The sequence below is a fragment of the Centropristis striata genome, chromosome 8, assembly GCF_030273125.1.
Source record: "Centropristis striata isolate RG_2023a ecotype Rhode Island chromosome 8, C.striata_1.0, whole genome shotgun sequence".
NCBI lineage: Eukaryota > Metazoa > Chordata > Actinopteri > Perciformes > Serranidae > Centropristis > Centropristis striata.
This window is the reverse complement of record NC_081524.1, coordinates 13,407,512-13,625,871: the sequence shown is the minus strand read 5'-3', so window position 1 is coordinate 13,625,871 and position 218,360 is coordinate 13,407,512. Positions and strand designations below refer to the sequence as shown.

The 218,360-nt window shown below is 38.0% G+C and overlaps 19 protein-coding genes and 1 pseudogene across 26 annotated transcripts in view; 9 read left to right on the top strand and 11 right to left on the bottom strand.

Annotated features, from left to right (window-relative positions):
* Window positions 1–6,134: 6,134 nt before the first annotated feature.
* On the top strand, window positions 6,135–10,706 carry sgk2b (serum/glucocorticoid regulated kinase 2b). The gene is made up of 12 exons (XM_059338427.1): window positions 6,135–6,326; window positions 6,759–6,834; window positions 6,960–7,029; window positions 7,134–7,159; window positions 7,486–7,543; window positions 7,632–7,715; window positions 7,815–7,946; window positions 8,136–8,248; window positions 8,611–8,830; window positions 9,050–9,205; window positions 10,276–10,365; window positions 10,462–10,706. The coding sequence occupies exons 1-12, from the start codon at window positions 6,260–6,262 to the stop codon at window positions 10,621–10,623; spliced, it is 1,254 nt and encodes a 417-aa protein (XP_059194410.1). The 5' UTR covers window positions 6,135–6,259; the 3' UTR covers window positions 10,624–10,706.
* Window positions 10,707–11,300: 594 nt separating this feature from the next.
* Window positions 11,301–13,196, bottom strand: LOC131975698 (transmembrane protein 244-like). Its single transcript, XM_059338436.1, has 6 exons — window positions 12,930–13,196; window positions 12,499–12,584; window positions 11,860–11,933; window positions 11,646–11,771; window positions 11,512–11,556; window positions 11,301–11,416 (listed from the first exon to the last, which is right to left on the bottom strand). The coding sequence occupies exons 1-6, from the start codon at window positions 12,960–12,962 to the stop codon at window positions 11,322–11,324; spliced, it is 459 nt and encodes a 152-aa protein (XP_059194419.1). The 5' UTR covers window positions 12,963–13,196; the 3' UTR covers window positions 11,301–11,321.
* Window positions 13,197–13,708: 512 nt separating this feature from the next.
* l3mbtl1b (L3MBTL histone methyl-lysine binding protein 1b) lies at window positions 13,709–30,388 on the top strand. Of its 3 annotated transcripts, none has more exons than XM_059338417.1 (22): window positions 13,709–14,267; window positions 15,729–15,863; window positions 16,664–16,859; window positions 16,975–17,188; window positions 17,285–17,414; window positions 17,627–17,678; window positions 19,303–19,397; window positions 19,526–19,630; window positions 19,881–20,016; window positions 20,115–20,206; window positions 20,292–20,443; window positions 21,210–21,286; window positions 21,626–21,711; window positions 22,289–22,399; window positions 22,486–22,600; window positions 23,298–23,397; window positions 25,264–25,458; window positions 25,587–25,688; window positions 26,353–26,417; window positions 26,505–26,680; window positions 26,965–27,027; window positions 28,994–30,388. In XM_059338417.1, exons 2-22 carry the CDS (start codon window positions 15,753–15,755, stop codon window positions 29,120–29,122), a joined length of 2,502 nt encoding a protein of 833 aa, XP_059194400.1. In that variant the 5' UTR covers window positions 13,709–14,267; window positions 15,729–15,752; the 3' UTR covers window positions 29,123–30,388. The 3 variants fall into 3 exon arrangements, with proteins under 3 accessions (XP_059194400.1, XP_059194399.1, XP_059194401.1); XM_059338416.1 differs by having other exon boundaries at window positions 21,210–21,313; XM_059338418.1 differs by lacking the exons at window positions 13,709–14,267; window positions 15,729–15,863 and adding an exon at window positions 16,056–16,110 and having other exon boundaries at window positions 21,210–21,313.
* A 2,421-nt stretch (window positions 30,389–32,809) lies between these two features.
* Window positions 32,810–39,351, top strand: LOC131975695 (uncharacterized). Its single transcript, XM_059338433.1, has 2 exons — window positions 32,810–33,457; window positions 34,087–39,351. The coding sequence occupies exon 2, from the start codon at window positions 34,101–34,103 to the stop codon at window positions 34,884–34,886; it is 786 nt and encodes a 261-aa protein (XP_059194416.1). The 5' UTR covers window positions 32,810–33,457; window positions 34,087–34,100; the 3' UTR covers window positions 34,887–39,351.
* LOC131976201 (sperm acrosome membrane-associated protein 4-like) lies at window positions 39,034–44,062 on the top strand (annotated as a pseudogene).
* Window positions 43,516–66,614, bottom strand: msh5 (mutS homolog 5). Of its 4 annotated transcripts, XM_059338420.1 has the most exons (25): window positions 66,145–66,614; window positions 65,821–65,944; window positions 65,577–65,657; window positions 65,190–65,243; window positions 64,587–64,708; window positions 64,345–64,454; window positions 63,757–63,792; window positions 62,703–62,785; window positions 62,554–62,599; window positions 61,838–61,976; window positions 61,123–61,185; window positions 60,905–61,033; window positions 60,070–60,142; window positions 59,817–59,926; window positions 58,319–58,399; window positions 58,142–58,229; window positions 57,260–57,327; window positions 53,651–53,769; window positions 50,702–50,828; window positions 49,873–50,022; window positions 48,972–49,046; window positions 46,080–46,226; window positions 44,808–44,945; window positions 44,663–44,736; window positions 43,516–44,576 (listed from the first exon to the last, which is right to left on the bottom strand). In XM_059338420.1, exons 1-25 carry the CDS (start codon window positions 66,238–66,240, stop codon window positions 44,456–44,458), a joined length of 2,454 nt encoding a protein of 817 aa, XP_059194403.1. In that variant the 5' UTR covers window positions 66,241–66,614; the 3' UTR covers window positions 43,516–44,455. The 4 variants fall into 4 exon arrangements, with proteins under 4 accessions (XP_059194403.1, XP_059194404.1, XP_059194405.1 ...); XM_059338421.1 differs by lacking the exon at window positions 65,190–65,243; XM_059338422.1 differs by lacking the exons at window positions 57,260–57,327; window positions 58,142–58,229.
* LOC131975696 (H-2 class II histocompatibility antigen, A-U alpha chain-like) lies at window positions 45,122–91,342 on the bottom strand. Its single transcript, XM_059338434.1, has 5 exons — window positions 91,084–91,342; window positions 90,636–90,899; window positions 90,271–90,552; window positions 89,622–90,159; window positions 45,122–45,265 (listed from the first exon to the last, which is right to left on the bottom strand). The coding sequence occupies exons 1-4, from the start codon at window positions 91,160–91,162 to the stop codon at window positions 90,035–90,037; spliced, it is 750 nt and encodes a 249-aa protein (XP_059194417.1). The 5' UTR covers window positions 91,163–91,342; the 3' UTR covers window positions 45,122–45,265; window positions 89,622–90,034.
* si:ch1073-228j22.2 (SPRY domain-containing SOCS box protein 4) lies at window positions 66,782–74,031 on the bottom strand. 3 transcript variants are annotated; one of them, XM_059338430.1, is made up of 3 exons: window positions 73,564–74,031; window positions 68,746–69,543; window positions 66,782–68,646 (listed from the first exon to the last, which is right to left on the bottom strand). In XM_059338430.1, the coding sequence occupies exons 2-3, from the start codon at window positions 69,488–69,490 to the stop codon at window positions 68,516–68,518; spliced, it is 876 nt and encodes a 291-aa protein (XP_059194413.1). In that variant the 5' UTR covers window positions 69,491–69,543; window positions 73,564–74,031; the 3' UTR covers window positions 66,782–68,515. The 3 variants fall into 3 exon arrangements, with proteins under 3 accessions (XP_059194413.1, XP_059194414.1, XP_059194412.1); XM_059338431.1 differs by having other exon boundaries at window positions 68,746–69,511; XM_059338429.1 differs by lacking the exon at window positions 73,564–74,031 and having other exon boundaries at window positions 68,746–70,256.
* Window positions 77,874–87,627, bottom strand: LOC131976200 (uncharacterized). The gene is made up of 12 exons (XM_059339122.1): window positions 87,610–87,627; window positions 87,183–87,443; window positions 86,376–86,672; window positions 86,114–86,230; window positions 81,376–81,639; window positions 81,011–81,292; window positions 80,845–80,906; window positions 79,589–79,697; window positions 79,156–79,426; window positions 78,660–78,925; window positions 78,393–78,509; window positions 77,874–77,992 (listed from the first exon to the last, which is right to left on the bottom strand). Exons 2-12 carry the CDS (start codon window positions 87,406–87,408, stop codon window positions 77,967–77,969), a joined length of 2,037 nt encoding a protein of 678 aa, XP_059195105.1. The 5' UTR covers window positions 87,409–87,443; window positions 87,610–87,627; the 3' UTR covers window positions 77,874–77,966.
* LOC131975697 (H-2 class II histocompatibility antigen, A-U alpha chain-like) lies at window positions 80,782–82,048 on the bottom strand. Its single transcript, XM_059338435.1, has 4 exons — window positions 81,824–82,048; window positions 81,376–81,639; window positions 81,011–81,292; window positions 80,782–80,906 (listed from the first exon to the last, which is right to left on the bottom strand). Exons 1-4 carry the CDS (start codon window positions 81,900–81,902, stop codon window positions 80,782–80,784), a joined length of 750 nt encoding a protein of 249 aa, XP_059194418.1. The 5' UTR covers window positions 81,903–82,048.
* A 2,075-nt stretch (window positions 91,343–93,417) lies between the features above and the next one.
* LOC131976199 (H-2 class II histocompatibility antigen, E-S beta chain-like) lies at window positions 93,418–95,708 on the bottom strand. The gene is made up of 5 exons (XM_059339121.1): window positions 95,651–95,708; window positions 95,281–95,538; window positions 94,097–94,378; window positions 93,868–94,002; window positions 93,418–93,443 (listed from the first exon to the last, which is right to left on the bottom strand). Exons 1-5 carry the CDS (start codon window positions 95,706–95,708, stop codon window positions 93,418–93,420), a joined length of 759 nt encoding a protein of 252 aa, XP_059195104.1.
* A 1,367-nt stretch (window positions 95,709–97,075) lies between these two features.
* Window positions 97,076–101,867, bottom strand: LOC131975690 (uncharacterized). Its single transcript, XM_059338426.1, has 2 exons — window positions 100,587–101,867; window positions 97,076–97,784 (listed from the first exon to the last, which is right to left on the bottom strand). The coding sequence occupies exons 1-2, from the start codon at window positions 101,610–101,612 to the stop codon at window positions 97,413–97,415; spliced, it is 1,398 nt and encodes a 465-aa protein (XP_059194409.1). The 5' UTR covers window positions 101,613–101,867; the 3' UTR covers window positions 97,076–97,412.
* Window positions 101,868–102,137: 270 nt separating this feature from the next.
* Window positions 102,138–103,247, bottom strand: LOC131976198 (H-2 class II histocompatibility antigen, A-Q alpha chain-like). The gene is made up of 4 exons (XM_059339120.1): window positions 103,158–103,247; window positions 102,732–102,992; window positions 102,370–102,651; window positions 102,138–102,265 (listed from the first exon to the last, which is right to left on the bottom strand). The coding sequence occupies exons 1-4, from the start codon at window positions 103,234–103,236 to the stop codon at window positions 102,138–102,140; spliced, it is 750 nt and encodes a 249-aa protein (XP_059195103.1). The 5' UTR covers window positions 103,237–103,247.
* A 5,369-nt stretch (window positions 103,248–108,616) lies between these two features.
* On the top strand, window positions 108,617–133,849 carry fam171a1 (family with sequence similarity 171 member A1). The gene is made up of 9 exons (XM_059339596.1): window positions 108,617–108,895; window positions 115,247–115,474; window positions 116,254–116,346; window positions 119,672–119,830; window positions 120,908–121,084; window positions 126,272–126,388; window positions 126,877–126,991; window positions 127,646–127,763; window positions 129,286–133,849. Exons 1-9 carry the CDS (start codon window positions 108,784–108,786, stop codon window positions 130,828–130,830), a joined length of 2,664 nt encoding a protein of 887 aa, XP_059195579.1. The 5' UTR covers window positions 108,617–108,783; the 3' UTR covers window positions 130,831–133,849.
* Window positions 133,850–135,450: 1,601 nt separating this feature from the next.
* Window positions 135,451–149,321, top strand: nmt2 (N-myristoyltransferase 2). Its single transcript, XM_059339600.1, has 12 exons — window positions 135,451–135,633; window positions 137,011–137,128; window positions 139,368–139,509; window positions 140,788–140,906; window positions 141,285–141,376; window positions 141,476–141,592; window positions 141,857–142,027; window positions 142,151–142,259; window positions 142,361–142,531; window positions 143,332–143,499; window positions 143,655–143,792; window positions 146,097–149,321. The coding sequence occupies exons 1-12, from the start codon at window positions 135,521–135,523 to the stop codon at window positions 146,115–146,117; spliced, it is 1,479 nt and encodes a 492-aa protein (XP_059195583.1). The 5' UTR covers window positions 135,451–135,520; the 3' UTR covers window positions 146,118–149,321.
* Window positions 149,322–151,114: 1,793 nt separating this feature from the next.
* Window positions 151,115–155,326, bottom strand: rpp38 (ribonuclease P/MRP 38 subunit). The gene is made up of 2 exons (XM_059338307.1): window positions 155,193–155,326; window positions 151,115–153,887 (listed from the first exon to the last, which is right to left on the bottom strand). The coding sequence occupies exon 2, from the start codon at window positions 153,878–153,880 to the stop codon at window positions 153,050–153,052; it is 831 nt and encodes a 276-aa protein (XP_059194290.1). The 5' UTR covers window positions 153,881–153,887; window positions 155,193–155,326; the 3' UTR covers window positions 151,115–153,049.
* Window positions 155,327–157,676: 2,350 nt separating this feature from the next.
* acbd7 (acyl-CoA binding domain containing 7) lies at window positions 157,677–160,183 on the top strand. Its single transcript, XM_059338707.1, has 4 exons — window positions 157,677–157,804; window positions 159,306–159,423; window positions 159,538–159,600; window positions 159,700–160,183. Exons 1-4 carry the CDS (start codon window positions 157,793–157,795, stop codon window positions 159,771–159,773), a joined length of 267 nt encoding a protein of 88 aa, XP_059194690.1. The 5' UTR covers window positions 157,677–157,792; the 3' UTR covers window positions 159,774–160,183.
* A 1,149-nt stretch (window positions 160,184–161,332) lies between these two features.
* Window positions 161,333–171,055, top strand: crot (carnitine O-octanoyltransferase). Its single transcript, XM_059338706.1, has 17 exons — window positions 161,333–161,462; window positions 162,261–162,397; window positions 162,861–162,985; window positions 163,080–163,261; window positions 163,376–163,500; window positions 163,605–163,713; window positions 163,884–163,977; window positions 164,612–164,737; window positions 164,826–164,927; window positions 165,106–165,189; window positions 165,291–165,398; window positions 165,502–165,632; window positions 165,735–165,858; window positions 165,969–166,047; window positions 167,273–167,366; window positions 168,625–168,744; window positions 169,466–171,055. The coding sequence occupies exons 2-17, from the start codon at window positions 162,286–162,288 to the stop codon at window positions 169,584–169,586; spliced, it is 1,836 nt and encodes a 611-aa protein (XP_059194689.1). The 5' UTR covers window positions 161,333–161,462; window positions 162,261–162,285; the 3' UTR covers window positions 169,587–171,055.
* Window positions 171,056–171,198: 143 nt separating this feature from the next.
* abcb4 (ATP-binding cassette, sub-family B (MDR/TAP), member 4) lies at window positions 171,199–199,408 on the bottom strand. The gene is made up of 27 exons (XM_059338705.1): window positions 199,035–199,408; window positions 198,548–198,617; window positions 196,892–197,051; window positions 196,746–196,794; window positions 195,864–196,055; window positions 193,220–193,391; window positions 192,542–192,666; window positions 190,824–190,995; window positions 189,705–189,818; window positions 187,625–187,735; window positions 186,922–187,047; window positions 185,983–186,186; window positions 185,731–185,901; window positions 185,132–185,293; window positions 184,843–185,013; window positions 182,953–183,099; window positions 182,737–182,841; window positions 181,659–181,736; window positions 181,496–181,579; window positions 180,576–180,779; window positions 180,357–180,457; window positions 179,695–179,835; window positions 178,431–178,587; window positions 178,132–178,329; window positions 176,201–176,407; window positions 173,879–174,025; window positions 171,199–171,954 (listed from the first exon to the last, which is right to left on the bottom strand). The coding sequence occupies exons 1-27, from the start codon at window positions 199,097–199,099 to the stop codon at window positions 171,748–171,750; spliced, it is 3,840 nt and encodes a 1,279-aa protein (XP_059194688.1). The 5' UTR covers window positions 199,100–199,408; the 3' UTR covers window positions 171,199–171,747.
* A 5,610-nt stretch (window positions 199,409–205,018) lies between these two features.
* rundc3b (RUN domain containing 3b) overlaps window positions 205,019–218,360 on the top strand; it is a 28,439-nt gene continuing 15,097 nt past the window's right edge. Inside the window, exons 1-3 of the mRNA XM_059339872.1 lie at window positions 205,019–205,306; window positions 215,091–215,206; window positions 217,389–217,522. Coding sequence (XP_059195855.1) covers window positions 205,212–205,306; window positions 215,091–215,206; window positions 217,389–217,522 — 345 coding nt within the window. The 5' untranslated portion in view covers window positions 205,019–205,211. The remainder of the gene's footprint in view (window positions 205,307–215,090; window positions 215,207–217,388; window positions 217,523–218,360) is intronic.

The following is a 218,360-nucleotide window of genomic DNA, read 5'->3' as shown; positions in this document are numbered from 1 at the left end:
AACTACAGCATAGTAATACTCTATTACAAGTAAAAGTTTTGTATTTTATATATTTTATATTATTATTCTTATACTTTCTACTTTACATATTTGCTACACAGCATACATTACATAAAAAAACTTTTGTATACTTTTTATATTATTGTATGTGTTCTTATACCCTTTTATGCTATGCTGTGTATATCCTTTGCGTAGTATATATACAAATATAATGTTAATATTTTTTGTTTTTTATTGTTCATATTACAACGATATACAACATTTTATTTCACATGCAACAATCTATTTTCAATATCTGTACAATACAAAATCCTCATAGGAAAATCCCTATGTGTAATAATAATATTCAGCATTCAATAGCGTGTCTCTATAATGTATGTATATTATTATTTATATTATTTACTGGATTATTATTATTGATGCATTAATGTGTTCAACAATTTAATACTGCAGCTGGTAAAGGCGGAGCTAACTTCAACTACTGTATGCACTGTTTGTATATTAATAATAGGCTGCTACATTCTTATTTATTAGATTATTTATATTTTGTGTTATTAATACAAATCTGCAAAGTGAATCAAATCGTCAAATAAATGATGAGTCAATATTGGCTATCAAAATGTAGTGGAGTAGAAGTATAAAGTTGCATAAAATTGAATTATGGAAAGAAATAATAATAATAATAAGTAAAGTACATAAAACTTGTATTCAAGCACAATACTTGCATATATCTACTAATATATTGGTTATTATTGTCATTCACATGTATTATTAACGTTATTTTAAGCAGTATACTAACGATAGTAAGTTAAGCCTCTTTGATAGAATCACTGAAAGGCAGAGTTGCAACTAACCATTATTTTCATAATCGATTATTTTACCTCAAACAGTGGGGTATTAGTACTTTAATTAAGTGAAGGTCACTGCAAGTTCCTAAAGAAGGACAGAAAAAAATAAAAGCTGTAAGTTTACTTCACAAAGACCTCTGGCTTGCTGTCTCCATCTACAGGACAGATGAAGTACTGCTGCTGTCATGTGCGTTCAGCGTTATAATATGTACTGCTAACATACATAGGCTACTGTAAAAAAAAAACAAAAAAAACTTTATTATTATTAATATTTTTATATATTTTTTGCATTATTATTATTTTATTACTATCATTATTAATATTATCTGTAACACCCTGACAGAACATTTTGAAAGCATTTTAAAATTAATTTATCTATTTCTTTCTTTATATATTCCCCTTACTAATAGAAGGCACAATTTGCTAACAAGAAGACAATCTCATATAATCAATAATGGATGACTTATTGAGATTCTTGAAATAAGAATAGGAATTCAACAGTGTAAAATTAGGAATTCATTTGCAAAATCAGATAAAAACCCATTCTAATAAATTAATAAACCAAAACCATTATGATTGATATTCTCTTGAGTGCACAATAAAAATACATGAGCAACATTTTTAAAACTCTGAGATATATAACTGAAACAATCCAACAACAGTTTGATTGATATTCTCTGTACTGCACCAAAAAAGGTTTTGAAAAGTACATCAAAATTGATATTCCTTATGAACTCTTAAAATTCTCCATACAACAGAAGAAGAAGAGTCTTTTTGAAAATGCTGCTGAAGTTTTTTATACAGTATTATGAAGGGAATGTACTTAATCAAGTAAAAGTACATGCTGCTTGTGAATTGTATAATACAGCATATTGCATATTTATTGTTACTAATATGTAGCTCCAAAAAATGTTTGAATACTGTTGGGTAGTTTAATCTATAATGCATCATATTTCATAAGCTTATATTTTCTATGTAAAATTGTAAAAATGATACAATATCAATGTTTCTGTACAAATTAAGAATAAAGAACAGATAGTTTAGTGTACTGTCGTTTGTGCCTACTGAATCCAAGCAGAATGAGCCAACATTTCCAGTGTCAACTAAAAATCTGCCTGCAGCCGACTTGACTCCAGATGTGTTACTGTGTACCAGAGTAAAACAGAGACATTAGTTTAGTTAGTTAGTTTATTATTAAGATCCCCATTAGCTGCAGCAAAGCCACAGCTATTCTTCCTGGGGTCCAACAGTATCAAATATACAGTTGAAAACACAAAACATAATAAAAATAAAAAACAAAACAAAACAAAAATGATTCACATATTAATCCATATTACACACATTTCTACATATATGTATACATCATTACAAAATCTACTAACACATAATACATATGTTGTATATACACCTTCGTTCTACAGCATATACATTATAATAACACATATCATATATTTATAGAAATATACTACATACGTATAAATATACCATGTTTTCTTATTTTGATAAATACTGTTTTATTAATATTTTGAATTGCTTTATGTTAGTGGTGAGTTTGATATTTTTAGGCAGTGAATTCCATTCTTTCATACCTCTTTACAGAAACGTGCGCTTGATGGCGTTAGATCTTGCTTTAAGTAATGTAAAGTTACCTACAGCTGCATGTCTGCTGATATATTTATGACTCTCTGCACTAAAAGCAAGGTTTCTAAACAAAATAAAAGGTGCTTTTAGGACAGATATATTTTTAATAACAATTAGCAGTGAGTACAATAGTCTGTCTTTGACCAATAACCAATTAAGTTCCTTGTGCATAGAGATAATATTTGTTCTGTAGTCACACTTTAGTATTGTGCGGGCAGCTCTATTCTGTATACCTTGTAGTTTATTTAACATGTCTCCAGTGGCATTCGACCAAACTGCTGGGCAATAGTCGAGATGTGATAATATTATCGATTGGATTGCTGTTTTCAAGATTTTTGGATTCATAAAAGTTGCATGTCTTCTTAGAACTGATATAGCTCTGCCCATCTTTGCAATCATATTATTAATGTGTTTTTTCCATGAAATGTGTTTAATGTGTTTAATGTGTTTTTTCTTACATCAATGATTTAATGAGGGTTAAAGGGTGATTTGTTCTTGAATGAAATGATTAAGAAGAGGGGTGATGAAGGCAGCTGATCATGGATACTATAATGGAGTCAGAAGGGGCTTTAGGTGTCCTGAATGTGGTTCAGCTTTTCTTCCTGTTAGTCCTGAGGCTGAAGCAGAGAACCTGTCCTGTCTCCTGGAGGGTTGACTGATTGGTTGGGTTCCCACTTTTGTAGGAATGCTGTTAGGTTGTTGAGATGTGTGCGTGGTGTGTTCAGTGTCACCTGTTGCATGCCCGGAGAAGCAAAAACCAGCCCCGGCTAGTTTACAGAGTGATGTGACAAGAGCAAGAGGTGTCAGACTGAGGAGGGGGGTCGGCCGGACCAGCAGAGACCAGTTCAGTTTGGGGTGAGGAGGGAAAGACTCCCGCCTCCCCTCCATCCAGCGCTGTAACAGAGAGGGACCTCCCTCCTGTTGCCGTCTGAGGATCAGCTTTCTGCAACAGTAACCAAGACACCCTGTACCAACTGTGAACCCAGCAGATCCAAATTTAGACACAGTGACACAGAGACAAACCTGACGTTATTTCAGTATCTGCACTTCATGTACCATTTACTTAATTCACACACTCTTACTCTGATTCAGTTCCGTTACTGCTTATTTCCAGTTTACTGTCAGATAATACTTCTTATTAAACCTCTGGGCTTATTTTATCACCTGCACTTTTATGTCCCATAACAGTTTATCTATCTATAACTTGTTGTCACTGATGGAACAGTTTAATATTTGTTCCCCTCTGTCCTTCTCAGAAGAATTTGTTTACCACTAGCTGTGCCAGACTCAAGATAGTCCCTCTACCTATTTCCATTTATTATATAATCACATGTTGCCAGTCATGGAAATAGTACTCAGAGCTTGTACTTTAGGAAAAGTAGCAATACCAAAGTATCAAAATACTCTGTTAGAAGTAAAAGTTATGCATTCAACTTTGTTATCTATGTAAAAGTACAAATGTACTGACATCAAGATATACTTAAAAGTACCAAAAGCACATTTCAGAACAATGTATATTATACTGTTGTATTAAAATCATGAATGCATTTATGTATACAAACCTTTACTTTTAAGAAACTTTTTCCACTCAGTAACTTGAGAAAGTCTCCCTAGGGAACAATAACATCTTATTTTATCTTAATCTTGAAAAATAAATCATAATTATTTTTAAGGTAATGTTTTGTATTTCCACTCTGAATCTGCAAAGTAGAGTAGAAGTATAAAGCACTTGAGTAAATAAAAAGTACCTCTAAATAGTCCTTATGCACAGTACTCGAGCAAATACTTTTCAATACAATACAATGTATCAATTGATTCACTATTAATTCAGTATATAGCAGTGCCATTTGGATTTAATAGCATCTGTGAATGTCTAGAGTGTATGTAAACTGCTTTTATAAAAAAAACAACCGGTAACTACAGTTGTACGTGCGATTCTACAGCAGTTTAGTCATATATCACGGTGTGTGATGTGTGAACAGGCCCTGTCCTTACACTCAAGCGTGCAGCAGCTATATGAGACAGAAAGACAGATGCTGTCATGTGCAGGAATGCTGTCTGGACTTCAGTCATATAGTAGGCTATAGTTTCCATGACCTATATAACCAAAAGGAATGTGTGCTGTCTTTTTTGTGGCCTATATAAAAGTGATACCACATCTGCCCTCGTTTTTCAAATAATCCCTTCTTGCCATATGTGGTAGATTTACTACATTCTACTGTAAATGTAGACTGATTTTTTTCTCACATCCAGTATCCTACATATTTAGCTGTCGCATTATGTGTGACATATCCAACTATAAGTGTTGCCTCACACTCAGCCTACTTACTGGTGCTATATACTATACGGCGTCTAACCAGAAAGAAAGAAAGTATGATAGGAACGTCTGCTGGGTCACTCCACCAACCGCGTGGCTGCATAAGGCAGGCTCGTGAGCACCCGGTTCCTCTTTTCTCAATGGGCACGAGTCTGCTGCCTTCAGGTACCTATAGCTGGTCTTCTCAAGCTCTGAAATATTGAAGACTTCTTGTCTACTTTTTCTCTCACCCCCCTTCTTAATATTCAAAGGTTCAAAATTCTTGTTTCATTCTGTCCACATATTAGAATCAAATGGGTTTTTTTCCGGGAGGAACTTTGTTTATCTCTTTTTATTATTCCATAAATAAATGAATACAAATCGTCACACTGTAAAAATAATCGCCTAAGTCATTTTTTGTCAACATTTTTTTTGTTGCCTAAATCATCTCCTCATGACCACCTATGGTAAAATCGCCTACATCCTCAGTTGATCAGATCATGTGATTTTACCACTTTAAGATCATCACTTCCTTGACAATTTGCCACATTCCTAGGCATCAGATAAGAACCCAGCAAAGAAGAGCTAGAGGGAGATTGTTTAGTTATCAGTTTAGTTTATCAGTGTTTTATTCTTGACACGAACATGCCTTTGTGACTTAAGCAAGATATGGTATCACTTTAATCTAAGGTGTCTACATAAGAGTGACATGAGTGTGTCATAACCATGACATGGGATGTGTCATGAACATTAATGACACTCTGAAGTAACATTAATGCTCATGATACTTGCCATGTCATGTTTCTGACAGGCTTGTGTGACTCTTATGTAGACACCTTCAAAATAAAGTGTTACCATATCTTGCTTATGTCACAAAGGCATGTTCAAAAAATTGCCTAAGTCATTTATTTCTCTTTACACACAGTGTTATTACTATGCCAATAGCCATCCTTTGTTACATCCTTTTTGAGTAAAATGATCAATAATTGTCATATGTTACACTTTTGGTGAAGTTTTTTGTGTTTCCTGCAAAACTTGAAAAGATGAGTTAGGCGATTATTTTAACAGGGTGACGAAATGTAACATGTTGTTTTTGGGGTAGGATAAAATGATGTACAAATCAGGCTATGCATGATATATGAACAAATTCTTCTGCAAAGTCCTCAGGATGTAGATAAAAATTAAAAGTTGGGTGCATGTAAGTCCTTCTGAAGTGGACCTAAAGAAACAGCAACCAAATCAATTTAGGTCGCTCATGTGCACACTCTTCATAATTCCGACAACTACGAGTGCACTTAAACGCAGCAATGCCGGTATTCGTCTGCGACGTCACCGGTTTTTAAACTGAGCAGCAGCACTCTGAAAGTTTGGGACACGCGGGGCGTCTCTGCTGCTGGGCTGTCCGCCGCCACGGTCAACTTCTCCCCTCTTTTTAATTTTTACAAAACCTCCCAGTCAGTCAGTATTCGTCAAAATGACCGTGACTCAAGACCATCCACTGACCTACGCCAAAATGAGAGGACTTGTGTCTTTTTTCTCAGGTACGTAAAAGTTAATCTTGCTAACTAGCGTTTTTTTTTATTTGTTTTTTTTATTATCATCATTAAGCTAGTTTAAATTCGACCGTTAACTTCTTTCAAATGAACGATACGTCTCAGCAGTTACAGTCAAAAGTAAAGGTTAACACTAGCTTAAAAAAGTGCTACAAGAGACAAAAAATTAGGTTAGTTACAAAGAGGTCACCCATATAGTATGAGAATATTGTATTTACGTAACATAGCAAGGCTTGGCTTTAAAAAAATGTTTCCAAGAGGCCACATTTGCCTCTTTGAAACACTGAAACCAGTCAGTCATAAAAGTTTCATAACCCCATTAAACTATGTCAAATTCCTCCTGAGTAGCTAACGTTAAATACAGCTGTTGCACTCTTATGCAACGCTGAGGGACTAGCTAACCTTTTGCCTGTCTTGCAGCTCTGCTCAAGGGAAAGAGAGTTGGTTTCAGTGACTTCTTAAACAAACATGTTTCCAGTCAGCAATTCTGCCAACAGTAAGTTTGCATAAGTTTATAGCTTCTTCTTTTTTCGACTTTGTGCTGAAACTGATTTATATAAACAAAACAAACAAACAAGCAAACAAACCTACATGAACTGTTTTTGCCTTTTTTGATTGAAGCCTCGACACCCAGAAAATCCTGCGGCGGCAGAGCAGGGTGAGAAGAGGGAAGCAGGAGAGGGGCACAGTGGTGAGTAGAGAGGTTTTTCACAGACTGTGCTGAGTGTTGACAGGAGGTGAAACTGTATCTGACCTCCTGACCCTCCTCACCCTATGTGTCTTTTTTCTCCTCAGAGCTCAGCGACTGGAGAAACCTCACAGTAAGTCATGTTATCACCTGATGCCAAAAAGAACTACGGTTTTTCTTCATGTTACAGATCATGTTTTTCTGTCTGTACCAGTTCGTGTTGGACTTAAATTCAGAACTGCAATATGCAGTTAAAAAGTCTGTGAATTTAAATAAATGTGTGGTCACAACCTTGCAACCATAAACATATTTTATTTATGCAACATAATAGCCCATTAACTGATCTGTGTAGGCATATATAGATACTTTAATAACCACAAATTAAGTAATTACTCATAAACCGTTTAGGAGTATGCCTAACAACACATTTCTGACAATTTCTTCTGTTATTTTAACCAGGATGAAACCATCAGACTTTGACTACCTCAAACTTATTGGCAAAGGAAGTTTTGGAAAGGTAGAATATTTTTTTATTGTACATTTTTGTATATGTGATTGTAAGATTTTTGTTGCGACAGTGAATGACACGGGTCAAACTTTTACAGGTGTTGCTCGCAAGACACCGAAAAGATGGAGGCTATTACGCTGTGAAAGTTTTGCAGAAACAGATGATTATCAAGAGGAAAGAGGTAATCTATCTATCTATCTATCTATCTATCTATCTATCTATCTGTCCATCTATCGATCGATCAACCTACCTACTTGTTGTATCTGTTGTGTCTCTATAGCAGAGGCATGTGATGGTCGAGAGGAGTGTGCTGCTGAAGGGACTACAACATCCATTCCTGGTTGGGCTCCACTTCTCTTTCCAGACACTAAACACACTCTACTTTGTCCTGGACTATGTTAATGGAGGGGAGGTATGTGTCTAAAAACTATTTCTCCCTGTCAACTGTGGGATGGTTACAAACTGGGGGAATGACAATTTTTGTATCATAGAGTAAACTTTCAGTTTCTTTAGCACACAAAAACATGAAAGACTGTATATTTCTTAAGCCTATGCAAACAACTGAGATTCACGTAAAGGTGCCATCACCTGTTTTCCTCAGCTCTTCTACCACCTTCAGAGGGAGGGGTCATTTCCTGAACCCAGGGCAGCTTTTTACGCTGCAGAAATGGCCACGGCGTTGGGCTACCTCCACTCTCTTGACATCGTTTACAGGTACACATACACACACAAATACACAAACAGACAAGCCAGTGCAAAGTCAGTCTTCTGAGTTTTGGCTCACTTTCTTTGCTCATGTTTGATTTAAACACGTTCCACATGTTTAATTGATTCATGCTGGGAAGTCCCAATGAAAATTTCACTTTGATAAGAGACTCCTGCATAGAAAATGTTACCACTAAAAACCACCATGTTTTCAAATGCCACATTAAAAAATAAACGGAAGGAAAAGTGAGGTGAAACCAGAGCAAACTGAATCAAAAACAACAGTTATATCAATAGGAATACCTGAAATAGGTTTTTGCAATAGTTTTCAGACTAAACCCACACTTTTGTCCAATCTGTTTGTCTTCCAGGGACCTCAAACCAGAGAACATCCTGCTGGACCGTGAGGGTCATGCGATGCTGACAGACTTTGGGCTTTGTAAAGAAGGAGTGGCCTTAGGTGGGATTACGCATACATTCTGTGGGACTCCTGAGTACCTTGCTCCAGAGGTGCTACAAGGCCAGCCGTACAGTCCAGCAGTGGACTGGTGGAGCCTCGGCACTGTGCTGTTTGAGATGCTCTATGGACTGGTGAGTGCTTAATTCATTCATTTATTCATTCATTATTCTTAACCGCTTATCCGCACTCTGGATGGTGCAGGCTGGAGCCGATCCCAGCTGACTTTGGGGCGAGAGGCAGGGTACACCCTGGACAGGTTGAGTGCTTAATGTGATAGAATATTTTCAGCATATCACCTTTTTCCTTGTCCTTGTCTGAATCTTTTTTTTTTTTCCTATTCTTTCTTTCAGCCTCCATTTTACAGCTGCAACAAGGCAGAGATGTTTGAGAACATACTTCACGCTCCACTACAGATGCGTCATGGAGGCTCTCCCGCTGCCCGCTCACTGTTGAGGGGATTGCTGGAAAGAGACGTTACCAAACGCTTTGGTGGGAGTCATGACCTTGTAAGTGGACACACACAAAAACAGACCAACCCATAAAATAGATGATAAAGAAGGGCATGGTTGAAGGCGTTGCCACCACAGTGACCTGTCAATCAGAATAGTGACATATTAATGTGTATTCATAGCAGTGTGAACATTTAAGCACCGCGGCCTTGTGTTTGGTTTACCTTGAATTATTGAAGCTGACTTGGTAGAACTGACTCTCTCATCCATATATGGTCACTTATGGCCAGAGGTGGGTAGTAACGCGCTACATTTACTGCGTTACAAATACTTGAGTAACTTTTTGGATAAATTGTAATTTTAGGAGTAGTTATTTTGGACCATACTTTTACTTTTACTTGAGTATATATTTGAAAAAGGAACGGTACTTTTACGCCGTTCTATTTGGCTACGTGATGGTAGTTACTTTTTTTTTTTTTTTAATCTTTTTTTTTAATTACATGCGAGATCTATTTCTACGTCTTCAGCTTTCAACCAATAAAAAACATTAGAAAATGATCTTGCCAATCAAATGCAGCTACTTGGGTCAGATGACAAGTGTTGCCATGTTGGTCGTAGCCATAGCAACAGTGAACGCGCACTTTTTAACGGCCTGTCACCTGCCTTGACTCACATATGAACTAAAGTGACATCCCATTCTTAATCCATAGGGTTTAATATGATGTCGGTCCACCCTTTGTAACTTATGGCAATATATTGTATCTTTAGTTTGAAGATTGCTGTTTTATATGTTGTTTGCTACTATTTTATACCGTTTGTGTTGCTTTCAAAAATAAATCCGGAGAAAACGCAGTACTACTTGAGTAGTCTTTTCACTGCATACTTTTTTACTCTTACTTGAGTAATTATTTTTATGAGTACTTTTACTTTTACTTGAGTACATTTTTTGGCTACTCTGCCCACCTCTGCTTATGGCTCAAAAAACCAAGGCGAGGCTTCAAAACAGTTGTCCACAAACCAGTGGATGATGTGACAACATCCACTTCTTTTATGCAGTCTATGGAGAAAAGCAATGATTCATATAAACATGCATAACCACAGAGAGTCTAATCTCAATATATCTCCAGGTGGAGCTGCAGGAACATGCATTCTTTACATCAATCAACTGGGACGACCTCCTGGCCAGGAAAGTCACACCCCCATTCATCCCAAAAGTGGTAGGAATGATTAAAAAAATGAATGGAGAGCACTGTTTGTTTGTTAACCAATGCACAGTATAGCTGAGGGTATGTTTATTCCCCTCTCCTCTCCAGACTGGTCCCTGTGATGTCAGCTACATCGACCCTGAGTTCACGCTACAACCTGTCCCTGCTTCTGTGAATGAGCGGTGCCAGCCATGCGGGACCAACGAGGCTTTCCCAGGATTCTCCTACATGAACCCAGTGGAATACGTTGAAGCACAGCCGGTTTCATGACAACGCCAAATCCTCTGAGAGCATGTTTGTTAAAATATTTATTTTTTATGTCATAAATTATTAAATCAAAGTCTATTTTTAAACACTGAAGCAAAAAATATTCTTACACCAACACTGCATGTTTCATTGGTTACTAAAGTATATTTTTATGCTATTGCTGTTATTTTTTTATCATCAGTTCATAATGTGAAATAGGCTGGTCACTATTTTACAAATCTGAGGTACCTTAATGTGTAAGAGGGTAAAAAAATAAACACTCAATCTGAAGCAGCTTTATTTATTAACACTTTACATTTATGTCTTTAAAGTACACCACAAACATTTATTGCAACTTTCCCGATCTGCCATTACATTCACAGGTTACAAGGGGATTGAAAACACTTCACGGTATGCCTTGAAATCCTGCACATTGACAGAGGCGTGGTGCATCACGAGCAAAATACAGAGAACATCTCCTTGTGGCATTTACATTAAAAAAAAAACAGTAGGACGTCAGTCTGTTGCCAACCCTTAAACAAAAATTGTACCCCGCTCAGACTATGTGTGATTGTGAGGAGACTTATCTCAGTGACAAACAGAAAAAAATCCATCACCGCGGAGACTCTAATGGGTGTCTCCAGGATGAGAGCATCTGGTCCAATCCTCTGTACCTCATTGCACAAGACTTTTTGAAACAGTTCATACAGAGTGTGACACTGTCAGTAGATGCTGAATGAGGAGTAGCTCTGGTCACTCTGGCAGGTGAAGTACGCTATCAGCTGACCGTTGCAGATCATCAGAAACAAGCCACTACCTACGGAACAAAAAAAATGTAGAGTGGAAAAAAACTGAGCTTATAAAGTTAAATGTAATGACTAATAGATAAGTTGCCAGTCATGTTTGTTTTACCTAAAGCAAGCCACCACTGCCACACTGTCGGAAACTCCAACATCACTGTCACATGGGAACACAACATGCATTTTAAAAAACAGATTCTACAATTTGTGTGTACCAGAGGATTTATTTGTTAGATTTCTGCTCACCTAGGCTGGTAATCATTACGTGCAGAAGTGTGACGGTGAGGGCGTAGTCCCACACCCGCCTCCTAACCACTGCAGCAAACAAAAGGCCACTGCAAAAGTAGGTGAGCTCCAAGGACAGGAGGTTCACTGAGAAACGTAGTGGAAAAAAAATACAAGAAGTGAAAAAAAGTTTACACTATTTGTTGATCTTACTGGCTTCATTTAGTGTGCTCACCCAAGTATTTGGAGTTTGATTCGGCAGGTTCGGTCTTAAAGTCAAATGGAATCAGTCCGTCAAAGTGATCCAACCTGTGAATGAAAAATAAGGACTGGATTAAATATACAATAAAAAGGGAAATCTGTTGTCTGCATTTGCAAAAGAGTGTGGTATAATCCCCTAAAGTGTTAATGTATCTCAGCTCTTTTGTCTACTTATCAACAGGCATACAGACTTAACCTTTTTCTCCACTGAGGCCTCCTGGTGTTGATATAATAATTAAACCTCACCCCTGCAAACACTGCTGCAATGGTAGATCCATGGCCAGATTAACCCACAATGGAGCCTTATTCAAAACTAAGTTGTTTGAGCCCCTGTCCCTCCTCTTTCTGTACATTGTGTGTGTATTACAACCTCTAAAGACAAACTGCAGACTTCACATACTGCATCATATTTCGCCGGCAGAAACATTAGAAATACTGCCTGCCCTGGTTTACTACATGTGATCTTATTAAAACAGAGTTTTATTCACGAATAGTCACTATGTAAGGACAACAGTTACTAGAATAAGTGAAGTTCTAGCGGTATTTACAGGACAGGTTGATTATGATGCTTTCAAGCTGGTTTGCTGTGCGCATGCGCGTAAGAGATTCTCACCTGAAGGCACCGAAGCAAACACTCCCAATCATGTAGAAAAGAGAGTAAAATATGAGTAGACACAGCAGAAGATTGAAGAGCACGGTCTGTGGGGGTGAGACAGAATAAACATCACAATACAGCATCTAATTTGTGTAGTGTGTGCAACACCACATATTTTCCACGCAGACACTAACCTGGAGCTATGCAGTCCTACATGTTATAGGCTATCCGGCTGCAGTGGGAGGCAGACAGTAACTATCTGCTGCAAAACCTGACTTTACAATCAGAATTATGATCTTTACATTAAAGATATTATACCTCCGACGTAGCCTAGCCTGTCATATCATCTTCATTGTTTAATTGCACATCATTTCCCTACAGGCGATCCCGATTGACAGAATGACACTTCACGGAGACACATTACGCATGATACATTAACCTCCTCTTACCTTCGAGTCGACCGCGTTGCCTTTGAATGCCATCTCATGGTTTGTACTTGATGTTATATTACAAATAGTCCAGGCTGCTGCAGCACGGTGCACGACCCCGTTAATCCCCTAGATAGAAAACTGGACTGCTTCTGCCATCTAGCGACAAACACAAGGCACAAACTAGAGCCGCTACAGCCAAACGGTGAACTCATTTCACCTCGTATCAGGGCGGCCTTTGTTGACTGAAATAAAGACTTTTCTCCCTATGTACCTGTTAGCTGGCAACTGAATACACACCGATGGATACTAGAGCGTTTTTGTGTTTAGACTGAGTGTATTTCATCAAAATTATGGCTAAAATGGCCCATCAAATCCGTAGCTTTATTATACCGGAGAAACCATAACCGCCCTATGTGGGAGGGATTGCATACTGCAGGGTAGCTGGAGATGATGTGGTTCAACGTGAGTATTTGGACCATCAGCGACACCACAAACACTTAAAATCAATCTAAAATCCCACTGGAAGGAATGAGTACCCATAGTAATCCCACTATTGAATTAAATGGATTAGTTGTCACATTAAAACCATAAACCATATATTCAGTTAATGCAACTGTGCACAGTCCGATAAAATAGCTTTCTCTTGTGAAATTCAGCACAAATGTAGCCCTACATTAGTGATTTAGCGCACCAAACGTAGTGTTTCATTAGGGTTTGATGAGGCTAAACTCAATAGTCATCCTGCCCGACTTCATTTAACGTCACTGGTGAAGATAGCCCCTAAACGCACCAGCCACACAACTGTAGATGTGTTTTAACAGCCGGACCAGTACAGGCTTTTGTGTTGCAACGTATTAGGGTCGTTTTTTAAAAAAAAATGTCACTCCGGGTAATTTTACAGGCCTGAGTATTTAATCCTACAGTTAGCACCGGCGTGTAGAAACTGATTATCGCTTGTGCTCGGATTGCATCTACAGAAATTAGCTTAAACGGCCGTAGAGGGTTTGTAACTGGGGGGTAAACTGCCAGTTTGACAACAGGGGAACCAACCGCTCCTCAACGGTTATGGAAGGCACTGCGGTCCCTGCGCTCCATTGATACACAGTCGTACTTCTTCAGGGAAATACTTCTGTGGCTGTTATGAGCAAAAGGGGGATATGAGCCCCAGTCGGGCGGTAGTACTCGTTATATCGGCACTGAGCTGAGTTCTGGGCGTGTTATAAGTGTAAACAGGGCTGGTATTGACCACCGATAGTAAACTGAACTTTTCCGAGACCCAAAGTTGTCAGGCAGCGCATCTTGCACGCATGCGCATCCTTCTATCCAGCTCTAAATAAGAGTTAAAACAGAAACGAGGTGAGTTCCACATTTTTAAACAATGCGGGCGTTAATACTCATTTATTGCCGTTAACAGTGGTAAAATTTGAAAAAGCTACCTTCGTCTTGCTAATTAGCGATAGTTCACATTATTTTCACTCTGATTTAAAACGGCGAGAATAAATCGTTTTTTTTTTCAAGTTTCTATGGAAGAAATTAATCAAGCAACAATGTTGAAGCTCATAACAGTAGCGCGGTGTTATTGGGACTGTGTGTGATGTTCTAAGAAATATTGGCTTTTTATGCAAAATGCGTTTTCCTATTGTTATTAACCGGGAAACTTATTTATTACAGATTGTCCTTAGCTGGCTGCATCCAGTCACAATGCTACCACTAGCCGTCTAGCAGCCCTCCGTTCAGTTAGACGGAGTGGAGCTAGCTGACTGTTAGCTTCATGCCAGCGCTAGCTAGCAACCTGGGCTGACATTCCGTGACAAGGGGAAAGTGAAGAAAATAACTCGAGTGACGGAAAACACAAAGTCAGGAAATTACACAGCACGCGTTTGCTTTTGTTCGACGCGTAGCGGCTTTGCATTATTTGTTTAAATGGGTAACTTGAGTAATTTACATAGTTTAAACGTGTTGGTGGCCTCTTCCTATGCTCCGCCATTTTGTATAAGACGAATGCTAATCATGGGCGCTCCTAGATACACTTTATTTATGGCTAGAATAAAATTGAGGTATCAAGTGCAAAGTCAAACTTAATCAAGATCCATTAGCTCGGGCTGTTGTTTACTTTTCACATGGTTACGGCCACCATGCAAACAGAAAATATCCCCTTAATTCAATGTTGAACATGCGTCAAGACTAAAACGTTATATCGTAATATTAGTCAGACAAAAACGCTTTTAAGTTTGGCAAATCAGTGCAGAAATCAGTGTTCTCTTTAAAATTGATTAATAAACTACCCACTCACTTGTTTACAACCAGACAAACAGCCGGTTTTAAGAGATACTGTTAAAACAAGGAAAAGATGAACTTGTGTGGTTAACTTCAAGTTGAGACATATTTTCTCATGTTTGTCAATGGTCCTGATGGAGGTTCACTCTAATGGGGCCGTTTGTGCACGTATTTGCCTCTTGGTTGACCAGCAAAACAATATTATTATTGACTGTTTTGTCTGAAATCGAAGTGCATGGTGTATCCTGCAAGCCAGCGCACCGTCGCCATCTAGAGGTGATGTTGGGTAACGCTGTTTACAAGTGCAGGTAGAAACTGCATTTTGTCGTTGGGAGCACTTTGTAGGTAAAACCAAACGGGGGCTGCTGCACCTGGATAATCCCACCAGGTAGCACAATAGATGGAGGAAAAATGGCATAATTTAAGTCACAGATGTGGCCTGGAGCTTTCTATTCAACCGAAAATCTTTCTTTTTTCTCTGTATGAGAGTGTCTTTACTGTGGCTGTTTTTTTATTTATTTATTTTTTATCTCTGTGCAGGTTGGGGATATCAGAGGAGTGGGAATGACCGACACTCCACCCAGTGATGGCCCCTCCCAGGGAGCTGAGTTTGATATGATGGGCGCTCTGGACTGGAAGGATGGTATTGCTACACTGCCAGGCAGTGACATCAGGGTATGAGAGAGATTTATGTTCCTGTTTGAAGTATCACATCCAAATGTGTAAATTTGTGTACAAGTCTCTGATTCATGCTCAGATTTGAAAGAGCAGGGTTTGTTTTTGTTTTGTTTTTAAATAGTAGAGGCAGGACACCTCACCTGAAATTATAACCAACTCTGCTTACTTTCTAAAAAAGGAATATGTTTTTTATTAAAGAAAACATAATCCTTCAGGGGAAAAGAGGAGAGCTTTTTCAAACAGGGTAAGCCATATATTTGATGTATTTAGCTATTATTCAGGCTGTCCTTGACTAATTACATTCACCAGGAACAACCATTTGACTATTTCTAAAGAAACTGTTCCACTTGCTTCACACAAAGAGAGGCACGGCGTATTTCATTAGAGAAAGTTGATCTAATGAACTCTTGAATCAGATGAATCACTTTATTCAATTAGAGGATTTAAACGATATATGACTTCTTAAAATATGACAGAAGCTTCATTTGAAAACATAATAATAATAATAAAACATTTTATTTGTAATGCTCTTTACATAACAGGAAATCTCAAAGTGCTACAGGTTAAAAGCATAACATTCTAATTATAAAAAGGATAAAAAAGGGGAAAAAAACAGCTAAAAAAGGAAAACATACATACATAATCTAAAAACCATCTAGATGAACCAAAGGTTTTGCTAAAAAGGAATGTTTTTAGTCCTTTTTTAAAAGAACATTGTTCGGTCCTGCTTAGCTGTAGACTCTCCTGGGAGAAACCTTGATGAACATTTCTTTTTCTACCTTTATTTTGTCTTTCAGTTCCGCATGACTGAGTTTGGGACTCTTGAGATTGTCACAGACGTAGAGGTCAAAGGGCAGCAGGTAGAGCCTAAACGCGAGACCTTGGACCCAGCACAGTCACACACACCCACCCCTCCACCTGAGGGCCAATCACAGACTGGTACAGCCAAAGCTCCAGCCAATCAGAGTCAACCAGGTTCCTCTCAAGTTAAAGGTATGGCAGTGCTTTTTTTTTAACCTTTACATCACTGTTAATGTTAAGAATTGCAGTGTTTGTATTTTATGCTCTACATGTCAGTTTCAGTCCTTCCATCTGTTTTGTCCTCTAGCCCCCGGTCCTGTGCTCCTGTCGTTAGAGGAGGGCCCCAGTATGGAGGGCCCCAGTGTGGAGGTGGGTCCCAGTGTTGAGGTTGGCTCTAGTGCAGACATGGGCCCAAATGGGGAGCTGTTAAGGTGCCGGGCTTGTGGTAGCCGAGTTCCCCGAGACGCCCTCCTTCAGGGCAAATTCTGTAGCTCTGTTTGTGCCCAGCCCTCCAGTGGCAGGTAACATCTCACCTCCAGCATCCTCTCGCACCTCTCTGTTGTCCTTAAAGATTATTTCTCTTTATTGTTTAATCACAACACCATACACCTCTATAGATCGTCTCCTGGGGAAGCAAGGGAGAGCCAAGCAGTTGAGGGTGAGCGGCTGGGTAAACGTGTGCGCAAAAAGAGGAAGATCTATATGGATTCTGGTGATGAAGAGGAAGACAACCAAGAGGAACCAGAGGTAAGCAGCATAAATTCTTGCCCCCTTTCAGAGCTACAGGCCACACATTGATGCCTTGCTGTAATAAATTAGGTTTTGAATTAAGTATCTAACAGAATGTTTCTATTATGTTTCTTTCTCTCTTAATCTTGTCATGGAGAAAACGCAAGATTGTTGGTAAGAAAGTTGATAATTCCAATTATTGATGCATTCTTTCATCTCACTTTTTGTAGGAAAAGGCCAAGACTACGAAAGGCCGGAGAGGTGCCAAAATTGCAAAACTGGGTATGTTAGACTGCTGCCACTGTAGAGGGGAGGGAAGGATGGAGGGAGATGTTTTCCTGTCTTAGTGTTACTAAATCCCTTAAAAATCTGTAAATGACTAACAGGGTTATCTCAATTCAAGGCTTTAACAGGTAATAATACCACTCTAAATAAATTAGTCCTAAAAATGCTGCAGTTTAATGTCTTGTTGCTCCAGTGAGATCCTCATATTTATCAACTTTTATTTTCTTTTATTTAGCATTGAAAAGGTCTTGAAATATCGGGTTGTATGAAGTATTTATCATTAGGCAGTGAGTGTATTACCTACAATAGATGGAGGTCGGCACGTCCCCAGTTTGAAGTAGCAGGCAGGATGTTGGCATTGAAGCTAGTCTCTATTTAGTTTATTTTTAGTTCACTATTTTCGCCATCTATGCTCTCGTCATATCCACCAGACTCCTATTTTTACTTGCAGAACGAGACAGTTACTGCTCTACTGCTGCCTCTGTCGGTTGGTTGGTTGGTTAGTTAGTTTGTGTTATTGTGTGACTTTGGTGTTTTAAAGTGTTAGTTCAGATTCACTAAAGTCACACAATAACACAAACTAACAGTTGATGCAGCGGTAGACCAGCAACTCCTGTGTTCTGCGAGGTAAAATTGCTCTTTTTGCCAATGGGGTCTATCAATGGCTGTAAAGAGAACATAGATAAGGGAAGAGTTGTCTGATGGCAAGGTAAAGTGGTGAAAATATTTTAAATATGGCGTACAATTAAATTGATTTAGACTACTTTTTCTTAAATACTTTTTCATCCACACCAGCACAGTGCTTAGTTTCACTGTCAATTTTTTCAATGTCTCCTGCCTGCTTCTCTAAACTGGGGGAGTGCTTACCCCCATCTACTGTAATAAACACTGACAATGGATAAGTACCTCATACAACCCCACTTGAAATAAATACAAACTATCACTTTAAAATATCGCAACTTCAGAAAACTGTCAAAAAAACTGAGCTGATCTAAATAAAATAGATCCCAAACATGGGAAAGAGGTGTATCTGCATCTGTATGTTTCTCATGAATGTGATTGTTTATTGTTTATTGTTTATTGAATGGATCCCCATTAGCTGACGCCTTGGCAACTGCTAGTCCTCCTGGGGTCCCTAAAAAGACATAGAAAATGACATACAAACAAAATAAACAAAAACAGTACATACAAGAAAAACAATAACAAACTCAATTAATACATACATGCAATACTGTTAAAAAAATGCTACATTCATATTTACCCGACAAATGTTATACTGTAAAAATCATTAATTCAGATGTCTATCATGTCAATATCAGCTGTATACACTTATAATTTATCATTTCATTAGAGAAAATTTAAAAGGAAGAATCATCCGGCTACAGATATAGCAGAGAAAAAGAAATAAAATAAGAAAACAAAATAAATTGCAACATATTAGTAATTATTCATTTGGTGGGTGGCATCAAGTGTGTCTTAAGTAATTTTTTGAATGACAATTTGTATTGCGTGCTAGAGATGCGAGGAGGCAAAGAGTTCCATGACATTATTGAACGATAGATAACTGTGTGAGTTCCTCACGCACCAAATAACACTTTGGTATGTTTTGCCCAAACCTCAGTGGCGGCCCCAGCCAATAAGAAACAGGCATGGAGCTGGCCAGCTTACCTGGAAGAGGAGAGAGCCATCGCTGCTCCTGTTAAGTTGTTCAAAGAGGTATTTCCCTCCCATAAACACTGGCAAATTACACACATTTATATTTCAAGCATATTCAGATGGTTTTGTTTATTTGTTCTCAGATGAGTCAAATCATATCTGTGCTATGATGTGTGTTTGTCTTGCAGCATCAGTCATTTCCTCAAAGCAGGAACAGCTTTAAGGTGGGAATGAAGCTGGAGGGGCTGGACCCATCGCATCCGTCTCTCTTCTGTGTACTCAGTGTCGCAGAGGTATGTGTGCTAATAGTTTATATCTTTTAAAATGAATAACAGAATTTTAATAATTTATTGTAAATATTGCTTTCCTTGTTATCTTTTTTTCCGATGGTTGCTTTGGCAATATATACATTGTTACGTCATGCCAATAAAGCCAATTGAATTGAATTGAATTGAATTAATAGTTGTTTGTGATGAGACCACATCACATCTATCTTTATTTCCGCTTATAATGAAGAATCTGACTCTTATCTTTGCCTCTCAGATACAAGGCTACAGGGTAAGGCTCCACTTTGATGGTTACCCAGAATGCTACGACTTCTGGGCCAACGCCGACTCGTGGGATATGAAACCGGCTGGCTGGTGTGAGAAGAATGGGCATAAGTTATTGTTGCCTAAAGGTAATTGCTCTCTCACACACACACACACACACACACACGCACACGCTATCTATTAATGCTTTTACAAACAGCTTTAACTGAGTCAGTTTGTCTTCTAGGTTGTAAGGATGGAGAGTTTAACTGGAGCATGTATGTAAAGAATTGTAGGGGTCAGTTGGCCCCAAAACACCTTTTCAAGAGCCTCAACACAGTGAGTTTTACTCACATCTAAAGCCATCAGATTGTTTTCAAATTCAGGGTCTTTATGTGTTAAATATCTGTTATTTTTCCTTCAGTCAGTGACTCCGTCTGGATTTCGAGCGGGAATGAAGCTGGAGGCGATCGACAGGAAGAACCCGTCGTTGATCTGCGTGGCAACCATTGCTGCTGTTGTTGACAACCGACTCCTTATTCATTTTGATAACTGGGATGACACATATGATTACTGGTAAGAGCCAGGTTTAAGACTGAAGAACAGGTATGATGCTATATAGGCAAGAATATTTTGCAGTTGATGTCATATAAGTTATAGTAGTATTGTTACTATTATTGTAATATTATTATTACGTTTTAAATTACTTATTATAATCTTTTTGGTTTTCCTGGGGTTTTTTTTAAGTCACAATTTTATTTTATAAGTATAAACATGTTCTTCTATGTCTTAAGACATAGGTCTGCAGAAGGTCTGCAAAAACTGCCATACATATCTACACAGTTTATGCAGCTGGAACACATTTGAAAAGTCTTAAATTATGCTGTTATTCTTTTCTTTTTTTTCATATATATCTTTATTGGGTTGTCAGGACATAATACATATTCAATCAGAAAAGGTACAATACACCCATTTTTCCCCCTTTTTAGAACAACCCCCCGCCCCCCGAACCAGAGAGTTACATTCACATAAAATAAGCAAAAAAACAATAAATAGTAATGATAATGAGAAAATACAACTCTCTCCCCCTCAAAGAAAAACAGGAGGGGTGAACAGTAGCCAAATAAACAATAATAAAAAACGAAAAATACAAATAAAAATATACATATAAACATACATACATACATACATACATACACTTAAAACCAAACAAATAATAATAATACTAAATAAATAAATAAAATAAAAAGGGACATTTAGAGGAGATATACAGAATGCTTGGAAAATGCTGTTATTCTTATTGTGTGCTCCTGTTAATGTGGCAGTTGTTTTTTTTCACAAGGTGTGACGCTAGCAGTCCATACATCCATCCTGTGGGATACTGTGAAGAGGCTGAGCTAACTCTAACCACTCCAGCTGGTAAGACACAGACCAAGACACACGTGGGTCAGTATAAATTATTTTAATCTACTGTAGGGAATGCAGAATCTAACATTAGCGCAAGCAAATACTAACAAAGAATAGATTCTGCTAATAAAGTCATTGTTTACTAATCCAGTCAATGTATTTTTCTATCTGAAGTATTTTTTCAAATTTCTGGCATTTCTCAAATATTGTTGCCGCTGTAAGAATAATTTTAAGTACATTAGTGGAGAAATGCATGTCACTGTCAGTTCCTATAGATGTTCAAGTATTCTCTAGTTTTTGATTCAAAGGGTCACAAAACTGAATCTAACAGATCGTGTTCTCTCTTCCCAGAATATAAGCAACCCAAGACTTTCTCCTGGGAGAAATACCTGGAAGAGACGGGAACACAGGCTGCTCCTGCTCGCGCTTTCAAACCGGTACGGTTCACACAATACAAACATACACAAATATTATCTTTACAACAGTATTCTATATATTAGGTTTTAGGTTTTATTTTTTAGGTTTTGTTTATTTGCACAGTTAGAATTACATAAAATGACAAAGATAACATATAATGTAAAGTGCAGGGGGAGGCAGAAAACCCAGATGGGCTTATTTAAAGTCTCCACCTAAAATTTCATAATTATTAGAAAGAAATATATAGATAATAGATAAGATAGAGATAGATAAGATAATAGAAAAAACACATGTATAACATCAACAAGTTATAATGACAATAACAAAAACAAAAATGAACATGTTAAAAAAGTGTATTTGTGTGTTAATTAGAATTTTAAAACAGCAGTTAAATGAGCTTTTAGACACCGTTTGAAGCATTTTACAGAGATGGAGTCCTTTGCCAGATGGGAAAAGGTATTCCATAATTTGGTCCCCCTAAATTGAACAATAAATTGACCTTCACGTCAGAAATCTTGGAGGATGAAGATCTAAAGATTGATGTGTTGAATAAGAGTGAATATCGTCATGTGATTGTTGTTCTGCCCGTGTTTGCAGCGACCTCCACATGGCTTCCAGATTGGGATGAAAGTGGAAGCTGTGGACAAGAGGAACCCCATGCTCATCCGTGTTGCAACTATCATGGACACAGAGGACCACAGACTAAAGGTCAGCATCGTCTCCTCGTCGGGATGTTTGCACTGTGCTCAGCCTCTGTCTAAGTGGCTTTTATGTCACCTCGTCCTCTCCTTTAGATCCATTTTGATGGCTGGAGTTCAGAATATGACTACTGGGTGGAGACAGACTGCCCTGATCTGCACCCTTTCGGCTGGTGTCAGAAAACAGGACACCCACTACAGTACCCTAATGGTGAGACACACTCTTCCTGTCTTTTTTTTTTTTTTTTTAGATAATTTTTTATTACTTTCTTCAAAGTCAGAAGTTTTTTTTTTTTAATATATATTTTTTATTGGAAATTATCATTCATAAGCATCAGTACAAGACATAACTTATTCCACACCTGTTTTCCACATTTTTGTTTTTTAAAGGGCACATTAGAACAAAGAACCACAAAAGAAAAATTAATACAAAACAAAACAAAAAACATAGCATTATAATAATATATAATAATATATAGGGAGGCAAAAAAGCTGAGAAACGGAAACATTAACAATTATGCTAATAATACCAATACATAAATAAACACAGGATGCCAAGTATGCTCATTAAAAAAATAAAAAATAAAAAAAGATTAAAAAAAATACCTTAATAAAATAAATGAAAATTGGATGCATCAGATCAACTCAGTTCAACTCAGTTGGGGTCCAGAGAGGTGAGAGTTCTCTTCCTGTCAGTCCTGTCTGATATTTACAGAGGTCAGTCGAGGTTTCTCAGGAGAAGGATCCAAAATTCTAATTTCAACAGATGAGTCAGCACAGTTTGTCTCTGCCTTCATTTAACTTTTGGAGGAATCTATAATGGATTAAAACTGGAAATGGCTTTTTGCATAGTTTTATGAAGAAAACTCCTGTGTGTGTGTTTATGTGTGTGTGTTTATATATTTCAGGCTCCAGTGATTTAGTGACTGCCCCAGGACAGGGATGTCCTACCCCAGGATGCAACGGGGTTGGCCACATCAGAGGACCTCGCTATGGGACCCACTACACGTTAGTAGCACATTCTCACTTCTGTCCTTTCAGGGTTTTTTTTGCCCATTTTCTGTATTTTCTATTGTTTCTTAGGCCCCGTTTACACGAGGACGCTCGCGGGTAAAAACGACAAAATATTTTATGGGAAGTGCCTTTCGTTTAGACGGTGACGGCGTTTTTGGGGCTTAAAGACGCTAAAATCTGAAACCACCTTCCAAAGTGGAAAAGTTGAATCCTCTCCTCCGTAGCGTGTCGTCTACACTGACAAGACACAAAACTCTGATCTGATCTGCTCACGTCACGTATGTGTTTACGTCACATACATGCTCCAGTACAGGAAAATAAACAAACGTGGGATTATTTCCATGGTGGGACCTTCAAGCTGCTCTGGCAGCTCTAATAAACTTCCAGGAGTCTTTCCACCAAATGTACAGGATATGTAGAGATAGTATTACAGACGGCTGTGAACGAGACCTGGGAGATCTAGTGATGGTGGAGAACTTTGTGGAAGGAGTAGCTGATGAAAATGTGTGGCGTGAAAACTTCCACATGCCCAAAGATGCTCTTATGGCTTTAAGTGATGCCGCCTGGCTGCATACAATCGAATGTCACACACTTTTGCGTCACCGTATGCAGCAGATTTCCTCCCGAAAACGCTCGTCTAAACGAGGAATAAAAAGTGAAGATGCGACGCCACTTTTCCATCTTCTGTTCAGACCGTCCTCGTGTAAACGGAGCCTAAATCTCAATGTCCAAATCACATACTTCATAGTGTATATATTTTATTTTATTTTCATACCCTACATATTATGAATTAGTTTTTTGTCTCAGTAAACTCTTGTTACTTTGCACTGACACTTTAGTGTAATACTTTTTAACCTCTGTATCTCATTAGGGACATTGGTAGTTTTTTAATCTAATTTATTATTTTTTTAAATCATTTTGACTGTGTATATTTAGATGGTGTAGATTCTGGCCAGGGTTTTTTTTTTTGGCATTTTTTAAAAACGTGAAGCCAAAGAACATACACTCAGACTCTTGGGGAGAAAAACGGCCCTATTGAAACTCATGAAAACCACAATTTTTATTCTCTCGGTCGTTACAGCATAAACTAATGCATTCCATTCTATCAGGCTTTGAATCCAGAGCCCTGGCTTTAAAATTTTAGGTTTTACTGTTTTTCACCACAATGAACCATTTTCTCATGTTTTCCCTATGGGATAAATATATGCTATTTTCTTGGTGTCCACCAGGGTTATTGCTGCTGCGTTTTGGAGGACTGCAGTGCATCAAAATCAATGTTGTTGCTGTTCACTGACAAATCTCAAAACAATTTCACCAGAAAAATAATAGTGGCAACAAGGAAATGCATGAATGTTTGTTAAAAGACTTAACTCATTAAAAATGTGGAAAAATTATATAAATATTTAGTCCTTTTAAGGACGTCAGAGCAACTTTTTTGAAGGGATGCACAAGGCTTAATTTACCTTTTGTCAGCACAGTCAAATCTAAATCTTGTCCAAAGTGTATGAAATCCTCACTTTTTTACCATTTAGGGTAATTATTATAATTTTTCTTCGTATCCTATCACTATTGCTCAAACCACATGAATAGTTTAGTCTCATTTTATCAATCATTTGGGACTGTGTATGTCATGTGTACAGGAGTAGAAGAAAGAGTCTCAGTGTTCTTAAATGTCATTTATACTTGTGTGGGCTGCCTGCAGTGTAAATGTGTTGCGTTTGTGTGTGTGGGAGTTTTGAGTCTTTATGATGATTTCTAGCTGCCTTTTTTATCTGTTGTAACCTGTTGAAAAGCAGAGCATCAAAAGTAAAAAAAGTGACAGTCTTTTAGGCTTGTTAAAGTTTGTGTGTGTGTTTGCAGTCAGGTGAGCTGTCCCTATTCAGAGATGAACCTGAACAAGGAGGGCTTGCTGCCAGATCGCTTGAGTGGAGAACGACCCCTCGCCCTCAGCGGACCACATCCTCGTGGGCGACGCCCGGATCCTCACACAAACACGACGACATCGACCTCCTTAGTGTCGGAGCAGCCAGAAGGAGCTGAAGAGTCCCAGAACAGGTTTGCGGCTGTCATTACACAAAAACAGCATGAACGAACTTAGAAAAGCCACTAAAACTCCCAGGAGAACTTCTCATGTGACTCTGTCCAGTGGTGTGTACCTGAGAATGGATTATCTGTGTTGCTAGGAAACCGGTGACAGTGGAAGCTGAGAGACTGGGACGTAACAGTCAGCCGGAGCCAGCAGGGGGAGCTAGTGAGCAAAGCCACAATGGAACGAGGCCTAAAAGGTACAGAGATGAAACCATCGCAGCAAACTGTGCAGGAGGCTTTCTCTTGTATCAGAGAGTGACTTCTAACTTCTTCTTTTTTTAACAATGTTTTTATTAATTTTCAATAAGAACATACAAAACACATCAACACTCACCACACTAGCCACATAATGAAAAGCAGGCAGACCCCGCTGAACACACATACACAAAAAATAAAATCAAATAAAAAAAGTGTGAATATAAAATAACAATTACAACAAATAATAATATTTTTTTTTAAAATAAAAAAATTGTTACACTCATTATGCTTATAGATAAATGTAATCTACTGTTGCTTGAGAAAGTCCATTTAGGGTGTCCACACCTCTTCAAATTCTTGCACTTTACCCTTAATTAAGTAGGTTAGCTTTTCTAATGTAACACACATTGCCATTTCTCTAATCCAAGATTGTGTAGAAGATACTTCAGTCTCTCTCCAAGACAATGCAACCATCCTCCTGGCCTGCAGGAGGCCAAAGTTGATCAGAGTCTTACACTTAGAATGAACAGAAAAGCAATCAGGGTATATCCCTAAAATACAAAGTTTTGCTATGCAAGGTACCTTAATACCTGTGATAATTCTTAGAGTGTGGACTACCCTTTTCCAAAAATCTGACTTCTAACTTCTAACTTGTTTCTCCAGAACTGCTCCAGTTCCCAAATACCTGAAAATGCACTACGTTAAGGAGGAGATTGGTGATAGTAAAGGTGAATATGTGCAAAATCAGATGTGATAAAGCATGCAAATCAGTCAAGCAGCTCAGTCCCACTCACTGCTGCCTTCCTTCTCCTCAGCCTCTCCAGACACCATCTCTCTCCAGCAGGCCCTCCACGAGTCTGTGTTCTCCCCCGGCTGCATCTCTGCCTCTCCCCCCCACCGGGTGGCACTCTGCTGGGACAAACACTGCCAGCTGCTGCCTGAGGTCCTGGGGCTGACTGCCAAGAGAGTGGCCACTTGGAGCGCAGAGGAGGTCAGACATGCTTACACACTCACACTGCGCCAACACATGCAAAGCAGACATGCTCCTCATTCACTCGCCAACATGAAAGCAGCTAGTTGTTCTGGGAAACTGCAACTGTGCATGAATATTCAAGGTTTCTGGTTCTGAATTGGTGCTCTCCTTCTGCCTGTCAGTTCAATAAAGGCATACAAGGCACTTTGGCTAGCAGATAATCATTTATTGATAAAGACATCTTTAGTTTAACAATCTGTCTAGATTTTAGCAGCAAGTTGTTTCTCTCTTTATTTCATCAGGTGGCGAGTTTTGTCAAAGGTCTCCCAGGATGTAAAGAACATGCTGCTACATTTAAAACCGAGGTAAGCTTACCAAGACTTCAACCCAATTAGTAATCAACTCACTTTAATTAAAAATTTGAATGCTTGATTAATCACGTAGTCTGAAAAGATGTGTTTTTGGGAGAAGTTCGCCTTTAGGTTTTTCTGCCAGAAATCTTATGAGGTTTCAGCACCAAAACTACTTAGATAGATTTAGGAAAATATCATGATTTGGGTTAAAATGGACCCTTTTTGGCAGGAAGCTGTGAATGCTAACTTAATCTGCTTGCAGAAATGTCCCCCAACAAAGCAACAGCCTGAGATTTTCTCTTCAAATTGCTTGTTTCAGGCAGGAGATGTCATTCAACAAAGCAGTTAATCTAAATAGTCTAAAAATGTGTTCTACAGTGTCAGGCATAAGCACATACTGCTCGCATTTGAAAATACATGTGAACTCTTCTTTTTTAGTGTAGTAGATGGGTGCAAAAACTTTACAACCAATTAATGAGGCATGCACTTATTATTACGCACTTGGTTTATCAATTCAGTGTTAATGTATTTCTGCTATCTGTTTATGTTCTAATGTCTGGCATAAAATCCATAAAAAAGGGCCTTATGGGTCTGAAAGTTGTTTTAATACCAGGGTGCAGACTTTAAAGTCACTATATTAGTGTGTTTGCTGTGCAGCGTTGAATGTGTCTATGCAATTTGCTGCATTATTATAACATCTGCATACATTTTCATAAGAGCTCCCCCAAATGTTTTTAAAGACCCCTTTCTTCACATCTCCTCCTGCAGTTAGTGTGACCAAATAATTTACAATATGTCAACGTATGTATGTGTTTTGTTTTCTAATGGTGATTCTATCGCTCAAACCCCAAATAGATCTACATATAATACTCTGGGGAATATGTGTTCAGATGTCGGAGAGAAAAAAATAATATATAAAAATGGAGAAGAGTCATAAAGTCTCATGTGGGGGAGCAGATATAATACAATAAAGCTGCATAAATTCATGGATTTTACTGAAGGCTCTTCCAGGATGATACTTTTCTCTTCCCTCATCTTCGCACTGAAACTTTCACACCACCAACATCATAACCACTGAAATGTTATTCTGAGTAGATATGGAGTACAAACTGAAATTCATATCACATTAATCAACTTTAAATAATAAAACATTATGATGAAATGACTCAATGATACAGTAGTGTGCTCATACTATTGCATAGAAAACTCAGCCAATTCATTGAGGTCAGTGAGTTTTCACAAGATTATAAAGTCATACAAAAAGCTTCATAAAAGACACTCTAAGGAGCCACCTGTTAATTTGGCATCTTTCTTTCTTTTTTCTTTTTTTGGCCCACCACCACCCCCCAACTTTTGGAGGACAACTTTATTTTTTTACATAACAAGAAAAGGTCAAACAACTTAAACAGAAAATAAGGTAAATAATTAAAAAAATAAAAATAAAGAGTAGATATTTACAACACCAGTTGTTGTTTACGTTGATTTCTGATAGTTAATAGGTATGAGGAGGGTTATTGTGTGGCCATACATATATGCTGATAAGCAAATCAGCAGACAGACAGACAGACCAATGGGGGAATTTTATGTAAATGCTACAGATGTGTACTTTGTATTTATAAGTGTTTGTATATATATGTGGATATTTCAGGGTGAAAAAGGAGATGTGTTGCAAAGTTATGTGGAATTGGGATCAGGCATTTGTAAAGGTGAATTTTTTAATAAATTTGGCATCTTTCTAACCGAGCTGGCTAGCTGATAACATAGCTCCACCCTCTTGTCCAAATATGGTCGCTTGTGGTTTCAAAAAAAGCCAAGATGGGAATGGACAAAAGGCCAAAACCTAAAATGTGATGATATGTCAATGTTGCTTCTTGTTTCTGCTGTTTAATGATCGTTAACATGGACCAGCAGCTTCAGTTAAAGGCTCAGAATCAGTAAAACTTAGCAAAATGGAGTAAAACATTATTTTTCTTTGTAGCAAATAGATGGCGAGGCCTTCCTGCTGCTCACCCAGGCGGACATCGTCAAAATCCTGTCCATCAAGTTAGGACCGGCCCTGAAGATCTTCAACTCCATCCTCATGTTGAAGAACGCAGACGAAGAGTAAGACCTGACTCTGAGACTTGGGAGGACTCGCTCCCTTAGCTCCGGCTTCATCAACAATCAGCTATAAGACATTTGATAAAATCAGCCAGAACAGGTTTGGTGTGTGGAGCTCTGCGATAGTGCAGCTACAGAAGACAAATAAGTGGAAGCCATCACCTCTAAAAACATCCGTCCCTCTCCCTCCCCCTCCTCTCTCCATGATGGACAGAAGTGATCAACCTGAGGGAGAGTTTTACATGATACCATGAGGATTCATTCACTTATATCGTGTTTGTTTACTGAATCATTAAAAAAAAGAACTACAGGCACCTTTAATGCTTCTTAACATTGTACAGTTTATCAATTGGATTAAGTGTCAAGATTCTGTTGCATTTCCTGTATTATTTGATTTGTAATGGTGCTTGGGCTCAGAGCAGATGAAACAAGCCTGTTCGTGCTTTGTTGCATTTTTCTTGGCAACAGATCTTCTGTTTTTTTTTTTTTTAAAGCTGCAAAATACAATCGTGAGGTGGCGAGAGGTTTTTAAAATTTGAAACCCAGTGGAGCTGAAGCACTATGTAGTTCTGCCTTTGTCCTCTAGATGGAGAAAGTGAGCCGCTCCACAGGCCCGAAGGCAAGACAGTTTGATTAAATTGGAGTTGGCTGAGGCTTAGATTGAATGGGGGATGGTAAAGACCGTGTGTGTGTGTGTGTGTGCGTGTGTGTGTTTGTGTGTCTCTGTGCGCAAATATAACCCAAGAGTGTTTGAGAAATGAGGATGTAATTTCCCACCAGCCTGTGTGTGTGTGTGTGTGTGTGTGTGTGTGTGTGTGTGTGTTGCGTCTCTGGTCAGAGGATAGATTAGTGACGAGCAGGGCTAAGGGCTAAAAGTTGAATCAAGGAAACTTTCGGTCTTTTAATGTGAAAGGAACGAGACGACAGACCTGCTCTGTTCTTATCCGCTTTTTTGTTTTTTGGGGGGGGGAACGGCACATGAATATGAATGTTAAAAAAAACAGCTTTTAGTTGTTTTGTTGATATTTTCTTGTTTGGTTCATTCACATTGTAAATAGTATACAGCTACAAAAGGACTGTCCTCGCTCCCTAACAAGAGTTTACTCCTGCTTGGTTATGCAAAGGCTTGACATCTGTCCACAGGGAAGGACATTGTGACAGTGAACTGTAAAATACGAGCCTCAATTCATACAAGGATTTTGAGAAAAAAAGAAAAAGAAACAAACATTTGCCAGTGTCTTTGTAGGTCAGCGTGTACTTCAGCAAGTTGGAATGTGTACATCAGCAACTGTTTATATGCAAACAGCTTTTATTTATGTATTCTAATTTAAAGGATAATGGTACGCTGTTTTCTGGCTCTGAGGTAAGCTGTGGCTGTTTGTTGGAAAGTGTGTGTGAATGGGTGAAAATAAATGAGATGCACACTGTCTGCTGTCCTCATTTACCCTCAGTCGTTTCACCACACTCACTCACACACACACACACACACATGCAAACACACATAATCTAAAACTGTGGTCTTTATCTCTACATGCTTTTATTTACTTCTTAACAGTGGTGGAAAAAACATTCACTCTTGTACTTAACTCTTGTGCCTCACTCTAAAAAAAGTTAGTTTGATATCCACATTAAAAAACCTGCTATAAAAATAGGAGTAGATATTAATATTTTCTACTTTCACTGAGTAATTTTTTTTTAGCTAACGTCAGTCCTGAATATAAATATCACATATATTTACTTACATAAATTTAACCCTTTAAATACCAGTTTGTTAAAAAATTTTCCCATGGTCTGGGATATGTTAATAATTAGCAACAATATTTGATTTGATTTAAGTTTATTTCGAATATGAAAACAAATAATAAAATAAAAAAAGAGTCAGACAAAACATTTAACATGACAGAATACATATTCGAAAAGGAGTGAGAAGAAGTAAAACTTATAAACTCCCACCCCCTCTCCTTAAATATGACGAGTTAACATCCTTGTCTAAACATGTCTTGTATTACAAAAACACAAATATAATTGACCTATGCAGCGAAATTATACATACATACATACATACATACACGGACCCACATTTGGATACATACCCAAACACACGCACACATACATATGAAAGGAGAAGAAACAACAACACAAGGAGAACAAACAACAACACAAGGAAAAGAAACAACAACACAAGGAAAAGAACAACAACACAAGGAAAAGAAACAACAACACAAGGATTTTACCATTTAATAATAATGTCCTTCCTTTCATGTACAAGTTGGGCAACGTCGACTTGACTTGGAAGAAGCCTGTGACTTGACTTGCCCAAGACAAAACAACTTGGGGACTTGCATGTGATTTGGACCAAATGACTTAAGTCAAGTGTCTGACCGAGGGACTCAAGTGACATCACTTGAGGCAGACATCAGCATGCAGCTCCCTCTGGAGTCACTGAATGTTTTTTACTTTTTATCCACTCATGCAGTGCAGCAGTAGTATCCATCAATACTTTAAATTGACTTCAAAATCAGAGTTAAAGCAGGGGTGTCAAACCCAGGCCCGCGGGCCAAATTTGGCCCGCAGTGTAATTTTATTTGGCCCGCGAGGCAATACCAAATTATTATATTATTATTGTAAATTAATGACATTGATGTGTTTTTTATTTGAAATTTGATTTTGCATGTCTGCACTATTTAGTTATATATTGTATGTTTATAAGCGTTGCTGGTTCCATATTCAATGTTAAAGCAAAACATGTTTGGTATATATTAAAAGGTTTATTTGTTCAATTTTGGCCCGCGATTTTATTCAAGTTTTAAATTTTGGCCCATTGTGTATTTGAGTTTGACACCCTTGAGTTAAAGCAACGTTCAGGAACTTTCATTTTGTGTTGCCTGTGGCGCCCCATGTGAACAAAAGCAGAAGTGTTTCCATGAGCAAATGCATTTTGATATTGTAAAGACCTTGATGTGGTGTTTTCGTGAGTGCTTGCTCACTGTTCCTCGTATCTTTTATAATATATTCCTCTGGAGCAAAATCTCCTCCCATTTCCTTTTAAATTACTTTCATAGTACTTACTGACAAGCTGTGCCTGGGAAAATGTATGCAAATACACATACAACTCTATTAAGTCTCTCATGGTGTTCATTAAGAAGTCCGAAGCACAACAGAAATGTGCTGAAATTAAATAATATTAACATTACAAGTAAACAGGAAACATAAAGGAAATGTGCCACATGGACCACGTGCAGAAGATTAGTACTCTGGAGTTTTATGTTTTTTGCCCACAACCATGTCGTGCTGACCCATAATGCAACTGACATGACCTCACCACACAACCTCACATTTCCCATAATGCCCTCAACTAGACTGTGACCCTGTTACATTCTGTGGTAAAAACCTTACATATAGGGCAATACATTTTTAACTAAACATTTTCATTTCCCTTTAGGCACATTTCTTAACCAGTTTAGCGCCATATTTAATGCATTTTTAATCACCTTTTAATGACTTTATGAACTTTAATGATTATGAAGTTACACAATAAACACACACAAAAATGAAACTGTCTCTGAGACAGTTACAACAAGGGAAAGGCATTAAAAAATATCTTCTTGCAGATAGTCTCGTTTGCTTATGTAGGTCATATAGAGGCATCAATATTAAATTGTGACTGTTTCATAACCAGTTAAAAACTCCTTGTTGCTGCTTTAAACTGACTTCAGTTTTCTTTTAAGCAAAAGTCAAACATCTGCTAACTGGTTTTCACAACATAATCCTGCATAATTTAATGGAAACCATAATGGATGCCTGGGACGGAATGAATTTAAATGGTACATAATGCATAAAAGTCATAAAAATGTAATGTGTGCAGCAGATACAACCTGCTAACATTTTCTCTTCATCTTTCAGGCTGCTCCTTCAGTATTTTCCCAGTTTCTGCTAACAATTGGTGGATAGTGATCACTAAGAATAACTGGGCTCACCGTGGGACTGGCCTGGACCAGCCTCAGATTCCCACGACCCCTCCTCTACACATACAGACACAAATCAAAACACAAGCTGCAGAGGCGCACAAGCAGAGCGGACACACAGGGAGGCAGAGCGGCTTTGCACCACTTTTAGTAAAAGACTGTTATTTACTATAAAAGCTTCATTTCAGGCTCCGCAGTGTCCGCTGTTGGGCTGGATCACACAGTCAAGAAAAGGATTTTTTAAAAACGTAGATGGACTCCAAGTGAAAGTGTGGATTGAACACACGGAGGAGTGGGAGGAATAACGCAACTCATGGTTATTTATTTTGATGATGCCGAGGAGCCCGTTTCTGCTTCGGATTTACCTCCAAAACAAGGCAAGTACCCAGTCTGATGTTATATTGACTGCGTTAAAGTAACCGGACAGTGAACTGCAGTGGATACTGTGGTGAGCAACAGTGCAGTCGAGCACTATGAATTAACATATATAACATTAAACATGCATGCGTGAAATCACTTTAAAAACAGCAATTTATCATCGTCCTGTTGAATCCCCCGTTGTGTTCAAGCGCTGCTTCGAGGGGAATTAAATCATGAGTTCAGTTGGAACATTAACCGTAGTGGTGTGGTTCTGTTTTCATGACTGCAGCGAGATTGTGAGGTGAAATCACAAGGTCCTGAAAGGGGTCAGTCATTTCTATATCCCCTTGATGATGAATGAGTGATTTGATAACAGTTCAGCCCGGGTTCAGAGGAGCTGCGGGCTGCAGGAGAGTGGAGAGTCTCTGTGTGGCTCCACAGAGACACTGGAGGAGCTGCAGAGAGGTTGGCATCTCATTAACTCAGCCACATGTCTTATTAAAGCAGCTATTTCCTGTTGTGTGTAATGCAGAGTAAACTATCTTCGCTCCAACACCCCCAGTGCTCTCCCTCTGGTGCTGCATGCAACACTTTGTCACTTCTATTTCTGCTCTCTCTCTCTGTCTCTCTCTGTCTTTCTGTGCAGTTTGAAGCCCGAGGATGACGGCAACCAGTCCTGTCTCCAGCCGCGCCTCCTCCCACTCCTCACCTGGTTGCATCCCAGCATGCCAGAGGCAACTGAGGAAAGGCAAGACCCTTCAGACCAAACTGCACCTGCGCTCTGGCCCAGGTGTGTGGCTCCTGCTGGGTGTCATGGTGGTTTTGGTGGGGATGTCGGTGGCGGTGGTGGGCTACGTATCTGCACCACCGAAGCGGGTCACTAGCGGCCCAGTCACCCCCATCGACAGGATGAAGCTAGCTGGGCCTGTGGTCATGGGCGTGGGGCTGTTCATCTTCATCTGCGCGGCCACGCTGCTCTACGAGAACCGGGATCTTGAAGTCCGCAGACTGGACACACCTGATGACCTGGAGGACCTGAAGGGAGGAGACGGCTGGGAGGATTCGCAGGAGCAGCCCAGCTTCAGCTGTGAGGAGCCGTGGGAGTGCAAAGATGGAGAGCAGGGAACCTGGGCCGCTCCAACCCACACACTCCCCCTCTCCAACCAGAACTGTGGTCCTCCTCTTCATCCTCCTCACAGGAACAGCGTCAGCAGCAGCAGAGAATCGCCGCCACTTTGTCCGGATGCAGGAGGTAGAGATAGAGAGGAGGAGGAGGAGGAGGGGGAGAAGGGAAGGTCAACATTGCTGGCACGAGTTCTGCACCACCAGGAGCCAACTCCTCACCCTCCCTCCCCTTGCCCGTCCATCTCTCACTCCGTCTACTCAGACTCTTGCAACTCTAGTGAGATCAACTTCAACATACGGACAAGCTTTCCTCAAAACTGAACCTCCCACTCGTTCAAATTCTGCTGTCTCATAAAATATGCATGATGAGATTCATTTGGAAGTTTCACGTGCAGACACACACTTAAGACAAGACTATGCATTCCACAATAAACACATGAAATGTTTGTTGGTATGTTTCAGTGCCTCCGAGTGGCGCAGTGGCTCTGAGTCACTGTCTGTGAAGGGTGTTTTTGTCCTACATCGTTCTCTGACTCACCCACGTTTGAAAGATTGGAGCTATGCTGTTTGATGTCAACTCGCCATCTTGTTGTCTTTGAACTCACCCATGCCCCAAAATCCCTAAAGCCACTGCTCGTTTGACCATATTTGGACGTGAGGAGGGTTGCTGAAAACTTATTTGGGTGCCGTACTCGGAGACAGAATCACTCACTTCCTCTCTTTCTTTCTCTCTCACACACACACACACAGGCTGAGGTACAGCGTCTACATTTCCTCAGTTAAGTGGATGAGCTAGATTAGGTCTTAAATGAGACTTTATCTAATCTCACACATACTGTAATCTACTCTTTATCTGAGGAAATTGTGTCTCGCTATACACAAGAGAAGCGCACAAGGCCACACTCCTCTCACTCGACACCTACATCCACGCTATAAATACCAGCTGCTGTTCTGTACACATGCAAGTGTGGACTGGAGTGTTTTACTGTAATTCAATTTTTTTCTCTTTTTTTTTAGAATTCAGTGTCAGCTCCTCTGCTTTTTCTCGAGTGTGGAGAGGTGAGATCTTAAAGAATTTCAATCAGATGGTGGAAAGAAAGAAAAGAGCAATGATTGAAAAAAGAAAGAAAGAAAACAGAAAAAAATGCCAAATCTGGTGAGGCTGAGTTATTCCTGACGCAGCTTCACTGAGAAAAACGGCCCTGTGAGTGGTGTAACTGGAGCCTCACTCTCCCACCATCCCGACCTTTCATCTCCTCTCGCTTCATCATCTGATTCCTACGCTTTATTCAAATACCCCATCCTCCATCTAAATCTCTAGCTTCTGCAAAAAAACAGCAAAACAATGCAGAGTAGAATGGTATCGGGTCCAATTAAGCGAAAGCGAACAGTTTGAGAGGTAAAAAGGGGGTAGGATTTTTAATTATCGCCAGCATTTTCTCCTCCAGCCTCTAATTACACAGGGGATCAGTCTGAAGGTTTTTATAGGTGCTCTAGGACTGCAGAGTATTTCCTTGTTGTTCGGGCCCATGCTGGGATCCTGCCATCCAGATGACGACTGAGACTGAAGCGTACAGTAATTTAGCAGCCGCACATTTTACTCTCTAAAAAACAGCACCTATCTTTTTTTCTCTTACACTTTTAGAGACTCGGGAGAAGGTTTAGTGTAGGTACATTATGCTGTTTTAAGATGCTGGATGCATATTTCAGTAGCAGGTATCAGGCTAGATGTGTCTGAATCTTGCAACAATCTGCAAGCAGCCTCCTTCGCACTCGTCGCTCAGAAAAGCAGCTCTCTCCACACATATACGAGTCCTCGCTGTGAGAGATGCTCTGATGTGATTACACTTGGAGGAGAAGACACTGAATGTCAGGGCTGCGACCAACGATTATTACTGATTAATCTGCAGATTACTGTCACATATTTTTGCTTAGACTACCCGGTTTCAAGGTACATCCAGTTTGAAGTAATACAGCCATGCAATAAATCTTCATAAAGGTCATTAATGTTCAGTTTTAGAGGTAATTTATCATTATTGCTGCAATAATTCAAAACCATTTTAATAACAGATTACTCATTAAAGTAACTTTTTCATGCAAACACGGCCAAAATGAGAAAATATATTTCTTTTTTTCCCCTATTTTATATATTAAAGCAAATATATTTGTGTTGATATTTGTTGATTTGTTGATATTTGGACTGACAAACAAGAGATTTAAAGACAACACCTTAGACTCTGAGAAACTGGGTTGGACATTTTCACTATTTTCTGACATGTTCTAGATCAAATGATTAAAAATGAGAATAATCATTTGCTGCAGTCCTAGCTTGTAGTGAAGTTAGTTATTGTGTCCATGCTATTAGCAGTATATCAATGAGGTTAGGCACAAGTCACAAGTCTTTAAATTGCTTCAAGCTGATTGTTTTGTCACTGAAGACACTGAATGTCAGGGCTGCGGCCAACGATTATTACTGATTAATCTGCAGATTACTGTCACATATTTTTGCTTAGACTACCCGGTTTAAAGGTACATCCAGTTTGAAGTAATACGGTCCTGCAATAAATCTTCATAAAGGTCATTAATGTTCAGTTTTAGAGGTAATTTATCATTATTGCTGCAATAATTCAAAACTATTTTAATAACAGATTACTCATTAAAGTAACTTTTTAATGCAAACACGGCCAAAATGACAAAAGATATTTCTTTTTTCCCCCCTATTTTATATATTAAAGCAAATGTATTTGTGTTTTGGACTGACAAACAAGAGATTTAAAGACAACACCTTAGACTCTGAGAAACTGGGTTGGACATTTTCACTATTTTCTGACATGTTCTAGACCAAATGATTAAAAATGAGAATAATCATTTGTTGCAGTCATAGCTTGTAGTGGAGTTAGTTATTGTGTCCATGCTATTAGCAGTATATCAATGAGGTTAGGCACAAGTCACAAGTCTTTAAATTGCTTCAAGCTGATTGTTTTGTCTCAAACATGATACTGAGCTTATTGTTATGTTAGACAGAGAAAAGCCACAAATCATCAAATTGTTGCTTAAAGGGACAGTCCTCCCCAAAACCAAAAGTACATATTTTCAAATTCCCTGTAGAGCTTTTTATCACTCTAAATCTTTTTGGTGTGAGCTTCAGAGTAGTTGTGAGAGTAGTTTTGGAACTAGATTGCACTCTGCTTGTGGTGCTCAGAGCTAAAAAAAAAATGTTTTTTTCAAAAACTCAACAACAATGTCTCTCTCCAGAAACCATGACCCAGTTACTTGAGATAATCCACACATCTTATGAGCAGTTACATGTGCAAATCATACGAGAAAGAAAAGAGATATTGCTGTTTTTTCAAATGTATATTTTTTTCACACTTTCATAGTTCCATTATATCAGCAGACATCTGTACAGCTGATGTTTCCGACATGTGACACCTCACACCGAAACAATCTAGGCTGATAAACCATACCACAGGAAAAATCTGTATTTCTGACTTTGAGGTGACCTGTCCCTTTAAATAATTATTCAAATGAATAATCAAATAACCATCTAACTTTGTCAGTTTGATCTGTTTTTTTCTTCACACACACATGTTGGATACAGTTCAAATTTATCAGCACCAGTCCTGCCATGAATCTAAATATCTGTGCACACATGCAATCTGCACTGCAGCAACACCAGAAATCTTTGAGGTTTCTTGTGTGCGTGTGCAACAGTGTTGTTACATAATTCAGCAGCACACGTTTTTTTTTCTGCTGCATTGAGATATAACTGAACCCCCTCCTCTGAGAGACGGATGTGTTTGTGTATTGATACATATCGAAGCAGATGGACATGAGGCTGTAAGCTGCTTAACCCTGCGCTGACTCAGGACACATGCAATTTCTCTGTTCCTTAAGAGACAGAGGAGCTGTGATCGACATTTTTTGGTATAAAAGATGTGAGTGACTGAGGATCAACCGGCTGGAAGAAGTGTTTTTAAACTCATAGACTTTTACCTGTTACAGCAGGAAGTGGGATTCAGTTAAGAAGTCTTTGTAAAAAAAAAAAAAAAAAAAAAAAAAGTGAGCAGCATCAGCTGGATGGAAAATGTTTTTCACCACTAAAGAGGAGTTTTAACTTCGTCTGGCATTCAAAACAAAGGGATGAACTTTTATATGTAACATTCACATTGTAACTTCTGTTAAAACAAGCTAATAAACCAAATGACATTTCTGACATTTAAGAAGACATAAAATCTCTCTGGTGGCCAAACTCTGCACACCACCCCTATGGAGTCTTCTTTTCAAATTTGCAGCTTTTCCCCCTCCTAAAAAACTTTGGTTGTTTGATCACCTTCAAGCTTTCAGCAGCTGTGATCCATGCAGAACTAATAGCAGGTGCATTCCTGACTAATCCAATTTTAGCCCCACGTCCGGCCTCCTCTGCAGTCCGTATGCTGCAGTCGATGGAGGAAGTCTACCGCTCAAAATGAAAGGACTAATATTCAGTTTTTTTGTCATCATGCTGCTCACACCAGTTCAAGGTAAGACCGTGTGGTACCTTGTTTTATACCAGGTGTACCTAAACTGTGTCTGCTGTTGATGCTTCTCTGGCTTTTATGTTTTCCCCCTTAACGATCAACAACTAGACATAAAAATCGTATTAATTTCTGTTTCATTATTCATGAGCAACAGCAACAGAATCACCTTGATCCTCTTAATTTGTGAAATTTCATCAAGGAATGTTTTATGTCATGTCCATAGTGTCTAATTCAACATCCCTGCAATAAATTACAGCTGCAACTAATGTTTTTTTGTTTTTTATTGATTAATCTGCAGATGCTTTTCTTGATTCATGTACTAGTAGTTTGGTTTTTCAGATGAGATAAAACTTTACTTATCCTGGAGGAAATTGTTGTGCGGCAGTTGCAATACAAAGTGGAAGGAGTGCAAATACAAAGAAAGCAAAGCAAATCTAATATAACTGTAAGGTGCAAAAACTGCAAACCATAAATATATAGAATATATCGAAATTGAAAAATGTCAAAGACAACATCTTCTAACTTCTAGTTTTGTCTCAAACTTAAAGGTTTTTCAATTTATTATGATGTACAACAATTAAAAGAAGCGGTGAGAAGATAAAACCATCACACTTTTTGCCATTTTTATTTAAAAAATGACTCAAAAAGATAAACTTATTATCAGAATTCTTCAGAGTTCTTCAGAATTCAGAGTTCTTGATACATTTTCCGTTGATCAACTAATAGATTAGGTGCTGCAGCTCTGCCATAAATCCTTACTTCATGAATGTTTTAATGTTCACTTTTTGTTGAAACTATTTTAAAATACTCATTTTGGAGGGTGCAATTTGATCCACCTTCATTAATATAAATGGGGTGAAGAAAATATTAGAAACAGTTCATCAGCTTCATCTCAAACTTAACTCGCCAAAAATGTCCACAGAGTTGAATCAACACCTCTCATCATCAAAAACTGAGCGTAAGATTTAATGCAGACCAGTTACACTGGACTGCACTGGTTAGATATGAACCTAATACACTGGTTTTTGAGAACAGATTAAGCAGGTCTAAGTCTGCCCACACGCCTCACAATGAACCCCACTTTAGTCTTTTGTCCGTTTGTTCACCTGAGCCAGTACGAGCTAACAAGATGAGAGGGGATAAGGATTTAGAATGTCACTGAAACTCATGTTATGGCCCCGAGGTGGGGATTACCAGCAGCGGCAGCAGCCTATAGCAGCACTGAAACCAGCCATGTGGCAGCAGGATGTGCTCTGACAATGAACTCTGGAGCTAAATCTCACAGCAAGACGCTGTGGCATCCAAAACTACCTGGATAGTCATGTTCTTTGTACCAAAATATGCTGTATCTACAGTTATTAGAATGTGAAATGGCAGAGCTAATATGAGTTTAAAGAGAAGGCTTTAAAGAGATTTTCAGCCACATTTGATGAACACTTCCTGCTCTGTCGCCTTTTTCACACTGCCAATAACTTCAGGAAGAAGCCTCTTTGCATTTCAAGAGCTAATTTGTCACATACACTGTTTAGATTGTGCAGAAAAGAGTGCGAGGAATAACTAAGGGTCTGTCCCACTCCTGCACTACATTCTGCTGCCAAGTCTTTCTATTAATTCCAGTATCTGTCTGGTTAATAAAAACATGATGCTGCCCTAAGTCTTGGAGCGCTCCCTAAATAACACAAGTCATCCACTCAAAGAAACAAATTCCAGACTGCTGCAGAATAAACAAAATATTTCTGAGATGCTCGAGCGCTCGGCAGAATGTGGCTCATCAGTTTGGCTTGATGTCCTTCAACGGCGCTCCAACACTTTCACACATTCAGCACCCCCTGAATATTAAATGTGTCCAACAACACATTACGTAAATGCCTCAAATATCTGAATAATTCAAAGCTCCTCATCCATTGAGCTGTTAGCTAAAGTGTATCTTCTTTGTTCTGAGCTTGTTAGTCATTTTAACATTCTTTCTGCAACTTTTTTCTTTTCTTATGAAAAAGGATTCAAATCTCAATGGGCCTCATCTGGTTAAATAAAGGTCACGTAAGATAAGTTTGTCAGTTGTATTCTATGCAGTTACATAATTCTGATATTAAAGTTGATAATCATTTTTTTTCCCAATTACTTTGGTGTTAGACACAGTTTGCTTTGGCAGCGTGTTCTGTTAAACGAGGCCAGTGAAGCTTTACTGTATCAAACTGTCCTGTTTCTGTGATGTGTCTCGGTTACAGGCGATGAGGAGGAGCAGCCGGAGAAGATAATGGAGTCGGTGGACTTTGAGGAAGAGGAGATGTTTCTGGAGTGTTACCGCTGTGACCTGGGCTTCTGGGACGCCTGCTATACCACCGAAACCAACTGCAGTGCAGGAGAGCGCTGCTACACGGGCCGAGGGAAGGCAGGTGTGTTCAACTGTATCTTTACCAAGTGTATGAAAAACATCTTAGCATTAGAATGTCTGTTGAGGTCATTAGGGTAAATTTTAATGTCATGATGAGGAGGATTTTCCTCTCAAGCATCACTTATAACACTCTAGAACAGCTATTCTCAACCTTGGGGTCGGGACCCCAGTTGGGGTCGCAAGATGATTTCTGGGGGTCACCAAATCATTTTGGAAGTCAGCTCTGTCTCCACTGTGTTAAAGTGTTCATGTGTTAATGTGTTTTAGTCTTTTTGGTAATTTTGTGTCTTTTTTTTTTACCATTTTGTGGTCAATTTGTAGCCTGGGTATACCCAGACTGCCTTGCGCGCTCGAATTTGATTTCGAACCTCCAGGCAGTCTGGCAACTAGGCGATTATCTTAGCCCTGTTTTAGGGATCCAATCACAGAGCGGGGAGGGACGGTGAGACGATGACGCGTACTACCCGGCACTTGGAAGCTTTCCGGATCCAACATGGCTGCTGCAGACGCGAAACTCTCTTTAGCTGTAGATGGTGTTTTAAATAGTTTAGAGCGAAAGTTGAAAGGCGAAAGGTCTCTCGGTGGCTCCGCTGTCCCCCGGCTCGGAGCCAGATCACCGGTAGCGGGACTATTAGCGCCGCACGGGCGGTTTCTGCGGCTCGTTGCGCCGAGCCGGTGAGACCGCCGGTCACCGCCGGTGATCTCGCTCCGAGCCGGGGGACAGCGGAGCCCCCAGAGACCCGCAGCAGCTTGTTTGTTGCCCATAAAATCAGTGGATGTGTGTGGCTGAATGACATGAGGGGGAATAAAGCGTGAAAATAAATAATCTTGCAGAAAGCGAGAACTGGAGAAGCAAAGCAGCAGCAACACTCTCTCACAGACACACACACAACAAACATCCATCTCTGTTGCTCTACTACGTCATCTGGTATAACTGATCTGATTGGCTAAGAGCTACCTACAGACGCTTTGATAGACATTCTAAGCGTCCAATAAACGGCTCTGGAGGATCGTAAACCACACCTCCTCTACGGAGAAATACATTGAAGGTGTCCAGACCAAATCTCATTTGAGATTTGGTCTGGTGTTAGCCAGGCTAGTCAATTTGTGTCTTTTTTGCTCATTTTTTAATCTTTTTTTAGTAATTTTTTTTATCTTTTTTTGGTCATATGGTGTCTTTTTTGGTAATTTTGTGTCTTTTTTGGAATTTTGTTTACTTTTTTTGGTCCTTTTTTGTATTTTTTTTTTATTTTTTGGCCTTTTTTTTTTGTCTTTATTGGTCATTTTGTGTCTTTTTTGCTCAATTTGTGTCTTTTTTTTGGTCATTTTCTGGTCAATTTGATTCTTTTTTGGGTAATTTTCTGTCTTTTCTGACAAGTTAGCCAAAGTAGCAAGTTATTACTTTACAAGGAGTCTCTGGCTTGAAGCTGTTTTTAGTTGTTGTCTGCTTCATTATTTGTCCAAAATACGTCATATCAACTGAGTTTGTATGATCTGAACTGTGAGATTGTGTTCAGTGAGTGGGGGTCGCAGATAACATGCATGTTTAATTGGGGGTCGCGACTCAAAAAGGTTGAGAACTACTGCTCTAGAAGAGTGTGGTGGTGTCAGTATCTGCAGAGACTCTGCCTTCTGTTTGGTTTTTCTCTTTTTTTATTCTTTTGCTGTGCTGGGCACTGAGTGTGTAGCCCCCAGAAAAAACAAAGCGACCAGGTCCCAATCTCAGAACCATACGGCTATTGGTCTTACAGTGAACAGCCTATGGGCCAAAGCCACTATCTGGTAATAGATATCTGGGCCACGACTTCCTCTTTTGTGTGTCGATAATTGTTTAAAGTTTGATTAGCAAATTTATCTAAACTTTTTTAAGGTGCTTTAGGCCTGGACAACATTTCAGCTAATCTCTATAAACAGATATATGTGCAGGTTAGTTACACGATCAATACTACTTTGAATACAAAGGGAAAGAACCAGAACCTTTCCAATATTGTCCTGTTGCCTACAAATTCTGCATCATTTTAAGATATCTGTTCATATCTGAGTTAACTTGTTCCAGGATGTACCCTGCCTCTCGCCCAATGTCAGCTGGGATCGGCTCCAGTTCAGATAATCGGTTCAGGATAATGGATGGATGAATGTATATAGAGATTACCAGGTGCAGGATCCTAATCATGCATCCAAGAGGAAGCTTCAAAATGGGCGGACACACTGTCAAAAAAAATGCAAAAACACTGCTTTGGGTGTGTTTGGGCCAAGGAAGGGAAGGGATAACTGCAGTGGACAAATCTTACACATTGTGCCTTTAATTTCCCTCTAGATATCACACTGAACACCATCTTCTTGTCTCCATAGCTGACACTCTGGACATTAAGACTTTGGGTTGTGCGAAGGCAGACGAGTGCAACATGGAGACCACGGTGGAGCTCTTCCCTAACAACACCATCTTTGTCATGACCAAACACTGCTGCGACACTCCCTTCTGCAACTCAGCACACAAACATCAAATAGCAACAATTTTGCATCTCGCTATGGTTGTTCTAACGGCCTGGCACCTCAGTTAAGCCTCATCGGGATCACAATAAACACGATGCATTTATTTATGTTGTCAAAACAGAAAGAAAAAAGACTGTGAAGTGATGCTGAAAGGACTTCGACCATATGGTGAAGAAAGAAAAATCATCAGCTTTGCAGAATGTTTGTTTCCTGAACTGGAAATTACCGAGATAATTATAGCTTAAACGTTTAGAAAGACTAGAAGAGCAAACCTGTTTGTAACTTATCTAACATGGTGTTTCAACTCACACTTCAGCTATCAAACAAAACGTCAGCCACATATGGATGTAATAAATGTTCCTGTCATGCTATTATATAATTCTTGTCATGTATTTAGACGTCCTCTCCCCAAAACCAGCTGAAAACATTAGATACTGAACCAACAAAGTGAACACAGAGCTGCAGAAACACGTTTGAACTGTTCAGCTGTGGTTCAGCAGCTCCCCAGCAGAGGGCAGGAGCTCCTCTTTCATGAAGTGCTGAAGGTCCAAATCCTGGTCCTCCAGGTCGAGTCTGAGGAACGAGTCCACTACAGACCTGCACCTGTGAGTCACACACATGTCTGTTCACACACTCTGCTCCCTTGTGTTGTTTTTCTTTAGCGTTCTGTGCAGCTGGGCTTAACAAACCTGTTTGCCTGCTCATCAGATGAAGCTTTGTCAATGCGTTTGATGAGCCGTCCTGTTCTGTACAGCTCAGACACCTGGTAAAATACACACACCCAGTCACTTTGTGTCAGTCTGTTTTTCCATGTGTGTGTTTGTGTGTGTTTACCTCCACTCCTCTCTGCACAAGGCTGTTTGGCAGGCCTGCCAGTGTAGCGATGTTGGCAGCATAGCTGGACTGGCAGATTCCTTCCTTCAGTTGGTACAGAAACACCAACTCATCCCCGTCCACTGCTGTCTCTAGGGTCTAACACACACACACACATTAATACACAACAACATACACAATAAAATAAACGGTAACACTTTACAGTAACCAACTAAATAATGTTTATAGATGGTTTATAAACAACCTGGTCTCACAGAAATCCGTGAAATAGCCATGGATTTGCTTAACTCAAAATCCGTGGAATAGCCACGGAATCACTCAAATTTCCGTGAAACTGACACGGATTTCGATACAATGCAAGTTAATGACAGTCATATTTTTCTGGCGAGATCTTCACCACAAAGTGATTATGTACATTCACTGAGTGAATATTTAGAAAATAAAACATATATTTCTCGCTAGAAATGTGATCAAAATCCATTTTTATGCAGAAACAAAGTCAAAATATTGATTTTTTCACTAAAAATGAGAGAACTGTCCGCCATGTTTTTTGTTCTGACCGCCGGGACCTTGAAGGTCACGTGACTTGGAACAAACCAATAGGAAAAAATATTAACTTGCATTGTAGCAAAATCCGTGTCAGTTTCACGGAAATTTGAGTGATTCCGTGGCTATTCCACGGATTTCTGTGAGACCAGGTTGTTTATAAACCAATTATTAACCATTTACAAAGTGCTTTACATATTTAATCGTTAAATGTTTTCAACCAATTTCTTAATGGTATATGAATAATTTCAAAATCATTAACATACTTAATATGGAGTTAAAATATTAAAATGGGTGCAACTGAAACTATTTATAAACAATTAGTTATAATTTAATTGTTTGTTAATAGTAAAGTAACTACAAACTTACATTAATAGACATGTTTATAAATTAATATACATCTATTTGCCATTTATACATGATTAAGTTAGTTAAACATTAATAAATTATGTATTTACCATTCTAAATGGTCTATAAACAGTTTATAAATGATGATTAAACATTAATACCGTTTATAAATGATGGTTATTGTAAAGTGTTACCAAATAAACTTTTAATGAGGTAAAACAAATGTGGAGTGGAGTCTCATTAGCTGGTTGGTCATTTGGAAGTCTCGCTGTCAACATTTTTCTGCAGGTTATCATCACGAAACCTCGCTGATCATTCACAAAATGCTTCAGGCTACATTTCATCATTGTGCAAGCTCAGTTAAGGATCTCTCAGTACCAGCAGAGACAGCAGGCCAGAGGAGGGAAGCAGACCCAGCTGCAGCAAGCTGTGAAAGTTAGTGGCCAGCAACACATGAGGAACATCCACTGGAGGTTTTCTCAGCCAATGAGAGATGGAAGCAGCCAGCAGGGACAGTCCATCCACCTGGAAGGAAACATTATGAAGTTGTTTTTCTGCGAACGAGTGAAGCCAATACGTCAAAGTCTTAATACAGGTTAAAGATAGAGGTTAAGCCCTTTACATAAACCCTGAAAGCCTGAGATTGAGTTAGATGACCCAATTAACAAATTACTCCTGCCTATTGTTCTGAGGAAGATAGGGCCCACACACCATATGCCTCCATGATTGATCATCATCATATCCTGATTGAGCAACAGCATTACAAAAACAAATGTTGGTGACACTAATGTGAAGACAAATACATGCATCCATGCACACAAGTATAGACCAAGGTTATAATAGTTTGGGATTTTTCATTAGTTTTAGTTTTAATTTCGTTGTCAATTTTTGTTTTCAAATTCAGTTAGTTTTAATTAGTTTTTAGAGTGAGTTTGCTAGTTTTGATTGGTTTTATTTTTTGGAAAATGCTTAGTTTTAGTTTAGTTTTTATTAGTTTTAGTGTTTGTAATGGGGTATTTTTTAGGTGCCAGTTTCAATAAGGTCACAATAAATGTTTCCTTTATTTCCTTTGTCTGATCCATCTCAGCCCCAATAAGTTTATTAAGTCATAAAACCAGATAGATGAAATAGATTTCATATCAACCAAAAGGTTTATGTATGAAAAAAGTTGTCAAAGACGAAAACTAAGGACATTTTCACTATAATTTTAGTTAGTTTTAGTAAGTTTTGTAACCACAAAATACAGTTTCAGTTAGTTATCGTTAAAAAACATTTTCGTTAACTGAAATAAAAATAAAAACTCCCGTTTTTATTTTTATTTCAGTTAACGAAAATGTTTTTCAATTATAGTTTTCGTTATTTTGTTAGTTTTCGTTAACTATAATAACCTTGGTATAGACACTATCTGTATGTAATTCGAGTAGATTTTAATTCTAATCATAAAAGAGAAATAAGAGTTTGTATGTTTACGTGAGGGAAGGAAAAGGGACGAGCTGTTCTATTGTTGTCCGACCACCTGAACCATCTACTGTACAGAAAGGGATGCTACAGCATGACGTAGACTGTTTTCTGCAGCACTTGTCATTTATTTAAAATGGACAGGAATGTGGGGAAAGAATAAAGGGATGAGACGGAGATTTAGCCTTGGAGTAATATGGCATATGGTCACCTACAGACAAGGAAAGCTATCGCTGCTTAAATTATAACATGCACCACATGCAGATCAGACGGTTACTGTTTCTTTTTATATAGCAGTTGTTTTAGCACTAGAGAACCTCTCAGGATTTTACATTGAGCACAGTTACCTCTGTATTTACCTCTCTCTTTATTATTACATGATAGATAGATAGACAGACAGACAGACAGACAGACAGACAGACAGACAGACAGACAGACAGACAGACAGACAGACAGATAGATAGATAGATAGATAGATATACTTTATTTATCCCAAGCTGGGAAATTTCCGTGTAGCAGCAGCATTACACAGAGACAATAACAACACAATTAAATAAAAAGAACAACCTAGGCATATTTCAAGCAATAAAATATAAAAATACAATAACATACAATAAAATACAATAAAATGTAATGTAAAAGTAAAAATAAAGTGTCTAAAGAAGGGAAAAGAAATAAAAGAAAAGAAAAGAAATACAATTCAGCTTGTGGCCGCCACATATTGATTTAGAGTTTTCTTACATTTTAGAGTTGGTAAAATCTTATTCAATTGTAGAACAGCGTGCAGCCAAATGGTTCGCTCAGCCCCTCCTCGCCCCGATCTCACGTTCTCCACATTGTTTATTAGACTACTAATGAGATAAGAATTAGCTAGCTAGTGCACCCTGCAGACTCTCTGCCTTACTCGCCCTGCTAAGAGTCAGACCATCAGTTAGCAGGAGCTGTGGACACATTTACATATTATCACCTTCTAAGTTTATACCCCTAATTTGTTCAGTTACTAATTTGCAGTACAACATTTACATTATCATTAATTTGTAGTTGTGTTTCTGGCCACCTGGTGAAGCTGATGATGTCCAATACTCTTTATAGCTCTGTTTTTGGTCTCCACCAACTCCTGAGGGAAATATCTTGCTCTTCAGCTGTTAAATGCTCCACTATGTTCACCAGCTAGTCGCTAACTGTGTCTGTCTGCTGTTTGGAGCTGAGCAGGTAGTGCACTGTGGGTTTTTAGCTGAAAACAGCTTGGTAATGTTCTTTTATTGTCTTCTTCTGGCCTCTGCCTCCCACATCTGTATGTCTTCTTTAGACAAATAAAATTGGTTTGGACCCTGTCCGTCCCTCTCCAGAGGAACCCGGCAGACAGTGGTGGAGAACGGAGAACATAATGATACTCAGAGCAGAGTGAACTCTGCATCCAGCAGGAAATATACCCCAGTTGCCAAAACTAGAATATCTAATGTAAAAAAATTATATATGAAACCTTAAACACACACAAACAGCAGTTATTTAACAACAGCTGTCCTCGCCTGCAGGTTGCATAAGTTTCAAAATTGCATTATTACTTCTCCTGCCTGTAGGAGGCGCGCATTAACACCACACCTCTAAATCTGCAGGTCTGAACAGCTGCTGCTGTTTTCTCACTGATAGGTGGCACATGTTGGGCTGAAAATCTGTTCGTGCTGCAGCTCTAAATTAGATAATATTGGCTGGAATTGGTTTCAGGCGCTTCACATTAATGACACTGTGTGTCCTTGTTATGTGTATACATATGTATTTAATTCACAAAGTGCTGGAACAAGTTCTCCTTACTGTGTTAGTTCCCTTTCCAAATTCATCGATGAGAACTAATGAGTTGCCAGTACTGCTGTTGAGAGCCTGGGCCATCTGGAGAATACAGACACAGAGTGTTATACTACGTTTTGTTTTATTGTGTGTGTGTGTGTGTGTGTGTGTGTGTGTTGTGACTGTAGGCAGTAGTTGCTTTATAAAAATGTCTTGACAGGTGGAGAGTGGGAGTGGAGCTGGAGGACAGTAATGCTGGAAGTTCAAATCTTTTATTTCCACGCACACACACACACACACACACACACATTCTTGTACGTCTAACTTTGCGAGGACCCTCATTGTAATAGTAAATTCCCTGGCAATGTTATAATAGTTTTGGATTTTTCATTAGTTTTAGTTTTAATTTTGTTGTGAATTTTTGTTTTCAAATTCAGTTAGTTTTAATGAGTTTTTAGAGTGAGTGTGCTAGTTTTAGTTTAGTTTTTTATTAGTTTTAGTATTTTATAATGGGGTATTTGTTAGGTGGGAGATTAAAAGAGGTCACAGTAAATTTTGCCTTTATTTCCTTTGTCTGATCCATCTTCATTATGTATGAAAAAAGTTGACAAAGACGAAAACGAAGGACATTTTCACGATAATTTTAATTTGTTTTGTAACCACACAATACAGTTTCAGTTAATTATCATTTTTTTGTAACCTTAAACCCTTAAAACAAAGTCTGAAATCTCAAAAAAGCCTTCAGAGAAGTGAGGACCGGCCGAAATGTCCTCACTTTGCAAAAATGTCCTCACTCTGTTGGTTAAAAACGTGTTCTGGTCCTCACTATGTAGGAAGTACAAGAACACACACACACACACACACACACACACACACACACAAAATACTATGCACAGGCTTCTGTGTGTGTGTGTGTGTGTGTGTGTACCTGATTGAGGTCTATCATGAAGGTGCTGAGGCCGACAGACACAGACTCTCTGCTCTGCATGCGGGTAAAGATCCCGTCCACCAGACCGATCTCTGCCTCCTTCGCCGGCACGTTTGAGCCAATCAGAGCCATGAACACGATCAGACCCACCTGAGAACGTCAAATAGGAAATCAGAAAAAGTCAGCGTGAGATAAACATCGCTGTGGAGTGAATTTAAGTCACATCAGTGGTTCTCAGTTGCAGCCTGGAAGGGAAACCCCTCTAAATAGAGGTTAAAATGAAGACATTCTCATTAGGAAGCTTTATTCTCATACTTAATTACAGCGCTCTAAAAATGCTATCTGATTAGGTTTTAAATTACAGCTTCAAGGCTTCTTCTGATACCAGCAATTAATAAAGTTAGATAGTGTAGAAAGGGAAAACATAAATTCAGTACATCCACAAATGCAGTATATGCAGTGCGGCTTCTGCTGCAGAGAAAACAGATGCTGAAAGCAGATTATGTGTAATTATGCAGATTTTTTAACCAGTATTGTCTCCCTGTTTTATAGGGAGCTCTCTGTGTTTTCTATTGCTGTGACTATTGCCTGAACACAGCTTATCACTGGATGTAGCGAAGAAAAGCAAAGAAAAAAGCATATTGGGCCACAAAACATTAAACGAGGAGAGAATTTCAGGTAAACAGGAACCTGAAGCTTGTAAAGTACAAACAGACTTGTCTACACAGCGTCACAGCAGCACATAAAGCAGAGTTTATTTGAGCGAGCCAAGGCCAGAAGCAGTTTATCATTGTGATAACTGTGACTGAGACAATCATACACATCCTACCTGTTTGAGGTAGATGCTCTTGCCAGATGAGTTGGGTCCAGTGATGACTTTGACTCTGCCCTGAGACTCTGAGCTCTGGAAGGAGTTGGCCACAAACACTGGAGAGCAAAGCTCCAACAGCGGGTGTCTAGAAAAAACACATTTATCTGTCTTGTCTCATATTCATCCTTGTGTCTCATTAGGGACATTTTTGGCCGTTTTAATGTTTTGATCATTTTGGCTGTGTTAATGCATACGACAAATATTCTGGCAATAGTGTGTTTCTTTTTTCATTTCCAGTTTTAATTTCAAGTTTGATTTTGATTTTTGATTTTGATTTAAGTTTATTTCGAATATGAAAACAAATAATAATGAATAAAAAAAGAGTCAGACAAAACATTTAACATGACAGAATACATATTTGAAAAGGAGTGAGAAGAAGTAAAACTTATAAACTCCCACTCCCTCTCCTTAAATATGACGAGTTAACATCCTTGTCTAAACATGTCTTGTATTACAAAAACATAAATATAATTTACCTATACAGCGAAATTATACATACATACATACATACATACACACGCCCACATTTGGATACATACCCAAACACACGCACACATACATATGAAAGGAGAAGAAACAACAACACAAGGAAAAGAAACAACAACACAAGGAAAAGAAACAACACAAGGAAAAGAAACAACAACACAAGGAAAAGAAACAACAACACAAGGAAAAGAAACAACAACGCAAGGAAAAGAAACAACAACACAAGGAAAAGAAAAAAACAACGCAAGGAAAAGAACAACAACACAAGGAAAAGAAACAACAACACAAGGAAAAGAAACAACAACACAAGGAAAAGAAACAACACAAGGAAAAGAAACAACACAAGGAAAAGAAACAACAACACAAGGAAAAGAAACAACACAAGGAAAAGAAACAACAACACAAGGAAAAAGAAACAACACAAGGAGAAGAAACAACAACACAAGGAAAAGAAACAACAACACAAGGAAAAGAAACAACACAAGGAAAAGAAAACAACACAAGGAAAAGAAACAACAACACAAGGAAAAGAAACAACAACACAAGGAAAAGAAACAGCAACACAAGGAAAAGAAACAACACAAGGAAAAGAAAACAACACAAGGAAAAGAAACAACAACACAAGGAAAAGAAACAACAACACAAGGGAAAAAAAACAACGCAAGGAAAAGAACAACAACAACGCAAGGAAAAGAAACAACAACACAAGGAAAAGAAACAACAACACAAGGAAAAGAAACAACAACACAAGGAAAAGAAACAACAACACAAGGAAAAGAAACAACACAAGGAAAAGAAACAACAACACAAGGAAAAGAAACAACAACACAAGGGAAGAAAAACAACACAAGGAAAAGAACAACAACACAAGGAAAAGAACAACAACACAAAATGACAACCAGTGTAAAAAGATCAAAATAAATAAACACAGTATCCTCATAACACTTGGTGCTACCCAACATCTCCCTCATCCATGTACCTCTCGAAAATACTGTCTTTGTCTCATCTCATAAAATAAGTCTATAATGAAGTGTGTAGTTATATATCGGGCAGTCTGACCGCTATTGAAACCCATTAAAACCTAAATTTTTGATCCCAAGGCCACATAAAATCATGCATTCTGTTATATGAGGCTTTAGATCTTGAGGCATGGCTGCAAAATTTTAGTTTTTAATATTTTCCATTAGATTAAGCCGTTTTCCCGTGTTTGCCCTATGGGACATATGCAGGTTATTTTCCTGGTCTCCACCACAGTTATTGCTGCTGTTTCATGGAGCACTACAGTATTAAATGCAATGTATCAAAATCTGTGTTGTTGCTAATCATTGGTTTATCCCAGACAGTGAAAAAAAGTCTGCATTTGGTATACAATTTTTTTTTTTATTAAAAGAAAAAACAATAACTCAGTGAAAGTGGAAAATAATTTGCAGTTTTAGGAAGGACATTTTTAACCTTTAAGGTAAGGCTTTTTTTGACATGGAACAAAAAAATTAAATGCATCAAAATCAATGTTTTTGCTAATCATTGACTATCCCAGACAGTGAAAAAAATCTCCTAGCTTGTAGTATAAAAAGCATAATTACATGGTTGTGTTTTTTCACAACATGAGTGACATTACGTAAACAAACTGTCATTTACATGGTTAAAATGCTGAAAATGAATGCATATTAGGGACTTATGAGTAAAAACAGAGTAGACAATAGAAAGAGTAGAAAACAATATTGATATATCATTTTATGATGCTTATTTGATGGACAACTTCTTAAAAGTTAGGGTAAATAAAACTTGTGCTTTATATGCATGTGTATTTTATGTGATTACTAATCAAACTGTTTTAGAAGCTTGGATAATATGATCACTTAATCAGTGGTGGAAGAAGTATTCAGATCCCTTACTTAAGTAAAAGTACTAATAGCAAACTGTGAAATTACTCCACTTACCAAGTAAAAGTCCTGCATTCAAAACTTACTGAAGTAAAAGTACAAAAGTATCAGCATCAAAATGCACTTGAAGTATCAAAAGTAAAAGTACTTGTTATGCAAAATAGACCCACTTAGACTGTTTTATATATTCCAAATATATTATTACATTATTATTATTGATGCTTTTATGTAAACAGCCTTTTAATTTTCTTAAGCCAGGGCTCATTTAAACTACTTAATATGCTGTTATGAGTCTAATCACTCTAAATTAATCAAATTTTTTGCGTTAAATCTCAACCTGAAAAGTAACTAAAGCTGTCAGCTAAATGTAGTGGAGTAGAAGTATAAAGTTACATAAAATGGAAATACTCAAGTAAAGTACAAGTACCTCAAAATTGTACTTAAGTACAGTACTTGAGTAAATGTACTTAGTTACATCCCACCACTGAATTTAATAAGTTTTAAATCCCAAAGTACCTGGATGACTGTGAGTGCCTACCTGCCCTGTGTGACTGTGATCTTCCTGTGGCCAACTAGTTTTGGCGAGGTGTAGCCGTACTCTTGGGAGGCGCTGCTCATCGCCATCAGACAGTCCAGCTCAGCAGTGAGATCCAGAACCTACACACACACACACACACACACACACACACACACACACACACACACACACCATGGTTATAATAGTTTTAGATTTTTTAACCCATAAGAACCCACACCCAGTTATCCATAAAGGAAAGTTTTGGGGGATATATCACAGTTAGTAATTTTATGTTTATATTATGATTAGTAATTTTGTGTCTTTTTTTTTGTAATTTTGTCTTTTTTGGTGTCTTTTTAAAGTAATTTAGTTTTTTCTGTCATTTTGTGTCTTTTTTTTATAGTAATTTTGTGTCTTTTTTAAGTAATTTAGTTTTTTTCTGTAATTTTGTGTCTTTTTTTAGTAATTTTGTGTCTTTTTTAAGTAATTTAGGTTTTTTTGTGTAATTTTGTGTCTTTTTTTAGTAATTTTGTGTCTTTTTTGGTCATTTTGTGTCTTTTTTAAGTAATTTAGTTTTTTTCTGTCATTTTGTGTCTTTTTTTAGTAATTTTGTGTCTTTTTTAAGTAATTTAGTTTTTTTTAGTAATTTTGTGTCTTTTTTGGTCATTTTGTGTCTTTTTTAAGTCATTTTGTGTGTCTTTTTTAAGTAATTTAGTCTCTGTCATTTTGTGTCTTTTTTGTGTGTAATTTTGGTCATTTTGATACTGCCTATAGCGGCCCCCAGGTAAGTTGAGTTTGAGAACCTGTTCTAGAATATTTAAAGTGTTTGTTACATGGGTGTCATCGTGGGTTCTTATGGGTTAATTTTGTTGTGAATTTTTGTTTTCAAATTCAGTTAGTTTTAGTTAGTTTTTAGAGTGAGTTTTCTAGTTTTAGTTTAGTTTTTATTTTTTTGAAAATGCTTAGTTTTAGTTTAGTTTTTATTAGTTTTAGTGTTAGTTTTAGTTTTTTTTAATGGGCTATGTGTTGGGTGCGTGATTCAAAGAGGTCATAATAAATGTTTCCTTTATTTCCTTTGGTTTATCATCTCAGCCCCAATAAGGTTATTAACTCCTACAGTTTTGAATTTTGGTTGGAGTGTAAACATCCCAGTCTCAGTAATCATATTCACCATGTGTTGCATGTTCAAATAGAAACACTGAATTATGAATGAAAAAAGTTGACAAAAACGAAAACTAAGGACATTTTCACTATAATTTTAGTTAGTTTTGTAACCACACAATACAGTTTCAGTAAGTTATCGTTTTTTAAAAAACTCTAGTTTTTATTTTTATTTCAGTTAACGAAAATGTTTTTTCAATTCTAGTTTTCGTTATTTTGTTAGTTTTCGTTAACTATAATAACCTTGACACACACACACACACACAATCTCTGAACAAACAATCTCTGTCCTGAACAGAGCATTCTTTGACAGATGAAAGAGCAGCAAGTGTTCACACTCTTAGAGCTCAGCAGGGTTATGCCTGTAAAAGGAGACAGAAGCTGTCTATTTAGTCACATTTGGGTGGGAAGTATGAGCATTTTGGATCATCCACGTCCATCCTCAACTCCTCCATCACCATCTGGTATGGAGGGAGGGAAAGGCAATGAAGGGCAGACTGCAGTGTATGTGCACTTATGTGAACTTTTGCACATTTCCTGGTAAATATTTTTTCACCATCTGCACAAAACTGTACATCTGTCTTATTCTATAACAGCAATTATTATATAAATATTTGTTGCAGTATGTTTTCCATATTTCAATTGCAATTTTGGACTGTTTCTGACTGTTGCAGTACTTAATTTTGCAGGAGCAGTGTGATCATATAATTCTATGATTTGATACTTGTCAAGTCAAGTCAAGTCAAAGTTTATTTATAGAGCACATTTAAAAACAACCTCAGTTGACCAAAATTAAAATAGAATAAATCATACACAACTGGGTATAAATAAAAACAATAAAAAGAATAAAATACTAAAAACAGTAAAACAATCAAATAAAATAGAATAAAATAGTAATAAAAACTCAATCCAAAACAGAGTTAGAGATAAAAAAAGACAAATAAAAGGGTAAAAAAAAGTAAAAAGAAAGCCAAGGATTCTTGCCTAGCTGGGACTGAACGCCAAGGAGAATAAATACGTTTTTAATAATGTTTTAAAGTGCTCAACAGACTGTGCAGCTCTGACCTGGAGAGGTCGGCTGTTGTTATTGGAACCTACTGTAACTACAGTGAGGGCTATAGTGAGTATCACTTTATAAAGCATAATATGTTCGAAACAACAACACTTTGTATCTTAATAAAACTAATTGTGCCTTTTACTTTAATTTAATTGTGAAGTTGCAATAACACATAAAATAAATTAACATCTACATAGCTACAATATTGCAAACACAATTATAATCTGAACTTAATGCTCATTCAGCCGTCCAAAATAATAATAAATAACAATAACATTTGCAGGAAACTGCTGCAATCTGCTTATTTGCCTCCAGTGCATGTAAGGTTTAGGGGACTGTAGAAGCATATGAGAAACTGTCTCTCCGTGTCATTAGCCAGGTGGGTAATTATACTCAAAAAGTGGAAAATATCTGGACTTTGTGAATGGTGAATAACAGAGAACAGTTCCAGAACAGTTCCCAGATGTTGGAGCATCTGTAATTACCCAACTGTGTGTTTTACTTGGTCGTACACTACCGGTCAAAAGTTTTAGAACACCCCAATTTTTCCAGTTTTTTATTGAAATTCAAGCAGTTCAAGTCAAATGAACAGCTTGAAAGGGTACAAAGGTAAGTGGTGAACTGCCAGAGGTAAATAAAAAAAGGTAAGCTTAACCAAAACTGAAAAATAATGTACATTTCAGAATTATACAAGTAGGGCTCTACTTGTATCTAACTGTACTCACTTTTGTCCATTTTTGAATCCTTTTCATGTCTTTTTTTAGTCATTTTGTGTCTTTTTTTGTCATTTTGTGTCTTTTTTTAGTCCTTTAGTCCAACATAAAATGTGATTTTGAATCTTTTTTTACTTTCAAAACACAATCATGCTCAATAAATAATTTTAAATGTGCATTCATTTCAGAGTACACTGAGACATTAAACTGCATCATTTTCAATTAAATTCTGGAAAAGTTGGTGTGTTCTAAAACTTTTGACCAGTAGTGTATATCAATGGCCAGTGTGATGTTACATAATAGATTCCTTTTATGTAATTTCTCCTTATTATCATGATTTATTATTATTATTATTATTATTAATAATAATATATTTATATTTAAACTTCTCATTTTACAATTTATGGGATACTTGTCATTTACTTTAAGTGAACAGTTGGTCATAAAAAAAAAACAATAATAAAATTTGCAATTACAGCATGCAGTAGCAGCACGCCCATCTGTCATGAGACAAATATCACTTGAAAATAAACTTGTAATGGGATCAGAAGCTATTTCATAATCAAAATGTGCAACGCGATGATTGCTAACTCCACCTACACACATTAACAGAATTACTTTCAAGCACACAGTCATTTTATCAGAATGAGTCGTGTCTTGAACACTGGGAGCAGGAGGTGCACAGTGATGCACACCAACCTTGTAAAGGGAGGCGCTCCGCTCCAGGATTGTGCTCTGAAGCTCTGTCATTACTGCCATCTCCATGTCTGGAAGAATACAGTGAGTAAACCTGCAGGGGTTGTAGTCAGGCAGCTTAGCCAAATAAAGGGAACACGTCGGATAAAAGCACCAATTTTTTTCCCCATACTCTCTATCACCATAGGTTTCAATTTTTGGTAGGAGCCACTTCATCAGGATTGTGGATCGGAGATGGCAGCCATATAAAGTCTATGAGAAATGCTATATCTTCCAAGCCACTTAGAAGGTAAATCTTCGTGTCAAAATATACATTTTCTGGGTCAAGGAATCATTTAAAGCTATTGAGAACATCACTAGATGAATATTTGATCAAATAGATATGTTCATTTTCACCCAGACTGGTAGGTCTTCAAGTGCTGCAGCAGGGAATCCTGAGCTGAAAATGTTTGGAATCTATGTTCACGGGAGAGTGAGGATTAGCTGCCATGTACACTGCTAAAAAAAAAAATCAAGGGAACGCTTTCATCTCATGTCAGATCTTGATCAACATATTATTTACAGTGAGTCATCTAGTGATATTCTCAATAGCTTTAAATGATTCCTTGACCCAGAAAATGTATATTTTGACACCAAGATTGACCTTCTAAGTGGCTTGGAAGATTTATTGTTTCTCATAGACTTTATATGGCTGCCATCTACGATCCACAATCTTGATGAAGTGGCTCCTACCAAAAATTGAAACCTATGGTGATAGAGAGCATGTGGAAAAAAATTGGTGCTTTTGTCCGACGTGTCCCCATTCTTCTCAAATCTGGTCCTAAGCCGCCTGACTATTGTGGTCACTTCTAACAATGTCAGGTACACAGATATCAGAGAAAAGACCTCTAATGTCACAGTGTAAGTCTCCCAGGAGGTCGTCCAGCTCCTTGGTTCTCTGGCTGCGGTAGTGCAGACGGTCCTCTGACAGAAACTAACCCGCATGGACACAAGGAAAAATAATTACAGCACGATTGTGATTTTGTAGACACAATTATCATGTTAACAAGGCCATGCACAAACCATGAAATCAAGCCCCTCGATTACAAAATCCTCTTTCTCCACCATGCTGGGCAGGCGAGGGACGGAGAGCAGGAATCCAATCTGCAAGGAGATTTAAACAAGGATTGGTAACACTTTACAATAACCAACTAAGTAAAGTTAATAGATGGTTTATAAACCAATTATTAACCATTTACAAAGTGCTATACATATTTAATTGTTAAATGTTTTCAACCAATTTCTTAAAGGTATATGAATCATTTTAAAATCATTAACATACTTAATATGGTGTTAGAATTTGTTATGAGTGCAACTAAAACTATGAATAAAGCAATAATTATAATGTAATTACATTAATATACCATCTATCTAAGCATTCATAAACTATGTAGTTAGTTAAACATGAATAAATTAGGTATTTACCATTCTAAATTATCTATATATGGTTTATAAATGATTATTAAACATTAATAAACTATCCGTTTACCATTTATAAATGATAGTTATTGTAAAGTGTTACCCAAGGATTTACATGGATCAAAGAGATGGCATCAAACATGACAATGGAAAAAATAACATACATTATTAGACGGAAACAACATGTTTTTCATAACATCTGGAGACCGTTTATGAGTTTTATAAGACATGATGCTAATGTTGGTAACTTGCAGAATGTTTATTTGGTGATGATGCTTTGAGAGACACCCTTGAAATCTGTCAGTGTTAAAACTATTTTCAGTATTCGTCTATATAACTAAATTTAAATGTGTACATATATGTTTTGTTGTTGTTTTTTCTTTATTTTTTTTAACTTAAATTTTATTTCAATTTTTGCAGCATATTCAAACATATATATACAAATTCACATTTAGTCTGCTGTTTTTCATTTGTGATCTGCTTAATACAGCATTAAAGCATATACATCAAGTCAAATATGTATAAATGACATGGTTAAACCAAACAAACAATAAGTAATTAAATAATAAAATGTGTTAATAGAAATAAATCAAATTAAATTAAGTGAAATAAAGTAAAATAAAATAAAGTTAACATGAGATTATTGCATTAGTATGGTCATGGCAGGTCTCCATCTGTTGTTTTTTCTTTATTTTTATGTATGTATGTATGTTTTTATTTTTATTTTTATTGATTTACTTTTATTTTTTGTTTTTATTTATTGATTTATTTTTATTTAATTTTTGCTTTATTTACATCTTTTTTTCTTCTTTTTTTTAATAGGTTTACCGTGTTTTTCTTATACTTATTTGGTGAGGGGAAGAGGGGATGGGAGGGAGAATAGGGAGAAAAAGTTTGCTTTGTTGCATGTATTAATGTCTTGTTTGACTAGTTGTAATCTGCAAACAAAAATCTAATAAACACATGTTTAAAAAAAACAAAACAAGGATTTACAAGCACAGCTATATGTGGTGCTCTGAAAACATCTGATTGCATGAATCCCACCAATAGCACAGTACACGAGGGCTCAAACTGGAGGAGAAGATAAAAATGTTGGTGAGACCAGAGGGATGTAGATGACGCAGCAGGAGGGAATGCGAGCGTCCAGGTGCTCCAGCTCTCTCCTCGCTACGTCTGTCAGGAAGTCGGACAACCCCATCATCCTCCTCTTCTCTGACAGAGGGAGGGAGCACTGTTATACTTTCAATCAACCATCATAAAATCTTAACACAGGCTCAAAACCAGGATCAAGATCCAGATTTCAGATCCTGATTATATGACTGTTCTGGTTTTAAATTCAGTGTGCAGGAACTTACTCTCATCGATTGCTGGATCCACATTGGGTTTGATGGTGAAGCGGTTCTCGGCCATGCTGCTTTCAAAATCCACCTGCGTAATCAAAGATGTAGTCAAACTTATTCAAGGGAAACTTCAGCATTTCTAAACCTGGAATTTTTCCAGACCTGTTGGTCTGTGAAATTGGTCCAGTAGTTCACACCTTAATTATTTATAATGTATTGTCACGTGTCACCTGCTTACTTGTGTAATAATAGTTTTCTTTTTAAGTCTGTATATTTTCTCTGTCTGTATGTTTGTTAAGTTTGTACATTTTTTAGAGTTCTCAGAGTTTGTATATTTTGCTATTTTTCTACTATAAAAAAAAAAAAAAAAATATATATATATATATATATATATATATATTTATATATATTGCTGTTTGTCCCCGGGGCTGCTCTCTCTCTCTCTCTCTCTCTCTCTCTCTCTATATATATATATATATATATATATATATGTGTGCTTTTTTTATAGTATATATATATATATATATATATATATATATATATATATATACTTCTATTTCTTTTCTATTCCTGGTTGGAGTAACACAATTTCTGATTCTGTATTGCTGCAGACACTTATAATAACAATCTGAGCCTTTTGGCGGTAATAACAACAAGCTCTTTCAGTGGATGCACATTGATGGTTGATGGGCAATTGCACTGAAGCATTACATTGCAGCTTGTTTTGCTCAATACTGGCCCACTTTCAAAAATGATTGGCCACCTAGACACATAATCATGACAAAAAAGGGGGCCAAATGCCAGAAGATTTCTCAGATTTGCAGCTGTGTATTATTTTGTGTGTGCTCACGACTCGGGTGATGAGGGAGGCGATGTGGTGGAGGTCATCAGACAACCCCTCGCTGATGTCTCGAAAGAGATGAATGGACTGAGGCAGGTGTCGCACCGTGTCCCTGATACAGACTGCATTGTACACTGTCTGACAAACACACACAAACACAACATGTTGCACACATTCAGCAGAACCTGTCAGGTAGATAAAGTGTATGTTAAAACTGTAGCGCCAACCTTGTAGAGACTCTGCCAGTCGGTCACTTTGGTGTGAGAGAGAGACATCCTGCGCAGAAGAGTCTAACACACAAGTACACACACACAAACTGGCTTAAGGCAAAACTTCTATATTCAGTAGGTAAGAGCAGCTATTCTCAACCTTGGGGTCGGGACCCCAATTGGGGTCGCGAGATGATTTCTGGGGGTCGCCAAATCATTTTGGAAGTCAGCTCTGTCTCCACTGTGTTAAAGTGTTCATGTGTTAATGTGTTTTAGTCTTTTTGGTCACTTAATGTCTTTTTTTGGTAATTTTGTGTCTTTTGTGATCATTTTGTGGTCAATTTGTGTCCTTTTTGGTCATTTTGTGTCTTTTTTTGATCATTTTGTGGTCAATTTGTGTCTTTTTTGGTCATTTTGTTTCCTTTTTCTGGTCATTTTGTGTCTTTTGTTTGTCATTTTGTGTCTTTTTTTGGTCATTTTGTTTCTTTTTTGGGTAATTTTGAGTCTTTTTTGGTCATTTTGTGTCTTTTTGGTCATTTTGTTTCCTTTTTTAGGTCATTTTGTTTCTTTTTTGGGTGATCTGAACTGTGCGTGTGAGATTGTGTTCAGTGAGCGGGGGTCGCGGACAACATGCATGTTAAATTGGAGGTCGCGACTCAAAAAGGTTGAGAACTACTGGGTAAGAGGATAAATGGTGACAGATGTGGAGGAGTTGATTGGTCAGAGTTGTTACTGGTATGTTGCTGATGTTGCGTAGCGAGGACTGCAGGGTGTTCAGGACGTCGGAGTTCCGAGGCGACGTGAAGAAATGAATCACTTCCTGTCTCCTCTGTAACACGGCCAGGTCCTGTGTTGGCCGCTGGAACCACTGGCTGAGAGAGGAGAGAGGAGAGGACATTCATTCTCTGTCCGTGACAACAACATGAGTCAACCAGATATTGCGTGTGTGGAAATTATAATAATGGTTGTGTAAAGAAAAATGGCAGAATTACATAAATGTACCTTCCCACAATAATCGCAGCATGAAATTAAAATCACCATAATATGATTGGTGACAGTACCAAAAACAGATGCTGCATTATATTGGAAAATATGAAACATTTATCTTGTTGCATAGAGACAAGCCCTTTGCAAACCTTGAAATTCCTGAGACAAACACAAATCCTCTGCCTGAATCCCAAAACAGCAGTGCTGCAGTTCGCTTGTTTCTATTGCCTCAAATATGATCCTTTTAACCATGATTATTGAATTGCTATATAAGCATCTTAGAAACAGTCACAATACTGGTAGTTGAGGTGCTGCTGCAGGATTACAGGAGGTATCTGGCATTCATGAACTGGCATTCAGAAATGAACAGCCGTTTATAATCAAAGCCATATATTCTCTTGATGAAGTAAAAGACACTTTTATTATTTTTCTGTTGTGACTGCAGCAATAGAAGTTTCTCACCGTAGCAGTTTGGAGCCAAACTTGCACCTGCAGCGGTTCAGTATCCCTGCAAAAACAAAAATAAGAACAAATTATGGGAGCTTATGTAAACACAATTAGATTAAGGCAGAGTAATAATGTCTTAAATTGCTCCCTTCAAGAAAACACACCATAAAGACTAAGTCCTTCCTTTTCACCTGAGTGCAGCTTGTACACTGATGGGTGAAGTTCGGATTTGAAGATCTGCAGCACACTAGAGCAAATACAAAGTCCACAGTGATCTCTAAACTGCTCCTCGGCTCTTTCTATATGTTTAGCTTTTGTTAAGGAAATGTATAAAATAAGGGCAGGAGAGTGACCATAAAATAAAAGATCTTTTATCAGCGACTTGGAGAAAATACTCGGTAACACTTTACTTGAAGGTATCGTCATAATAGTGACATGATACTGTCATAACTGTGACATGACACAGTCATAAACGTGTCATAAACATTATGTCAATGTCATAAACCTTTATGACTGCTGTCATTAAGTGTCATTCGGTTTTTGTCATGACAAGTTGACATTCCTTGGGTTGTCTTGATTATGACAACTTGACTTTAATCAAAGTGACATTACCACAAAATGTCTTTGTCATGGCAACTTGACATAAACAAAATATGTTTCTATATTTGTGTTTATGGCAAGTTGGCATAATGATTATTATAATTAGATGTGCAAGGTTACAGACCAATTCTAGCACTTGGTCATAGATGTTTGACAGAATACCGACAAGATACCCAAAACTGACTGTTATGACACCATTATGACGCTGTAATGAAGATATTCTTTGACCTCAAGTAAAGTGGTAACATTTTGATTTGTCATTAACATATCATGAAGTATAAACTGACAGATACAATTACATGTGACAATATTTTCTTTTTTTTAATTTTCACTACTATTTACAGTACAATAAATTGGAGGAAGGGTTCAGGAGTAGCAATCCAGGACACAAGTTGTCATAATCAAGACAACCCAAGGAATGTCAACTTGTCATGACAAAAACCGAATGACACTTAATGACAGCAGTCATAAAGGTTTATGACATCGACATAATGTTTATGACACGTTTATGACGTTGTCATGTCACAGTTATGACAGTATCATGTCACTATTATGACGATACCTTCAAGTAAAGTGTTACCAAATACTTTAAGTCAGCTTCTCTGGACTCACTCTTACCTGTAGGTGTCTTGGTCAACGTAAACAACACCTTTACTGTATGGGGAAGAAACAATGCACATTTTTATGAGAAGCATACTTTTTCTTTCATGAAAACGTCTGCATCACATGAGACAGGTCTGGTTTGCTGGTATTAACAATGTAGAGAGAAAGAGAAAGAGATGCTGCATTCATGTGGTGTCGGAATAATAATAATTTTTTTTTAAAGTTCCCAACTGGGAAGTCATGTGAACGCCCCCTCAAGTCGGAACAATTCAGAGAGGCAGCGAAATCTTGGAACATGATTTATGAAGCTGATGTCATATTTTGCAGAAACATGTCGGATGAAAGTGTTATAGTTATGCAAGTCATGTAAAAGTATATTTTAGTGGTTTTATGGAGTGTAGTGGGGCAGCAACAAGTCAGCGACAACTGATGCATTTCCTTTTACACTTCGTATTCATGCAAATATGCAAAAACCTGTGTAGCTAAATAGAGAGCAGCAAAAAAAAACACTCATTGATAAAACTCTTTCAAGGTCCTCATTACAGAAAAGGTGTGATCACAGTCCTGTGTGTGTGTGCAAAGCTACATGAATGTGTGTGTTACAGTGTGTAGGCGTGGAACTGCAGGATAGGAACTCCAACACTGCTGTCTTCCAGCTCCACTCCCACTCTCCTCCTGTCCAGACATTTCAGCAGAGCGCCCACTGCCCTCAGCTACCCAACGGATGCACACACACAAACACAGGAAAACACATAATCACAAAAAAAATGATGGACAGTTCATGATCAGCTCCTGTAAAACCTAAAAGACTGATGGACAGGATGCAATGTAGACAGCCGGCTCACCATCAGGGGCGAGTCAAAGGAGATACAGGAAGAGAGGTAGGACATTTTGTCTCTCTCTGAAAGGGAGGTGGGAAGGAAAGGCAGATGGGCTGAAAGTAGCCTCTGCTTACCAACCTCAAGACCTGCAACATTCAAAATTGAATCAAAATCAATCTGTTCACTCATGCTAAAGAAAGCCTGCCTAAAAAGAGGATATTTGTACAGTACAGGCCAAAAGTTTGGACACACACCTTCTCATTCAATGCGTTTTTCTTTATTTTCATGACTATTTACATTGTAGATTCTCACTGAAGGCATCAAAACTATGAATGAACACATATATAATTATGTACTTAACAAAAAAGTGTGAAATAACTGAAAACATGTATTGTATTTTAGATTCCTCAAAGTAACCACCCTTTGCTTACTAGAATATAAGACATGTTTGCATGTTTTCAGTTATTTCACACTTTTTTGTTAAGTACATAATTCCACATGTGTTCATTAATAGCTTTGATGAATTTACAATGTCAATAGTCATGAAAATAAAGGAAACGCATTGAATGAGAAGGTGTGTCCAAACTTTTGGCCTGTACTGTATGTTATAGGTGGACGTGTGTTTACCAAAGTCAACATATGGATAAGTAACCACCTCTGGTTTGTAGTCTGGGTTTGAACCTGAAATTCAACAGAGAGGAGTTTGTGAATATAAGAAAAATAGCTTGTTGTATGAAAGAAAATGTAATTGTGACAGTAGCGGCTTCCCATGACAGAATCATGCCACTATAGTCCCAGAAAAAGGCTTATGAGGCTGTGAATAACAGCTGTATAATCTTCCTCTTCTCCCTTATCACACCATCTAGCCGCAGTGTGAAGCTTCCCTAATCTCATTTCTTTCCCTTGACCTAGAAACTACTTGTCTCCTACAGTGTCAAAACAAAACTTTCAGTGTGTGACACATTTCTGGTTTCCCGCCCCATGCTGAGAGAGTGTTTGTCTCCCAGAACTCACCAAGTTGTTGCAGGAAGCGTGTCATGCTGCGCTCCTGTTTTGCACTGGTAATTATTACATGGGGACTAACCTCCTGGATAACTGAACAGAAAAACGAGGAACAAACGATATAGTAAGGCAAGCACACATGTCAGTTTATACATAGTTGTAATTTTTAAGGGACTCAAAATACATGAAATCCATAAACCTAATCTTATTTATGGAAGAGATTCAGATTTATATAACAGATTGAGTATTGTTTTACCTCTGGCCAGCAGATGGAGCTCGAAGTTGTCAGGAGTATCTTTCATATAGTGTAAAGAGGAGTCCTTACTGTCATAGAAGCAGAGGCCCACCTGTCCATGCTGGGCCACAACACTCAGTAAAACCTGAGTACAAAGAAATAACAATGTTCATCTCATTGCTGCAACTATTTCTTTATTTTTTAGATAAAGATGATATACACAAAATCAGACAAACAGAATCCCCATCCTCTGGATTATCATAGTAACAAATCAAATACTTAAGGTTAAAAAAGCAGAGATTTTGTTTTCTACTCTTGTAGTATGAGTGCCATATCTGAACTTACTGCAGGTGAGTCTTCCTCCTCTTCTTCATCTCCATTTATGCCCGGAGGAACAAAAACTATCCCTCCTGCTCCTCTCAGACTCTCCACAGCTGCCATAACCACTCAACTCTAGATATGAGCAGTCAAATTAAGCTAATAACTCAACAATCTGTTATTTGGCTATATAATAACACAAAATGTTGATCTCAAACGCACGTACACGTTCAGCTTATTAGCAGTCTATATCGAAAAATAAGTAGTTAATCACAGTTAGCGGCTAGGGTAGTTAGCTAGGCGAGCTAATGTTAAGGTAAGCTAACGTTAGCTACCTTGAGCTAAGCTAACTGACGTTAATATTTAAACACAATAACTTATCTTACAGGACCCTTGGGGACTTATTACAGTAAGACTAATGACCCTTAGGTATCTTTACTAAAGTCTGATTTATAATTATAAGAAGGTAAAAAAAATCATCTGTGACAGGGAGTTTGATCACCTGTGCACGCGCTCTTTCGCGCGCACGTTTGTACCTACGTCATAACAAGTGTCCCTCTTTTTTTTAATTCTTTTTTATTAAAAAAAAACACATTTACATAAAGCATGTGCACACAGTCTGATGGATCATACCAGGGGTACATATACAAAGTAAAAATAAATAATAATAAAAATACACAAGCAAACAGTGCCCTATAAATCTTATTTATTTATTTTATAAAAACCCATTCACCTAGAGCATGTACCTCATTTATACAGTCTATGGCATGTACTCACAAATGTGTTCATACAAGCGATACATATACAAAGTAAAAATATATATTAATGAAATAAAGAGAAACTATTTAATTTAAAATAGCACAGATCTATCAGTAGTCCATTACACATGTCAAACAAACTGCCTCCTTATTTGTAAGGGTTTTCATTTAAGGAAAAAAAAGTCTAAAATGTGTTAATGTGGAATTACAACTGTAAAACATTTTACAAACATTTAATTTTCCTTAATATTGTCTTCAAAACTTAAAAATCTTTATCCTGAAATTGAAATGTTAACCCATTTTTTTTCTTATAAAATGTTGAACAGCCACCCAAAATATTGTGGTTTACATACAGCGATGAAACAAATGAGGTGTTGTGTTTCTTTTTCTAGTTCACAGAACGTGAAAAGGATACATTGATTCCAAAGTGGGTTTTTGCAGGATTATTAGAAGACAAAGATTTTCAGTCTTCCAATCATATATTCTGGGTAATACCAACTTTTGACTGAAGTAGAAACTGTACAACAACATTCAGCCAAGGAAACATATCAGAAGACTCTTTGGCAAATGGAGAATACAATGTCTGTTAAACCAGATTTCATTTGGCACTGTAGCTGCTCAGCTAGCAGAATGTGAGTCATCCTTAATCTAACCACACAGACGCTCATTTAAAGATGCAACTGAGTTTAAGCAGGTTTTTTTTGCACAATATAGTGAATACAGAAATTAATTCAGTTTTTCTAATGAATAAAATAACCAGCTCTTTGCCATTCATGGCATCATCACTGTGTTTCATGTTGGTTTTATGACTGACAGCGTTCAATAAAAAGGTAAAAATCACAGATCTAATGCTCTTTGACTCTTTATGGGCATCAACACAAATGTAATTCCCTAACAGGTGTCATATGGCCATTCTTGAACTTGTTTGGTATAATTCTGACTACTGACACTACTGAATTGTCCTTATTCATCTTTCCGCTAACATTTGCAAAAAGATTGAAATTGCAAAACAGCTGTAATGACAACGAATGAAGTATTCATTATTCATTAATCATTTATTTTAAACAAAAAGAAACAGGAGCAAAAAAAGTGAAATACATACATTTATTACATTATTATAATAAATAAGATAAAAAATAAATACATTTGTCTGGATTTAACATGTGTGTACACATTCTTTTTACATCAAAAGCAGAACCTGTGGATCGACAGATGTTGAACAAAGAAGAACTAAGAACTCCTGCAATAAACTTACAATTATAGGAGATTTATTGGGAACAATTTTTCGGTTCAGAGACCTTCACAGGTTTCTATTAATCTGGACATGACAGTTTTTCTCCATTATAACTACATGGATTTCAAACTAAGTACAATGTGCATCTTACATATGATGATTTCTGCCTATTTATATTGTAGGTTGATGGTACCATGATGTGATTATGTAAAATGCATGTATATATGATGTGTGACATGACTGGTCCACTTGGATCTCTCCAACTGTCTAGATAATTAATAACATGAAGAAGGTCTCTGCCACAAAATGTTCACCAAAAATGTCCTATAATGTGTGTAATAGACAGTGCGAGTTCTTTGTTCAGTGACTGAGAAATGTTTTCCTATTGTCTGTTTGGACATGTGCATTATTGACTAGAAAGAAGGTAGTGCTGGAGACGAGGGGGGAGAGGCAGTTTGCCTATTTGATTCTGCCTTTGTTGCCCTAAAAACTGCCGAATTGACAGCCCACATAAAGCCATCAGAGCTGGAGGATCACCTGGGAAGCAGAGAGAAAGAAAAACTCTGTTAGTTCATGTGTTTAAATGATCAACATAAATTGAATCAAAGCAGATTTGTGTAAAATCCTGATACTTACGCGTGGCACCGTTCAAGTATCGTAGTCGTATGCTGGCTCCTCCTCTCACGCTGCTCACTGCTGGGAACAGCTCCTCTCCACGAGGGAGGCCTTGGAAAGCTACGCCGAGGAAACTTCCATCAACAACGAATCCCAGAGTCCCTGCATCAGCGTCCAGGACTAACAGGACGCGCTCAGGGATGAGGAGAGGTGTCTGTGCAACCTTTGTGCCTAATGAAGTGGAAGACTTTGTCCTAAAATCCTGCACAGCCTCCGAGTGGCACCTCCTCTTCTTCCCGGGGTAAAGTCCCAGACTCTGTCCAGCGTGCCACAGCTGATTGGTCTTGAGCTCCCAGCCCCAGGACTGTGAGTCTCCACCAATCAGCACGTTGTACCCTGATGCCTGCAGAGGGCCTCGCCGCGTGCAAACCCCCATCACGGCATGACTCCCTCTGTGGTCCGGGCTCCACAGAACCTCCCAGACGTGAAGCCCACTCTTCACCCCCTCCTCTGCCCTCACACCATCACTGCTCAGCTCAACGGGTGAGCGTGTCACTTCCTGTTTGCAGTCAGACAGCAGGAAGTGAGGAGAGCGGTGGACTGAGCTCCAGTGTGAGCGACTGTCTGCCGGAGCGACCGGCGAGGAGTTCAGAGTGACAGCGAGGCGAGAGGATGTCGAGACAGCCAGTAGCGGGAAAGCTGACGAAGAAGAGGGAGAGCTGTCGTCTTCTCTGCTGTACAGCCAAACTGACAGTGAGACACCCATCGCTACAATCGGCCTGCAGGGCTGAACACAAGCAAGGGGTCGTCAGAGAACAACTGTGGGGAAGACAGACGACAAAACATTAGTTAACACACTGGAAAACAAAAGATTTCAATTTGCACTCGGACAAGAGCAACACAATTTATGATTTTACATAGATTACATTACATTACATTACATTACATGTCATTTAGCAGACGCTTTTGTCCAAAGCGACTTACAATAAGTGCATTCAACCTGATGGTACTAGACATAGACCACAGGAATCAAGTAAGTACAGAACTTTAAGAGCTAACTGTCATCGCTACAGGAGTGCTATATGTTAAAGAAGAAAAGAATAGAAAAGAAGAAGAAGAAGAGCAATTTTTTTTTTTTTTTTTTTAATATATATATGTGTTAGGTGACCATGGCTTAACCAAGGTATTGTTGGAAGAGATAGGTCTTCAGCCTGCGGCAGAAGATGTACAGGCTGTCTGAGGTCCTGATGTCGGTGGGGAGCTCGTTCCACCATTTGGGAGCCAAGACAGAGAAAAGTCTGGAGGTGGTTTTGAGGCGAGTTGACCCACGCAGGGTGGGAGTCGCCAGCTGTTTGGCTGATGCAGAGCGGAGAGGACGGGCAGGGGTGTAGAGTTTGACAAGGTCCTGGATGTAAGTAGGACCTGAACCATTAGCAGCAGAGTACGCCAGAGCTAGAGTCTTGAAGCGTATCCGCGCAGCCACTGGTAGCCAGTGGAGGGAGCGGAGGAGGGGTGTTGTGTGTGAAAATTTGGGAAGATTGAAGACCAATCGAGCAGCTGCATTCTGGATGAGTTGCAGAGGTCGGATGGCTTTGGCAGGCAGACCTGCCATGAGGGAGTTGCAGTAGGATATAGATTACATATGTCCCCTCATCGCAGACATTTCTTCAACCGCGCTCTCTCCCCTCTGTGTCTCAAATGTAAAACTGAAGTGGGAACCTTAACTCACTGTTTCTGGTCTTGTCATAAACTTCAAATATATTGGGCTGAAATCATAAGTGAATTGGAGAGAAGTTTTCATATTAACATAGAAATGGACCCCATTTCCCTGATTCTAGGTCTTCCAAGTGACTATTTGAAAACAGCAGTCAACAAAAGATTGTACAATATTCTAACGTTTGCAGCTAGGAAAAATATCCTTTTGCAGTGGGTCAGAGTTCCTTCTGTCTGTGCTTGGCGCAAAATAATTTTTGATCTGATCCCTTTAGAATATCTTACCAAGGTCATAGATCACAGTGTAGATCAGTTCTACAGAGTGTGGCGCCCATTTTTGGACTATATCGGACCGGGCCTTTCCTCCACTCTATTAAAAGGTCTGATGTGCACCCACCACCTTGTGTATAATGCCATATGTTCATCTTTTATGTAAGAGCTGTCATGCTTTGTGTTTGTTTTGTTGTAGTGTCTAGTTTTGTAGACAATTTTGTTTTGTTGAATGGAAACAAAAACTGCAATAAAAACAATGAAGAAAAAAAAACACACTGGAAAACTCCTGAAGACCTTCAGCTCTTCAGAGAGCATCTTCTCTCCTAGACCACACGATAGTTCTACTCCTTAAAGAATTGTCACTAGCACTTATTGACGCACTAATAGCTCTTATTGCAGTATACCTTGATTGTTTGCTTTTACTCTTCCCGTAAATTGCTTTGGATAAAAGCGTCTGCTAAATGACTAAATGTAAATGTAAATAAAATATTTAAATTCAGCTCCAGTCAGTTTAGTTTACAGTTTGTTTCTAGTTAAGAAAATACAGAGAAAACATGGGAACCCTTTAGTGACATCTGATCAAATGCAAGGCCACATTATGTAAGAGATAAAATGGTGATTGTAGCAGAACCCCCCCTCCTTTTCCCACTAATCCACCAAAAATATCATTATTATGATTATTTTATCTTAATTCTATTTTTGTTGTTCTCTGCCCAATAAATAAAATGTTTGTTAAATGATTAAAATCACTGGAGAAAAAACTGAAAACAAATATACAGAGAAACAATTAAACTCCATGATGTTGGGTAGTTTCTATATTAACAATGTTAGTTACCTTTTAGGCATATACAGTCGGCCTTTTAATGATAATAATCTTCATGTTTGATTCATCTGTTTTAGTTATACAAGCTAGAATAGGGGGAAAGTAAAGTAAGTAAGCGTAAAGTAGGAAATGTTCAGGTTATGTAGAGTAAAAAAGAGTTAAAAATTTGATTCAAGAAGCAGACAACAAAGTAAAAAAAAAGGAGATATGTAAAGATAGCTTAAATTATGTGACATTAATAAAGATTAAGATATTAAAAGTCAAATGTGGTCTAGGCAAGCGGTGCAGAATAACTAAAGTAAAGTTGAATCAAGTAAAGTAGAATAAGCTATAGTGGAGTACAGTAAAGTAAAACAGTCCTGTAGAGCAGTAGTTCTCAACCTTCTTGAGTCGCGACCCCCAATTTAACATGCATGTTGTCCGCGACCCCCACTCACTGAACAGAATCTCGAATCTCGAGAATCTCGTGCACATGCACCGTACAGATCACCCAAAAACAAAAACAAAATGACTAAAAAAAGGAAACAAAATGACCAAAAAAGACACAAAATGACCAGAAAAGACAAAAAATGACCAAAAAAGGAAACAAAATGACCAAAAAAGACACAAAATTACAAAAAAACAAACACAAAATGACCAAAAAAAGACATTAAGTGACCAAAAACACATTAACACATGAACACTTTAACACAGTGGAGACAGAGCTGACTTCCAAAATGATTTGGCGACCCCCAGAAATCATCTCATGACCCCAATTGGGGTCCCGACCCCAAGGTTGAGAATAGCTGCTGTAGAGGACACTAAGTAAAGTAGTAAAACGATGAGAGTATAACTGAATAAAATTAATTCGACAGAGGAATAGATAAAAGTGAAGCAGAGTAAACGAGTAAGGAAGAGTGAAGTAGCCTACAGTAGAGTACAGAAAACAAAGTTAGGTCAGTGGTGGTTGAATAACAGTCCTTTACTTGAGTAGAAATAGGAAAACCATGCTGTAAAAAATATTATATTAAAAGCTTTGCATTCAAAACTGTTATTGAGTAAAAGTATGCAACTAGTGTAAAAAAGAAAAAACAACAACACTATTCACACTGAACATAATGCATAGGCCTAACTATTATTATTATTATTATTATTACTACCTATTATGCTACGGGTTTGTTAATACTAGTAATAGTCGGTTTATGTCACATACATGGAATACAGTGAATGATAAAGATTAAGATATTAAAAGTCAAATGTGGTCTAGGCAAGCGGTGCAGAAAAACTAAAGTAAAGTTGAATCAAGTAAAGTAGAATAAGCTATAGTGGAGTACAGTAAAGTAAAAAAAGTAAAGTAGTAAAACTGTGAGAGAATAACTGAATAAAATAAAGTAGACAGGAGTAGATAAAAGTAGAGTAAAAGAGTAAGGAAGAGTGAAGTACAGTGAAGTACAGAAAACAAAGTTAGGTCAGTGGTGGTTTAATAACAGTCCTTTACTTGAGTAGAAATAGGAAAACCATGCTGTAAAAAATATTATATTAAAAGCTTTGCATTCAAAACTGTTATTGAGTAAAAGTATGCAACTAGTGTACAAAAGAAAAAACAACAACACTATTCAGACTGAACATAAGATAGGCCTACCTATTATTATTATTATTACTACCTATTATGCTACGGGTTTGTTAATACTAGTAATAGTCGGTTTATGTCACATACATGGAATACAGTGAATGTTACAATATTTCCATCTGCATTTGAAATAAAAGGGATCTTTAAATTGAAATACTTCCCTATACATGCACCTTAAAATGGTCCTGACGTATACACTTGAGCAAATTAACTTAATTTTCACCACTGGGTGGTAGAGAAGAATAAGGTAAGATACAGAAACATGATCAGAAAAGAGTGAAGTGAAGCCAAAACTGAGCGCATTAATAAACAAACGATAGAAAATCCCCACGTGCACACATTTAAAGATGACTCAGGTTATTTCACCTGTTGGAGCAGCTCAGTGAAAGCAAAAAGTGCCCAATAAATATTTAAATCTTACCAGCTGTTTTTGCTGAATCCTTCTCTGTGCTGGTTAAACGCAGGCTGTTTCCAGTCATCCTCAAACCGTGTGTTTATAACACACACTCTTATCAGGCATTTCTGCGTCACACCGCGGCTCGGGAACGTAACCGCTCCGGTGTTTTGATTATTTTTTTGGGGACGACCTCCGAGACGGGGACAGCACAGTCCAACACTGACGCCACACAGAGCTGCAGAGACAAGGACGAGAGATCACATGACGTGTTTGTAAAGTGAAATCATGGTGATATCCTATATGATAAATACTGAAGATGATCATATCCAGTGTCTTAAATTATAGCCTAATAGATGCAATACGGATCTATCATCAAATTACGTCTTCCCCTCTTGCTTTTTCTTTTATCGCGTTCTGTAATGAATGTAAACAAAAATGGCGAAACATAGGAAAAGGATCAAACTCGGGCTTTTATAAAGCAAAAAGAGAAAAATAAAATAGAAGCCAAATCGACTCATTATTCCGGAGAGCGCATGCGCATTAGGAGGAACGTAGAAAAACGGTGATTTAAGCCCAAGACGCTGTCTTGCAGACCAGAGGTTCTCTTCCTTGGTAACCGTTGCTAGACTTGACAAGTTTTTTCCTACCCGGTATGTTGATGCCGTTTTTTCGGTTTAAAAAATATTCCAGATTAAAATTTGGGAAATACCAGTTTAAATATATCAGCGATAAGTAGACACTTCGCATTTAAAAGCTCCATTTACGATATAGAATTTGTTGATGGAGTTTTTTTTAATGAAGAGGACGTTAAAATCGGGTGGCAGCAGCACACAGGGACAACGATGTTCTTGCACAGCAGGGTGAGTCAATGTGTTGTTTTGTTTAAACAAACATTTAAATATAGTTATGATTAGGGGTCTCAAACTCAAATTACCTGGGGCCGCTGGAGGCAGTATCAAATGACCAAAAAAAGACACAAAATGACAGGAGAAAAAACTAAATTACTTAAAAAAGACACAAAATGGCAAAACAAAGACACAAAATTACAAAAAAAAAGACACAAAATGAATGAAAAAACATTAAATTACTTATAAGAGACACAAAATGACTAAAAAGAGACAAAATGTCCCAAAAAGACACAAAATGACCCAAGAAGACACAAAATGACAGAAGAAAACCTAAATTACTTAAAAAAGAAACAAAAGGACCCAAAAAGACACAGAATTACCAAAAAAGACACAAAATTATAAAAAAAAGACACAAAATTACCAAAAAAGACACAAAATTATTTTAAAAAGACATAATTATTTAAAAAAAGACACATAATTACCAAAAAAGACAAAAATTATTTAAAAAAGACACACAATTATTAAAAAAGACACAAAATTACCAAAAAAGACACATAATTACCAAAAAAGACAAAAATTATTTAAAAAAGACACACAATTATTAAAAAAAGACACACAGTTATTAAAAAAAGACACAAAATTACCAAAAAAAAGTAATTAAAGGGACCTTCCACACACAACACGGTAAAGTGCCATTCATATAAAACTCACATTTAACTTTGATATCAAGGTGGGGGCCACAAAATATCATCACGAGGGCCACAATTGGCCCGCGGGTTGCGAGTTTGAGACGTTGTAGCGTCTGAAACGTTAAGCATAATGCCGCCAGCAACAAGTGCTGAGGTTAGCATAACAAGCTAGCAGGGAGTCAGTAAAACTGGCGGAGCTGGAAAGTTCAGGGGCACATTGGTCCATTACAACAGCAATGGAGACATACTAACGTCTGTCAGGGAAGGCAGCATGATGCCCTCAAATAGCCGCCATTTTGGATTGGGTGAAAGGCAGGTGTGTTACACCTTTTCCACCTTATTTGGGTAGCGCTACTGTAAAAAATGGCGTTATTATGGATCCCACTGCAGTTCTGAACAAGACCTGCCTTGCAATGCTATGATTGGTCAGGACCGTGCATCACATCCTTCTGGTTTAACTCTTTGTGGATTAACGTTTAAAACGTAAAAAAAAACAAAAACATGGACTTTGTTGTTGTTTTCTCAACTGGCTGGTTAGCTCAGGCTGGAAGTTATAGGGCTACCAAACTCATCACTGCGGGTTAGAGACCTCGTGCGGAGGAGAAACTATTGTTTAGTTCAATTCAGCGTGGATAGTTGGGGAAATGGTTATGGTTGTTGATCAGTTGGTTAGTTAGTTAACTAATGTCGGGTGAAGAAGGTAACTTTAGGGTTAGAGTTTTTTGCTAGCGTCTTCCAAAGGTGACAAGAACATCCAATGCAGCAACATGACACTGTGACGCAGGACGTAAGGAACGCCGTGTCATAGGGTGTGACTACAGGCGAGCTGGTGGAAGGAGCAGTAACCTAGTTCCTCCTAGTGACAACTTTGTTTTTAAAACGTATGCTGTATATTGAGGGATAGTTCAATAGTATTTTAGACGCCTAAAAAGTGTGTTATTCTGTTGTTGTGTGACTTAAAACAAGCCAACCTGCAAGGTAAAATCAGTGTTATTGTCAATGGAATCTGGTATGTTTGAAGAGAGTATAGATAACTAGGAGATGTTATAAATATACTGTACACTTAAATAGATTTTTTTTCATACAAGCCTTTATTTAGGTGGCTAAAACATTTTGCAACCATGTCATGTTAGCAACTGGGTCAATTATTAACACAATTTAAATGAACTAATAAAACTCTTTTGACTAACTGAGGGAAGTGATCAAACAGAAGTGCTGCCCATTAAAGCGGAAGTTAGACAACTATTTACTTCCGTATTTAATAAATAAGTATGAGAATTGTACTTATTAATACACAGAAGTTTGACTTCAATCCATTTACAATACCTGTATCTTCTGCAGTTCTTCCACATTTATCGTCTATAGAAAGCATTACAGAAAACAACTGTAAACTCCCTGCCCATATCTTGACCCTAAAACCCTGAGAGCCTCCACACACCACATTAAATGAACAGAACAATGACGGGGACTAGACTGAGCGTAAAGAAATTAAAGCACTCTATGCCCTGTAGTGTAACATGGCATTAAACCATCCATGCAGCATTTGTAATGCCCCACAACACCCTAAATAAAGGCCAACAAGTCAGTTTTGTTGTTTCTGTTTGTCTTTTCTGATTAGTACTCCAATCGTCTCCTCTCCCTGTTTTGTGTGAGTAGTGAACAAGGTTAGTGTGTTCACGCTGTTCAGCCTTGTGATTGCTGCAGCCATGACTGAGGGCTGCAATGCCCACAAGAATGAAAGTAGGTCATGTACAGTAGGCATACAGAAATATGTATAAGAACTCCTGGAACATTAATACCTGAAGTATAATAGATTTAGGTGAGTTATCTTATTGTCAGTGAATTAGCTGAATTAGATCTTGATGACACAAAACTTCACGTTCCTGCATGAACACTTCGATTAGCTGCCTTTGGTTTTGTTACATAATGTCTTTGTACAACTTTAAATGACTAATTGTAATAATGCATGGCCACGTTTCAAACATTACAGATGAAAAGCAAAGTGCAGATTTGTGAACATGTTAGAGGAACATATAAGAAAAAGACAAGTAAACTCAAAAGATTAATGTGAGTTGAGGAAGTTCATCAGCACACTGAAAAACAAAACTCCTGTAGGTGATGCAGTCATAAAATAATTTGTCTTATTTTATATTACATGTCGAATATAATTAAATGTCCCAATTATTTTATTTCTTTCCGTCCTGTGCCAAAAAAGTTCAGCTTATTATCCTATCCTGCTGTATTTTCAATAATAACCTCACTTTTACAATGAAATATAATTCATTAAAATGAATAAAGGTAAGAAAGTCCAAAAATACTCACACAGCTTTCACATCCAAGTCTTCAGACCTTTATTGTCCAGAACAAAAGTTACAAGTTACTGACTAATACATTTAGTACAATATATAGTTATGGAGAAATCAAAGTAAATATTAATTAAATAGTCCTGACTGGTTTGTCAGACTTTAGAGACAAAGTTAGTTTATTAAAAATTAAGCAACCATCCCTGTTGTTGATTGTCTTAACACCAGAATATTTCATGATTTAGTCAAATAATTTCATGGAAAATTAGCTATTTTAAATCATCACAATGTGTACAGTACAATATGAAATGAAAGAGATATTTTAAAACTATTTTCTTTAAACTTTAATAATAGCTTACATTTAATAGATTTACCATGGCAACATATATTTTTTTGTTGATATTTTATACCACATATCAGTCTCCTCAAGAATTATGTGCAGCTCTTTTCCTATGAAGAACTATTTGACTCCACATAAAAACCTCATTGATTTGATCATCTGCCATTCTGTTGAGACGTTTCCAGAGTCGGATCATTTTACATCTTGGCTTGTATGACAAATGTTTCAGTGAAAGTGGCAGGCAGCCTTAACCTGTTGGCACCAACTCATGGCCTAGAGTTAAAAAACAAAAATGAAAACAAAGTTACACAAAGAGGTGCAGGCGTGTCCAGCTCCACTTTTGTCAGTTAACAAGGTGTATAATCTGGGCACAATGTAAGGCAGAATGTGCCAACTGCGTCTGCGTCGGTCTGAAAATAATAATAACAATTGCACTGTGTTGTGCTGTGCTTTGTTCCAGGTGTAAGATGGGCTCCTATATCTTCATTGACAGAAATGCATTAATGCAGGGACGTCTATGAGTTGCACAGGCATCAAAAATAGAAAGACTTGTTTGTATCTTTGTAGGCCTTTTTTATCTCTACACAGTATGTTCCTCAATTTATTACACAGAGGGCTTAAAAAAAAATAATTCTACTTTTTTTTTTAATGTTACTTTGATCTTGTCTCTCACCAGCAGTGTTCTTCTTGTACTTGTAGTAAATCAGCCCAGCAACCAAAAACACCAGACCCAGCAGTAGCCCTGCTGTCCCAATGGCCATCTTGTTGTTCTGTAGCTCAGGTGCTGGGTCTAAAAACACATATTGAAAACACAAAATCTTCTTTATTCAAATTAAGATTTGCTATGGAAAATCTCAGATTACTAGTAATACCTCATTACTTGTGTTTTGAAATCTAATTTGTTATTCTACCACACTTGTCCACATGCACACTCTCTTACCCCAGTCATAAAGCCCCGGCTCCTTAAGGCTGGCGTGTTCCACCTTACAGGTGATTTTCTCTCCAGGTTCGGGTGTAAACTCCAGGTAGGAGTGGATTTGGTAAAGCCAGTTGCCATTGGGTAGTTCCTCAGTGGACGTCACGTCAGATATCACCTCCTTTCCGTTCCTTAGCCACGTCACTCTGATTTGTTTCGGATAAAACTTGTACACACTGCAGACCAGCATGTTGGGATGTTGGCTACCTGCTGCCTCAACTGACCTCACTCTGGCAGAGGCCTCAGATTTGGAAAATATCCCTTAGACAGAACAAGTTGGCATGAAAAATTACATTTTTTAAGTATTATGCACACATTATATTATTATCTAAATATTTGTATTTTTTACTACTCCTTACACATTTGTATGCTTTAGAAATTTAACTTATTTTACCACAAATGATAAATAACTACACCATATTTTGCAGGCTCTAAGCTAAAGCCGTACCAGAGTTTCAACACATAATCACCTGCTTTTGATTGGAGATCAAATGCCAACAATGCGTGGGCTTTGCATCTCTCTTCATTCTTCTTTTCTTCCTTTGGGCGAAAAGGGCTTTTGTTGAGGCTATCTGCAATATTTTTGGTATTTTCTGTGTAGCCGATATATTTTCCCAAAGTGCTGTTGTATTGCATCAGAAGCAGCTTATTGAAGTACAGTTGCTCCACATAAAAAGTGTCATTTGGCGAAGTAAACTGGCAGCGGAGCAAAGCGTGCAAAAAAAGAGCATCTGTAACATAGAGAGAACAAGTTACCTGTTATTCCTGTTATAATTATACTTGGTCATTATGATCTACGACATGTTTTAACAATATTTGTCTTTCTGGTCAATGTGCTGTTTTGTAAAGCAACATAAATAAACAATGAGAGTTTCTATTTTAATGTCACTTACCTGCTCTTAAAAATAACAGGAGCAGAAGCAGCAGTGGATAGAAGCTGCCATTACACATGGTGGCAAATGAGAAAAGACAAAACATAATTGTAGGAGAATTTCTCTTGCACTGAAAACATGAGGAAGTACAGCAGCCAATGTTTTTATAAGCAGGTGTGGCACATTTTGAGGTGTGTGTTGAAGTTGAAATAATCTGACTCCACTGCTCATTCACCTTTATTCCGTCCAATTTCATATAAATAATGTGATCTCAGTATTGATAGATGAACTTCTAGTTTTGTAGTCGGGTGAAGAAAATCTTTTGATATACTGTTTAGTAAGTGAAATTTAAACTGTAAAGACTAACCAAAGGTGTCAGATAAATGCAGTGGAATACATAGTATTTCCCTCTGAAATGTAGTATATTCCACACTGGATTATACTTGAGGACTGGAAAATTATAAACCATCATCATGTCTGTTCTTGGCTGGGGAGGTGATCAGTAATCAAATATATATTTTCAATGATGCAAAGTAAAAAATATTAATGCATACCATCATCTTTAAGATATGCATTTGTAGTGTATGAAAGAGCTCTATAATTAAATTGCCAAATCATATCAAAGTTGTTATAAATTTAACTGATTGTGTTAAATGGGCATATGATATAGTCTCATATTGATTACAGCCCCCCTGAATTAAATTGAATCAAAATCATTTTCCCTGAAGACTGAAACAAGATCATAATAAATGGTGAGGAAATTTATGATTTACATCCGTAATTTATATTTGAGACCTCAATATCAAAGTCACAAAAAGCAGTGAGACGTGTTTAAGGGTTATGTTTGCATAAGCACTTTAATACCACGGAAGACAAACAGAAAGAAGAATACATGAATTTAAAATATTAATTTTGACAGTGAGGCCCTTTCCGCATTCAGTGTGGAAATACAAAACACTTTATATAATTACAGCATATCTTTCCAGTTTGTTTGTATTTCCTCTTGTGTGTGTTTAGGAACTATTTGTTTGGAAAGTGTACATTTTGCACAGGTAGACTATTCATTTAACTGGTTCTTGAATGAGCTACAACAAACCTGATATTCATTCATCTCAGGAAACCAAATCATTTTAAGAGGATAATATGTGCATTTCAAAATTCTTGCATATTAACATCATCAATTTCATGTGTATAATCTCCCTAAAACAGAGAAATTACTGTCCATGGTGTCCCTTCACCATTAAAAATGTCCCAGCTGCGACTCCCAACAAGCCCACAGTCAGGCCCACTCCACAGTACACGTCTAGTCCAACACTGTGAGGACGGTTCGATGTCGGTTCTGTGGAGAAAATAGGAGAACATGAGAAAATATTTGCAGACACAGGGGAGTATTTTACAACAAATATTGTATTATAAAGTGGCTTCATAAGATAAAACAATCACCCCAGATCTTTGTTTTAGGCCTGTCCAGGGCTAAGTGCTCCACAGTGCAGCTGTATATGTCCCCCTCCCTCGGCGTGAATGTCAGGGTGGAGAACTGGTGGAAGGTTTGATCATTGTTGGGATAATATCGACTGAGTGACACCCCCTCCAACACCTGTTGACCATTTCTGGTCCAGGTGACTTTGATGTGAGGTGGATAGAAATGATTCACGAAGCAGACGAGGCTGTTCTCAACGCCCAGCTGGACATCGTCTGCAGGGTAGAGGACGTTCTCAGGGGGATCTTTAGAGGGACAAAAGATAAACACCTTCATCAGCATTTTATTAATCACATCACTAGAGAGAGAAGTATTGAGGTTCATTCACCTGTTTCTTCTGGGGGACCTCTTTCTTCCAGTTTGAAGTATTCCACAGCTGCTTTACATACGGTCCTGCCTTTCTTGACATTCTTTAATATATGCGCTGTGTCAAATATTTCACTTGGGTCATCCACAATAAATCTGGGCACAGTGTACACAATCTCCTCTCTGTCAAAATCCACGTATAAAATCTCTTCAGCATCCAACTCAAAATGAACTTCAGTTGTGCCATTCTCAAAGCAGCCCCCAACATAGAGAACTTCATGAGGAACTGAAAAACAACACAGTGGAAATGAGGGAAATTACAAATGTATTGGTAGAACCTGGCGTGACAAGAAACAGTTGTCTTGGTGCTGTTTTTATTTCCTTTCATGACATTTGATTCTCTACAGAAACTTAAAAACTTTTAATACAATCGAATAAAATATGTAAATGAGTACATTTGAAACTCTTACTTTGTGAGAAGGCACAGTAGCTGTTGATCATCAGGATGACGAGAGCCGTGAGCTTCATGTCTGGGCTGCAGGTCTTCATCACTGTAGTCTGTTTGTCGGAACAAATACTTTATCTCTTTAACCAATCTGCACTACAATGAATAATTAAATGACTTTGTCATGTGCAAAACAGAGAAACTGAAGAACGATAGATTGAAATTGTAGTTGTCAGAAGCACTGCACTGTTATAAATGATGCATGTGGTAGAAATGATTGCTTCCTTGTTGATGGGAATACAGAAGTTTAACCTGTTTTACAGGACCGAGCTTTTCTAAATTTGGCAACACTTATGAAATGACAGTACATAAGCACTGCAGGTATTTATTTAACCAGCCTTGTTTTTGTTTTGCTTTTATCTGATGGAATGCCATAATCTACTGCAGTCATTCCCAACCTTTTTGGCTTGTGAAGTATAAGTTAATCACAACCCCTTATCACAGGCTACTTTCAGGTGCCAAAAGACGATAAACCATTGACAATCTTGCAGTGAAAAAAAAAGGATACATTTGTGAAGCAAAGGTGGGTTACAAAGGTTTCATTGTTTACTGGTGTGTGCCATACATACAGGAGACTGGTGCCCTATTTATTTAAGACAAACTTCTGGTAAAGGAGTTGGAACCACTGCTATGATCTGGAACCAAAGTGAAAAAAGAGAAAAACAAAAAAGAAATACAGCACCAGAAAGACTGAAAAAAAGGACAATTGAAGTAAAAAATACTACTTCAGTTACAGGCATATAAAAAGGGACCAAATTTCATCATGCACTAAATTACAATTTCATCAAAGTTGTGTATTCCCTCAAATAAATAATGAAAAGGTACAAAATGCAACCACACAGAGTAACATTAACATTATTTTAACATAACATCTCTGCCAGTTTTTTTTTAACATCATAAGTAATTCTCCATGTTGGACTGCAGGTGGCGATGGAGGTTCATAATTGAGAGTAGGAAGAGCAGAAAAAAGTTTGACTTCCACTTCTGCAGCTCTTCCACATCTATTGGGTGCGTAGAACACTTTACAGAAAAAATGACAATTGTAAACTACCTGCCTACCTGTAACCCGACCAGCCTAAGAGCCTCCACAACCCACATTAAATGAACATAATAATGAGGGGAAGTTAACTGAGGATTAGGAAATTAAAGCACTCCATGCCCTGTAGTGTAACATGTGTTACGACCCGGCTCGATTTTGAGAGCAGTAACATGTGAAAAGGGTATAGAAATGAAGGTGGAACGTAACACTGGGAGGCTCTGGTTAAATCAGGTTTTTATTAACCAGTAAGAGAAGCTTTTACAACAAAATCTAACAAAAAGAGGCTGTATGGGGCTGACAATATGCAATACAATATACAAATAAAATAAATTACCAGACTCTTGGCTTAAACAAAACTCTAACAAAAGGAGATCAGCACCCATAAGCTTTCACAAAACCAACGAAACAAACTAAGGTTTAACAGAGGATGTCCAAACTCTTGGTGTTCTTTAACAAACAAAGTTCTAAACTACAAAATTAACAAAGTGTCCAGGATAACACAATGTCTGAAACCCCTCAGACAGTCCAACAATACTGCAACACACACACTAATACAATACTCTTAATTTACATAAATTGAGACCATGCACATAAGACCAGGCAGCATTTGTAATGCCTAACAACACCCTAAATCAAAGACCAACAAGTCCATTTTGTTGCCTTATCTGCCTCGTACTCCAATCATCTTCCCTCCCTGTTTTGTGTGAGTAGTAAACAAGGTTAGTGTGTCCTCTGTCCCCCCTGTTCAGCCTTGTGATGGCTGCAGTCATGACTGAGGGCTGCAATGCCCACATGCATGAGAGTGGGTCATGCACACTAGGCATTCAGAAGAAAATGACAGTACTTTAAGGTTTTTACCAAAATTTGAGCTTTCAGGTTAGTTAATGTACCGTCTTATATGATGAACATTTTGTAGGTGTGTACAGTTAACATGAAAATATTGTCATGTCATTAAAGGATATATCAGGACACATGGATGTTACCATTGGATCTGATGAGTTTCCACAGGATTATCTGACATCAGATGTCTGTTTTGTATTTTAGTACAGTAAGACAGATTTATTATTGAGGAAGATAAAATTAAAATTTTCTGACAAACTAACAGACCAGCTGTTAAATGTATCTACTTAACACATTGGCACTAACACCCACCCTGCAAAATGCAAAATGCAAATTACAAGTGCATGTGTGTTTTACAGAGACTTCTCCAGCATTTGCAGATTTTTCATATCCCTGTATTGTCAAGTTGTTGACAAGTTTTTATCAGATTGTTGTTTGTCCTGTTAAAGAGTTAAAGAGGGTCGGGGGCAAGTGCTGATTATTATTTGTTCTATTCATATGATTAAATTTGATCAGGTCTCTCTTGAACTAATTCATAGGAGAAACTGAAAAGGCCAGACCTATAGTTTACTTGCCATCGGTATAATACAAAATGATTTAACAGTCCTGTCCAACTAGATCAGACCAAAACCATTAAGTCCTGAAGTATAATAGATTTAGGTTCATATTCCTGCATGAACAGTTTTATTAGCTGCCTTTGGTTTTGTTACATAATGCCTTTGTACAACTTTAAATGACAAATGTTGATAATGCTTAGCCTCTCTTGAAAACTAGAGTAACAGCAACATTACAGATTAAAAGCAAAGTGCAGATTTGTGAACATATTAAAGAAACAGATAAGAAAAACAAGTCAACTCAAAAGATAAATGTGAGTTGATTCTACATGAGGAAGTTCATCAGCACATTGAAAACAAAGCTCCTGGAGGTGATGCAGTCATAAAGATATTTGTCTTATTTTACATTACATGTCAAATATAATTTAATGTCCCAATTGTTTACTTGTTTTCCTGTAAAATCCTGTACTGAAAAAGGTTATCTCAATATATCATGCTGCTGTATATTTCAATAATTACCTCAGTTTTATAATGAAATATAACAATTAAAATGAAATAAAACTCAAAGTAAAATAAAAAAAGTCAAAAAATACTCAAACAACTTTGACATCCAAGTCTTCAGACCTTTATTGTCCAAAACAAGATTTAGAAATTACTGACTAATACATTTAGTACAATTCACAGTCATGGAGAAATCATAGTAAATATTAATCATATAAATAATGTCTTTTTTGTTGGACTTCGGAGATAAAGGTAGTTAATTAGAAATTAAGCAACCGTCCCTGTTATTGATTGCACACCAGAATATTTCATGATTTAGTTAAATAATTTCATGGAAAATTAGCCCTTTTATATCATCACAATGTGTACAGTACAAAATGAAATTCAAGAAATATATTGAAACTATTTTCTTCAAACTGTAACGATAGCTTATGTTTAATAGATTTAACATGGCAACATATTTTTTATGTAGATACTTCATACTACATATCAGCCTCCTCAAGTATTGCAGAACTATTTGACTCCATATAAAAACCTCATTTATTTGATCATCAAAAAAAAAATCTAACTTTATTTATATAGCGCTTTTCATACATAAAAATGCAACACAAAGTGCTTTACAAAAAAATAAAAAAAAATAAGAAAAAACAAACAATAAAAATGACAAAACCCACCCCTCCCTCCCCCACATACACATCTGTAAGTATACATACACAAACATGCACACACGCATTTAGTCATGCACGCACACAAATCAATCTGTTGAGACGTTTCCAGCGTCGGATCATTTTAGATATCAGCTTGTATGACAAATGCTTCAGTGAAAGTGGCAGGCAGCCTTAACCTGTTGGCACCAACTCATGGCCTAGAGTTAAAAAACAAAAGTGAGAACAAAGTTACACACATAGTTGATTTTGAGGCAGAAAAACTTGGTGTTGAGAAGTAAAAAAAAATCTTAAGTGTCTGATGCAGGCGTCCAGCTCCACTTTTGTCAGTTAACATGGCGTTTAATCTGGGCACCAAGTAAGGCACAAGGTGTCAACTGAGTTGGTCTAAAAATAACAATGACAATTGCACTGTGCTGTGCTGTGCTTTGTTTTGGGTGTAAGATGGGTTCCTAAACCTTCACTGACAGAACTGCATTAATACAGGGACGTCTATGAGTTTAACAGGCATCAAAAGTAGAAAGACTTGTTTGTGTCTTTGTAGGCCTTTTAAAAAAAATCTCTACACATTATGTTCCTTAGTTTATTACACTGAGGGCTTAAAAAAAAAAGAATTCTACTTTTTTTTTTAATGTTACTTTGATCTTGTCTCTCACCAGCAGTGTTCTTCTTGTACTTGTAGTAAATCAGCCCAGCAACCAAAAACACCAGACCCAGCAGTAGCCCTGCTGTCCCCATGGCCATCTTGTTGTTCTGTAGCTCAGGTGCTGGGTCTAAAAACACATATTGAAAACACAAAATCTTCTTTATTCAAATTAAGATTTGCCATGGAAAATGTCAGATTACTGGTAATACCTCGTTTCTTGTCTTTTTGAATTTGTTATTCTACCTCACTTGTCCACATGCACACTCTCTTACCCCAGTCATAAAGCCCCGGCTCCTTAAGGCTGGCGTGTTCCACCTTACAGGTGATTTTCTCTCCAGGTTCGGGTGTAAACTCCAGGTAGGAGTGGATTTGGTAAAGCCAGTTGCCATTGGGTAGTTCCTCAGTGGACGTCACGTCAGTTGTCACCTCCTTTCCGTTCCTTAGCCACGTCACTCTGATTTGTTTCGGATAAAAGTCGTACACACTGCAGACCAGCATGTTGGGATGTTGGCTACCTGCTGCCTCAACTGACCTCACTCTGGCAGAGGCCTCCGTTTTGGAAAATATCCCTTAGACAGAACATGTTGGCATGAAAAATATGATTTTTTTAAAAAGTATTATGCACCAATAACGCTTAGAGTTTCAGTAACACTTAGATCAAAGCCAGCAAGTATACTCTACATATATTTTATACATATTATACCAATTACTGTGTATTAATATAAGGCAGAAGGGAAGGTGTACAGGGAATACTGGCTAAAAAATAACATCAGAATAATAAATATCAAATAACAGTTTGAAAACAATGTTGTGAATGACAAGATTGCCACACCCTTAACCGTACCATGCTTTATTGTCTATTTTAATCCAAATGGGACTGTAATATACAAAATAAACATTGTGTTTAATTGGCTGAAATGACTCATACATGCTTTTTAAAGAAAGTTGGGAAAGACATACAATTTTTATTTTGTCCCATATAGCTCCACACAGTTGGTTAATTTTTTATTCTCAATTTATAATTACTTGACTTCTTTACTTGTACTTAAGCTAAAGCCAGAGTTTCATCACACAATTACCTGGTTTTGAAAGGATATCAAATGCAAATGATGTGTGGTCTTTGCATTTCTCTTCATTCTTTTTTTCTTCTTTTAGAAAAGAAGGGCTTTTGTTGAGGCTCTCAGCAACCTCTCTTGCCCTTTCTGTGTAGCCGATAAACTTTTCCGCAGTGCTGTTGTATTGCAGCTGAAGCACCTTGTTGAAGTAGAGTTCCTCCACATAAAAAGTGTCATTAGGCGAAGTCATCTGGCAGCGAAGCAAACCGTAACCAAAAAGAGCATCTGTACGATAAAGCCAACAAGTTACCTGTTATTCCTGTTATAAACTTAGTCATTATGATCTGCAACATGTTGTAGAAACAGAATATTTGTCCCTCTGTCTAGTCAATGTGCTATTTTGTACAGCAACCTTGTATATAATGAGAGCTTCTTATTTAATGTCACTTACCTGCTCTTGCAAATAACTGGAGCAGAAGCAGCAGTGAAAAGGTGTTGTAAGTACACATGGTGGAATATGAGAAAGACAAACTAAAATCATAGGTGGATTTTCTTTGCACTGAAAACAAGAGGAAGTACAGCCGCCAACGCTCAACAACATTTTTCTAAGTAGGTGTGGCACATTTGCCCCGTGTGAGACAAGTGTGTGTTGATGTTAAAGTAATCTGACACTACCTCTCACCAAGGTTATAATAGTTTTGGATTTTTCATTAGTTTTAGTTTTAGTTTTCCTTGTGAATTTTTGTTTTCAAATTCAGTTAGTTTTAGTTATTTTTTAGAGTGAGTTTGATAGTTTTAGTTTAGTTTTTATTTTTTGAAAATGCTTAGTTTTAGTTTAGTTTTTATTAGTTTTAGTGTTAGTTTTAGTTTTTTTGTAATGGTCTATGTGTTGGGTGCCAGATTCAAAGAGGTCATAATAAATGTTTCCTTTATTTCCTTTGGTTTATCATCTCAGCCCCAATAAGGTTATTAACTCTTACAGTTCTGGGTGTTTTGTATTTTGGTTGGAGTGTAAACATCCCAGTCTCAGTAAACATATTCACCATGTGTTGCATGTTCAAATAGAAACACTGAATTACGGATGAAAATAGTTGACAAAAACGAAAACTAAGGACATTTTCTCTATAATTTTAGTTAATTTTAGTTAGTTTTGTAACCACAAAATACAGTTTTAGTTAGTTATCGTTTTTTTAAAAACTCCAGTTTTTATTTTTTTTTCAGTTAACGAAAATCTTTTTTCAATTCTAGTTTTCGTTATTTCGTTAGTTTTCGTTAACTATAATAACCTTGCCTCTCACTCACCTTTATTTTGTCCAATTTCATATGAATAATGTGATAGATGAACTTCAATTGGATTGGGTTGGATTTTCATCATTGATGCATAATGATGTAAGATATACGTTTTGTAGCCGGTGGAAGAAAATCTTAGCTTAAACTACCTTTTAATATGTTTAGTAAGTGAAATTAAAACGGTAAAGACTAACCAAAGGTGTCAGATAAATGCAGTGGAATTAATGTATAGTGTTTCCCTTTGAAATATATAACTTCAAAGTTATACTTAACTGAGAAAAACAGTTAGTTAATTGATACTTGAGGTCTGGAAAATGATAAACCACCATGAGTGTTCCTGACTGTGGAGATGATCAACAATCAAAGATCTAATATCAGTGATGCAAACTAAAAATGTCGATGTACGTATCACACCAACTTTGGAATATGTCTTAAATTTGAAATTCACACTTACTATTCATTGTTTTTATTGAAAATAATAGATTGTTTTTCATTTTAATGTCTGAAAAAGCTCAGTAATAGTCATATTTTAATTGTTACAAATGTAATTGGGCATTTGATATCGTCTTTGAATAATAAAGACTTTGAATATTTTTCCTGGCAGACTTTGTGATATCAGCAAATATTGATAAAATAATATGACATTATATGGTGATTAAAACTTGTCAACCCTCAGTATCAAAATAAAAATCAGTGAGCCAGACAGACATGTTACATGTTTATTTGCATATACAATTTAATAACAGAGAATACAGAAACAAGGATAATGAATTATAAAGAAATGTTATTGTAATATTAATTTAGACCATGAAGCCCTTTACATTCAGTGTGTAAATAAATTGCACTTTTGACATTCAGTAATGTCTGTTATCTGTCTGTCTGTCTATTTATCTATCTAGGAAATATTTCCTTGGAAAGTGTACATTTCAGACTCTCTTTCCAACATGATCTCACAGAAATCCGTGAAATAGCCACGGATTTCTCTTAACTCAAAATCCGTGGAATAGCCGTATCACGGTATATCCGTGGAATCACTCAAATTTCCGTGAAACTGACACGGATTTCGCTACAATGCAAGTTAATGCCAGTCATATCCCGTGGCTATTCCAACATACAAAGTGATTATGTACATTCACTGAGTGAATATTTAGAAAATAAACATATATTTCTCACTAGAAATGTGATCAAAATCCATTTTTATGCAGAAACTAAGTCAAAATATAGATTTTTCACTAAAAATGAGAGAACTGTCCGCCATGTTTTTTGTTCTGACCGCCGGGACCTTGAAAGTCACGTGACTTGGAACAAACCAATAGCCACGGGATATGACTGTCATTAACTTGCATTGTAGCAAAATCCGTGTCAGTTTCACGGAAATTTGAGTGATTCCGTGGCTATTCCACGGATTTTGAGTTAAGCGAAATCCGTGGCTATTTCACGGATTTCTGTGAGACCAGGTTGCTCTTTCAGACCTGATATTCATACCTCTCAGGAAACCAAATCAATTTAGGAGGATAATCTGTGCATTTTTCAAAATTGTAATATTCCTGCATATTAACATCATCAATTTCATGTGTATAATCTCCCTAAAACTGTCCATAGTATCCCTTCACCATTAAAAATGTCCCAGCTGCGACTCCCAACAAGCCCACAGTCAGGCCCACTCCACAGTACACGTCTAGTCCAACACTGTGAGGACTAAAGTTCGGTTCTGTGGAGAAAATATGAGAACATGAGAAAAAAATGTATCATCACAGACACAGAGGAGTATTTTGTAACATAATTGTGACAATAAAGTGGCTTCATAAGATAAAACAATCACCCCAGATCCTTGTTTGAGGCCTGTCCAGGGCTAAGTGCTCCACAGTGCAGCTGTATATGTCCCCCTCCCTCGGCGTGAATGTCAGGGTGGAGAACTGGTGGAAGGTTTGATCATTGTTGGGATAATATCGACTGAGTGACACCCCCTCCAACACCTGTTGACCATTTCTGGTCCAGGTGACTTTGATGTGAGGTGGATAGAAATGATTCACGAAGCAGACGAGGCTGTTCTCAACGCCCAGCTGGACATCATCTGCAGGGTAGAGGACGTTCTCAGGGGGATCTTTAGAGGGACAAAAGATAAACACCTTCATCAGCATTTTATTAATCACATCACTAGAGAGAGAAGTATTGAGGTTCATTCACCTGTTTCTTCTGGGGGACTTCTTTCTTCCAGTTTGTAGACTTCCAAAATTGGTTGACATGCATTCTTGGCTTTCTTGGCATTTTTAAATACATTCAGGTTATCAAATATTTTGCTTACGTCATCCACAATAAATCTGGGCACAGTGTACACAACCTCCTCTCTGTCAAAATCCACGTATAAAATCTCTTCAGCATCAAATTCAAACTGAACTTGAGTTTCGCCAGCCTCGAAGCAGCCGATAACATAGAGAACTTCATGAGGAACTGAAAAACAATACAGTGGAAATGAGGGAAATTACAAACATATTGGTAGAACCTGACAGTTGTCTTGGTGCTGTTTTTATTTCCTTTCATGACATTTGATTCTCTACAGTAACTTAAAAACTTTTAATACAATCTAATAAAATATGTCTTTCATGAAGTAAATGAGTAAATTTGAAACTCTTACTTTGTGAGAAGGCACAGTAGCTGTTGATCATCAGGATGACGAGAGCCGTGAGCTTCATGTCTGGGCTGCAGGTCTTCATCACTGTAGTCTGTTTGTCTGAACAAATACTTTATCTCTTTAACCAATCTGCACTACATACGTAATTAAATGACTTTGTCATGTGCAAAACAAAGAAACTGAAGAACGATAGATATAAGTAGTCCTTATCGGAAGCACTGCACTGTTATAAATGATTCATGTGGTAGAAATGATCGCTTCCTTGTTGATGGGAATATAGAAGTCTAACCTGTTTTACAGTGCAGGTATTTATTTAACCAGCCTTGTCTTTGTTTTGCTTTTATCTGATTGAATGCCATAATCTACTGCAGTCATTCCCAACCTTTTTGGCTTGTGAAGTATAAGTTAATCACAACCCCTTATAACAGGCTACTTTCAGATGCCAAAAGACGATAAACCATTAACAATCTTGCAGTGAAAAAAAAAGGATACATTTGTGAAGCAAAGGTGGGTTACAAAGGTTTTATTGTTTACTGGTATGTGCCATACATACAGGAGACTGGTGCCCTATTTATTTAAGAGAAACTACTGGTTAAGGAGCTGGAACCACTGCTATGATCTGGAGCCAAAGTGAAAAACAAGAAATACAGCACCAGATATACTGAAAAAAGGACAGTTGAAGTAAAAAATACTACTTCAGTTACAGGCATATATAGACTTTCTTTATTGTCATTGCACAAAAAAACACAACAGTGAATCTGGCAACGAAATATCGTGGCTTGGCTTCCGCAGTACACATAACACAGAACTGGTGAGCAGAACCTGTTAATAAATACATACTGTGGACTGTCACAATAAATATATCTATATACATTTATATATATATATAAATATATATATATAAAAACTTGTATAAAAATAAAAATAAAGGTGTCCAATATGTACATGAATTATTGCACCCTCAAAGTTGTGTGTTCCCTCAAATAAATAACGAAAAGGTACAAAATGCAACCCGACAGAGTAACATTACCATTATTTTATAACTGAACATCTCTGGCAATTTGTTTTTCATCATAAGTAATTCTCCATGTTGGGCTGCAGGTGGCGATGGAGGTTCATGATTGAGAACTGGAGCATTTGCAGATTTTTCATGTCCCCATATTGTCAAGTTGTTGGCAAGTTAAAGAGGGGTTGGGGGCAAGTGATTTATCAGTCCTGTCCAACTATAAGCATTAATGCCTGACGTATAATAGATGTAGGTGAGTTATCTTATTTTCAGTTAATTAGTTTAAATAGACCTTGGTGACACAGCACTTCATGTTCATGCATGAACAGTCCTATTAGCTGCCTTTGGTTTTGTTACATTATATCTTCGAACACCTTTTAATGCTTGGCCACTCTTGAAAATGAGAGTAAGCAACACTACAGATTAAAAGCAAAGTGCAGATTTGTGAACATATTAAAGAAGCAGATAAGAAAAACAAGTCAACTCAAAAGATAAATGTGAGTTGATTCTACATGAGGAAGTTCATCAGCACATTAAAAACAAAGCTCCTGGAGGTGTTGCAGTCATAAAGATATTTGTCTTATTGTATATTATATGTGAAATATAATTTAATGTCCCAATTGTTTACTTTTTTCCATCCTGTACCAAAAGTTTAACTCACTATCCCATGCTGCTGTATTTTTCAATATGTTTTATAATATAACAATTAAAATGAAATAAAACTCAAAGAAAAATTAAAAGTCCAAAAATACTCAAACAACTTTGACATCCAAGTCTTCAGACCTTTATTGTCCAAAACAAGATTTAGAAATTACTGACTAATACATTTAGTACAATTCACGGTCATGGAGAAATCAATGGAGAAATATTAATTAAATAGTCAATAATGTCTTATTTGTCAGACTTAGGAGATAAAGATAGTTAATTAGAAATTAAACAACCGTCCCTGTTATTGATTGTCTTAACACCAGAATATTTCATGATTTAGTTAAATAATTTCAGCGAAAAATGAGCTATTTTATACCATCACAATGTGTACAGTACAAAATTAAATGAAAGAAATATATTCAAACTATTTTCTTTAAACTTTAATAAAAGCTTACGTTTAATAGATTTACCATGGCAACATATATTTTTTTGTAGATACTTTATACCACATATCAGCCTCCTCAAGAATTATGTGCAGCTCTTTTTCCCATGCAGAACTATTTGACTCAATATAAAACCTCATTGATTTGATCATCTGCCATTCTGTTGAGACGTTTCCAGAGTCGGATCATTTTACATCTTGGCTTGTATGACAAATGTTTCAGTGAAAGTGGCAGGCAGCCTTAACCTGTTGGCACCAACTCATGGCCTAGAGTTAAAAAACAAAAGTGAGAACAAAGTTACACACATAGTTGATTTTGAGGCTGAATAACTTGGTGTTGAGAAGTATAAAAAACTATCTTAAGTGTCTGATGCAGGCGTCCAGCTCCACTTTTGTCAGTTAACATGGCGTTTAATCTGGGCACCAAGTATGGCACAAGGTACCAACTGCATCAGCCAGAAAATAACAATGACAATTGCACTGTGCTGTGCTTTGTTTCGGGTGTAAGATGGGGTCCTATACCTTCACTGACAGAAATGCATTAATGCAGGGACGTCTATGAGTTTAACAGGCATCAAAAGTAGAAAGACTTGTTTGTGTCTTTATAGGCCTATTTTTCTCTACACATTATGTTCCTCAGTTTATTACACTGACGGTTTAAAGCATTTGATTTGAGAATTGTTTGTGTTACTTTGATCCTGTCTCTCACCAGCAGTGTTCTTCTTGTACTTGTAGTAAATCAGCCCAGCAACCAAAAACACCAGACCCAGCAGTAGCCCTGCTGTCCCCATGGCCATCTTGTTGTTCTGTAGTTCAGGTGCTGGGTCTAAAAACACATTTATTACAAACACTAAATCGTCTGTATTCAAATGAAGATTTGCCATGATAGCATTAATGTTAATACAACCCGTCTTGCTTACCCCAGTCATAAAGCCCCGGCTCCTTAAGGCTGGCGTGTTCCACCTTACAGGTGATTTTCTCTCCAGGTTCGGGTGTAAACTCCAGGTAGGAGTGGATTTGGTAAAGCCAGTTGCCATTGGGTAGTTCCTCAGTGGACGTCACGTCAGTTGTCACCTCCTTTCCGTTCCTTAGCCACGTCACTCTGATTTGTTTCGGATAAAAGTTGTACACACTGCAGACCAGCATGTTGGGATGTTGACTACCTGCTGCCTCAACTGACCTCACTGTGGCAGAGGGCTCCACTTGGGGAAAGAACCCATAGACAGAATAAGTTGGCATGAAAAACATTATTTTTGAAAATAATTTTAAAGTATTAAATGTAAGTACAGTGTAAAAAATAATCTGTTTAATTTACGGTAAAATACCGGCAGCTGTGGTTGCCAGAATTTCACCGTAAAAATTACAGTGAGTGGGTTTTCTACTGTAAATTTAAATGTAAATATCAGCACAAACTGTAATTTAGACTGAATATTCCTGTTATTTTTAGGGTAATTGTGTCATTCATTCACACATCATGGTATTTCTCCATAAATTTTGCATGAAAATGTGTGAAAACTGTGTGTTTCTTCCAGTTTGTGACAGAAAAAAGTTTTGTGCTATTCTTTGATTTACGGTAATTAAAAGTGCCTAATACAGTGATATACAATTTTTCATTTTACGCCCTATTTCTGATGTATTTGACAGTGTTTTACTGTTATTTCTACAAACATTTTTACAGTGTACATATTACAATTTACTTACTATGTATAAGAAGTACATGGAATAATGGCTAAAATTAACATCAAAATAATAAATACCAAATAACAGTTTGAAAACAATGTGGCTTCACTGTGATAGTGACTTGTGAACGAAAAGTCTATCTCACTCTAAATGGGACTGCTATCTACAAAAAGAACATCATGTTGAATTGGCTGAAATGACTCATACATGCTTTTTACAGAAAGTTGGTAATTTGTACGATATAGCTCAATACTCAATGTTAATTTACCCCATAATTATTAAAAATGCATGCAGTAATTTAGAAAATACTTACATTAACTGTATTTACTGTTGTTATGTTATTGATACCACATATACTAAATAACTACACAGTAATTTGCAGGCTTTAAACTAAAGCCATACTAGAGTTTGAACACACAATCACCTGCTTTTGAAAGGGAATCAAGTACCAATGCACTGGCTTTGCATTTTTCTTCATTCCTTTTTGCTGCTTCCCTAGAAATAGGGTTTTTGTTGAGCAAATCTGCAAAAACCTTGAACTTTTCTGTGTAGCCGACATATTTTCCCAAATTGCTGTTGTATTGGATTTGAAGCACATTATTCCAGTAGAGTTCCTCCGCATAAAACATGTCATTAGGGAAAGTAATCTGGCAGTAAATCAAACCGTAACCAAAAAGAGCATCTGTAAGATAAAGAGAATTATTATTATTATGATCTACAACATGTTGTAGCAGCTGAATATTTTCAGGTACAACAAAATAAACAATAAAAGCTTCTATTTTAATGTCACTTACCTGCTCTTGAAAATAATAGGAGCAGAAGCAGCAGTGAGAAAAAGCTACCATTGCACATGGTGGCATACTGTATGAGAAAGACAAACAAAATCCTAAGTACATTTTTTTCGCACTGAAAACATGAGGAAGTACAACAGCCAATGGTAAACAACCTTTTCCTCAGCAGACATGGCACTGTGTGAGGCAAGTGTGTGTTGATGTTAAAGTGATCTGACACCACTTCTCACTCACCTTTATTTTGTCCAATTTCATATAAATATTTTGATCTCACCATTGATAGACGAACTTTAATTGGGTTGGACTTTCATCAGTGATTCATAATGATGTAATATGTGTACGTTTTGTAGCTGGAGGAAGAAAATCTTAGCTTAAACTACCTTTTAATATACTGTTTAGTAAGTGAAATTTAAACTATAAAAAATAACCAAAGGTGTTAGATAAATGCAGTGGAATGAATGTATAATATTTCCCTCTGAAATGCTCCACAGAGTTAACTTTCCACACTGGTTTATACTTGAGGACTGGAAAATGATCAACCACCTTGTCTGTTTTTGACTGTGGAGATGATCAATCATCAAAGATTTAATATAATTGGTGCAAAGTAAAAAATACATTACATCCTCCATTAATTTAAAATTCCTTTCTATGCATTGTTTTAAATAATATATTGCTTTTTATTTCAATGTCTGAAAGAGTTCAAAAATGAAATTGCCAAATCATATTATAGTTGTTATAAATGTATTTAAATGTGTGAAATGGGCTTATGATATCGTCTCATATTGATTGTGGACCCCTGAATTAAATTGGATCAAAATCATTTTCCTTGCAGACTTTGTGACATCAGCAAATATTGATAAAAACAATATATAATATGGTGATGAAATCCATTTATTAGTAGTTTATAATTGAACACTCAATATCAAAGTTACAAAAACAGTTAGTCAGAGAGACATGTCACATGGTAATGTTTACTAAACAATGTGATAACACAGAAGACAAATAGAAACACCAATAAATGAATTTTAATTGCAATATTAATTTTGACCCTTTCACTCTTCATTTAATTTATTCTTGAATGAGCCACAGCAGACCTGATATTCATAGCTCTCAGGAAACTAAATCAGTTTAACAGGATAAAATGTGCATTTCTAAATTGTTGTTTGTGTTAATTCTTGCATATTAACATAATCAATTTTATTTGCATATACAATTTAATAACAGAGAATACATATAGAAACAAGGATAATGAATTATAAAGAAATGTTATTGTAATATTCATTTAGACCATGAAGCCCTTTTACATTCAGTGTGTAAATAAATTGCACTTTTGACATTCAGTAATGTCTGTTATCTGTCTGTCTGTCTATTAATCTATCTAGGAAATTGTGGCGTAGTTTGAGCCACCGTGAGTTCTCCTCAGCAGGTAGGACACGGAGTATAATCAACGTTCAGGATACTTTTATTTAATGCAGGTTATCAACAGTGTACAGAGCCGTTCACAGGCTTTATGCTGCCGTGCTCTGTCTCCTTGTCTGGTCCAGACTGTGTGTGTGCTCCAGTCACTCCGCCTTCCAGGTCCAGCACGCTACTGTGTTTTAAAAGGGAGAGAGTGATTAGCTAATGCTGTGCAGTTGTGTTAATCACTCTCACCTGGCGCTGCTCTCCTGAGCCCTCTCCACACCTCTCTCCTGCAGCTGATGCACCACGCCCCCTCCACATACCTCCACCGCCCGACTTAGGCCGGGGAGCCGTCCGGCCTAACCTACTCCCCCCCCCCCTCCCCATGGGAGCGGGAAAGGAAGTCGGCCACAACCATCTGCGCCCCCGGCCTATGGATCACCTTGAACTTAAACGGCTGTAGTGCCAGATACCAACGGGTGATCCGGGCGTTGGCATCCTTCATGCGGTGGAGCCACTGGAGGGGAGCATGGTCCGAGCAGAGGGTGAATGGGCGCCCCAGCAGGTAGTACCGCAGAGCATCGACCGCCCACCGGATGGCCAGGCACTCCCTCTCCACTGTGCTGTACCTGGCCTCCCTTTCGGACAGCTTCCGGCTGATGTAGAGCACCGGGCGGTCAACGCCCTGCACCTGCTGAGACAGAACGGCCCCCAGCCCTCTGCCCGATGCATCAGTCTGCAGGACAAAAGGGAAAGAGAAGTTAGGTGTGTGGAGAAGAGGCTCCCCACAGAGGGTCTGTTTAACCCTCTCAAGCGACACCTGGCACTGCTCCGTCCACTGGACCGGATCTGAGGCACCCTTTCGGGTGAGGTCAGTCAAGGGGCTGGTCAGCTCCGCGAAATTGGGGATAAATCTCCGGTAATAGCCTGCCAGCCCCAAGAACCGCCGCACCTCTTTTTTGGTCTTGAGCCTTGGGCAGGCTGCAATAGCAGCTGTCTTATCTACCTGTGGACGCACCTGCCCGCCGCCCAAGTGGTACCCCAGATACCGTACCTCCCTCCGTCCAACTGCACACTTCTTCGGGTTGGCCGTGAGCCCCGCCTGCCTCAATGAACCCAGCACTGCAGCCACCTGCCGCACATGCTCCGCCCAGGTGGTGCTATGGATGATAACATCATCCAGGTAGGCGGCAGCATATGCAACATGTGGACGCAGCACGCGGTCCATGAGGCGCTGAAATGTGGCTGGGGCCCCGAACAACCCGAACGGAAGTGTAACAAATTGGTACAAACCGTACGGAGTGGAGAAGGCCGTTTTCTCCCTGGACTCTGGAGATAGGGGAATCTGCCAGTAGCCCTTGGTTAAATCCAGTGTCGTGAAAAAACGAGCAGTGCCCAGGCGATCCAGGAGCTCGTCGACCCGAGGCATTGGATAGGCATCAAACCGTGAAACATCATTCACCCTGCGATAGTCCACACAGAACCGGATGGACCCATCCTTCTTGCTTACAAGAACGATGGGGCTACACCAGGCACTGTTGGACTCTTCTATTACCCCCATCTCCAGCATCGCTTTCAATTCTGCCTGAACCACTTTTCTCTTGTGTTCAGGTAACCTATAGGGCCGTGAACGCACCGTCACGCCCGGGTGAGTCTCAACGTTGTGTTGAATAAGACTTGTGCGTCCTGGCAGGGGGGAGAACACGTCAGCGTAACTCTGTTGCAACCTGGCAATATCTGTTCTCTGGGACGGTGAGAGATGGTTTTCACAAAGGAGCGAGGCAGGATTGGCCGATTTTGGAACCTCTGGCCCCAACTCATCTCTCTCTGTAATTGCCGTCACCAGGGAAACAGACTCAGCCTCTCTCCAAGCTTTGAGGAGGTTGAGGTGATAAATCTGTGTAGCCCCTCCCCTGTCAGATCGCACAAGCTCATAATCGACATCACCCACTCGTCGTGTGACCACAAAGGGTCCTTGCCACTTGGCGAGTAATTTGGAGGTGGAAGATGGGAGTAATACAAGCACTTTATCTCCCGGTGAAAATTGTCTTAGCTTAGATCCTCTGTTGTACAGTCGCTGCTGACGTTCCTGGGCCCGGAGCAAATTCTCCCGTGATAACCGCCCCAATGTGTGGAGTTTTGCTCTCAGGTCCAGGACGTATTGCACTTCATTTTTACTGGGGCTTGGACCTTCCTCCCAGCTTTCTTTAACAAGGTCCAAAACCCCCCGTGGTTTCCTGCCAAACAGCAGTTCAAAGGGAGAAAATCCCGTGGAGGCCTGGGGTACCTCGCGCACTGCAAACAGCAGAGGATCTAGCCACTTATCCCAATTAGGACTATCATCGTGCACAAACTTACGGATCATGGACTTCAAAGTCTTATTCAGGCGCTCAACGAGGCCGTCAGTTTGCGGGTGGTAAACACTGGTTCGAATAGACTTGATGCCCAATAATCCGTACAGTTCTCTCAGTGTTCGTGACATAAACTGGGTGCCTTGGTCAGTCAGGATCTCTTTCGGGATCCCGACTCGGGAGATAACTTGAAACAGTGCCTGCGCCACACTCTTTGCAGAGATGGTGCGCAGCGGCACTGCCTCTGGATATCGCGTTGCGTAATCCACAAGAACTAACACAAAGCGATATCCCCGTGCGCTCCGGTGAAATGGCCCGATGAGATCCATCCCAATACGCTCAAACGGGATCTCAATCAGTGGTAATGAGCGCAAGGGCGCTCTCGGGACGGCCGGTTGGTTAACCAACTGGCATTCAGGGCAAGACGCACACCAGCGGCGCACGTCTGCCCGAATGCCTGGCCAATAGAATCGGGCCATTACACGGTTCAGTGTCTTTTCATACCCCATATGCCCAGCCATCGGGTTAAAATGAGCCGCCTGGAAAACCATTTCCCGGCGGCTTTTTGGTACCAACAACTGGGTAATTATGTCATTTGTCTGAGTGTCACGACTCACTCTGTATAATCTGTCCCTGCGCAGTGAGAAGTGGGGATACGTTAACGCTGCGTCAGGGCGCACCATGTGACCATCAATTTTTATCACTTGGTCAAAGGCAAAGCGTAGAGTATCATCACGAGACTGCTCGAGTGGAAAATCTTCCATGGAGGCAAACACGGGCACCGGTGGAGCCTCCGGTGGAGGCACCACCGGCTCCCCCTCCCCGTCTGCAGTGTCGGACAACCTCGCGTCACCACTGAGCACAGCGCACATATCCCATGTCCCTGTCGGTCGTGAACGCACCCCCACACACTGTCCCACTAATCTGTCAAACCCCGGCCAATCAGTACCCAGAATCAGGGGGTGCGTCAGGCGGGAACTAACCGCAGCCTTAACACTATGCTTTTTTCCCTTAAACCGAATTTCCACTGGTACTACAGGGTATCTGTGGATGTCCCCATGCACACACCTAATATCCACCCAGCCCGCCTCCATCAATGCCCCGGGTCGAATCAGACTCTGGTGGACTATGGACTGCGTGCAGCCAGAGTCCACCATTGCCCGATGTGTACCACCCTGGATCCTTACCGGAACGCTGTACGTCCCTCCTAGACCGGGGGAGGGTGCTGGAGGTCCGACAACCCGGACCACTTGACCGACCTCCATGAGTGGACACTCTCGGCGGAAGTGTCCGGGCTGTCCACACCTCCAGCACTCCTGCCCTGCCGCCTGAGGAACCCTCTGTGGGTCGAGAGCAGCGCCCGTAGCGGCTGGAGCCTGGGAAGGATAAAAAAGAGAGGGAGGATTAGTGCGCGGGCGAGGAGAGGGTCTAGCCGGCGTGGAGGGCTGGGGACCCGGCACCGGTCTCCTGCGGGGCGCCGGTATGGGACGGACGGGAGAGACTGGCCGACCCTCATGTGCCCGGCCCCAGGAGAGAACAGCCAGATGGTCCTCCGCCAGGGTTATGGCAGCCGCCAGATCCGCCGGGCGGTGGCAGCGCACCCAGTCCGAGGTGGCCGTTGGGAGCCCCTCCACGAACTGCTCCAAAACCACGGTTTCCAGCAGCCGCGCCTCGCCCGCAGAGCTCCCCGGCTGAAGCCACCTGGTCGCCGCATCCTTCAGCTGTTGCGCGTAGACAAATGGCCGATCCGCGGGACCCAGCTTGGTCCCCCGGAACCTGCGCCGCTGGTCTTCTGTGGAGAACCCCAACCTGTCCAGAACTGCCCGCTTGATGTCCCTGAACCGACACCGGGAGGGTCCGGGTAGGCCGAATGCCGCCGTCTGCGCCTCTCCCGACAGCAGAGGAAGCAGGCGCACAGCCCACTCTTCCTCCGGCCAGTTGCATGCCGTCGCCGTCGCCTCGAACATGTCCAGGTACGTCTGGGGGTCATCATGGGCCGCCATCCTCTGGATCGTGACACCAGCGAACGAGGGGGCTGACGACGCCCCCCCAACCCGGTTAACCATCACCTCCAGAAGCTCAGCTTGTTTCTCTGCCTGGAACTGGAGAGCGGCCAGTTGTTGTCTGTTTAGCGCTGCCTGGTCCCGGCTCATAGCTGCAACCTCCGCCAGCATCTGCGCCAGCGTGGTCACCGGCGTTTGTGGCTCCGACATCTCTACCTGCTGAGTCCCTGTTCAGGCGCCAATGTGGCGTAGTTTGAGCCACCGTGAGTTCTCCTCAGCAGGTAGGACACGGAGTATAATCAACGTTCAGGATACTTTTATTTAATGCAGGTTATCAACAGTGTACAGAGCCGTTCACAGGCTTTATGCTGCCGTGCTCTGTCTCCTTGTCTGGTCCAGACTGTGTGTGTGCTCCAGTCACTCCGCCTTCCAGGTCCAGCACGCTACTGTGTTTTAAAAGGGAGAGAGTGATTAGCTAATGCTGTGCAGTTGTGTTAATCACTCTCACCTGGCGCTGCTCTCCTGAGCCCTCTCCACACCTCTCTCCTGCAGCTGATGCACCACGCCCCCTCCACAGAAATATTTCCTTGGAAAGTGTACATTTCAGACTCTCTTTCAGACCTGATATTCATACCTCTCAGGAAACCAAATCAATTTAGGAGGATAATCTGTGCATTTTTCAAAATTGTAATATTCCTGCATATCAACATCATCAATTTCATGTGTATAATCTCCCTAAAACTGTCCATGGTGTCCCTTCACCATTAAAAATGTCCCAGCTGCGACTCCCAACAAGCCCACAGTCAGGCCCACTCCACAGTACACGTCTAGTCCAACACTGTGAGGACGGTTCGATGTCGGTTCTGTGGAGAAAATAGGAGAACATGAGAAAATATTTGCAGACACAGGGGAGTATTTTACAACAAATATTGTATTATAAAGTGGCTTCATAAGGTAAAACAATCACCCCAGATCTTTGTTTTAGGCCTGTCCAGGGCTAAGTGCTCCACAGTGCAGCTGTATATGTCCCCCTCCCTCGGCGTGAATGTCAGGGTGGAGAACTGGTGGAAGGTTTGATCATTGTTGGGATAATATCGACTGAGTGACACCCCCTCCAACACCTGTTGACCATTTCTGGTCCAGGTGACTTTGATGTGAGGTGGATAGAAATGATTCACGAAGCAGACGAGGCTGTTCTCAACGCCCAGCTGGACATCGTCTGCAGGGTAGAGAATGCTGATAGGGGGATCTTTAGAGGGACAAAAGATAAACACCTTAAGCATTTTATTAATCACATCACTAGAGAGAGAAATGTTCAGGTTCATTCACCTGTTTTTTCTGGGGGATTTCCTTCTTCCAGTTTGTAGGATCTCAGACCTCCTACACAAAGGTCCCTGCATTCCTTGGCACTCTCAAATACATGCGTGTCAAATATTTTGCTTGGGTCATCCACAATAAATCTGGGCATAGTGTAAACAGCCTCCTGTCTGTCAAAATCCACATATAACGTCTCCTCTGCATCAAACTCATAGTGTACTTCAGATGTGCCATTGTCGAAGCAGCCGACAAGGAAGAGAATTTTATGAGGAACTGAAAAACAATACAGTGGAAATGAGAAAAATTATAGATCTGTCAGTCGAAACCTAACATCGCATACCAACACTTGGTGCTGTCTTTATTCCCTTTGGGACATTTCAATCATTACAGAAACTCTTAATAATCATTTTTCAAGTGAAGTTAAATGATCATTCTTACTTTGTGAGAAGGCACAGTAGCTGTTGATCATCAGGGTCACAAGAGCCACGAGCTTCATGTCTGGGCTGCAGGTCTTCATCGCTGGAGTCTGTTTGTCTGAACAAATACTGTATCTCTTTAACCAATCTGCACTACACATACGTAATTGTCGTGCAAAACAATGAAACAGGGGAAAGACAGTAGTCGATAGTTCCTTGTTGAGGGGAATACAGCAGTCTAACCTGTTTTAGATCAGCACTTAGCATATCACTAAACGAGAGGAGTTCCTTAACCCATAAGAACCCAGACCCAGTTATCCTTAAAGGAAAGTTACGGGGGATATACCACCATTTCTGATGTGTTTTCAAAAAACGCTATCCCTAAATGTCAAAGATCTGTGATGTCACATAAACATTACATTGGGCGCTTATAGTATTTATGTTTATAATATTTATGTTTATAATATTTCGTATTTAAAAAAAACTAGACACAAATTTGCTGTTTTCTCTGCATCTCCACAACATCTATCAAAATTGTGATATTAGTTCTGTTTAACAACAAATTATTTTCTAGATTTGTTTTTAAGTAGCATAATAATAATAATAATAATAATAATAATAATATGTATAATAATGTGTCTTTTTGTTTATCAAAATTGTGACTTTAATTTGTTCAGGAAATATGGTCAAAACAAGTTAAATGCAATACAGGACACCATATTAACAGATTAGAATTGTTAAATGGGTTTAAACTTAGCCTAGTAACAAATAAAAGAAGATTTAACGTGTTTGTTACACGGGTGTCACCATGGGTTCTTATGGGTTAATCTATCCAGCACACTCGGCTTCGCCCTTTTAGGAAAAAGCGGCATCTCTAAACTGCATTTTTCTGGGAGTTTGCTCCAGATATGTAGAGCATAAAAGGGGGTCAAAAGACAGTAAATCATACACCACTCTCCCATGTATTGAAGGTTGTATTGTTTACTGGGTTAATGTGTGTGATATATATTTGCTGCTGAAGGGGATGAAAGCACTGCTATGATTCTTGTCTAACTGGCACAAAAACAAACAAAATTACACCACTGAAAGACTATGCTGGTTCCCCCCTTCCCATGTGGCATGTCAAAAGCCTGTTCATGTTGTTGTGAAAATGTATTATTATGCTCATGTGCTGAGTTTTTTTTTTCATGCTTTTTTCCTCCTTTCCTCTCCTCACGTGTGCTGTATTTCTCTCTCTTCTCACCCTGTCGTCCTGTCCTGTTTACCTTCGTCATATTGATTGTTTGTGTGTGTTGTGTACGTTTGGATAGGACGATGGCCAATTTCGTTGTAATGGTACTTGTTACTTGATCAATGACAATAAAGGGACTACTGAACTGAACTGAACTGAACTGAAAATAAAAGACAGAACGACAAAAGACTACTTCAGTTATAGACATTTTTCATCATGCACCAAATAACAATTTCATCAAAGTTGTTTGTTTCCTTAAAAAAACAAACCAAAAAAAAAAACAGCATGAATAACAGAAGCACAGGTAACATGATTTTATAACTAAACTTGTCTGACAGATTTTTTGTTCTCATGTCATGAGTAATGCTCCATGTTGGGCGATCCATAGATGAGAGCAGGAGCAGCCTGTTGGTGCTGTTCTGGAGCATGTTGGTAAATACAAATAAATTAATGTAACACAACTTTTAGGTTGTTCAAAAGGGAACATATATTTAATGCACTTATTCGCATAGCAAGCAAATATTAAAACGAGAGAATTAAAAGTGGACAGTATTTGAGCTTTTCTACGTCATATGAGTGATGAAGCTAATCCATGACTGATTCAATATTGTTTGCAACAAATTATTCATCATTTATAGATTTTAGGGTTCTTTTGAATGTTTTGGGAAGGATCAAGTTGGTAAACCATGAAACATCATATACATTTGATGGAATTTATGATAGTACATGCATTTCATTTTTTTTTCAGATCCATCTAAATGCTTATAAACATGATATGTTCGACTGATAAAGGCAATTAACTTCAAATGTAGATCTGAGTTCATATTTGTTCATTAAACCCATTAGAGCCCCACTGTAGTAGTTACGTTTTTAAGTTTAAGCGACATTTAATGTTTTACATGGAATTGTTGACAGTATTTAGCAAATAGGTGAAGTGCCAACTATTTATCAAATGCTAAACTGTTTTTTCAATTCTGAAATTTCGAATGAGGATCACAAGACCTTCTGCTAGTTTTGGGAATAATAAGAACCAAAACTAAAATTACATATCATTGAAGAGATGAACAGAATGGAACCACAGTGCTCTGAGGTATGAGGAACTGAGATAGGGTTTTATTCTTTGCACTTTTTTGTTCATCCGTTTTAGTCAAATATGGTGAACATATGCCATATACCAAGAAAATGAAAACAATAACAGATGGATCCAAGGACAGAAAAAAGAACATAGACTGATCCCTTGGATTTGATCTGGACAGTAAAGTGTGGATAAAAGACCTGGAGGGCAGATAGATTTTTAAAGTAGATAAATGACATCATACCACAGCTGTTTCAGACAAACTAAGACCATTGTTCAATGAAGATGCCTCCCTCAGTCGTTGGCACCAAAACCTGCTCTGCATTTGACCGTTAATTATGAACCTCGAGAACTTCCTTGTTGTGTAAAGGTGATGAGAACAATTTTGACAGTGGTTGCAAAATGACTGCATACTTAACCCATTGACGCCTAAAACTGCCTGTAAAACCTCTGGGCGATTTTAAAATAAGCCCCTAAAACCTGAAGTTTTTCTGGAAATTCAACAGAAGTGTCAACGCTTCTACTAAATAATAGATTTTTCAGCCTCTGTAGCAGATAGAAATGAAATTCAAAAAGTATTTGAGAGCTTATACAAATACTACAAAACGACGTATCCGCTTTCCAGGCTTCAATGGGTTAAACAGTGCAGATACTCACTTTATACACTAGCCTGTTTTTTTAATGTGATCTATCAAGATCATATAACCTACAGCAGTGATTGCCACAGTCTCACAACCCTAAAGACACATACAAAGACAAAAAAAAGAATAAAAAAGAAAAATTACCTTTAACAACAAGAGCCTGACTTCTTCAATACCCGACTTCAGCTGGATGTTGAAACAGCAGTGTAACCTGTTTGCAGCTAAAACTCTAAACTAATCTAATCTCTAAACTGGCAGAGTATGTAAATAAACACATGCCAAGAAATGCACACTATGAGGACATGAAAATAAGGTTACTTCAGAATGTAATTAGTTTAGTGTTTTGTCTGGCAGTGCCAGTGATTTTTTTGGAGTAACACCCAACACTGCTGCTGCTGTTGAAAGGTCATTACTTAGGTATTTGATCATAAATCAGAATATTGGACAATTTTGACTGAACTGTTGACCTCCATGTGGCACAACATAAAAGGTCAAGGGATTTTAAATACCTTAATGGATAGAATAATCTTTGAGAAAATAACCTTGGCAGGCCTGATGATTAAATTACTTAATGATCAATGTGGATATTTTGCATTCCATGTGATATTTTTATGGAGGCCAAAATGGGTTCAAAATAAAAAAAAATAAGGTTAAAAATAATTGAATTTATTAGTGTAAAGGACTAAAAATGATTTTCTCTTCCTCACACTCCAATTTTATTTATTTTAACAACAATATTATTTACTGATGCATTTAGTTACATTTTTGACTTTGGACTTGATCTAATAAGCTTTTACGACATTTTGTCAGTCATGGGTTATCTTTTGTGGAAAAAATGCCTCAAGCATATAGAATTAAATGAAATAATTCCACTTTAATTTATTTTATCAACTGATTGGTGGCTAGGAAAATGGATACATGGTTGCTTTGTGATTTTAAAGTGTAAAAAGTGTATTCTTATATTCCATTTTAATTATATGACTTATTTATTGATGCATTTGTTTTTACTACATTCTGTCAGTTTAAGCCTCCATCATTTCAGTGAGGACCATTTCTACAACACTGTGACACTGGACTGTCACAGCTCGACCCAAAGGGACTTTATGTTTGTTGGAAATAAGGGTTTTTTCCCCTTTTGCACAATGCTGTAAACAAATTAGAATTGAAAAGAGCATATGCAATAAAAATGTGAATCATACATATTCAGTGTGTTGTACTCAGTTACCTCACTAAATACAGTAATGTGTAACTTTACTGTAGTTTTCAAATGGCTGTGCAAATAGTTTAAAGTGCTGTCTTGAGCATTTTCAGGTAGCGTCACCAAGATCTGACTTTTTTGCATTGGAAAACATTTCCAGAGTAAACTGTCATAATGAAAACATGACAGAGACATTTGACTATCTTGTTCATAAACAATGATGTCAGGACTTTTCATCGTGATGACACTGACACTTTCTTCGACATGAATACTTGCTTCTGAGGAATGAGCTATGATCCATTTTGAGCAAGTGAAACGCTTTTGCAGGTTATCAAGTAGGTTTTGCTGTTTGTACTTGTTACTCCCTCAGTTGAAATCACGAACACAAGTTGTTCCTGTTATGCACGGTCATTTATTTGCACATCGCCGTCATGCCGTGAGAACTAGATAAATTAAATAAACAAATCATAAAGTGAGTGCCATATAATACAAAGCGTTTTCCATAGAGAATAACATTAAAGAAATATCTTCCAAACATAAAAATACCTTACATAATGTACTCGATTTACTTAATAAAATAAGAATATGCTTTGTTTACATTTTACATAAATTGAAACGCAATTAACCCACCACGTTACTCCGTGAGCATCTTAAACATGTGTAACATAACGTAAACATAGCTCATTGGCCGCGTTAACTCAAAGGGAGTAAGAAAGGAAACTTCAAAGTCGGGTCTTATTCACTCTGTATCGTTATTCAGCATCTTCTTATCGTCATCTTCTAATTAACATGCCAGGTGCGCTGTTACTCTTGTGCTGTGTAGAGTGCGTCTGAATAATGCCCCACCCCTCTAACATAACAACATTAGTTCCGCTATGGAATACACATCTTTCCCTGTCTGTGCATCATGAACTTAAAATATATTATTAACAAAAATATGATCTTTTTAAAGTAAATTATTTAATTGTTGACTCAAAGTATAAAATGAACTTAAACTGTATAACTGTCTCTGACGGCAGCTACAATACTAATTGTTTTGAGAAATCTATTAACTGTTGTGCAAATGTTAATGTGTGAAATGCACCAAAGCGACTGAGAAAAAAACTGTAAAAGCTATAATGAACCTTCCATCATTTGGCCGACAGATGGCGCTGGAGGACCGCAGATGTTAGCGGTACTGCATATGGAAGAAGCCGCCTGTTGGTGCTGTTCAGGGGCATGTGGCTCAGAGGAATGGGGCCGTCTTCCTCCTCTCTGACCCGTCGATGAAAAAAAAAAACCGACCGAGCGGCACAAGGGCCGGGGGATGCACAACGGCACAGAGGAAACACGGCTTTACAGGCGAAAAAAACAGGAATGCTGATGCTGCTAAACATGGAGTGTCACCTCCTTTGCGGAATAAAGCGACTGTCCGCTGATGTGGCCGGTCAGTGAGTTAGTAAAAGCAAAAGATTTGGCTCCTACTTTGTTTTGTTTTTTCAACCCTTGATACACACATCTGCAATGATGCGGGCTGTGGACTGGAGACGAGCCGCTGCGATTGTACTCTGCCTTTTGGGACACCTTTCCTCCAGAGCTGTCGCCAAAACATTACCGGAGGACACGGCCACAGAAGGTAAAAGTGCTTTGAACATTTTGTCGTTAAGAATGAGCTCAGTGGCTAATGGTGCCGCTAGCCTGCTCGGATGCTGATGTGACCTAAAGTTAGCTAGCATTAGCAAGTTAGCTGGTGGCAGAAAGAGCATAAGAAAACTTCCCTGCAATGCTAGTGATCCAGCATGGTTTTATGTCCCTGGATAACCTTTCAAAATAGTGTTTCTTCAATGTGGTGTAGCTATATATCTGCGAAATGCTTTGTTAGTGGTAGTGACTGAAACATGTCCTCATATTGTCCAGAATAATGCAGTAGAGGAGTCCAGCTGCTGTGATTTGTCATTTTTAGCATTTCAGAAACACTCTCTCTCTTTGTGATAGTCCATCTGGGAAGAAGGAGAATGTATACATCTTGTAATATTAAAGGGCTTGCACTGTTTTAACTTTACGTTTTATACGAAAGGACATTACTGTTTTGCTGATCTGTGTTGTTTCTAACCAAAAGGTCCTCAAGTCAGTGACTGCAACCATCCACCTTGTTCAGGTGTCAAACAAAAGCAAGTACAAGAGCTCAAACAAAGCTCAAACTTTTTACTTGGCCTTTGTGCTGGAGCTGCAAATAATGGATCTTTTCTCGATTGATCAAGTGATCAGTTCATCTGTCAAATGTCAGAAAATAGTGGGCAATCACAATTTCCCAGTGCCCAAGTTGACCTACTCAGATTTTGTTTTGTCCAGTCCTAAACTCAAAGTTATTTTAAAAATAACCTTAATTATTCATCTTAGTAGGATATTTATTTCTACTCAACTTCACATAAGTCACTTGTAAGATAAGAGAAAATAAGATAGAAATAAACTTAATTCTACTGAAGCCCCACAGAGGGAAATTAAAGTGTTAAAAGTAGAAAGTAAACGTAAGTATTTTATTTGTTCCAATTGGATATTTTTCTGTTACAGCAGCTGTGCAAATTTAAAACAAGATTTTAAAAAGGCAAAGAAACATACAGGTCTTACATACACCTACTTAATTAAAAAGCAAACTATGAGAGACATTTTTAAACTGTGCATATATACATGTGAGGTAAACAAAGTGCACGTAGTGCAAAATGAAATACAAATTATAGTGTACAGAAGTAGAAGGACAAATATATGCATCAACAACCAGATAAGTAACTTTTTAAAACAAGAATACTATACATTATGTGCATTTATACAAAACATGTAGCAAAGCTAAAAAAAAAAAACTAGAGCTGAAGCAAATAGTAGATTATCTCAAAATCAGCAATTGTGATAATTGATTAATTGTTTATGTAATTTATTTAATCAAACTTGCCAAACAATCTCTGGTTCTAGCTTTTGTAATGTGATGATTTCCTGCTTTGTCTTATGCTTTATATTACTACTTACAGAAGAAGACGGAATCAAGTCAAGTCAAGTCAAAGTTTATTTATAGAGCACATTTAAAAACAACCTCAGTTGACCAAAGTGCTGTACAGTTATTAAAATAGAATAAATCATACACAAATAGGTATAAATAAAAACAATAAAAACAATAAAATACTAAAAAAACAGTAAAACAATAGAATAAAATAGTAATAAAAGCTCAATCCAAAACAGAGTTAGAGATAAAAAAAATCAAATTAAGGAAAAGTTTCTTGTGTGTGCAGAAAGCAGTGTATAAAGGGGGAATCCTGTCACTGCAGCAGCAGACTCATTCAAAGTTTGAAAGCCAGCATGAATCACAATAATCTGTTGCCGTCTAATTCAGTCACTGACTTCAAAGCTGACCTGTCATAGTAACTATTAAAGCGGAGCAACATCCGTCACTTTTATCTCTCACTTGCATGCACAAGCACGCAGACATCACAGTCATCTGTGTTAGCTTACATTTTTGCCTGCTCTATATTTGGTCCTCTCACTACAACTGTGTTTACAGTACAAGTATGAATGTAAACATACAGTAACTAATGCTGTAAATCAGTCAGGGTCTAAAAAAAGCAACACTGAGCACCAGTTCCCCTCACAAAGTCAAGTTAGTTTCTGATATTTTGTAATTTTATGCTTAGATTTTGATGTAGTTCTGCTCTAAGGCTTGTCATCAGGCTTTTTCTGCACCACGAAAATCAGCTGAATTCACAACAACAAACTCTGCTTAAGAACAAGGTATAGTCTGTCCCGACCTCTTTCTCCTCTCTGTTTTCACTTTCTTTCCCACTCTCTGTCTCTCTCTGGCGTTCACTTTGCCTCAGATTGACCTTCAGTTGTACCCAGGGGGGTTATGTTCAGGTCGATACTGAGGACTTCTCCTGGTCTGACCAGTAGACAACATGGATGAGTGGAGCCAGACAGACAATCTACCCGCGGATATAGATCTCACTCACATTACTGCTGCTGCCCATAATAGGCATGGCATTGCATCTCGAGCAGACAAACATTCACTGGAGCTACTGGACAAGGGCTGCCAGGAAGTAGACCAATCCAATCATATTGTCACCAGCTAGCTGAGCTTGATTTTAATCACAAGATGCCGGTGTGAGTGCTAACAGCAGATCCAAGTTGGGGAGGATACATCAGGTCATGAGAAAGCATCAATTTAGGAGCTGGTCAACAACCTCCTGAGCCAAAGAGCAGCCGCAAGGCGTTGTGTGGTACAGTGTGTAGTCAGGAATATTTACTGGAGTAGAATGAAGAGTCCATTTGCTGTCCAGCCTGAGACATTATGATGTAACCTAATTGCTGCATCCCCTCCTGCTGAGTTAATGGGATTAACGGCCGTTATCTAATCTCACTTTTAATCCAGATGAGGGAAAATAGCAGGCCGAACATCTATTGATAGCCCTTTTCTGTGTTTATAATGGCAGCACTTCAGTTCAACAGTGTGTGTGTGTGTGTGTGTGTGTGTGTGTGTGCGTGTGTGCGTGCGTGTGTGTGTGTTTTTCTGCGTTTACACATGTTGCACGTTGCAACATGCTTTTCCATTTTTTCCCTTTTGTCCCTGTTGATGATTCATACTTAATCACATTGACCTTTTGTGTATTCCTCATTTTGTTCCCATAACAGTTTTGAAAGGCCTATTTACTTTTTTTGGAGGATCACCACACTGAGAGTCAGATGTTTGGTATTTATCTGAATGGTAAACAAATAGCTTCAGTCGTTGAGTTTTTCTTTTTGCTGTGGTTGAGCAAGTCATTACATCCAGAAAGGCACAAACAGTCGGTTAGAGCTTGATGTTAAAGGGACATGCGTTGGTGCAGTTTTCATAGACTTCAATGCTTGAAAGCATTGCTTTCTTTTTGTTGAACAAATGTGATAAATGACTTTCAGACTTTTTTAGATATCTAACAATACATCACTTTGTTATTTAAACAGCTTCAGTGTTTCAAGAGCCCTTGCACTCTTGTCACATGATTTTTTTCATGGTCTTCTCAACCATGTGCTCCTGCTCGAGATGGTGCAAAATGAGTTTGCTGTTAGCGTCTTCCCACACTACTCAACATATTACTGTGATTTGTTGAAGATTGGATCGTAAACAAAACGATTCCACATAGTATTTTCTCCAGTTGGGTGCCATTAAATCATTTCAGAAGAAGAGGGTCTTTGGAAATGAAGTAATTAAAGATCACTAATCAGAGCTCTTCCAAGGCCTACACAGACATGCAGCGAGAGCACACAAGGAGCAAGATGCCAGTATTCATTATTATACATTTTGAATTTAGACACTTCATCACAATTGGATGTTCAGGTTAAAATATTTAGCATTTCCGCTCAAGATTTTTTTGGTGCAAACTTACAATGCACATAAAAACAGGTGGATGGAAACATATTTTGTCTATGTTTGGTGATTACAAACAAGATAATTTAGTTTCCTTCCCCCACCAATATCACCCTGAACTCTAGAAGCATGAGGTAAACCACTGATCCTAATGAGCAGCAACTGTTTTACTGGATGTTGTGTACAGGCAAGCTTTCCACTCAGCCTTGTGTGTAGAAAGCATCTGCTCCCCCCCCCCTCCTCTGTTTGGAAGAACACCAAACCCCCTCACACACCCAATGGATGCCAGCCATATCATGCATTTCCAGTTTATCACACCTCACTTTCATGGTGCAAGAATGCTTCGCCTGCCTGTAACTTCTGATTAATACACCGAACACACATTCATTCAAACTGTAGTGGGCTGAAAAACATACACACTCTACTTCTGTCTTCTCTAGTTTCTCCTCTTGGGTCTCTCTCTTTCTACTCTCGTACAAACACACACAACCACCCTGCTGCTTTGGCTGCTGCTGCCTGAGATAATTGGTCTGAGATCGCAGCGTTGGTCAGGCAAAACTCTCTTTGATGCTTTTATCCTCCATATGGTGCTCAACACACTGAGATAAGGAGTCAATACAGCGAGGAGCGGTTATGGAGGTGCAGGTTTTGCTGCAGAATCGAGGTCCTCCGTCATTCTTCAGGCCAAACATCTTCTCCTAGAGACTCCTAGCTTGTTTAACAATGATGTCACCGCAGTAGTGATTAATTGGATGAGGATTGGGAGGGGGACTGTTGCATTTGTCAATCTGAAGCCTCCCATGGGAGTTCTTTTTAAAGTGAGCACAGCTGGTACCCCTAACAGCATGAGAGAGGGAGTGGGACAGGAAGTGAGGTCATGATCTCTCCTATACACACACTGACACACATACACACCAAATCTTAACGCAGCGTGGAGTTTTTCTGTCAGACATCTTTTTGTTTTCTGTGGCAGTGCAAATGTAATAATGGAAGGAATGAAGTGAAGGGTCAGAAAGCAGCCACAGAGCACATCTTCACACCAGACCTTTCACAGTAATGATGTGTATGGTCCGAAATTGACACGTTGGCCTGCCAAACCTCCTGACTTCCACCCAGGCAAAGGTATCATTTGGTGCAGCGCTCTGTTTTTAGGTGGAGCCTGCTGCACTCAGGCTGAACTCTCACTAGATTTGTCAGAGTGGTTCCTCGCTGACCGCAGGATCCCTGAGTGGGGGGAGGGGGCTGAGTCTAGCCAGGGGTATGTATGTGTTGTTAGCGTGTGTGTGTGTCACGGAGGGTGGGGTTACAAGAAAGAGTTACGGCGAATTTCAGTTGCAGTCAGTATGGGGGAGGTGGACATGTTTAGGTGAAGGGAGAAGGACGAAGAAACCCTTTCAGCCTTAATTGAAAGGTCACCGCGGGTCAACCAGCAGCCAATGATCAAACAGGGTTTAGGTTGTCATGTGTGAAGACAGAGGGAGAGCGATAGCTTATGTGGATGTTAAATTATAGTGTTTTTGTACCAAGTTTGTTTTTATCGTACCTTTGGGATACAAAGCTAAAATTGACTTTTTGTTTGTTTTTCCACTTGTGGTAAAAATGGACCTCACAGTGTTTGAACTGTTTCTCTCCAGTGGAGTAAATAGATGTTGTTGTTTTGTTTTTTTTACCTTGTGTGGCTGCAGTGGAAAGTACATTTACTCAGATTCTCTTCTAAAGTACAATGTTGTATTAAATACTTACTTCACTTGAGTATTTTCCATTATCTGCATTGTATTAAAATTTTTATTTCAAATCCTATTAGCCACCCTAAAATCAACATTGATCTCAAAAATCCCACAGTGCTCGTCCTCTAGTTAAAACTCCCTTTTCCTCTTTTTTTTTTTTAAAGCATGAAATTGCCGGCACTACACGATAGCTGGTTGATTGTTTTTTTCCGTATCCGTATCAGTTTTTTTTTTTCGAATCAAGAGAGCAGCACTGATTTATGTCATGAGTTGGCGACATACTTGTTTTTGCATTGCTTTTTTGTCCTTGGGCAGCATCTAATAAATTCAATTCATATAATACTTTTCTCAGTTAATTAGTTAATTGTTTTATCTGTAAAATAACATCGGTGTGACGCAGGATTTGTAGACTTTAATAAACCCATCACACAATGTGACATGCAGTGATCTTGTAGGATTATTTTTATCTTTCAGTCTGTAGGCGTCTTTAGCGTGAGTGTTCATCAATCAACAGGCAGTCTGTGTAAATTATTTTATTCATCCTCTCCATTAGTGAAGGTGTTTATATTCTATATATATATATATAGATGTTTTCCCCTTCTGGTCCAAGGCTTCTTTGAGAGAGGGAAATGCTCCATTGTTTTAAAGAGGAAATACTGTTGGCTGAAGTCCAGGAAACAGTCGGAGGATGGCCGTCTCTTTGTGTTTGGCCCGGATTTGGATTGTAGGCAAAGGGCCTGGCACTGGAACAAACTCAGTTAAAGCGATGACTGTATTTCGGACCGCAGTAATTATAACTCCACTGTGCTTAAAGTCTGTAAGTCACTCCTCTCTGCGGGCTCTTCACACCAACACTCCCTCTGTTTGTTCACAGAGGTGACTCTGAAGGTTCACCTGAGCGATGCCAGCACCCACCAGCCCCTGGGAGGAGCCTCCATACAGCTCTTCACCAACCACACTCCAGTAACCACGGAAACCTCATCACCTGACGGCAACACCTTCCTGCGCTTCCACTACCGCCTCGGGACACCGTTGGTCGTCACCGCAACCAAACAGGGATATGTGCCAAACTCTGTGCCCTGGACTCCCTCCAGGTTACCTGGTAGGTGTGTGTGTGTGTGTGTGTGTGTGTGTGTCTGTGTGTCTGTGTGTGTGTGTGTGTCTGTGAGTTAGAGCCTGGGAGCTATTTTAGGACAAATGCAGAAAGGATATTATGAAATGGCCATATTGGGAGTGTGGGCTTGCAGGTTATTGATTGTGTGCAGCCGGTTCACTGTGTGTATGCTTTTGCAAAATATAAATAGTGAGAGTTTGTGCCAGGTGTGAGAGCTAATGATGAGTGGAGTGCTCCATTACTAATTTATTACAGTAGATGCCAAAAACCAGCAAGGGGGCTGCTTAAGCTTTCCTTTCAACACACACACACACACTTCCACACAAAATACCCCCCAGGAGGCAGCAGTACAGTGTTTGTGTTGGTGTGTGTATGAGTGTGTTGCAGTGGGGAGGTAGACAAGAGGGGGGGGGGGGGGTTATTATGAGCCAACGGAACGGCGGCCAATTGGATTATCACGCTTACCAGCTCTGAACAATGGAGGAGTGAAAGAAAGGAAGGAAGAGGAAAGAAGTGCAGTTTGCTGCAGTTTGCTGGGTCAGACTTGTGTCCTGCACAGCAGACAGGATGAAAGCAGGACTATTAAAAATGTATAAAGATGGTTTAATGACTTGTTATGTCGGATAGCGATCAGTAAAGTGGCCAGGTAGATTGCTGCAGTTTGTTTCTTATCTGATTGTGGAGTTATTCTCTCCCTTAATGTAGTCTGTGTGTGTGTGTGTGTGTGTGTGTGTGTGTGTGTGTGTGTGTACTTATTTGTGTTCCAGTATTTTCTTCCATCAGCCTGGAACTGCTACCAGAAAGAGCTGCGACTCTGACGGTGTATGAAGATGTTGTGGAGATTGTTTCAGGATTACAAGGTAAATGCTGTGTGTGTGAGGAGGCTTTTCCTGCCTGTGTGTATTCAGCTCATTATCTGCCCAGCGTGAGTCTGGAGGAGCAGTTTGTTGTGTGTGTATATGTCTGTCTGCAGCTCATCTCACTCATCACTCATACTACCGGACCCATCGGTCTAATATTTTTTGTGCTGTATGCTCAACGACCTGTCGTGGTTCTGGTGATTCACAACTTTTAAAATCTGTAATTTATTGGGAAGAAAAATCACATAGTGATGATATTTCTGGCATTTGGCTAGGATAAAAAGCAGACCATTCCTATTACACTGCAGGCCACATTGTGGCCTCTGTTGTGGTTCAGAAACTGACATAAGAACTGACAGAAAAGTTTGGTCTTATTCTGAACTGTAGCATTTTCAGATCAATTCCATACCTAATATGTTATGGTTCACTCAAGCTAGGCATGATAGGATATGAATAAATCTTTGTTTTTGCTCGCATGGTCAGACAATCCAGTGGGTATCTCTGGAGAAAGACACGCACTGAGTTACCTTTCTAGTTCATTTTACCAGAAAACACCCAAATATTTTAATAGAACCAGAATGGTTTTAAACTAGTCTCATCCAGTTCTCACCAGAAGGACCATTAGAAGTTGTCATGGGGCTTTTGATCATATCACACAATCGTCCTCTGCAGAGGAGGTTAAACTTCTCAATTATGAATAACATGTGGTGTGGTGGGATCAAAAAGCTTGCAAGTGAAAGTGATCTTAAGCTCCTGAACAGCTACATAAGCACTAAAGGTGAGATTGTTTTTGATTTGTTTACAAACTGCTTTTCAAGATCGAGAATGATACTTCAATCTGTTTTCCCCCAGATTTTTATGTTTCCATGCATCTAAAAGGTGTTGTATTTTCAGCTGTATTCATTTATTATTATTATTATTATTATCAACAAAATCAGGCTTCTGACTATGCATCCTCTGCAAGTCTGTATTTACAAGACAAATAAATTGATAAACTTGAGTTCTCGTCTGATTTATTTTGTCCATTTTGTAAAAACAAAAGAAAACCCTGATAAATTAACATATTTGTGTTCAAATAAAAACGGAAAATAATTAGCCCTTCATTGGCATTAATTGGCCTACTGTTGAATAAAAGTCCACCGTCCTCTGTCCCCACATGCACAGATACAAATCATGTGGCTGTCTTTGTTAGTCTGCCTCTTTGTTAAGGTGTGTGTAATTATATTAGATAAGGCTTTCTCACTCAGGCAGAATCAATATAGCCTCTTTTGTCTGCTGGGTCTTTTGTGTGTCTGTGACCGACAGGGGAGTAATTTAATGTGTCAGCTGTGTTGTCTGCCAGAAAAAAAACTTCACAGACACATAAATATACAGACACCATTAACATGTAAACCTCTTGAGTACACACTGCCCAAAGCACGCGCCTGAGTGGAGTGTATTTTCTGCTCTCTGTCCGACACTGTTTGTCACGATGTTGTGAACTTGGGGCGCCCAGGGGAGTGATAAACCTTGGCATGTGGCACGAGGAAAGAGAATAAAAGAGGGAGAACAGGAGGAGGAGGATGATACAGTATGTGCTGGAAAGTGGGGTTGTGGGTGGAGCAGTTGTAGAGAATAGGGGAGAAAGGGGGATGGGCAGAGTAGTGTCCAACAGAAGGAGGAACAGATGAGGTGAGAGGAAAGTGGAGGGAAAAAAGAAAAGAAGAGTCGAGGAAGAGAACACACAAAGAACAGAAACGGGGTCATTTCCTTTTAGAAAAACAGAGCCGCAGAGGGGAAATAACATCCACACCTGAACTTCAAGAAAAATCCTCGGACAGAAACATGAAAGTTAAAAGATGAACTCACTGCAGAGCCAAAACCATGTAGAGTACAACTAGAAACCCAGCGAACACCCATATACAGCTGGATGTGTGTCTCACTGCTCAGGAATGTGCACTCGGTACAGTCCGACCACAATGACATCACCTTGCTGAGTACTACATGCAGTTTTCACTGTTTATTGCGCTTTATGTATAATTTGTTAATGGGAGGCAGAGACTGGATGGAAGGCAGCGATGGGGAGAAATGAAAAGGCATCTATTAATTGAACGGCAAAATATCAGAAAGTAGCATCAAGCTGTCCGAGAGAAAAAGTCATGCAAGGTATTATCTCTACTGTATCGATCTGGAGTTGCCTCCATTAAGCCTAATTTGATGGCTGAATTTATAACAAGGCATTAGGAGAAGACGAGGAGTAGAAAAGTGCCTTGTAAAACATCCTGAACAACATCAGTGTGCAAGATGGACTGAGGCTGTGAGATAAAACCTCCTGACTTCATTTTTATCCCTTAAAATCTTCCATCGTTATATTTCCATGAAATCACAGGATCACAAGATTGCAAATCTTGTCAGGCTTCAAGTAATGCGTTTGTGTCCCAACAGCCAGTTGTTCAACAAATCAGTGAGCTGTGAGGAGCTACTGGCAGCTATAGGTGTGTGTGATGACCAGTAATGACACAAGTGACAAAATTACAAGATTTGTATTAGTATGTGCCTGTTATTGACATACATTGTTACATTATTAGGCAATGTGATTATTCTTTTGCATTTGTGTTCAATTTTCTTTCTCTAATTCTTTGCTTTATTCGTATAACATCAAAAAATAAAGAACCTAACTAGAAAAAAAAAAATTGGGATATCTTCATAGTATGATATTTAAGAATGATTTCAATAATTAAAACATTTCCAGTTTAATTTTGGCAGTTCATCCCCCTCTCCCCATGTATCTTATCTACCTCAACTAACCTAAATGTGGACAACATGCCAGAAAAAGTCTTTAGCCTCAAAAAATTGAGCAGAAAATTGCTCTGATGTCCTTAGAGGATAAAATTAGCATAAAATGATATATATTATTATTACTTCCCACTTTCAATGAGTTTAATATTTTAACCAACATCAGTCCCGGTCATAACCACCAAATATTCATTAGTATTCCCGGGCGCAGTAATGTGCTGCCCACTGCTCCTTGTGTTCACTTGTGTGTAAAAAAGGATGGGTTACATGAAGAGGTTGAATTTCCCCATTGTGGGATCAATAAAGTCTTCTTCTTCTTCTTCTTCTTCTAATTTTAATCCTTTAAATGCCGGTGTATTCACATAATTCCACATTTATGAAAAACAGTGAAATATTTTCTGTATAGTAAATACTGTATACTAAGTCTGGGATATTTTGATGATTAGCAACAAACCTAAGAGGACAAGAAAAATTCTCCTTCCTAAAACTGGATTCATTAAACATGAAAGATGTTTTGTGACGCGTCTCTGTCTGCCTCTCACTCCTCAAGGTCTCAAGCATCAGCCCAGTGTTCATTTCCAGCGTAGAGCTCTGACTCTTCCCTCCAACACGTCCTACGCCAACCTCACTGCTCTGCTCACAGTGGCCAGCTCCCCTTCGCACATCCAGCACTTTCCCCACCTGCAAGTCATCAGCGGCAGCGGCGCAGGTGAGACTCGACCTGGAACATGATGACAGACTGGACCGTAGAAACAGGGCCAAGGAGAGACGGGTACAGATGACAGAGAGAGCTGATGAGAGAGAGAGAGAGAGAGAGAGAGAGAGAGACTCTCCATCTGACCTCCTGAAACACAATCACTCCTGTGTGTGCTCTCTGTCTAACACAAGCCTGCACGCTTTCAGGCAGTCTCATCCCTGTCTTTTTTTTTTTGTGAACAACTTTTTTATTGCTTTTAAAGACAGAACAAGTACAGCAGTCCGATAAAATTAAAAGGTACATTACAATCAAATTGAAAATAATAGTAATAATAATAATAATGAAATAAATAGGAAAAAAAAGAAGAAGAAAAAAAAAAAGGAAAAAATTAAAATTAAAAATAAAAAGGGACCAGGCGACGACCCCCCACCCCCCCCAACTTGGATCTCTATAAAACTCTTACAGGACATGAGAGACCATGTTCAAGTAATGCAAATATAAGTATTGATTACAGCAATTCCTTGATCTTATCTGCCATTGTTTGCCATGCTAGAATAGTATCAGCTCCAGCACCGTGCATTCTTGCCACTGAAAGCTCCATATTTATTATGTCAATGCATGTGTTAATCCAATGGGGCTTGGTAACTGTATGTGGAGGTTTCCAGAGTAAAGCCAGCATCTTTCTGGCAGCAGTGATGTCTCATCCATGTCTTGATGTGTTTTATGAATTTGTGTGTCCTTCAGCTTGAATACCCCCCAAAAGCGCCCCCTCCCCACAGCACTCACCTTCTCACTCAGGAAACACCAGCATACCAAAGCTTTGTGACACTTTTCCACCCTCAGTCTCTCAGCTTTTTCACTCTCCACCCCGTTTCCTTCTTTCCTGTCTTTCCCTTGTTTTCTTTCCTGTCTGTCTTTCCTCTGACCACTCTCCTTTTATCTAAACTTTTTCATGTAACCTCCCCCCCCGCCCGCCCGCCGGCCCTGCTGTCTGCTCCTTTCTCTGCTCCCCCTCCTGTGCACCTTACTCCCACTCACTTTCCTATCCGCTGCATTTTTCTCTCTTACGCTCTCCTGCTTCTCTCACAGGGGCTGAGAAGAGCTATGAGCTGACTCCTGTTGCAGCCATCTCTGTTCACCTATTGGCCAGCGACGGAGTAGAGCTGCAGGTGTATCAACCAATCACAGTCTCCATCCCCCTGCCGGCTGACAGCGGCCTGAAGGAAAATGATCGCATCCCTGCTTGGAGATTTGACCCGTTGTTGGGTATGTACTTACAGAAACACAAAAGCTTTTCTGACTTTTAAAGCATAAAGTTTTGGCATCTACATATCTGTGTTTGTATTATACACGTAGCTCTGTAAGAAGTAACCCTTTTAATAGTGAAGTACTTTAATATATTTACTTTGATTAATGAAATTATTATAATAGGAGAATTAACACTCTGAGACACATTTCAGAGTGTTTTTTGTTTGTCACATTTTACTCACTGCTGTCATTATTCACTGCACCTCTATGAAGACGGCACAATCATGGCTAGATGTTGTAAACTCCAAAATGTGTTTTGTGCAGTATAACACAGTAATATTAAAAAAGCAAGAATAGCCTTTTTTTGCCATAAAGCAAGAACCTATATATATACAGTGATTTTCAACTACCCGCAAGAGTAACCAATATTAGAGAAATAATGTTTTTTTTATATGCTATGGATATTAAACCATTTACATTTTTACAACCTCTCCCTCCAACCCCTATTGGTCTTAGTGGAGTCATTCATATCTTCCCATTAGCACTTTGGATCACAGAATTTAATGTCTTTTTTACAGGATATGGTTAGTGCAAATCGTTTATTTTCTAAATCAAGTATTTTAAGCATAGATTTGGTTATTTTTCCTAACAAACGCATTCTTTACACGAGTCGTTCAAGGAACATATGAAATGTGAAAATCCCAAAATAATTTCTGTTTTTACAATTTCTGGCTTTGATAAATGGTGTAAGTTTGGCTACTTTTTTTAAAAGAGAACATGTTGGGTTGTGGGGTTCAGAGTGTTTTTTAATACAGGCCACGTGCACATTCATACAGTGCAGCCAGGTTACAACTCATAGCTGTGTGTCTGTCTGACTGATGAATGAATTTATTCATTAAGTCATAAAAAATGACCAACATGCGGTGCCACATTAATCTGCAAATCAAAACACAAATACTGCCACAAATCACAAGATTGTACCATGGATGTATAATCTGCTGGAACTCAGTTAAGTCTTGAACTAAACAATAGCAAAGAGCTCTGCGGTGCTGGCTCCAACAGCAGAGACCCTTCAAGCCTCTCTGGACCCTCTGATTTATTGCAGCAACCTAAATCTGTTCTGTCAGACGTCCCGCACTGTGACACACCCAGTTCCTCTTCGACAAGCTGAGCTGAAAGACTGTGATTAGATCATCAGTTGAGTCAGAAGTGTCTGCCCAACATAGCATCCTTCTCTGTGTACATTAGTCTCACATTTCCAGATCTACTGTACATTATTTTCATGCTCTGTCAGGACCTACACATTTAGACAATTAATAACTCTGTATGGAAATGGAGTAATCTGTAGCAAATTTGATTTATAAATCAATCAATCATCATTTAAGTCATCTTTAGAACCTGCAAAACTTGCCTTATTGGCCAATTAGGGGCAGCAGAAACAAGCTGTGATCACAACACATCACCTTCTAATATGGCAAACTTGTGGAAGTGCCTTGAACCTGCATACTTTCTAATGACCAGCAGGGGGAGACTAAAGAATTATGTTTTCGATAGGAAACCGACCCTACTTCTCAATTGATTTATTACCTCATTACACATTCTCACAATAAGTTTATGGTCTCAGTTGCTAGTTAAAAGTCTTCTTCAATACAGCATGGTGTTCATTTAGCATATTATGGTCCCATTTAGAGTTGACAACAGACCATAAAGCAGGGTATGCTTTTGGGCGGACTGTGTACATTTCTATGTTTTCGTCCTAGAACTTTGACCCTTTCATGTCTTTATTAGTTCATTAAAGTTAACTGTGACATTTCGATCGATTAAAATGTTCAGTGTTTGGTTGGACTTAAAGACACTTATTCACTTACTAATGACAATTTTCCCGTGCTAACCAAGTTAGCTAGTACTAATATTAGCGGTCATTTTGGCTGCTGATCCGTTCAGCACACACACACACTGGTTGCACATTCTTTGTGCGTTTGTCACTACGAGCAGCTCCTTATAATTTGCATAATATTTTAAAATTTTATATAAACTTTGGTGAGTTTGTCTTACTCTTTGGTTGTAAATGTAATGCCTTTGGGTTAGGGACTGTCACTTTGATCATCAAACAATTTGAATATGTCAGATTTGCCAACAAAAATACCCAACAAATTGTGTTGTGGGTATTTTTCACTATGTCAGTGTTTTCTGATGTTTCAACAAATGAATTCACAATGAAAATAATCAATAGCTTCAGTTGTAGTTTGATCCTCTCAAACCAATCGTTCTTGTATTGACTGATGGATAATGTTATGCATTATCACATATTCTCCTGTCCCAGCCATTTGAAACAAGTACAAGGAACTCCCTTTTAAAAGTGACATTTTTTCTCAAGATCTTCCAGCCAACTAGAAGAGAAATCTGCAAGAAGCAGTAAACAGTTGTTGCCCAATAAACCCCTGCAATACACATGTGTTGAATCAAACTTGAAGAACATTCACAAGAATGGTAAACCACGTCTCTTTGGGATAAATGTCTTAACTGCAGTAATGAGACTAGCGTTTTGCTAAACCTACCCTGAAAAACACTTTATCAGGTCAATGTTTAAAATCTGGACCATCTTTGCCCTTGTGATGGTTTTAAGATCTTAAGGCACAGTTCAGAGTGCCCAAAGTAGCAACAGCCAAAGCTTATAAAAAGGGCTTTGATAAAAGCTCAGAGAACATACTCACACACACACACAGACACGCACACTTGTAGCCTCCACACAGCCTGTAGCAGCAAGTATTTCCACAACAGAAGTCATCCCGGACCCTCTCCGGGCTACATCTCATGTTCCTTAGCAACCTACCAAATAAGTATCACAACAGACAGACTCCGTTCCTGATTGAGTTTCTTCACTGAGCGTTAAGTGTGTGAAAAGTGTGTGTGTGGTCACGTATGTGTTAAACCGACTTTACTGATAGAAAACAGACACAAAGAGCGATCTTTTCAAACTCGCCTGATTCTTCTTTGGAGGATTACTTCAGGCTAATAAAAGCTCCTTCACAAAGAACCTCAGTTTTGTTTACAAAGTGTGCACATGTAGAGACACACAAACCAGTTTTTCTTGTATAACTGACAACCTCTAATGTATTGTTACATGTTAACGGAGCATGGGGCAAAATTATGTCATGTTGGAACAGATCGAGTTCACCAGTTTGTGTGCGTGTCATTCGTAAACAGACGCTCCTTCGTCCTGAAAGCAGTTGATGATGCAAAGCAGCTTCTGCAGATGAGCTGACGACTATATGAACGAAACAAAAGACCCAACGTCAGCTGTGTTGACTTTGCATGAATGGGCAAGAAGCAGAAGTAATATACAGGCTGTATTGACATTATAAATGTTTGCATTGCGTCTAAGCAGTTGCCAGACTCTCTGCAGTGTATTGTATTGAAGCGTGGGAACAGAGTCATTAAATGTCACTATTAAACAGGTCAGTCACAGCGAGAGAGGACTCCCTTGTGGAAACAATCAGACAGAACCAGGGTGAATCCTGGCAGGGCTGGGCGAAGGACTGGTGTGTGTGTATTTGTGTGTGTGTGTGTGGTGCTGAGTCACACAGCCTCTCTCATTTCTGTTTGCCTCTGTTTCTTGTGCTCTTTTCCCTTATCTCTCCTTCCATTCGTCCTCTTTGTTCGCTCTTGTTTCCTCTGCTTGTTTTGTTTTTTCCCGCCTTCCAAGATCTTCATATATTTCTCTTTCCTCGTTGAATATCCTCTCCTTCCCGTTTTGTTTCCTCCCTCCTGAAGATCGATGCAGATTCCTGACCATAAACAAAGTAACAAAGTGGCTCTCACCATGTTTGCCCACAGACCCAAAGTAAAGGAAGTGTGAAGGTCCAACTGAATGTTTCCTCTTGGAGCAGATTTACTGTGAGCCAATCAATCAGTGACTCTGGCTTTGTTGTGGGGCCTTTTGGTACTGGCACTCTTGGAGCTGCTATTGTGCTCCTATTCATTGGCTCTCCATAACATTTGACTGTGCATGCTGCCTCCCTGTGGGAGAGTTACGTACTGCCAAAACACTCTGCACTCTGAGACTGCTGAGCTTGAAACTGCATTTTCAAAAGGATCTTAAAGTCTGAAATCGGATTCCTCTAAATAAACCGCAGAACCTTCTGGACCCCAAGTAGTTTCAGGATGTTTTTCCCCATAACAGTTTATTTACTGTGGCCTCTTCTTTTTTTTGTGGCCTCGTTTTTCACTACAATAAACAAGTCAAAGAAGAAGTACAATTATTATAAGTCATAAAAAAAGAATAAAATACACAAGTGGAAATGATTTTTTTTTACAAAATGTGGAAAAAAATTTAATCTATACATACAATGTTTTTTTAATGTACTGTAAGCATTATTTGGGAAAAAAGGGGGCCCACTTGCTATACATATTATTGTTTTTATGTCCACTTAAAAACCTCTCTTGTCCTCTCCCCTCTGCCCCGTGTAAACAGTCTGCAGTTCAGCTGAAGTGAATTGAGTTTTTGTCACATGACTGGTGGTCTCAGCTGAGTCATTCATGGCTTCCCAGTTGCACTGAGGAGTGCAGAATTTATTGTTTTTACCGGATCTGGTCAGCTCAAATGTTTTTTTTTCTTGCAAAATAAAACACATAGAATAGAGTAATTTTGAGGGAATGGATGCTGTGAACAACATTATAAAAAAGAATGCAATGGTTTGCAAATTCTTTGCAACCTACAATACAGTACAAAGACAAGATATCTAATGCTGTAACTGGGAAATGTGTTTGTCACTCATTCTGGATGTTATGCATTCTCTTTTTATGTACATTTTACACAGCAAGCCAACTTTTTTGGAACTGTGGTTGTAGTGGTTATTCTTCCGGACAAATTATTAGTCACATGATTTATTCAACGACTGTTGGAAATTTGAACATCTGACACAAATTTTTGTCGTTACAGTTTTTTCCTATGATAAATTGTGTAATCTTTTTTAAATAAACATGTATTTTAAATCCGCCAGCAAGTAGTGGGGTTCAGAGTGTTAAAAGGTCTTAAATTAAATGTCCCAAAGTAAAAGTTATTAATTTTGTAATGATTTGATGAGTACTTGTCTCACATTAACAAACTCTGCTTGTCAACATGAATAACTTCTAGATAACTAAATGTAAGTTGTCGCTTCGTCGCTATTGCACTCTTTGAACCGGCTCACTGTGTGTGTGCAGGTGCCTGGGTAAAGAGCAGTTTGGGTCATGTGCAGCGGGAGGGAGACCAGCTCAGTCTGACCTACATCGCTCCTCAGCTGGGATATTGGGTGGCCGCCATGTCCCCACTTCACTCAGGTGAGAGAATGTTTTGACTCAGATTATATTTACTGTGAAACAACAAAAACAAACACACATTTTGTCATGTTATAAAGGTGCTCATGTACTGTATGTAGAATGAGGAATGACATTGTTTTGGTCTGTCTGCCTGCTGAAAGAAAAGTTTGTTGGCTTTATTTATTCTTGTTTTAATTCTACAGATGATATGATCAACAGAGTAATGTTGACATGCGGATACATTTTACATCTCGTAATTCAGAACCTTTTTATAGCCCAATTAGTGTGGCGGCTTTTTAGTTTTTAGGAATTCAACTTCACATCGAAGCCCTGCGTTTTATCTTTTTTATTTACACTCTGTATTGTATCTTTCACACTGTTAGAGTAGGTAATGACATTTTAATGTGCGAATTATTATAACTATTATGCAACTACAAAACCAGAATGCCGTATCAAAACGTGTTTCATTTGGAAATCTGTTTGTTAATGACTTCTTGTTTGTTCAACAGGTCCAGTGTTTGCGAAGGACATCAGCACGTACCACACCATGTTCCTCTTGGCGATCCTGGGAGGCATGGCTCTCATCCTGCTCTGCCTGCTCTGCCTCCTGTTGTACTACTGCAGGTGTGTGAAACAATTTCCACAGAGTCAGAGTCACATGTCAGAAGACGCCACATTTGTCGGCAAAATGAGGGAACAAAGGCATTATTTTGTCAGTGTCAGGAATACACACTAATACGAGTCAGTTCTTATGACTGGTTGTATGGAACTTATGAATATACAGTAGCATGAACATGTTTTTGAATTGATTTTGAAAAGTTTTTGCTCTTTCTGCCAGCAAAGAAAACACTTTTTTCTTGCTAAGAAACCCCCTTTTGCATCCCTTCAGCATCCATTGTCATGTCTGAGATTACTGTCAAATTCTCAACATTTAGCCGAAGTGTTATGACACTAACAGAATGATCAATTTAAAAGGGTTTATTTATTGTCTATATGTGGCACATTATCCTTATCCACCCATCAGTTGTGATATCAGTGCCTACAAAATTAAATTTCACATTGAAAGTTTCTTTAGTGGTTGGTTAATTAAATGTGAAGAAAAGAGACCGGTTCAGCACAAGTACTCAGAAATCCCTGAGTGCTTTTATTTGCAGAAGAGCACTGGTACCGGTTTTACAATTAAGTGCCTGCTCATATAGAGTTATTTGTGTTGTGAAAAAGCATTTGAAGTCAATCTTTGAATTGAATCATAACATCTGTTGTGTTTCTGTCTTGTAGGCGTCGTTGTCTGAAGCCTAGAGTGTCTCACCGCAAGCTCACCCTCTCCTCTGGTCTGGACAGCAGTAAGAGGGACCAGGCCACCTCCATGTCCCACCTCAACCTCATTAGCAACGAGGTCTGTCCGCCTTTCAGAAAACAGTTCAATCGCTAGTCTAGAATGCACTGGAGTACATGCCCACTGATTTTAAATATTTTGCTTGGATTCTCCAAATATATGTAGACATATCACATATAGTCTTATTTTAGTGTAAATATCAGCCTATTAATAAAATTGTTTACTATTTTTTTTTGAAAAGCATTCCTCATAGTGTATGTGAATAAATAACGATGGCAGAGTAAGTTACGGTATATAAATCTTTGGAGGATCTGATCCTGGGAAAGGCTAACTTAAAACAATATAAGGCTATAAAAAATGGGTAAAACTTTACTTGAAGGTATCGTCATAATAGTGACATGATACTGTCATAACTGACATGACACAGTCATAAATGTGTCATAAACATTATGTCAATGTCATAAACGTTTATGACTGCTGTCATTAAGTGTCATTCGGTTTTTGTCATGACAAGTTGACATTCCTTGGGTTGTCTTGATTATGACAACTTGTGTCCTGGATTGCTACTCCTGAACCCTTCCTCCAATTTATTGTACTGTAAATAGTAGTGAAAACAAAAAAAAAGAAAATATTGTCATATGTAATTGTATCTGTCAGTTTATACTTCATGATATGTTAATGACAAATCAAAATGCTACCACTTTACTTGAGGTCAAAGAATATCTTCATTACAGCGTCATAATGGTGTCATGACAGTCAGTTTTGGGTATCTTGTCGGTATTCTGTCAAACATCTATGACCAAGTGCTAGAATTGGTCTGTAACCTTGCACATCTAATTATAATAATCATTATGCCAACTTGCCATAAACACAAATATAGAAACATATTTTGTTTATGTCAAGTTGCCATGACAAAGACATTTTGTGGTAATGTCACTTTGATTAAAGTCAAGTTGTCATAATCAAGACAACCCAAGGAATGTCAACTTGTCATGACAAAAACCGAATGACACTTAATGACAGCAGTCATAAACGTTTATGACATTGACATAATGTTTATGACACGTTTATGACTGTGTCATGTCACAGTTATGACAGTATCATGTCACTATTATGACGATACCTTCAAGTAAAGTGTTACCAAAAAAGGTTTATTATTCACAGCACTGACATAAGATTGTAGCACTTGCAATGTACGGAATACTTCATGAATTTGCGAGTTCTTGTTGAATGTTCCTTCACTTCCCAATGATGACAGGAATAAAATTACGCCCAAAAGTGTATTCCTCCATGCAGTGTCAGTACTATGGACAGCGCCACACCTATACAACAGGCTGTCCATTCTGAAAACAACTAATCATTTTGTTGTTTTTGCAATTTTTCTATAGCTACACAAATGTTAGACACGGGGGGATCAATTGGAAGAGAAAAAAATGTCTAGGTCGGGGATACACCTACTTATTTTGTCTGTGATACTTTGATAGAGTTGATGTTTTCTGTGGTTTGTGTCTTTGTTTACTTTGCATTGAGTATATTCAAATTCTCACTCTTTTTTTCTCTCACAATATTTAATTGTCTTTAGGTGCAGCTGGAACTTGTTTCCACAGCGACTGAGCCCGACATGACCACACCAATGCTGAAGCCTCCTTCATACGAGCACCAAGACAATCATCGTCAACACAGCCTGATCCATCACAGCAAACACAGCCGCTCCTCTCTCGGCAACAGCCACCACGGCTCATCTCTTGGCAACCTGACGCCTCGCAGCAGAGACAACCGGCAGTCTGTGGAGACGTTCCAGTTAAAGGCTGCCCTTTCATGCGGAACAGACAGAGGTTACCGTCAATCATACACCTCCGTCTGCTCGTCCAGCAACCCCATCTCGGATCCACTGTCGTCAGCCAATCGTGGTCCGTTGTCTGCTAACCAGCTGAGCAGTGTCGGGATTGTTGACTTCATCTCCCCTTGTTCTCCTCCTCACTCCCCCAGCAGGGGGGAGGGATGTGAGTGCAGAGCTCCCGACTTCCTTCTGTCCCGCTCTGTGGACCACCTGGAGCGCCCCAGTCCTCCGTTACTCTCCCGGCCGGGCCAGCTGCTCTGCTGCGGCTCTGTTGACCTGTTGAGTGGAGGAGAAGGCTACCCGCGGGTGCGTCCTACACTCGTCATCCCGGCACACTACATGCGCCTGCCTGGGGAGCACCCCCTGTCTGGACAGGCCCTCCTGCTGCAGACGGACCAGCAGAGTGACTTGGAGACCATCCAGGCTGAGCTCAATGCCTCACATTCCCAGCAGCCCCTGGGGCAACCCCCCACGGACTGCACCCCATGTCCCACCAAGCAGGGTGACGGAGAACGGCTCGGCCTCTCCGAGTCTCTGTCCATCCCCGCAGCGCTTGGGGACACAGGTCTGGTGGAGATAAACATTGAGGACACCTTGTTGGCTGAAAAGACTTTAATGGAGCTCAGAGGAGGGAAGCCTTTGCCTCACCCACGAGCCTGGTTCGTCTCTCTCGATGGACGCTCCAACGCTCATATTCGCCACTCCTACATTGACCTGCAGCGGGCGGGATGCCATGGCAACCCAACAGCAGGTGGAGGAGGTCAGCAGGGTAGTGGCAGCGGTGGGAGGCGCGGCAATGGCAACGATGCCAGTCTGGACTCTGGTGTGGACCTGAACGAGCCGAGAGTGAGCCGCAGGGGGAGAGACGCGGGACGGGAGGAAAAAGAGATTAACAGGTCAAAGAGCACAGCACCAGCCATGGCGTACACTCAGCTGGTGTATGTGGACGATCTGGAGGTCGGAGGCAGCGAGGAGGAGTCGCCCAAGAGCAGCCCAGAGGACAGTAAAACAGCCATCCTGTCAGACAAAGCAGAGGGTCAGAGAGGGGACGAGGGGCAGGGGGGTGTGGAGGTACAGATACAAGAGGAACCGCCCTCGCTTTCCTCTTCTTCCCCCGCGTCTCCTCCTCCCCTGCCAACCCCAGAGGGAGAGACGTTCAGGACTGATCATGCGCTGCTGTCGGTGTCTCCTGATGACGACGCAGCACACGAGGACGGAGAGGAGGAGAAGAAGAGTCCCTGGCAGAAGAGAGAGGAGCGACCCCTGCTGGCCTTCAACATTAAATGATCCACAGACAACCACTTCAAGGAGAGGTTCACATTTTTGTCTAAATGGAAAATTCACATCCCCATATGTACATCAGAATCACTTTAATCACTCTTGTTGTTCCTCCTGTACATATTGGCCCTTTTTAGAGGACAAAATCCACAGTCCTCGTTCTGATTCAGCTGAAGCTAATTGCTAGTTAGACAAATCAAGTGGGGATCTCCCAAAATTACAGTCTTTCAAATGGCCATATAACTTTATTAATCTCAACAGGGAATTGTGGTATTACAATAAAAACATAAAAAGTAAGTTGATAGTTATAACAACGAAATCTAAAAGAAGATAAAAACTGGTGAGTTACCACAATTTGAGTCCAATATCAAACTCTTCTTTATTCTCTGAGTAAATCTGACACATTGTAACACACACAGACACTAATTACATTTCCTTTTATCATTATTTCTAATCCATTATGAATTAAGTTTCCTCAATTCCTTAGAAATCCAAGAAAAATATACTTCAAGTTTTCTTCGGTATCAGAATGATCCAGTGATAATCGTCAGTCCAACAAGAACCTTGGCTGTCATTAAATGAATACTTTACCCCAAAAATGAACATTTATTTATAAATTATTAACCCCATGTTACCTTGAATTCATGAAGAAAACTTTTGAACAAAAATATCTTGAAGTAAACGGGTTTACCGCTTTAACAACAGCAGAACCACATGAAAACATCCATTTACAAACTCTCCCACAACTCGTGCAGTATGATTCAAGTCTCATTTATCCAGTTAGTCAAATGCTCAGTACTTCCCAAACCCATGTATTCTTGCAAAAAATTGTATTATTTACAAAACTTTTGCATAAACAGTCTTGGATTATTCTGCACAAGTTGCATGAGAGTTTGTAAACAGACGTTTTGATACGTTTTGCTGTTAAACGCCACTATCACTTGCTTCAATTCATCAAGAATTTTACTCGACCTTTAGATTCTTTGTCGCGATGAAAGCATGCAAGAAAAAAACAGTTTTCTTCAAGAATTCCAGGCAACGCAGAGTTTTTAATTAATATGATCACCCTGCGGATAAAATATTCCTATAATATTACTCCAGGAAGGCATCTTTTTGCTGTTAGTGTGGACAGGTGGAGCAATTACAACAACACAGATTGTCCATACGGGCATGTCAGTTTTGCTTTGAGATGGACTTGAAAAAATGTGAACTCTCCCTCTTCTGCCCAGACCACAACGTGAACTGAAGCCCTTAGTTTTTCTTCATAGAGCACTGAGAAAATATTTCAGCACTGGGATCCCCTCTAGTCTATTATACAGATGCTTCATGAACATCCAGGTTTATGAAATGACCACTTTTGCTCTCCACTTTTGTCACCCTTACGACACTCCACATGAACCGACCACGCATCAGGAATGATGTAAACATTGCCTGAAGGAGACAAATGGACGTTGGAGGCAAGAATATTTTATGCACAACAAATATATGCCTTTTTTTTATAAATAGCCTTGTAAGCATAAAGGAACTGTTGTAGGAACAGATGATGGGTGGCTCTCACAAATGAAAGACTCCAGGATATTTTTTTTTTCTTGAGCCATATTGGCCCCCACTGACTGTAAGGAACACACTACACTTCTTTAAAGTGAGCTTATAACCCTAATTTTTAAGATAGTGGCGCATCTGTGCAAAACACGACAACTTATTCTACTCTTTTCACAGGAAATTAAAAGTCTTTTTAGCGTGTTTCTGCACAAAAATCAGCCCTGTCATAAACATGTGAATCGTGTACTTTGAATGGTTTTAGGTATGTTGCTAGAATTTAATCTAGCTGGTCAGAAGGCTGTATGGGTGTTTACCTGATCTAAAGCGGGGAGAAACAGTTTCGGAGTGAAGAAATAAAACCACTATCCGCACTGCAACAGATAATGTGACACACCACTGTGCTGGTGGGTAAGAATACCACTACGCAAAACTGTAGTTCCACCCAAAATAATTGTGAGGTGTATTATGAAGGGTTTTGTAATTGTTGAACCACTGACTGGCATATTTTTGCTCCGAAGGCTATGCATCATTTTTATACGGCTGCTTGAGATGCCTTTCTTTTTGTAATTTTAATCATTTTAATTGCCAACATGAAGTATTTTACCCGAAAAATAGGCTATTTTTATTTCTTTGAATATGTTAAGGGCTTTTCTTCTTCACCCGCCTTATTGTTAGAAAACTGCATAAGTTTTACCTGATACCAAACTATTTTTGCATGCTGTGTTTCACCTTACTTTCTTACCATTTCCTCATGTTCCAAGTGCCTTTAAACAACCTGACTCTACATCGAATTTTGTGGAACAGATTATTTATTTCTCACCTTCTTTTGCCTTCAGCTTTTCTCCTCTACCTCAGCCCTCCCTTTCTCTCCCACTTGTGAAAGAAAGCATGCAGTAAACTTTCCTCAGCACTAGCGTATTACAAGCTACACTGCAGACATCTCAGAAAACGTCTACCAGCTGCTGCAATCGTAAAATCCTCCACAGTAATCAGCAAAGCACCAATCTGTCTTAGAGTAAGCAGTTAGGGATTTACAGAAGTTTTCAGTGTGGCACGGGATAGATAAAGCTATGTGTGATTGTATGTGAAGCTAAACTGCAGGTCATTTCAGTTCATTTTCTTATTTTTTTTTGCGTTTTGTGGAGTGAATGTTTGTCTCGACTGTGTTTGTGTGCGTCTGGGTGGTGGTGGTGGTGTTCGTCAGCGATGCTGCTGGCTGTGAGTTTGTGTCGTCTGAGTGTGTGTCCAGGTGACAAATAATAAACATACATCCACTCAAGGTTCATATAGTTATAGCAATCATATTACAGCGTGTGTATAGTTCTTTCTTTTTCCTCTACCGGTTCAAAATGAGGTGTGAGTTGGTGTTGTGAATGGCCTCTTCTCTCATAGTAACCCATAGCAACCTCCAGTTTAAGAGTGTGTAAACTTGGTTGCTCACATTATATTTGAAGCCTATTATTCTAAATAAACCGCCAAACTGGAATGATTTGTGTGTGTGTGTGTCTGTGTTTTGTAGAATTGAATATTTGTTATGATTGTGTCTTCTTTAGGAAGCTCCTCCTAAAAGAAGATTTCAAGGATTAAATGCCAACCATCACAACATGTTTCACCAAAATACATTGTGTCAATACTTTAGGGTATGAATGTGCGAATTAGGAAATTAGAAATAAGATAAGTGTTAGAGCGCATTGATTACTAACTGGTGAAAATCAGAAAAAAAGTAATTTAGAGATTTTGTACTTTTCTCTATTTTATTTAATATTAAACTGAATATCTTTAATTGATCAAATGATTCATTGAGAAATTAATGGGCAGATTAATTGATAATGATACTCGTTAGTTGTAGCTTGAGTGTTAACAGTAAATTACTATTAAAACAGGTAATTTGTGTTTGAATTCATTTTCTTGATATTGGATACTGAGCTGGATAATTTTACATAAATGAAAAGCCTTTGGTTTCTCCCACTGTTTATGTTTTACAGTCTAGAGATCTGGAAAATGTTCATTGGTTAATGTGATGGTGTGCAAAAAAACAACTCTGTTTTTTCATTATATCAAATTACTTGTGATTTTTTTGGGGGGGATTTGCACCTTTAAAATACAATATCATCAAAGACGGGTTTAGCATTATATTGATGAAAGACCATTTTAACCAATGTGATGAAATAAAACGTTCATATCATAATGACAAACTTTCTCGAAATAATATATCAAACTTGCGATTCAGTATAGAAAAATAGGAAGATGGCAGATCAAAATCAAAGCTAAAAAAATCTAATTAGGGACTTCGTATTGCAGAAATGATAACTGTCATAAAATTATTTTTTAATTATAATTAATATTTTGAGGATGCTTCTCATTATTTTGAGATTCAAAGTCTTTTTTTGTGAGAAACCTCCTTATTTTGAAATACTAAGTCATTATTTTATCATAAATTTTGAGAAATTTCATTCCATCATAGTAACAAGACTAAGTCCATATGTTGAGATACAAAGTCATAGAGATATTGAGTCATTTTGAGAAATTAAGTCATTATTTTGACATACTAATTATTTTGTGATACTAAGTCATTATTAAATGTCATATTTAGAAAGTTTCTTATTAAGATGCAAAGTAATTGTTTTGAAATACTTTTTATTCTGCAATACTGTTATTATTATTATGATCTCATTTTTTTTTCTTTTTAGAAAGTTTCTCATAAACAGAAATAGTCATTATTTTAGAGAAATGTAATTCTGTCATAGTCACAATATTAAGTCCATATGTTGGGATACAAAGTCCTTACTTTTGGATAAAAAGTCATTATTTTGAGATGCTAATTATTTTGCGATACTAAGTAATTTTTTGAGATGTCATTATTTTGTTTTTAGAAAGTTTCTAATTTTGAGATGCAGTCATTATTTTGACATACTAATTATTTTTGTGATACTTAGTGATTATTTTGAGAAGATTTCTCATTATAATAAGTTTTAATCTAATGAAAAAACAATTCTTTTTGTACAGTTTTCCCGGTTTAAACGTGTGGCTCTGTGCTCCCTCCCCTGGCCTCTAGGCGGTGCGGTTTCCTTCGGCACTTTCTTTGTTTTTCCATCTCTCGCCCGTTGCCCGTGATCTCTATCATACACGGTGGCTGGCAATTTTTTAAAACATTTTTATGATGGCGGAGGACAGTGAATCCGCGGCCAGCCAGCAGAGCCTGGAGCTGGATGACCAGGACACCTGCGGGATAGACGGGGACAATGAGGAGGAGAATGAGCATATGCAGGGGTGAGGATGGCCTGTCCGGTCCGCTCGGGACACGCAGTAACGTTATTTCAGGGAGCCTGTTTGTGTGTGAGCTCGGTCGGGGATGGCTAGCGCCGTTAGCTTACGTTTGCCGACACAAACACAGCCTTGCTGTTTGCTACAAGGCCGTCATTTCAACCTAGTAATCACAGGAGAAGTGATAATTAGAGACCTTAATGGTGTTATCATATTTGTTGTTTTAACCGTTTGTGTTTCAAGTTAGAAATGTACACTCTGAGCTAGCCTCCTGACTGAATGACATGATGACAACCACCCGTTCAGTCAAACCGTCAGTTAGCCAGCTAACGGTAGGCTAGCTCAGCTGTCATTCGTTGCTATGGTAGCTAACGTTAGCTTACTGCTGCTTTGCTTGCTTGTGTGTGTGTGTGTGTGCGTGTGTGCGTGCGTGCGTGCGTGCGTGTGTGTGTGTGTGTTTATTGTTTATTGTATCCTTTGGATCCCCATTAGTCTTCATAGAGATGAAGACTATTTTTCCTGGGGTCCACGTTAAATCAAACAATTATCACACCATTACATCATTACAGCATTTATACAGAGAATAACATGAAGTCATTCATCCTTACATGATTATAATGTATATTAACATGATTATAATATATTTTAAGTAATACAAGACATTATTATAAAAGAGTTACATGATTATAGAAGAGTATACTCGGTAAGCATAAAATGTACCATGATGCTCAATGCAGATGTATTAACATGCTTGAGTTCAACTTAACATGATTTCCTATTTTCATATGCTATTGCAACATATTATTATCACAAAACACTGCTTCTCTCAGTTTCATTTTAAAACTCGACGCTCCACTGGTTGTGATCAAGTGTGGGGGGAGACTGTTCCAGTGAGCTACAGTTCTATATACAACTGACCTTTTGAGTGCATTGGTTCTAGGTAAAGGCAAGGTGAAGTTCTTTCCTGAGGCCTGTTTAGTACTATAACTATGTTTCACATTTGTTGGCTGAAGTTGTAAGAATAAAGAAACAGAGGTTTATGTGAGATATAAGTCTTTCTCAAGAACATTATAAGACTATAAGCCAGTCTCTCCTCCACCAGCATCCATGTGAGTCTCTTGTGCATACTCCTAACACTTTCTCTAAAAGAGCACTGCAGAGCGAGGCGTGCTGCCCTGTTTTGAGTGAGCTGCAGTTTAAAAAGGTCTTTCTTTGAGGCGCTGGACCAAACTGTTGGACAGTAATTCAGATGAGACAGAACTAAGTAATTAATTTATAGTTTAACAGTTGATTCATTCGTGTGTGTGTGTGTGTGTGTCGAGGGTCAAACGTGAGTCAAGTAATGTTTAATGATGTGCTGTGTGTTTGTGTTCATGTCTGTAGTAGTCCAGGGGGAGATTTGGGGGCCAAGAGGAAGAAGAAGAAGCAGAAAAGGAAGAAGGAGAAGCCAAGCTCGGGGGGAGCCAAGTCGGACTCTGCCTCTGACTCTCAGGAGATAAAGGTGCGAAGATGACCCACTGAACGTTTTTTTATTTTTTTAAATACACACCATTTAATTGCAAATCCCAAACCATAATCCACCAATAAAGTGTAGACACTTGGTAGACAGGGTACTAGGAATGGGTTAGAGGAAATGCAAAATAGTGTTTTTGCACACAAGCAACAAGCCAAGAAAATTTGCACTCACCAGCCACGTTATTAGCTAGTAATGTGTATCTAATAAAGTGTCTATGTGGTGTTCTGCTGCTGCAGCCCATCTGTTTCAAGGTTGGGCGTGTTGTCCGTTCAGAGATTGTCTTCTGCATACCTAGGTGTAGCGAGTGGTTATTTGAGTTACTGTTGCCTTTCTATCATCTCAAACAAGACATTTTGACCCAGAGAACTGCCGCTCACTGGATATTTTCTCTTTTTCGCAACATTCTCTGTAAACCCCAGAGATGGTTGTGTGTGAAATACCCAGTAGATCAGCAGTTTGTGAAATGCTCAGACCAGCCCCTCTGACACCAACAACCATGTCACGTTCAAAGCCACTTAAATCACCTTTCTTCCCCATTCTGATGTTCAGTTTAAACTTCAGCAGGTTGTGTTGACCATGTCTACATGACTAAATCCATTGATTTGTTGACACGTGATTGGCTGATTAGATACCTGCATTAACAAGCAGTTGCACCGGTGTACCTAATAAAGTGGCTTGGTTTGTCTAGGGTTCCCCCTTATGTTCCTAAAGCCCTGTGTTCCTCAGCTCTGTCCTCCCATAACAAACCCATACAACAAATGTACAACTATTTATATATGTCTTTTGATACAAGCTAACATTGTCAGAAATTGGTTTTGGCTAGCTTCCCAGGTCAAATTGCACAAAGGAAGATGGGCGTTGAAATGCATCTTGAATGGTAAAATTCTGTTCGGCCACTGGGGAGATATCAATGTCTGAAGTCAAGAAAACTTTCTTGCCAGCAAACTTAGGTTTAATGGGGAATAACATCAGTAGGCGAAACGCTAAAGATGCATGATTTCACCATATTGACCCGGAGAAACATGCATTTAACTGTTGACCTTTGGGAAACCATTGCTGATTGCTAATACCCTCTGAAAGGTCTCATTAGTGTGCCATATTAAGAGGGTATTGAGCTGGGGAACATATCACCCTCGTAAAGCCCTGTTTGGGGTTATCAGTGTGAATGGGTCAATAGGGGTTAACTAATCTTTGTCTAGACTTCGCTGATGGTCTGTGATGTCTATAACCCTACAGTTATTGAGTTAATTTTGTTGTGGCTTCTAGCCAAAGTAAACTTGAAACCCTGAACACATTTCCATGGGTGTTACTATCTCAGTTATGTCTTTGTTTGTTCGTGTAGACATCATTCAAGCCTTTATGCAGGTTTAGAGAAACATGAATACTGTCTGCAGTGTGGAGCGCCCCAATAATAAACTGGGATACTGTTGCATGGTCACATCTTATCCAGATCTTTGATCACCGTCTGTCATGCAGGCAGGTGCTTCTTCAGCTTGAGTTATGTGAACAGTTAGTCACTTAAACCAAAGAAAACATGATGATAAACTATGTAATGCACGCTGAAATGACAGTGCAAGTCTGCTAGAAGTTGGAGAGGATGAATTTAATTTTTTGCCCGTGGTTAATTTCTGCTGGTAAGATGAAGGAAATCAAACAGAATGATGCATTGATTGGTTGATGACTGAGAGTGTCTGAGGGATTGCAAAACCAATCAAAGACACTTCTAGATCTACACAATGTACTGCAAGATCTGGACTCCAGGGACAAATTCAGCTCAAGTTTCATTCATAGAATAACAGACTTCACCAAAAAACTGTAACCATGCATTACTAAAACTAAAAACAAAACAAAAACAAGCCTGAATTCTGTACAATGGAATATGAACAACCAGGTTCCTCCTGTTTTACGTAAACACCAAATCCAGATAATGATCAAATGCTAAGACTCAGGTGTTGACTGATGATCCTTCCAACCATTTATCAGTTACCAAATAGCTGGTGTGAAAAGTCAAATGTGGCTTGAACTTGTGTCCAACATCCTCTGTCAGGCACAGGGTTTTTATTTGAAAGGGTTATTATTTTACACTCTTGTTTTTACAGCTACATATAATACAAATTGTGTGTTGCATGTCATGTCAGTCATGCAGGTTTCATTTAGGTTGCTCCAGACCAGAGTCCCACTCCCTTTGATCTTATTTGTGCACATGCTCCCTCTCTTCATGTAGAATCCTGGCTTGCCCATTCAGAAGCTGCAGGACATCCAAAGAGCCATGGAGCTGCTGTCCTGCCAGGGTCCAGCAAAGAGCATCGATGAGGCAGCCAAGCACAAGTACCAGTTCTGGGACACCCAGCCCGTGCCGAAGCTAAGTCAGTACCTCCTTGAATTAGGCAGAGTGGACAAGGGCATGGTTTATTTGATTTACATCCTAATTATTTTAATTGTGCTAAAAAAGTAGTCAGTAGTCAGTTCCATGTTTGAATATCACTTTAATTAACCTCCTGAGACCCAAGCTTTAGCTTGGTAAGTATTGTTAGTTTCTCCTAGATATTTTGGATTAGTAGGACATGATAAGTACAAAAACTAAGCATTATTAAAAACTAAGCGTTATTAAAAGCAAAGCATGATTAAAAACAAAGCGTTATTTTACTGTAGAACACAATTAATTCACCACTGTGTAAAACTTTTTATTTCCATACATTTACAGCCTCTCTTTGAAAGAACGATAGTAAAATCTATTCGTTGTCAAATGAGAACTTCCTGATTAGCAGTCGTAGCTTGTTGCTATTGTTAAAAATAGTCAAATTTGTACAGAATCTCAAGCTACAAACATTATTAAGCACAAATAAACACGTTTTAACCATAAAATCTGATCAGGTTTTGTACCTGGTCCACTTTTTTCTGGGGATAAGCTGTTGATTGACTTTACCAAGATGCTGATTTTTGCACTCCTTGATGTATTTTCTAGAGTGTGTACTACTGAGGACAACATGTCATAGTTAAGCAGAACGAAGTATAAAGTCCAGCAAACCTAAAATGTAATGTCCACATATGAGGACGCAGGGTCACAGGAGGTTAAGGAAAAGCATACATTTGGTGCCTCGTAAGTTTGTTCGTTTGAGTGATAATAAATCATCGACTCGGCCATTTTATGCTTAAGGAAACAGCTTAATTTGCTTCTCTAACTCAAACAGTATAACTTCAGCTGTCAGCTGAGGCTCCAGTTAGTTCTTTCTTGAACACTGTTTTTTTTGCATCAGTGCCATCTAGTGGGTTTTATTTCATCCCAGTCTGTGCTGCTCAAAGCAAGTGTCCCAAAAACATGTCAGCTGTGAGGTTCAGTTGGGGTCCAGGCATAATCACAGGACATGCTTAGTGGTATTTAAATAAGCTGTTTCCATGAGAACTATTAGCCAAACAGTCAGGTCTGTGCAGGAGAGCTACTGCCATGGGCTTGCAACACGGTCATCACAAGACCAACAGAAGCAGTTTTTGTAACTGTCAGCTGTTTTAAAAAAACACTGTGTTAGGTGTTTGCTCAGGATCAGTGTCACCTGAGCAAAATGCAGAATGTACAAGTCCACTGGAAAAGCGGTGATTGAAAAATTGTTTTATGTTTTCTGACAAGAGCTGTTCTATTTTTGCAGATGAGGTGGTGACGAGTCATGGGCCGATTGAAGCAGACAAAGAAAACATTAGACAGGAGCCATATTCCTTACCTCAAGGTTTTATGTGGGACACTCTGGATCTCAGCAATGCAGATGTAGTAAGTACAGTGTTTGTCTCAGACACCTAAACAATTCATCTGATGATTATTATTTGAATAAACAAATAAGTTGTTTGGTGTATGAAACATCAGAAGGTAGTAAAATCATAGTATCCTAGAACATGAAGTGACCTCATCAAATATCTTGTTTTGTCTGAATGAGAATTCAAAACTGTAATGTAAGACCAAGTGTGGATTTTTAACATCTGAGAATTTAGACCTATCAAATGTTTAAAATTAAGACTGAAATGATTAATCCATTATCAAAATGCCAATTCATTATCTTTCGATAGACTAATTGATTAATTGATTAATAATTGCAGCTGTAAAATACAATTTGTAGAATTTCCAACTATTTTTTTGCTGTTTCTTTTTCAGCTTAAGGAGTTGTACACATTGTTAAATGAAAACTACGTGGAGGACGACGACAACATGTTCAGATTCGATTATTCACCAAACTTTCTCAAATGGTAAGCTTTCAGTTCTGCTGTTGTTTTTGTTAATCACTCTGCTCACCAAACATTTATATAACTGTCTGCTCTCCCTCTAATCATTCCCTCCCCTCTCAGGGCTCTGCGTCCCCCCGGCTGGTTACCACAGTGGCATTGTGGAGTGAGAGTGTCCTCAAATAAGAAGCTTGTAGGCTTCATCAGTGCCATCCCTGCAGATATACGCATCTATGACACGTAAGCACTCATTACTATATGCATTTAGAGCAGAGCAGGTATATGACTCAGAGTGCATCTTCTCTCCTAGACCACACGATAATTCTACTCCTCTAGAATTGTCACCAGCACTTATTGATGCACAAATAGCTCTTATTGCAGTATACCTTGATGATTTGCTCTTACTCTTTGGATAAAAGCGTCTGCTAAATGACTAAATGTAAATGTAAATGACTCAATAGAAACTCACTTTAATGCGCATCTTTGTTCCTTCTGCCGCTCCAGAGTGAAGAGGATGGTTGAGATCAACTTTCTGTGTGTCCATAAGAAGCTGCGTTCAAAGCGCGTCGCCCCAGTGCTCATCAGAGAGATCACACGGAGGGTGAACATAGAAGGAATATTTCAGGCAGTATACACAGCAGGAGTGGTGCTGCCTAAGCCTGTGTCCACATGCAGGTTTGCTACGCAGTTTTCAAACATAAAAAACACATGAGACAAAGAAAGTCCTTCAAAACCAAGACTCCTTAACTCTTTTCCTCTGTTGCTTTTTTTTTTGTTGCTCTTTCCTGTCTGTGTCAGGTATTGGCATCGTTCTTTGAATCCCAGAAAGCTTGTGGAAGTTAAATTCTCCCACCTGAGCAGAAACATGACCCTGCAAAGAACCATGAAACTCTACAGATTACCAGATGTAAACACTTTAACTTGCCCGTCCTGAGTTCCTCTTTACAATTATTATTAACGGCAGGAACTTACATCGACTTTTTGTCTTGCTTTCTACACACCATACAGAGCACCAAGACCCCCGGGCTGCGGCCGATGGAGAGGCGTGACATCCGCCAAGTCACCGAGCTGCTACAGAAGTTCCTGAGACGTTTCCAGCTTGCACCCTCTATGGGAGAAGAGGAGGTGGCACACTGGTTCCTGCCACAGGACAACATCATTGACACATTTGTAGTAGAGGTATCTAGAACGACTTTCTATCCTCACTAGGGATGGGAATAATTAATCGATGATTGATTATTGGTCGTGAAGAATTTGGACGATCACAGAATTTCTAATTGATCTGTGTATTTTTTTAATTTTTAATTTTATCTACGACTGAGTATCAGTACTCACTGAACTGAAACACGATACATGAATAAAGCAATGAGCTGAGAATTAAGTTGGATAAAGCTACTGTTTGCAAACTGAAAGTTGCAATATCAACACGCATAAAACACACAGAAATACAAGAGTATTAATTTGAGCAAAACTAGCTTACTATTTCAAACCTTGCTAGCATGAATTACTAGGTTGAATTTTATACCTTATGCCTTTTCGGGATCAATTGAGCACCTTGATGTTATCTTATCCACAGTATAATCTCTTGATTTAATATTATGCTCGACAGGATCAAGTTTCTTTTTGTCCTTTCAAAATAAAAGCCAATAAACCAATGAGCTGAGAATGAAGTCCGATAAAGCTACAGTTTGCAAACTGAAAGTTGTAACAACAAGTATTATCTTTTCAATTTAATCTCACGTGAGTTAGTTTAAGATAGACAGGAAGTCTCATTTTGTCCTTTCAAAATAAAAGCTTCCGTTATCAAAACAGGCTTTTGCATAGTACTGTATATATATCTTCTATTTTGCCCACATATGCATGTAGCGAATAATCTATTAATTGATCATTAACGTTATAGATAACCCATCCCTGATCCTAACAATATTAAAGTCTGTTGATTGTGCTGTCAGTTTAAACAGTTGTTTCTCTTTTTTCAGGGTGCCGGTGGTGTCCTGACAGATTTCACTAGTTTCTACACTCTGCCCTCGACAGTGATGCATCACCCTCTCCATAGGAGCCTGAAGGCTGCTTACTCTTTTTACAACGTTCATACACAAACCCCACTACTGGACTTAATGAATGATGCACTGATCCTGGCCAAGCTGGTAATGTTACTTTCTACTAAATGATTAACCAGATTTAAATATAGAAAAGGGGCACAGTTAAATAAATAAACCAGCTCTTTTAGAGTAAAAACCTTCTTGCTACTGTGTGATTCATCATGATATTTACTTTGTGACTTCTTCTGTGTGTTTAACAGAAAGGGTTTGATGTCTTCAATGCCTTGGATCTAATGGAGAATAAGGTGTTCCTGGAGAAGCTCAAGTTTGGCATAGGAGATGGAAATCTGCAGTATTACCTCTACAATTGGAAGTGTCCCCCTATGGACCCCGATAAGGTCAGCAGCTTGATTTGTCTGAGCAAATGATTAACTAATACCTAGATCAAATTACAGAATTGTGTCCCTGGTTTTCGACTCACTGACTAAAGCCCCAGATAAGAAGAAATCTGTGTTGCTGCCACATTTGCTTATTGGTGCTCTAGTGCAGCTATTCTCAACCTTGGGGTCGGGACCCCAATTGGGGTCGCGAGATGATTTCTGGGGGTCGCCAAATCATTTTGAAAGTCAGCTCTGTCTCCACTGTGTTAGTGTTTTAGTCTTTTTAGTCATTTAATGTCTTTTTTTAGTCATTTTGTGTCTTTATTTGGTCATTTTGTGTCTTTTTTATCATTTTGTGGTCAATTTGTGTCTTTTTTTTGGTCATTTTGTTTCCTATTTTTCGTCATTTTGTGTCTTTTTTGGTCATTTTGTGTCTTTTTTTGATCATTTTGTGTCTTTTTGTCATTTTGTGTCTTTTTTGCTCATTTTGTTGTCAATGTGTGTCTTTTCTGGTAATTTTGTTTCCTTTTTTTGGTCATTTTGTTTCTTTTTTGGGTGATCTGAACTGTGCGTGTGAGATTGTGTTCAGTGAGCGGGGGTCGCGGACAACATGCATGTTAAATTGGGGGTCGCGACTCAAAAAGGTTGAGAACTACTGCTGTAGTGCTATGTGAGAACTGTTCAAAGACACAAGCCAAGAGCTTGTCTATGCATTGGAGACAGCCCAAAATATCTAGCAGGCTAAATACCCGGGTCTGTCAGGAGTCCAAGAATGGTAGAAGGTTCACCCATTACAGTAGGCACTTTACTGTATGTTTTGAATTTGCAACATGGGCCAAAGTTATCATTGCACCCAAAGGAAACATACTATAAATCATAAAGACACTTGTACACAGGCAATTTTGCAAACACGTGCCAATGACATCAACAAACACAACTACAGTCCATTCTTTCTCCTGTTTTCTTTTGTTTTTCTTTGTTGTATTGCTTGTATCAGTGCACAAACAATTTGGAGTACTTGTTTCTGGAAATAAGTGTCACTTCTGGCTTAACATACTCACTGATTAAAATCTGGTATTAAGACCCAATAATGAAAGATGAGGCAGGTCCCAGATAGACATTACTGGTGGTGGGGTTGTATTTATCTTTGTGTTTATGAAGCTTGTAATGCTATTACCTCTGCAAGTTTTACAATACTATTAAGTGGACTACATTAATCCATTGGATAAGTAATACTGTAGTAATGTGGAGAGTTAAGTAAGCCTTCCAGTCCATAAAGGCTCAGTTGTGAATATTAATATAAACTATTTGAGGACATGTAATATTAGCAGTATTGTTTATTTATAGAATGATCCTTTTATTTTGATTGGGTTGCACCAGTTAAAATAAATCCTTCACTAAGTTCGTGTGTAAAGTCCTTCAGAACTCTGGTTTCTGTTTTCAAACTAGTGATTTATCAGTAAAATATTATATTCTGGGATCACAGTTTGAGTGGACTTTTAAAATCTTCACAGTTAACATCATCTTTACTTCATCATATATTACTTCATCATTATTTAATAGCTTTTTAATAAGTGTCAGGTCAGATTTGTCAAGAATATTACCCCTTTAGTCTAAAGCAGCGGTTCCCAAACTTTTTCAGCCGTGCACCCCCTTCTATGTCCCAACTGGGTTGACGCACCCCCAATCCCCAACACCTTCAAAAAAACAAAATGCAATAAGATTTTTTATAGCCATATTAAAGGTGGAGGATGATGACAGGCTCAGGATCAGAGGCAGAAAGCAGATCAGTTGGGAAGATGTTATAATATTTGAGCTGCGTTGAACAAAAATTGCAGCAAATTTAAATGAGCGTGGAGTGAACACAACCCAGTCATCATAAACCGGGTTGGAAAAATGATACAAGAACAAGAAGATAACTTCTTCTATGCTTCATTATAAGATCAAAAACAACCAAAAATAGATGCAAAAATGACCAAAGATGACACAAAATTATCAAAATAGACACAAATTGACCAAAAATACATGTAAAAATTACCAAACAACCAAAAAAATAGATGCAAAAATGAAATGTAATTGTGTCATTATCAGACCGCAATTACATTTTTCATCTCGCGCACCCCCTAGCAGCAGCTCACGCACCCCCAGGGATGCACGCACCACACTTTGGGAATCCCTGGTCTAAAGCGTTCGCAAGCTAATGCTAGCTTTGTCAATAGCCCATTTCAGTGTTTGTTTACAGAAATGAAGAAATGTTTGAGCAGCTGGTGCAGCTTCCTTCAGCATCTGATTCACATGATTTCTTTCCTCCGTGTGTTTCAGGTTGGCCTCGTCCTTCAGTAGCAGCTTCTTCACGGCTGCTACACAAACACTGATGGAGGTCGTTAGCGACCTCTGGCTATTCCTTACCTGGACATACAGGTAGCCCAAGCTAGACAATGAGAACTACAACAGTAAAACCAACCTGGAGACTGGGAGACGGTTCAAGAACATTCTCAGTTCACCTGGAGGTGAAAACTCTTAAATCATCAACATCCTGAATGTGAAGTCATGCTATGCCTGAGATACTCATACAGTACAACGCTCCTGACATGCACACTCACATTTAAAACATACAAGAGGATGCCTTGACATTGTGAATTTTGTTTAGTTCTTCTTCCTCAGCAGACACCTTGTTACAAGGGACTGGCATGTCATTGAATTTCATTGAAATATGTAAATGATAATCAACAAGTAAACAAAACCACAATACGAAATGAAAAGTTCATGTGTCCCCGCTGCAGCTGCAGTATAAGAGGGTGTTAAAGGCATTTAAAGAGTTGTTATTCTCATATCATTGTGGTCAGAAGTTTCTCTGCTGGCTGTTTTGGGCCTCAGTAGAATTAGAAATCAACAAACTTGTTTCTGTGATAGCTGACTTATAAAAGAAAAAAACTTTTTCCCTCAAGCATTTAGAAGAAAAATATCATCTTCACACACTCAGAAACACAAACCCTGTCAAATAACACACATAAACACACAAAGGATATCTTCGTGGAAAGACTCATCCAACTGGTGCATTGATATACATGTTTTTTTGTTAAAAATATATAGTTACCTGTACATTTAAAGCCAGATCATATTTATTCCTGTAGTGTGAGTTTGGGGTTCGGGAGGGCTGATCCAAAGTATTTTCCTCATACGTAGTGTAGATGTCACTGAGTTTGTTCGGACAAGTTTAAAATGGTTTTTGATGAAGAATGTATTGCATCAATGAAGCACAATTTTTGAGTTCCTAAACTAACAAAGGGGTCCTTTTTTTTTTTGTTTTTTTTGTTTTTTGTTTTAAAGGGTCACATTTCAACATGGACCGGTTGCGGTACAAACTGTACACCCTTGGTTTTTACAAAGGATGTGAGCTGTTTTCATGTTATGAACGTGTTTCTGGAGTAGATTTTTAATAGAACCTATAAACCACATTTTGTTGGTGGTTTTATTTACTGCTGTGTCATCAGTCAGCAAGGCTGTTAAATAAGGCAAGAGTTACAGTAGCTGAAAGAACAAGGATGATATGCTGAGTGCACAAGCAGGGCAGACTCACAGCATCAAAGGCTGGAATATGATCACAAATGCCAATTAAACTGTAACCAGGGTAGATTTTATTTAGATTTTGTACAAAATTTATTTGTAAAAAGTTAGGATTTCTGCCCTGAGTGGCAACCGGCAAGTGCTGAAAAAAAATCTAGTGAGCTGATTAAAATTATTTTCTCTCCTGTATTCATGTGGAATACAAGTTTTGCCAGGGTAATCTTTATAAGTTCCTTATTTTTTTATTTGTAATAAACATACAAACATGTAATACAATTACAACAACAAACACTTACAGTTACATACTTAGAGTAACAGTTGAGATAAACATTGCCCTGTTTATGTGAGTTAATGACATAATTGTCTTAAAAATTGTCATGGGAAAACAATATCTGCTTCTTTGTATTTTTACTTTGAAGGGGCTGTACACTACATTCATAGGGCAAACAGCATATATTGTTTTTCTTAATTTTCAAGACAAAAAAAGAAAGAAATTGGCTTGCAAAAGTTTTTTTTCTCCCATCTAGTATAAACACAGGAGAGAAAACAATTTAGGTGAGACTTAGGCTTTCACAGTCTAGAGACGGTTTTATAGCATAAAATGGCTTACATACTTTTAAAGAGTCTCAGTGAAATCTTGTTTAAAGCAGCCAAGGTCAGTTCTCTTTTTTTAATTTAGCCATTATCACTTACAGATGAACTATGACTTCTCTCGCTGAAATTGTTACATACATAAGGATCAGTTACCGCGACTGCACTCTGCACTGTTAAAAGAAATTAAACCCTCAGTTAAATAAAAAAAGAGAACTGAGCACATTCAAAGTGTCTGGGGGAATAATCAAACCGCATGTATTCAGAGCACAGCGGCTGAATAAAGCCTGTATCCGTAACCGCATCTATTTGAAATTTGAGCTTTTCCTGTTTCTCCAGGTCCATTTTTATTGACTTCTCTGGATTTTTTTTAATGGTACTGTATTTGTGTGTCTGAAAAATATACTGTGGGTCATTTTTTAGTGTGTCGTGCAGCTAAATGAAATTCTTTGAACAGTTCTGATATTTATAATTGTACTTTGCAAAATGTCTGAAGACATGATTCCTGTTCCTTTTTCTTTCCAGTATTTCCCCAAATTTTCCAGATCAAAAGGCAACTTTAAAAACAGTTTTTTGAGGGTTTGGAGTATTTGGCATTTCCGTGTGCTCGACTGAGCGATGATCTCTGATGAAAAACTGTTTGAATGGACCACTTATTGTGTGGTGGAGCTGCTGCTGCACTCAAAGGTTAAAAATGTCTTTAACTTGTCTTCTTGCTGAGTTTGTTACTTTGTGTTGGATGCTTCTGTTCATGTGGCTCTGCATAACATAAGAGGTAAAGGCTGCTGCCATTTTTGTCGTTACTTTTTCTGTATGTGATGTAATTTCCTTCTCATCCCTTTATATATATCGACGAGAAAAGGACAACCAATGGACGGTCAGTGCTTCAGGGCTCAAATATTTCTTTTTTTTAAAACATTGTAAGGTTAAATGAGTTACAAAGACGGATGTTACCGGCATTATTTTAACATTGAGACTGGGTCATTGAGTCGACGGCGTGCCTCATGGATGTCGGTTGTGTCACAGATGTGTTGCCTGCAGCTGTTTGAATGAGCATGTCAGTTTTGCTGCTGTGATTTTTAGCGTTGATGTAACTAGCCACACCCTTTAGTGAGAACTCAACCCGAAGTACCTGCCTTATTTAAAAGATTTGTTTTTTTAATTTTAATTCAGATTTTGGGGTGGGGGGTGTACTTTTGAAACAACATACAGCTTTCTCTAACTGAAGAACAATATTTTTATTCAAATCCATTGTAAGCTGTGAAAAAGCTGAAGAACTTGTACCAGCATCATTCAGACATGACCCCCATGCAAATAACAATCTGTTTCAACACACACATCGGCTATACCAGCATGGATATTTGATTGAATAAACTCACTTTAAAAAGGGACATGAGTAATGCACTTCTTTTTAACCAAGCCCAAGGAAGCATTTTATTTCATTTAATTGTATTTTGGCATTTTAATTGACTTGGGTCTGAAATGTTTGTTAAAGAACAAAGAACATGAAAAATATATCATCTCACACACAGTGGAGGTTTAATTCAGAAACACAAAAACATCACTGTGAATGTCATGTGTTGTGCCTGTTTCAGGCCAATAAAATGCCACTAAAATGAAGTCCGTTCACAGGATCATACTTTTTTTTTATAATTCAAAGTTTTTATTATCTTTTCATTTTTACAACATACAAACGAACATCAAACAAACCTGACATGATGGAGGTCATAAAAAAAATAAAAATAATAATAATACAATAATAGTAAATAAATAAAATACTAAATCTGAAAATAAATGAACTAAAAACAAGACAGGCAAGTGAGCAGTCAAATCAACAAATCTGCCTACCAAAACTATCCCATTTTTCTTTTATCATATCATTTTCACAATTTAATCTCCCCAACATCTTCTCACATGCCACAGTCTCCATCATCTGTGTTTTCCACAGACTCGTTGTGGAAACTTGGGGTTCCTTCCAACACCTCAGAATAGTCCTTGCACATGTTATTAGGCCAGTTTTTAATACTCTAAAATTGTATTTGTTCAACAAGGGTACCATAGTTCTGTCTCCAAGGAGACATAGTCTTGGTGACCTGGGAAGTTCACTACAGGATCATACTTGACACATTTGAACCCTCCTGTTATGTTCGTTTCTCAGGAACAGCAAAAATGTTCCTTGGTCAATTTGACATGGGCATGTTTAGTTATCCAAAAGTGTTAGAAACCAAAAAATCCCAATAAACATTGTTTATATTTCATTATTAACTCCATTACTAACCATTTCAATCAATATTTAGTGCAATGGTGTTCTTTACCTCTCATAAATCATGGTTCAATGAGGATAATTCACTTGTTTTTCATTTAAAAAAAAAGGCATGTTAAAACTTTTATGTACATTGGAAATACCTACATATAAAATACAATAGTTTTACATCACATTATTTTTTAAAAAAAGTTTTACATTTAACATTTATTATTATATAATAAAACAAATTCATAACACCTGCATTCTCGCACTTCACAGACGAGCCTTTTCATTTTATATGTTGATTACACTAAATAAACCAAGCAGAAGAAATTTAATCACGGAAAAAATACTCAACTATTTCTTGAAAATATTTTTATATCTTTGAAATGGGTCAATTTGTCCCACAACATAACAGGAGGGTTAAAGGGATAGTTTGGGTTTGTTAAAGTGGGCTTGTATGAGGTACTTACACTACTGGTCAAAAGTTTTATAACACACCAACTTTTCCAGAATTTAATTGAAAATGATGCAGTTTAATGTCTCAGTGCACTCTGAAATTAATGCACATTTGCAACATTTAAAATTCTTTATTGAGCATGATAGCGTTTTGAAAGTAAAAAAAAGATTCAAAATCACACTTTATGTTGGACTAAAGGACTAAAAAAAGACAAAATGACCAAAAAAAGACACAAAATGACAAAAAAAGCCACAAAATGACTGAAAAAAGACACAAAATGACCAAAAAAAGACACAAAATGACATGACATGAAAAGAATTAAAAAATGGACAAAATAGCCCAAGACTCCATAGAGTTAAGTTGTTAACCCATTTCTTGTTCCCTGAAAAAGGCCTACTTGTATAATTCTGAAATGTACATTCTTTTTCAGTTTCGGTTAAGCTTACCTTTTTTTATTTACCTCTGGCAGTTCACCACTTACCTTGTGGCCGTGACAAAAAAATGATACGAAATGACACGCCTATTTCCTTATACTTTAATTCATCATTGGTGTAGGCCCAAAGCAATTTGTATTCTTCAACTGTAAAAATGTGTAGCTTATATACAGCATTAAAACATGTTTCAACAACTAAAATGTGCATCATAGCTTCTGAAAGTCTGCGGCCCGCCCAGCACCTTAACCAATACATTTAGCCAACCTTCAGTCTTATTTTGTGTTTCCCTTTTCGATTCCAAATCTCCTGAGATATTTCATTGGTGTCCAGCCTCTCATTTGAAATTGGCTCCTCGCTGCATTCTGACAAAATCATATTAATAAATGCTCATTATGACCTATTAGTAATAATGGTAGGTTAACCCTTTGATGCACAACATATAGACACCTCTTCTAAAGCACAACATGGGTCAAAAATGACCCTCATTCATTCTCCATGTTATTTAATGCTGCTGTGTGTTTCTGTGCTCTATCTTTTGATATCAACTTGTTTTATGATTGAATATTCCAAGTATTCTTTAAATATCTTGTTTTTGATAACATATTATTTCCATTTTGCCTCTCATACTTTATGAAGAAAAAAAGTTTTTGCATTACATAGCTAACTACTTGGCTAAGTAGCTTGCTAAGCTAACTACATAGCCAAGAAGTTAGCTAAGTCGTTAGCTTAGCACGCTACTTAGCTAAATACTTAGCCAAGAAGTTAGCTAAGTACTTAGCTTAGCAAGCTACTGAGCTAAAAAATGGATATGGGTCATTTTTGACCCATGTTGTGCATTAGAAGAGTAGTGACACAAAAAGGGATTTTATTAAAAAAATAATAAAGGAAAACATAAAATTAGGATGTATGATGATTAAAAAAACATAAAAACTCTGTCGGGTCACTTAAGACCCATGTTGTGCATCAAAGGGTTAATTTAGACTTAGTTAGGCTGTTTTATCTTCATTGTAGGGCCCAAAATAAGATTTGTGGTTCCATTTTGACATTTTTTATAATATTTTGGCTTTTGTTAGTAAAGGTTGCTGACTCCTGCTCTAGGTAATTAACACTTAAACTGATGTTTTCAGGAGGCTAGAATATGTTTTGCTGCTGCCTCTGGACACATTGCCGCTACTCCAAACTGTCATTGATCGACCGACCTCTAACCCACTTCAATAAATCCAAACGACCCCTTTAACAAAGTTATTTTAAGTCATGGTCCATACCACATACATATATACATATTAAGAGTTTTTCATATGCTCATTCAGCTCCTGGTTTCAATTTATTTACTTTCAGTATGAGAACAGAAGCATAATTTATTTACAAAGATCGCTCATTCCAATAAATGCTGCAGCAGATAATTATATTCATTATGTATTAATCTGCTCTGTCTTTCATTTTCAACTTTTAAATGGAAGAATTTCTGAAATAAAACCACAGTGAGGTCTTCACAACAGTCCAAAACCCCAAAGATATTCAATACATTTTCAAAATTAAAGCTGCATATCTTTGCATCATAGGAGCTGAAACCTGAAGCTGAAAAGTTTCATTCACTGTAATTAATTTTGTAACCCGCTCAAGCAGGATTCAACTCCTCGCAAAAATAATAAACACATGGCAGCCCAATATGTGGGAAAATGCATTCAATAACTAAAAAACTGATATGCCAAGAAACAGTAGATCTAAACTTTAAGGTCAGGAGGTGAATTACTAGATATTTTCAACATTTCAAGGCCTGTAAAGATCCTTACAATGATACAATCTGAGAGGGGGAAATGACTCTGATCCACCATGAGGAGACTCTGCCTCATTTAATAAAGTCGTCAAAAGCAAAAAGCAACAACATTTGAAACCAGAGGGCTAAAACATGCAAAAACATAGGAATGGTCCTTTTATTATCTTTTCTATCTGCAGAGAGTCTGATTCTTTTGACTGTCTATGACTTGGCCTTTTTCTTTTTCTTTGCAGGGTTAGCAACTATTTTTTTCACTTTGAGAGGCTGCAGAGTGCAGGAAGAGGTCGACTCTGCGACCTCCTCAGATTCACTCTCAAGTTTTCTTTTCTGGCCCTTCTTCTGGCAGGCTTCCTCCTCCGTTTCCATGTCGACAGGTTCTTCAGGGGTTAACGAGCTGCACTGTGCTGTCCCGTGCAGCCAGGAAACATCCAGTGAAGGCACTCTGGGTTTAATGGCGTCCACAGTGTCGGTGAACACCTCGTCATCTTTGGAGGAGCAGTGTCTGAACCCCAGAGCGAGGACGCTTTTCAGCCCCAGCGGCTCCGAAAGGCTCTGGCTCAACCGGGGCACCTGGCAGGCCGGCACGGCTCTGGTGGCGCTCAGAGCAATCAGGTGATCCGTCATGTGTCTGGGCTTGGCGGACTTGCACACGAGCAGCAGTCTCAGCTGGTTCCTCTCCAGAGCTTTGGTGACCTCGTTGATGCCGATGGCCAGCTGCCTCCTCGCCGCCACATCCGTCCAGCCGTTTTTGGCCGAGTCCTTCACCTGTCCGTCCTGGCTCACCTGAGGGACGACTTCTGCCGCGGCAGCAGGTTTCTGGTCCTTCTTCTTCTTCCTCCACGGGCGAAACACTTTCACCTCTTTCTTCTCCAGACCTGTGGAGACCAGCTTGTCCTTCAGGGTGTTCAGGATGAAATGCATGTCGTCTTGAGGAAGTGGCTCCCATTTAGGAGAGAACGGTGAAGTGAAGGAAGTCTTGACTGGAACATACTTTTTGTTTTCCTTTTTAACTGGCTTTCCTGCAGCAGCCATAGCTCCCCTGAAATAAAGACGAGAAACCCTGAAGTAAATAAGAAACACTTTCAAGAGCTATTTTATTTAAATTATTTTAAAAATATTAATATTTAGATGTGGTGTATATAGATGTGTACTGTTCCTCCATGTGCTGTGACTAGCTACGTACTCCTTTGGAGCTTCATTCTAAATTAGCATGATTGTTATTTTGTTTTGTTTTTCTTGTTGTTTTTGTCTTTTATTTTATTGTTATTTTGGTATTCATACAACCTGAAGTATGCTTCCTTTTGCTTATTTATCTATATTTTTTTTATCCGCTGCTGTTCATGTGTGTGTGTGTGTGTGTGTGTGTGTGTGTGTAAAATGGTTATTGAAAACTCAAATAAAATATTAATCATAAATATATATTGCATATATATTAATATTAAAGTGTGAACTGAAAAACATCTATTTAGTCCAGTATTTATGTAGTCTATTCTAGCTCAGTGGTTTTATTTTTATACCATTTATATTGTCTTTATTATGTATTTTTCTCCCTTTATTATTATTTTTTAAATCAATATTTAACTGTTGGACATTATGATTTATTTTATTTTATTCTATTCAATTTTATTAGCATTTTAATAATAATAAAAATAATAATAATAATAACTTAAATTTATATAGCACCTTTCAAGAAACCCAAATTATTTTATTTTTTTATCAACATTTTACTGATGGCCATTATGATTTATTTATTTTTTTAAATTTGATCACAATTCACTATTTTCTAACATCCTACCTGTTGCCTGTTTCCATCTTAAGAACCTTGAAGTCCATTTGATTTGTTCTAAAGGTGTTAAATAAAGTTGAGTTGATTTTATTTTACCAAATAAGCAGAAGTGTAGTAAAAGCTTCAATATTTCCCTCTGAGATGAGGTTAAGTGGTTTAAAGAAGCACAAATTAAAAAAATACTCAAGTACAATTAAAGTATCTCAAAATTGTAATTGAAAGTACTTTTTAAAAAATCACTGCTAAAATTATTAAAATAGCACACAATACAAAATACAAAATTGGAGGCAGCAATAAATACAAATGATGACAAAAAGGCCAAACTATTTAAAAATAAAAAAAATCTTCATCACAACTCTTTACTGATTAAATTCAAGGGAGTAAAAATAATACCAGCCTAATGAGCAATAACTAAATAAATAAATTCACGGTATTGTGAAATTGTTATGAGGGAAAAAACAACTTCAGTGTTTGATGAATTTCTACGTCACCTGTTCCATTACGTCATCACAGTCTACAACATACTTGACAAACACGAGTAACATTTAGTAACTTTACCTGATGGTTAATGAAGCAAAAACACTTTTCCGTTTGAAACAAACTGGTTGTAGCTCCGCTCACATCTTCAGCCCAACAACACGGGTGGACCACAGGGCGCTGCCATTTTGTTTGAATTGAAAAAACTTTATTTGAAAAAAAATAAAGAAAAAAAGACACAACGGCGCCACCCAGCGCTCACTGGGAATTAAGACAGATTCCCCGAAAACATGTAACGTGTTTCTAAACGATTTCTCAAACAAATGCTATGTAAAAAATATATATGTTTAATTTGCACAAACAACAAAGTATGACAAATATTATATTAACATAAAAATGATCAACCTTTTCATTTCATGTAACATTAATTTGTTTTATTGTTTTATTGTATTGCTTTTTATTTATTTATTTTTTCTGTTCATAGGTATTGTATTGTGTGTGTGTGTGTATGTGTGTGTGTGTGTGCATATATATATATATCTATATATATATATATACACATATATATATATATATATGTATATATATATATATATAGAATTTGTTTATTTCATTATTTTTATTACATAGATAAAAGCTGAAATTAAAATAATTATGAAAAGTAATGAAAATTCTTATAATAATCCTTTTATGCTCTGTTAATTTGCTTTAGGACTATATTTCAACATTTATTTATTCCTTTTTTATTTATACTTATATATATTTGCCCAGTTTTATTTACCTTTATATTATATATATTTTTTAAAACTTAAAAAAAAAACTTTTTTTTGTTATTCTTTTACTTTTTATATAGCACTCCTAAAGTTGTATCATGTATTCCTGCACAGAGGTAAAACTATGGCAGCAAAACCACAATGTAGAATGTAAAAATACTAATTACATTGTTTGTCAAAAAATGTTATACACTACCCATAAAGTTGGAATAATTTTGTTTTCAGACACAATCCTCTGTTTCTATTCTTATTTAAATGCATCAGTCATCAGTTTGGAAGAGATTTATCAATAAACTTTTGAGAATATATACACTCTATCTGTCAAGAATAAATCACATTGACACAATGATTTCATGGGAAAGAGGTAAAAAATATTTTTATTCCAACTTCATGAGCAACACTGTAGTGTGTGTGTGTGTGTGTGTGTGTGTGTGTGTGTGTGTGTGTGTGTGTGTGGTTCTTGTACTTCCGACATAGTGAGGACCGGAAAACATTTTTAACCAACAGAGTGAGGTCATTTTTGCAAAGTGAGGACATTTCGGCTGGTCCTCACTTCTTTAAAGGCTTTTTTGAGATTTCAGACTTTGTTTTAAGGGTTAAAGGTTACATGATAATGATAATTAACTGAAACTGTATTTTGTGGTTACAAAACAAACTAAAATGATAGTGAAAATGTCCTTCGTTTTTGTCTTTGTCAACTTTTTTCATACATAATGAAGATGGATAAGGCAAAGGAAATAAAGGCTAAATTTACTATGACCTCTTTTAATCTCCCACCCAACAAATACCCCATTACAAAAAACTAAAACTAATAAAAACTAAACTAAAACTAGCAAACTCAGTCTAAAAACTAATTAAAACTAACTGAATTTGAAAACAAAAATTAAAACCAAAACTAATGAAAAATCCAAAACTATTATAACCTTGCCAGGGAATTTACAAAATATAATAATAATAATAATAATAATAATAATAATATAATAATAATAAAATATAATTATTATTGTATCCAGTTATTTATTTGCATTCCTGAGCAGAATAATGAGTTTTAGTGGTTGAATGTTCAGCTTGATTAATTTCTGACTGCTCAGAGAAGCCCAGTGAACCGCATTTGAGCAAATGTGGGTATAAAAAGGGAATCAAGTTTGTTATTTGCCAAATAACAATTACATTTTAGTTTTAAACAAGCTTTTGAAAGTTTTCTAAAATATTTAGAAATATTTATTTTCTCAGGTGGTCTAATAAATTTGTTAATGCTAATAAATGTTAATTTGCTCACAGTGACCAGCCTCTGCAGGGTGTGTGTGTGTGTGTGTGTGTGTGTGTGCGTGTGCTATTTCCCCAAACTTATTTATTTGTGTATTAAATTTCTGTTTGCCTCTCTTCGTCATTGTGCAAAGTATAATGAAGTCATTTAAAGTGTCTCATGGGGTCAAATATTCGGCATTTGATTGATATACATCAATCTATAAATCAAATATTTTCTTCTTCCTTCATGAAAAAAAGTTGAGTTTTAGATAATTTGTTGGAAATACAAACAGTGGCTCCTTCTCTGACCATTTGTAATCTGCAGGAAGAATTTAAACAAGCTTTTGAAAGTTTTCTAAAATATTTAGAAATATTTATTTTCTCAGGTGGTCTAATAAATTTGTTAATGCTAATAAATGTTAATTTGCTCACAGTGACCAGCCATTGCAGTGTGTGTGTGTGTGTGTGTGTGTGTGTGTGTGTGAGACATACAGCCAATCAGCGCCCCTGCAGCCCTCTGCTCCCTCCTCTGCAGCTCTCTGCTTGGCTCTTATATTATTGCATTGGTCAGCTGTTGTATTCACAGCTGCGCAGAGGGAGACGTCCAGCCGACACTAGAAATAAAATTCATCTGAGCTCCGTGTCCAAATCTCTACAAAAATGTCTTCACAGGTAAAATATCCACTCCTTTTTGTCTTCATCTATGTCGCAGCGAGACTATAAAATGCATAGTGGCTGTAAAATGAATAACGGTCTGCAGCGGCAGAGTGTGTTCAGGTTCACACCATCTACTGAGTGGTGTCATCCATCTTTGACTGTGTGAATGAGTAGGCTAAAGGGGAAAATGAGCTAAATATATTCATCTACCGGCTTTGTGTTGCTTCTGATGCTGCAACTACAGTACTTCCAGTCAGCAGGTTGCATAAAAAGGAGACAAGCAGGAAAATATTATTATTATTATTAGGAATATCACAAGATTTGGTTCTTATTGATTAAGAACATGGTACTTTCACTGGTTACTGTAATGCCCGTTTCGGCTCAGTACTTTGTCTTTCACTGGTTAATCTTTATAGCATTAAACTTTCTTGAGAAACATTAAATTGTTCCACTGAGAGTTTTAGGCAATGGTGTATAATGATCTGCTCTGAAATGCCCTAGATCCTTTGTAAAGTAGATCATTCAAGTCGGCACAAAAGCACTAGAGTCTTGAATAAAAGCCCATTGTTTGCCTCCTTTTGATGCAACAATAGCTCTCCCGGGCGCTGCACCATGACTGGAATACTGTTCAAAGATTTCTTATTCACTGTTGTTTGTAACTAATTAATATGCGCATTCTCATAGTTTGTGGTTATTTTTACCCCTGCTGCACCCAATACCTCAAAATGATTAATCTGTCAGACTGGACAGAGTAACTTTTTATTGCTGTTTACCGTGTGCAAACATTATATAGAGGACGGAAGGTGCCAAATTAAAATATAAATAAAAGTTTTTTCCTTTTGTTTCTCCTTTTTGTATGTTTTCATTATGCTTGTCTGTTATGCTATTATGATTATTATTTTTGTTGTTCTGGTGGTTACTTTTCCATGAATGTATTGTATTGTATTATATTGGAAAAACAAAAATTAATAAGTGACTTGATAAAATAATTGATATGCCAATGAGTGTACTACTGTTAATATAGTACTAGTAGTAATATAATGATTGTAGGCATTAATAAAATATTAAAATGTGAAATATGCTTTGTTAATTTGCTACTTTATTTACCTGATTGTGAAATTCCATATTAATTCTTTATTATTTTTAAATGACTAGGTATATTATATTGTAGTTTTTATTCATTTATTTTACATTTCTTTTTTAATCCATTACTTTTAACATCTTTGTTTATTTTTGTATTTATGTATAATTTCCCCTTTACATGTTCTCCCCAATTTATTTCCCGAAAACATATTTATTTGTGTATTCAATTTCTGTTTGCCTCTCTTTGTCATTGTGCAAAGTATAATGAAGTCATTTAAAGTGTCTCATGGGGTCAAATATCCTGCATTTGATTGATTTACATCAATATATAAATCAAATATTTTCTTCTTCCTTCATGAAAAAAAGTTGAGTTTTAAATAATTTGTTGGAAATACAAAGAGTGGCTCCTTATCTGACCATTTATTATCTGCAGGAAGAATTTGAGAAGCTGGCGGAGGACGTGAAGAAGGTGAAGACGAGGCCTACAGACCAGGAGCTGCTGGACCTGTACGGCCTTTATAAGCAGGCGACTGTTGGAGAGATCAACACTGGTATGAGTTTCTGCAGAAACAGAAACACGATCATTCATATGTTAATATGTTCATATGTTCATATGCATAATGTTTCCTGAATGTTAAACATTTTCTCTTCTCTGTGTGCTGTAGAAAGACCAGGAATGTTGGACTTTAAAGGAAAAGCCAAGTGGGACGCCTGGGAATCCAGAAAAGGTACAAGTTAAAAACGCTTGGAGGTGTAAATGTGGGTTAAAAAAACAACATCATATTGTACGTTTAAACTAAATATTTTGTATTTTCACACTTGTGCAGCAATGTCCAAGGACGATGCCATGGCAGCCTACATTACACTTGCAAAGGAAATCATCAGCAAATACGGCATGTAAGGCTCGGAGCAAGGCTGAACTGAAGAGGAAGAATTAATGCAAAAAACAACAACAGTTTACTAACGGAGTAATGGAAACGATGCTGCTGTCCCTATAACAAGTAGCCTTCTGCTTTCAGAGGCCATATTAATGCAGGATAAAGTGACTTTTCAAATTTATTGTGATTACTTTTCATGTTTTCTCATGTTTTTTTTACATTGATCATTAATTGAACAACTTTTATGAATTTTTTTAGGTGATTAAATTTGCTAATTGCTATTTTATCTGATTTATGTAGTGAAGTCCCTGCAATGTGCACAACGATGTACTGTAATTACATGCACTTTGATATGTAGCTTGATTCCTTAGCTAAACAGGACATAAACTAAATGCTGTCAAATGTGAAAAATAAAAGCTCTCTGTGCACTGTTTTTGTTTTGTTTTTGTTGTTAATATTAGCTTATCCTCATTGATATAAACAGGGTGGTCAAAATAATAGAAACACCTGTCAGTAATCCAATTCAACAGTGATGTAATGTAATGTGTGTTCACTACATTTAGCTGAGGTCCAGGTTTAACATAAAATAAATGATACATTTAAAATGATTACACATGCTAATAAATTCAAACACATAAAAGAATATTAGGTAGTTTAAGATAAGATATTCCTTTATTGACCCCCCCATGGGGGAAATTCAGGTGTTGCAGCAGCACAAGTACAGAGTAAAACAGATAAGGTAATAAATATAGAATAATGAAATGGAATAGAATAAAGATAAAAATAAATAAATAGTATAAAAAATAGTCAACAAATAAGAAGTAGGGGGGAAAAAAGTTTGAAGGAGCCGCTGTAACAGGCTGCCGACCTCTCAGAATATCTATCCTATCCTACCCAGACAACAATAAAATGCTGCTTACATAAATGCATCTAAAATAAGAATGCAATAATATATGTGGAATACATAAAACAATCTGAGTGGGGCCATTCTGCATTATGAGTTCTTTTACTTTTGATACTTTAAGTGAGGTGTTGATTCATGGGCATTGTCAATTTAGAGGATGCAGGTTGTGGAGTTGCAGTTAAGTATTGCATGTATTCAGATCCCTTACTTAAGTAAAGTACTGCAGAATTACTCCACTACAAGTACAATTCCTGCATTCAAAACTTACTTAAGTAAAAGTACAAAAGTATCAGCATCAAAATGTACTTAAAGAGTTTCAACAACAACAAAAAGCATCAAAAGACAATGTTATTACAATCTAATTGCACAATTTTCACAATAATTTGGGCTGTGTGGTGTATTGTTCATTGAGCCATGGATTAGTTTGTCTACTTTAATGATTTCCATTTCCATTTAATGATTTCCATTATAATTTTAAATATGTGCATATTGCGATCTTTTTCCTTGTTTCTCTTCTGATGACTGGGTTGTTTCCACAGCCTAGAAATCACCTCTCACCTCTTTCTAGCCGAGGAACTCAACGTACCTCAATAAAACTTCACTGATTAAATGTAGGTCAAGGGCTATCACACCGCACATGCGCAGTACGACCTTCCGGGCTGGCACCGGGACAGCGGTTCAGTAGGGCAAAGGTAACCGGGGCTGGAGCTGCTCTCTGCGGACAACGACACAGCGGAATCCGCCTGCTATATAAAGATATCGCCCCTGCGTGGATACAGAAAGCTAAAGCCAACGTATCCTGAAGAAGGTGAGCTAACAGACGCACTGCTTTTGAAAGCTAGGGACGTTGTTTTTAAATCTAGTTTACCCCAATTACATGTCAATAAATGTTGTTGATCTAGCGTTAACTTAACCAATGACCGCCGAGGGGGTAGCTCAGTACCGTACTAACGTTAGCTAGCTAACCGTTTGGTCCGTTTAAGTTCACAATAAACGAGTAAAAACTCTGAAACTCCCGGCTTCCTGCAGGCATTTATGTAAATCAGGATCATAAAAACAAAGTTTGATTTACAACTTTCACCCAGTGTTGTGGTCTTAAAAATGACTTATAAAGCAACATATCTTTGATAACAGATAGCAACACAACCTGGCAACCTGCTCATGGGGGCGGAGCCAGCCTTTGTAAACATATATATATATATATATATATATATATATATAAAGGTAGTACTGCGCAAACAGTTGGTCTAAACCTATGGGGATTCATGCACTGAGATGCATTGGGATATTTTATATAATATGATACCCAGCAATAAATATGCACTGTTTTTCAAGCCATATGAAAGTAAAATGCTTCAAGAGAAACAAGGAAATAATTTCTCCTGTTGAGCCTGTTAGTATTTATTACTTGAATAACAAGGTTGGGTAGGAATTTGGCATGAAGAGCATAATTTATCTTGGCTCCTTCTTTGTTATACTGTGCTGGATCGGAGTTCAGAGAGTAAATGTATAGCCTGCTGATTTGAATCCAATAATCTCTTCAAAAAAATCTGGGTTATTGTTAAGTATTTTTCAGTCAATAGATAATCTTTTTTTGTGGATGCAGTCTGAATTCCTTCCAGGGAGAAGAAATGGCTAATTTGTCAGAGTCTCTGCCGGAGCGGACCTTTGAGTACCAAAGCAGCCTGCCATCCCTGCCTGTCCCATCACTAGAGTCGAGCCTTTCAAAGTACCTGGATGCAGGTAGGATGCAATTTAAAGTATTAACTCAAACAAATACCGTAAATATTGAAGAAAATTCAACATGGTCTTTACTGCTCACTGCTGCAACTGCTGTTTGTCTTAATGTAAATATTTAACGGTGTGTTCAAAGTCTACGAAGTATTATTATAAGTAATTTACTTAGGAGGTCTGGAAAGGTTTGGAAAATGAATGGGTGCTTTAATGTTTTAATTAGAAAATACCATCAATACTGGAATTAAAAATATGCGGTGAGATCTTAACTTTAACTCTGAATTTTATCACAGCTTATGTAAGTATGTATGCATATATGATTGTGTGTTTCATATCAAGTGCATATGAAAACATTTTATGCATTGTGAAAGATAAATTAAATTTTTGTTCAACAAAAGATGCATGTTGTTCACAATGACTAGTAGCTGGTGCTGTTCCTTGACTATATTTGCATTGCCATGTTTTCCATCAGTTTGCCCATTTGCATCTGAGGAAGAGTTAAAGGCTACAGCAGACATTGTGAGAAGATTTCAAGCAGGTGTTGGAAAAGAGCTGCACCAGAAACTGCTGCAGAGAGGCAGGGAAAAGAAGAACTGGGTGTGTAATTGAGCTGTGAATGTTTTGTCTTTGGTTTTTACAGTGGTCCTTATCAGTCATAAATGTTTTATTTTGCTGCTTTTTTAATCCTCAGCTGGAAGAATGGTGGTTAGACGTTGCATATCTGGAAGTCCGCATCCCCTCTCAGCTGAATGTGAACTTTGGAGGGCCCGCGCCGTACCTGGAGCACTGCTGGCCTCCTGAAGAGGGAACTCAACTGCAGAGGACCAGTATCAACCTCTGGCATACTCTACAGTACTGGGACCTGATCCGCACGTAAGACATGTTCACACATTTTTACAAGCTGTGTTTTTGTGGTGCGTTGAGCATGATTGTCTGTCCCCTTTGACATAAAGCAAGAGATGTAATTTATCCGCTTGCATGTTTTAGAGAGAGGCTGCATCCTCAGAAAGCTGGTAAAGTACCATTAGATATGGACCAGTTCAGAATGCTGTTCTGCACCTGCAGAGTACCTGGAGTGAAGAAGGACACCATTCGTTACTACTTCAAGACCGGTAGATTGAACTCTGCTCTTATCTATAACCTTCAGACACACCTACACACACGTTCTCAGATTACATATCACAATTGTGTATGCGCATATTGTGCCGTTTCACAGAAAGTGAAGGTCCGTGCCCCTCCCATGTGGTAGTGATGTGTCGTGGACGGATCTTCACATTTGATGCCATTTGTGATGGACAAATCCTCACTGCTCCAGAAATACTCAGGTAGTGATTACACACAAGAACACAATGAACTTCTTGAGAGGTCATGCATCTTAACACTGAGTTAGAAGTAATTGCATTCCACTAGTTAGCTCAAAGATGTGGAGCAGACAAGGGCCGTATAATCATTAATGTAAGGCACCTTTGTTTTATTTTTGTTATGTGTGTTACAGGCAGCTGATCTATGTGAAAGAGTGCTGTGACGGAAAGCCAGAGGGAGACGGAGTGGCTGCTCTCACCTCAGAGGAGAGGACTCGCTGGGCGCTGGTTGGTGGCTCACTTTGGTGTTCATCTTGGTGAATAAGATCCAAAACAGATTATGGATCACATTTGCAAAGTTCTCAAGTTACAGAAGTACACTACTGGTCAAAAGTTTTAGAACACACCAACTTTTCCAGAATTTAATTGAAAATTATCCAGTTTAATGTCTCAGTGTACTCTGAAATTAATGCACATTTGCAACATTTAAAATTCTTTATTGAGCATGATAGTGTTTTGAAAGTTAAAAAAAAGATTCAAAATCACATTTTATGTTGCACTAAAGGACCAAAAAAAGACACAAAATGACTTTCAGAGACATGAAAACAATTAAAAAATGGACAAAATAGCCCAAGACTCCATAGAGTTAAGTTGTTAACCCATTTCTTGTTCCCTGAAAAAAGGCCTACTTGTATAATTCTGAAATGTACATTATTTTTCAGTTTTGGTTAAGCTTACCTTTTTTTATTTACCTCTGGCAGTTCACCACTTACCTTTGTACCCTTTCAAGCTGTTCATTGGACTTGAACTGCTCGAATTTCAATAAAAAACTGGAAAAATTGGGGTGTTCTAAAACTTCTGACCGGTAGTGTATACTTGAAGATCAGAACTGTCAGCATTTATCTGTTTGCTCTCTCTGCAGGCCAGAGAGCATCTAATAAATATTGATCCCCACAATAACACCATCCTGGAGACCATTCAGAGCAGCTTGTTCGTCGTATCTCTGGATGAAACAAAAACCTACGCAACTCCAGAGAACTACACAAACGTATGCTCTGGACAAGGTTGAATTATTTCTTCTGTTTTTAAAAAAGAGTTGTGTGTCTGATTTTGTGTCTTTAAAATTCTGAACACAGTTGACCATGCAGGCCCTGACAGGCAACCCCACCATCCGCTGGGGTGACAAATCGTACAATTCACTTTCCTTTGCTGATGGCACCTTTGGATCCACTTGTGATGTGAGTTTTTTATGTTTCTCATGCCAGAAGAGTTTTGAGAGACACTATATGACATGGTAATAGAATCCAGCATTTTCATGCTGCTCATGCTGGATAGTTCCCGTGAAAACAAATCAAAACATAACTCTTGACCGGTTAGAAATAACAGATTAAAATCTCCATTCTAATTGTTTTGCAGCATGCACCATATGATGCCATGGTAATGGTGTCTCTGATTTGGTATCTGGACCAACAAATCAAAGTTACAGGAGGCAAATGGAAGGTAAACATTGACTAATACTTGAGTCTAAATTCAAATGTTGTTGTTAGTTTAATTTAAATGTGTCAGCCCACTTTCTACACATTAATGTCTATGCTTTTTAGGGCTCAGAAGCAGTCAGACCCATACCCCGTCCTGAGGAGCTGGTGTTTACTGTGGATGAAAAGGTCCAGAGAGACATTAGTCTAGCCAAACAGAAGTACTTTGAGTCGGTGAGTCAGTATGAAACACCAAACTATTGTAAAAAATCCTGCTGAAAATAACTTATCCATAGTTACAGCCGTGTGTGTGTCCACTCTGTCTCTGGTTTTACAGACACAGGACCTGCAGATTGTGTGTTACGCCTTCACAGCGTTTGGAAAAGTAGCCATCAAACAGAAGAAATTGCATCCAGACACCTTTGTTCAATTAGCAATGCAGCTGGCCTACTATAAACTGCACAAAAAGTATGAACTGGTTAAAAATAGGAACATGCTTTTACTAAAGTCTTTACTTTTACCATGCCCATGAAGTGAATGGCCCTATATGTCTCTTTCTACCCCTCACAGGCCAGGAAGTTGTTATGAGACCGCAATGACTCGCAAGTTCTACCACGGCAGGACGGAGACGATGAGACCTTGCACCCAGGAGGCTTTGAACTGGTGTAAAACCATGACGGACCCCACGTGTGATGTGAGTATGCACATGGCTGAACCCTGCACTGTTCTTCAAAATCAAACAGAAGAAGGAGATGAGAGCACACTTTGCTTATTTGACATGACATACAAACATTTTTTTGTCAGGTTGAGGCCAAGAGGAAAGCCATGCTGCTGGCCTTCAATAAACACAACAAGCTGATGTTTGAAGCCCAGGAGGGAAAAGGTTAGTTCACTTTACACACATGTATTTGTTTAATATTCCTACACATCACTTGGGGCAGTCCGTGGCCTAGAGGTTAGGAATCGGGCTTGTAACTGGAGAGTCGCTGGTTTGAATCCCGGTACTGACAGGTCTAGGACTGAAGTGCCCTTGAGCAAGGCACCTAACCCCCCCCTCCACAGCTCCCCGGGCGCAGTAATGTGCTGCCCACTGCTCCTTGCATGGTGTGTTCACTTGTGTGTAAAAAAAAAAAGGATGGGTTAAATGCAGAGGTTGAATTTCCCCATTGTGGGATTAATAAAGCAATCTTCTTCTTCTTCTCTTCTTCTAGCCTGGCTAACACCAGACTAATCACAAATGAGATTAGTTTGGAATCCAGCCGTTCATTTCTCCGTAGAGGAGGTGTGGTTTACGATCCTCCAGAACCGTTTATTGGGCGCTTAGAATGTCTATCAAAGCGTCTGTAGGTAGCTCTTAGCCAATCAGATCAGTTATACCAGATGACGTAGTAGAGCAACAGAGATGGATGTTTGTTGTGTGTGTGTCTGTGAGAGAGTGTTGCTTCTCCAGTTCTCGCTTTCTGCAAGATTATTTATTTTCACGCTTTATTCCCCCTCATGTCATTCAGCCACACACATCCACTGATTTTATGGGCAATAAACAAGCTGCTGCGGGCCTCTCGGCGGCTCCGCTGTCCCCCGGCTCGTAGCGGGGCTAATAGCTAATAGCCCCGCTACCGTAATGCCGGCGATCTCGCTACCAGCCGGGGGACAGCGGAGCCGCCGAGAGACCTTTCGCCTTTCAACTTTCGCTCTAAACTATTTAAAACACCATCTACAGCTAAAGAGAGTTTCGCGTCTGCAGCAGCCATGTTGGATCTGTAAGAAAACTACAAGCTTCCAAGTACCGAGTAGTACGCGTCATCGTCTTGCCGTCCCTCCCCGTTCTGTGATTGGATCCCTAAAACAGGGCTAAGAAACCTCTCTGGTTGACAGACTGGATGGAGGTTCGAAATGAAATTGGAGCGCGCCAGGCAGTCTGGGTATACCCAGGCTAACACATCACTGTTCAATAGTTAGACCACCCTTTCTAAGCTGCTCTCCTTTTTACATTAAAGGGAAACTTTGTCTGTTTTTTCACAGCTTTGTGTAATGCTAGATGTTAATGATTGGAGCGCTGACATTTGTGTCTGATATTGATCCATGACATTTTGTGACGCTTTTACCAGGTTTTGACAGGCATCTTCTTGGGCTGTATCTTATCGCTAAAGAGGAGGGACGTCCCACTCCAGAACTCTTCATGGATCCCCTCTATGCAAGGAGGTACTACCTGTAAAGCTTATTTATGTTTTGTAAAACAGAGTATCTATAGTGGTTATATTGTTGTGCAGATGTACATTTAATCTAATAGTACAATTGCATAATGTTTTGTAAAACTACTTTTCATTTAAATGCCCCCTCTTTTCACAATGCCCTGCCAATGCCTGAATACATTAACAATGTCTTATTGAGCCATTCCATTGAGCAAGCATGCACAACTGGCTCAGCTAAATAGAATAATAATAATAACATTGACCTTGTACAACTACGACTCATCAAAATGTTTGTGGGATGCAGAAATAATCTGCAACACATTTTCTATAGACAGTAATTTTGTTATTAACTTTTGTTAAGCTTCTTCATTAATTCAACTTTTAAATATTTGAGTTCTTTATATTTGTCTTGTTTTAATTTTCAGTAAATTGTACACTACCGGTCAAAAGTTTTAGAACACCCCAATTTTTCCAGTTTTTTATTGAGATTCAAGCAGTTCAAGTCAAATGAACAGCTTGAAAGGGAACGAAGGTAAGTGGTGAACTGCCAGAGGTAAATAAAAAAAGGTAAGCTTAACCAAAACTGAAAAATAATGTACATTTCAGAATTATACAAGTAGGCCTTTTTCAGGGAACAAGAAATGGGTTAACAACTTAACTCTATGGAGTCTTGGGCTATTTTGTCCATTTTTGAATTCTTTTCATGTCTTTGTTAGTCATTTTGTGACTTTTGTCATCTTTTTTTGTCATTTTGTGTCTTTTTTTTTTGTCATTTTGTGTCTTTTTTTTTAGTCCTTTAGTTCAACATAAAATGTGATTTTGAATCTTTTTTTTACTTTCAAAACACTATCATGCTCAATAAAGAATTTTAAATGTTGCAAATGTGCATTAATTTCAGAGTACACTGAGACATTAAACTGCATCATTTTCAATTAAATTCTGGAAAAGTTGGTGTGTTATAAAACTTTTGACCAGTAGTGTATATTTCAAATCTTACTGTCATCTTATATTTTACCATTACTCTACACTTTGATGTTGAAGACGTTCAAATGTTAAAAATTTGTCTCACAAATGTTGATATCGGTGTCGGGCTCAGAGTCCCCTTATTGGCCAGGCTTTTATGTAGAGTGATAAACTTTTAAGAGATGATATTCTGATAAATGGTCTGTTTGATGAATTGAACTACAGACTGAGGACATTGTATTATGTTGAAAACAGTTGGGAGGTCTATCTATCTGCCTTTAACTGCGATGTGTTTGTGTTTGCAGTGGTGGTGGCGGTAACTTTGTGCTGTCGTCCAGTCTGGTGGGATACACGACCGTTATTGGGGCCGTGGCTCCCATGGTGCACCATGGGTACGGCTTCTTCTACCGCATCAGAGATGACAGGTGGGCAGACGAGACATAATAATGCTTCCATAATAAGTGTTGACTTAACCCTTGGCAACATTGTCATTACCTCCCTGCATTTTTACCATAGACTGTATATAAATAATGGACGTAGTCACCGTGACGTCACCCGTTGGTTTGTGGCCCGTTGGAAGACTCGAGTTCCGCGTTATACTCGTCGCCATCTTGCGTCGCCATCTTGTTTCCGATACAGGAAGCAGACCATATTTGGACTGTGGAGGAGGAGAGGGATCTGATCACTGACTACAGCCTCTCTACACCTCAACCTGACTGAGAGAAGCTGCTGCTAATTCATGTTAGCATTAATTGGAGCATTAACTGGGATGTTAGTTTTGGCAAAAAACAAAAACAAAATGTATCTTTCTTACCTCAGAAAACTGAGCAGCGACTCCTTGGAGTGTCTGTTAGTCCAACCAAACACTGAACAAGACATTTTTACTGAACAAAACGTTCAAATAAACTGTCATTAAGTGAAAATACAGTGAAAGGGTCAAAGTTATGAGACCAAATCGGTAAACATCCTCTTTTCTATCTATATAACATTATATATAACTTTATTGACACGTTTCCATGGATACGCATTGCTCTGCTTCTCTCCTGGTGACGGCTCGCCTTGTCAGTGACCTGTCAATCAAAGCTAGAAACGCCCCAAATCATACGATTTACTGCTATCATATCCACTGTGTCTTTTCCCCTGCAGGATTGTGGTCTCTGTCTCAGAGTGGAAGTCTTGCCATGAGACAGACGCTGCGTCACTATTCAACAGCTTCTCTAGCTCCTTGCATGAGATGCTCCACCTGGCCACCACATCGCAGCTATAAGTACTCACAGCGACATATGAATGCACACAGGGTTTCCAAACGGCTGATAGCTGTTCATAGATAGTCCTGATTGTTGTGAGCACAGATCAATGCAAACATACAGAATCGGCACTCATAGGTGGAAGCCACAGGCATTAAAAATAGATAAACTTTGCTTGTTGTAGATAAATATGATTCTCTAAAATTGTTGTTGTAAATTGTTCTTTTCTGAGTATGTGTTTCCTGATTTTGATTGTTATGATTGTTGTGTAAATAGTTTTAAGAATGTTTAATTTTAAATCCAGACAGTATTATTCCACATTTAAGCTAAGCTAATGCTAAAAGGCTCAATACCTTTTTTATCTTTGTCCGTCTGTGGGTTAATACTGCTGGCTGTTTCCACTGTTGGCCTTAGATTCTTCTGTCATAATACTGCAATATGCATTCCAATTAAACCCAGAATAAATCACTTTCATTTACATTAAATCACATTGATTTACCTTGTTTAAAGGCTAATTTTGGTGAAAATCTAGAGCAATATGCAACAACAGAATTCTACTAATGTTGGACTGGAATTGAAAAGCATTTTTGAAGCATCTGTAAACATCTTCTTATTGTTTGTTTTATCTTTTGGCTTATAAGATCAAAATACTAAACAAGTTTTGAAAGTCATATTAGATGGGCATTAAACACAGTTCCTAACATGCTTCAGATCTAACAGCCATGCAGGTTTGGATTAGCTGTTGACATTACTCTGTGACTCTGTACTTTAGTTTATTTGAATGTGGGAAGTGTTGAGGTCTCAGGACTTAAACATGTAAAAATGTACACTTTAAACTCAGTTTGACTTGAAATTGTACAAAAACTAAGGGTTGTCTTCCAGTGTAGAGGTGCCTCACATTATTTTGTAATACTTCAGTTCATCAGTTGGTTTGCAGATTGTTGCCTTGTTTTTTTTTTTATATATAGCCAAAACCTCACTTAACTGCACCTTTCAGGACTTACAAACTATGCAGCTTTCCGTTATTTGTTTCCTCTGTCTGTCAAGTTAAAGATGGCTGAATGTCTCTAACTTTACTTTAGAACAACTGCTGTAAGAATAAAGAAGCCTTAAAAACTGTGATCACACACACACACACACACACACACACACACACACAAGGAGAACGCTTTTTGAATGGCAAAATGTGAATAAGATTGTACTTCCTTTCAAATCATAATAAAAAATAGCTTGACATTTTAAATACATTTTTATCATTCCAAAAATTAAATGTGATTTGGAAATGTCGCAAAATCTTTCTGACAAATAAAAATGTGAGATTTACATGTTTGACTGTTCAGTAAGTAGGTGATGGTTCAATAACTGAATATAAAATGTAATTGTTACATATAGGCTTTTATTTTATAGAAAACATTGCATTTATAGAAACAAAAGATGATTGATAGTGATTGCAACCATTTAACATTAATAAAAAATAAAATAAAATCTGCATACTTCTGTGCATACAATATTTTCTGTTTTGGCACTTCTGCTCCATTATTAACTCAGACTGTAAAATAAGATACACCATACATCACATCAGAAAAGTGGAAATCAAAGAATTTGCCCTAATACTATTCTTATCCGTGATGATGAACCAAGTGTCAGACGAATACTTAATGCATTAAACTACATAAAATCCAGTGTGTTAGCTTTAATCTTGTTCATTTTTCATAAATATTTAGCGCACAACTGAACAAGGAGAAAGGTAAAGAGTCCCAGTTTAAAAAGCTTGAAAACACAGACTTGCAAGAAACAAAGAAAAAGAAGAAGAGAAAACATGAGGGGACACTGTATAATACAACGGGCCATTTTCAAAGCAGATATTTTGACTTGTGATCATAGGAAAATACAGTTATTACTTATAACATTCAAATGTCTCAGTAAGCTGTGACAGTGAGAGCATGTTTTAACCCATGAGTCATTAATTTTATTATTTACACCTGTGCTTCTCCAGTCCCATGTCAAAATGTCTTCTTTTTTTTTTTAAATGGCCATGAAAGTGAAGACTGATGAGCAGTAGTACAAAAGTTCCAGACTTCAAACAAACCCAGACACATTCAGAGCCGAGTGTTCCACTGAGTCTGGGCCGAGGAGGAGTGTAGTGTAGTGTAGTGCTCCTCATGTCCTCTCCCTGTCCTCTTATTCCTTCTTGTGGCCCATCTGTGTGGTGACCAGCATGTGGTAGACTCCTTTCTTGGCCAGCAGCTGTTGATGTGTCCCCTGTTCCACCACCACTCCTCCCTTAAAGACGGCGATGCGGTCTGCGTTTTGGATGGTGGACAGGCGATGGGCCACGATGATACACGTCCTGCCCTTACTGGCCACATCCAACGCCTCCTGCACCACCTGGAGACAGCAGAATGACAACATTAAGTCATATACAGTAAAACATCTGGAGAAGTGTGGAACTTAACCCATCTTTCTCTATTGACTTGTACATGTCTACCTGTTTACACTTGTTTTTCCTGTTTCGTATTTACAGCGTAGGAAAGCACATTTGTATTTAAAGTGTGATACAAGACACCACAGGTCTTCTTTGATACAACTCAGATCTTATTTCTGGCTACGTTCACATGAGGACGGTCTGAACAGAAGACGCAAAAGTGGCGTCGCGTCTTCACTTTTTATTCCTCGTTTAGACGAGCGTTTTCGGGAGGAAATCTGCTGCATACGGTGACGCAAAAGTGTGTGAAATTCAATTGTATGCAGCCAGGCGGCATCACTTAAAGCCATAAGAGCATCTTTGGGCATGCAGAAGTTTTCACGCCACACATTTTCATCAGCTACTCCTTCCACAAAGTTCTCCACCATCACTAGATCTCCCAGGTCTCGTTCACAGCCGTCTGGCTCGCCTCCGACCAATTGCTGCATCCAGAATGTGATGGAGGTAATTCCAGATCCTTCTCTGTTCACTAATACTATCTGTACAGATCCTGGACATTTGGTGGAAAGACTCCTGTAAGTTTATTAGAGCTGCCAGAGCAGCTTGAAGGTCCCACCATGGAAATAATCCCACGTTTGTTTATTTCCTGTACTGGAGCATGTATGTGACGTAAACACATACGTGACGTGAGCAGATCAGATCAGAGTTTTGTGTCTTGTCAGTGTAGACGACACGCTACGGAGGAGAGGATTTAACTTTTCCACTTTGGAAGGTGGTTTCAGATTTTTGCGTTTTTAAGCCCCAAAAACGCCGTCACCGTCTAAACGAAAGGCACTTCCGATAAAATATTTTGTCGTTTTTACCCGCGAGCGTCCTCGTGTAAACAGGGCCTAAGTCATATAAAACATCTGGAGAAGTGTGGAACTTAACCCATCTTTCTCTATTGACTGGTACATGTCTACCTGTTTACACTTGTTTTTCCTGTTTCGTATTTACTTGTTACAGCTTAGGAAAGCACATTTGTATTTAAAGTGCGATACAAGACACCACAGGTCTGCTTTGATACAACTCGGATCATAATTCTGATACAATTTCATTTAATTTCCAGTGAGCATTGAGTGCACTTTTTAGGGAAGCACCGATATGGTGTCAGTGTCGTGCCTGAACTGGAGCCGGGCAAACAGAAGCAGGTTTCATCGGCCCCTACGTACATCATGGCAGAGCCGAAAAGATTGACAAGGACGTAAATGGAGCAAATTAACAAGATAATAGGAGAGAGTGACCGAGCAAGAGGCCGCCGGACAATCTCGCACTGGCTTTTTAAGAGCTCCCTGAAATAAAAGGCTGCAGACAGATGCGGAGTTCAACTTCTTGCTGTTGGACTAGTAAGTAACGTTAATATTAGCTTGCTTGTAATGTCTTGTGTTGCTGCAGTTGCTTGATAGTTTTTGACCACAAGTAGTGTAATAATAGCAAATGCACGTGTTATGCTCCCACATCCTCCTCTCTTTACGGCTGTCAGACTGAGCAGTGACAAGCTCATTTGTACAAAATATGAGGACAAACATCAGGTTGTTTCTCATGGTGAAAAATAATAATAATGGCAAAGCAAAGGGTGCTAGTCAACAATATAACAGTGTTGATATGTTGTCAAGATATTGTCCTAAAAACTAAATGCTCCCCAACATGTTTTTGCTGTAAATTAGTTTTTTTTTAACATGTCGGTGTATAGAGATTAATTCACTTTTAGAGCCAGCCTCAAGTGACCATTTTAGGAACTGTAGCTTTGTTCACTTCCAGGTTGGCTTCATTTTTTAGCCACAGAGGCTGCTACTGGGAAGAATTTAATTGACTATTGGTGACAGCCCTCCCTCCCCCAACACTCACCTTCTCACTCTCCGTGTCGAGTGCAGACGTGGCCTCGTCGAGTAGCAATATTTGGGGGTTGCGGAGAATGGCTCGTGCTATGGCTATACGCTGCTTCTGACCACCTGACAGCTGCGTTCCCTTTTCACCTGCCGGAGTGTCGTACTTCTGCTCATACAAACAAAAGGGGGAGGGGGGCACATGATATTGTTACATTTCCAAAATAATAATAGAAGCACTCTGTAATCAACACACAGTGAACAGTTCTCATTGAAGATACACTGTATAAAAAAGTTTGTAAAAATAACAGTAAAACACTGTCAATTTGCATCAGAAATAGGTCGTAAAATTAAACATTGTACATCACCGTAGTAGATACTTTTAATTACTGTCAATCAAAGAATAGAAAAAAACTTCTAAAAAAAAACTTCTACCGCCATAAACTGTAGAAAACACACAGTTTTGCTGTAAAAATATAAATTTTTCATGTAAAGTTAACGGAGAAATACCACAATGACACAATTATCCTAAAAGTAATGGGATTATTCAGTATAAATTACAGTTTTTGCTGATATTTACATTTACATACGCTCACTGTATTTTTTACGGTGATGTTCTGGCAACCACAGCTGCCGGTATTTTACCGTAATTTAAACAGAATTTTTTTTACAGTGTACTTTCAACTAAGAAAATGCTCTGATAACATTTTTCCTATAAAAGACAAGTAATTACTAGACACATGGTTGATTTGTTTAAAGCTAATTTTAGGCCTTTACTCGAGCACACTATTAAGGATTTTGACAGTTGGTCCCATCTCCCCATCACTTTGGCAGGCAGAATTAATGCCGTAAAGAATTTCTGTTTCTATTTCAAACAATTCCTATACTTTTACGGAAATCCTTTTTTGTGTCCATAGACAAAGCAATTTGTAATTTTGTTTGGAATGGGAAGAGACCTAGAATTAGAAAAGCTTATTAGCAGCGGCCGAAGGCAGGTGGTGGAATGGGATTTCCCCATTTCCAATTGTATTACTGGGCATGTAATGTTCGTACGCTCTCTTTTTGGACTCACTATGATGGAGAGGCTGAAAAACCAGTGTGGATACAAATGGAACAGTACTCATGCCAGCGGACATCTCTGTCAGCTCTTATGTTTTCATCAATGCCTCTGTCACTTCACTATGTCAAGAATAATCCCATTGTAACACATTCTTTGAAAATATGGTCCAATGTTAGGAAATACTTTGGTTGGCAAAAAGGCTCTCTGCTCGCTCCTGTCTGTCTCAGCCACCTCCTCCCCCCATCCACCATAGACCACTCTTTTGATACTGAGTGGTATAAGGACCATGAAGGCCCTTTTTATAAATAAAGTTTTCCCCAGCTTTGAGCAATTACGAAGTCAATTCAGATAACCACAATCCCATTTTTTTCTCCAGGTACGTGACTTTCTGTCCCTTCTGCTCGTACGGAGTTGGGTAAAAGGGCATTTGTTCACTCTGCACCTTATGCTGGAATATGCTACAGAAAGAATGGAAATTAACTGAATTTGTTTCTTTGAGCACTTTTAAATCCAAACTAAGAGTTATTGAGGCCAATTCCATAACATGCACTTGTTTCTCATGATGTGTTTAAGGTCTGTATGTTATGTAAATATGTAACTGTATTCTGTGTTTGCTGCCTCTTGGCCAGGGCTCCCTTGAAAAAGAGGTTCTTAATCTCAATGGGATATTCCCTGGTTAAATAAAAATAAAAATTAAAGCTAACACGCCTTCATTTCCTAATCTCATCCTAATCACAAAATTATGGACCAGTATGATACATTAACAGAGACACCTATTTGAGAAGAGCAATCTCTATTGATTTTTAAGATTGGGTTTTTCTTGTGTCAGCTACAATTTTACTTAAATAACTACATGCAATAATTAAACAGATATTACATTTCATTATACTGCTAAAATACAATAAATAACTTGTGAATTAAAAAAAGGAAAGTATTTCCAAAATGCTGTTGTTAATGTTAACTAATTGAACATTGAATTTAACACAAAAAGCATCAATAAATAGGTATGATAAGTTACATTTTTCAAGTCTCTACTGTTACTCTCAAAAATCCCTGATCACAGGTTATCGTGATTACAAAAACAAAACACCTGCAACTGTATAAAGGTGGAGGGAGAAACAGATAATGAAGGATGGATATCTCTAAACTAGATACCACAAGAGGAAGAAAAATAAAAAAGGTCTTTAGTTGAGTGGCATTTCAAATCCAAATGGTCCCTAGATGTTGTAATGGACTAATAGTAGTAGTTTATTTTCAGCATCAATGAAACATGGCAGCAGTTACCTGTGGCAGGGCGTCTATGAAGTTGTGGATGTTTGCCGCCCGAGCAGCGCTCTCTATCTCCTCCATGGTTACAGTGCGGCTGTTGTCTCCATACGCGATATTTTCAGCCAAGGTGCAGTCGAACAGGATGGGCTCCTGGGACACAATGCCCATCTGAGACCTCAACCAGTCGATGTTCAGCTGTTTTATATTAATGTTGTCCAGCAGCTGAAGGAGAAAATGTTAGCAGTTATTATTGTTCTAATTAAAACAGGCAACAAGCAAGGTTATTATAGTTAACGAAAACTAACAAAATAACGAAAACTAAAATTGAAAAAACATTTTCGTTAACTGAAATAAAAATAAAAACAAGAGTTTTTTAAAAAACGATAACTAACTGAAACTGTATTGTGTGGTTACAAAACTAACTAAAACTAACTAAAATTATAGTGAAAATGTCCTTAGTTTTCGTCTTTGTCAACTTTTTTTCATACATAATTCAGTGTTTCTATTTCAACATGCAACACATGGTGAATATGTTTACTGAGACTGGGATGTCTACACTAGAACCAAAATACAAAACACCCAGAACTGTAAGAGTTAATAACCTTATTGGGACTGAGATGGATAAACCAAAGGAAATGAAGACACATACCCATTACAAAAAAACTAAAACTAACACTAAAACTAATAAAAACTAAAACTAAGCATTTTCTAAAAATAAAAACTAAACTAAAACTAGCAAACTCACTCTAAAAACTAACTAAAACTAACTGAATTTGAAAACAAAAATTCACAACGAAATTAAAACTAAAACTAATGAAAAATCCAAAACTATTATAACCTTGGCAACAAGTGACTGTTTTTACACCTGTGTACCATTTCTAGCTCCTCAGTTGCTAAATACTCCACTATGTTCATCAGCTATAGTTGCTAACTTTGTGTGGTGATCAGTGCTGAGCAGATAGTGTGCAGTGGGCTTTTGGTAAAATAGCTGCCTGTTCTGGCTGAAAATAACATTAATGTGAGCTGTGAGGGTGAACCAAAACACTTAAGTTGTGGGACAAATAAACCAAAATAATGAGCTGAAAATCTATATAAAACTACACAGAGCCAGGCACTCACACAGACTTGGTTACTTTCCCAAACAACACAAGTGCAAAGATTTAGTAAAAGACATTCATGTGATGGAGAAGACTATTTTTGTCTTCATCTATAGAAGAAAGTCACTGAAAGGCCACTGAATGACCCTGTAATATTGTTTGTGATAACATGGGAGATATCAATATATACTATTCTCTCTTACAAGACTGTCAGCAACAAGAGGAATACTATGAAAATCAAGTAGGTGGTGCAGTCAAGATGAAAAAACATGCTTCACAGGCTTCATACAGTCTCTAGAGCAGGGGTGTCAAACTCAAATACACAATGGGCCAAAATTTAAAACTTGAATAAAATCGCGGGCCAACATAGAACAAATAAACCTTTTAATATATACCAAACATGTTTTGCTTTAACATTAAATATGGAACCAGCAACGCTTATAAACATACAATATATAACTAAATAGTGCAGACATGCAAAATCAAATTTCAAATAAAAAACACATCAATGTCATTCATTTATTAAATAAAAATTAAATAAAAATCGTATGCCTCTTTTCTATTTGCATCCTTCTGATTTAAATATCAAAATAAACTTTTTCAACAGGTTAATACATTTAAAAATAAAATAACAATAATAAATCTAGTATTAGCGGTAAATGCACCGTATAATACCGGCGGGTCAGCTTTTATAGTACAATAATATAATAATTTGGTATTGCCTCGTGGGCCAAATAAAATTACACTGCGGGCCAAATTTGACCCGCGGGCCAGAGTTTGACACCCCTGCTCTAGAGTGTTAATCAGCCAGTTACACAAAAAAGTGTAGGTGTGTATGTGTCTTCTCACCACGCTGCCCCCTCTCGGGTCGTAGAACCGCTCCAGCAGCTGGATGGTGGTGCTCTTTCCACAGCCGCTGCTGCCCACCAAGGCTAGAGTCTCTCCTTTACTCACTTTCAGATTGAGCCCTTGGAGAATGGGCTGCTCAGGCCGTGTAGGGTAGTTAAACTTCACGTTTTCAAAATGCACGTTTCCATCAAAGTTGTCCTGGGGTTTTTAGGGGTGACACAGAACACTGATATGTTAGCATGTGTGTAAAGCATTGTCTTGTAGTGTAAGTTTTGTGTGTGGGTCTTTGTGTTATGTACCGGTTTCTCTCCCTCCTGGGACAGATTGTCAATGGCGGGCGTTTTCTTCAGCAGCATCATGACATGGCCAGCTGCGCTTTTGGCCTTAGCGTAGTCTGGAGCAAAGGAGTTCGCCTCTCCGAGAGCCATGGCACCGTACAGAAGAGCCACAACCACTCTGCAGGGGGCAGGTCATGTTAGTTTTACCTTTAACTCACTTTAAGGCTAAGGTAGCACGGACAATTGAGAAAAGCAATGATTAACTATTGAGCTGAGTTCAATCCAATGTTGTTTAACCCTTAAGAACCCAGACCCAGTAATCCCTAAACGAAAATTATGGGGGATATACCACAGACCAAGTGGACCACACAGAACACATATGTTTGTTTGTTTAAAAAAAAAAAATACCCCTAAATTTCAAAGATCTGTGATGTGACATTGGGTGTTTATGGTATTCATGTTCATAATATTTCTTATTTTAAAATCAATAAACTAGACACATTTTCTGCTTACAGAAACACAAATTTGACTTTTTCTTTACATCTCCACAACATATATCAAAAATGTGACATCAATAGTGCTGTGTAACAACAAATTATTTTTCAGATTTGTTTTAAAGTAACAAATGAATAAATAAAAAACAATAACCATTTGCCTTTTTGTTTGCACCTCCATAACATCAAAATTGTGACAGGAAATATGGCCAGAACAAGTTAAATGCAATACAGGAAAACCTATTAATGGGTTAGAATTGTTAAATGGGTTTAATCTTAGATTCTAGAAGATTTAAAGTGTTTGTTACAATGGTGTCACCATGGGTTCTTATGGGATAAAAGAAAACAATTTACTTTCACATTTAAGCCTAATCCCAATCCATTTTTAAGATTAAGGGATAGCAATGATGGTTGGTCTCCTCTTTAATTCAGAATGAAATATCTGAACGTTTCTCCTGAAGTTTTTTCACATTTCCTGGTGATCCCCTGACTTTTCAGCTAGACATTTGTAGTTTTCAGGAAAAATTGTGTGTGAGTGTCATAAAGTTTTAGATTCATGTTCCCATTGATTTTGTCCCATAGCCTACTTTGTTTTACAACCAGCAAGAAAAACCGCTTTGTGCTTGTATGCCTTAGCTAACATGGCATTGGTGTCTTCTAGTTTGTCTGACTTCAGTGTCCTCACTGTGGCCTTCTAAACCCTCTGAGAGACAGAAAGCATCCTCAAGGATTTGAATAGTTTAATCTTTTACTTAAGAAACAAGACTGAGTCAAGAAGGCTGTTTACTCACAGGAAAACCCCCTCAACAGTCGTCCTTTCTGCCTGAATGAGCCACGCGCCAAAGCGGAAACAGGCTGCATAAGCGAAGTGAATTATGGCCTGACTGAAGGAGAAGGTGAAAGCGTGTACATGGGCGCTTTTTTGGGAATTCCTGCACAGAGACAGTGAGAAAAGTGGCATCAGAGATAAACTTAGACCAAAATACATATATATCTATAAATATATATATATATATATATATATATATATATTATATATATATACAGTTCAGGCCAAAAGTTTGGACACACCTTCTCATTCAATGCGTTTCCTTTATTTTCATGACTATTTACATTGTAGATTCATCAAAACTATTAATGAACACATGTGGAATTATGTACTTAACAAAAAAAGTTTGAAATAACTGAAAACATATCTTATATTCTAGTAAGCAAAGGGTGGTGACTTTGAGGAATCTAAAATACAAGACATGTTTTCAGTTATTTCACACTTTTTTTGTTAAATACATAATTCCATATGTGTTCATTCATAGTTTTGATGCCTTCAGTGAGAATCTACAATGTAAATAGTCATGAAAATAAAGAAAAACACCTTGAATGAGAAGGTGTGTCCAAACTTTTGGCCTGTACTGTATATATATATATTTTTTATATGAAATTTCATTTATCATACTTGAATGGTATTTCGAGGTTTTCTTGATACAAAGCCTCAAACTTGGTTTCTCTGTTAAGAGAAACAACTGTGCGGATATTCTCGATGGCTTCTGTGGCAATCTGTAGAGACAAACATTTCAATCATTAGTGTTTTAACAAAAGGTGCTCCACCTTAGAGAGTCATAAAAAAGGAATTTGCATTTTTGTAACTCAGGCCCATCCCACAAAGAATCCCTACCTTTCCAGAGTTCTCCAGCTCTTTCATGTCTTTGTCAGCGCTTCCCTTGATCATATTGATCTCCATAGCTCCAGTCAACACCAAGAAGGGCACCAAAGCCAGGATGAGCAGGGTCAGCTCCCAGCCGTAAATAAAGGCAAGAATCAAACTGGTGCCCATGTTAGCTATGTTCTGTGCCATGGTGGCCAGACGGGCTCCTGTAGCCTGAGCAGACATGAAAGATGGGAACAGAACAAGGTTAATATAGTTCACGAAAACTAACGAAATAACGAAAATTAGAATTGAAAAAACATTTTCGTTAACTGAAATAAAAATAAAAACTAGAGTTTTTAAAAAAACGATAACTAACTGAAACTGTATTGTGTGGTTACAAAACTAACTAAAATTATAATGAAAATGTCCTTAGTTTTCGTTTTGGTCAACTTTTTTCATACATAATTCAGTGTTTCTATTTCAACATGCAGGAACACATGGTAAATATGTTTACTGAGACTGGGATGTCTACACTCCAACCAAAATACAAAACACCCAGAACTGTAAGAGTTAATAACCTTATTGGGGCTGAGATGGATAATAAAAGCAAATAAACGCAAAATTTATTATGACCACTTTGAATCTCGCACCCAACATATAGCCCATTAAAAAAACTAAAACTAACACTAAAATTAATAAAAACTAAACTAAAACTAAGCATTTTCAAAAACTAAAAACTAAACTAAAACTATCAAACTCACTCTAAAAACTAACTAAAACTAACTGAATTTGAAAACAAAAATTCACAACGAAATTAAAACTAAAACTAATGAAAAATCCAAAACTATTATAACCTTGGAACAGAAGCACATGACAAGGTTGCAGACTTTCTGAGATGATTCATTTTTGTGCGTTTTGTCGAACATGTTAAGTGTGCGTAGACTCACCCCTTGCACTTGGGCAGCGTCTGCTGCCAGTCTGGTAGTGAGCGCTCCAACACTGTTTTTTTTGTCGTCAAACCAGCCGAGGTCCTACAAGAAAACAGTGATTAATAATATACGTTTCTATATTGAACCCTATGTAGGCCTCATTTCAGTTGGTTACACTTACCTGTCTCAACATGGCTCTAAAGGACCCGAGTCTCAGTTTAAGGGTCAGAACCTCTCCAGATTTACCAAAACAGTAGCCCTGTTTAAAGTTTACAGACAGAAGAAAACACCGTGAGCTCATCTGAACAGTGGCATGAACTTCAGTGACTGACTGTCACACTGCAAAAAAGCAAACTTGTATTTTTTGGCCTAAAACAGTGATTTAAGTTGGTAAAACTTGGAAATATAAATTATTGACATTTATGCAATAATGTAAGTTAGCACAACAAAGGAAGCCAGTTGTCTGCTCAAAAACAAGTTTGTGAGTTGTTGTTACTTATATCTTTAAGTTGGGGTTCAAAACAAGGAGCAATAGTTCTGATAACTCTTATTTCTTTGTTGTGAAATGCGGGAATGCGGTGAAGTTCTGTCATTAGCGAAAGCTAGCGGCTAACTGATGCTAGCGGCTAACTGATGCTAGCGGCGCTGCTTGTTACAGCTACAAGAGTAGCCATTAGTGTATCAATGCTAACTCAAAATTGTGGTCGCAACATTAGCTGACATTTCATAGCGGCGTTACAATCGTGCCAATTCAGCACATTGCAGAAGTTAGCAGAAGTAAGGATTAAAAGTTATTACAATGTAAAATTATAAGTTAGTAAAACTTACAGTTGAGTTGACAAAAATCTGAATTCAGAATTGAGCAAACTCAAAAACAAAACTTAAAAAATTTAGCTTAATTGTCCAACTTTAAATTTTATCGAAGTTTGTTGCCTTGAAATTTTGAGTTCACCCAACTTTTCTTTTTTTGCAGTGCACTCACTGGCAACTGCTTGTTAACACACATATCCAATCAGCCAATCACGTGGCAGCAACTCTATGCATTTAAGCATGTAGACATGGTCAAGACGACCTGCTGAGGTTTTTAATTATAAGGTAAGAAGTAAGATTAGAGTATTTTTTGGGTTCAGCCATATATGATTAGAAATACGGTTACACTTTGTAAGAAATAAGTCTATTAGCTTTCCTGCTAAGATATAGTCGGTCCAGTAAATATACAGCAACAGCCAGAAGACAGTCTTGTTGCAGTACATGCATACCTGTAGAAACATGGCGAAGAAGCTTATGAGTCCAATGACAGCAAACATCAGACAAAGAAAATTAGATTTATGTCTGATAATTTCCTGATCTCTGTTTTCAAACACCTGACAAGAGAGGAGGAAAAAATAAGAATTTGAAACTTTGTACAACATCCGACAAATTTCCATTTAACATGAATTATTAAAAAAAAATCACAGAAACTGAGAGTAACATACACTGATGATCTTGGCGAAGATGAGAGCGAACATTGGCCTAATTACTCCGTTGATGATGGCGGCGATGGTCCCCACAAAGATGTACGGCCACTCTGCGCTGTTGAGCTTCATCAATTCAGTGAACGGCACAGAGGGAACATCTTCATCCTACAGAAAGGAAAGAAAGAGCTGAGTCACATTTCCTTTCTCTGTTCCTCACTCCAAATACCAACACTGACTCTATTTCACACGAGACACAAACACTTCTCCTGGATCATAAATCCAGGATTTTTTTAACCCATTCACTTCTCTTACTGCCCTGACCACCAGGACAGAAGAATATTTATTTAATATTTATTTAAAATTTTAGCTTAGCTGCTTATACTGTATTTACCAAACTGTATTTTTGCACATGTTTTTTGCACATGTATATTTGCACACATGTTTATTTATCTACACACCTATATATTTGCACACTTGCTGTAACTGTTATCTATGAGTAACAGATACTAATGCACATGGACCATCCATTCCACTTCCTCTATACCAGGCTATGTTGTGGGCTCATGTTCTGTATAGGTGGAATATGTATGTATACATGTGTTGTGTTGTGTTGTGTTGTGTTGTGTGTATGTTGGCTGCTGGAACACCTAAATTTCTCTGCTGAGATGAATAAAGTATTTCTTATCTTATCTTATCTTATCTTTTATTACATGATTTACCCAAAGCGTTTTATATTGCCACAGAAGGGCTTAAATTATAGAAAAAAGGAAAGATCTGTGTGTCCCAAAAGCACACTAAAGGGCGCCTTGATGGAGCAACAGTATCTGTTCAAGTATCAAGTTGGGAGTGAAACCAGGCTGGAAGTTCAGTTCAGAAGAATTGACTCAGTATGTCTTTCACTTTTTCACAAATTAATGACATTCCCAAAGAAAGAAACTATCAAATAAAAGCTACCTAATTTCAGTGATGGAATGTAACTAAGTACATTTACTCAAGTACTGTAACTGTATACTTTTACTCCGCTACATTTAGTTACTTTTCAGGTCAAGATTTAACATAAAAAAGATGATACATTTAAAATGGTAAGACATTTTTTAATTAAACAATATATTAGGAAGTTCAAATGAGCCCGAAAATAAGAAAATTAAAACACTGCTTTAAAAAAATGCATCAAGATGTGAAAAAGAAACCCCATCTTTTTGAAAAATGCTGGAGTGACTTTAAAACATATCTGGAGTTAACTAGTTGAGTACTGTCAATGGTGTCGCGATAGTTGTTGGTTGTTACCACACCTGTAAGACCAAGCCAATATCATGACCTTTGTTGAATGTAATTTACTGTGCTTTGAACTTGGAACTTTCTTTATATTTTTTATATTTATATTTATATTATTTATTTTTCTATTATTTACTTCTGTATTGTATTTATCTATCATCTACTTTACTATTACTGTTATTATTATCCTTTTTATTGTTATTATTATTTTCTTTATTTATTTTTCATTATTATTATTATTAGGGATTAAGGCAAGATTTGGCCTTTGGGGCCTGATTTGGGAGGGGGCTGGGTTTGGGTGGAATTTGAAGTTCTACTGCCATTACTGATGCTGTAAACTGTATGAAAAAATGTTAATGAATAAATTGTTTTTAAAAAAAAAGTATATAACAATCTGAGTGGGGCCATTCTGCATAATGAGTAGTACAAAAACATTTTGATGCTGAAACTTTTGTACTTTCCCTGAAGTAAGTTTTGAATGCAGGACTTTTACTTGTGGTAGAGTAATTCTGCAGTGTGATATTAATACTTTTACTTAAGTAAGGGATCTGAATACTTCTTCCACCACTGGTTTAGCCTGCATAGATTGACATGCTGATGAAGTTGACCCAACCCCAGACATGTTGGGCTCACCTCTTCTGTCTGGCCTTCATGCAGCTTCTCTTTTTCTCCTTCCGAGGCAGCAAAGGAGGAGCCTCTTGACCTCCTTCTGTGCAGAGAGGACCGTGAGGCGGACTTGACCATCGGCCGATACTCATCCAGCTCATGCTCTTCCTCCTCGACCTCCTTGGCGTCCCGAAAGGTCTGCAGGAGGAAAGCACAAAAAACAAACAACGTCAAAGACCGACCATTGTGAAAGTTACTCTTCAGTTCCAGACAAACCAACTGGTGCATCTTAGTGTTTTATGTATGTCTATGTTACCTGCATGGTGACCAATGTATGGTAGACTCCCTTTGTGTCCATTAGTTGGGTATGAGTCCCCAGCTCCACAACCTGACCATCCTGGAAGCCGGCGATGATGTCAGCGTTTCTGATGGTTGACAGACGGTGGGCAATAACTATGGTAGTACGACCCAGTCGGACCTGCACAAACACCGAAAATGTGAGTTTAAAATGTCTTTGTCTGAGTCAAAGTGCAATACATTTACATTTACATTTTACATTTAGTCATTTAGCAGGCGCTTTTATCCAAAGCAACTTACAGGAAGAGTAAAAGCAAACAATCAAGGTATACTGCAATAAGAGCTATTAGTGCATCAATAAGTGCTAGTGACAATTCTTTGAGGACTAGAATTATCGTGTGGTCTAGGAGAGAAGATGCTCTCTGAAGAGCTGAAGGTCTTCAGGAGGTTTTTAAAGGTAGAGAGGGACGCCCCTGCTCTGGTAGGAACTGGTAGTGTGTTCCACCAGCGGGGAACAAGAAGTGCAAAGGGCCTGGATTGCCTTGGACCAACGGGGGGCAGAACCAGGCGCCGTTCATTTAGAGCCATGATCTGAACGAGGCAGAGTGAGTCCGTTACCTTGTCAAGTGCAGCTTGCACAATGGTTTCACTCTCAGCATCCAGAGCAGAGGTGGCTTCGTCCAGCAGCAGGATTTTGGGGTTTCGGACTAGAGCTCGAGCGATAGCAATCCTCTGTTTCTGTCCTCCACTCATCTGACTCCCTCGGTCTCCAACCATCGTCTCAAACTTCTGCTCAACCAGAAGAGTCTATGTTAGCAAGTGCTGGATGTTTTTTGATAAGAGGACGGGGATTCATACACACAGACATACCTGAGGAAGTTTCATAATGAAGTCGTAAGCGTTGGCTTCCTTGGTAGCTTGTTCTATCTCCTGCTGGGTCACGTCAGGTCGGCCGTATCTGATGTTCTCAGCAATGGTGGTGGCAAAGAGGATGGGCTCCTGACTCACCACGCCGATCATCTCTCTCAAGTGGCGAACGTTAAGAGTCCGGATGTCATGACCGTCAAGTGTTACCTAGAATGTAGATTCAAAACAGCAAATCTATGAATAAGAAGCAGCGAGGTGCAGTGACCACAAACACTTAATGTTTTAATATAGCATCACAAAAAGCGGTATTTACAAATGCAGACAATATAATCACAGTTAATTGCATTTTAAGCAAGATTTGAAACTCCAAAGTTGATTTTTTTATTGATGTAAAATGCATGGAAACCAAAAGCTGCCAGGAAAACAGGAAAACAACTAAATCATTTTCATTATTTGCAGTTAATGGGCTAAAATAAATGAAACGCAACCTTGATCTTTTTGATTTGCGACACCTCTTAGGGCTAGACACTATAGGTAAATAGAGAAAAAATAAAACCTCATAGATATCACCATGAAACTACCCAGTTGTTGAATTTTTGGATAAAAAATCTGGGAGATTTATGAACAAACCGCTCTAAAACCTTAAATCCTAAAGAAATACTGCATTTTATTTGCTTACTTTTGGTGAATTTAGGAGAAATCTACAGATGCAAATATATAAAGTGTAGGAAAACTTATTTGAAACAAGACATTTAATGGAAGCAAAATAGCCCAAAATCCTAAAATTGATCACTGCATGACAATGTTTTTTTCCCAGTAGTGTCTCGCTTTCATGTCCTCTAACTTCGTTGTCTTCTTTTAAGTCCTTAACTCCAGCAGAGTGGACATCATGACAAATACTGAACCAATCCTTTGAATAAAGAGGTTTAAAATATCACTTACAGATCCTTCCTGAGGATCGTAGAACCTCTGCAGCAGCTGGATCGTGGTGCTTTTGCCGCAGCCGCTGCCGCCCACCAAAGCCATGGTCTCGCCACTTCTCGCGCTCAGACACAAGTTATTTAAAATCTGCAAATGATAATACAAATGATGATAATACTCCGCTGTCATAGGGACAGATATAAAAAATCTTTCCTGCCACATGCCATCACTCTGTACAATAACAAATAATAGCCTGGTTCATTACATACTGTCTATGCATTTTATGTGTTCTTTATGCACACTGTTCATTGCACCTTATTTGTTTCATAGCACCAACATTTTTATACTGCATATTCATATTTATTCTGCACTGGAATTCTATTCTACTCCTTCTTTAGACACTTTATATTTTTTTGTATTTTTATTGTATTTGTATTGTATTTTTATATTTCATTGCTTGAAGAATGCCTAGGTTGTTCTTTTTATTTAATTGTCATTGTCTCTGTGTGTAATGCTGCTGCTACACTGTAATTTCCCAGCTTGGGATAAATAAAGTATCTATCTATCTATCTCTCTATCTCTCTATCTCTCTATCTCTCTATCTATCTATCTATCTATCTATCTATCTATCTATCTATCTACAACACAACTGTGATGAGATATCTGTTGGAGTGACACGATGTCTGTTTCAGAGTCCAGTAAACAGTGTCTGTGGGGAACGTACCTTGATGTCCGGCCTAGAGGGGTAGCTGAAGTGGATGTTCTTGAACTCTATGTTTCCTCTGATGTAATCAGGCTTGTAGCCCTCCTCTGAAAAGCTGTTGATGACCGGTATCTGTAAAGACAAGAGTTACATTTATTTTAACTTTCTAGAAAGTCTGTTCTGGTTTACAGTTTTGCTACAGTTGAAAAAAACCCCAACATGATTCTTATCACAACCTCAAACAGACAATAGGAGGAAGGCTGTTAGACCTCCATGTTTGGGTGAGTGTGTTTTAAAAGGCAACAGTTTCTTTTTTCTCCAGCTGTTTGTGTTTTCACCGCTAAACACACATGGCTGAGCTCTTTGTTAGCACAGAACTTGAAACTGTTTTATGTTCCTCTTGGAGGCCTGTTCCTTCAGACGAGACAGCAAAGTCTATCTACAGTATATAACACCTTTCTAGATCAGACGCTTCACAATAGAAGACATAAAATAGAGACAAAATACAAAAACATTCAATAAAATAGAGATTAAATTAAATGCAACTAAAGCAAGGTGTTCATGCAGACACATGACCATGACTATGGCATTTATTCATTAACAAACTTTCACACAACTTCTGCAGTATATTCCTTGTCTTGTTTTTCCAGTCATATGCTTGTTAATTCCCAAACAAACATTATTTCCATGTTTGTTTAACATGGCCTCCATTTACTTAAATTCTTCTTCAAACTTCTCTGCTTTCAGTTTTTCCATTTATGGTGGAGGCGTGCCTGAAACTTTTCTTCAGCTATTCAAGACAACACATGGTGAGTAATTGATATGCAAATGACTATTTGTTTATCAAATACTATAGTGTTAATTTAAGTCTGATGGGAGGGTCAGTTATAGCACTCTGAATGCAAAGTCTCCTTCTATTCAAGCTTGCAGCATGGGATAACTAATTATCCCTGAGGGGAGATTTCAATCTTTTTCAGTTTTGCTCTAGGTTGTGTACTAACTGCTCATTTGTTTTCATGTGCAAACACATGTTTAGCTTTTCTCATGTACAGCATCCTGCATCTGTGCTTGTGACCAATCTTGAGTGTGTTGTCACAGTGAAGAAGCACACTGCTACTGTTTGAAATGACCCCAGAGGTCCTTCGCTTAAACAAATGGATTTATGTTGCATGTCTCTGAAGGCCTCTGTTCATGTGTAAAAGGGGTGCAGTATTACGTGCACTGCAAAAAAAGCCGACTTGTATTTTTTGGCCTAAAACAGTGATTCAAGTTGGTAAAACTTGGAAATATAAATTATTGACATTTAGGGCAATAATGTAAGTTAGCACAACAAAGGAAGCCAGTTGTCTGCTCAAAAACAAGTTGGTGAGTTGTTGTTACTTATATCTTTAAGTTGGGGTTCACAACAAGGGACAATAGTTCTGATAACTCTTATTTCTTTGTTGTGAAATGCGGGAAAGCGGTGAAATTCGCTCATTATCGAAAGCTAGCGGCTAACTGACGCTAGCGGCTAACTGATGCTAGCTGCTAACTGATGCTAGCTGCTAATTGATGCTAGCGGCGCTGCTTGTTACAGCTACAAGAGTAGCCATTAGCGTATCAATGCTAACTCAAAATTGTGGTCGCAACATTAGCTGACATTTCATAGCGGCGTTACAATCGTGCCAATTCAGCACATTGCAGAAGTTAGCAGAAGTAAGGATTAAAAGTTATTACAATGTAAAATTGTAAGTTAGTACAAGCAGTTAAAATATTTCGTTTAATTGTCCAACTTAAAACTTTATCGAAGTCTGTTGTCTTGAAATTTTGAGTTCACCCAACTTTTCTTTTTTTGCAGTGTGGTGATACGATGCTTTTGTTAACCTCACGATACATTGGCAGTGAGTTCAGGAAGGGGAGAGCTGCAGCTGTTCATATCAACCAAATGACCTGACAGCAGGCGCCCCAATTAGAGCAAAATCCAACATCTCTGACTCCAAGTTGTCGGCTGCATCAAAGCGGCTTCCCAGAGGGCCGGGGCCACACTGGAGCATGTTCACTAATACAAACTGACAACTGTCCAGCAGCAAAAATATCATTCAATCAATGTTGCATTCCTTACACGATCAATGATGTTGTAGACTTTAAACGCTGCTCCTCTGGCGGCGGCGAAGTTCTCAAAGTTAGGAGACTTCTGTCCCATAATGAACGCTCCAACAAGCACGACGAAGAACACCTGAAGACACACACACACACACACACACACACACACACACGCTGAAGCTTCTCTTTTATGTTTAACCCATAAGAACCCAGAGCCAGTTATTCTTAAAGGATGTCTTCCATCTGCATTTGAATGTAAATATAGCCAGTCATTTCTTTCTTTCTTTCTTTCTTTCTTTCTTTTTTCTTTCTTTCTTTCTTTCTTTCTTTCTTTCTTTCTTTCTTTCTTTCTTTCTATAAGTGGACCACATAGAACACAATTCTGATGTTTTTATTTATTTGTAATTAATTAAATGGTATTTCTTTTTATTCCATCTGCATTTGAATGTAAATATAGCCAGTCATTTCTTTCTTTCTTTCTTTCTTTCTTTCTTTCTTTCTTTCTTTCTTTCTTTCTTTCTTTCTTTCTTTCTTTCTATAAGTGGACCACATAGAACACAATTCTGATGTTTTAAAAAAAAAAATACTACCCCTAAATGTCAAAGACCTGTGATGTGACATAAATGTTACATTGAGCGTTTATGGTATTTATGTTTGTGATATTTCTTATTTTAAAATAGAAAAAAACTAGACACATTTTCTGCTTACAGAGACACAAATTTACCTTTTTCTTTTGCATCTCCACAACATATATCACATTTGTGACTTTAATTTGTTCAGGAAATATGCTCAGAACAACTTAAATGCAATACACGACACCCTAGTAACGGATTAGAATTGTTAAATGGGTTGAAACTTAGCTTAGTAAGAAAAAATAAGCTCTTTAAAAATTTTCACATTTCTGTTTCCAGTCACAGCCACATTTTGGAGAAGTCAATTCTTGTCAAAGTCACATGACCACCACACCAGGGTGTTGAGTATGTGTCGCTCAGGGATTTAATGAGTAAATGTGAAGCATAAAGCTGAATATGGGAGATTATAGAACATTTAAAGTGTTTGTTACACAGGTGTCACCATGGGTTCTTATGGGTTAAAGCGAAAAGATTATTAGAAATTCTGTCCTAATGTGATTACTCACGGTTAGTACATCTCCAAGGGTGTACTCCTTTTGTAGGATCAGTGTGGTCCCGTACCAGAAGGCCAGAGCATAGAACATGAAGATGAGCATGAAGGTGAGGCCCATGGCAATGTTGGCAGATATCGCCTTCCTGATTCCCATCTTCTCTGCCTCCTCCAAGTTTTTACTATACCTGTGGACAGACACACAAGCATGAGTGCTGGTTCAGTGGAAAGAAAAGTAAAATGGTTCTTCAGTTACAGCAGAGTTTGATCCATTTATATTGTTAGATAAAAATGTTTTATCAGTTCTAAATGTACCTTAACGGGATATTTTTCAAGTTTTTAATACTCTCTTATCAACGTTTGCTGTATGCAAATGCAGGTTTACTATTATTATTGCAACAATCTAAAAGAATGACACATCTCAAGTCTCTGTGGTATCTGAGACTTGACGTCTCCATGGTAACTCATTCACAGCAACAGTAACTACAGATAAAAGGAACATTTATATTTTATAAGATTTTCTGTGCACAGATGTTTTGCCTTGTGGATTAGAAAAAAAACACATTTGGTTGCATTTTTTTTTTCATTAGATAAGTTACAACATTATCAATTTAAGAACAACACTGAAAATACCTTTTGACACTGTATATAATGCCCCCACTGGCTTTTTATTGTTAAATATTTATTTATTTATAATTAATGTAATGGTATTTATTTTTATTCCATCTGCATTTGAATGCAAATATAGCCAAATTATCTTTCTTTCTTTCTTTTCTTCTTTTTTTATTATTATTTTTCTTACTATCAGTGTAATTTGGTGGTGAAAGGTTTCTTTGCTTTTAATTTCCATTCTTTTTATTTTCTTTTTTTAATAAGGACTTTTAATCTTCTTTGAAGCACATTGTATTCCATCTTTCCATCTGAATGTTTCTCTCTATTTAGAGAATCTATGTCATTAGATAAAAGTTTTTTTTTTTGTTTTCTTTTATTATTAATATTATTTTCATATCATTTACTTAATTACTATCCAGAGTTGTATACTGTATAGAATGTCATTTTTATTTCCAGAGGAAATGGCAATAAATAATGTAAATCACAAAAAAAATAAAAATAATAATACACATACAGTCATGGAAAAAATGATTAGACCACCCTTGTTTTCTTCACTTTCTTGTTCATTTTAATGCCTGGTACAACTAACGGTACATTCGTTTGGACAAATATAATGATAACAACAAAAATAGCTCATAAGAGTTTAATTTAACAGCTGATATCTAGACATTTAACATGGTTTTCTTGAAAATGATTTTGGTTACTATCAAGAAAAGCATGGGTGGTCTAATCATTTTTTCCATGACTGGGTAACACTTTACAATAAGGGTCCCTTAATTAACGTTAGATATTGCATTATTAAGCATTAATTAACTGTTTGATAATACATGAACAATCGTTATTATGTATTAGTTAGCATTAGGTAACACATTAGTTAATGTATTAATAAGCGGTTAGTTAATGCTTACTACTCAAAGTTAGTTAATAAATTATTAAGCATTAATAAAGGTTGAATAATGTAATTAGTTATCATTAAGTATGCACTAATCAGCATTAAGTAACTAATTAGTTCATATATTAGTAAGCCGTTAATAATGTGGTAATCATTTACTAATGGTGTTTATTTGGAGGGTTTCCTGTGTGGTTCCTAACGGTATACTGTATATCTCATTCAGGTCTTACCTTGTGATTTCTTTGTTCTGACCACTGAAGGCGTAAACTGTCCTGACAGCAGAGAGCACCTCTTCGGCCACGGCTCCAGCTTTGGCATACGCAGCCTGCTCTTTAGCCGTGAAAGTCCCCATCACCTAAACAGGCACGGTGAAAGAAAAATAATATCATTAATAACAGCTGGCACGGGCTGCGTCCTGATGATGGACGTGCAGATAGCAAGAAAAAGAGAGAAAGATGGACAAAGAATGAGAACTTACACTGTAAAAAATAATCGGATTAATTTACGGTAAAGTACCAGCAGCTGTGGTTGCCAGAACTTCACCGTAAAAAATACAGTCAATGGATTTTCTACTGTAAATTTAAATGTAAAAAACTGCAAAAACTGTAATATAGACTGAATTTTCCCGTTATTTTTAGGGTAATTGTGTCATTGTGACATCATGGTACTTCTCCATTAACTTTACATGAAAATGTTATATTTTACAGCAAAACTGTGTGTTTCCTACAGTTTATGACAGTAAAAGTTAAAGTTTTGTGCTATTCTTTGATTTACGATAATTAAAAGTGTCTACTACGGTGATATACAATTTTTTGTTTTACACCCTATTTCTGAATTAATTTGACAGTGTTTTACTGTAATTTCTACAAACCTTTTTTACAGTGTATGAGAGCACAACAAGATCTTACCTTGACGAAAATCCCACTTGTGAGGCCCAACAGAGGGCTCACCGCCAGGATGACCAGAGTGAGTTTCCAGCCTTTGACGAAGCCGATGATCATGGCTGAGGCGAAGGTGGAGAGGCCCTGGATCAGGCTCGAAGTCTTCTCGCCAATACCATCTTGGATCTTATAGATATCGCTGCACATGCAAATACAAGCATCGTTTATATTACACCACCAAAGATCTTCAGAGTAGTGCAACAAATATTTATTACAAATAACAGGGAAACCAGTTAGCTGATGTCATGTCAAAACTGAAACAAATTTTGACAAAGAAAAACAAAGAAGCTTTACTTCTCCATTTCAGAGATGGAAGCCACTTTACAGAAGAGCTGAATTAATTAATTAATTAATTTGTCGATCAAAAGTTGTTTTTCTCCAAAAAATGCCCAAAGTTCACTGGTTAAAGCTTCTCAAATGGGACATTTTTTTGCTTCTTTGTAAGGTTGTCACGATACCATAATTTTAAACTTTGATATAATACAGATTAAGTGATACCATGACAAAAAGAAAAACTAATTTTTCACTACATTTTTTAAATTAACAACCTGTTCACTGTGCTGTAAGTGTTGGGCTCATTACTCCTTATATATATATATATATATATATATATATATATATATATATATATATATATATATATATATATATATATATTCCTTATGTCAAAATAAGTAACTGCATCTTTTGCTTCATGTTGAGCTGTTGTAGTTTTTTTTCAGGAGGTTTGAGGTTTTATTTGTTTCATTGTTGCATTCTTAATACCACGTCACACAGTTTTTATTGCACAGTGATGTGTCTGTCATCGTTCCTCCCAAATGAATCAATGGAAAGAAAAGTATTAAATATTTTCAGCTGCAGAGCTTGTTGCTTTGTGACGTGCACAAGCTACGATTACGGAAATGAATCATGGTCTGGGAATTGGATGATTAGATTTCTAATCTTTAGAGATGAGTGCACCTGCATGAGTCTATCTGTAGTCTGCTTGCTACACAATGCACCCCTGAGATAATTTATGGTATAATTTTAATCCACATAATCTCAATACCTAGTAATACTTTAAACATGTGGTATAAAAAAAGCATCAAAGTATGAATGCTTTTGACAATTTTACTTATCTTATAGTACGTTATTAGTGAATATCTTTCAGTTCAGTTGCTTAAACAAACATAATAAGTCAGGGATGGGCAACTGGAGGCCCGGGGGCCGTATACGGCCCACACCCTCACTTGAAGTGGCCCTCAGTACAACTACATGCATTTGAGCATGAAATCGTAAAAGTGCAGTGTAAAAATGCACAAAATAACTTCTTGCAATTAATATTGGTCTGCTGTTCTTGCAGTGAAAAAAAAAATCACAGTAAGTGGTTATTTTTTATTTTCTTCAAACCTTTTGTATTCCTATTTATACTGTTATAAATACATTTGAGCATGAAATATGTTAAGTTGCTGCACTGTAAACATATTTAAAATTGCAGTTTCATCATATCTGGTGAAGTGCACGCTCCTATATGTGGCCCTGTGGTAGTGAACATGAAAAATTGTGGCCCCGTCCAGCATTTAAGTTGCCCATTCCTGTAAAAAGTTGAATATGTAAACTTGGGATCTGGGGAATTATGGTGGGCATCACCAACATACACTGTAAAAAAATACTGTTTAATTTACGGAAAAATACCGGCAGCTCTGGTTGCCAGAACTTCACCATAAAAATTACAGTGAGTGGATTTTCTATTCTAAATTTAAAAACTGTAATTTAGACTGAATATTCCCGTTATTTTTAGGGTAATTGTGTCATTCATTCACACATCATGGTATTTCTCCATAAATTTTGCATGAAAATGTTATATTTTTACAGCAAAACTGCATGTTTCTTCCAGTTTATGACAGAAAAAAGTAAAAGTTTTGTGCTATTCTTTGATTTATGGTAATTAAAAGTGTCTAATACGGTGATGTACAATTTTTAATTTCCGCCCTATTTCTGATGTATTTGACAGAGTTTTACTGTTATTTCTACAAACATTTTTTTTACAGTGTACACTGTAAAAAATATTATGTTTAATTTACGGTAAAATACCGGCAGCTGTGGTTGCCAGAACTTTACCGTAAAAAATACAGTGAGTGGGTTTTCTACTGTAAATTTAAATGTAAATATCAGCTAAATCTGTCATTTAGACTGAAAAATCACTTGCCATTTTATCCCCATTGTCTCTTTTTGGTAATTTTGTGTCTCATTTGATAATTTTACGTATTTTTTTAGTCATTTTGTGTCTTTTTTTGATAATTTCATGTCTCTTTTGGTCATTTTGTGTCTTTTTTGATGGTTTTGTGACTCTTTTGGTCATTTTAGGTCCTTTGTTAGGTCGTTTGGTCTGCTATTATTTTTAGGGTAGTTATGTCCTTGTGACGTTATGGTATTTCTCCATTCATTTTAAATGAAAAATCTAATATTTTTTACAGCAAAACTGTGTTTTCTAAAGTTTATGACAGAAAAAAGTAAAAGTTTTGTGCTATTCTTTGATTTACGGTAATTAAAAGTGTCTAATACGGTGATGTACAATTTTTAATTTCCGCCCTATTTCTGATGTGAAGTGCGTGACGTGTGTGTAACTCACTCTGTGAGCCGTGTGTTGAGCTCTCCTGTCTCGGTGACATCGAACCAGCCGATGTCTTGACGCATGATGCTGTGGAAAAACAGCTTGCGGATGCGTGTGGCCTGCCGCCCGGCGGCCAGGGTCCAGAAGGCCACCTGCACGTAGGCTGCCACCAGCACAACGAAGCCAATGATGGCGTAGTAGATGGCATAACTGCAGGAAAAGAAGTATGATGTCACATGTGACTTTAAAACTTCTGTTTTGACTCAAACTTTGCCACATTAAGTGGACGTTTGGTGATTCGAGTGACAAGACATTAAGAATTTCTATCTAGAGAAACCCTTCAATATTACATTTAACATTTTGGAGATGTGTTAATGCGAACCTGGTCTCACAGGAATCAGTGAAATAGCCACGGATTCGCTTAACTCAAAATCCGTGGAATAGCCACGGAATCGCTCAAATTTCCGTGAAACTGACACGAATTTCGCTACAATGCAAGTTAATATTATTTCCTATTGGTTTGTTCCAAGTCAAGTGACTTTCAAGGTTCCGGCGGTCAGAACAAAAAACATGGCGGACCGTTTTCTCATTTTTAGTGAAAAAATCAATATTTTGACTTAGTTTCTGCATAAAAATGGATTTTGATCACATTTCTAGTGAGAAATATATGTTTTATTTTCTAAATATTCACTCAGTGAATGTACATAATCACTTTGTATGTTGGAATAGCCACGGGATATGACTGGCATTAACTTGCATTGTAGCGAAATCCGTGTCAGTTTCACGGAAATTTGAGTGATTCCGTGGCTATTCCACAGATTTTGAGTTAAGCAAATCCGTGGCTATTTCACGGATTCCTGTGAGACCATGCTGGTTAATGCGGATCATGTAAAGTCTTACTTCTTCATGTCTTCCTGTAAGGTGTTGTTTCTTGGCATGGAGGTGAAATCTGAAGACACAAGGGAACAAAAAAAGATAGTTATATACAACTCATCTCAACAATTTATTTAGGTTATGTGCGACCGTGTCTGTGACTGTAAACTCACTGGAATGAGTGCTGTTCTCTCCGATTGGGACGTTCCTTACAAAGCTGTCTGTCATGGCCCCAAACACAATACACATGACAGGAAGTGCTACACCGTTGAGTACGGCACAGATCGTCCCAACCACGATTAACAAAATGTCCAGGCCCTGTGCAAACTTAAACTGCATTCACATGAAGGAGAGAGTGCAGAACAGGATAAATTAGCATGTGTATGCGGTGGATGCACTGCAAAAAAAGAAAAGTTGGGTGAACTCAAAATTTCAAGGCAACAAACTTCGATAAAATTTTAAGTTGGACAATTAAACTAAATATTTTAAGTTTTGTTTTTGAGTTTGCTCAACTCTGAATTCAGATTTTTGTCAACTCAACTGTAAGTTGTACTAACTTATAATTTTACATTGTAATGACTTTTAATCCTTACTTCTGCTAACTTCTGCAATGTGCTGAATTGGCACGATTGTAACGCCGCTATGAAATGTCAGCTAATGTTGCGACCACAATTCTGAGTTAGCATTGATACGCTAATGGCTACTCTTGTAGCTGTAACAAGCAGCGCTGCTAGCATCAGTTAGCCGCTAGCATCAGTTAGCCGCTAGCGTCAGTTAGCCGCTAGCGTCAGTTAGCCGCTAGCGTCAGTTAACCGCTAGCGTCAGTTAACCACTAGCATCAGTTAGCCGCTAGCATCAGTTAGCCGCTAGCTTTCGCTAATGGCGAAAGCTAGTTGGCTTTTTTGCAGTGTGCACGATGACTCGCTGGGTGTAAGAATTCAGAATGATGCAATCAGAAACACTTTAAACTCCAGGCAGCTATTATATTGTCACAGCAGGGGAGAGGTGGTGTGGAGCCTGAACAACAGGAGGATGTGTCGCACTCCCATCCTCTCTCCTCCCTGCCTGCTACTCCTACTTCATACACTCATGTAAGACACACACACACACACACACACACACACACACACACACACACACACACAAACCTTTCCGTTTTACTTGTGAGGTCACACTGTAAAAAATATTAGTAAAGAAAAAACTAAAAAGGCAGCAAAAGTTGCAAAACATCATCTTACCATCAAATAGCAATAAACAACCATAATTTATTTTACAGATTATTTATTTATTTTTTAAATACGGATAATATAGAGTAAATATCTGTATTTCCATATCTGTCGAATAACTGTAAAAGTTTTTTTAAATTTTTACTTTAATATGATGGTGAGTGTTTGGCAACTTTTAATGCTTTTTTATTTTTTTTACATTCAATTTAAAGTTTTACTGTAACCCCCCCCACAAAGTTGCCTTAATTTTATAATCAGCAAAATGTGTATTTAAAAAAAAAAAAAAGAATAATAATTGAATAATAAAAATAATTTAATTTAACATTCAAGACCATTAAACAATTGAATAATACTGCATGTATTTAAGCATTTATTAACGTTTTACAGTGTACACCACTTCCAGTCTTACACCATCTATGATGAGTCTTGAACCTTTAACCTCAGGCGGTTCTCAAAAACAGTTTTAAAAATCTGCTATTCCTGTTTCCTGTTATTTCGTTTAAACACACATAAAAATCGCAATTCATAGTGATATAACCATTAACTGCTTCAAAGGATTATAATATTGCATCAACACTTGGCTCAGACAGAAAGATATCTTACCACTTCGATGGGGCCAACCATGGCCGACTCTACCTTCTCTTTCTCTTCCTTCCCATTCTCCTGGCTCTCACTGGAGGGTGTAAAAAAAAAAGTATGATGCATGATTAAAAAGTGAAATAACTGCTATGAGGAGCTGTCGAATCGATTAGGCAGAAAAACAATCAAATATTTGCTAACTTTTCACGCTTAAATGGCATAAAATGTTGTTTTCATCTTCTTAAATATGGAGATTTCCTTTTTTTCCGTTTAAATAATTATGTACAGAATATCTTTGGGACTGACAAAACAACAATTTTTCTGATATTTTATAGACCAAACTATAATTCGATTAAATCGAGAAAATCCTATTCAGATTAATAATGAATTGACCATCAGTAGCAGCCTAGTTTAGAAGCTTTACATACATATATTTGGGGGCTTTAAAACAATTGCTCTTATTATCTATTGAACTTGGTTAGATAATGAGTGAATCTGAAGTGTGTTTTACCTTAAATCTCCATTTTCTTGTTTTTTGGCTGCAGCCAACAGTTCCATCTCGTTCCGCGCATCCATCCTGTCAGTCCTGTCACAAGTATTCACGGCTCGATATAAACTCTATGAACTATTATTATAAACTATTCTCCGCCCTGAGATAAAACACATCAAATCACCAAAGAGCAGGTTCAGGAGTTAAAGCTCAGTCTGTGGCTCACAGTGAACTCGATCAATGAATTAAACGCTTTTATGAAAAACACGAACAGAGGTCTGATATAAAAGTAGAATCAAATAGAAAAAGACAGACGGGTGCTGACACCGTTTCCCCACAGACTCCTCTCAGTCCTCCGGTCTACTTTTGACAATAGGTGGAGATCACAGGCTCCTGTCCACTCCTCCTCCTCCTCCTCCTCCTCCTCCTCCCCCTTCTTCTCTCCGTTATGACCGTTAAGAAGTATCCATATCATGTTTGCTGAAAGTCTTTCAACAACAGTCTGCATATTATCTGATGCAAGGAAGACTTCTGTTTTTATTGGCAGTGGCGGTTCTAGACCAGTGTTACTGTGGGGGCCAAGGAGGGGCCAGTGTTTAATTAGAGGGGCACATTAAAAATCGTCAAAATGATATTTAGGCATTCAAAACCTTTATTTTGCTAAAAGTCTCATATTTGGAAGAACTACATTGATTGAAGCAATGAGACTTACCAACATTAACAGTTATTTTTGTACGACAATGACATTTCTCATTTTTGTGCACAATTATTATTATTTTTTATTTTGAAAGTGCAGTACAGTGAGAATGATCTTTATATTTAGCTTTTATTGCACAATTAAACTATTATACAATGTTCACATTCTGGGTTCCTTTTGTGTACAATGAGATATTGTTTGAACAAAAAATAGGTAAGGATTGTTCCGTCGTTCATTGTTTTAAATTGATCATTTTATTATTAATTTGACACAGGGGCCACAGCAGGGGCCAAGAGCTTCTTCACAGGGGCAGTGGCCCCTGTAGGCCCCTGTGAAGAACCGCCTCTGTTTATTGGCCTTATGAATGTTTATTGTATAGCTATTTGAATGGGTGTTGATTGACCGTTACAAAAGTGTACACAAAAATCTTTAAAGTAGCCTACATAGCCTATAATTAAAAATATACACTATAAAAAAAATCTGTTAAATTTACAGTGAAATACCGGCAGCTGTGGTTGCCAGAACTTCACCATAAACACATTGAGTGGGTTTTCTACTGTAAATTTACTGTAAATATTAGCAAAAACTGTAATTTAGACTGAAAAGTCCCTTTATTTTTAGGGTTATTGTGTCTTGTGACATTATGGTATTTCTCCTTTTATTTTACATGAAAATGTTTGTTTCCTACAGATTAAAAGTTTTGTGCTATTCTTTGATTTACAGTAATTAAAGGTGTTTACTATGGTAACATTCAATATTTGATTTTACACCCTATTTCTCATGCAATATGACAGTGTTTTCCAGTAATTTTTACTTCTTTTTTACACTGTACTGTAACTAAGTACATTCTTGAGATACTTGAACTTTACTTGAGTATTTCCACATTTGTGACTTTATACTTCTACTTCATTATATTTTAGGGGCAAATATTGTACATTTTACTCTATTACATTTAGCTGCCAGCTTTAGTTACTGTTCAGGTCAAGATTTAACATTCAATGATTTTGCATTTACTAAAACTATGTAAAGTAGTTAAAATTAGCCCTACCTCGACAACAGTAAAGTGCTCCTTACATAAATGCATCAAACATAATTATACAATAAGAAACATAAAGATATATAAAACAATCTTAGTAGGCCATTTTGCATAAGTATTTTTACTTTTGATACTTTGAGTACATTTTGATGCTGATACTTTTACTTAAGTAAGGATCTGAATATTTCTTTCACCACTGGCTACCTGCAGTATGTTTACAACTACCTCTAGATCATCATATGGTATTTTGTAAACTACTTAGAACTAATATTGCTGAATCCTCCCCAGAAATGAATACATAACTTGTGTTATGTAACATCTTGAGTCTTTAGTCTGATCTGTTTTTCAGGTGTTAAATACAAGTTTGGCAAGGTTTCATTTGTGCAAAGTGCATCATTGCTTGAGGCAAATGAAGATGCCAACCAGAAATACAAGCTGCAAAGTTTACTGGTTGCCATTTTCTTGAAGGTTTGGCCCCTTTAATATTGACTTTACTCCTCTGTTTACTTTAGATTTCCATATATTGTCACAAAGTGTTTCCTAGAACATTCTGAGAACAGGTCCATGCAAACATCTTGTAACAAACAAACACGATGAACTCAAAGTAAACTCCATGCAGTGCTGTCATTCATGCTTGTTGTGGAGTCGATTGGTTTAAAATGAAAATGGAGGGTCCATGTCTCTCTCTCTCAATTCAATTCAATTCAATTCAATTCAATTCAATTCAATTGGCTTTATTGGCATGACGTAACAATGTATATATTGCCAAAGCAAGCAGCAGAAAAAAAGACAACAAGATAAGGAAAGCAATATTTACAATAAATTATTATATTTAAAAGAAAAGAAAAACTAATAACAATAAAAGAAAGCAATATTTACAATCATTGAATTACAATCAACATATAATTTATACAATCTAACTGTCCCAGCAAAAAAAGAAGAAAAAATAAAATTAATATTTATTATATAATAATATATATATATTTCTTATGTATAATATATATAATATAATATATATATTATACATTACAATGCTGGGAAACATCTCTCTCTCTCTGTCTCTCTCTCTCTCTCTCTCTCTCTCTCTCTCTCTCTCTCTCTCCATCCATCCATCCAACAGACAACCAATAAATGAAGTCATTGACACGTTAAAGCAAACATAATAGGGGCATGGGGCGGAAAATGTAAAAACCATAAAATCCAGTAACCAGGTCACTTAAAATGGGTAAAGTGTGTGTTCAGAAGCTTAATAGCAGAAAGGAAAAAGGACTTAGAGAATCGATTTGTTTTTGTTTTCTTTCCTTTTTTAGCCTGCTGTTTCTCTGCTGTGCCCAAGTCATTCTGCTGAACTCCAATAATCTTGATGCACACTTTAACTATGCTATTAAGACTGCTCTTGTTTTTCACAGACAACCCATTAAACCAGCAGATAAAAGAAAAGGTTAAATGGTCAATAGTCGATGCTAGATGGTTACCCAAGATTTGTGAAACTCCAGTTGAAAATGGTTAAGGCATTGAATTGAAGACAATCTGTTGTTGAATTGGCAGAGACATGAATGGTTGGGTTAGGATAGGTCGTCAGGCAGAAAGTCTCAAATCCAGGGTTTCCATCTGGAACAAGTGGAAACCTGAGGGACTGAAGTGAATGTGGAAGGGCCTTAAACATGCATTCTTTCTACTGGCAAATATTAGTTCAGTCCCCACTGACAAAACTGTACACATCTTAACCCATAAGAACCCAGACCCAGTAATCCTTAAAGGTAAATTCTGGGGGGTATACCACAGAGCAAGTGGACCACAAAGAACACATTTATGATGTTTTAAAAAAAATACTACCCCTAAATGTCAAACATTTAGGGGTAGTAAGCGACATTGGGCGCTTATGGTATTTATGTTTATGATATTTCTTATTTTTAAATTGATTAACTAGACACATTTTCTGCTTACAGAGACACACATTTTACTTTTTCTCTGCATCTCCACAACATATATCAAAAGTGTGACATTAATAATGCTGTTTAACAACAAATTATTTTTCAGATTTGTTTTTAAGTAACAAAATAATAATAAATCAATAATAAATAAATAAATATATATAACACTGCCTCATTGGATGGCTTCTTAACAAGCTACTGTAGCTGTAGAACACTGAAAAACACACTTATGTACTTGAACATTACATACATGAACATTACTAGAACATTTAAAATGTTTGTGACACCCGTGTCACCGTGGGTTCTTATGGGTTAAAATGACTATATTATAAAGACAAAATAAAAAACATGAAGTAATCTGTCACAGTGCAACTATAATATAATTGCACATTATCTCAAATGTGACCTGGTTTGCATATAGGTTTTTTTTAATTTTTCAATTTAAAGGATTGGTGCAAAAAGTCAGCTGGTCCCGCAAAGAAAACCGACCCACCACCCTCTAGTTTAAACGGGACCTAGGCAGAATGTGCTGTTTTCTTTGAGCCCACTAGGTGGCGCCCTTCTCTCTCTAGCTACATTTAAAGGTGTTTAAAAGACACAACCAGTGACCTAAATGTGAACTAAATCATATGTTTAAAATCAAAGCACAGAACTGAAACCTGGTAACTCCTGTATTTACTGACAGCTCATTGAAAACAAACATGAACTCTAGAAAACAACGAAATGTGAGTCATCATGATGCTGTTTGTTTACATCTGCAGCCTTATGTTGTCAGCAAAGCAGATCTTTGTATTTTTTAATTATGAAAAACAAAATATAAGCTTAAGATCTTTCATTTTTGGGGGATGAATTAGCTTTTAGCGCTTGAAAATTAAAACAGACATGTTATTAACATGGATCATAATCAGCCATTCACACCTTTTATTTAAGTCCTCACACTGATGACAGGATAAAAAGCATCTCGCTGTCTCTCCGTACCTTCTACTGTCAACTCACACTACCGGTTAGACAAATCTGCCTTCAAAATAAAGGTAGGCCAAAATTAGGCGCGTATTAGAACATTTACATCAAAATCAATATTTAGTGGAATAGCTGTAAAAAATATGACATGTACAGATAGCCTTATGTTATTGACAATTTAAAGTAAAAAGTATGACTAGACATGAGAAAGAAAGTCCTCTGAGTGTTTTTTTAGTTTAGTTATTCAGGTAACTGCCATTTTATTTTCTGTCAATTACATTTTTCCACATCAAGGTCTGATTGTCTTTTTTTAAATCAACCAATTGAAAAGTGAATTATGCTAGTTTACAAAACAAACAGGCTATTATCATATGTCCTCATTTTTTGTTTTCTTTTGTACTTTTTGAATAAAAACACCTTTTTTATCACTACGTTTCTAATGCACAAGGTCATTGACACGTGTGTAAACTTGATGTAATAATACAAAAACTATTTTTCTTTATAAAGTATGAAAGAATAAATGGATAGAATGATCTGTTGTTGTAATAAAAAAAAAGTTATTCAAACACACAGCCACCATGAAATAACATGGGAAATGAATGCTGGTCATTTTGGACCCATGTTGTGTGCATCAACAATATATATACTTGTTTACTTAACGTATCTATGCATGTATTTATTTATTCATTCATTTAACCCTTTATCGGGTGAAGAACTATATTTGGTAACTTCAGTGGATATTCAAAATGGGGCGTAATATTTCAAGATTCACCTCTTTAAATCCCATAAATCTGCACATTTTTTTCTCATAGATTTGCCACTTACAGCCAAGTACAGCAGTCCGACACAATCAAAAGGTACATTACAATTAAATTGAAAATAATAATAATAATAATAATAATAATAATAATAATAATGAAATAAATAGAAAAAAAAGAAAAATAGGGAAAATTAAAATAATAAAAATCATAAAAAAGGACCAGGCGACGACCCCCCACCCCCCCAACTTGGATCTCTATAAAACTCTTACAGGACATGAGAGACCATGTTCAAGAAATGCAAATAAAAAATATCAATTACAGCAATTCCTTGATCTTATCTGCCATTGTTTGCCATGCTAGAATAGTATCAGCTCCAGCACCGTGCATTCTTGCCACTGAAAGCTCCATATTTATTATGTCAATGCATGTGTTAATCCAATGGGGTTTGGTAAGTGTATGTGGAGGTTTCCAGCGTAAAGCCAGTATCTTTTTGGCAGCAGTGATGCCCGTTAGGAGAATACGTCTTTTCCAGCATGTCAATTGTAATGAGGTGGTATGAATTTCGTTTTTTTTTTTTTTTTTTAAGTATTTCAATTTCAAGGGGTTGCTGTCTGCCATACGAGCCTTTATTTTGAAATTTCCAGTCGGAAGTAATACAACATTTGACTTGACTGAAGTTCATGTCTTTTATCCTCGGCCCCTCCTCCAGCAGAGCAGCGTGTGTTCCTCAGCTGGTCCTGCCCTGGTGCAGAGGGAGCGGAGCGGGGACTACGTACCGCCTCCGCCCGCAGCCACGGACACGGGCCGGGGATGGCGTCGCTCGGCGTGGGGCTGCATCTCATCCGTAAGCGGGGAGCGGGCAGGAGCGCCGCGGTGGAGAGGAGGAACCTGCTGACGGTGTGCAGGTGGGAAACCCCTCTCTTCTTTTATCTTGTGACAGGAAGGATGAACCAGGAGGCAGATCTCTGCACTGATAATAATATCTCAGGCATTTGTTTGAGGTTAGCTTAAACTGCAACCCTGGACTCCATCTATATTTAAAAACATGACTTCATATGCACCCAGAAGAAAGTCATCCTCTGTCCGCAGGGTGAGATGCATTCAAATATTATTTAAAAAATATTAAAATATGCATCTGGCTGACCACAGGTAAATGCTTTCATCATGTGTTTTGGCACATTAGGTAAATGCATTTCTCATTCTCTCACACCACACATTCACGCCCACCACAGACAGCTTCCATTAGACATTAATGCAATCACATTTCACTTTTAATTACCCTCATAATCAGGATTAAACTCAGGATTTTTGAAATACTCAAGTCAGCAGCCCAAATTCTTCCATCACAATCCCACCTCAGTAAAAATATTGGATTAGCCACCAATGTAATGTAATGTAATTTCCCTTAGTGATGGTTTAAAGACACTTTTAGACTCTCCTCCACACTGCCAGGAATATAATTAAAGTAGATAAGTGTTTTTTTTAGTTTTAATTTTATAGCCTGAAACTCAAATATAAAGATATTGAGTCTAGAAAGCGTTTGTTGAATATAGTCTAGGACAGTAGTTCTCAACCTTTTTGAGTCGCGACCCCCAATTTAACATGCATGTTTTCCGCGACCCCCACTCACTGAACAGAATCTCACATGCACAGTTCAGATCACCCGAAAAAGACAGAAAATGATCAAAAAAAGACAGAAAATGACCAACAAAAGACACAAAATGACCAAAAAATGAAATAAAATGACAAAAAAAGACACAAATTGACCACAAAATGATTAAAAAAAGACACAAAATGACCAAAAAAGACACAAAGACACAAAATGACAAACAAAAACCCCCACAAAATGACCAAAAAAAGACATTAAGTGACCAAAAAGACTAAAACACATGAACACTTTAACACAGTGGAGATAGAGCTGACTTCCAAAATGATTTGGCAACCCCCAGAAATCATCTCGCGACCCCAATTGGGGTCCGACCCCAAGGTTGAGAATAGCTGGTCTAGGAAATAGTGGACATTTCATTCATTCAGTCCTTTGTGCATTCATGAATGATAGGCTGGTTGATAAATATGGAGCATGGTCGACAGATGAATAGATGGATGCTGATGTGCACACACATGTCGGCTGCCTGTTTCTCCTCCTCTCCCTGTCAGATGAGGTAAAAGGCGCTCTGAGTATTGATCTGTGTTCCTCTCAGAGCTGCTGGCAGATGTCAGCTGCTGACTGACAGTCCCAGTGGTGCGTTTGACACAAAGGAGCAGAAAAGGTCAGAGAAAAGAGAAGATATGGAGGCGTTTTTTTCCTTCCCATTCTTTATTTTGGCACCAAGAAAGTGTAACAGAGAAAACTAACTGATCGTGTGACACCTGCTCCAGCTGCTGTTTTCAAAAAGTCTAATTTTCAGGTTTCGGGATGGTTTCAGGTGCGTTTGTGCTTCCTCTATTAACGCCTGAATCAGATGTAAAGGGAGTAATTAGACGCAGGTGCTCCTGGCTGACCACTCTGCTCCGTTCTCCTTCTCTTTCTGCCTCCGCACCAGACATCAACTTGCTAATTAGCTCAGGCGGAGGAGGGAAAATGAATGAGATAAGTGATGGCAGATTGGCAAAATGAATGAACCAAAGATGAAATATTAGTGGAAGTAAAGAAATAAGGATCGAAACAGAGAAAATTAACCGCTTCTATCCATCTTCCCTATTTGAACTCATCTTCCACACTGTGAGACAGCTCAATAGAGCTGAAATGTTTTCGGATGAACTGACTGACAGATTGGTGAATCATCTCAGTCATTTTTTCAAACCAGTATGCCAAATATTCTCTGGTTACAGCCTCTCAGAAGTGAAAATTTGATGCTTTTATTTGTTTTTTATGCCAGTAAACTTTATATTTTCAGTTTTTTGACTGTTGGTCAGACCAAAAAAATATAAGCCTTCATTATTTTATACTATTTTTCTGACTTTATGGACAAAATTAGGAATCAAGCATATCAGCAATCAATAATTTGCAGCCTTAGTAACATATGTGGTATAATCTATATTGGCTTGTTGCAACTTTTTATTTAAAGATTTAGAACGAAATTCAGTCTGTAGGCACAGTCACACATGAAATGAACATATTCGCCTTCCATTCAAGGCTGAAGAGGGGACTTTGCTTTCAGTGGCAAAGTAAGTTTTGCATCTTTGCATCATGGAGTTCAACATTAGTGAACTTTGACCGGCAAACTTACAGCCTCAACAAACAGCAAATAAGTGTGTGTGGTTCACCCCACTTGGCTGTAGTTTTCTTATTGAGACAACACCAGAAAGTTTTTCACTTCTCTTTGGTAAACATTTTCTCGCTGCAAAGCCGACAACTGCAACACCTCAAACAGACTGCAAACTTCTTTCAGTGTGTGTTACATCCTGCACTGCCCACATTCAGCACGAGAGTCGTCTGGGCATGCAGTAGTCCCTGGCCTGCATTCGTGGATGTGTGACCGTAGCCTGATGGCCTGCACACAGCTCCTATATGACAAATCAAATCAATCAAAATTACTTTATTTATCCCAAAGGGGAAATTCAGTTAGTCTGTTAGCTCTGTTAGAATGAGACAGCCTGATGGCGTTAGGAGAGAAGGATCTTTTGAATCTCTCCGTCCTGCAACGGAGAGAGAGGAGCCGTCCACTGCTGTTTTTTTGGTCCATAAAGGTTTTGGTTAGCGGATGATCCGGGTATTTCAAGATGTTCTCCAACATGTTGACAGGTCATCTCTCCACCACCTCCTCCAGTGTGTCCAACCTGGCTCCAACCACAGAACCAGCTCTTTAGACCAGTCTGATCATCTCTGTGTGTGATGCTGCCTCCCCAGCAGACTGCCGCATAAAACAACACACTACCACCACAGACTGATAAAACATCTGCAGCATCTTACTGCAGATGTCCAGAGATCTGAGCTTCAAGAAGAAAAAGAGGCGGCACTGGCTCTTTTTTGGACGTGAACATGGGGAGGGTCAGCAGTTCCAAAAGGAGGGATTCACATATGTACACATGACTGGCCCGGCTACCAAAACAAAGAACAGAAAGCTGGCACGTCAATCTCTGCTCAGGACCCCTTTAGTCCACTGTGTCTTTATGTAACAAATAGAACATTGAGTGTAGTATTTTCCACGTAACTTCTGGATGTCTCCTTTTGGTTAAAGATAAATGGGGTGCACTTATATCTTATAGCTTTTATCCAAAGTGCTTTACACTACACACTGCGCTCATTCACCCATTCACACACACATTCATACTGGTGGCCGAGGTGACTGGTGCCACCTGCCACCATTGGGAATTCATCAACCTGGTCTCACAGAAATCCGTGGAATAGCCACGGAATCGATCAAATTTCCGTGAAACTGACACGGATTTCGCTACAATGCAAGTTAATGACAGTCATATCCCGTGGCTATTGGTTTGTTCCAAGTCACATGACTTTCAAGGTCCCATCGGTCAGAACAAAAAACATGGCGGACAGTTCTCTCATTTTTAGTGAAAAATCAATATTTTGACTTAGTTTCTGCATAAAAATGGATTTTGATCACATTTCTAGCGAGAAATATATGTTTTATTTTCTAAATATTCACTCCGTGAATGTACATAATCACTTTGTATGTTGGAATAGCCACGGGATATGACTGTCATTAACTTGCATTGTAGCGAAATCCGCGTCAGTTTCACGGAAATTTGAGCGATTCCGTGGCTATTCCACGGATTTTGAGTTAAGCGAAATCCGTGGCTATTTCACGGATTTCTGTGAGATCATGTTGGAATTCATTCACACACCGATGAACGCAGCATCGGGAGCAATTTGGGGTTCAGTATCTTGGATCAGATACTTCGACATGTAGGCTGCCATGGTCGGGAAACGAACCGCCAACGTTCCGATTGGAAGACGACCGCTCTACCAACCGAGCCACAGCCGCCCTTTTGTATAATTATGCCTGTTTTACAATACATCCTTGGAAACCTGTGGATCCTCACTAGGATTCAAAGTTCCCAGAGTTTTCTGCACAGCGTGAGGTTGTATCGACTGGTGCAGTGGCAGGCGGCTGCTTGTTAGGGGGTCTAAGCTTTGACTAAGGTGTAGATCTCTGCTGGGAGTGAGTGAGAGGAAAGCAAGAAGACTCTGTTGCAGCTGCCAGCTGAGCTACACACCTGTTATTGAAAAGATGCCAGTTGTTGTTGTTGTTTTTTTTTTTTTTAAATCTACTAATCTGTTATCCAGTCCAAAACACCTTTTCTTTCTCCAGATATCAGATCGTGAGTTTTCAGCCAAATAAGCTTCTTAAGTTGTTTGTGATGCTGTGATAAATGTCACTCTGTCTCTTTAAGCCTTCTCTGCTGAAATCGACACTTCTTTTTAATGTTCACTCAATCAGCTTTTCCTTCATGTCTGGTGCACTCAGCCTTCTGTTAGACAGGCTGGAGAACCTAAATAACCTTACAGCTGATTTTGTTGATGCACTCTTAGTTTGCCAGACCTATTTCAATAGAGGTTTATTTTTTACTGAAGACATTTTGACATGTCACGGCAGAAAAGGAAGGCTGTAATCAATAATAACAACAACTGCAATCAATGTAGCTTTCTAGTTTTAAGGCCCTACACTTTGGTGCTTATTTAGAGACTTGAATAGAACAAAGCTAGAGTTAGTGGCTTTTCTACAATGACAAGTCATTGTATCAGCTTTGAACAAGATTTAATAATGCTTTGATAATTGATAAAGCCACTCTGAATGACTTTGGTTAATCTGAACTAATCCTTTAAAACACCAAAGTCACATAATAACTCAAACAAACTAAACAATGGAGGCAGCAGTAGAGTAGCAACTCCTGCCTTCTGAAAGGTAAAATTACTGTTTTTGTCAACGGAGTCTGGTGGCTTTGACGAGAGCACAGATAACGGCTTCAGTTTACCTTCAGAAAGGGTTGTTAGACAGGAAGGTACAGCAGTTAAAATGTTATAGCCTAGACTAAATGTTTCATCAGACTGTCCCTTTAAGACCCACTTCTTTCTATTTACCCTGCAAACCTGCACAAGTGTTTTTACTTACTGTGGCTCATTAGACCTCTTCTGGGCAGGGCTGTGCTGGGAATTTGCTGGAGTCATCAAATTCAAAGCACTAATAGAGAACAGAGGGTGTTCATCCTTCATCATTTCATCACAGGGATAAAAATATCAAAAGCACTGCTTCAGTGGCTTTGAGGTTTCATAAAGAATAGGAGGACATGTTTTTTTCTAGACTGAGAGAAGAGTGCTTTCTGAGAGGCCGTGTGCTGTTACCTACCCAAGCACACAGTTTTCTGAATGAAATGTGATTGATTGATTGATTTTTCGGGTGGAAAACAAGCAGTCTGTACACAATTTTATCTAAATTTTCACACCTCTGCTTCTCCTTCTGTGACACGTCAGAATGTCTTCAGCAAGAAATAATCTATACAGTCGAAAAACTTTAAACTCTAATGGTGTCCTGTGTGTTGGTGTTTAAAATATAAGTTTAAAAAAAATATTATATTATTGGTTTTTAGCATAGAAAGAACAGTACGGTCATATATTGATATTTGTGAAAAAAATAATAGAGAACATTTTTTTTTATATGGATGTATTAATAAAAAGCTTGTTTTATTTATCATGAATAAAATGTACATTTCCCTCAGAAATCACATCACAAGTCCATCATGTCATTTTTTCGTAACGTCCCTCATTCATAAGCAGAGCAGTGACATTTCATTCACCTTTATTTTCTGAAAGGGAATGTCGATTATGTTGTCCATCGCTTAGCAACAGAGGCCTCCAACGACTTCAACCACCTTAATAACCCCACAGTACTGTGTGCCTGATTTCTCCTGTTGAAAACCTCACGAGTCACATTTGAAGTTATAACAGCTGTGAGTGTGATCAATCAATCAATCAGACTTTATTTGTATAGCACTTTTCATACAAGCGATATGCAACACAAAGCGCTTTACATAAAAAAGAAAGGACAAAATAAAATAATGATAATAAAAAGATAACAAAACATAGAAACAAACACCCTCCCCCCCCCCCAACCTATTAAAATCTCAGACTCTCTGAGCCGAAAGACACTTCATCAAATGGAGAGATCAATCAATGACACATCTATCGGCACTTTTAAAAGCCCACCTTCATAGAATAAGCCTCTTAATTATTAATATAATGGTGAAATTGTTCTTATTTTGTCTCACAGTTATTTAAGTATTTGTTTTGGCACTTTGGTCAGCATCAGTTTTTTTTAAAAGATATTTTTTGCGCATTTTGTAGCTTTATTGACAGTAGAGATATTTAGAGTGAAAGGGGAAGACAGGCTCCATCCAACATTATTAGATAAATATGTATCTGAGAAAAAAAACAAAATTACACAAGTAAAACACCAAATAAGAAATTATGAAATAAAATAGTGATAATCCTAATCCATAATCCATAATCCTAATAATTACATTATGAGGATTCATATATATATATTCTGCTGCAGGTGCACCTGAAGTTTAATCTCATGCACTCATTTGTGATCTGCAGCAGCATATAGCGAAAGTGTTTTACTGTTACAGTTTATTTTAGGGTATGTCACATTTTATTTTTGCACATTGAATGTTTAAAAATGAACTACTGAGCCGATAAGTGCAATAAATTCGACACAGAGAGGAGACGTCAGTCTACATTTCAGTGGAGAGCAGGGTTGTCTGAAAATGATTATGCCTGATATGTGATTAAAATCTGCCTTTTATTTTTGGAAATAAGATGAAATCTATCAGTTTTCATCTTTTTGCACAGGAAGTATGCAGTCTGTGGTCACCCTGCTGCTAAGCAACGAGATAGAAAAAGATGAAGTCAGATTATTTAGCTGCCGTTAAGGACTGCACACAATTTGGCAGAATCTGCACAACACACACACACACACACACCACACATTACAGCCTCGTTCATTAACTCTCCTTCCTGTCTAATTAGTCGAAAGCAGATTAGGCCGAGTCGTACGGGGCACATGACTGTTACAGTGGGCGGCACATTATGACTGTTTTCATCACGGGATATTAATCACAGCCTCATAATAACCATGGAGGCCAGATGTGTTTATTTTCTGTGTCGTGTAATTAATGACAAGTTCAAAATAAGAAAATGAACAGTTTGTTTGTGTTGTGTCCATTACGACTCTTCTGTTTTGGTTGTTTGTTTGTTTGTGATGTTCATTTGGTAAAATGTGCATTAGCAGTCGGAGTGTGTCTTCATCATCATTCAGTCTGGGATCTGACAGCAGCAAATAAACTGTTTTGTCATTGTGGCATTGTGATGTCAGTGCAGAGAAATGGGAATAGAAATCTTGCATATTTAAAGGGACACTTGCTTCCATAAAGTTTGGGGACACAGAAAAGACAGCAGGGACCAAAATTTCCTCACTTTTTTAGAATGTTTAACTCTGGGCAACCTCCAATCAATATCGGATATGTTGCGTTCACATTACAGCGTTTGTTTTGACTATTGCTATTTTTTTGTTTTTTTTTGTTTTGATTATTCTCATTGGATGTATTTGTTTTTGTGTTTGCTTTGTTGTGTTACTCGCACATGTTCGAAATAAAAGCTGAACTAGAACTAGAACTAGAATATCAAGATTAAACATTTTACCTCATTTACGATTAATGAACGATTATTTTGTTTTTGTTTTTTTGCCCCCAAAGTTCACTGACATGGTCTCTACTGTCAATATGCTCAACTATTAAAGCTGGGATGTTGTTTTTCTATTGAAAGAGTGCATATCTTTGTGATTAAAACCCAAGGAAACACATATGGATTACTTATTTTGTGGTAATTAATTGAATATTTTTCTAATGGAAATCAAAGCATAGATTGAAATGAAAATGTCACATTTTAGTTTTTAAGTATAAATCAACTTCTCTAAAACAGTAGAAAATATATAACTTATATTTCTTGCAAACAGTTTTCCCACAGTGTTTACATTTGACTTCTTTTTGTTCTGTGTTGTCTTCCCGGAAGCCCAAATGTTGTTTGTCAGTTTCAATTAATTTACGATTAATTGCCCAGCACTATGTTTAACAAAAATGCTGGATCCTACAATTCCCACAACTGGGGAATGCCTGTTAGTGGGGGAAACCAGTTGTTTAGCTTTAGGTATTGCTGCTTGCATCATGTTTGGAAATGTACCTGTTCAGAGTGGGCAGACTGCTAGTTTCCCGGTAGCGCCACTTGCAGCATTCTTGAGAAGAGCTCATCCGATAAGCTTAAAACTTAAAACTTAACACTTTACTCCCTCAGGCAACAGGCGCACCAAGTGTGAAGCTGTTTCTATGAACGCTTGTTGAGATATGCAAATAACAGTCAAAGACGGACAGATATTCCTTCCTTATACTGCAAATTATTTGGTTCTTACCAAGATAAAAAAAAACGTAGATTTAGAAGTGTTCGATAATTTATCTTGTTTTAAGTATTCATTTCTTACTTTAAGTGTTCCACATGCTTATTTCTGGATTTAACAATCTTAATTCAAGAAATCTTGTCAAGTGAAATTATCTTTTACATGCAGCAAGATAATTTCCCTCAGCTTTCGTGTTTTTATCTTGTTTTTTGTGGCCCCGTTTACACCAGGACGCTTACGGGTAAAAACGACAAAATATTTCATCAGAAGTGCCTTTCGTTTAGACGGTGACGGAGTTTTTGGGGCTTAAAAACGCAAAAATCTGAAACCACCCTCCAAAGTGGAAAAGTTAAATCCTCTCCTCCGTAGCGTGTCGTCTACACTGACAAGACACAAAACTCTGATCTGATCTGCTCACGTCACGTATGTGTGTACGTCACATACATGCTCCAGTACAGGAAATAAAGAAACGTGGATTATTTCCATGGTGGGACCTTCAAGCTGCTCTGGCAGCTCTAATAAACTTACAGGAGTCTTTCCACCAAATGTACAGGACATGTACAGATAGTATTAGTGAACAGAGAAGGATCTGGAATTACCTCCATCACATTTTGGTTTGGCTTTGGACGAGACCTGGGAGATCTAGTGATGGTGGAGAACTTTGTGGAAGGAGTAGCTGATGAAAATGTGTGGCGTGAAAACATCCGCATGCCCAAAGATGCTCTTATCGCTTTAAGTGATGCCGCCTGGCTGCATACAATCAAATTTCACACACTTTTGCGTCACCGTATGCAGCAGATTTCCTCCCGAAAATGCTAAACGAGGAATAAAAAGTGAAGACGCGACGCCACTTTTGCGTCTTCTGTTCAGACCGTCCTCGTGTAAACGTAGCCTTAGACACACCTTTTTGCAGTGTAATAGTTAGATATTGCTGCTACAGTGCCAACTATTGGCAAAATGGCACCAAATTTGTCACAGTTACTCGGACATCATATCTACACACATCCACCAAATGTGGTTACAATAGCACGAAGCATTCAGGAGATGTGACATTGCAAAGAACATCAAAAATATAAAGAAAAGCACGTCTGTGGGTCCCCAGCAACAGTAGACTGGGTAAAAGACACACTCACTCACACACAGAGGTTCCTTGCTTTACAGTTACATGCAAACAGTAGCATCTCTTCATTAGACTCCTTCCTGCCAATGTTGACCTTTTAGCTACAGGCCCACTCATCAATTTTAATACTCGTGTGTGTGTGTCTTCTGTTGTGTTCAGGTTTTCAGTGAAGACTCTGTTGGACCGTTCCTGTTTTGAGACGATAGATGACACATCTCCAGAGTTCGTTAACTTTGTCTCCATCCTGGAGCACATCCTCAGTCATCGACTCAAAGGTAAAAACTAGGGGTGTGCATTGGCACTGCCCTCACAATTCGATTCGATTACGATTCACCAGGTAACGATTCGATTCAGTTCGATTCTACGATGCATTGCGATGCATCACAATTATACTGCACACAAGGGACATTTTTCGTCAGTCATGAGGCAATACAAGCAGTCAGATAGGCCTAATAACAATAGATTTTATTGGCTATATTTTGAAAAGATGGCAAAATGCCTGAGTTCATCTAAAAGTAAGGAAAGAGAAATGCCTCCTCCCTGCCATAAAAAAGGAACCTGCTGAGGTGAAATTTACATCAGCTAAATGTCGACCCCTTGTCCCTGAGGTAGGGAAGACGTTTGCGCTAGTTTTCATGACGCAAAAATGTAACGTTAAAGAGTCGACTTTCAATAGGCAAATACAATGGTAATTACCTATCAATAGTACTTTCTATAAAAACGTAAATGTTAAGTTCTGTCTAATACTACCACATACTTCAGTCACAACATATCAAAACAGCTTGTCCCGCTAGCTTACCTGTGCTGCGCATCAACACATGGCTCATTTGAATATTCAAATGATCAAACAAGGCTAGAGTGTGAAATTCCCACCCTGTCCCCCACAACTTTCCACTGGAGGCCAGGAAATAAACATAATCGATTATGGCACTTTGCGGCATCAATGCTGAATCGTGCATGCCCCGCATTTCGATGCATGGCCGAATCGATTATTGTTGACACCACTAGTAAAAACCTTAAGCAATCATCCACATGCATGTGGTTAACCGATAAACATGTGTGTAATATTTTAACTGCAGAATGTAACATTATTCTTGATATTTGAGAGAGAAAGAGAGCGGTGATATGTGACGATGGTCCTCAGCTGGGAACAAGAAGCAGACAACTGTCTTTGTATCATCGACCCATAGGGAAAAGGAGAATATGGAAAAATATGCAAAATTATAATGTGAAATTGAAGTGACTCATTGGTTTAAATCACAAGTGAAGGAGGTGATGAGCATCTCGTTTCCTTTTATTGAGATTGTTTTATGGAAATATTCTCAGTATTGAGAAATAGGAACCCCAGTATGCAGAAATGTTCAAATAAAATAGGCAAAATAGCACATTTGTACTGCGTAAGAAAATCTGTATCATTTTTACCACAAACTGCATGAGATTATTAACAAGATATCTTGAGGTCAGAGGTCAAGGAACCCCTTTTAACCCTTTGATGCACAACATATGGACAACACTTCTAATGCACAACAATGGGTCAAAAATGACTAATTCATCCAAATTTGATTTAAAACTAAATGACCTAATACTATAATGATAGTAATTTGTTTCAAATAGTTACTTTCCACACTCATATATTTAATATATTTAACATGTTTATGTATCATTTTGTCACATACAGTGTATCTGGAAGGTTTTCACAGCGCTTCACTTTTTCCACATTTTTTATGTTTCAGCCTTATTCCAAAATGTATTAAATTCATTTTTCCTTAAAATTATACACACAAGACCCCCATAATGAAATTTTTGACCCATGTTGTGCATTAGAAGCGTATTGATACAAAAAGGGTTTTTATTCAAAAAGTAAGAAATGACCAAAAACAAATTGATTGAGGAAAACCTGGAATACTGAATGATGAAATTAATTTATTGCAAAAATATAGAAAGTTAAAACCTCAGTCGGGTCACTTTAGACCCATGTTGTGCATCAAAGGGTTAAAGTGGCCATGCCAGTTTTTTCCCTCACCAAAATTTAGCCGAATGTTGGAGTGTTTCTATCCTATCAGACAAAATGTCATGAATGGTTTATACGATTGGAAGCTTTAGATAATCCAATTTCATGACACTGGTTTCTCCACAAAGCTTTAAAATTGAGTCTGCCACAGCCTGTGAAAGACATTATGTGGGCCGACAGTGTTTAAACAATACCAACCTGTGAAAGACCAATATTTAAGGTCTTTTTCTCCAGAAAGTTGGACTCTTTTCTTTACATTACCCCTAACAGTCACTAACTGATTTCAGTTTTTTTTTTTTTTCAATTCAATATAGTTTCTGGGTAAAAAAAAGGCCTTTGATTACAAACCTGCTGTGCATCTTTGAAATTACAAGTATTATAAATGCAGTTTAAAGCATTTTATTATATTTATTATATCTTATTTTTCTGTCTCTTTTCTCTCTCAGGTCAGACAACGTGGTTTGGCTATGAGAGTCCTCGGAGTTTCTGGGATTACTTAAAAGCTGCCTGCAGTAAAGTCCCTCATAATTGCATCCGGAGCATCGAGAGCATGGAGAACGTGCGATCATCGAGAGCTAAAGTGAGGATAAAAACTGTCTTGGGATCAGATTTAATTACCCGAGGTAGGAGGGAAGAAAATAACTTGAATCTCCAAAGCATTCCATAAAAGAGTCATGTTTAATTTAGCGCAAAATTTAAAGATATAATTAATGAGTTTGACTCTACATCTTCTAGTGTGAGTCCAGGCGTATTCTGACCAAGGTTATTATAGTTAACGGAAACAAAATAACGAAAATTAGAATTGAAAAAACATTTTCGTTAATTGAAATAAAAATAAAAATGAGAGTTTTTTAAAAAACGATAACTAACTGAAACTGTATTTTGTGGTTACAAAACTAACTAAAACTAACTAAAATTATAGTGAAAATGTCCTTAGTTTTCATTTTTGTCAACTTTTTTCATTCATAATTCAGTGTTTCTATTTGAACATGCAACACATGGTGAATATGTTTACTGAGACTGGGATGTTTACACTCGAACCAAAATTCAAAACACCCAGAACTGTAAGAGTTAATAACCTTATTGGGGCTGAGATGATAAACCAAAGGAAATAAAGGAAACATTTATTATGACCTCTTTGAATCTCGCACCCAACATATAGTCCATTTCAAAAAAACTAAAACTAACACTAAAACTAATAAAAACTAAACTAAAACTAAGCATTTTCAAAAAATAAAAACTAAACTAAAACTAGAAAACTCACTCTAAGAACTAACTAAAACTAACTGAATTTGAAAACAAAAATTCACAACGAAATTAAAACTAAAACTAATGAAAAATCCAAAACTATTATAACCTTGATTCTGACCAACAGCTCACACAGACTGCACAATCAGGCGTTTGTTATTTTAGTTTAC

Bases quoted from the DNA above. Each gene is read 5' to 3' on its own strand.
- crot (XM_059338706.1), top strand. From the start codon at position 162,286: ATGGCTAATTTGTCAGAGTCTCTGCCGGAGCGGACCTTTGAGTACCAA. The intron at 163,714-163,883 runs GTAGTGATTACA...TGTGTGTTACAG, and splicing joins ACTGCTCCAGAAATACTCAG to GCAGCTGATCTATGTGAAAG. The intron at 166,048-167,272 runs GTTAGTTCACTT...CGCTTTTACCAG, and splicing joins TGAAGCCCAGGAGGGAAAAG to GTTTTGACAGGCATCTTCTT.
- l3mbtl1b (XM_059338416.1), top strand. From the start codon at position 15,753: ATGACCGACACTCCACCCAGTGATGGCCCCTCCCAGGGAGCTGAGTTT. The intron at 22,601-23,297 runs GTGAGACACACT...TATATATTTCAG, and splicing joins CCCACTACAGTACCCTAATG to GCTCCAGTGATTTAGTGACT. The intron at 27,028-28,993 runs GTAAGCTTACCA...TTTTCTTTGTAG, and splicing joins CTGCTACATTTAAAACCGAG to CAAATAGATGGCGAGGCCTT.
- LOC131976199 (XM_059339121.1), bottom strand. From the start codon at position 95,708: ATGTGCAATGGTAGCTTTTTCTCACTGCTGCTTCTGCTCCTATTATTT. The intron at 94,003-94,096 runs GTAAGCAAGACG...ATGTGTTTTTAG, and splicing joins GCCGGGGCTTTATGACTGGG to ACCCAGCACCTGAACTACAG. The intron at 93,444-93,867 runs GTAACACAAACA...TTTTAACTCTAG, and splicing joins TGGTGAGAGACAGGATCAAA to GCCATGAGTTGGTGCCAACA.
- LOC131975697 (XM_059338435.1), bottom strand. From the start codon at position 81,902: ATGAAGACCTGCAGCCCAGACATGAAGCTCACGGCTCTCGTCATCCTG. The intron at 81,640-81,823 runs GTAAGAGTTTCA...GTTGTTTTTCAG, and splicing joins CTACTGTGCCTTCTCACAAA to TTCCTCATGAAGTTCTCTAT. The intron at 80,907-81,010 runs GTGATTGTTTTA...TTTTCTCCACAG, and splicing joins GCCTAAAACAAAGATCTGGG to AACCGACATCGAACCGTCCT.
- LOC131975690 (XM_059338426.1), bottom strand. From the start codon at position 101,612: ATGTCGGAGCCACAAACGCCGGTGACCACGCTGGCGCAGATGCTGGCG. The intron at 97,785-100,586 runs GTAAGGATCCAG...TTTGTCCTGCAG, and splicing joins GAGGGACGTACAGCGTTCCG to ACTGATGCATCGGGCAGAGG.
- LOC131975696 (XM_059338434.1), bottom strand. From the start codon at position 91,162: ATGAAGACCTGCAGCCCAGACATGAAGCTCACGGCTCTCGTCATCCTG. The intron at 90,900-91,083 runs GTAAGAGTTTCA...ATTGTTTTTCAG, and splicing joins CTACTGTGCCTTCTCACAAA to TTCCTCATGAAGTTCTCTAT. The intron at 90,160-90,270 runs GTGATTGTTTTA...TTTTCTCCACAG, and splicing joins GCCTCAAACAAGGATCTGGG to AACCGAACTTTAGTCCTCAC.
- acbd7 (XM_059338707.1), top strand. The intron at 159,424-159,537 runs GTATGAGTTTCT...TGTGTGCTGTAG, and splicing joins TGTTGGAGAGATCAACACTG to AAAGACCAGGAATGTTGGAC. The intron at 159,601-159,699 runs GTACAAGTTAAA...ACACTTGTGCAG, and splicing joins CGCCTGGGAATCCAGAAAAG to CAATGTCCAAGGACGATGCC.
- rpp38 (XM_059338307.1), bottom strand. From the start codon at position 153,880: ATGGCTGCTGCAGGAAAGCCAGTTAAAAAGGAAAACAAAAAGTATGTT.
- abcb4 (XM_059338705.1), bottom strand. From the start codon at position 199,099: ATGGATGCGCGGAACGAGATGGAACTGTTGGCTGCAGCCAAAAAACAA. The intron at 192,667-193,219 runs GTAAGATCTTGT...GTGCCTGTTTAG, and splicing joins CAAGTGGGATTTTCGTCAAG to GTGATGGGGACTTTCACGGC. The intron at 185,902-185,982 runs GTATGTCTGTGT...CTGGTTGAGCAG, and splicing joins TCATTATGAAACTTCCTCAG to AAGTTTGAGACGATGGTTGG.
- fam171a1 (XM_059339596.1), top strand. From the start codon at position 108,784: ATGATGCGGGCTGTGGACTGGAGACGAGCCGCTGCGATTGTACTCTGC. The intron at 119,831-120,907 runs GTGAGACTCGAC...CTTCTCTCACAG, and splicing joins CATCAGCGGCAGCGGCGCAG to GGGCTGAGAAGAGCTATGAG. The intron at 126,389-126,876 runs GTGAGAGAATGT...TTTGTTCAACAG, and splicing joins CATGTCCCCACTTCACTCAG to GTCCAGTGTTTGCGAAGGAC.
- LOC131976200 (XM_059339122.1), bottom strand. From the start codon at position 87,408: ATGACTTCGCCTAATGACACTTTTTATGTGGAGGAACTCTACTTCAAC. The intron at 81,293-81,375 runs GTGAATGAACCT...GTCCCTCTAAAG, and splicing joins AGGTCCCCCAGAAGAAACAG to ATCCCCCTGAGAACGTCCTC. The intron at 79,698-80,844 runs GTGGGCTTGTTG...TCATGTTTTCAG, and splicing joins ACTGTGGAGTGGGCCTGACT to TGCAAGAGAAATTCTCCTAC.
- LOC131975695 (XM_059338433.1), top strand. From the start codon at position 34,101: ATGACGGCAACCAGTCCTGTCTCCAGCCGCGCCTCCTCCCACTCCTCA.
- sgk2b (XM_059338427.1), top strand. From the start codon at position 6,260: ATGACCGTGACTCAAGACCATCCACTGACCTACGCCAAAATGAGAGGA. The intron at 7,947-8,135 runs GTATGTGTCTAA...TGTTTTCCTCAG, and splicing joins ACTATGTTAATGGAGGGGAG to CTCTTCTACCACCTTCAGAG. The intron at 10,366-10,461 runs GTAGGAATGATT...TCTCCTCTCCAG, and splicing joins CCCCATTCATCCCAAAAGTG to ACTGGTCCCTGTGATGTCAG.
- si:ch1073-228j22.2 (XM_059338430.1), bottom strand. From the start codon at position 69,490: ATGGGTGTCTCACTGTCAGTTTGGCTGTACAGCAGAGAAGACGACAGC. The intron at 68,647-68,745 runs GTAAGTATCAGG...TCTGCTTCCCAG, and splicing joins ATACTTGAACGGTGCCACGC to GTGATCCTCCAGCTCTGATG.
- msh5 (XM_059338420.1), bottom strand. From the start codon at position 66,240: ATGGCAGCTGTGGAGAGTCTGAGAGGAGCAGGAGGGATAGTTTTTGTT. The intron at 65,244-65,576 runs GTGAGTTCTGGG...GTTGAATTTCAG, and splicing joins ACGCTTCCTGCAACAACTTG to GTTCAAACCCAGACTACAAA. The intron at 58,400-59,816 runs GTCTCACCAACA...ATCTCCTTGCAG, and splicing joins GCGTCATCTACATCCCTCTG to ATTGGATTCCTGCTCTCCGT.
- LOC131976198 (XM_059339120.1), bottom strand. From the start codon at position 103,236: ATGAAGACCTGCAGCCCAGACATGAAGCTCGTGGCTCTTGTGACCCTG. The intron at 102,993-103,157 runs GTAAGAATGATC...ATTGTTTTTCAG, and splicing joins CTACTGTGCCTTCTCACAAA to TTCCTCATAAAATTCTCTTC. The intron at 102,266-102,369 runs GTGATTGTTTTA...TTTTCTCCACAG, and splicing joins GCCTAAAACAAAGATCTGGG to AACCGACATCGAACCGTCCT.
- nmt2 (XM_059339600.1), top strand. From the start codon at position 135,521: ATGATGGCGGAGGACAGTGAATCCGCGGCCAGCCAGCAGAGCCTGGAG. The intron at 140,907-141,284 runs GTAAGTACAGTG...TTTCTTTTTCAG, and splicing joins ATCTCAGCAATGCAGATGTA to CTTAAGGAGTTGTACACATT. The intron at 141,593-141,856 runs GTAAGCACTCAT...CTGCCGCTCCAG, and splicing joins GATATACGCATCTATGACAC to AGTGAAGAGGATGGTTGAGA.
- LOC131975698 (XM_059338436.1), bottom strand. From the start codon at position 12,962: ATGGCATTCAAAGGCAACGCGGTCGACTCGAAG. The intron at 11,557-11,645 runs GTGAGCAGAAAT...CCCATGTGACAG, and splicing joins CGTAATGATTACCAGCCTAG to TGATGTTGGAGTTTCCGACA. The intron at 11,417-11,511 runs GTAAAACAAACA...TTTGTTCCGTAG, and splicing joins GCAGTGGTGGCTTGCTTTAG to GTAGTGGCTTGTTTCTGATG.